At 41.0% G+C, this 288,358-nt stretch overlaps 3 protein-coding genes and 3 long non-coding RNA genes across 17 annotated transcripts; 4 read left to right on the top strand and 2 right to left on the bottom strand.

Moving 5' to 3' along the window:
- Window positions 1-2,763: 2,763 nt before the first annotated feature.
- On the bottom strand, window positions 2,764-51,372 carry IL15 (interleukin 15). Of its 7 annotated transcripts, none has more exons than XM_075035837.1 (7): window positions 51,222-51,372; window positions 34,490-34,619; window positions 8,951-9,060; window positions 7,590-7,671; window positions 7,058-7,099; window positions 5,285-5,428; window positions 2,764-4,701 (listed from the first exon to the last, which is right to left on the bottom strand). In XM_075035837.1, exons 2-7 carry the CDS (start codon window positions 34,550-34,552, stop codon window positions 4,588-4,590), a joined length of 555 nt encoding a protein of 184 aa, XP_074891938.1. In that variant the 5' UTR covers window positions 34,553-34,619; window positions 51,222-51,372; the 3' UTR covers window positions 2,764-4,587. The 7 variants fall into 7 exon arrangements, with proteins under 7 accessions (XP_074891938.1, XP_074891966.1, XP_074891927.1 ...); XM_075035865.1 differs by lacking the exons at window positions 8,951-9,060; window positions 51,222-51,372 and adding exons at window positions 8,818-8,888; window positions 44,807-44,922; XM_075035826.1 differs by lacking the exon at window positions 51,222-51,372 and adding an exon at window positions 44,807-44,921.
- Window positions 44,068-95,348, top strand: LOC142034486 (uncharacterized). 3 transcript variants are annotated; one of them, XR_012651659.1, is made up of 7 exons: window positions 44,068-44,157; window positions 45,338-45,466; window positions 48,499-48,670; window positions 86,161-86,345; window positions 88,713-88,852; window positions 90,990-91,226; window positions 94,464-95,348. It is a non-coding gene; the product is annotated as an uncharacterized LOC142034486 (long non-coding RNA). The 3 variants fall into 3 exon arrangements; XR_012651660.1 differs by lacking the exon at window positions 90,990-91,226; XR_012651661.1 differs by lacking the exons at window positions 86,161-86,345; window positions 88,713-88,852; window positions 90,990-91,226 and adding an exon at window positions 57,772-57,891.
- A 24-nt stretch (window positions 95,349-95,372) lies between these two features.
- Window positions 95,373-109,867, top strand: LOC142034497 (uncharacterized). Its single transcript, XR_012651666.1, has 2 exons — window positions 95,373-96,736; window positions 102,671-109,867. It is a non-coding gene; the product is annotated as an uncharacterized LOC142034497 (long non-coding RNA).
- An 8,361-nt stretch (window positions 109,868-118,228) lies between these two features.
- ZNF330 (zinc finger protein 330) lies at window positions 118,229-134,211 on the bottom strand. Of its 2 annotated transcripts, none has more exons than XM_075035803.1 (10): window positions 134,030-134,211; window positions 128,543-128,672; window positions 128,249-128,268; window positions 128,066-128,136; window positions 125,784-125,863; window positions 124,347-124,473; window positions 123,484-123,588; window positions 120,876-120,922; window positions 119,642-119,759; window positions 118,229-118,964 (listed from the first exon to the last, which is right to left on the bottom strand). In XM_075035803.1, the coding sequence occupies exons 2-10, from the start codon at window positions 128,660-128,662 to the stop codon at window positions 118,687-118,689; spliced, it is 966 nt and encodes a 321-aa protein (XP_074891904.1). In that variant the 5' UTR covers window positions 128,663-128,672; window positions 134,030-134,211; the 3' UTR covers window positions 118,229-118,686. The 2 variants fall into 2 exon arrangements, with proteins under 2 accessions (XP_074891904.1, XP_074891913.1); XM_075035812.1 differs by having other exon boundaries at window positions 134,066-134,209.
- Window positions 134,212-134,297: 86 nt separating this feature from the next.
- Window positions 134,298-138,154, top strand: LOC142034494 (uncharacterized). Of its 2 annotated transcripts, none has more exons than XR_012651662.1 (3): window positions 134,298-134,406; window positions 134,547-134,663; window positions 137,854-138,154. It is a non-coding gene; the product is annotated as an uncharacterized LOC142034494 (long non-coding RNA). The 2 variants fall into 2 exon arrangements; XR_012651663.1 differs by having other exon boundaries at window positions 134,309-134,438.
- A 23,878-nt stretch (window positions 138,155-162,032) lies between these two features.
- RNF150 (ring finger protein 150) lies at window positions 162,033-287,000 on the top strand. 2 transcript variants are annotated; one of them, XM_075035944.1, is made up of 7 exons: window positions 162,033-162,525; window positions 232,548-232,798; window positions 240,040-240,111; window positions 240,533-240,615; window positions 247,231-247,327; window positions 254,759-254,969; window positions 265,078-265,333. In XM_075035944.1, the coding sequence occupies exons 1-7, from the start codon at window positions 162,060-162,062 to the stop codon at window positions 265,098-265,100; spliced, it is 1,203 nt and encodes a 400-aa protein (XP_074892045.1). In that variant the 5' UTR covers window positions 162,033-162,059; the 3' UTR covers window positions 265,101-265,333. The 2 variants fall into 2 exon arrangements, with proteins under 2 accessions (XP_074892045.1, XP_074892036.1); XM_075035935.1 differs by lacking the exon at window positions 265,078-265,333 and adding an exon at window positions 280,427-287,000 and having other exon boundaries at window positions 162,035-162,525.
- Window positions 287,001-288,358: the final 1,358 nt, after the last annotated feature.

The following is a 288,358-nucleotide window of genomic DNA, read 5'->3' on the forward strand; positions in this document are numbered from 1 at the left end:
TGCCACATGGAGCTGGAATGCATCCTAAAGTATGTTTCTAACTATTATTTTCCTCACATAGCCATGTGAACAAGATGGATAATCTGAAATTGCTGCTGAGCCCCCAGCTACTTCACTACTGGCAAAGAATCCCCCTTTTTTTATATTTTCCCAAAACCAGTGAAGCTCCCAATAAGAGAACTAGCTACACTTCAGAGTTTGCCTTTTTCCACTACCATTAATGATTCTGGCTTTCACAAAGTTCTCATTTCCAAATGAACTAGCATCAGTGATCACTTATATCAATCCCTTCAAAGGGGATTTTAATGGAGAAAAAGATGAAACCACTCATACCATCACTCAAGTCAAATGAGGAGTCACTTTTTTCTGCTTGGGCAAAACAGACCATCAGCTATAGACCTGCAGCACTCTGTTAACCCGCTCTTTGCTTGCTTTTAAGGTTCCCAAGGCTGTTGGCTTCTCACTGAAGGCATCTTGCCCGTTAAAATAGCATCTCCCTGGTTAAAGAAGGGACAAATGGACCATTACCTCTGGGCTGTGATTAATTATTACAGACTTATGCATCTGCATCGGTAAATGCCTAAGAAGAGCCATTCAGGATGTAAGAGCTTGCTTTGGGTATCAGAGGAGAATACTCCTTCAGTGTACTCAACAGTGATAATGCCATATTACTAGCTTAATTAAATCACTGTATAACCTTAGTCAGAAATTGAAGTGAGTTAAAAAATTGTGGGGAAACTGTCAGATGCTACTTTTAAGGTCCAAATGTCTACTAAGGAAATGAAATGGATAATTCGTACTGTGCCCTGTAATTGTAAAAGACAGTTGGACATTGCAGAAACTGAAACCTATTGAACATGCAGCATAGATGGACTGCTTAAAAGAAAATCTGGACTGCAGAAATTATTGGTTAAATTCTCCTATGTGTTTTAAGAGGGAGGTATTGTGGCTAATAGTCCTTGTATAAATATACTGATGCTGATCCAGAACTGACTTTGAACTGTGAGGACTTTCAAACATCTCCTGTGAAATTATCTGCACAGTACCTGATCAACAGGTGCTCAAATATTCGGAGCCACAACGTTCCGTTGATAAGCAACCGGTATTTATTTTCAGGGTCTCATAAAAGAACAAAAAGGCAGATGTCAGACATCATCTGCACTAGTGCTACTTGCATTATCCTGTTAAAATATAGACAGAAATACAAAAACTGAATACCAGGAAAGGAAAGGAAAAGTAGATTTTAAATTATTGCAAAGTCAGGAACACGGAATTATGTAGTCCAAAACTTCTGTGGAAAAGCATTATTCTTCTCTTCTGGTGTCAAAACATAGAGTTATTTTTCCTTCTGAATATAGAAACACTCTGCTATGAGTCACCTTAGTCCCAAACTGAGTTGGATTAATTGGAGAAAATACAATATTAATCTCTCTCTTAGCTTTTACCAACAGTAGTTGGAAAAGATTAGATAGTAAATGCCACACAAATTACTAGACCTTGTGTAGAAGAAATACCTTCCTCAACCTAGGGATGCTTACTTCAAAAGTAGGCACCCTCAATTAGTTTTTTACTGTTCTGCCTGCAGTACTAACAAGTCAGATCAGATTCATGCATGTCTTAGTCATATTGAATCTTTTCCTCCAGGATATGTATGAATTCCCTCACTAAAAAAAAGAATACCAACCTGGTCTTAATTTAGTCCATCCTTTATACAGATCAGATCACTTCTTATAACCATAGGATTCAGGATGTAGTAAAGCTTTCAACTGGCAGCTTAGCTCTCAGAAAAAAGGAAAACCCCAGGAGAAATACTGGAGAACTAGATAAGCAAAAGGCCTTTTTTTGGTTCTAGAATATGCATCTGGAACAGGTAGAGGTGAAATGAAATAAAAGAGATATGGCCAATGTCCAACAGGAAGTGGCTAACAGCGTGGCAAGCTGAGTGGCCACAGAGTTAGTGATATGATTTGGGAAAGACAAATTCATAGTATTTAACATACTTGCCACTGGTAAATGATTTAATGAAAAACAGAATAAAATTAATCAGGTAACTGATTTTCACAATGGCCAAGGTAAAAAAAACTACTTGAGCAAAAGAGCTCTTTTGTTTCTCCCATCATGAATACTGCTGGACTGTGTCTCAAGCTCCCTCAAAGCTAGAAATAAGGAAAATTCCTTTATCCCTTTGATTAATGACCACAGTTGTAACTTGGTATTACTTTGCCTATGCATGTGACATCAGGTAAGAGAAAATCATATTCAATGCATACCATTGTTTTAAGGAAAAATTTAGAATGTAGGACCAGTTTACTTCAAACTACGTCATAAACACTTCTTCCATTGATGTTTTGCAGTGGCAAAGAATTTATTTCTTCTGTGATACCTCTGCCAGTATTTAATCCCGATATCAATGCACTTATGAATTTACCAATCAGTCTATGCGTCATCTGGAAGATGACATCCACTGTGTTCACATTTGTGTTCTTTCTCTTGCAGTTTACTGGAGATTCAGCTCCTAAGAGTGCTGAAGATTGACTGTTGGGAGTAACCCACCAATAAAAGAGTACCAGGCAGTGTATTTGTTGCCATAACGAGATTGAGACTTCCTTCCTGGTAAGCAGACAGTTGAATGACTCAGCCAGTTATCAAACTGTCGTGGTTTAACCCCAGCCAGCAACCAAGCCCCACACAGCCACTCGCTCACTCCTCCCCAGTGGGATGGGGGAGAGGACAGAAGGCGTAAAAGCGAGAAAACTCATGGGCTGAGATAAAGACAGTTTAATAGGTAAAGCAAAAGCTGCACACACAAGCAAAGCAAACCAAGGAATTCATTCCCCACTTCCCACGGGCAGGCAGGTGTTCAGCCATCTCCAGGAAAGCAGGGTCCATCACGCCTAACGGTTACTTGGGAAGACAAATGCCATCACTCCAAATGTCCCCGCTTCCTTCTTCCCCCAGCTTTATATCCTGAGCATGATGTCATATGGTCTGGAATATCCCTTTGGTCAGTTGGGGTCAGCTGTCCCAGCTGTGTCCCCTCCTAACTCCTTGTGCCCCCCCAGCCTGTTCGCTGGTGGTGTGGGGTGAGGAGCAGAAAAGCCCTTGGCTCTGTGTGAGCACTGCTCAGCAGTAACTAAAACATCCCAGTGTTATCATCACTGTTTTCAGCACAAATCCAAAACATAGCCCCATACTAGCTACTATGAAGAAAAGTAACTCTATCCCAGCCAAAACCAGCACACAAATGAAGATGGAGAAATGGAGGTGCCTGGAGGAAAGTATTACTTATTATGGGTAGCAGTTGGTATGACATGGTTATGAATCATGAAGAAAGCAGTTACTTTAGAATGAGCTGAAAGAAGACTATGCAACATTTCAGAACTAACAGGGGACAGGTGAGGCATTGAGTCTTAGAAATACAGTTATCATGATTTCCAATAACTGGTCAAAAGTGATTCCTCCCTTCAAAGTTCTTGCCCCAAAAGGAGACCAAAGTTACAAACTCTCCTACATAGGAAAGATTTCTACCTAAGAAATGTGTAAGAGATGTGGTGTGTGTAAGAGATTTGGTCACCTCCTTTATTCAGAGAATGAAACTTATGCTACTTTTCTTTGGTTGAAATTTAGATTGAAATCTTTGGTAATTGCTAAAGGAACTGTAGTAATTACCATAATGAGTAAGGTAGTGTCTGCATCAGAGGTAGCAAATGAAGTAACAAAGCATGTTCTGTCATTGGACAATGGAACCAAGCACCAGCATTACCTTCTGTTGAGAAGACTGGAGGTAATTTTTAATGCCCTTATGCTACCATTGTACAAAAGGGAAAAAATGTAAGGAAGACTCTTTAAAGAAATATTCTAACTTTTGACTTTAAATTCTTAGGTAAAAGAAATAATTGGGTTTACCTGAAAACCATAGTAGAAATAAATATATTAAGAGGTAGCCAATAGACCTTTGAGACAAATAGGCCTCAGCTTGTGATTTGATGTTAGTTCATTGAAGGAATGTTAATAAGAAAAAAAAATTGCAAGGAAAACTGTCAGACATGACTAACAACAGAAGTGAGAGATGAGCTAGAATCTTCTAGGAGCACAGATGGTAAAGGGATAGATTTCAGATAACAAAAATAGCTATAGCCAAATGCTTTAAAAGGTTATGATAATTTTATATTAATAATAATAAAAGAAGAGCTTTTCTCTGAAACCCCATTCAGTTAGCCCTGAACTGATATTCATGAGGAGGTTCCTACTGCAGATACCCTGAGATCTTAGAGAATTTTGTTGAAAGGTTGGTAAATTAGACAGGATTTCTTTTCTGGTGGACTTACCAAAAGACTTACTTTAAGTCAAGAAGAAGCTTTAAACACTGTTAAATTCCTTTCATTTATATTTCCTAAGTATTATCATTTGTATGTATTCAGTTATGAATACATTGTGAATTACAGGGATTTTATTATTCTTTTTTTACGTGTTATGCTATGTAAGTAGGATTGTAAGTGATGTTCTTTCTAGTTTATTGTTGGTGATAATCTAATTTCTCTGAGGATGTTCGTGGAAGAATCTTGGTTCCCAGCTTGTGTCATTTGGTCAGTGTTTGCATTCCTTCTGTATAACCTTTACAAAACTCTGTATAAATTCAGTAAAATTTTTTTCTTCATACTCTTCACATTCTTTGCATTTTGCTGATGTTTTGGAATTCAACTGAAAAACAAAATGCAATAGTAAAGCAGGGTACTGATCTATTTGTTCTGATAGAGAACTAACCGTTGTTTGTCCTGTCTTTGTGAATAACTCCAATGCAGTCAATGGCTACAGAAAGCATTGCTGGAGGCTTCCATGGTACTTATGGTCTATGCAGCTCCTGGCTTGCTTTCCAAGTAGAATCAGCTTTCAAAGATACAGCACTTCAGTGAAAGATGCAATTGGCTGTCCTTTTGAAAATTAGGATACTTTTCTGTATGTGTCTGAGCATACCTGACTTTAGATACTGAGGTTATAAACTGTTATTTATACATAAACAATCAAATGCCCTGACACAAGTATGCATGCACAGTCAGAAGTATTTGCTTTGATGGGAATACTGAAAGTGTTTTTCTGAAAAGCACTAAATTCTGCTTTTTCATTGTTGTATGTGTAGCTTTTTCATTGTTATATGTACAGGTTACTGGATCCCATTTGCTTTCATCTGTACCATCCCACCTTTTATATAACAAAAGAGGTACTTCTGCTACTGAAGAAACACTTTTGATTTGCCTTTTTTCCACAGACCATTGGTGTTACTTACCTTGTTATTTTCTAAGCTTGCGTTTCCATTTTTCCATATGTTCCATACATCCTGTGTTTTACTACAATTTTTGATAAGACATTCTTGAAGAATCACTTCTGTCTCTAAGAAAAAGCATCTCATTACAGGTTCTTGGCATTCTTTCTGAAAAAAATGAAGTTGTAATAGTTTTACAATTAAAAAGGAATAAGTGAATGTAAGATATAATTTACCACGAAGTGGCTGATTTTTATTTACCAGCTATTTCTTCTTACTTGTCAAATACTTTTAAATATCTGCAAAGATTGGCTGTGACAGCTAGCAACATAAAGGCCAGCCAATTTGCTAAAATGAGGTGAAACAGTGTCTTAGTGAAGAACATAGGAAAATAATTAATTAGGACAGAAATTTGGGATATAATTAGATATAGTGGCATTAAAATAGTATTATTCTTAGTAGTTCTAGCACTTTCATTCAGAGATCTGAATTCAGAATAGGTAGAGGACAAGAGAAAGTAGATATTACCCTTATTTCACAAATTAAAGAAAAAGAAGCAGAGGTACTAATTTCTCCATCAAGTCAACAATAAAGCCAAGAATAAGTCCTAGGTTGTCTGACTTTCATATCAGACTGTCCCACTTCAAGAAAATCCTCCTGACATTACGAGTTATTAAATCAGCCATTAAAATGGATTAACCTCTCTGGCTCAGTTCAGTTAAGAGAATATGTGTGTGGATGTGGACGTGCATGTCTTGTGACCTTTTTTCCTGTCATGTACAAGGCTAACTGTACAGACACATCAGACTCTGTGCTTTCTCAGGCTTGCCAGATCCACTGAATACATCAACATTGCTGTATTCTGCGTGCATGCTGAGACTATTCTGCACTGAGGTAGTCAGTCCATCATTTCTAGGAAATCTTTCATTAACTCTTTATGTACAGGATTCATGTATCATCTGTGTTTGGCACAGTCCTTGTGTGAATGTTTATGTTGTCAGGAAAGCAATGTCTCAGAAGCAAGGCTACTACCGCAGCGATGAATCCAGCCAATTCCACCAGGGCTATAACAAGATGACTGGTAGGAGTGGGGTATTGGCTGGATTCATTTTCCTGGTGGGATGCATGTGTCCCATGGAGTGCAGACTGAGGTCCACAGCAACAGATTATGAAAAAGTCTCTTCAGGAATGAATTTATGGAAACTGCATTTAAGATGATCATATTTTACATAGGTTTCTATGATTGTATTAAGAATTATATTGACAAATTAACATAATTCATCCCTTGCAGGATAAAATATAATCTGCAACTATTAGAAATCTAAATCCTTGAGAGTACCTAGGTATTTGCTGCTAAACTAAGGAGTGGCAAAAGCAGAGAAATGCACAGGTAGATGCTGACAGTTACTCTCCATATTCCACTTCTCTGGTATTTTATTCCATTAAATAATGCATGGTGTTAAATAATTGTCTTTGGAAGTTTCTTTGACACTTTTTTCCTCCCTCAAATTACAAACGAATACCAACATTATTTTAGTAGTGTTTGCTTTGATAAGATCATTTTGGATCATCTGTTTTAATTGATTAATTTTAATAGCAGGTGATTCGATAAAATTAATACCTGCTTACATAATTTATCATAAGTACTTTAACTAACAGAACTGTTCCTTCCAAGGCAAATTATTTGATTTGAAACTTTTCTCAAATTAGACCAAGGCTGCCTTAGGAGAAAGTTGCTAGTAAAGAAATGAAGCTACCATATTAGACCAGTTGTGGTCAAATTTTAAGTTTACTTACACCCTCATCTGTGTTTGCAGTATATAAACTGACATCAATGTCCTAAAAGAAAACAAGAGTTAGAATTATGAACATTAACTAACGGATTTAGAGATAATAAAGCTAACTCTGCAAGACATGGATTAGGTCCAAGTTGAAAGGCCCAATCCATCCAGGTACTGGGAGCCAGCAAGTCAGGGGATCTTAAAGTCACTTAGTAACCCACAGGATGGGCTTCACTATGAGGAGGACCCATCAGAATCGAGTCCCACCATACTTTCTCCGAAGGACCTAACTCCCAAGCCCACTGCCACTTTTCTTAGGAAAAGTGAGAAAGAAAATAATGTTTAATTCTAGAATCCACAGTATTTGGTCAATTCTAATTCCCTTTAACCTTCTATTGCTTTGCTTCCACCCATGAAATGGCATTATACAAACACCATCTTTTTTCCTGCTCCCTGTCACTGACACTTCTTAGCTAAGTACAGTGCTAAATATTTAATTACGTCTGCTCCTATGATTATATGAAATGCTGACTTTTTCATGAACTTACTTTGGATGTCTTGATCTGCTCCAAATCTTTCAGAACTTCCGCCCACTTGCAATGACCTGCTACTGTCTTTGGTACATAAGCACTAGAACAGAAGAAAACCAGTGACCATTAGGCTAAACAGCAGGTATACATAAGGTTTATGCTGAAAAAAGTCAGAGATTATTAAGATACTATAGATACATTGTTTGTATGTATATATACATATGGTAAATGTGTGGGGCAAGTATATTTGACAAATCATAAAATCATATAGATACATAAAAACTGTGTCTCAGAGTCACCAGCTGTATAAACACTTAATGTGTTTTTTAAAAAAGCCGGTTTTATAGCATGTAATTGCAAGAGAAAGGTTCAACTACCTAATGTAAAATAGCTACAATTCTTTTGAATTATATAAAAAAATCACCAATTTCAAAGTCTCTTATACTGAAATTTACTACTGCTACTACCCGCCCCCGCTACTGTGGATTTTCTACCTTAAGCCCTGTAGAAATATTATTTGTCATTTTAGATGTAATTTTTTGCATACAGGAAAGCTTCCTCCTGCTATGGATAAGATTTTGCTCAAAGTGAACCACTAAAGGGTGGAAGGAAGATTTCCTTCTCCCTGAAAAATTTTTGGAATGTGAATTGCGGTTTTAATGTGTCCCCACTTGGATCTTTAATTTTGATCCCTTTCAGTACTGCTGTACTATAAATAATATATGACAATGTAGGGAAAGACAGACCAGTTGTTTTGGCAAGTTGGTTTAAAACAAGCAGTTGTTAAACATTTAATCCTTAACCAAAGGCTTGAATATTACAAGATTTTTGGGAAAGGAAAAAGAGACAGGTTTATAACAAGAATCAGAAGACACTTGCCATGTTTTTGCTAGGGGGGGAGAGAGAGAGAGAGAGAGAAGAAATGTCAGACCTTAGCAAAGACTGAAGGGGCACAAGAAGAAAACAAGTGGGGCATGTAGACCCTAGAAGCAGGGCCAGTTTTCTAAGACAGGAAACTGGAGTGAGAATGGAAGGAGGCGTCTCATACACATAATTCAGCATACATATTTAAAAATGCTCACATGTGGTAGTTTTTTCATTGAAAAGACATATGGCGATTGATGGAGGTCTTTAAATGCAACAATTTCAGCAATTTGAGGGTTATCACAGAGATTAGGGCCAAGATGCATTCTTGACCAGACTGAGCCTAGTCAAAGACAGAATAAAGTAAGGGACCACGGCTTACAAAGCAATGGGGAACTGCATATCATGGCAGGAGAGGATCCACTCTCTAAAGTGACTGGAGGCACGTAACAGCTGTAATAGTAAAAATAAATAGTTTGTATTTACTGTCTAATTAACATTGACTTTGTAGTTACCATAGGAAGAAGATTATTAGTCCCATCTCATTCTTTAAAAGGCAAAAGAAATGGCTGTTCAGAAGAAGATACAGCTGATATTGCAGACAAATACTTTTCAGATGTGTTTTCTGAAAGACACAACCAAGACGATAGCTTGTCACAATCTGATTTCACACAATTTTGCTTTAGTACTGACTTAATTAACCAATTTGACAAGACATCCAATCAAGACAAGACTACCTGTTGTGTGTAGATTGAAAGACCAACTGATTTGTAGCTTGCAGAAATATATAATCACTTTACAAAACAGTTGGTGGAAAATCAGGTGCTGAAGACACACTGCCAAAATTTGAACTCATCCTGGGCTCCCTATTTATTTATCTGTTCATAATGCAGACTGCAATTTAATGCAGGGACAATATTAAAGAACTTTTGTTCTGTTTTCCATCCTGGAGATCTTTCCCCTGGCTACCTTTTGCCACCCAAATTCTATGAATTACCTACAACTAAAACATTAACTACAATATTGTGATTGCCTATATATGAAACTCTGCAGCAAATACATCAAATGCTATAGTTATATGTATAATTCTTAAATATAATATTTAGATATAGTATATATTTATACTTCTTTACACAATGTACATCTAATAGTGGAAAGTGATGCATTTAAGAACTCTGTCAGTGGAGTCTGGCAACTGGAAATAAGGAGGAGGTGTGAGCCGTGCGTTGGCCATCAGCAAACGTCTCACTGTGCACAGCCTCAGAACCTTTGTTCCAAAGTCACAAGCCCTTTGATTTAAGCTGATACAATTTCTTCACAGAGCTAGGTTAATTATCTGCAACTGTGCTTTTGATCCAAGGGTTTATTTCTTATTATATGTGTAACACTTTAATATTAACTGATTCAAACAATGTTTCTTTAGCAGTGGTTTATTTACATACTAAATTACAAGTGAATGTTTAAAAATGGACCAGAGAAAATAATAAAACAAGAGCTAGCACTGTGCAGTGGTAAAAATATCAAAATGGGAGATCAATCCATACTTTGTCAGGTTTGCAGCTTACTTGCTGAAAGTCACCTTATTAAAGCACCTATTGGCAAAGCCAGAAGAGTAATACTTACAAGTCACAGGGGACTTCTGAAGAGTATTTGTAACAAACATTTGTTACTCTCTTAAATAGAAAATGTTTTAGATATATTGCAAGTATTTTGTTTCCAAAACCCACAGAGAGAGCTGAAATAGCATAATAATCTAATCACTACATAAATTTCCACACTCAATAATGGAAAGCAGTGCCAGACCCTTTTATCACCTGTGTGTGTCCAAAACCTGTTAAATAAGAAGTATGTAAATGAATGATAAATAGATAATCTAAATTACAGTAAGGCCAGAGCACATAATATCTCATCCATCTTCTGAACTATTTCAGTATGGAACATGCTGTGTTATTGTTACCCAAATTATGTCTAAAACCAAGGCTCAATCTGTTACTGTTTCCACAACAAATGCAAATTGAAAATATGTGAGTATTAAAACCAAAATATTAAGTATATATAAATATATATTTTCCAAACATACAAGAATGTAATGGAAAAGAAATATTAACTGCTTGGCTATGGTCAAAAGCGCTAAATCATTTTGTTATAGTATGACAGAAAGGCTGTAACCTTTCCACAATTAATATTGTTTGATCTGAAATTTGTCATGGTGTTGGTTTTGGGTTTTTTGTTGTGTTTTGTTGTTGTTTTTTTTTTAAATCTGCATACTAACTGTTTTGATTTGATTTGCTAATCCTTAAAAAATACCCTATTTTAGGTTTTTGTGCTTTTTTAATTTATTTAATTGAAGTTCAAAAGTAGCCTTATGGGGAAACTCAAAGTACATTTAGAGACATTTAAAATCTGATTTGTTGGATACAGCTGAAGAAAACATGTTTTAATCCCATGTTTAAATTTTTTTTGAATGTATCAGAAACATTTTACAATAGGTAAACATTTTGATCATTTTACAAGCCAGTTTCTATCAAACGAGAGGAGGTGGCTGCAAATTAAAATATGAAAGACTTATGTTGGGTCCATAAGCACTTACCAGCTTTGTGTTTCATAATTAGTATTATGGGGCCTTAAAAAGCTGATTTGAGAGGGAGTTCCAGTCCAAATGCATTGTCAAATTTATGCTGTAGAACAAAGTGTTCAAGATGAGGAAAATAATACATTATAGTACCTAATGAATAATGGGCAAGGGTTATCATTAGTTTGCCATTTGTTTCCTTTTTTTAACAATTGTTCACTGTGATGACAATAGAACACTGGGTTCTTAATAATTAATGTAGTTGTCTTGATTTTGGTTTTCTTAAATATGGTAGGTAACTGTTTTACTGTACTGAAATAATCATTGCTAATCTAAAACAAAAGCTTAGTTTTTAGGAGTAATAGAGAACTTGTACTGATTGTAAAACATATTAAAAAATATACTACATGCATACTCTAAAGGGTATTCCATTTGTTTATAGAAAAACAGCTTCTTAACTTCAAGTAGATCACCAAACACATTCCTTTCAACAATTCAGGACCATTTCCTACCTGAATTTCTTAATTATTTCATCCAAACTATTATTCAACAACATCAGGATGGTTAGCTCACTTACATGCTTTGACAAATTATTCTCCTGCCTTGTACACATTTTGTTGTAATGTAAAATTTTCTTTGGCCAGTGTCACTTTTTCATTTCTTACTCTGTTTAATCATTAACCAATTCCTCTCTGTCTTCATTATGCCTCTGATACTTACCCCTGTTTTATGGAAGCTTGAACTTTGGACAAGGGAGCAGCTCCTATTTAAATACATACCTATTTTTATCTGTAGCTTGTGTTCTGATAACCTACCAACTCTAGGTTAAGATAATGTTAAATCCTTTGTAAGTGAATATATGTTATTCCAAAATGCAACTGCGAGTTATGATATACACAATAATCTGTTTGTAAGATGAATGCTGTTTTTTTAATAATGAAGTTAAAATGAAGCACTTAAAAGAGCAGTTACCACTGAGTAAAATCTAAGCCAATCTAAGCCACAGTAGTACTGTTTTGTCTTTAAAGAAGCAAACATATATGCAAATGACAAAACTTTTCTTTAACAAGGCAGAAACAGTTGCTGATTTTGCTGTTTTGGCTGTCACAGAAATTATAGTTTAGTCCAAAGAAAATATCCATAGCTCTACAATATTTAAGTTACAACATTAAGTTACATTAAGTTACAGTATTTAAGTTACATAACTTACCAATGTTTTAGCTACTGCTGAAGAGTGCTTGCAAGGCCACCTCTTCTCTCACTCTGCTCTCCCCTACCACCACCAGTGAGTGAGCTGGTGGGGGGGCACAAGAGGTTGAGAGGCGACATGGCCAGGAGAGCTGACCCAAACTGAGCAAACAGGTACATCATACCATATAACATCATACTCAGCATTAAAGGAGGGCGGGAGTTTTTCAAAGGTAACCGTTCCTTGGAGACTAGCTGGGCATTGGTCTACTGGTGGGAGGTGGCAAGTGATTGCTTTTGCATTACTTGGTTTTTTTTCTTTTTCTTTACTATTAAACTGTCTTTATCTCAATCCCTGAGTTTTTCTCACTTTTACTCTTCCAGTTCTCCCTCCTATCTGGCTGGGGCAGGGAGTGAGCAAGTGACTGGGTGGCAGCTTAACTGACAGCTGGGGTCAACCCACTGCAACTATACAATGCAGTCTCTTGAAGACACTTGCCTCCATTTCTGTGATCTTCCTAGCAATCATCATCTGCCTCGTTGTTCTTGAAAACAAGTGACCAGAAACATACAACATACTGAGATCTCATGAAGGATTTAGAAACTGTTGCTAATATTTTCACCTTCCGTGGGAAGTAGGGAACTGGCTAGCGCCAGTGTTTTCTTCATGACTGTATCACACTGGCAGCTCATACTTCAGTAATATGTTCCCCTGCCAGAACTTTGTGTCCAGTTCTTTCAGAATCCTGGAATGTCTGAAGAATCTTTCACTATTTGCAACCCCTCCCCCCGCCCAACCCCCCAAAAAAACTAAAGTCTAACCTGCTTAATTTTTCATTATTCTCAATTTTCCCCTAACTTCTTGACCTCTAGCACACAGCTTTTTTCTTGATCAGTCCTCTCTGCCTTTGCCTCTGGGCTTTCTGGCTCGTCTCAGTGGTGCTGATGGGCGTCACTAGTCCTTCCATTCCTTACTCCTGTAAGCAAATCATCCTCCTCAGACATTCTCTCTTGTAACAACCTGTATTCCATTTTTGTTCATCCTCAGTTTCTTGGTTTCCCTCCCTTTTTTCTATGTACAATGTGTTGCTCTTGTTTGTTGCCAAACAATGTTTTGTTTCTGCCCATTTCTCATCTTCATTCTCTAGTGCAATAGACCTCTTCTTGCACATTATTTATCCTATTTTAGTCAGTCTCTACTTCTGCCGTGTTCTACAGATAGGTGTCCTCAACACTTTCTCTTTGACTTCTTGTGCAACAAAGGGTTGTAGATCTTCTCTTCTTTTCTCTTCTCTGTTACTGCTGCAAATTTCCCTCTAAAATCGTACCATCACCTCCAGCCCTCTCTAGTACTTGGATGTTTTATTGAGCAACATCTCAGGCATAAAGTGTTTTTTTCAGATCCATATCCAAGTACTGTCTGCATCGTGCAGAGCTGAGCTCTGCACCCATTCATTTGTATTGTCTCTGGAATTCTCCTTCAGTGCCTCCTTTGCCACAATAATTATAGCCTCCTTTAGAGAGCTCTGGCTCTTCCCCCAATCAAATCTCATCCTGTGGCTCTTGTTCTACTGTTTTTTGTTGGCTCCACTAATTAATTGTTCTGTCCTCTTGTGCTAGGGTAATCCCTTTCAAGGGGACAAAGTGCCAAGTAGTTGCACAACTAGAGCGCTGTGTCTGTTTAAGGTTGTGTATTGTGCATAATATTTGAACTCCTTCTCTATGCTCAGAAGCATAGAGAGCATTTTTAATGCCAGAATCTATGAGGTTAGGAAGAAAATCAGATGTTTCTCCTATTTGTATCCTAGTCTTGTAAAAAAGAAGTGGTTGGGGGGGGGGGTGTTAAGATTATTTTTTTTTTTCAGGAGAGAAGCCATGGAGAGTAAAAATTTCATAAACTAATGGAAGTGACTAAAAAAGGAATGGAGCCCATAAAGAAAGCAATACTTCTGAACTAGATAGATGTTTCAGTATTGAGCCCTTAAATAAGTAATTTTGAAATCAATTTTTCATGGATCATGAGTAAGTTTTAGAGGAAAGACATGTCCTCGGTGCCTTGTTATGGAGTAAATGCTGGAAAACACTGCAAGTCAAAGGAGCAGACTCACCGATGGATCTCTCTGCTCTCTCATTCCTAAGTTCCTCTAGACGGTTTAAAGGGAACAAACAAACAAACAAGAAAACCCTCTGAATATGAATTAGTGTCAGAATCTATTTATTCTGATAGGATAGAATTAAGAGATAAAAACAGACAGCCACATTATTGTACTCTGAGACAATAAGAAACTCCGTAGCAGATGCTACCTATAGGTGCAGCCCTTAAAACACATGGTGAGAGTAATTTCATTTGTGTGTTACCAATATCAACAGAAAGTAGTATTTTCCTATGAATGGATCTAGTACCAGGGACTTAAATCCTTTTCCAGTTTCTACAGCCTAGTCCCATCTATCGAAGAGACTTATTTTACAGCTCTGCTAAGTTCTGTTCTGAACACCATTCAATGCAGCAACCGTTAAAAAGTTATGTCTTTGCTATCATGGTGCCTGAATCTGTTATGATTCCACAGCCATTTTGGTTCCTCTTCTCCCTTCCTACCCATCTTTGCATAGAAGCCTAGGAAACTAGCCCTCAAGCTCTACCAGGTGTTACCAGCAGCTCTCCTTCTCAAGGTTTGAAGGCAAAGAGCGAGATTTCCATGTTTTTGTATAGCTTGTACTTACTGATCCAGAAAGGAAGTCAGTGGAATTACTGAGTGTTAAGCTGAATCACATGCTTGAATGCTTGTCTGGATGACAGCCAAAACATGCCTTAGATTGTTACATCTTCAAGCCTTTATTTCACAAAGCTAAAGTGCTTTCTTCGAATTTTTGTATTTAGCTAGTTAGGCAGGCTAAAGCCTTTTTGCCGTTGCCATTTTAAAATTGGGCATTCTTTAAATATTATTCCTATTTGATTACTTCCCTTTCAACCCCCTCCACCCAAGAACTATAGCTTTCCTTGTTTTTATTGTATAGTGGCGACTCTCCTTTGGAGTACTATCCTACCTAGCTTATTCTGCTTGTTATGTGAGTACTGTTGACCTTCAAAAGAGTATTCTCAGTAATCAGCATGGCAGGAAACTCTTCCACTTTAGCCACTTATGCTTTTATGTGTTCTTTGTTTGCTTAAATACTTGATGATTTGCTTTTGACAGTCATCCAGTAGGACTTCCTTCTCCTATATGCTCTTGCTAATTGGCATTTATGCCAGAAAGTAAAGTTTGCAATGCCTGCTTGAAAATTTTGCCAAAAGGTCACAGAATCATTGCTATTCCACTCAATACCTTAAACATCAGAATTTGAAATGTAAGAAGTTAAATGTTTCTTTTGACCTTTTTTTGCAAAACATGCTTGAGGCCGGGGCTCATGCCTTATGAAGATGTGTCCTATACTTGGCTATAGGCCTGAGAGGAAGTTTTTCCTTGGTGCAAAGAATGATGTTATACCTTTCCAAAGAACCTTACAGTCACAGTAGCAGTGAAACCCAACAGAAGTGCTGCAGTATTTAGGGATAAATATTAACTAGTTGAATATGAATATTATAAATTAAGAGCTTTCCTTTTAGTCTGTCTGCTTTCACTAATTTGTCGGTCACAGTCTCAGAACAATGCATACTCCATGACCACAGGCCTCTTCCATTAAAAGTTCTGCTTGACATAGGGGTGCCAGATCCCTTATTTACGTGACTGAGAGACCAGGACATCAAACATGTTGCTTACTCCATAGGTTAGACTTACCCCTTGCCTGTCAATTCAGGATCCCTCTTAAGCATTTTTTTTTGCCAGCTGGCAAAATCCAGCCAGAAAAGAAAGCTAATACATGCTTCTTTCTTTTTACATCCTTCCATGTAATGTCAGTCTTTTCAAGGTATCAATCACTTAGTAAATTATGAAAGATCCACTTAATGTTGTCCTGATACAAGCATATATGACATTAATGCTAGGTTTGCTTGACAAACACCCTGATTGATAAATGGAGAAGCCCCAAGTTTTGGTAGTGGCAAAATTAATGAGTTGAGGAAGTACACAGAAAAAACCCCTCATTTTTAAGGCACAGATTGTTAGCTTTGACCATTTATCCCCAAATGACCCCCCTCAGGATGTAATATGCAGTAATTAGTGAAAAGGCCTTTCAGAGTATACTCTCCCAGATTAGCAAGCAGTTGAATCACAGGAGATTTGAAATGTAAAGGACATTAATAAAACACACACAAAAAAAGAGCCAGAACTAGTCAGCGCTGAAGTTTGTTTAGCAAAATGTGTCCTGATCTATATACGCTGTTAGGTGCTCCCTATAAATATTATTTGTGATGTTTTTATGCCACGGCAACAAATATCCAACAGGGAACAAAAATACAATTGGGGACAAAATTTTTGTGTGTTTAGTGGTAGGATAACATCTAAAACCATGCCAAACACAGAAACTTGAGCAGTAAAAAATATAAAGGATGTCATACTGATGCATAGAAGTTGGAAGTCCTGAGACCATAAAATAGTTATCACAGGAGCAACTGCTGGACAACTAATATCTCAGTCTTAGCAAAATACTCAGCTCAGAGACTGTGAATAATATGATATGCTTATAGAGGTCTGTAACACACTGGTAATAGATAGAAGACTAAAAATAACAAATACAGTTCTCAAAATGGTAAAGTAAGGCAGTATTTTCAGAGCTTGTTAAAAAAAGGAAAACTATAATCTGTGACCCTGTTTTACAGTGATAGTTTTACTGGAATTTACTGGATCCTGAAGTAAACAGGCAGGATGTAGTTTGAAATACTCAAAATAGAGTGCTTGTGTAGAGCTTCTTGTGCTTGTATTCTTCTTTAAAGCACAGAATGAAATCCTAATGTGTGTCAATTGCCATAGCTTTACTGAAACCAATGAAGTTATTTCCATTGCCAGAGTTGTTTAGAATTTGACCAAAATGTTAACCTGGGAAAAACATGTTTATTGAACAGACGAGGAAACCAGCACACAAACTTCCAAAAGAAAGATTGTAAACAGATCAATAGGCAGAAAAAAATTAGTATCAGGATTCAAAGAAAGAAGAACAAAATAACTCTACTATAGATTTGTTTCATATTTCTGCATAGGAAGGCAAACAAATTTGGAAAGGAAATTATTTCTGCTTTATAGTATTCTAAATCACTTATAAATAACAACGCAGTAAGACTTACAGCAACTGAACAATCATCCTTAGTTTCTTGCCTTAGGTTACAAGAAAATTGATTATCAGAAAAGCTCTAGTGTGTGCTACAGAAGCCTCCCCCTTTCATGTAAATTTTGAATGTATTTTTGTGGAATGTAACAAATTATGAGATTGCATGCTGAACCACTTTTTCTATATGTATGCAAGTGGTGAGTGCAGTACAGTAGTTGTCATTATTTGAGGTTTCTTCAGTTTGTATGGGTGATGGTTTTCCTTCATTTCCTGGCAGCCAAACCCAGAATGTATAGAGGAATGGAAGAGGTTGTGTGTGTGCTAACTAATGAGAGCTGAAGCAATACTAAATTATATTAAGCTGGTTTCTGTTACCGTAGCTCTTAAAAAAGAATAAATGGTGTCGTAGTTCATAACAGTGCAGCACAGCACTCATCCAGAAAACTTAAGATTTTCTTTCAGACAGGGTAAGATGAGTCTACTCGTGAGTACATTCATTTAGACAAAAGTGTTTTTAAAAAGATTGAAAAAAGTACTTCACAAGGGATGTTAAAAGCAGTTGTATATAAAATAATTGGCAATACTGCAAAGCACAAATAAATCCCTGTGTGCCTTTATGTTATAAAGCTGTGTGGAACAATATTATTGAAAAGGAGTAAACTCTTGGATAAAATTACAGGTCTGCATTCTGGCATTGCTTACTTCATTGATTTAATATACAAGATGTTAAGCCAAAAGCAACTCACTTTGATGACGGTAATTAAGTGATAATAAATTAAAAAAAAATCAATTAAAAAAAAAATTGTCTCATTTTCAAAACAGGCTGATGTCAGCAGCTCCCACTGAAATAAATGCCTGATTCAGCTGTAGGTAACTGGTTTAGTAAATGTGCCACATCTACCTTGTGGGAAGGCATAAGAGGAGGATAAGCTAAAGATAATATTTCCCCATAGTCTTTTTTTCAAGCAAGTTTTTTCACCACTTTGGAACAGTAAAGCTAAAAACTAGTTCTATGTCATTCTAAGTAAGGGCTGATACAGTGTTTTATCTGCCTCACAGTCATAGTCTCTCTTTAAAAAAAAATTATATAAATTACCAAAGATAGTAATAACTGTGTGTCATACTGTTTGCCTGAACAATACTCGGTTTGCTGAAGGCAATATAGCCCTGCTGTCTTATATAGGCTTTTCTTTGCTCTCCCACCAGGACTGCTTACTACTTGCTTGCCACCAAAGGAAGGTATCTATTTGTCCTGAATGGAAGCACAAGATTGCAACTTCGTTGTCTTTCTAAGAACAGCTAACGAAGTTTGGTTTTGGCAGATATTCACCCAAATGCCATGTAAGGTCCACAGGGTTGGTAAAGGTAGAATCAAATTTAGAAGTCACCAAAAATGTGGCCATTCACATACAGCCTGGCACCTTTTGGTCTTAAAGCCAAAATAGGCATCATGCATAGTGCACATAGAGACATGTGGCAGAATGCAACTGAAATGAAAGCAGTAAGGAAAATTCACATGAATGATTACAGAGGAGTCCCAAGCTGCCACCTGGCTTCTGAAACTTCCCTGACTAAATGTTTGAAGACCTTAAGACTTAGCTTTATACCAAAGTCTTATGACTGCATTCTCTATGATTCAGGCTATTAATAATAAATCTCTGGGCATTTCAGTGTGGGACCTCAAGAGGCCAAGGAACCAGCTGACTCTATCCATGTAAGCATTCCTCTTTGGTTTTTATTTGAAAACTTAACTGATAACATTGGGTGCCTATTTCCACATGGGAACAAAATCAGAACAAAATGAGGTTGTGTTACACCTATGTCAGGTCAGAATGAACACACCAGCACACTCTTGCTGCTTCCAAAGATTACAGCAACTCCCAAACCAAAACCAGAGTTGTCAATGCAAACACTCATTCTAAGGATCAAGATAGCGCAATAGGCTCTTTCACCAATGTTCCTGGTGCCCTCTCCATAAGACCTGCAAACTGGATAATCAGCATAGCAGAGAGTATGGCTGAAATGTGTATGCTGAAGAATTTTACACTTTCCTTCCCTAAAACCAGGAACTTCTATAGGTCTAATTGAGCTCACTGATTTTTGTTCCAACTCTCTGCTTCAGAAGTTGAACTTCTGAACTACTGAATTAGACTCCTCCTCCTGAGAGCACACACCTAGAAGTTTTCAACACTCCTGCAAGAACAGGTCCAACAGCATTTCAGTCTCAGAAAACAAAACTTTCTTCTTTTTTTTTTTTTTCAAAACTTTACATCTGTTTGATTTTTTTCCTAAGCGACTTATGCATTCCTGCCACTCTACAGTACCCCTGCTGTATGCCACCTCAGAAAGTCTTTCCTCCAAATTGATTAGGTCAGATTTAATACTATTATTTGTTTTATACTTGGATATTGAGGCTGCAAGTTGCTGTGCCTGTTCTTTACCCACTGGGTTTTCTACCTTTCGCTTTCAGAGCCTGACTAACATTACCGATCTTTGTCTTAGACCTGTATAGGCAGCCAGTAACAGTTTTGCATCAGAATAGCCATGCAGGGGTCGTCTTGTTGAAAACCTCTTTTACATTAAAGCTTCTTTACACACCCTCTGTACACTCAAAGGCCTGCAGAAAATCCTATTGTAAGAAGTATGTCACACATAATGACTCTTCATTAGCCCCTGCTGGTGTCCAGGTAGTATGTACCTTACGGGTAAGATGTAATAGGCAGATGAGAAAGGGTTGTTGTCCTTACAGGTTAAAAATTAGGTACGCGTCCCTGATATGAATTAGAGAAGCACACTGAATTTAGGAATGGCAGAGCTAACTGTAAGCAAAAGTCCTCTAGGCCTGATGTATCCAACCCCAGCCAGTTGTGAATGCCAAGGGAAGACCATGCTGATACCACCCTGATATATCCTCCAATCTCCAGCAAAGGAGAATGCATATAAAGTTTGTCAGATTTGGGGCTAGTGATTTCAAGTTTATAAATTCTCTAGCCATTTTTCCCTGCTGTTTATCAGCATAGATAAATATTTGCTTTTTAATGGATTTTTTTAGAATTTTATGTAGCAGTTTCTTCTACGTAAATATTTTTTTCAGCTTACGTTTCAAATTTTGACAGGCAATGTTAAGTTCTAAACTTTATATATGATGGTAAGTAATTTAAAAATGCAAAATGTTACATTAATGAGGCCTCTTCATAATGTAATATTCTAAAGAGTGCTGCTTTTACGAACATGTATAACCTAAGGGAACATATCTTGCATTTTTAAAGTCAGCTTGAGTTTTCTAAAAGTCACAATGTCACTACCTTGAGTAAACATACGTATTGTTTTCAGACATTACAATGGAACAAATGCTGGTATTTACTCTTTTCCTGAAGACAAGTATTTCATTTCTTTGTGATTTCAATCTATTTATTTTTGTTTCAGTTCACCAGGCACTATAAGAACATTTTCATCATTGGCAATAGCTATTTCAAAACTGAGCAACCTAGTTGAAAAAGAGAAAACAAACTTTCTTCTCTCTTAGTTGCAAACTATGAATAAAAAAATGCATGGAAGGGCTATCTGATACTAATTCTAAATACCTGGGACAAAGTACCACACTTTCAAGATTACTTTTGGCACCAAGGCAGGCATGTATAGAATTCTTCAGAGCACATAGCAAAGTTGCATCCCATAGACCAAAGCTTGTGGTCAGCTGAGGGGATGATAAATATCAGTTTATTCTATTGGTTTCAGTAAGAGTGAGGCATTTATACTACTCAAATGCCTACCATATTTCTTCCAAAGATGCTTCCCTGTCATTCAGAAAATCTGAGGGATACTGAGAAAGAAGAATAACCTATTACTTTGAGAATGCTCCTTTTTTCTTCTGTATCAGAAATAGTTTAGCTACTCACATTTAACTCATACAAGACAAGATTCAAATATTCTTTGAGCATGTTACTTCCATTCCCATTTCTTTGGAATGAAGACTGACAAAAGTTGTAAGCAAATTAAAGAACAAACTAGCAAGCAAAAAAGTCATCACTCACAATCTTATAGGATAAAAACATTGTAACAGTTAAGAATCTGAGTGTATAACTTTCCTGGTCTCGGCTGATATAGAGTTAATTTTCTTTCTAGTAGCTGGTATAGTGTTGGTATAGTGTTATGTTTTGGATGTAGTCTGAGAATAATGTTGGTAACACACTGATGTTTTTAGTTGTTGCTAAGCAGTGTTTATAGTAAGTCAAGGATTTCATGCCCAGTATATAAACTGGGGGGGAGTTGGCTGGTGGGGGGCGCGGATCGCTGCTCAGGAACTAACTGAGTGTCAATGGGCATCGAGTGGTGAGCAATTGCATCGTGCATCACTTGTTTTGTATATTCCAATTCTTTTTTTTTTCCTTCCTTTCAGTCTTTATCTCAACCCATGAGTTTTGCTTTTTTTTTATTCTCTCTCCCATGCCACTGGGTGGGGGGGACAGTAAGCGAGTGGCTGCGTGGTGCTTAGCTGCCAGCTGGGGTTAAGCCACGACAATAACTTACAAAATTGCTTAAGAAATATGGCACCTTATTTTTTTTCTGGTTAGAAATACTAAGTAGTATGTTTAAAGTAAAGGTTTCTTTCATTTGCAAAAATTTTTAGTGGTTATGTGAACTAGAGAAAATTACCCTTTCTTTAGAAGTATAAACAGAAATCAAAATTAAGATCCATGATGTAAATGAACAGGTTTTTGTTTGCTGGTATTTAAGTCAGGACAAAACAGGTGTCTTAAATTCCTTTGAGATAAACCAGTCTGTCCCAGTTCTTGGATGCTACCATACATTCAATATGGTGTGAGCACTGAGCTGTTAGGAAAGGTATTGGCAAAAACCTTCAGATACTGGAAAGCACAGAGGATCAGTACTAGCCCTCCATCTTGCTGGATCACCTTATTGTTGAAAAGTCACTTTTACTAAGTGTAATACAGAGCTTGAGTTGGCCTTCTCGACATTTATATGTCAGTTCACTTTCAATACCATATCTTACTCACTGGTAGTCAAATTATCTATTAGTTTCTTGTTAAAAATTGTCACATAGGCACAGCATATAAATTTGCATTATTGTCAGGTCATTCATCTTTAGCTGGGTGAAAACTACTAGAAAACTACTTTGTCCTCAGTATGACCCATGTATCTTGAAATCGCACACAGTTCAAAATGAGACCTGAAATATTCATGTGTCATTTAAATTATGCAAAATAATCTACAGGCATCCATAAAATCTTATGAATCTGAGAGGTATTTTCAGTTACATGAGGGCAGGAGATGAGTGGGGGTTTTGTCCTTCAAAATAAAAAAGGAAGACAAGAAAGAAGGAATTGTTTCAAAAGTAGAACATGAGAAAATGTTTCACAAACATTCCCTTGGAAAAAGAAGTCCCATAGATACTTGAAGAGTGAATCTATCAGTAGTGTACATGCTCTAGACATTTCTATTGTATCACCATACATTTATAATATGTTCAGGTACTGTTAGATAACCCCTAACTGAGATAACAAATGTTAGTAGCATAGGGGGTTTTGAGTACAATGCACAAGTCACGTGTATTTGAGTGTGGAATAATAGAAAAGAGAGAGTAGGAAAGCCAGTAAAGCTTCTTGGATTATAGGTATCCAACTGCTGAAGACTGTTTTCTCAAAACTCAAGATAAATTTGAATACTAGAAAGGAGAGCTACACTTTATGTTCTGATCAGCTAGAGAGAGTGCAAATGGTAATAGCAGGTACCCATAGCAGAATTTTCAACTGGGTTTATGCCCATGGGGAATTCAGAGCCAGTGCATCATAGCTCTTCTCTAGGATTTCCCTGTATTCTCTCTAGCTCCCAGCTCCTTGCTTCTACCTGGTAAGGAAATGAAAGTAAACGGATTGATTTGAAACTACTGGCTCCTACAGGGAGAAACGATGGCATCAGCAAAAGGAATGTGTATAAAATCAATGTCTCTAGTGATGACCCAACTGTCTTCCATTCCCAAAATATTTTTGACTAATCAAGGTAGGTGTCCATTCAGTTACAGAACAGATGTGGTGGAAATCACATTCACACCAGAACATGGGGTAGGTTCAGTCTATGAAGATTACCTTCTAGCTCCTGGTGCTGTTTTCACATTTCTCAGCACCACTGAAGTCATGGTGCTGAACGAAACCTCTAGAAGGTTCCCTTCATCCCCAAGCTGGTAATCAGAAGTATTCTATACTAAATTACATGATAATGACTTATAGAGACAACATAGATGTTTCAAGAGTCCTTCACTTGAAACTGAGACAAGAATCATGTAAATACAGCAACTTGACATATGTTTTCCTTAGCAAATTTCTCTCAAACCAAGATGCTTTGTCCCACAGCTAAGGTCTGAAGCGTCCTCTTATACAGAGCTCACTATTGAGAACAGGCCTCAATTCTCCTCTTTCTCCCTCTGGACTTTGTCAGCTCCAGCTTGCACATCACTCTTCCTCCAATACATATGTATACGCTGTGTTTCTGGCTACAGGAATAAGCCAATTCCCCTCATAAATCAGGATTGCAAGGGCAGACTCTTATCACATCTCTCTCGTCATTCAGGAGTACTAGACCCCAAAAGCTTCATCACATCCTGAAAAACTTTACATTGAAAAATTCCAGCCTTTATTAAAGGCTGGGGGTATTTCTGAGATAAAGTTGTCAAAGGAAACGTCTCCCAAAAATCAGACCAAATTTAATATCTTCACTGTATTTTCTTCAAGTTTTACCATATAAATTAAATAAGTGTGTGATAAGCTTTTGTTTCAACTTTTACAGAAAATGAATGCTGGACTGACTTACTAAAGTCTTTTTTAATCTCAAAGTTAACCTACATAGAGTCTTCATAAAGGTATGTGTCTCTCTGAAATAGACTCTTTCTGTATGATATTGCCAACTCTTGTATATTTGAATTCTATTTTTAGAAAGGGTGAATGCAATAACATTTTAACCATGTAATTTAGCAGAAATAGAACCAAGCACTTTGCTTCATGCACCAGTCAAAGCAGAATAGCTTAATGCATCTCTTTAATAATCTAAAGCCTTGCAGTTTTTATAGAGCTGTGAGATCCATTTAGATGTTTTCTAGCAATGCTTTGGGTCTGGTATAAGTTTTCTTCAATAGTCATATTCTGACCTGATAACAGCATACTGTATATCAGAATCTCAGTAGTATATGAATGGTTTTGAAGATTTTTGGAAAAACAAAATTTGCCCATTCCTCTTAACCATCTCTGATGTGATGTGGCAGTTGTACATTTTTCTAAATTTCCTACCTGCTTTTAATTGTCCTCCATGGGTCTGCAGGAGCTAAGCAGAAGTGAGCAAAGCCAACCACAGGAGAACAAAATCATTGGAAAAAAATACCAGGAAGCTTCAGCAGTTTTCCTGAAGCTGTGTTTGTTTGTTTACTTTAATTGTAATGATCTCATAAGGGTGTGAATTTCTCAATTCACAGCATATCCATGTTCCTTTTGTTCTACAGTTGCAGAAGATAACTGATTAGCATTCAGTCAGAGGATAAGCTCAGTTAAAGGATACTTATTGAGTCATTTCCAAATTGTGGTTAAAATTTCACTAACAAAATTTCACTAATACACAGCCAACTCTGTGTGTCTGATTTCTGTCTTTTTTAAGGTGGAGTGAAGAGGAATTAATTTCAATAATTTTATATGCTACTTAGTTACTTGAATATCAGCAGGATTACTATCAGAAAAAGATAATAGCTTCGCTGAAACAAACTGATTGTATTTGCCTCTGAACTCATTTTTTTAGGGAAAAAAAAAAAGTGGATACCACCTGCATCTTTGAAAGACTGAACTTTTTTTGAGAACTCATACTTTATGTTAATGCTATACTACTTTTTGTCTAATGGTAGCAACTGAAAACATCCACTAAGATGGAACCTAGTGTGTTATACTCTAAACTATGTAAACCTGTAATTAAGGCTAATGTTTTCCAAAAGAGATTACAAAACATCTCAACAAGTCAGACAAAATGCAAAAAGGAAGGAGTTGTAATGTCATTTTTATTGCTGGAGAACTGAGAAACAATAATATTGCTTTAATGGCCCCTGGTCAAGCATAGAATTTGTGGAGATTTCAGAAACTGAACAGAATTCTCCTGAATGCCAGTGTGGATTTTCAGGTGAACAAGCATCCTGCTCCTTAGAAATTACATTAGTTTCTCCTCTGGGTTTACACAGTGGAATTATTCTTGAGAGATTGGCTACTAAACCAAACACTTTGCAGTTAAAATCTCAGTGACACCTAGGCCAGGTTTCAATGGGCTTGAGACACTACACCGGTTTATTATGCAGTATCATAGTACTAATATCACAGACTAGAAGAGGCTTCTGGGAGTCCAGTTCCTAGTTCCAAGACAAAACCAAATGCTGATCTCTCTCTTTTTTTTTCTTTTTCTTTTTTTTTTTTTTTTTGAGAGAGAGAGAGCTCTTTGCCTAGTACCTAACACTTCTAGAGAAGATTCTTCGGTATTCTTGGGGAGCTATTTGTCTCATAACAAATATGATAACTGCGTATCACAGCTTAATGTCTTATAGTAAGAGCATGTGGGCTCTTGCTTCTTAAAATGGAAAAGATATGAAAAAGAAGATGAAAAACTTTCAAGGACATCTAAGTTTTGCCTGTTGCCAGAATAATCATGAGAACTCCTGAAAGGGGAGCTGCTGGGCGGAATGGATAAGTAAAAGATACCGCTGAATTTGGATTATGCCTGACCTTGCTACTGCTTGTATCAATTGTTTTCTGCTGACTAAACAAAAATTTAGTCCTAATTTATTTGGCCCTTTGAGGATTTTTTGTGTTGAAGGCTGGTAGATAAAATGGCCAAACTCAAACTTACAGCCCAGTGAGTGTACTCTTTTCTCCTGTTTCTTTCTTTGTCTGCCATTGCTGCAGTCATCTCCTGTAATTTACAGAGCCTGTTGGCTACTTCACCTGATGCTCCCAGGTGGCAGTGTGAATGGGATTTAAGGAGCAGAGAAGAGGAAAAAACATCTGTTGGTGCTCACTAAATATGAGGAAGATAATGTGGTATTTTCTGATATGAGATATAGGATTTGAGGCCGACAAACAGGCTATCCTGTGTGGTAGGGTCATCTGTTGACTATGCTAAGGAGGGGACATAATATTGAAAGCTGAGAAAAAAGAGTCATGAGATAGCTACAGTGGAAAAAACTTTGCATCTCAGACCTTCATGTTTGAAAAAAGAATGGTAGCTGGGAAGGGGAAGCACAAATTATTTCTAATTAATTAAGTAATTATATTAAGTGAAGTGAAAGGCACATTCTGCTGTTAGGCAAATAAAGACAGGAAGAAATTACTTAAGTCTAAAATGCCATAGCATACCTCTCAAATTACGTTGACAAATCTATCTGCAAAATCAAAAGCAGATGAGATGAGAAGCATTGTGGATGATTAATATGACTCAGGATCTTCATTTTGACATATTATTTGGTCATCTCTCCTTCACATTAGTATCACGATGCAAAATGAAATTCACATTATTTATTACAGAGAACTTTAATATTGGACCTCTTTAGTAGCACAGAGAGTTGTATCTTGGAAGGACTAAATACACCAAAATATGCTGGGAAAGTCTAAGATCAGCCAAATTATGGCACAACCATTCAGCATTCTGAATTCTGAATAGAAGCAAGAGAGCAGGACAGTGGCACAATTCTCTAACTATGTGGAACAGGATAATGAGGTGAGAAATATCTTTTTTGTATGAAACAAAATGAGTGTAACTGCTGGCTCAAAGCTGTATTCCATTAAATAATATTGTGTTTGTCTGGACATGTTAAAAAAATTTTTTTTTAAAAAAGTAAAATCTTGTAGTTATCCAGACAGCTTTTGTAGGAAATTGGAAATCACAGGAGTCATCTCACTATTTTTATGTAGCTAGCTATTTCTGGGGAAGACAAACAACTGATTAAATAAGCAAAATTTCAGAGGACACAAAAGTGTACAAAGTATACAAATCAAGGTTCTCTGTCTTTGCTGAAAAGGTTGCTTGAAGGTGTGATAAGGACACATGAAGAAACACACACTTGGGATTCAAGAGAGAAGGAAGCTACTCACCCACATAAGAATTTAGCCAAGACATAAAGGCCACCAATTCTACTTTTGCAAAGAGTATTATGAGACATAAATGGTCTAGTGCCTTGTGTTATGGTGCAGTAGAAACAATTACTTTCATAGCAGCCTGTGCTTTATGAGTTTAGTTGGAAATTGTCTGATAGCATAGACAAGAGAAGTGACTGTTAATATCTGCATGGCAAATATCTTTTTAATATATAGCTGTATTTATTTTTTTATAACTAACAGAATTAATTTGAAGTAACTGTTATTTCCATAGCTGTTTTTCTTTAAATCAGTACATACAAATGGCACTGTGAGGTCTTTTCCTCCCTCCCCATCCCCCCAACCCCTCTGCAGGATATCTGTTAGAAACCACTGGGGGTTTGTGATTGTAGTCAATCCAACAAAATCCCATGTTCCCTCCAACAGGACTTAATGAGTCACCTGTCTTGAGCTGAAGTGAAACTTCTAGATTGTATTTAGGGAGGGAGATTTTTTTTCTTCAAAAAAAAGAAGTGCTAATACACTTCCACTTGAAGATGCTTTCATTTGAAAGTAAGTTGCCATGCTGACATTTTCCTCTCTTTTCTCCAGCAAAAAAGCTGTGAATAAACTTTTCCTGGAGCAACTTCATTCAGGAGAGCATTATCTCTTGGCTCAGGAAGCCACCAGTGGACATTGGGAAAGAATGGTGATTCACACGGCTGTTCTGGATAGTGATATGATAGTGAAATGATTACATGGCATGGAAATGAAGCTTATTATCATGAAAATCCGCTCAGAGACAATCTAGAAGTTGTAACAGTATACTAAGGAGATAGTTCCACCTCAAGGTATAGTTTACTACTACTAATCCCTAGCTCACCACTTTGATGAGGACAGATCAAACAACAAGGCTTACAAAATTTTGCAATGCATGGATGACAGATAGTTTTGCACAGTTTGGATTGCCAAACTACATCAAGACTGTTAGGACTCCTGTCTGCACAGCCCTTCAGGTCTTGCAGTCCATCTGTATAATATTCCAAGGCTCAAGCATTTACTACAGCCCACTACCCTGCCCGTGATCCAGTCGCCAGACAAAATGGATAGGGGGAGGATCTCAAGAAGCTGTAGAATGACCAAGAATTTTTCTGCTGGGAGGTAGAAAAGGAGTTCGCAATGGTTAATGATGAGGCTAATTAGTAACATATAAATGGTCTCTGCCTCAAGTGCCTGAAAAACTTTCTCTGTTTGACACAATACCAGCAAAAACAGGGGAGTGGACTTCTGCAATGGCTGGGAAGCAAAACTGCTGAGACAACTTGTTCGTGCAATGTAATCCCTCCTGCCAGCTGAGCACAGCATCAAGGTAGTCTGCAAGGAAGCTAGAAGTTGAAGGTTTTATGCAGCTCTTCCTTTAAAAAACACGTTATGATGCTGCATTAAGCCTTTGTTAAATATAAATGTTTTTTACCAGGAAAAAAACCCAAAACCAAAAAAACCCAACAATGCACATTTTTACATCATGAAGTTCAGCCTATAAGAATAAAAATTTCAGACTTCACTGAACGTAACAAAGCAGATGTAGTGGGCATGCCTGCAAGTACTGATGCCACAGGTTTGAGTTAGTCTATGCTACAATAAACATAGTATTTCTGTCTGCTGTCCTTGACATATGCACACAAAGGCAAGTAGCAGAAAAAGAGGTGTTGTCAGAGATTCATCTTCTTACAGCCTGAGTTGTGGGAGAAGCGCACGGTTGTTCTCAGCATGTCATTAATTTTAGGCTGTGGGGCTTTTCTGGACTGGAGTTTTAATTGGATGTTCTCCGCAGGGCCAACCATTTCTGCAGTTATTCCAGCAGCTGTTTCTGGATGTTCCTGTGTTTCTCAGTACTGTCTTCTGACAATTTTCTATGCCTCTCCCTTTTTTCATAGAGGCTCCTCTCTTCTTTTGTTGTCTGATCCCTCCTCAGGATATGATAATTGAATTGATCTTACTCTACAGGCATGGGTGGTGAGCAAAGCAGGTAAAAAAAGGAATATTAATCTGTGTATAGAGACTTGTCTGTTGTTCTGAAATGGAAAATGGTCCTCTCTATGGAAGAGACTTTGTTCGTTATTCTCACTCAGGAACTAGGGAACAGGATATTTTAATTTTACATCAATTTCTCCTTGGCAACAATGATGGAAGCTATATTTTTGATCAGGTTTGGAATGAATGTCTGTTCCGTGGTTTTTCCCTTTGTTCCCACCACCATCTGTAAAGCTTGGAGAGACAACACATCTTCATTCAGCTTTGTAAAAAAGGCCTGATTCAGGCTTAGGCTGTTGAGTTGGCTGAAGAGCTGCAGATGTTGGAGCAAGGACAGAACAAGGCAAGTCTACAGCCTACCCTAATACTAAAGGAAATCTGTAACTTAGAGGCATGTCTCCAACAGGCAACTTTTTCAGAAAGGAAATAGAGCAACACTCCCATAGGTTGCTTTTGCTTTTCTTGGAAATTTCTCACATAGTGAGAATGTCTACCCAGCCTAACTATCTCACTTCCCAAGATGATATAATTAAAAACTTGTTATGCAGTAATTCATAGAAATGCCCATTGAAGTTGAACCCTAATTTCCATGCTCACCTCTAGTTTCTTTCTTTTTAGGACTTTGATAAATTTTAACTGTTATACTGAAGAGTTATATGGTTGGTATTTGTCCTAAAAATAACTTTGAGGGGAAAAAAGGGGAGTGAATATGCCTGGAGCTTTTTTAGAGGTTTTTATTTGCCCAGCAACCTTGGTAGACTTACAGTACAGTACAGTAGAATAAATCTAGTTTACAACTGGCTAGATGATTACAAAGATGTAACAAAATACAGCACATGAAACTTCATTCAAATGTGAGTACAAATTAGCTAATAAAAGCATTGAAATTATGTTCCAGTTATAGACCTAAAGTTGATTGTGTTAAAAATAAAAAGTGCTTAATGTATTGATGATGGAAAGGGGGACAGAAGAGAATAGTGGAAACTGAAAAGGCTGCACTCTCAATGGCATTGTGTTGTCCTTCACAGAACTGCATATCTTGAACACCAGAAAACAGGGGTTGTGTGCTGTGAGTTTTATTCCTTCCATAGATAAACAGGCCTAACACTTACTTTAAACTGGCACAGAGTTTCATTGACTCAACTGAGTAAGGAACAGATATTTTAACACCTTTCAGAGAAACGAAACTAACAACCAAGATCAGGGCTGATTTATTTCATTTTCATGAGTGAGTGAATGAATTATATGTACTGGTGGCATTTCAGTGATCTTTTTAAAAGTAAATTTTGATACAATTAGAATGCAAAGAAAATAGGAAGATAAAGTAAATGCATGCGTAACTCTGCAAACATACTGGAAAATACATTTTAATGAAATTACTAAACTGCTTCCTTTTCTCTGAAAGACATAGAAAATTTAAAAATATGAAATTTTCCTCAGGTGCCCTGATGTAAGTGAGGGAGGGAATCCTCTAATCAGAGCCTTTGAACTTTCAAATTCAGCTGGAGAACCTGACATTAGGAATAATGAATCAGCTAACGTGTAATTTAATCTAAACTTGTAGTTTCAAGTCATATGGTAAACTACTGCAGAAACTTTTGAGAGAACAAAAAATTCTGCTTGTACTAGTAGCTGTTAGAATCAGTGGAGCAAGCCACTGGATGAAATGTACATCTCTCCCCCTTTAATTACTTTGTTCTCATTTTTATGTTAATGTAACTGTTTATATTAAAGATTAATGTCAGGAATAAATTCTTATTCAGCAAACTCCTTAACAACAGCCTTCTAGAATACCACTTAAGAGCATCACACAGCCCACAGTCTAGCACTGGACAGGAGCTAATTCAGTGCATGCAGAAGCACCTTTGGGTACACTAAGGGCAGGTAATTATTTGTGAGCCTGTAGATTAATATCTTCTTTGACTGCTTCCCTATCAAGTTCCCAAGGACCAGCTACTTTATTCTAACTTTTTCTTTATGGTATCTTTTCCTCTAGCATATAGAGATAACTCACAGCAAAGTGGTCAACAGACAGAGATTCAGTTAGTCAAAGTCATTTTGGTAATGGAAGGCTGATATGATTTCTGGAAAACAGACTGGGAACCTTGGTTCCTAAATTTCTGGTAATGTTGTAACTACCTGTCTGTTCTGAAGTGAGTGATACCTGTTTGAGCTGATCCCTGGAAACTGATCTGAAACTTCTATATTCTATTATCAGAATATTCTTAGCTTTTGTGCAGTAGTTTCTAAGATAGTATTTTATAGAAATAATCTCTGTTAAAAATAAGCAAGAAGATAGCTCAACTACAAAAGCATCATCCAGTTCAAATCTTTATCAATCACTAAAGATTTAAAGGAAAAAAATCTTTACAAAACTATTACAGAGTGCACAATAATATATTCTCAGTGGATGGAATCCACTCAGCTTTTTTCCTCATAGTAGACTATTCTACTATGATTTACCATTTTCAACTTATCTGCACTTTTTTTTTTTATTTTAACAGGCATAATGTAGATGTTAATGGCTATATGTTACATCTGGCTTTAGATACTAAGCCCTATTGGGAAGGATGTTGTCTTTTTGTTTGTACCTTCATAGCTACATCATTCACTGTGTATAAAAATCATAAAATGATTAATTTAAGAGATGATAAAGTAGCATAAATGCCAGGTGAATAAGCTTGCACATACATTTAAAAGGGTAGCAGTACAATTGTATTTAAAAATGTTCACTGGCTTTGGAAGCAAACAGAATTGCTTCCAGAAGACATGAGACTTCCTTTAAGTTATCATGAAGGATGAAAGAGATTAAACAGGTAAGTTGTAACAGAGGCACCATTACTATGACCAAAGGGCAAAATAAGCTTTCTTACTGAGATAGTCACACAATCCTGTGTCTGCATCTTGCTACATGAGTAATGGCTTTTTATATTCTTTAAGAGCAGTAGGGGAAATACTATAGTCAAAACAACACTGGCTGTATTTTTATTTGAAATGCTCAGCATAAATAGAAACCTATTTGCTTGTGATGCATTTGATATTTTTACAGGCTTAGAAGAGTAAATAACCTTAACTTGACACACATGTGCTACAGGTGATCATTGTGGAAGAATTAGCATGCGGGAACTTGTACCTGCTCAAGACAGTAGCTCATGATCTGCTCTGTCATTATCATATATCATATCTTCAGAACCATCTGATAAGTGCCAGGACATGCTTTTTTATATAAGAACATGGGCAGGAGACTGAACATGTAGGGACAAAGGCTCAGGGAGTTATAGCCTGGTGTAGAGAGATGGAATATGATGCAGGAGATGGTAGGAAGTGTAGACCAGAAAGAAGGTGTAGAAGTGGGACCACTATTACAAGGTGTAATTTGAAAGGCCTGTGACAAGTAGGTCCATGCACTAGTCTAGATCACAGTACTAGCAGACACCTGAAGCCAGCCAACAAGCGGAAGATACTATGATCTCCTAAAAGTGATCTTTTATCTTCTACCCCAGTGTCCCAACAGAATACAAACAGTAGAATGATAAGGAATTAGATAAGAAACAAACCTTGTAACGAGTGACTCAGTATGTGAGAGAGATTTGGGTCTGTGACTTAGCTATGCTATATTCTTCACCTGTCCCATAAGCAGCTGCTGTCTGCTCTAATCCTCCCAACTTCTGATAGGCTATATTGGTGGGGTTTGAGTTCCAAATTTTTCCCCATAATCAGGAGGCCTATATTTTTCCTGCTTTTAATAAAAGCTAAGATTCTGATGTAATCACTCTGGCACTTTGCATGAAGACATATGAAGCTATTTGGTAATCAATTATTACCTCATTTTTGAGCTGATTCATTGTTTCTATGGCTTCTGCAGAAAAGCAGCTATAGTTTCAAGTATGAGCAATTACACATTTAGCTAAAGAAGCTTTGATCAAAATTCATTGTAGAAAAAATCCACTCTGTCCTAAGCAACAACTTCACTACCATCACTAGCAGGAAGACCATTCAGACAATTCCTGTTTGGCTTTTCCCCCCTACCTGCATATTTAGGCAGACTGGCTTTGCACAGGAACCTTTCCATCCACAGTGCAGCACGTTGGCATGGAAGGCCGGGTGGGATGGGGCTGCAGAAGCATCGTGGAGGTGCCACGGTGGCAGGGCTATATGCACTGTGCCTGCCGTGGAGACCCGCTGCAGCCCTTGCGTGGGTGAAGGCCCACAGCCAGGGCACTCTGTCTTTTCCTCCATGGCAAGGTACCATGCAGGCAGCTCTCTGCTCTGCTTGTTGCCATGGGATAATCAAGTGTTTGAAAGTGGGAGAATCCTGCCTCAGGCTGCCAGGTCCCCCAGCAATAGGCTCCACTGCTCAGGAAAGGAGCCTACCTGGAGGAAGGGAAGGACTGGCCTGCCAGTGTAGAGCTGTGTGCAAGCCTGGGGGGTCCTGAGTGCCATATGCTAATGGCTTTTGGGTTATAATGAGGTCACCCAGCCACGCTGCATACTGGAAATGCAACTGATACAGAATCATCTAGTAAGCGTGTTGAGGAGCGCTACAGAGGCTGGACACATGCAAGCATTTCCCTCCTGTATTAAACACCCTTTTGAGGGGCAGCGGTTATGGCCTTGCATGTTGCAAAAGGTCAGCTAGACATGGGCGTTAAGTCCAAGCAAGAGGCAAAGTCTGCTACAACTTGCTGTGCCGCAAATAAACTGTGAGAAACACGAATGTGAAAAAATCCAGACCTATTTGCTATGTAATTCTCGTACAAGTGAACAAGGAGTGGAAAAAAACAAAGCAGAAAATTATAGGGTGCTAGTGACCTCATCTAAAATACTGGAAATGTTTCCAAGCCTTACATTTGATGTATTACCTCGTTTTCTTGTTGGGCTGTAAAATACCATTTAAAGCTTTGCTGAAATTTCCTAAAATGCCATGCTGTTTAAGTAACACTTACCTGACTGTCCAGCCTGCTCAATGCTCCAGCAGGGTTTTGTGTTGGGCGCCCCATCCCCAGCATCCTGCCTGCTGGAACATTACTCAGAGCAGAAGCGTGGAATCTGAATCAGGAAAGTACACTGTGGGACCTAGACATGGAAACAATATGTATGTCGCAATGGAGTTCTGAGTGGCTCTCAGCCCATCTGTTAAGAGCACTCAAAGCTGAAATTTCACAAGTAACTTTTGCAAGATGCCTTTAAATCTTCTAAATTAATGGAAATCACAAGACACAGACTTTTCAAAAGGGTTATTTTTATCTAGGTAAGAGACCCATTTTTGAATGCTGCAATATAAGGGGGGTTGCCCCTGGAAAATTTGTATTGTCATCAAAGGACATTTTATTATGACTTCTGATAACAATCACAAGAGAGGTTGTAGCCCAGTTAGCTAGTATTAAAGTCATTAACATCAGTCTAATTCTGTTTTTTATAAAGGGCTGGAAGAGTTCCCCTAATTAGTACAACACAGCATGACAATTCCTTTTAATAGTTGCCTTTTACGTAGACACGGTACAGTCCAGCTATGCGATTTTACTTTCGTTCTCCCCTATTTTATAAAATAAATTAGAAGAGAATAAATGAGGCAAACCACACCGAACCAAGGTCGGGTCAGCAGCAATCCACTATACCACCTCCATTTAAGCAGTGTTTTCATAGTAAGGATCATGGCAACTGTCTAACCAGCTCATTCCCTTTTTTATTACCTTTTTACAGATGACACAATAAAACCTAATTGGAATGTTTCCCATCTCTTTCAGAAACTTTTTTTTTTTCTAGATTCACTTTCAAATCTTGCAAGTGTTGGAGTTGGACAAACAAGCACATTTTTGTTCAAATAACTAATTGATTTTGTATTCACAGCAAGACCTTGAAGAGATACAGCAGAAAATGATGAAGATATGTTGACAGAACAGTTTATTTGGACATTAATATTAGTATTTTTTATAGAAGGAGTCCCAAGGCAATCTGCAACAAAATAAGTTTGTGAAGGAGGCTGCCTACAGAAGTTGTGGACACTTCATCCTCAGAGGTATTAAAAAATCAACCAAGCCTGGAGCAACCTGCTCTAATGTTGAAGTTAGCCCTGCTTTAGGTGGGAGGCTGGAAAAGGTGACGTGTAGATGCTGCTTCTGATGTAAATTATTCAATGAAATTAAGCCTTGAATTAAAAAATGTGATGGAGAAGGGAGGCAGAAATATGCAAACACACAGATGTGTGATTGCATAAACATTATTTTCTTAGAAAATTAAACATTGATAATTTCAAAAATATGGGCTGGGACCACAGTCCTATTTCTATATATGTAAAGTGGCTATTGCCTACAGTTTTGTTAGGGCCTTCTGCAGCTGGGTCTCAAACAATAAGACTCAGTTTCAGTTGCTTTTAGTTTGGCCAAGCTGAAATTGTTAGAGCTGAAATTTCCTACACTGTCTTCCTTATTCAGGCCAGTGATTTTCTTTTAAGTTCCATCAAGAGTAGTTCCGTCATTTCTAAAAACAAATTAGCAGAAATACACATTTCTTTCATATTAAGAAAATGTTTCTAACCATTTAATTAAAGCTGTGCTTTTTAGTAACGTGTTCAAATTTGGCAGCCTAGAAAACCTGCACAAACTCGGCCAAGTCATGAGTGGCTCAGCTTACATAATTGCAAAAGAGATTTGTTGGCACTGTGTAGTTGGTCTCCAGCAGTCTCTTCACAATGAACATACTCCGTCTCAGAGTTTCAGAGGCAAACAGAACTCTGTATAAAAAACAAGGCTCCCTGCAGGAACAGTGTGGTGAAAGCTGAGGAACAGAAATCCATGATGCTGCTGGTACACAGCAGTGGCATTTGAGTAGCATGACCGAATGGAGAGCACAGCAAAGAATTAAGACAGAGTGGAGTTGCAAGGAAGGAGGAAAGGTTGGGTGTAGCAGAAGTGGGAGGATTTATGAACACTAAAGCGTATTCTTCCTGAGAACTTGAAACTCAATCCCGTGGTCACTGCCTTCCCATGAATTCATAATTTTAAAAAGGTACTAAATCTTTAATCACAGTATGATGTAATGATTTCCTTTTTCTCTCACAGGATTTATGAACAAAATGGATTCTGTTCACCAAATGGATCAAGCTCTTGAAAAAAACCCAACTGTATAAATGTCCTTATTTCAAGAAGGAAGATGTGTTGAAAAAGATGCAGAAGATCACAGAAAAAGAAGCATGGGTTCGATGACAAAGGCAGCTGAATGCAGCCCTGAGGAAGAGAGCCCTGTCCCTGCCTTCATCTCACCATCTCCTTGTGATTTGGGCAAGTTCCTTAACCAGATTTTTCACAAGCGACAATCATTTTCTGAGTTCCCTCCTATAAGAAATCTTGACTTTAAGTTGCTTTGTATATCTGCCCTTAGGATGAAATGCTTCATGCTCCCCAATCATATATTTCTAGTTGTTATAGTCAGGTAGGTCAGATGCAGGTTTCTCCAGTGCAGATGCTACAGTTTGAGGAAATGAGTGCCCTCTACAGAGCTTAGTTCAAAGAAAGCATTGAATTCTCACAGCTGTCTGTGTTGACATATAGCACCCAGAACAAACTGGGTGCTATATGTGGAAACAGACAATCCTAGGGAATGCTAAACAATCTCTTAAAAAAAAAAATTCCATCTCCAGGTATCACATACAGGACCCAATATCATTAGGTTATATTCCAATCTTTTTCCATTTGTAAAGCAAAATCCCCATTTTCTCATCCTTCAGGACTTTTGAGAAAAATGAACTAATTCTTGTTCAAGAAGCAATTGGATACTATACTGATAAGTGCCATAAAGGGAGGGCAAAAAAAGATAAAAATAATTATTCTGGATTTACAACATGGTGCAAGGAATGTGCAGCAAATCAGACATGGGGCCACACAAAAGAATACATGAAATACAGAATATCTGCTTTTCCTAGTTTTCCTGGTTTTTATTGAAATGTATATATATATATTCTAGCCAGTGTAAAATCACATTTCTTGTGCCTATATAACTAATTACTATAAGATACAGTGTAACTAAGGCTGTAGACCTTTTTTTTAATCAAGTAAAGAAGGTTTAAAATAAAATTAATGAAAGAAAGCTGTAAGCAGAGAGGCAGCATGTAAACCCCAATCTGATGACTTTTGCCATCACCAGCATCCAGTGTTGGTCATTGCAGGACAGGCTGACACCTGGAATCCCCAGGCTGAGAACAGGAACTGGTGAAATCCCAGGTGGGGTCCCAGTGCCACTTTCTTTCCCATCCCCTCTGCTGCCTGGCAGTGATCTACACTGTATGTGGCAGCCCTGAGTACAACTGATCACATTAACTCTAGTATCAGAACTAATCTAGCCTCAGGAATGTGAAACACTGATCTATTTACCCTGCCAAGAAGCAGCACAAAGGAGAACTCCACCTAGCAATTATACCATTACCAATGTACACTAGCAGGGAAACAAACCATACTTTTTGTTTTTCTGCCACAGGCTACAATATATGAGCCTGCGAGAGTTACTGTGACTCCCATTCCTGTATCCTTAAAAGCATGCTACACGCACTTGGCTTTAACAGGTATGCAGATGTCTGTTATTTTAATGACATTCAAACTGGGGCTCCATGACTCAGGAGAGAGCCAGTATGGCTTATACAAACAGATATAATTAGTTATTTTTGAACAAGTGTGCTTATGTTCATACCTGTTACAAGCAGGTTGGTGGCAGTAACCAGCTGCAGCTTTCAGATGTCAGGTGCATAGATTTCCATGTTCCTGCAATACCTCTCCTTAGTCCTGGAAGGGCAGGTAAGGTTCCTACTTCCCCTTGCAGGAAGACAGTGACACTTTGTCATGTGCCGGAGATACACGCAGGCACCACTGGTACAAGTGCCATAATTCTTGGCCAATGCAGCTTCAAAGAGGCCACAGAGTTCATGCCTCATTTTGCATCACATTGGTTACAGAATTGATATTATGTTAATAATAGTTAACAACATATTAACAGTTAAGATATGTGGACTGAAACCTTATCGGTGGTGTTATTCCTTTACCTAAAATGGGTCTTCTACTGCATGAGTTGTTGAGAAGATTATTAGCTCAACAACTGCATCGTCATATTTTGTATCTGCACAAACAGGATCTGTGGCAGACAGTGACCTGACATCGCCGATGAGCTCAAGTCCTTTCTCCAGCAGAGGCAATAAACTTCTCCACGCTGTCCTTATTTATAGCTTAAACTCTAGGGAAGAAAATTACGAAGCACTTGACACTCACAGCCTTCTGGCAGAGACTGCAGCTAGGGAAAGGTGCAGTGGGAACCATTTTTGGCTAGCGGTTTAGAATACGGTGATCCCTCTACTCAAAAATAAATTACAGCCAGTAAATTGGCTTCACTTGTATTTTTGTTTACAAAAAGGCACCCTGAAACATTTGATAAATTCTAGTCATGGGTGGGCTGGTTTAGCAACTTCAGCATAAGATTTTTTTAACCATCACAGAGTGCAACCCTTCAAGTCTACAGGTATTTTTATAAAACTGGCTTTTAAAAACAGTTCCTCCGTAGGTGAAAAAATCAGCCATTTTTTGGTAAAGAATTTTTACGCATTGGCACTAGAGTTAATTGATAAACTATTAAACTGTTAAGTTGTGATTTATAGCAGCTATAATGGCAACAATGTCTGAGTGATCACCCTATGCTGTCACTGAAGACATACCTCATCTGTTATAGCATGAAATACTGTAAGATGGTTTGTAATGATGCATATATCTTGTTACCTGCTGATAATAACCTATCAGCAAGGACAACAGTTTAATTATATAGTACATCTCCTGCTGGCTTCCAAATATTTCTGCTGCTCTTCAGTAATTTCTTAGCTAAAAAAGAATCAGTCTGCTCATTTTACACTAGTATGTTAATTTATGAATGGAAGACAGAAAGCTTTTATTAGCTGCCAAGGTGCCTGAATTCTTTGTGTTGTCATCATGATATAAAAAATCTAGCCCCCGCTGCCCATAAATCCTAACAGATAGTGGAGAACAGGCCCCAGATTGGCTAAAGGATGTGAAGAAAATCTCAGACTAGACCTCTCACGGAGATGTGCAGAATATTATCTCAAAGGTGGCACTCAGCCCTGGCCAAGTGGGATCTCTGCTTACACTGATGCAGTACAGGCAGCTTGGATGAAATGTCTGTCTCTTATTGTCCTTCCTTCAGCTTCATTCTGAGCGTGGGATCACAGCACCCACCTTGGGAACAGCACTGGCCCAGCAAGAGCAGAGGAGCCTTCAGTACACAGGAACCTTTGAGGTGGGCACCAGCGTCTAAGGTTCAGTGTTTGGCACAGAAGCAGTGAGAAGGTAAGTTGATCTGGGATTAATGATACAAAATTGGAAGTCCTTTTGTCTGTGAAAGAATAATCTGTGTGTCTTGGTACTGGGGACCTCCAACATAGTCCTATACCTTTGAACTCCTGCTCAAAAAGGAGTTTTAGGCATATATTCCCATGAGGACCTATTAATAGTGCTTTCTACCAGAGTTTGGTCTTTGCAGAGACAAATATATCAGCTTGTTTGTTAATATGTCAGTATTTATTCGTGGAGTGAACTCCTGTCCTATCAAAGCCTGTAAAATGGGAATGAGAAATCTGGGTGGAGTGAGAAGAGTGTCTTTAAATTTGGGAACTACTTATAAAAAAATAAGATTTGCTTCTTACACATTTCTCTGAGTAATAAGTAGCCAATAATAAATAACTGATAGTAGGGATTTCCCCCCTCCGTTACTGAGTAATTACTTTTGAAACACTTTTGAAAATTAGAAATATTTTAGCATGCATGCACAGCAAATGGACATGTTTGAGATGCTCTTGCTGTGCCTAACACACTATAATTTGGTGTAGAGAATTGGAAATTTATTATAATGAGAATTTGCAGTGCATTACAGTCCTGTAGTTAAAATAACCTTTAAAGTCACTACCTTCCATTATGAGTTTTTAAGTGCACAGAAAGACCTCATGAAAAACATGAATGCAAGGGTATTCACCCTCCCAGATTTTAGCTCCTATTGATGGTGCAGTGATGAAATAGAGGATATAGCAACAAGACCATGTCATGTAAAAAAACAAGAGGAATAAAATATATACTTCTGTGCAGACTAACAAGTTTGTTCCAAGAGCTGAGGTTGGGCTGCTATGCTTTACTGATCCCTGCAAGCAATAACACTGTGCTGGCCTGCAGAACAGTGATGTACTTCACACCACAAAACACGTTATTTTGATAGAACAACATGTCTCACAGAGGGGTTGTTCCAGACTGTACTTCTCCCTGCTGTGCTGGCTGCAGGAGGCGGAACTCCCTGAGTACGGAAAAGGGAAATACTTGGCTTACAGAACCCTGCACCTGGCATTGGAAGATTTGTGTCAAACGGGTTACTGGTCATGGCCTGGAAGAGACTGCAAGCTGAAGTGAGGAGGAACTTTTCACTCTTCAGAAAAAATCTAGCATTTTGTTGTCCATACTACCCTATTACTCCACATCAGCCTGCACCTCTGACCCCTGTGATCCCTCTTTATTTTCAGTGAAGATCTAGGAAGCCTCAGAATGGATCTGACCATAATATTCTTTTTCCCAGAGAATTCAAACATTCTTAAAGACAGCAGGGTATCATAGAATAATTTAGGTTGGAAAAGACCTTCAAGATTATCGAGTCCAACCGTTAACCTAACACTGCCAAGTCCACCACTAAACCATGTCCCTAAGCACCACATCTACACATCTTTTAAATACCTCCAGGGATGGTGACTGAACCACTTCCCCTGGACAGCCTGTTCCAATGCCTGACAACCTTTTCAGTGAAATTTTTCCTAATATCCAGCCTAAACCTTCCCTGGCGCAACTTGAGGCCATTTCCTCTCATCCTATCGCTTGATCCTTGGGAGAAGAGACCAACCCCCACCTCGCTACAACCTCCTTTCAGGTAGTTGTAGAGGGCGATGAAGTCTCCCCTCAGCCTCCTTTTCTCCAGGCTAAACAACCGCAATTCCCTCAGCCTTTCCTCATAAGACTTGTGCTCTAGACCCTTCACCAGCTTCATTGCCCTTCTTTGGACACGCTCCAGCACCTCAACGTCTTTCTTGTGGTGAGGGACCCAAAAATCAACACAGCGTTCAAGGTGCAGCCTCACCAGTGCCGAGTACAGGGGAACAATCACTTCCCTGCTCCTGCTGGCCACACTATTTCTGATACAGGCCAGGATGCCGTTGGCCTTCTTGGCCACCTGGGCACACTGCTGGCTCATATTCAGCCGGCTGTTGACCAACACCCCCAGGTCCTTTTCTGCCAGGCAGCTTTCCAGCCACTCTTCCCCAAGCCTGTAGCGCTGCATGGGGTTATTGGGACCCAAGTGCAGGACCCAGCACTTAGCCTTGTTGAACCTCACACAGTTGGCCTCAGCCCCTCGATCCAGATCCCTCAGTAGAGCCTTCCTACCCTCAAGCAGATCAACACTCCTACCCAACTTGGTGTTGTCTGCAAACTTACTGAGGGTGCCTTCAATCCCCTTGTTCAGATCACTGATAAAGATATTAAACAGAACTGGCCCCAATACTGAGGCCTGGGGAACACCACTTGTGACCGGCCACCAGCTGGATTTAACTCCATTCACCACAACTCTTTGGGCCCAGCCGTCCAGGCAATTTTTTTACCCAGCGAAGAATACACCCATCCAAGCCACGAGCAGCCAGTTTCTCCAGGGGAATGCTGCGGGAAATGGTGTCAAAGGCTTTACTAAAGTCCAGATAAACAACACCCACAGCCTAGTTTAAAGCTCTTTCAATGAGCCCTGCTAACCCCTGTGCAAAGATCCTTTTCTCCCTTTGAGACAGGTGTACCCCGTCTGCTGCCAGCTGGCCTGGTGTCATGTAGACTGACCCATGATCAAAAAAACGCAAATTCTGCCAGTGACACCAGGCTCGGAGCCAGGTATCGATCTGCTGGCTCTTCCTGTTCCTTCCCTCATCATTCCCTGCAACTGGAAGGATAGAGGACAACACCACTTGTGCTCCTGATCCCTTAACCCAGCATCCTGGAAGCCTCTCTTGATTGCCCTCGCGCTTCTTGTTGCAACGTCGTCGCCGCCTGCGTGAAGAACCAATAACGGATAACAACAACCTGAGGGCCGTACCGGGGTCGGAGGTTTCCTCGTCATGTCTTTAACCCGGGCCCCAGGGGGGCAGCAGACTTCCCTCAGAAGTGGGTCCGGTCTGCAGGTCGGGCCTTCTGCTCCCGTCGGAAGGGAGTCTCCTCCGGCAGCGTCCCGCCTTTTTTCCTTTGCGGAAGCAGTTCTGACGCAGGGCGAAGGCCGACTTGACCTCAGCGACGCCTCCACGCGAGACGAACCGCCGTCCTCGCGGCCGCTCGGTTCCGCTGGCGGAGCCTCGTGCCCGCTACGCCAGGGCACGCGGGGAGGTAGGGCAGCCGCCGAGGAGGACCTCGTCGCCATTGCCCCCCACCCCTTCCGTCTCTGCCTTCAGCCAGGCGGGGAGAGGGTGGGGAATCCTCCGCGTCGCGGGCGCTGCCCGCCTCGGGGAAGGTGGGGTGAGACTCCAGCAGTCCTCTCGCACTCCCTGGTGCCCCTCAACCCCCTCGCCCCCTCAGAGGAGTGCCCCTGCCTGGGCGCACCCCCCCACCTCTGCTCCCCGCAGCCACCCCGCACCGGCGCAAGGGCCCGGTGCCGGGCTGGCAGCGCCTTCCCACCGGAGCTCTTGTCTGGGCGGCTGCAGAGCTTAGCGAGGCCACGGCTTTGCGCCGGCTGGGCACCGCTGCCCCCCCCCCCACACACACCCCCGCCGCCGGGGCTGACCGGGCTCCAGCGCCCCTCCTGCCCGCCCTTCCGCCCCAACCGCCGCGCCCCGCTCGCTGCCGCTCCCTAGGGGATCCCTGTGGCGACGGCGGCGGGGAGGTGGGGGGGGCCGGCCCGCCATGGCTCCTGTCCCGTCCCCCCCCCCCGGTGGCGTCCGCCGCTGTGGCGGGAGGTGCGGGGCTGCCGGCGGGTCTCTGCGCTGCCCGGAGGTTGTTCCCGGTTCGGGACCCCCCCGTCCCCCCGCCCCGGAGCCGCTGCCTTCCTTACAACGTTACGCTCTAAATTGCTGGCAAAGCTGACCTTTCTCGTTTGAGTTCGCGGCGCTAAAATGATGGGGAGAGGCCACGAAGTCACGCTGCCCCTCCTCAGAGTGCAGAACGGACCAGGGGGCTCCCAGAGAACGGACTGGGTACCTCTTGTTGATCTCTACGGACCGCTGGTCGACACTAAGTCGATCTGCAGCTCAGTACCTCCTTCCGAGGGAAAACAGCCCGGCGATACCTTTCCGTTTAATTCGTACGTGCCAAAATAAATTGCTAACTGTAAATAGAAATAAACACGTGCATAACAGGCAAAGGAAGTGCTGTGCTATTGGCTATTTGGAAAGTACAGCAAAAAAAAAAAAAATATTGTGGTAATTATAATCAGGAATTTGTTCTGCAAGATCAGACGCTTTTAAAAGCAGAGCAACACCAATGTACCTGCCGTATACAGAAGGAATCACAAGGCAGTGGCTGTGAGCAGTAAGGAGAATTCCCTATTAATGGCTTTTACAAAGGTAATTTCGCAGGTTTTGAGAATACAGTCCTTCACGAGTTTCTGCCCCACACGCCTTTTTCCTTCTACCTTTTGGTTTCCTTAGGTGGAAAGTGGTATTTTTAACAACAGACTCGTAAATGCATTTGCTTACTCGGGTTTACTACTAGCTTATGCCTCCCTATTATATTGCTATCGGCAACAGGATCTCTGTATCACTGTTTTCAGCAGGACTCCACTTGACTGCAGATTTTCAGTTCCCTGCCTGCATTTAATGCTCTTTCAAGGGTATACACTAAGATGGTAAACAACTTTTCTCCCAGCTTTATATCTCTGTCCTTGCTATGTTAACTAGGCTCACAGCAGTATCTTTGTTTTCTCCTCATTTTTGCTGTGCGAATTTGTTAGAAAACAATGACAAATTTTCACCGGCTAGCACCAATTCTCCCTACTTGCTGATGTCTCTCACACAGCAGAAACAGAGAAACAGGTGCCAGGTACAAGGTTAAATACAATACTTAAAACTATGTCTTTTATATTTATAACAAATCTTACAAGACGATTTTAAAAAACATTAAATAATTGGAAGCTAAGCAGTATGAGTTCCCTCATCTTTTCAATACAAGAAAGAGAGAAAAACAAGAGGATGTTAAAAGTTGTAAAATACTCACAAGTCTTGGGAAAGCTGTGCAGCAAGTTGGCACAGAAGAAGTTAGGATAAAGTTTGCACTAGTGACAGCAGCGAATGCTCCACCCCCTCCTCCGGTCTGTTTTACTTTCAGTTGTTACATAATAATAATGTAGGACTATGTTTGTACCTAATACAATGTGGAAATTATTCCCACCATAAATAACAGATCGTAGGGATTTCCTGCTGCCATTCCTGAGTGATTTTCCAACTTGGAAAAAAAAAAAAACCCACACAAAAGTGGGGAAAGACATATGCCTGTATTTAAAAGGCAGGCAAAGTGACTGACAAATGCGAAAGGCAGCTGCTTGCTGTCCTAAGCAGCGACATTTACACTTGCTACCTCTTATCCTTCCATAAAGGGAAGAAAGCGCACAGGTCGTGCCCTTGTCTCTGCACAGTCCCTTCCCCCTTTGTAGCTCAAGTGTATCCCTCCAACCACAGCTCCAAAGGGTTGCTTACCTTGGAAGCAAACACTGTAGCTTTATGCTGTAACTCCTCCTCTTCTCTGCAGCCTGAACAGTGTTTTACTGGGGGAGCCACCACAGGAGGAAAAGAGATTTTACCTCTCAGGATGCCACCAGGAAAGAGGAGCACGACCATGGAAGAGGGTTGCCAGGACAGAAAAGAGCTTCTCCAAAAGGTACAGCATCTGGCTTGCCATGCGATGGCAGGGCAGAGGGGGGTCATAGGCCCAGGTGACATCCTTATAAAGGAGCTGAAAAAATACTCTGCAAATTGCACTGAACTCAAAAGTTGCTAATTTTAGCTGTTAAGAAAAGTGAGGGTTTGGTGCCTATGATAATCGCAGGGCATGGCAGCTGTAATCCTAAAGTCCTGCTCAGACACCTCACGATGAAGAACCTTTCTACCTTGAGCTAAACTTTAATGTCCTGAAGATAAGGCTCAGCAGCTCCCTAGGAGTACTCTCAGGTTTCCAGGGACCAACATTTACCTATGTAGAGGTCATGCACTCCAGAGGCAACAGTGAAAATGGTACTTCCTCTCTGTGCAATCTTCTTTTTGCCCTCTTCTGAGTTATTCTGGGTGCTGGTTGTTATTCTCTGCATGTCACACTCTGAGGTCGTAAAAATATTCTGCAGCTAAATGAGAAGGGTTTAGAAATGGCTCTGTCTCCTTACTGACAACGAGATGGGTTTCTAGAGTTGGGCATTTCCTTCCTGTTTCTCAGTGAAGTAACATTTTTTCAGGAACACTATTTATAAAACCCAGTGAACAATACCAGTTAGTTCCCTGTGCTGGGATATTCTATTACAGCCAGACTCAGAAAATCTACTGACGGACCTAAATTAGACTTCTGTATCTTGAACAGCTGTCATACAGCTACCGAGAGAAACAAGGACTGGAACCGAGTGTTTCCAGAGAGTAGTTCTAGATGGCTACATGATGGATTCATGATATGAGGCAGCTTCCTGACACTTCTCAGCACCCGTGTGCACTGTACCCATTGGCCCTATGCTTGGGTCCAGCATCCGTTCTGCAGAGAAGGCAGCCACGCTGATTAGCTCCTGTACAGGGTCCAGTTTGCTGTCACTACCACTGCGAAGAACATTCCAGCAATTTAACGCAAGACAAAAAGCAGAACTCACAATTTCATGCTCTCCAGGGACTCTTGGCTCTCCCACATGACACTGTGTCTCCAGAAAAGCAGCTACTTACGCTCCTTGTACTCTGTCTCAGTATAGAGTGTTAATATCACTTTTTAAGCGGATGTGCAGACATGAGGGGTGAAATCTGCCTCAGCTGGGCAGGATTTGAAAGAGAAAATAAAAGTACGGATTTGGCTGGAATTCTTGCCATGACAGAGTACAAAAATGCAAGTGAAAAGGAGGTACCAGCATTGCAGGAAAAAACACCAGCTTAGATCAACATTTAAACCACATGAACACAATCATTTATTAACTGTTTTTTCCTAAGGGCACTTCTAAGGCAAAAGTGGTCATAAACACCTCTGTTTCTTCAGTTTACTCCAGCTCAAAGAATGAGAGTAAATTATTTCAAGTATACACCTGAGTGTATGTATTTGGACTTGAGATCCCAAAGTCTCTCATATTTGTCACTGTTTAAAACTGAAAGAAAATAGATTGTTTTCCATTTGTCTTTGCTTTTTGATGTGATACCTTTGCTACACTATAATTTGTCAGAATATTCTCAACTAGGAAAAATTTATAAACAAAGAGCCAAAAACAAGCTCACAAAGCTTTAGGTATTCATGAATTATGTTCTGTGGGAAAAGTGGAAGAATCACTCATTTGAAATTTTTTTAAAATCACTTTCCAAACAGTTTCCTTTGAACACTGCAAAATGGAAACACTGTATATAGAGTGGATTTTTTTTTTCTTCTTTTTTTTAGAACTACCTCTCTGAGTTTGTTCTTCTTTTATGAACTATGTTTTGCTGGCATTTCTGAATTTAAATTATATCAATTTCTAGCTTAATTTAAAAACTGTTCCTAAACATTACGGTAGTTGTATATAAAAATAATGCAAGTGTCAGTATGTATTACATTACAATAGGGTGGCAATACCACCTGCACTGCCTCAAAATTTAATACTCATTCATTTTCTTAATTACACAAAAATGTGCTTCCTAATTACACATGGGGCATTTTATAGTCGTCTAAACACTACTAGCCACATCAAGGTGTTTATTTATATCATAAATTATTCTCATACTCTCGTACAAGCAAAATACACTTTTCTAATTTATGCAAGTTTCATTTATAGTGGACACAGGCTATTTGGCAAGATATTGGCAATTATTCTCACTAATGAGCTACTAAATTGTAATTTAGTATTATAAGTGCAGTGACGAAGAATGTGCATAACTTATATCATGCAAACAGTAAAGTGAAAACAGATGCACGAATGTAATTTTGAAAACAAAACAGGATAACTGAAAATTCAAACATGACCGTGCTGATTTGAAGCAACATTGTACAAACGTTTTGTGTGGCTGCATGACAGCCAACAACCACTTTAGGTTTGCTGTACTCTGAAAAGTTTGCCCATATTCTCATGAAATTAATTCCTTTGGAATTAGTGTTGGTTCTGTCACTGAACACTGGGAGAGGAAGTATTGCTACAGGAGCAAGAGTGAAGAAGTGGGAGGGAAGGTGGCTTTTCCAGAGCAACGTGATATGGGTGCTTATACAAAAATGCCATATTTTCTGAAGGTAGTCTGGAAAAAAATGGCAGCTCTTGCAGAGCCAGATCCCTTCTGGATGGTCCCCAACTGACCAGCTCAGAGCCAACTTTCTTTGCTAAATTTCTAAATGCTTAAAGATGGGACTGCACTACACTCTTCTCACCTACTGTCTCAGTATCAGTTCTTTTAAAAAAAAGAGTGTTGAAATGGAGGCCTTCTCTGATAAGGTGTGAGCTTTTATAAGATATTATGCTCTGATAAGCATAATGATTTTTATTTTTTTTTAATGAATTCCAGAATTTTTAGAGAACCTGAACCCAAATGTACAGGCAGATGCAGAGGACAGTAACTGTGATTTGAATAGTGTCTCTTCCTGAGTATTTTTTTATTACAGTGTTCCTGCTGTGTTTGAATTTTTGCTGAAGGGCTGAACTACTACACCCTCAATTATGAACCTCATGAATTTCTGCATAGGAAAATGAAAGAACTGCTGTTTTCTTCCTCTAGGTGACAGAGTGGATGTAAAAAGCTGATAAGCAGGTACAACTCTAGCTTCCCCGGACTCCCTGTGTGGCAGCCAGAGGAGCTAACTCAGGGGGAAACAGCCTTTTGCCTCTGAGGAGTCACATCCCGATCATCCCACCAGTGTTCACCATTACTGCATGTCATTTCAGCTAAGGTGAGCCTTGATTCTAGTGATAGTGGCCAGCAGCAGTGTGCCTTTCTCCTGAGCAGGAGAGGACAGAGGGGAACTTGTATGATGAGGGAGTTAGGTAAATCTGTCTTTGATGTATGCTAGGAAGGTGCATTTCTGGAAATTATAATCTTCAGCAAATCCTACACATAACTGAATTTGGGAACTGTCCTGCACCAATGCTGTAACAACATATAAACCAATATTCAAGTCTGAAATAATTCTATGGCAGAGTTATTGCTGTAATAGAACATGTAATATACTAAACATGTTACTAGGTGGGAATGTGCACCTTCTGAAAATCTGGGCAACTTCTGCTTCATGGCTGCTATAGGACTATAGATAAACTGTGTCTTTTTTTCTTTTTTTTTTTTTCCTTCATACTAAACTATAATGTGTCCTAAATTATAGACTCTTCAGATTGGTTATTAAAAACTTCTGGCATCTCAAAAATGCTATTTGATTTCTAGACACATCTGGAGAGACATTAATATTCTGCCTTTCAGAAGCACACACAATATTTCTGGCATGTTATAATTTATCAACTATTACCACTAAGCATGAGCTATTCCTATTTAAAGAGATGGTGTTTCCAAGCAAAACCATATCAATTGCTAAGTTAGCAAAAAACAAAACAAAGGGAAAAGCATTTAATGCTTAAAATGAATAGGCATACCTTTCTGAGTCTGAAAAAAGGTTACACAGGGAAATGTGCAGCTCTTAGTTGGAGTCATGTAGGGAACCTACAAGCTTAAGTGTTTTGTTTAGTGCCTTGTGAGCAAGCACTATCCTATTTAGAGAAAATATTTACAGTATTGCAGCCTAAAGGTATTCCTGAAAGAGTTGCTCCTTAAATTGCATGATAGATACAGAAAATCCTACACAAAATAAAATAAATATGTGAATAAAAAAGCTGGCTAACATCCCAAAAGGGATGTCTTTACTATAGCAGTTCTCTCAAGTTATACTTGTTTATTTCTCTCTGTCTTAATCAACCCTGAGTGCAATGGCCAGACCACAAAACTCTTGCGGTCCACGCTCTCTCAGTGTTCTCTGACATAGAGACCTACGTGCCAAATCCACAAAACTGTTAGTGACTCTAATCCTTAAGTTCCCAGCTAGTTCTCATAGGAATAATTCTCTACTCAAATGCTTTTTTGAACTTAGGGTGCTGTGCCACTTGACTTGAGATGACTGGGCACTTTCTGAACTGGGTAGCTGGAGCCCAGTGCAGTGCCTTGGGACTCAGGCACATTTAGCTGTTAGGTTTCACGTGCTGAACAGGGCACTGTCTAAATTAGCCAATTAGCAGGGCTAGGAAAAGCCTTTTGAGGGTTTGAGTGCCCTTGACTGCCACTGACCATGCCTCCAAGCAGGATCCATAACTCAGGATCCTCCCATGAAAGCAGTGCCTTTCTTCAGTTTAAAGCACAGCATCCAAAACATGTGTCGGTCCAGATTTACTAGACAAACATTTTATAAGTGTTTCTCAATAGAAATTCCAGAATAGTGAATTCAAGAATCAAAATGTTACATTATAATAATGAAACTGGATCACTCACAGGGAGGGGGTGGTGGATTCTTTTCCTCAAAGCTAACTATTTTTCAAAACAATTTGTCGATATCTCTCAGTCTTAGTCCATGTAGACACCCTCCCTGAGGTTAACAGCCTGCTTTGCAGCTCACTTTGCCATTTGTAGGTGGAGCTTTCACAAATGCAGGAGAATCAGATCCTAACCCATATGATGATGCAAATAAGTAAATCCTATTAAAAAGAAGTAACACAAAAAAGAGGGCTGAAAGAGGAAAGAATGCAACTGAGTAATGATGTGCATTCCATCAAGATTATTTCCCTTTTTTTCTTTTAATACTAAAATACAATAACCATGGCATATGTATTGTGTTTCTCATTTGATAATACTGCTTTATAGTTTCATTATACTGTAATACAGCTGGTCTTTTTAATGCTCAGAGCTTTTGTGACAAATGTAGAAATCAGTCAGTAGAAAGTAATTTCTGTATAAATAGAGAAAACAAGGTATTTAGCTGCCACATGGACAGAATGTATTCTAAACACTTGAAATTTAAGAGACTCTGCACAACATGCTGTATTTAGCCAAAAAAGGAAGGAAAGGGCTTTCTCCAAGTAGTTTAACTTTAAATTAGGGGTCATACCAAATTCAAGGTTGTCTTTAGTTTTGTCACATAGCTTTCAGGTTGCTAGGGTATATAAAGAGCCCTTTCATATATTATGACACACTTGTGCAATATTAAACTCCCACATCACCCCACAATATATTGCTCACTCCTTTACATGAAAAAGTCAATATGCTTTCTGTAGGGCATCTTAATATGTGGCATACTGTGTACAGAAAGGATGAATGCACTGGGAGTTATCAAAAGTCTGACTAGCTGATGAAAAGATAGTGTTTTGAAATTTACTATCAATAATTGGTCATTTGTCATTTCAGTCCTTCGATTTTTTGATAGCTTATTGTCCTCAGACCAGCAATGTTTCCCATCTGTTATTTCTTACCTTTCCCCAGAGCACCTGTTATTCAGCAGCAGCAGCTTCCTCTGAACAGTATGCCATTGCTTTTGCTGGCACCGCGTGGGACGCAGAAATATTCAATATGCATAAGAATAGAGATTCCCCATTTTTAACCTCCACTGCTCATTCTGAATCCTTCTACCTCTGCCTCGTGACTGTCTAGCCTAAGTCACTGAAATTCATTGTAGGAAATCACATGGGTGGCATGTAGCAGCAGAAATATACAGGGTGTTTCCAGTCCTCTCCATTCCTCTGATTATTTATCTGCGTGTACTTCACGTACCCTGAAAACAGCCAAAGATAAGATGTTTATGGACAGGAGTTTCCAGTATCAGGCCACTGAACTCTATTTGTCTAGTGAGCAGTCCAGATTAATTGTCTGTATCAAGGTCCAAAAATGGGCAGTCTTGCAGACGCAAACAGTGGCCCACAGAAGCAGAGACTGCTGAGGGTGACTTTGCAGCTGCTCAGACCCATGGCTGGGCCAGGCCCATCCACAGGGAAATGAGAAGGTCCCTGCTTCCGAGGGATACAAGGAGTGTATCTGAATTGACTTTTAGCTGTGTGAAAACCTCAGTGTTTCCTAAAATCAGCATGTCTAGCTACCCCTGATCTATGTCTTGCAGTTCTTGTGACTGTTCAAGGGGATTCACGATCTGCTGAAGATTGCTCAAAATAGAGAAAGACCAAAGGCTGACTTCGGGGCTGTGTCCTAGCATGGAGCGTGAATTGCCAATGCAATAATGTCCAAACTGGGGAAACCGACAATAAGCCAAAAACTTTTGTCAGTACAGTTGCATCAAAGTTTCTGTGCATTAAGATAAAAGGTGAAAGGTGCTCAACAGATTATGATATTCTCTCCAGAGTTGAAAATGTGGGAGAAAAAAAAAGCAGCTTTTTGTAAAAAAATATTATTGAAGAGATGAGACTCAAACCACCCATTGTTACTAACTTTGCCTATTTTTTATAACCAAACAGTAGCATCCAGCAATATCTGAAATATAAATAAAAATCATATGTATTGAATTTTAATCAATATAGGTAGAGATGCTTTTTCACTGGAACAAAGTTGAGACTTTGCCGCTATGAAAGGGAGTTAAAGAGACTCTACAGGACATTGCAATTAAGAATGCAATTACTGATATGTGGCCATTAGGCTTCATGTATGTATTTAATAAACAAATCAAGCCTAAACTCAGGAAAATACATTGCCTCAAAAAGATTTCAGTTTGTGAGAGTGCAACTACACATAGTAATGCTAATCCATAAATCCTGCATAGCGAAGATACTAAGTAGTGAACTTGCAAGACATGGACAAGTAGTCGATGTAGGCATACTCCAGAAGAACAGTGGACTTGATGTCACCTGAGAAAGGCTAATAAAATCTCTCAAAAATCTTAGATATGGAAAACTATGACATTTCTTCTCACTTCCCAGATATCGAAGTTACTGGCTGCTTTTTTTACCACAAGATTCCTTCTGAAGCGAGTCCCACTGAATTTACCAAAGAGCATCCATTTTTTTGCAGCTCCCAATGTAACTAGTTTCCTGCCTTTAAAATGAATGTTGTGCAGCTTAGGGGAGGGATAGAATTGAGTTCCTGCTGATATTACACTTTCTTGCAAACCCTTCCATGTATTTATACCAGTGGAGACTCTATGATTTCCTAGATCTACATTACATGCAGCTGGTACATAAAATTGCATGCTTTACTTGTTTCATCCCTGGGTGACTGTATGAAATCAATTTTAATCTACTCTCATACACATATCAATAGAAGCTTAGACCTAAGAATCTGATAAACACAGTTGTCTTCTGGCACTCTAGAGGAGCAAGAGATGCATTTAATCTTTGGCAAGGAGGAAGGCCTAAGTCTTTGCACTGAATATATGAAAAAGTGATTTGAAATGCTGATGATGGTGCAGATTCATAATACCCTAAACCACAAGGTCTCAGAGGCCTTTTTTATTGCCAGTCACCCCAATTAGCAGTAGCTATATTCAGCAACCTTTAATAAAATCCTCTATGCTCTACTTTGGCTGAAATAGAAGGTTTAGCTTAAAATGATGTTTTTTGCTAATCTGTGCATTTCTCAGAAGCAGGGTGAATAAATGAACCTGATGACCTTCTCAAGACTGCCTAGGGAATGTAAATGGCTGCAGGATATGGCATGCAAGAGAGGTGCACAGCAAAGGTAGGATACTGTGGCAAATGCAGGGAAACTGAGAGAATGAGAAAACACATAGCAGAGCTCTAGGTCTTAGAGGTAGGCAAAAAACTTTTAGAGGAAACTGAGCACTCTATGCTCTAACTCAGGACCAGAAGTGATGTTCCTCCAGGCAAGGATGAGTGGGCAGGGAGAGAGATGTGTTTAAAATATCCATTCTGTCTGACCTAGTGACTCTGAGTTAATTTGAAAATGTGGGTATTTTTATGAGCTGTTCAGAATCTCTTGGTGCTGTTTACAATTTGTTGACTGCCCTCCAGTCTCTGGCTGAGCAGCAGATTCTCTTCCCGTCTTGTGTGTAGGCTACTCTTGGTCCCCCCTTTTTTTTTTCCCCTTTGCATGCCTCTGCCAGCCCATGGCTGATTGTAACTGACTGTCTTCTCCAGAAGCTGTGCCATAACTGGTTATCCCCTTGCCATTTTCGAGCAGCTGACTATTCAGATTTTGCACTTGGCCTGTTGCAGTTTGGGCCACTTCTCCAGTTTTTCAAGATTATTTTGCAGTCTGCTTTTACCTTCCAAAATGTTTCATTCCTTCTGTTCAGTACTGTCTGAGATTTTGTCAGCAGCGCTTTCATTTGATAGCTGCATCACAAGAGAAAGTCCTTGAATAATGACCTACCCATATTCCCTTCTTTTAATTATGCGAGTTCCTCTGTGAGCTGCACTCCTGAGTCCACCTTTCCAACAGGCTGTGCCCCCTCATGCTGGCAGATTCCCTGCTTGCTTGTATTAATTTCACATGACAGCATGTCAAAAGTCTTACTGAAGTCAAGACAACATGACAGCTACTGCTTCTCCTCTATCATTTAGACTTGTTATTCTGTCACAAAAGGAAGAATAATTTGTCATAATTTGTCCATAACAAAATTTGTGGGCTTCTTGCTCCTCCAATTTCCATTTTCTTTGGGCGTTTCTCTGGTAGGTTTTCAAGCGTGGGACACTACCTGTCTGGACTGTAGTGCCCTCACTCTTTCTGCCCCTGCCTTGAGGACAGTCACTCTGCGCCTGTCACATCAAAGTTTCTGAAAGGGGACGAGATAGGAAGCCCACACTCAGTCAAAGCGAAGGTCTGTTAGCCCAGAATGCAGCCCGCCTGCTGTCTGCTCACCAGAGGCACATGGGGAGGACGAGAGCAGAGCGGGGCACAGGGACCCTTCCCCAGTGATACTGTTGGGTCCTCCAGAGATTTCTCGGACAGCTTGTGTCTTTCAGGCAGCAAAAAGCTCTGCAAGCTGTCACAGTCATTCACATCAGATCTTAAACAGGGGTCCTGTTTTGTTCACAGATGGTCCTATTTGTTCACTATTTGTTCTCTGCACTTTGCCTGCTAATGAGAATTTACTTTTTATTTTTGGTGGCATGATCTGTTCTCTGTCATAAACAAAGTTTTAAACTTCTAAATTTTATCACTGAAGCTCCAAGTGATTTTCAGCTGTGGTGTCTTGATAAGTAAAATGTTGCATATTATTTAAAAAATATTCATATATCTAAAAATTATGGTAACACCTCCTTTTGCATCTGGTGATAAATGCAGTATGTCCTTTGTATAATACTTCCAGAGGCAGGGAAAGTACAACTATTTCATAATATGAATGCCCAGTTTGGCCCTAAGTGAGTGTATATTTGGTTCATGAATGCAGACCTAGGAATATCTGTGCTGCACTTTCAGAAGCAATTAAATCTTTCTATGTAAATATTTGAACATTTGGGGCCTGGGATTTTTAATAAGGTGTAGGACATTGCATGACAGACTGGCTAGTCTAATCCTATAAACTGTTGCAAGTAAATGCCTATGTTTCATTTACCCTCATGTCTTCAATTACTTGTTTGCACTTCAGCTCTTCACATGGTGTATTGCTACTAGTTTGTAGATTATATGTCTAGAAAAATTTTAAACAGAGGCAAAGTAAAAACTATTGTCTGACACTGAAATGTATACTTCACTTATAAACCTATCCCAAACAGAGCATCAGAAAAAAATAGTAGGCAATAGTAATTTGGAATAGAAAAGAACAGAACAGAACAGAACAGAATAGAATACAATACAATACCATAGAATAGAATACAATAGAATAGAACCATTTAGGTTGAAAAAGACCTTTAAGATCATCAAGACCAACCGTTAACCTAGCACTGCTAAGTCCACCCCTAAACCATGCCCCTAAGCACCACATCTGCATATCTTTTAAATACCTCCAGGGATGGTGACTGAACCACTTCCATGGGCAGCCTGTTCCACTGCCTGACAACCCTTTCAGTGAAGAAATTTTTCTTAATATCCAACCTAAACCTCCCCTGGCACAACTTGAGGCCTTTTCCTCTCGTCCTATCACTTGTTATTTGGGAAAGAGACTGACACCCACCTTGCTACAATCTCCTTTCAGGTAGTTGTAGAAAGCGATAAGGTCTCCCCTCAGCCTCCTTTTCTCCCACCATGTTTCTGTGATGGCAACCATGTCATAGTTTTCCTGCTGCACAATGGCTTCCAGCTCCTCTTGTTTGTTGCCCATGCTGCACACAGTGGTGTAGATGCGCTTCAGTTGGGCTATTGACCCCGCCACCTTTTTGGGGGGAGAAGCCCTAATTCCTATGTGACCATTCTGAGGCGCTTCTGTGGTTTCTAATACATCAATAACCCTTGCCTCTTTGCTGCTGCATAGATTTCCATCCCCTACCTCCACTGAGACAGCACACTGAAGGACTGCACTAGCACAGCATTCCTCAAACATTGCCACCAGGCTTATCTCATTTGTTAATATCCTTATCTGAGTGTGTACTGGATGCTGTTAAGTGATAACTACTGCAACTGCAGTAGATAATTTTTTAATTAAGCTTTCAAAAAATTTCAGTATATTTTTATTCTTCTGGCAGTTAAGCTCTATTTTATGGTTTATAGCTTTATAATAACTCTTAACTTACTTTTCAAACCATGATTTAGGTGTTTACAGTGAAAAGTATTCCACAAAATATTTGAAAAAAACTGGGGAAAAAAATTACTTTGCTGCAATCTTTCACTATTAACATGTTCTCCCAGCAAATTGCTGATCTTTAGAGATTCAGTCAGATTTGAACCATATGTCAGGTAAGGAAACATCAGCTGGTATAAATTGGTATAGCCTGCTGTTTTGCTGCTACATGATCATTGTCTACCAGTATAGAGGATTTTGAAACTTTCACTTCTGGGGAAACTACATTTCTACCTGAAACAAAATATTATATTACTTCCTTCTCTGTTGTTATAATGGCTTATGGTGTTATAAAAAATAAACAATAGGATGCTAGTTAGCCTATATGGAATAGATATTTACAGAAAAGGGTCAGTTTTCTAAGATAAATTTTCACTTGGAAACAGTTCACTTTTGAGTTACTGTCACGTAGAAAGATGAAGACACTTTCAAAGTGTGAATGTCAAGATTAGGGAGGATGATCCTGTGGGTGAAACCATTAACATGGACTTCTTGAGGGGGATTTATAGATGATCTTTACATCTAGGAATCACAAGGACAGGAGAAAGTGCTGACTTTAACAAACAGACAACTCCATATGGTAGATGATCAAGGGGAGTTAGCAGATATGCAGATGATATCTTTGAAGCTTTAAAAAGATTTGTGTTCCAAAAGCCACAACCAACTTAATTGGTTTTCTAGAACCTTTGACTCTGTTCAGTGTGGGACCGTGTGAAATAATAGACCATTCGAGTAAAATATATGATTGTTATTGCAAAAAGTAAGAGAGGTCAAAAGGACATGTTGAAAGGAAATGGAAATAGATTATTTCCAAGTTGAAAAAGGGGTAAATGTTGAGAGGAGCTCAGTGATTTAATGTTTCAGGATAGTTCACTAAGGTTTGTAAGTTTTTAGACAAGCTCCAGTTCAGTAAAAGTTTCTTAACTCCTCTTAGCCAGATAGCCCAGTGAACAGATAAAATGGATTTTCAGGTGGGATGTTGGTTAGGATTTTTAGCAATTTAGATAGCTGGGGTTTTTTCCCCATCCTTTTTTTTTTCTTACCCACCTTAGAAGATAAGGAGATGGAGAAACTCCGGTTTCTTAACCTTTTGAGCAAAAAATGAGTTTACAATTGCTATGGAAGACCTGCATCATAAATCAGGTTCTTTTGCGATTTGTGAACAAATCTTGACTTTGTTAAGATCACTTTCTTTTATGTATTTGGAATTAGTACTGCAAATTGAAGTGTTAGCTTTGTTTCATGTGGAACTGAAAAGTACTGTATAAAAGCTAGGAATTACTGTTTATTTACTGTATGTGAAACTATGCAGTAACATGTCTCCTCTTTATTTACATTAGGTGACCTTTATAAGCTTCCTCTTCTTGACTGAGTAAATCTCACAATTCTGTTTTCCCTTGCACATCTGTAAATGAGACCGTTGTCGAATGAGGGATATTAATGAATACTAAACCAGAAAGGTGCGTAGTTGAAGAATTCACTTGTTTGCTTAGCTTACATCCATACACCATGGATTTTTTCTGCAGTCAATGGAGATTTATTCTACAGAATTTAAGCTTATAATTTTTCAAGTCTTCATAGCCTAAAGGGTCATGAGAAGAACTTTCCATAAATGAACTAGATGTAACTGATGGGATATTGTCCAGGAAGTAAAGTGTTTTGAACAATAAGGAAAAGAGTTGTGTGAACTATACTTTTTTAACACTGATTTTTCAAGCCAGTCAACAGTATGAAGAAAATGTAAATGTTAACTCTCGTACTGATGGCTCCAGCAGACAGAACTAGGTATTATGTTTACCTGTGGACACACACTAGGGTAAAGTTTCTGGCTGGGGAACACAGACATAGCCCCTTCTCCATCTCCCTGTGGCCCTTCCCACCATGCTTAAAAACCTGGGACTCTATACCCACAGAAAGGGTGGAAACAGTAGTCGAAAAAGGCAGTTGCTACCTAGTCACCCTTTGGAAGTGCTCAATTTCTTGACATATTATTGTCTTCATTACCAAGGCCAACATTGCCAACAGTACTGGGACATACTGTGATTTGAAAAGCAGGACCAGTCTGTGCCTGTGAATATGTGATATAATGCTTATAATCCCATCTAGCCATAAATCTGCTGAAAAATGTCTTGTCTGCCAGAAAGCTAGCTGGACTGAACAACAGCAACTGCTGTAGCTAAAAACAGTGTGTGCATTTGTTTTCTGGGCTGTACAGAGCAACATTTTACAGACAACTAAAGCAATCTGTAGCAGAACAGAAACAGGATTGATTATTTCAAATAAAACCGTATTTTGTTTCTATCAATAGCATGATTAAGCTGGCACTTTACTCTGAGGTAAAGATCAGAAGTATTTGTTTTATACTCTGTTGAAACAAGTAGTGTTTTTTCCCCCGCTGGTTTTGAGGAGCAGCGAGACTCAATCACAAAGCATAGTTGTTTGAATTACAAGTTCTGCTTTTGCTGCCAATTTTAGGAAGATTCCTTTCAGCCATACTTCACACTAGCATGCATGTGGGTTTTTTTAATCTTTCCATCAACAACCAAAAAGTGTTTTACATAAGTCTGAACATGTTGTAACAACTTTGATGTTAACCCACATAAGAACTTCTCTACACAAGGAGATTCAGAAAACTAAGGCAAAGCAATTAGAGTGATATGCATAAATGAATAGTCTTAACACCTGTTTTCTGTTGCCTTCATTTGGGAATAAAGTGACTCTAGCTCAGATCACTTCAATAGCAACCTAAAAGTAAAGGTATACCTTTCCCTTTCAAGGGATTACAGGTAAGAAATGTATATGCCAGCCAAAGATTTTCATCTTTTGATAGGACGTCATTTTGGGAACTGCTGAAATAATCTAATTTTTATCTTGCAAGACGCAGTCTCTTTCAGGATTCAATATGATCAGTTTTGTTGATGTTTTAAGAGTTTCATTCTGCCCACGTAACTGAGTATGGCTCTGAGCTTACTGGCTCAACCAAATACTGTGAAGCAAGAATTACATAAAGAGATTTTTATTTAAAGGATGTCAATGTTTTCAATCTTGGCAAAAGAGTAGTTGCTGAAAAATTTTCTTTGGGTCACAATGGTTACTGTGAAGGGAAGAATCTTGAATATGAAGTAATTACAATTTTTGAGTCAAGGGATACGAGATAAACCCCAGGTTTATTTAAACCATCTTTTCCTAGAAATTGCCATTGTTTTTGTTTCTCTTGCTGTCTCTTCCAGATGTTTTTGGTTTTCCTTTTTTCCACTAAATATATTTGGTTTGAAGATATGTTTTGATAATTTTTTTTATACGCTTCAGCTTGTTTGGGTGGACCAATTAAGGATGAAATATATGTTTGTCTAGAAATGCTTATTTGTAAGGGCAGAGGAAATTGTGTAATTTTTCATGTGTTTATTCAATAGTTTGCCTGTTGTTTATGATTCTGTTTTATATTCTAGCTTAGAAGTCTGAATCTTCAGATCTGACCACTCAAAATTCTTTTTCTTGATGAAAGTTTAACCTTTGTGACCTGTAAAAATGCTTATAAACTGGAGTTCTTTGCAAGGTCTTCTAAGAAAATCAGTCCAGTACAATTGCAGGAAAATGCTTATTATTATTTTCTTCCCTTTTGTAATCACACCTTCACTCTTTTCTTTTTATTTTCTCATCTAGTATTTGCTAGTTAAGTAAAATCTTTCTTTAAAATTCTGGTCTTAAGTTTTTAATCAGCCCTTCACTTTTTCCCCTCTTAGATGTCTTATGAAATCCTGCGGTTTGGGCATATGTTGCCTCCATAATCCAAATCCAGCAATTTTGGTTGTTCTGTAGCATACTTCATATTCTTTTCTGACCTGGATGTTTTTTCATTCACAGCCTCTGGGAAAACAACATTTCCTTATTTTGAATATGCTAAGCCTTTTGAGATGATACTTGTCTTTTCTGAAAGACAGGTCTTTTTACGCAGTCCTTCATGTCAACAAGTTTAACAAAAGATAGACCCCTCTTGCTAAGAGTGTGTACATATAAAAATAACAATGTTGCAGAAACCAACCAGAGACAAAGATCTGTCACAAGTCTACTTAATGAGTGTCTTATTAACCAACTATCTCTGCATTATGGAAAAGCCTGTAAAATCAAAATGCTGCTTTCTAGAGCCTCTGTTCCTGACTAAAAGTAATAATATCAGTTATTAACAATTAATCTCAGGATAAGCAGGACTTCTTGTTACATGCCTAAGCCCAAACTTGCAAATGTGTTTTTTAGGCTCAAAAAATGGTGACACATTGTGCAGGAACAAATTGAAGCATAAACCATGCCCAGTGAGAAGGGCATGTTACATCTAATATTTGTTCAACTGTAATATCTCCTAGTAAGACTATCTCAAGCCAGCAAGAATACTAGGTTCCTTATGGTCACTATGAACACGTCCAAGCTCTTCTGGAGCAAGACATCTTAAACCACCATCAGGCTCTTCTGTAATTCATTCGTTTTCTCACCTTTTACATTGTTCATGATGGTCTCTTCCTCACTGAGAACTCTCATCCTTCCTGCCCTGTCCTTGCAGTTTCCCTTCAAGCACTGAAATGGTGACAAACTGCCACACAAAGGACAGTCTCCTCAATCTGAGCCAGCGCTGTTCCATCTGCTATTTAGCAGGGGTTCATGGAAAAGTAACTAGCCCAAATACTCCTATTAAAAGTGGAAATAATTTCATTTATGCATAAAACTACATTAGCCTAATTTAGCCAGAACCCTTATTGTTCAACTGTGTGGAGTATTTGTTTAGTGGTGAATCCCAAAGGTGTCTTGTTTTTAGCTGCAGGGCATAGGCTGCATGCAGTCATTGGCCTTCCCCCAACTTGAATCATTGCCTTACCAAACAATGTTACTTCCATGAGCTATATGCAGAATTTTAGAATGGCAGAATTTCTCAAAGTGCACGTTTTATAGCTAATCTGTGATAATTATCACTTAATTTGATAGAAGAGGAGGGTGAGAGGGCAAAAAGTTTAATTACTGCTACATGGCTGGAGCATTGTATCATCATCAGATAAAGTGCTGTATAATTTGTTTGTAGGGTTTTACCTTGTAATATCTCTAATGGTGTGATATTCCTAACTAGTTTTCCATGTATGTTTGCAAATTTCATTGTTAATAACAATCCTAATATAGTATTCATTAGCCTGTTAATTACATTGTCATTTAGAAACCCTTGCTTCCAATTAGCTTTAATGACAACACTGGAGTCATTTTTCTGTGCTGCCATTTTTGTGCAACACTTTCCCATTTAAACTGCCTGCTGTTCTATCTTAATTAAATTTAATAACAGTAGTGGTAGTTTATAGGGGACTTTTTAACCTCATTTAATGTCAGACCATTTATACTAGTTTGAAGTAGGCACTGAAAATGTTTGCATTAATCCAATTACTTTGAAAAGGAGCAAACTTGACTTGTTTCAGATGATTTTAATTAAGGCAAAATCCCCATGAAAGGTCAAACTCCCTACCTGAGCAAATATGTAGAAACATTAGGGTTTTTTTCTAAGTACACTGAAGACACAGTGAAAAATCAACAATACAAAGAAGAAGGAAGCCTTTTTTTTTTTTTTAAATTTTTTTTTTTTAATAGCAGAAGAAAAGGATGAAAAATCTGACCGTGTCATTAGTGACTCAGTACTGCCATTCAGACAGAACTTCAGGTAGGGAACGGTTGCAGTATTTTTTAACTTGGGCAAGCTCCACAGGACCTGCATAATATACTTAGCATTATGCAGCATCCTTGAAGTTGCACAGTGAAACTAGAATCATGGCTCTCATTAAAAATAATTATCTTTATTTAAAGCTCCTTGGAGAATCTCTCCATGAGATTATAGAAAATCATAGAAAAGTGAGATTGAAAGAGATGCTAGAGGTCACCTACTCCATCCTCCTCCTCAAGCAAGCTATCTAGACCAATACCATTTCTGAAGAAAAGTTTGTTACACCTTATAATCCTACTTTAATAACAATTTCACAGCTTCTTTGGTGGGCTCCGAATGATGAGGTCAAATTTCTGTGATGAAGATTGTTCCAATACTGACTGTCTCTCTGTGAATTTGGAGATGATTGCGGACACCTTTATCCTAGACTATTTATTTGACTCTAGAGAGGCAGTAAGTTTGACTGTGCTCTGGAAAATCCTATGGCTCCCTTAGGGTGTTGCCTAGATCTCAGATATGGTTTTGCATGTAGAGGCTGATGAAGGAGAAATTGGAAGTATTCCAGTGATCTCACAAAGAAGGTAGCTGCCAGGACAGTATGCTGAACATGGGAGATGCAGCGAAGTAAAGGAAGGGGAAGGAGGGATGCAATTTCACAGTTGGAGGTGAGAGGGAAAAGCCAGCTGTAAGTAAAAGACAAGCCGCAGGCAGCGATGGTAGGCTGTGCTTGGAAGAATCTGTGCTTGCGAAGCAGAAGTGGGGGCTGATGGAGCAAAATCCTTGGCAGCCTCATAGGGTCATTGTCCCATGACTGGCAAGTTAAGTAAGATAACTCCAAAGTGGTAAAGAGACTGAGGCAGGAAACTGTCTCTACAGGCTTCCTTTTCCGTAGCAGATGCAAATCTCGGAGATTTCAGGGGAGGGAAGAGGAAGGCAGGTCTTTCCTTTCCAGAGCACTGCTTAGATCTTGCTTACCTCTTTTTAATACACACCATGAAAGTGTAATAGGCAGCTTTCTGCTCAGCTTGCTGACAGGCCTATAAGTCACCCTTAGACCTGGTCAACAGTTTCATATAACCATAGAATCATTTAGGTTGGAAAAGACCTTTAAGATCATCAAGACCAACTGTTAACCTAGCACTGCCAGGTCTACCTACCACTAAACCATGTCCCTAAGCACCACATCTACACGTCTTTTAAATACCTCCAGAGGTGGTGATTCAGCCCCTTCCCTGGGCAGCCTGTTCCAGTGCCTGACACCCCTTTCAGTGAAGAAGTTTTTCCTACTACCCAGTTTAAAGCTCCCCTGGCGCAACCTCTCGTCTTACCATTTGTTACTTGGGAGAAGAGACTGTCCCCCACCTCGCTACAACCTCCCTTCAGGTAGTCATAGAGTGATAAGGTCTCCCCTCAGCCTCCTTTTCTCCAGGCTAAACAGTCTAGCAAATGAACAGCCTAGCAAAGAAGCTCCACATCATGTCAGAGGGATGTGTGGCAAAAGTATCCTAAATGACTACCTTGTTTGTTCCTATTTACCACATCAACTGGGATGCATACATTGCCAAAGAAAGGGGGCAATTTTAAAACATGGGAAAGAGTTAACTCCTGCATTCCCTAGCAAAAGCTGATGAGGAATAGCTTAGTGTCAGCAGCTGTTTCTCAGTGTACTTGTAGGTGCTGTTGGTATCTCGCAAAGTTGAATGCCTTCAAGAGGCAGGTGGGATCGCAGAAGCCTTTCCTGGGATGAGGAGACAAGAATGTGCTTTTAGGCACATTGAAATGAAGAGTAGCTGTGAAAGTTAAAGGCAGACAGGAGCTAGGATGAAATTTAAATAATAAAAACAATAAAAATAATCCTCAGTGCAGCTCAAAAGCAAATAAAAAGGACATTTCAGGATTATAAATGACAGGAAAGAAGAAAGGTGGATTGGGGATTGGTAAAAAAGCGGGCAGGGAAGAAACTCCAGCAATATGATGTCAGTTTGATATATACGTATCTGTTAAGTTTGCCTGAATTCAATAGCAAGAAATAGAATAGTTTGAACCACACTAGTTTTACAAACAAGTTTTACTGCTCAAAACTTCAAAAACAAAATGTGAAGATGGATCACTTGGCATGTCTGGTGACACTAACTTCGTGTTGTGTATATTGTAAGATGTTTTTTTGTCCAGATTTAGGAATCCTCTGGCTTTTGTTACCAAGCTTTCAGGATAACTTTTCAGATAGATTTCTTTTTTCTTTTATTACCAAAAAGAAATGAGAATGTGCACGAAGCATAGCTTGATAGTGAACAGAGTTAAAGAAGTTGTCACAGTTTGCAGCAAAAATTTGAACATTATCTAGTTGGGTTTCAGTCCACAGAACACTGGAGTGTAAAACAGCTGCGGTCACGGGAGGAAAGCAGGCTGAGGACTGGACAGTTAATGTTTCATGTGGGAAATCTTTCCTGGACAATGAGTCTTTGTTTGTGAAATTTATTGTTGGGTCCCTTCCCTTCCTGTTCCTTAATGTGAAACGTGCCCAGAAGAAGCATTATTTAATAGATCGTTTAACTGGGTATTTAGAGTGTAATTTCGAGGTGATGTAGATTATATGCTGTTTTTCAGACACACTCATTAAGGGAATTGACACTTTGAAAAGCAGGCATTTCCAGGTATTAAGTACCCTAAATTCCAATTAATGATGTGATAGCCAAGGACAGGGAGAACCATGCAATGCAGCATCTGTTTTGCTCCCTTAATGATGCAGTGCACTGCAGAGACATTCAAACTATGTATCTCAAAGTAGGATTCTCTGAATCTCTGCCTCTCTCATGAAAAACTTCCTTGGTTACCGAGAGGAATACTGAGAACATGGAAATGGCTTTAATCTAGGATTTAGAAATGAACATAACTAAATACAGGCCTACATCAGCCTTTCCCATAAGCACAGCTTGTATGTGGCCCTCACCTGTTCTCTCTTCTGAATTAATATTGACATGGAGAAATGCCACTGACCATGAATGTGTTTTCTGTATAAGAGTTCTCGCTGTTGCTACTACAAAGGCAGCTCTTCCAACACAAGCCCGAGGAGAAGTTTTTCTGCTCCCTTTGACAACTTCTAAGTACCAATAGCAGAATAAATGGTCAGAAAATTTCCTATCCAAAATCTTTCTTAACAGGGATTTTACTAGATGCTGCAAGACCTTTCTAACTTGCAGCTGAATGGATCAAATAAATTAAGAAATTGTGTGAAAGCATTTAGTCATCTTATGACAAACACATCAATTCTTCTAAACTTTTCTTATGTTGGGACCACATAGCAAGGTTGTCCTCAAAGTTCTGGTGCTGGCTGGGGGGAATGAGTGTACCTAAATTCCTGTTGGCATTCTGTGCAGATATCCAATATTATTCAACTTTCAACTAATAACTTCTATTTGATTCTTTAAGTATAAATAAGACTGTACATGTTTGTATAACCTCTGAAAATGAGAGGGATTTTTTTGGTATAGATGTGTTACGGAGGCACACCCAATCAATTGTTTACTTTTTTCTCTCTCTTGGGCATGAATATACGTTTTGTTGCTAAACAGGGATTTTAAGCTTCTGGCCTTTTTGGCCGTTTGGATTCCTTTTCTTAGCACCTCTCTCAGTTCAAATCCATGGCCTTGAGCCCTCCAGAGTTTGGTTAATTATATCTTTCCATTCAATAAAACCCACAGTGTCACTCTTTCCTTTTAGAAGTTAGTTTTTTGGCATCCCTGTTAATACTGTGGCTCCAGATGTAGAGTACAGTGTGAGCCCTCAGCTGAATTTCTAGGCTTCTCATTAACTGTGCCTAATGCCTTGGCTTTGGGCTGCTTTGAGATCAAGGTGACATTTTTCCTTGTGAGGCTGTTCCTACATGATTGTATGCTTTCTAGAAGGTGATCTGTATAACCAGAGATGGGCATAATAACCCTAATGAAATGTTTTAACTGGAAAACTGGATCCAGTGTTGTTTATGACTCTTGCCTGAAGAAGGAAAATAAAGTATGCCTGAGATACAACAGGTTGCTCCCAATTCCATGCCTGCGCTGACTACAGCTCTTGGCACAGACTGAAGAAAGAGAGCATGCTTAAATAACCTGTCTGCTACTGGCCAGAGGAAGAACAGCAAAGAAAAGCTGAGCTTCTCAGAGGCTCAGGTTTGAACTCAAATGTCCAATTTCAAAAGAATGAGGTTAACATAGTGTCTTGCAGAGACCTGGGGTTTGTGGTGTATGAATGCAGTGAGAACATCTACTAGATGGAAACTTTCCGTATTGTTTGTGACATCCAGCTAGGCTCAGCTAATGAATTAGGAATGGCAATTTAGTGTATGTTCAGAAATCTAATTGCAAATACCTGGAGAAATGTAAAGTCAAGTCTAAGAGGGATGTATGAAGTTTAGTGTTTAAAATACTGGCTAGCAGCAACATGCCTGCAGGGGAGGAAGAAGAGGGGGATGTATTAATTACAACTTTGGGCATAAACGCTTACATTGCAGTATCATTTTTGTTCATATTAGCCTTTTCTTGGATCAAGCTTCATAAATACAAGAGCAGTAGGGAGAAAATTAAGTCAGATTGTTTAGGACAGTACTGCACTGACAACAAAGCCAAAGAAAGATGCTGACAATTCATGGTTCAGAGGAAAGACTTAGAGACAAGAGGAGACATACAACACAAATGCTAAGGTTTGTAAGTTCTTTTAAAATTTCAATTGCACTTTTCTGTGCATTAAGGGGAGTTTCTCTCTCAACTTCCATGGAAGTGAAATTTGTTCCTTGATGTATACAAACCACTGAATTAATCCAAGTGTTTGCTTCTATAGTGTCCCAAGAAGGCTGAACCTGGGAGCTGTAACCTTCTTTAAAAAACAGAAATTAACTTGATAATGAATAAAATTGTGGACGTTGCCTGTCCATCTCTAGCAGCCTGCTTCCATTGACTTGCTGAGTAGTTTTGTTTTGTTTTGTTTTTTATTTTGCTGTGGTTTATCTCTCCTATCTTTAAATATCTTTCAGTTATGAAACTGTTTGCTGGAGATTCAGAATGGCTCATTTAGGCTTTTCAGAAAAAATAATGACAGTTCAAATCCAATAATTCTTTCTTTCCAGTGAAGAAATAGTAACGTTAATTTTTTGTTTCAGCAGGGAAAACTGTCCAGTGACATTGACTGCAGTATTTTTATCACTGCACTTACTGCTATTGTTCTTTGATGTGTTGTGAGAATTTTTTAAATGAACTTTCTTTCCTGTTCCTTTAATTATCTGAGGTTGTTCACAACACCTGTCTCTGCTACCTTTGAAACTGTTGCAAAGCCATATGCTACAAAGCCAGAGCAATAAGACATATGGAGACAACTTTGGGAAATATGCAGCCAGCTAGCTGAAAAGATTTTAGGAAATATATCTTCTTGCTTGAAAAAGAGAGAAAAAAGACAGGGGGGGGAAAAAAGAAAAGAAAAGGAAAACATTTAGTGGCAAGTATTTCAAAGCATTTAAAACATCTCTGTATATTAAAATCAAAATTATTGCTTAGATCACTCTCTGTGATTCCCAGCTCAGAACCTGATTCCAAATACCCTGTTGTAACAGTAATTAAATGTAGATATCTTGTGAATGATCTTGGGATCACTGAAGTTAACAGGTCTCTTCTTTTTTTCTTTCCCACTGTCTTCAATGATCTTGATATGAAGTCATATTTTCCATTTTGCTTAATATTCCTTATTTCCTTGGACATCCTGAGAGAACTTTTTTCTTGTACAATATTTACTGAATTCAGCTGTAAGAGGTGTTTGGTTTTTGTAAGATAAATTATTTTTTAGTGCTTCTAGATCCTTTTTAGGTTCATAGCAATATCTTCATGTACTTTTTGGTAACATGTAAAATTAGAAGAACTCTTCTGTCTAAATGCAGGCACAGAAACTGTCTGTCACTGATAAGCTGCTTGTTATCTTCTAGCTACAACAAATGCTGTCTTGATTTTTTTTTTCCTGTAGTCTTTCCAGCTGACTGGTTCTAAATTTCTATGCAATGACACTCCATGATCACCTGCCAGACTGCTGGTTTGAGACAGGATAATGGCAGCACAGATTTCTCAGCAAGTTTTGACTTCCTTTCCTGCTGTCACCCATATCTAGTTTAGTAACTTCTGTGCTTTCTGATATTTATATTCTTTAGTAAGCATGGAAGTGCTACTGTTGCAGATTAGTGCCCCAAGCAGTTCTTTGCAATGCGGCCTTCATCTAGGAGTCCCTGGATGGGGTTTTAACAATGCAAACAAAATATATTGCTGCTTCTGAATAAGCTTCCTATAGGAAATGTTCCTTCTGCTTTCTCAAAGTGGATGCTAATTTAATGGTTTTGAATGATAGCTGTCAAGCACTCACCAAAATCTTGACAATCAATATTTTTCTCTTTCATGATTTCTGTGCAATTCCAGCCTGCCTTATGCTGTCCCTTTATATAGGGTAGTTGTTCTACAGGTTTTTCAGAAAATCAGTTTTTCAGAAAAGTATGAATACTGTCCCGCTCAGCTCTTCTCTAAAAAACTCCCTGGAAGACTTTTTGCAGTCTGTGCTGTTTCAGAGGAAATATTTAGTAATTTGAAAACTTTTCTCCTGTATATTCATCTTAAAAAAGAAGAAGAAGAAAAAAAGCTATATGTGTAAAATGAAAATATATTTAACAATTTCACAACTCTTGGAAATACTTGCTGAAATTGCTACAAAAATATGGATGTACAAACATGGATGTTAGTCAATCAGTTTTAAAGGTGATCTATTTTTAACATATTTGTCCAGGCTTCAATACCATTTTCCTGGTATTTAGAATGGGTTTTTTTAATTTACTTTGATTAGATCCAAACTAGTTGCCCCTATGGTTTTGTCATCATGGTCTGTTTAAATAGACCGTGTAATTGGAAACTACATAATAGGCTTGTTTGCTTAATTGACTAATAGCAGTCTTTGCGTTTATTGCATAACTGATAACAAAATACTTATTTTAAAAGTCTCTAAGTTTGCACATATAAATCAATAATGTTAAATAGTCAATCTATAGTACCTTGCTGGGGATACCATAGAGCATGCCTTGTCTTAGCTTTTCCCTTCTCCGTTTGAAACTGTTCTCACAGAATAAAAGAGGTGAGGTTTGCATGGAGAAGCAGTATCTCCTCTTAGATCAGCTAGTGGAGGCAAAAGGACGGGGCAAGCTTCCAGGCACTCTTCTGAAGCAGAGACAGCAAGCTGCAGTCTAGCAGAGATTAGGAACAACTGTCCTGAGTTGAACAGCTGTCCTGTCCTGGGTGGAACAGCTGTCCTGGGTTGCCAGAGGAAGCCGTGCATGAGAAAATTGTACTTGGCACTTGCAGAGAACAGTGGGATAATAAGAAGGAGAAAAGGAACATGGCATTAGGCCACCGTAGCTGAAACAACTCTACTGTTGCCACCTTTCTTGAGTGGATTCTTGATCCTAAAGCACTTCCATGGCTTTCTCAGAAACAAGGAGAGCCAGCACTGGAATAGAGGAATTACTGTACTAGAAATAACATCAAAACGCTGCTCTTTCCTTTGTGCACCAAGAAGCCATCCATCGTCTCATCTTTGTTATTTGTTGCATCGAACATGTTTGTAGAAATCCTGTGCTGGCCAGAAGCAGCTTTTCAGGAAGATTGTGTCACCAAAGCACGTGACAGTAAGAAAGCACAGCAGTGTATGGCATGGCAGCTCTGTGATGATACATCAGAGTATTTGTACTGCATTTACTTTGTTCTGCAGATGGATTTTTCTGATTGCTTTAAGTTGACCAAGATCTGACAAAGCTGAACAGTGTCTTGCCATCAAATGACAATGTCTCTGGGAATAGGCTTTGGAATGACTAACATGACACAATATGGTTCTGGCTATTTCTAGTCAGTCTCAACAAATGAACTGGAATCTTTTTTGGAAGTTATTTCACTCTTTCACTGTTTTACTGTTCATACATATCTTAAAGAATTCTAAGAAGTATTTAGCCTTAAATGGCATTCCCTTGGCAAGATTTGAGAAGATATGTGTTAGAAATGCTGAGCTGGTGCAGCCTGTAACCACTGATCACTAAGTCTGAGTCTCAGAATTTAAGCTTTAGCAGTAATCCAAGTGTCAGGGAGAGTACAGATGGAAATGTTTACTTAACTGTTTTTCAGCCAATGTTGAGCAGTTTTGTGCTGCATGTTTACTATTGCTTTCTTCACCCCAGCTTAAATGTCTTGAGAGACAGTGATTCTGCAGTATCTTTGGCAAGTGTTTTGTGGTATAGGTGGCCTTGCCATTCTGTAACTCCTTAAAGTGGAGAATTGAAAAAATAAATACTTGGCAGTATTTATTGCAGATCTAAGTGGGTCATGCCATGCAACTGTCTCTAATTAAAAACGCATAAGATACTGCTGTATTTTAAAAAAGCACTTTAACTTGAGTACTAGAAATGTGTTAGATTATAATAAGTACTTTTTTATCCAAGTGCAAATGCTGAGCAAATGCCTGCAAGGAAAGGGTTAGCAGAGTAAATCAACAGAGACTAAATGTCTGCACTTTCAAAACAGGTTTGAAATATAATATGTTGAAATTTTATTTAATGGAAAAACCTGATCCTCATTTTCAGGTACCAAAGATGTTCTGAGAGAGGATATTACATCTCTAGCTGCTCTGAATTTACATTTTGTACAAATTCTCAAAGCAGATAATAAGAACCCTTTTTCCTTTTTGCTTTTCTGCTGTTGTGCCCTGACTCAGGAGTTCTCTGTTTCTACTTTTTCTGACAATCAGTACCAGCAAGTGCCACTCCTGTTCTGGTAGCATTTGTGAGAACAAGCCAGTAGCCTGTAGCTATCTCTATAAAGCTTGACAGAGTTACAAAAATGGCACCAATAATTTGGAAGCTTCAGTGGCAAATGACCTGACAGAAATTTATAAATAAAGCTCAGAAACTTGGCTGACCTGATCGCCATCAACAAATTTCCTTTAGGTCAGTTATTTAAAGGCTAGGAGAGAGGTCTATGGGCAATGTTCTTTCACAATATGATGTTTTTCTAGCAGAGATTGTAGTTATTTAAGAATTGTTTATTAAAGTTTCAGGCTAGGGTAAAATATGACAATCAGAGATACATATTCAGTGCCAGTTTATCCTTTTGCCTCATGGTAAGTTTCTCTGTAGTATGTAAATGGCTTGGTCAAAGGCTCATCCATCCTTTGGAGCAGAGTTCTCATTGAGCTTTCTTTAGATGGATGAGGTGAGCTTTATGAGTGTTTTTCTCAATGTGTACGAGATAAATGGTGCCATAAGGTACCTGGTGGTACTTCCCAGATATTTCTGTGTGCATTTCATGTAAAATGATGTTATGGAGGTAGGTGGATTGTTCTGTAGATTTCCTCTTCAGGGGTGGCATCTTTAATTTTCCTTTAGATTTCCGGTTGTTCCTTATGCTCTGTGTTATCACAGCAGTATGACAATAGCACAGTTACTGTGTTGTTTTATTTGCTGCAATTGCCAGCATATTTTCCTGCATGCGTTGGAATTCATTTAGCATGTGTTTTCACTTCACTAAAGTCATTGTTATTAGCAGCTATTTTCTTAACAGTGTGTGTTACATCTCATGCTGGTCAGTCAGAACATAAGGATGTCCCAAGATAGCGGGTAAAGGACAAATCTAATGGATTAAATGAATGCCTGTGGTAGTCTGAACAGCTTCAGCTAGAATTATCTCAGATATTAACTTGACCCAATATGTGAACAGAACTGTTATTGTCAAGAGTACTAGTGATGTCTTCTCTTTTACTTCTATTGTTAGAACTATAATACAAACTTTAGTCTTTCTGAGAGTGATCAAGGAGAGATCTGCCCTCACTGAAGCCAAAGTCAAATGTATTCTTCATACATACAACCAGATCCTTGGCTAGTGTAATCAGCCCAGCTGATTTCAATGCATCTGCAGAATCAAACACCATTCTCTAATGTCCTCCAAGAAACCAGTATTACAGTAGGTTTGCACAATGCTGGTCTTGGCACATAATTACACAATTTAATGTGTAATCTGTTGTTTTATTGTGTACAGGCCAGAATGGAAGCTAAGTGTCCAGGCTGCCTTGCAGATGGCATGAGGCTGAGACTAGCCATGATAATAAGCCTCTGAAAATTGGTAAAAGTAGCAAAATTGCTTGACAACTGGTTAATAGTTAGATCCGTGTCACTTCGCCTGACTGATCAAATGCCTGCCTTTTTCTCCCCCCTGCCCCCTTTCTTTTTTTCTTTCCATTGATTTTAATGGGTTTGGGGCAAATTTGTTTTAGTAATGAAGAACTTACAATCACAATATGAGAGCTTTGTCTCTTACAAATCAAATATATCAGGTGTTCTACTGCTGCCAGGCTTTAAAAAAAAAAAAAACACCCAAAGACTTCCTGGTAGTCTGAAGTAAATGGACTTATCTTTCTGATTTTTTCCTGAACTGTGAGTTGCTATCTTGCAACTGTTACTGTTGTATTGCATTTTGTTGATAAACTCTGTCACAGTATGAAGTTTGAGGAGTTAAGTAATGTAGCAATACCGTCTTTTGGCTTACATTTTTTTCAGGGTGCAGAAATGGAATATTTGGATTTCCTCTTTTCCAGTTAGTGCAATATAGCTTGTTTGCTTGCTGTCTGAAGAAAAAGCTGGAGAAGAAAAATTCTGATATTATGGGAGAAAATTTTCATTTCTACAGGAAATCTACTCTATTCTAAAGATCTTAAATTAGGACCAATATTTTGATGTTTTTCAAAGACTGATAGAGTGACCGCTAATGCAATCTCAAAGAGGGTGGAAACAGTGTGAGAAGATTTTCTTGCACATTTTTCCTGCTTAGCAAAATAGATCTTTCACTTTCATGGTCAGTCTGCCATGTCCCTAGCCATCTTTATGATTTGGCAGTAATGTAGGTGTTCAAAACTGGTTCGATGTCTCAGTGAGGAGCCATGCCTAAAAGGGAAAACCATCAAATGAAAAACAGACAAAAAAACAATTATAACATTCATTGACTCCTAACAACGGAAGTCCTAGTTTTTGAGCCCTATAAAACTTATTATCCTTAATCTCATTCCAGGGAAAAATTAGCATGCGACCTCGCTTTCAAAACTGGAGTGTTAAAAATATTCTACATTAGGACAGCATTTACCTTGCTATTCAGTGGAAAAAAGGCTAATGAAGTACATGATGTATCATTTTCCTGAACTGGGTCATTCTACCATCTACTGTGTTGTATATTCAGTATTTTAAGAAGCTCCTTTCTAATTGCATGTCTACTTTCAGTTAGCGCTGTCCATTCAGGGGAGGCCCTGCAATGTGTTTGCTTAAAGCTCTGAAGTATTTGAATGTTTTCCCCCAAAAGTGGTCTTCATTTTAAAATAACCTTCAAAACCCAACAGCAGTCTAAGGTGTATAAGAGGAACACAGATACCGAAGATAACAGATTCTGGCAGTCTCTGAGTCTCTTTTGTGCCCTTTGAAAATTAAGACTACCAGAGAGGGAGGTTTTTCCCTGAGGCATTTCCCTAATGTTTTCCAAATGTTGCTTCATCAGAGCCAAATGGTCAGAGTTGTCTAAGAATCCTATTACAGATGCATAGATATTTTTGTTGTTGTTCATTTCCAATATATTTAGCTGCATTCCTGAAGCTGCAACTGAGATAAAGCATGTGTAAAAGTTTTCCTTATAGAATTCTCCACAGCTGAAGCTCAACCAATTTTTCTTCAAGATGGATTAGAAACAAAATGTTCCCAAGTGTTACTGATGCTGGTTGCTTTGTGTTATAAATGGTTAATCTGGTTCATGTGAAACATTCCTTAATCGGCAAGGAAATATGCTTTCTGCATAGCCTTGCACAAAATTCAGCAAGAGTTCAACAAATTGCAATTCAGCTGCTGAAGCACAGCCAGCTTGGACTGCTTTGGATATCTATATTTCACTTATTCCAATATTCATTTTATTATCCCTTACACTCAACTAAAGCTGAAAAGAAAATAGGGAAAACAGAAGGAAGGGAGAAGGCAATGGTTCTCTAAGACTAAAAGTGATAGCCAGGAACCGGTATGATAAAAATTACCATTGTATATACTTAAACCAAATTGAAGCCCGTGTGTGTGTGTTGTACATATGCCAAGCTTTCCATCTGAGGGTCTCAATCATAGATACAAATGAGCTGACTGAAGGTATGAGTTCACGGTGTACTACATGCTTATTTACAAAGGTGCTTCAGATATAATTTCTAGGCATGAGTAAGTAGTGTATAATTACTTGATGTTTCTTCTGAACCCTTCCCATTTCTTTCTCCAAGTTCTATTGCTCCTGTCTCTGTAGCCTCTTTGTTGAGAAGTTTGCCTGGATTTCTGCTTGAACCATTTATGCCTGTCTTTGCCAGGATGGACATTTTATGGATGGTTCTCTACAGGATCCTGACTCTTGTTGCCAGACTGTTGAAGCCTACCTAGCATCATTGTCACGATGGAAAACACACTTCTATTCTTGCTTCCAATGGTATGGTTAAGAAAAACTGTTCTTCCATCACTAGACTGGCAGTAACAGGGACCAGTGGCAAATTTAAATGGGTCATTACTGAAACACAGCTTGAGAAATGCAGAAAATCAATCTAAGCTTTCTGGTCATAATGAGCTGATTTTCTTCTTTTGTAACAACAAAACAGTTGCTAATAGTAGGTGATACCATATTAAAGAAAGAAGAAAGAAAAATGAGCTGAAACCTCTCCACCTATAAGCTTTGTAATATTAAACCCAGTTTCCTAGTGTGCAATAGGTTAATGTTTCTAACATGCAAACACAAGTCAGTTGGCTTCAATAACATCCTGGTAAGGAAAAAAGAAAAACACCAACAAAGTAAATAGCCAGGATAACACATAATGCTTAATTCATGAAATGTAGCTATTTTGTAATTTTTTTTCCATTTTGAGGAAACCCACGAAGGCAACTAAAGTATCCACATGCCCCTCTCCAAGCCTATTATACCTGTAGTTACTGGTCCACATAATGGCTAATCCAAGTGTATGCCTTTTGTATGTAACTGATTGATGTGTGCTTAGTTGATGCATAATTAGTCAATGTACATGTAGTCAGTGTATATTTAATCGTAAGAGTATGCATAGTGTATTGTCTTGCCTACTTGAAATATTATATGCACCTGTTCAGAAACTTTAGCTTTATTAAAGAGGTAATAATATTAGAGCACGTTGTGTAAGGGACTCTTCAAAGCTAAGTCCCCATCCCAGGCTTCATTCCTGTCAGTGAGTGATGAATCTGTTTTGTGAGCAAGATCATATCAGAATACTGCTGAATCTAGAGGAGTGAACATCACCACGGGTGGGATCGGCATGCCCTTAGCAGAGATCTGCTTGGTACTATACTGTATCAGGGTTCCCAGCATCAGGAGGGATGTAAGATTTAATAATGTGCTAGCAATTTTTCTGGACTGTGCCTTTCTTACAGGGATGTGGAAAGAGCCAGCACCTCCCCTGTGCAAAACACCAACCTCGGCCCCACAGCAACACCTGCCCAGTTTGGCATTGCCAGACTGAGCTGGGCAGTCCAGGTTCACCGGTACCTGACAGTGACTAGCACAAGCGTTAGTAGCTGGTCCCCACTTTCTAGGCACTTCCACCTCTGGTTTCGGTTCCATACTCCCCACTCCTTTCTTCTACTCTGCAGCATTGCTGAAGCGGCTCTTTTTTCAGGTCCTAGCTGGAGAAAGACTGGTCTTTTTGCACATTTGGGAGACTCCTAAATGGATTCTTGTCTCTTGGTTCTCAGGAGGCCTCAAAAGCTTTTCACACTAGACAGTTACAAGAGACATTTTAACAGAATCTCTTACTTCTCTCTTTCCTTTTCTAGGCTACCTTTGTACCCCAAGCCTAGAAATTTCTGTTCTAAAAGTAAATGCTCTCACCTCTACGCCCAATTTGGGCATAGACGGTTTGCTCTGTTTTAAACTGCAGGACTGCCAAACTACGTAAGCAGAAAAAGTGTCTCTCCTTAACATTTCATTAGTCCCTTTCATTCATCTCTCCTCGCCATCACTGCAAAGCACTCTGGAAAGGGTAGGGGGAGGCTCCACTCCACCTGTCTCAGGGGAAAGAGCTTTCATTCCTTTTTGGCCTCAGGCACTGATCTTAAACAAGACTACTATTGCAAGACAGTGCCAGAGATTGATACCAAACATAAAAGTTCCCAGAGAGGCTATTAAATCAGTGTTGACCTGATTTTAATAGCACATCGTATTTCCATGGATTGCAAGCAAGTAAACAAGCTTTGACAAATACCTTGCATAAATGGACTTTGAAACAAAAAAGACCAATAAAGAGTCAGAAAGGATGCAGAGGCTATTTTCTGAAGGAAAAAAAAAAAAAGGAAGGAACATTTTGTAGAACACCATTTTACTGAGTTAGAAGCTTTTTGCATCACTAATATGCCATTTCTTGTCTTGGACAGCTCTGCTATAAAATGCTATTGGGAAAGCTTTTTAAAAACCTTAGTGTCATACCTTGTTGGGATCAACTGGGAAAAAATTGTACTTCAAAAATCATGTAAGTGACCTGAAAGAACAGTGGAAAGTTTGTCTTGGGTTTAGTCCTCTTTCAGAAGAGGCATGTGCCAACAGCTGCTAAAATTGAGATAGTCCATATTACTCCCTTGCAGATTCTTCATGATAAATACAGGAAATGTTACCGAAATCCAGAGTAAAACTCCTTAACACCAATGTGAAGTTAAGAAGCAGGCACTTCATTTATTGCAGCACTGGGGACACGGGGGATCGCTCCTCCAAAGGCATGTCCAACTTAGTATCAAAATCCATCAGTTTTTATAGACTTTTTCTGTCAGGTCATTGTTACATAAACTCTTTACATAAAAACACATACTATGCTCGCTCTTAAATTTAACCTTTATAATGATTTGTCCTTTGATTATATAACCTTATCAATATTCTTGTTTAAAACCAATCATTGGTCAATTTCACTTAGCTCTACTGATTGGAATCTTTGATACTCAAATCAAGATGGGAAGGGTAAGGGGGTTTCCAAGCAGCATAACTGGTGTCCATGACAGTTTCCTTAGTTTCTTAAAACAAAACATAGAAAACCCAGTAACTTCCTGGTGAGGTTTCCATGGTTAGCTATTTCAAACTTTAACAATGTTAAGGTTCCTATAGTCACACATAACACAGTTCCTGAAGTTTCTATGGCTACATTTCAAACTTAACAATCCTATACATTATGCTTCACAATTTTACTTCTTAATCAAACCTAACTCTTCTATGTGATTAAATTTTGATTTCTTTATCAGAATATTTGCAACAGAAGGAAATGGAAGTGCCTTTTCTAATAAATTATATTTGGGATAACAATGTGAACTTCAAAACGACAAAGTTCAAGAACTGGCAGTAGGACAGTACTATGTAAATACCTTGCTCCTTCGAGAAGAATTACTAATTAGTCTCGAGTCCAGTATTGTTGGTAACGTGCCTAAAAGTGGCTGATGTCCCAGGTGGGAAGTAACCAACCCATAATTTTCTGGATTACGCTTTATCCCTTTTAAATAAATCTTACCTTGATTGGACAGCTACTTACTCCTTGGAGAGCAGTCTGTGTGGCTCTGACTCCTGACAGCATGGCCAACCCTGGAGTGTGAGTATTTTGGCTCAGTGAAAGCCCAATGGAGACATACTGTTATATGTTGAGAGAGTGCTCACAGTTCTACAGACCCTTTAGCAGTGCATCTGGGTGTGCTGCTTGACCCTGGAAACAGTGCCTGCTACGCACATCTGCCCATTTCTCGCCGTGCTATAACCAGTGCTACAACACGCACGGTCTCTGCTCGGTGCACTTGCGATGTTGTGTTGTGAGCAGACCATGTATCCGCTTTATGTTGCAAAATAATTGCTCCATGCCCAAGAGCATAGATTATATCTACTTTTCCACCCATGCACATTTGCCTGTCTGTCTACTCATGTGTGCTACAGATCATTAGTTTTACATCAGTGCTGTTGATCCTCGGACTCCTATTGGGGCACAGAACTGTTGCTGTAGTTGTTGTAAAGGATGTAATACTTCAAAATTGGTGTCTTGCTCATAGCGTGTTTTTTTACTTTGTTTTACAAATGCCAGTTCCTGAGTCTATTCTTACCTTACAGCATTCATTGTAAACCAATTGTTTTAAAAGCTTTACAAGTTGTGAGAGTCTTATGCAGTAGCTGAAGTCATGTGAGTATATATTTAATGGCTTTTAGTTCCTCAAAGGATATCTAATGTTTAGGGGATTTCATTTCTGCTCAGCTGCTGCCTGTGAATATTCAGTCTGATATTCCATTCCCAGCACATTTAATAGTTGTCACACCTTGGCACCTTCTTTTTTGACCTCTCCTCTTTTCAGGCGGGAGTGTTGTGCTGTTTAAGACAATGAATCTCCCTGGATCCGGTTCAGCTGGCATGGGGGTCCCCTGGCAGGCAGCTGAGGCCCTGTCTTCCATTAATAATTGTACCTCATCATGTGGCAAAGGTTTGAGCATCTGATTTGTATCTTCTGTCGGAGTAGAAACTCTGCCTGACATTGCAGATGCTGCAAGTATATAAAGTAGGAAGGCTTATTTGGTCAGGTCGAGTGACCTCAGTTATTTACGGTACACTGCTCAGTGGCTTTGGGTTGACACCAGCTTTGGAGAAGAGGTTGTGATGCATTTGCTGCTAGTTTCAATGGCTCTTCTTTGCAGCTCTGCCTGGGCTTGACCAACTTCCATGTTGTGAATCCTGTGCTTGGACAGGCCAGGGTGGACAGACTGATTGACACAGAGCAGTCTGCTTCTAAACTCAATCTGCTGTCCCGGAGACTCTCTCCTTAATATTATAGATGCTTTTTAGAGACATCTTCTTTGGGAGGGACTAGAGACTTCCTGATTACTATTCTCTTCCACCTTGTATTTCAAATGAAATCTGGTAGTTAATTCAATATTCAAGCCTGTGGTTTGCCCTGCCCTGCTGGCCAGCTACGATCGATATTCTGTACATCAGCCATATGTTTTAACTGATGGCATGACTTGCTTTTCTGAGTTTTCTTATTGGCAACTGCATTTGCTGTTTAGCCTCAAAATGAGACTAATTCTTCCATCTAATTATCGAGTCTAATATTGCTGCTTAATCAGTGCTTCTGAGATTACGTGTCAGCTGCAATCAACTGCCCATTGTTTATACACCCTGGCTGCAAGAATGGCAGCCAGCTTCTGTAGCCTGTGCACATGTGAACTGAGTATCTTTGCAAGCATTAGTCACACCACAAACAACCTCCCCTTCATTACCATTGCTTCATAACATGAATTACTGTTTTCTTGAGGTAGCTGTGGTAACAGGTCCCAGAACTGCTGTTTCCCATAACACTTACATCATTGCATCTCAGCTGCATATTTATCTTCCTATGAGGCATGGTGTTTCCATAGAATATTTCCTGGCCCTTGACACATGCATCCTCAGTTTGTGACCTCTTTTCCACCGGATCTCTTTTATCTTTAGCCTGTGTACATGTTCCCTCTCAGCGGTCCTTGCTGGAAAAAGAGAAGGTGCACCACAAATTGCATTTAAACAAGTGCAGGGACAGAAGCTATATGCTATAAGGATGTCCGTAATGGTTTTAGCCATATGCTCATCCTTTTTCACCCTACTGGGATTCTGTCTACTGCTGAAGCAAGAGGGAGAGGGGCTGGGGAAATTCCAGCTGTCATTGAAACATACTTCTCTACTGACGTAGTTAGTAGCAGTGTACCAGGTGGCATGCAGTGCATTGAGAAGATTCATTTTAAAGAGTTCATCTGAGGCCATCTATTGATTATATAGTAAATCCAACTTTAGATCTTCTAAATTGGGATCAGGGAGGTTCTGGCCACATGGCATACAGCAGTGATCCAGTGTAAACTCACCCTGCCAATTCAGATTTGTTTAAAAGCAGTAGGTTCAACAGCTTAATGTTGTACTAGCATGCTTTATGTCAGATCAAGTACTGCTTATTCTCACAAAACCAGCATAAAAAGCACTCTGTGGTGTGTGCTCTGGCTAATCTTGCCAAAAATACCATGGCCTGATCCAGGTCAAATTAGTACTGCTGGGTGATCATGTGCAGTCCTGGCGTAACTGGCTGTGGACCTGCAGTGACAAACGTGTAACAGTAAGTGCTCTTGAGCTCTTGGCAGCACTCGTGCTGTAGGTATTTCTGTTCAGTCTGCCTAAGCCATAGCTAGTGCCATGTAGGAAGCTGGAGAACCGCAAAAACCTTTGAGGCTGCAGAAATTAGCATCTTTCTTCTTTGACCTTAGCCAGCAGTCTTGGCTCTGGCCTCTGAGGGAAATGGTTCCCACTTGTTCCTTCCTGTTTCTGTAGCTTTAAGTCCTTCAGCATTTGAAGACCAGGAGTCTACCCCAAGTCATGAGAATGCTCCTTGTTGCCAAGCTTTTCCCCTGCAGCACTTAGGAACACGTGAGGAGCAGACCAAAGTTAAGATGAGATTCTTATACTGTGCGTAGGTGCAGTGTAGGGTGAAGAGTATCTCAAGATAAGAGAGAGGAGGTAACATTGCTTAGGCATCCCCATTTCTCATCCCCACATTACAGAGTTCTATTTTGAGTTGCTGCATGCTGCTGGATTTTTTACCAAAAAAAAAAAAAGGAACTATATTTTCCCATGGTAAATATGCCCTGGCTATATCCTTTGAGGAAAAGTGGGGGGGGTTTCTCTGCTAAGTTGCCAGCTTGGCTAGGGCTAACCCTCAGAGTAACTCAGTATTCTGAGGAAATGTTAAAAAAAAAAAAAAGGGCAGAACAAAACAAACCCCTACAACCTATTCTGTGTTCAAAATTCTGGTTTGCATGGGCTAGGGGTCACTGTGCGATGTGAGTGACAGGACTCTGAGTGCCATTGGGGAATGAAAATTTAGGCACTGTCCCCTCTCTACCTGCTCCTCTGTTTATCAGGCACCGATGTGTTGGGAAGAGATAATTGAATCCACAGGATGATGCCACCCTGTTCTGTTAATCTTATAAACCCCATAGTTTAGACTGTGCATTATTAAGTATTATCTCTTTGCACATCTGCTTGTAATTTGTTGTGGGTATTCAAACTGGTTTGGACTATTTCCCAAGCTGAGATAGCTATTTGGTTTCTCTTATGGAATTTAAATGCAGTGGGGCAGTGTCAGACCAGGTCTGCTGGGTGAGTCCCACTGTCTGCAGGAGAAAGGGAGGGACCAAAGGTCAGTATTGGAAAGCTGCTTTAGATCCCAGCTGCATATTCAGCTGAGATCTGTCTAACAGAGCCATGTCCTTCTTTTTCTCTAGGCACTCCAAGGAACAGAGGTCTGTCCAGTGGCTCTCTAGATACATGACTTGGAGGTTCAGAAAGGATGGCCTTTGAGTTTGAAAGCTGCTCTTGCAGTAAGAGAACAACTGCACAAGCAGTGGATACGACTCATCTTATTTTATTTAGGGTAAACCTGTTTCAAGCTCTTCCAGCTTTTTCTTTGCCTTTGCTTTGAATCTATAATAGCTCTGTCCACTGTGAAGCATGGGGCCTTTCTGGTTTGGATCTACCAATACAAACTGTTATGAAGAATCTGGCTGGGACACAAGTGCCTTGTCTGCCAGTAAAGTCTTGAATCCCTGTAAGACAAACAAATCTATGGCCTAAGCAAAGTGGAGAGGCTGTTTAATTCTCCCCTCAGCTTTTCGCTGGTGCTTTGTCCTTGCTGTGTTCGGTGCTGCAGAGAGTGGTGCAGGCCTGGAGCACCCAGGTTTCTTCTGGCAACATCTAAGCCAGAGCATGTTTCTGGGCTTTGCTTCAGCCACTGATTTCCCACTTGTATGTGTATAAGAGTCACCAGGTTTGTTTATCAGGCCTGGCCTACACTCAAGGTGGTGAGTAAAAAGTGGGATAGAAGTGATTCAACTGAAGAGACCAAAATAAGGAAGGGACTTATCTGGGATACTCTTTAGTTTCATTTCTCCACTCACCTGCTATTGTGCTTTTTGGGTCGGGGAGGACTCCCAAACAGTCCCCAGGTCTTGATATTCCCCAATGCTCCATCTTGTACAAGGCTGTCACTCTCTTTTAATGATCATACTCCTTAACAACCTCCTGGATAGCTTCAGGGGACAATTTGGAGTACATGGATTATACCATATTAAAGCATGTCTGTAGTATTAAGATGCCTGTCCTGGGTGACAGGCAAAATCAGAAAGCATGAGAAAAATATCAGTCAGAAGGGTTCCACTTAAGCAACTTCTCTCACTATTGGGTTTGTGCAGCTGATCTTTTCCACTGCTGTCTGCCTCTTGGCCATTCGGAGAATTAAGCGATACACAGTGGTACAGTGCAGTGGTATATTATATCTTCCTGCACTAAAACACTGCCCTAATGGTAGCCACATTTTAATATGGAGCCCTGTTTCCAGTTCAGCTGGTTACAAAAAAAAAAAAAAGAAACCAGCTCTAATTGTGAGAAAGAAATGCCAAGAAATGTCAGGGTTGATGCAGCCTTTAAAGGTACCAGATAAAAGTGGAATTAACCATCACTGATGCTGGAGTCCTCAGTTTGGGTCATGCAGCAGAGGGAATTCTGGAGGTCTTCTCTAGCTGACTGAAAAGATGACAAAAGGTCGTCTTGACCACAGTGACTCCCAAATTTTGCCCTGTGTATGGTGCCTTATTTTATGTGGAACACTTCAGCAGCACAGCTACAGACTCTGCTCTCTGTGGAACACAGAGGAGTAAATCTACTTGCTGAGCAGAGCCCAACACACAAAACCTGCCTGGGAACCGGGGCTCAGGCCATGCCTCGGGCAGCGCTGCGTGAGCCGGCAGGCTGCCATCAGTTGCTCCTTGAACTGCAGTACAAAACACATGTGGATGCTTTCCGTCCTGGTTGCTAACCTTAGAGCATCGTGATCATAACCTGTTCTGAAAATGTAAGTCATTGTGCTGACTGGCCGCCGGGTGTTCAGCCATACCTTGCCAGGCACCCAGCTTTTAAAGGCATGGTTGGACTTGATGATCTTGAAGGTTTTTTTCAACCTAAAGTATTCTATTATTCTATAAAGAAAAGGCTGCATTTTTCCCTAAAAAATGACCTGAAACATTCTTTGATAAAGCCTTGGGAAAATTTACATGCAATATTTTGTTGTTTATTTTGACAGCGAGAGAAAGAGGGATCTTCAGAAGTTCTAACTAAACATGAAAGGTAAAACTGAATGAAAAAAAGAGGATGTGGGAAAGGACCTTTTCATAACAAAACCCTTTTCCAAATACTACCTGTTTGTGGCATTTGGGCCAATTTAATGAAGTACCATAGTGTTGTGTTTTGTTTAGTATTTAGATCACTGAAAGCAACAGATTTGTGGGAAATGGTAACTACTGGGGAGATGTTTTGGAAAGAGGGAAACTCCTTATAATGGGTTAATATAGATGTTACCAAATTCACTACTGTAGAGGTATGCTTAGAATCCATACTTTCTGAGCATGTCACATCATAAGGTCCTTGGTTTCCCTCAGTATTTACACATATAGCCTCACATTTTTTTCCCTTATCAGCTTTCTCATAGTTACTTTCAGCAATCTCTGTGCCTATTTTCTATTAAACCTGTATTTGTATTATTTACAGATACCTCTGTATTATTTCCAAGAAGTTTTTCATGTTGACTTCTTTATTTGTTGTAGTTTATATTTTTCTTTCATGAGTAGCTATAGGTTTTCCTGAAATGACACTCCAATTTTAACATTGCAATATAATGTCAGTGTTAAAACGTTCGTAAGCAAAAAGGGCACTATGATAATTTAAGCCTCAGAAAATGAAGAGGAGGCTATTATAAATGAAGCGGCTCCTCTGAGGTCAGGCAGGATTCAGCAAGAGCTTGCTTCTGCCACCTTCAGTCACCCTGAGCAGCCCATGATTTCTGAGAGGCTGTGCTCTTTCAGCTGACTCGGGCTGCTTGCCCAGTGAAAGACTGTTCAGCGGGGACAAAGGGAGAGTCTGCTGCCTAGAAGCTTCTGAAAAGATTAATTACTCTGTAAAAGAGTCCAGTAATGAGAAATGATGTTGCCTTTGTCGTAGGCCATTGGGTCCTGGATGGTCATCCCCATTTTCCAGGGCTAATCTCTAAAGTAAATAGTTTTCTTTTCGTTGACCGTCAGCGGTGTGTCACTGTGCAGTGACCTGGATGTCCAAGTGTTGTCGACTAGATATCTTATGGCCTCTGCCAGATCTGTACAGGGCATATCTCCCCAGTGGCCCCTGCCATCGGTTCCTTTCAGTCTGAAAGGAAGGAGATTGAGCCATTTGTCACTGCTTGTTGAGAAGCGGCCTTTGCTGCTTGTTGAGAAGTGGCCTTTGCTGCTTGATGGCTAAGTCCTTTCTTGCTGGCCTTTGTTTTCTAACTTCTGAACCTCTTTTTCATTTCAGCAGTGATGCTTTGCTCCCCTTCTCCTCCTGCCTTTTTTTGCCTTTTTCTTTTCTCTGCTTCACTCCTTCTTTCTTTGCACTCCCTTTCTTTTTTTTGCACGCACACACACAGAATTTAAGTAAATTGTAAAATCTACTTCCAATAGACACACATAGACCTTGCCATTTACCCAATCTTTTCCTCTATGGTTTCATAGTGTTGTGTGGTCTACTGTCAGTCCCTGACTAATTAGGGTGATCATGACACCAAGGCAGCATGCACGCACTCTTCCTAGTATTTTTTGTCTTTAGTCGCATGTATATGTTATTTCCTAAGAGATATGACAGCACCTTCCAAGGCACTGTTTCTTTGAAAATTACTGATGTTAGTGAAGGATGTATGAGTAGTGATTTGCTGTGCAGCTCTACTGAGTCTCCCACAAATAATGATGAGAATGCTTAAATTAAAAATCTTGAATTTTATTAGAAAACTTGCCTTGGTCACGTGAGAACTTTCACCTGGTGACAAATTTGCCTATATATCTACAGACAGCCCCTAATACGTGCCCCAAAAGATTGAAAAGCCTGCAAAGGGAGGAGCTGAGGCTACCCAGAAGTCTGGTCCTCCGTATCCCACAAAAGTCATTCTTTGTTCCTGCTGTCATGCTCCACAGCATGGCCATCTTCCTTGGTGACAAGATTGGTCACTGCAGTTTGGCTTTGGGAAGAAAACCAGGTGCACAGACTCTATTATGTGTACAGCTACACAACTATTTATCTTTCAGATGGTTGCCCCATGACAATTCTTCATTAATAAAAAAGTGCAGTGAGGAGATTCTCACTGTGACGAACCCTGCCGCTCTTCAGCAGTGCTTCCACAGCTGATGACTGAAGGCAGTTGGAGGGAACCAAACCTTGGGCATATCAGCCTAATAGAGTGGATTGTAATGCAGCACTGTCACTTTTTGTCCCTGGTCCTTTTAGAAACTTTATTTCCTTCTCGTAGAATGATCCAAAAGGGTATCAGCGGGTGACTGCTCGCAGAGATCTTTCTGACCTAGGGTATCACAGTGATCCATTCCCACCTCCCTGAGGCAGCTGGCCAGGAAGCGTACCACTTTATCCCAGATGAAGGGAAAAGCTAGGGATGTTTTCAAAACTAAATACAGGCTCAGCACTCTCTAGGGCGCATGAGAAAGCTGGCTTTCAGCCACGTATGTCCCAGGCTTTACACGAGCTGAGATCTTGTGCACGCACCTCTGAAAGGCTTAACATCTCATCTTGTAACGGAGTGTTTCTAAAGCAGTCACATACTGTAGGAAGCAAATCCCAGCCCTCACCTCGCACATCTTGTAGCCTGAGTACGTGATAAGAAAAGGAGCGGATGCAAAACCAAAGGTAGTGTCCAGCTGAGCTTGAGAGCTTGGACTAAATATAAGGGGAGTACCCGCAGCGTAGGGGCAATGAGTCACTGTCAGGTGTTACATGCATGGTAAGGCATCAGCAAGTCTTAAGCAGAGATTTGAAGTGACTTTGCAGATTTTCTTTACAGGAAACTTTTCGTTTGCAAAAGGAACGCGATAAAAGAGGAAGGAGCAGTACTGGAGTGCACCAGCAGTGGAGAGCCATCTCTCACATTCCTGATCTGCTGCAAGGAAGTACTGACCGGCGTGTGCTTTGAGGGAAGTGGGTAAAGCAAGGTGTAGAGCTTGTTGGATGCATTAGGAGAAGAAAGAGGTAGGTGAGGGGTGCAAAGTACATGAAAATACAATAGAGGTGCTAAGTCAGCAAGATAATTCTTACTGCAGTGTTTTACTGTTAAAACAGTAGGTTTTGCAGGGAGAGGAAGTAGATTTGTTGAAACCAGGAAGAGGAAGCTTCAGTTGCAGTCATGTGAGACAATGAAAATCTGAACCAGAGCTTTACCAAACAAAAAGGGGCTGGGTTTTTAACGCAGTATGCAGGAACAATGACCATGGTTTGTGTCGAACAGGTTGCCTCTTCTCTTGCCAGCTGTGCACGTTAAAGAGAACACTGCTTTTTGCCATTCACATGCTACTCCTCTTACAAAATTACTGAACATTTCCATGCCTGTCGTTATTTAGAAATGGTTACAATTAAGCCAATCTAATTATTTCCGTTCCCTCTGTTTTGGTTCCTCTTATTGTTGAAATTAGTTATTCTGCTAGAATCTGCAAGCTTTTGCAACTTTTATTTCATTCGTTATTCCCAATGTTACCATTATGTCAGCATAAAAATCCTCCCAGCTTGCACAGAATTTTTCTGTAGTTCTGTCTTAGGCCATGTAAGCTGAAATCCTGTGAGAAGATTTTTTGCTCAGGAACCTAAAACTTTAAGACTACCCAAACCGTGTTCCTCGATTTTTATCCTCATGTTTATTTCACTACTAAAAGCAAAAGCTCACACAACTGTTGGGCTTTTTTAATTAACCCTGATCTAGCTCTCACTAATGTTCGTAGAAATACTTCCTTTCATGTCAGTGAGCCTGATCTGAGTAAAGTTAAAACCTTGATAATACCAAGCTGACTTAAAGAATTCTAAAGAAAGACTAGTGTAATATGAGCAAAGACTAATGCTTGCTGTGAGCCGTAATGATAACTTTGGTAAGGGACGCTCCTTTAAAAAATGAAATAAAAATAAAAGTCAGAATCTGTTACGTTCCTACAGCTAATATCCAGGTTTGCTGGAAATAAAGTTCTCTCTGGAACCATGAGAAATTGCTTAAACTCTCAACTATAGAGGTCCTATTTTACCATACTGTACAGAAGAGATGTTTTCCAGTACCGCAGATGTTACAGAGGATTTTCCAAGTGTGGCTTTTACAATTCCTATTTAGCATAACTTGTAGCTGTATTGGATTCATCCTTATTATATGTAACCTACAATGAAAGAAATAACCCTTCCGGTTTGAAAGCACAAGGGAGGTGATAGGACGCGACACCCCAGAGGGAGATGATTAGCCAGAGGAACTGTAAGCAGCTGCAGCTAGTTGTCTCTCCTGGAGGACATCAGCGCTGAGGGGAGTCAACACCCGATGACTATGCCTTTGGCTTTGGTTCAGCGGTTTGTTTCTTTAACAAAATGAGAACAGAAGTCAACTTTGGGCCAGGAATGAACAAAAAGGAACATTTTGTATTGCCTTTCATTCTCAGACAGACAGGAAATTCTCCAGGTTGTGCTGATGCTTTTGTTGGTGAAAAGCATAGATGTGGAAACCCAGGAGAAAAGAGAGTAACCTGGGGAAGGTACAAGGTAGTACAAGACAGCCTTGCTCCTCTTCTTGTTACAGGGCCTGAGACTGAGGATCCAAATTACAATATTATAACACTATTCATAAAAATATTCAATAGGATTGACACATGGGGCTGTGGAAGTGAAGGTAACATATAAGGGCATGCCTTCAAGCCATGGTCTGAAGTTTCTCTTTTGTCTTCCTGAGACGATACAAGTCTGGGGAAGGTGAATAAAGCTGAGGCTGTGATTCTGCAGTCGCTCTGTACTGACACAAGCACAGGCTGCTTCCAAGGAGACAGAGCTACACATTTTGACAATAGTCTGCCCTTATATTTGCTCATGGTAATCAGGGAGTTATGCCTTCAGTTAATTCAGGCTTACTTGTCGATAGAATATAGGGCGTTACTCTGGTTTGCACGTAAAAAGAAGCAAAAGCCACAAAGGTAACATTTAATAACTTCCTAAGTACGTAGGTAAGATTTCTCTTCTAGGTTTAATTTTTTCAAAAGCACTAAGGTGTCTGAGGCAATCTTATCTTACCTGCTAATTTTTACATAAATTTGATGATGAAAATCAGCCATCATAACAGCAAAAAAGAGGGAGGAAAAATTACACCGGTAGGTTCAATTAGCCATGGGAGCCTCTCGCTAATGGGCACAATGCTCGCCGTGCCCATGAGGAGAACGGTTTTTCTGTCCCCTGAGAGGGTGTGTTGCAGCCCGCCGGGTGCCTGGACGTGGTGGTGGCATCACCTGCCTCGGTCCCTGCTGTGCTCTGGCAGTAGGATCCAGTTGTGTAGTGAGCTCCAGCCTTTTTCTCCCTTTCTTGGTACCGGTGCTCTGTCCGCAGGAAACAGGGATGCGGAACCTCAGCTCCGTTGGCTGCTGCTGGCTGCCAAGATGCTGTCCTGTCACTGCACTGACTCTGAAGGTCACATCTTCACGGGCATGGTGCCGTCAGCTCAGACAGATGCACAGACTTCAGGAGAGGTACAGAAATGGATTATTCTATAATTAGCAGGAGAGAGGTACAAATCCAGAGAAACCACCCAAAAGCACTCCAGATTACTTGTATGTACTCCCGTATGTGCGTTTTAGATCCGCTTGTAGGGAATTCAGTAAATTTAAATCAAACTGAGGAAAGTATTTGTTCTCCTGATCCCTTTCCAACTCCTGATGCAGTTTCTTTTCTTTCTTGAAATGCAGTCTCTTTCTCCAGTACAACCAGTTTCCTTTGATGGTATCCCCTTGACCAGCTTCTTCAGGCAAATGCCTGAAGGGCTGCCTCCAGCTGATGTGCTCTTTTGGAAACAGCCTCTCAACATACAAAACATTCAAGCGGTGTGAAGGACAGATGAAGCTGTACACACTATTGCTAACTCTCCAAACGGATGCAATCTATGATTGGCTGGGGGGAGAAGGGTTGTTACCGCTCCTCCCGCCATTCCATTTTATACATGTCTGGTTTTATCCCTGTTAGATACTGTTCTTTCTTATCTGTCCAAAGCACTTGTACAGGAGTATGTGGACAGAATGCAGCACTATCACTGATGGAAGCCTGTGCACTAAGTGAACTTGAGAAAGGAGTACGGGCAAAACAGAACTAAACCAAGCACGAGACTAGTTCTGAGTAAAAGGCTGAAAGAAGAAGAGCCTGAGGGGTGTTTAATTCTGTGGGGCGATATCTATCTCAACACAAAACCTTCCCAGTGCTTCTCTTGTCCTGAGAGAGGGGCAGAGCTTGAAAGAGTGGAAGAGTATCATTAGGCACACCATCATAAATGTAAGCTAAATGGGTCACCACAAAGGAGTTTATGTCACTGACTTTGAAGTTTGCAAATACAGTATATAGGAGAACCATAGGTGCTTAGGTGTTCCCTGTTTGTGGTAGCTGACTTGGTGAGGTTTCAAGCAAAAGAGAATGCTTCAGCATTCTGTCTCTACAGCTCTGCTTCACTACGCAAAGTGATTGTGCTTTTTCCATCTACAAAGGAGAATAAAACATTTTTGTCCCCCTTTAAAATTTTCTTTTGTGGTGATGCCTGAAGCAGCACTGATAGCAGGCCACGTACCACAGTACTGCCTACCATACTGATCTCTGCTGTCTCTTGTTCTCACCATCTGCTGATTTGTGTTTTATGAAAGGTGTGAAGCAGAGATTATCTGTGTACAAATCACAGCACAGTACGGCTTTGATCTGTGACCAGCTCTTATTATCAAACTCATTAATAATAACATGGAGTTCCCTGAGCACAGTTTTTTGTAGAATACTGTCCCCAGGAGGAGTTAGCATATAATTTCCCCAGTGTTGAAAGAAGGCTGTCACTCAACTGGTGCACAGATAGGATTCCTCTTTTCTTCCTAACTACCTACTTTCATGAAACATGCTGCAAGATAACATACAAGAGAACTTTCCATCTCTCTCAATTTGAATTGCAGCTGGCCAGAGGTTCAGAATGATGAAGCTGGGAACTGGGAAATACCAGAACAATGACTTATGTTTTACCTTCAGATCCGCTAAGCTAAAAAGGGGCTGCTTTATTTCCACTTAAGGAAAAATGAAACTGGGATGATACTATAGCAAGCAGTGTGCAGAGCTAGTGTAAAACAGGCCACAGAGCAAAATTAAGGCTGCCTTACTAGGCTGTACTTTTAATGCTGTCCTGGAGTGTGGGACTCATTCATTTTGTTTGGGGTTTTGGCGGGGGTTGGGGTTGGTTTTTTTGAGTGCTGTGAGCACGACTGTTTGGATATTTTTTAGTCCTAGGATGTAGGCACCTCTTCAGCTTTCCTGCACATTGTACTGCATTGCCAGTAATGCATCTTTCTGCTAACGGAGGGCAATACAGAAAAGCAAACACACACATACAAAGCCTACTCTTCTGTAAGTGTGAATTCAAGCCATTTTGCCTTTGCTTCTTCATGTTAAGTCAGATCAATGTTTCGTGCGTCATATAAAATCTTAAAGTATCTATAGCCAAATCTGTGATAAGGATATCCCAAATCACCGTCCTCATGAAAACCTGCTTCAGTCCATAACAAGTCACTGTCTTCATACTGAGCTTTCTTGGAAGAAAAATCTAGGGGAAGTAAAATGGGTTTTCACTGTCTCTACTTTCTTTCCCAGCTTCTCAGAAACAATTCCATTAGAAGACAATCATTTCAGCAATTTAAAACCTGGTCTTAGAGGATGCTGAAGGATTTGCTTTGCTTCATGAGAATGCGCTTCAGGGTCCTCATGCAGAGATGGGAGAAAAAGTCACGCTGCCTCATAGTCTGCAATGCTAATCGAGCAAATGCTGGGGAGACAGGCCAGCATTTTGTGGTTTCTGGCTGATTAACTGGCAATGGGATAACCAATCAAGTAAATAAATAATAATAGTATTTTTTTTTAATCTTTATTAGATAGATTTGGATTTGGTAGGGATTAAATAGGAAACATCTGAGCATAATCTTCCTTCAAGTGCATAGCAGCCATTGATATTCATATTCTGTGCCCTGGGTGAAAGAAGAGTTCCCATTTGTCATCACTACTACAGTGCTTCTGTTGACAGAGCGGCTGCATCTCTTGTCCCTCTACAGCAGTTGCAGTGTATGCAACAGCAGCAGCTAGCAGCACTGTAACATAAATGTGTCCAAAATCATCCTTCAATTTAATTACCTATAAAACTTATTCTATAAAAGAGGGGAAAAGAATTTGTGATTACTTTCCTTAAATAGATCAAATTTCAGTAATAATCCTGAAAGTTCCTTTACCTTTGATTTAATTAATGCAGGAGAGGCCTGGATAGTCACTAAATCAGCTGTCCATGGGTAGAAGGAGCTTGGTACTGCAGCAGAGATTCAATGCTCTAATTAAAAACTCTCAAGCTATTAGAATTTTCCATTATGAAAACAGAATGTTTGTTTGCCTCACAATTATGATGTTATCTTGACTCATCTCATATATCATAGATGTGTGGAAATTAATTGCAGGGGGGGACGGACAATTCTGAATTTAGAATGTGTTTTTTTATGCCATTCTTTTTTGGAAAGATGGGGAAAAAAGAACACTGACGCTTTAAAGGTCCTAAAATTTGTTTCCAGTGCTTTTATATTACATGCTGGTACCTGACTTCCCCCTCCAGCCCCAGCCTCCATCAGAAAAAAAAATCCATCTGGATTTCTTATATTTCTGAAGAGGTGCAATCCTGTAGGAGCTATAAAGGGCTTAAATCCCTACTTATACTACAAATTCTTCCAATTTTCTGGGTGTAGGGCTTTGTACCACTGCCTGTATTTTCTCTGAGCAACCTATTCCAGGCTGGTTTCCATTTCAAAAGAACCTCTTCCATTTGAAAGCACTGTTTCTTTTGTTCCTTTCTAAATATTTCTTGGAGGTCATATTTCTAAATTACGTAGGCAAATCTCCACAAAAAAGGTAGATCCTATCAGGAATCAAAGTCATGGAAATGATATTCTCTGCTAAATGGTATCTGGGCATGTTACTATTTAATATAAAGGCAAGAAGGTAATACAGTCCCAAGTACTTAGGAAGTCCTGTTGAGAAGAATGGCAGAACGGAAGAATAGAGAAGCCATTTGATGATTGTGTTTTCAGCTACAATCTGCAGTACAAAATTCTCTTGTTGCATATCTTCTTTTCAAGTTCTATTATAGATATAGTGTGTGTGTATATATATAAAAATGTGTAAGGTATTGGGCTAGGCAGTAATTGGTATGTGGTGACTTGGCAATAATGAATACTAAGATTCAGTAAATGAGCATGTAAGAAGATATTTTCACTCCTTTGTGAGCAAAGCTCCCTTTCTTAATTAACAGAGAGAGGGCTTTTTGTAAAGAGGAATAGAAACCACCCAGGTTAGACTCCTCTTCTGAATTGCCTTTCAGAGGAGCCCTTTCCTCCCTACTGAGAGCCCAGCCTCCTGATTTTGACATCATGATTAAGTCTCCAGAATTGGAATACACCAGGATAAACATCTGTATAAACAGACACTTAACGTGTGTAAGCCTGTGCATGTTGAAACTAATTCTGAAAATAAACTCTCCTGAAGCAGACATTCCCTTTTGTAAAGCTTATTTCACACTTCACAGTTCACTTCACCTGAAACCACGTTTTTCACATCTTCTGTGTGGTTGTTATTCACGGAAGACTGTTACAGAACTAGGCTATATCTGAATGGCAGAACTTGGGCATGGTCCCACACTCACAGACTTAAGTGCACATCCAGTCACATCTCTACTTATATCAACCTAGAGAATGTGGATTTACAGTTTAGTTTCTGATACAGGATTTTTAGCAAGTTCATGATTTGAGAATAAATTTGCTAATATTTTTAGTCTGAAACAATTTGATCTGCATTTGTAACTTCTCAAAGGAAATAGTAAATATCTTTGTTGTTAAATGTGGAAATATTGGACTGTTAATTTTTCCCTGTACTGTTTTCTTTTCTTTCTTTTTTTTTTAAAACATATGCCATTTCTTTTTTATCCTATCTGAATTTTCTTTTTGGAAGAAAGAATCTCCACTTGCCTGCCACTGAATTGTCATGGAGCTCATTACCTCCGACGAGACAAGCAGTGGCATGGAATAATTAAACTTACTTCCTGGTGGCAAGCGGGAAATCTTTCCAACCCATGCTTTTTGATTTGACCTTTGACTAAACACATTTCTTTTTGCTATATGGATGGTATTTCATCCCCTGGGTGCAGTGTGTTTCTTTATCCTGGATGAGGCAGTGATTTCTACAGCATTGTTTTCAAAACTATGTTTGCAAGAAAGAAAATGTGATCTTTTATATTGTTGAATGAAGACAAAATTTTGCCTGTGCAAATTCTTGTTAGATGGCAATAAAATCTGGTTTTTCTGCCTATGTGAATTAATTTCCATAATGGAATTTCATTATTAATGCTTTTTAATGAAATTGTGTTGCTTTGTTTATACAATGTATTGTTTAATCATACAGGAATCTAAACCAGAGCTTTCTGGTGTAACCCACCATGTAAAGATAGCTCTTGGGAGGCTTCACAGAGACTCAGGAGTTAATTCATACTGAAATGAAGAGGAGTAATGCTTCTATTATAAGTTTTTCCTTAGTTACAAGTAAAAAACATCTGAGAACTTAAAAAAAAAAAAAAGAAAGGCAAAAACCCAGAGTGAAATGTAGCCTAGTTACAGTATGACATGAGTTTGCTTTAGTGGTATCCAGTCATTGCCTGTGGGTAACTGGCATTTTCCTACAGCAATTTTTCCTTCTTTTATTTTTAGGTCATTTGAATACTTATGAATATGGGCACCCTATAAACCTAAACGTGTGAAAAACACTGGATGGGAACCAACAGTATCTGCTTACTCACACCATCTTCATAACATTGTCCAGCTGGGTTTGGTCAGAGAGAAAAACAAGGGGAATGTCATTCCTCAGCCTGCTAGAGGCCAATCTCTGGGGACCTCTGGTTCCTTTTCCCTGCTCTGTTTTTGCAATTAGTTTTATATTAGTCGAATCAGTCTTAGTATAGTATGTCCCCATCCCTAGGCAAGAAAGTAATCTTCTCTTCCTTGGTTTCTCACTTTGACCCTATTTTCTTTTTCTTTTTTTTAGTGAAGGTGCTTGCCTGCCAGGGATAACAGAGAAGAACATGTGGGCTCGAGTCCCTCTGTAGCAGAGAAGGGAGGATTAAACAAGGGTCCCTCCCAATCCTGAGGGTGTTAGCTCACCCAGCACCGATGGGAACACTGCACTGCTTGCAATTCTCCAGCCCCAGCTGAAAAAGACTTGTTTGCTGCTCAGTTTGTAAAAGAAAGACCCTGGCACCTTTCCCCTCTGGAGAACGGATGGAGGTATGTCCCTGAAAATCCCCGAGGAAAATCCTACTTTTCCATGCCAGCTTTGCTTTCTGATGCCCGTAGGCATTTTCCTGGGGAGCATGGGGTACGATGCGGACCCTGCTCAGAGCTACCGACTTCAGCTCAGGTTGCCTCCCCACACACTGACAAGAATCACCCGCGAGCGAAGGTCAGCTCCCTGTCATGTGGGAGCATAAAGGCTGCAGAGTCTCTGGTCCATTCAGCACTGCTTACCGAGCACATCCCAAATAGACCTTTTGGGGGCATCCGTGGCATCAGGCTGTGGAAGGAGGTCTAGTGTCAGTGTGTTGTGCAGAGCAGGTGAGCTGGTTCAAGAAGATCTCATTCGAGTTGGGAACAGTAAAATCCATCGTCAGCAGTTGTACCACTTTTTGTTTGCCTTTCTGTCCTGCTGGCTTCCCTGAGCACCATGCAGCTGAAAGTTTACAAGGCTGACAGGGTCTAGCTTTCACCTACTGTGGTATCGCTGCGAGGCCATGATGATAAATGGGGTGTTTTATCTTGGGGAAGTTAACTTTTGCAGTTAGACTTTGTTACCAACTTCTTTCTCCGTTACTGCGTGCCAGGGCAAATTCCCCCCTGCTCATGTCCTCAAACTTCTTGGAAGTATCTAGAGAAAGACTATGCACCCCTCCAGCTTCAGTGTAGGTCTGAGAATAGGCAAGAAAATAATCAAGGATGGAGATGTGAAGGTTCTACCTCAAAGAAATATGGTATCATCTTCTTGGACTTATTTAATCAGAGGCTGGGGGTCTTTTTAGAAAAAAAGTTTTCATTTTGTTTAAAATAAACCTTAAATAAGCTTAAGATTTCAACCTTAAATAATTCTTAAGATTTCTGCACATGTTTTCCTACAGAACTGCATGGCTTTTGTCATTTTTCTAGGTGACAAGCCAAAGCTCAAGGTCAGTGAGACTATTTTATGGTCATTGCTGTAACCCTGTTCACAAAGGCAGAAAGGCAGCTTGAAAAACAAGATGGGTTAGGGCATTTCATTGGTTGATTCATGTAGAAATTTTCCTGTATTTAAATGATTCCAGCTAGTGTACAACTTTATTGCTTACAAAATAAATCCCAATTGACTTCCAAAGTGCTACTGGCATGGGGCACAGTTATTATTCCAATGCTCTTGGCTCAAACGTCATTTCTGCACCACCAGGGAATTTATATGTAACATTCTCTTATTACTCTTGACCTTCCAAAAACAACATGGGAAGATGACAAATGACAAATACAGTATCTCCCAGATATCAAAGATGATTCCTTAAAATTTGAGCCAAGGCCTGCCTTTCAGTGAACAGCAGGATAGAGATAAGCAGAAAGGCAGAATTTTGAAGAATTTTAATGAGGCTCGTGCTGCCCCAAATGCTGGTTTTTGTTGTTTTTCCCCAGTCTTTGTGCCACTGTTTTGGAATCGGGATTTCCAAATCATTAAAACATAAAAGAAAACAGCAAATGCTGCTAACTATAGAGAGATTTGTGAAATGAGTCAGGATGGACTGCAAGAGCCTTTTAACTAAAGAAGGCATAGACATTTAAACATCCATTGACAGTACAGGCAAGGTATTGGCAATGCAAAGAGGACATACCACCCCACTGACCTGTTTGAGCTGCTGCTAAACTTCAAGACTCACTCGTTGAAATATCTGAGCTGGATCATCAAAACGTTCTGCTCTCAATGAAGTCCCAGCATGTTTTCTCTCAATTTCTGACTTTCATGGCTATAGAGGCTAGAAAAATGCATTACTGTGTCTAGAGGAAACTCAAGAAAAGCATTGTATGAACCCCAATTTTCACCATTTCTCAAAACTAGAATTAATTTTGAAGATTGAAGATTGCCTTTCTGAGCAATATCTGAACACCTTAAAAATGCTAAAGTGCAGTAATAACATTAAAAGATTGTAAAAGGGAGGAAAGTTCACGTGAAGCAGTATCACTAAGACAGTTCTCTTCTCACGGAAATTCTTATCCAGTTTGGGGAAACTGCTGACATGAACAACTAACAAGGTATTTAGCCAGTTTATATCTGATATGTTCCTTCTGTCAGGAAAAATTTTAACATTTGTTATTTTTTAAGTATTGACAATACTGGACTGTATATAAGAGGAGTGGGCATAACTCATAACTGTGCTTAAAAATGAAGTGGAAAATCCGCCAGTAATGTAACATTGGTATGAAGGCATGTTTTTGTATACAAATAGAGTTTCCCACTTTCTCAAAATGTGTTCCAAAGCATATCAAAAAGTATAACTTTGAACTTGAATCTGACTCTTAGGCAATAGAACTGAGTTAAAGTTAGCTAGTGGTATATCAGCACAAGATACTAAAAGAACCTGGTATATAGGACAGTGATGAATAACAGAATTCTGAGGAAAGTTAAGGATGACATGTCCAACTTGCAAACCTCTCCCCCTCAAAAAAAAAAAGGAACAAAAAAACACCAACAACAACAAAAAAATCTTTATTTGCAATCCTGCTACAGCTAACTATTATTTACAGAATGATTTTAGAGGTTCTTTCTGTTGTGCTCTGGGTGGTTTTTTTAAGTTAAAATCACTTTAAATTGAAGATCAGTGAGCCTTGCTTTAATATAAAAGAAGTTAGCTAACATGATAATTAAATTTAGTTTTAAATAATATAGTCCTGAGCTAGAGTGGCTTTTTAGTGGAAAATAAAAGGGAGCTCAAAAGATCAGGAGTTAAAAATGTAAGAGAAAATAGTCTTATGAGGAACACAAAATATATAATTGACCTCTGACAGATATTCAGTATGCAAAAAGATATGGATTACCTGAATTTACTAAACACTTAAAAGGGATATAAATTCTCATGCTTCAGAGTTAAGCCCAATTTCTAATGAATGGAACAAAGAAAAGAAACTTCACTGTATATACCTGTCATTTCTCATCACCCATAAGGTAATTTCTTGGGATTTTTCTCCAGTACTAACTTCTGTCAGGAGCAGATTGCTGGGGCTGATTCTGGCTGGTAAGTCAAGTTACACTTCTGCTGTGCAAGTAACTGCAAGGTGAAGTAGATACAGTGCAGAAAAAGGTAAGATGGGAAAAGGAAACTGAAATAGTTCCCCCTTTGAGAGACTGGTTACAGCACCAGCATGTCTTTTAGGAAATCTTTGTATCCCTGCTGTCCTCCTAAGATGCCCTAGTTCAGCCACTGGAAAGAAGACACATCCCAAGTGACCCATTAGCAAAGAGAGGAATTGGGAGGCGCACACAGAAGAAAATAGGATCCCACAAGCCCTTTTATTTTTTGTGTGTGTGTGTGTGTGCTTTGTGCAGGATTCACATCAAAGGGAGTTTTGCTTTAGAGATATGTTTCTTGTTTCTATAAAACCTTCTTTGTAAGAATGCTAACAATCTTTCCATAGCAAGGAAATGGGTTTTTTTTAAGCTTTGGCTAATGATCCAGTTTCCTCCAGCTCCATTCCAATAAAGTTAGTCTTCTGAAGTCCCCAAGTGCAAAACCAGATAGATTGTAGTAAACTCTCTAACAGCAGACTCTCATTTCACTGGAGTCACAAGCAATACATTTTTATCCATATATCCAGCAGCAAAAGGCTTGATATGGTAATTTTTACCTCCTTTACTTCCTTTTTTCCTCCTTCCTTTGTATTCATCTCAATGTATTTAAAGCAAGAGACACACGGCTGTGTATATGCATTCATACTGGAGAGCTGAAAAGCACATGTGCTACATCCACCAGAGAAAACCAGAGACTAGGGCTGGCTTAGGATATATTCATGCTGGTCTATTTTATCAGGAACAGATGCTGAGAAGAGAACTGCTCTAGTGAGGACCAGTCAGGCTGCTCTCGGCAGGATGGTTTGCTGGATTGGGTTTGCTGTTACCACCATTTTTTTTAATTGCCTACCTGCCTTATAAAAGGCACCCACAGCTATCAGGGAGGGATCCCTTGTAGTCAGCTGAATAAGCACAGCTTCTAGATTTTAATGTGATTCCTTTCATAGCTTTCGATTTTCCTGTCAACTCAGAATTAATATTTTGGTAACACTTTCACATACTGTCTTCCAGAGGCTCATACCCATTTATTTTTTCAAAAGCTGCTGAATCAAAACTCTAACAGATCTTTGGTTCCCTGGTGCCCAAGTTGCTCTTGAAAACTTTAAGCTGTATCTTGTTACTTAAAAAAAATTGCAAAGTTTATATGTGCAATTTTAACCAAAAAAAAAAAAGGTATTGAAGTTGCAAATTTTGACATTCATCCTGCTCAAAGAAGCAGGATTAAAACACAAATGGAAATGGGCCTAAGGTCTATGTAAGCATTGCAATCAGAACAGGCAACTCTTTGTAATTCAATCACAGCTATGGTACAGAAAATTTCATCTCAAGTAAGAATGGGAATATTGAAGACAGTAATTTTCTAATACCTCATGCAATACAGAAGCAGCCATGAAATGCATATCTGAGACTGCATAATCCGGGTATTAGCTAAAGAGACAATGGCAGTAAAGATTCTTTAATTCAAAAAGCCAAGTGCTCAAACCACACAAAAACTGCTAAGAAAGTGCTACAAAAGATGAAGTGAACAAACTGCTGGCCATGAAATTATTCTCCCAGCAGGCTCATCAGACAATTCCCAGCATGCCCTCCTGCCTCTTCTGGGGATGTTTTGACTAAATCTAACAAAATAATGGCTGCAGTCACCTCCTTTTACAGTCACTTGTGATACAAATTGGATGCAGTTTCAAGTCCTTGAAGGAATTGATGGTTCTCATCAGCAGTATTTGACTGTCAGATACAAACCACCTGGCAGACATGCAAACCTTTTGAAGGCAATTGGAAAAAACATCCATTTTTTTCTCGACCGAGAAATGCTCAGGGAGAAAGCGTGCTGAAATATGCACTTTTGATATGTTTCTTTTTAAGAGGAAAGGGATTTTTTTTATACCATTTTAGGTTATTTTAGGAAAAGGTATCAATGCTTTTGGAAACTTCTCAAGCAAATCACTCAGTTCACTTTTCCTTAGCATAGGCATCATCTTTGTCCTCATTAAGAATAAGCCAGAAGCTGTTTCAAGGCACTTGTCCATTCATTACATCTTTTAAGCCTAGTCATAAATATTTATTGTTATAAGAATTTGCTCCCCAAAATTGAACTCGAACTCAAAGCTTAATTCCCACAGTTCTTTAACATGAAAAAGATTCTCAGCTTTAACACACCTTGGTGACACTTGAACTGCTAATATAAATGTTTCTTTCAACTTCTCTGTGACAAACCCAGAAAGCAACCTAGAGCCAGAGCTTCACAGTTAATTAGGTCTTTCACACCCATTGGCCTCACAGCACAGTTTTGATAACTATAGACATGTTTTATGTCAAAGTAGCACATAACAATGGCAGCAATTTTAGCAACTTGTAGGTTTTCACTGTAGAAAAAGCTGTAACACCTCCCAGAAGAATAACAGTATGATAAAGTTGCAAGGTGAGGTGTGATTTCTCTGTGTCTTTTTGTACACTATCAGACATAGGCATAAAGCAGTCTTCCGACTCCTTTAGGTCATAAGAACTTGAAAAAGAAAATCAGTTGCCCTCCTCGATGTGCAGAAGTCTGTTAGTGTCCACTAATAACCAGCAGTACAAGTTCACACAGCTCTTAGATTTTCTGGATTTGAATGAGGAACATCTTAGAAATCTGCTTTTGCTGTCGGACATGAGCTTCAGAGCACCTCACCTTCATTGTCTCAACACAAGGCTACATGCCTATCTATTAGTGGGAGAGGAGAAGGCACCAGCTGCAATATCTGAGCAAGATCATGGTGGTCAAGATGGAAAGTTGATCTATAGTCACAAGCAACCTGCAAGGCTACACTAGGCATCCCTGAGACTTCAGGGCAGAACCAGTAGGACATCCCATTTAGGTTTGGAGGGCTGCAGCAAGAGGCTTTAGCCTCACATGGGTCACAGCATCTCATTACAGCAAGGCATATAACTTGCAAGTCCTTGTAAGGACAAAATAAGTCAGCCAGAATGAAAGCCCTGGGGTGTTCCTCCTGCTGCATTCCCAAAGGGCAGTAAGAGCGTGTTTGGTGAGTGCGCATCCAGCACTGGCAATGAGTCCACTCCTCTGCCAGCCCAGGCAAGAGGCCCTGGCCGCCCTGTTCTAGGTAGTCCTAGGTAGGGAGGGGGCTATGCTTCTAGAAATATTTGCTTGTGAAAAGATTATGAAGTGGAAAATACTATCTTAAAAAAACTCTTTAGATCACTGAATCCTCATAAAGCAGACCATTTTAGTTTTGTTCTTTATTTTTTTTCCTTGACTCTACATGGTTTACAAGCTTAGGATAGCTGAAAAACCCTTTGGAGAAACCTGTTTTCACTGGTGACAATTCAAAATGTTAGACTTATTCAAAACATGACATTTGCATGTCTAAGTGGGTAGATCAGTTTCAGTGTGTGAGTTAGAAAGTCTGCTCTTATCTGTCACTGAGTTTATGGAAGTGCATCTTCTTGGAATAGGCTTCTCTTTTAAGGTCCTTACCCACAAACTTCACCATCTCAAGTTACAAAATTAATGCTGTGTTGACACAGTTTACCATATTTTTTACAGTCTTTAGGGTAGTATGTATGTTGGATAATGGATGATTTGCTCCAGATTTCATTGTAAAATCAAGTTAACGACAGGGTCATCCACAATATTTCTACTACTTCAAGAATTGCAAATATTCTTTCTATACTAACATGCAAATAGAAATATGATCCCTACCCTTCAAGAAGCTAAACTCCATGTTAGATAACTGGCAATTTCCTGCATCTTCCAGAGAGATTCCATATCTTCTTCCGTCCTCAAGAGATCTGTTTCTCCTTTGTCTGGCCTGCCCCACCACCTTTTCCTGGTCACATCTGCTATGTAAGGGTTGCTTCTCTCTCCAGTGGTGCCTCTCATTCTGGATCTAACAGGGCCAGCCCTGAGACCAAATTAATTAACTTGAGCATATAGCTGCAACGTTTCCCAGATCTCCTGCCTCCTGCTTGCGGGAGCATAGGTCCTGCAGGACTTGCCTGCATGTCATGGTCAGAGCTAGCACCACTGTGCCACAGTCCCAGGCTTTTTGCTGTCCCCAAAAAAGGACATTTTACTATTCCCACTGAATTCAGTAGAGCTGGGATTTGGCAGCTGCCCCTCCTGCTCAATCCCCACAGACTTGTGTCTGTAGGTGTATGCATCATGGGTTCAGGCTGGACAATTTCTTCTGTCAGGATGGCCAGGAGCGCAGGTTACAGTGGCGATGAAGGGTGCGAGAAGACAAGTCCTCACTGTCTTCCTCGCAATCGCAGGGACCCAGCGCCGCTCCGTCTCTGCCTGCTGCAGCTGAAGGCAGAGCCAATCCCTCCATCTTTCCATCCTTACAGTCATTCCTCTCAGGTCCCGAAGGCATTGACCCACTGTTCTGTCTGAAAACTTCTAGTTTAAGATGTGGTCTGAGAAAAAAGAGCATTCCTTTTCTTTGGGGTATATATTTCCCCCTGCACATCTCATTACAGCCTGGTCTGTTTAAACATCAAAAGTGCTTGTGTAAATATATACAACGAGGCTAAGTGATTAGAATAATCTAATGCAAATTTCAAAGACTCTGAGCAGATCTGAGAAATCAACACTGTCATAAGTTTTATTTCCACAGCATGAATGGAAATAATGTAACTAAAATACAGGTTCTACTTCAAAGAAAAGCAGTGCTGAAATTCTAATAAGAAAGAGAATTGCTCAAAGGTGGGGAGGGGAACATGGCAGGTGGGGGAAATACTCTTTCCCCAGTTGTAGGTGCATTTTATTTGTTCATAAATACCTAAAAAAATGAAATAACATCTCCTCGAGCAAAGAGGTGCTCTTTTCCATTAACTTTTGCCATATCCTATTTTCACACATCCTCATTCATCCCCTGAGCCCGATTTCAACTTCACAGGCAGTACTTCCCCAGGCCATCGCCGCGGCTTCTCTCCACGGGTGAGGGTGTCTGCAGCCACCATGACCACTGAGGGTGAAAGACATCTAAAGACATCCCAGGGAAGCAAAGCGGTTCACCAGGCAGCACGCCGGCCTCAGCCACGGGTTTCCCAGAGGCAAGGATCCCCGTTTGGCAGCAGGAAACCTAGCAGAAAAGCAAAATACGGCGCACAGATTACCTGGAGGCAAGAAAGGGCAGTGGTGGCTAAGCCCCTACAGGGTGCCACGAATCTGATAGCTGCAGTTCTTGAAGTGTGTTTTGGTCTGTCCTGTCCCCCTCACGTCCCAGCGTGCGTCACCGCTGAAGGGGACGGTGGGGAAGGGAGGTAAGGTGTAGAGGCACCGCGTCTCCCGTCTGACGGGGACGTGAGGGACCCTCGTTAAAACATCCACTTCAGATTCAAACTTTCATGAGGCTGCACAGCTTTGCCTGCCAGCAGCGAAGAGCGAGTTGAAAAAAAAAAAGGCTCCTGGGCTGCGGAGCTGTCAGAGCAGAAGCGTCTGCCTTCCCGTGAGGAAAGCGTGGTGCAGAGCAGATGGAGCATCTGGTCCCTGAGCTGGGGCTGAGTCTCCCACCTCCTTTCCCTCCCCATTACCCACTGAGACCCAGGGCAGCTCCACAGCCCAAAGTGCTCATTTCCTCCATCCTCATCACTTCCACCCAAAGTGCGGCAGGCGCCTCCTCAGGGAGCTGACGGAGAGGTGGCACGCCAAGGCTAGGAGTATGTCTTTTTTTAATTCTGAGGGCAGGCATTTTCATGAGAAAAAAGGTACATTTTTCAGATCAATAATAGGTGAACAGTTCAGAAATAAAAGCCTTTCCCTCAGAAATTCAAATCATCTGGACTGCTGTCACATCTGCAGGTTTTTAATGGTCTTAAAGCACTGTCTTTTTGCTGTCTGCAAAGGAACCAGAGCTTGACCTGTGAAGGACAATTTCATTTCAAGTGACCTGGGCAAGCAATAAAAATGCAAAGACAAAACAGAAAGAAATATTTATTTGAACACTCATGGTACTATTTTTATTTGCATCATAGAGATCATCGACCAGTTTTGTATGATCTTTCCACTCCCTAGAAATTGCGATGTTCCACTGTAGCAAATGCACAGAGCTTAAGGTCAATGTCGAGTCATAAAACAGCTACAAGAACAACTTAAGCATTTGCGATTATGGGCAAAACAAAAAAAAAAGGTACTTTGTACGCCATCTGGAATTCTATTCACTCTGTACACAGTGTTAATAAAATACAGATGCAACTCAGGCCAGTGGTAATCGAAAGTCATTAACATCAGAAGCTGTTCAGTGGCCTGTATGAATTGTATTTTGTTGGTTTTAGCCCAGTGCCCATTAGACAGACATCTACAATACAGCCAGAGCCTTTGTGACATTGGCAAGGACCAAGGGCTGTAACGCATTTTCTCACTGAATTCCCCTTTTGGAAGCAGAGCTAATCACTTTTGGACACCATGGGGTCCCTTCTCCCCGGCACCGCTCTTGCTCATAGCATTCATGGTCTCCAAGGGCAGAACATCCATCTGCAGGGCTGCAGGGTAAATAATAAAACACAAATATGCACGGGCCAACTGAGAAAGCTGTGACTGATGTAAGCGCAGCAAGTAAAAACCATCAGAGTGTCTTGTTTTACGCAGAGAGGGGTGGTACCTCTTCACCACCTGCCCATCCAGAATCAGTCCCGTGTGCTGACTGCAGTGAAAGGCATTGCTGCAGACGAAAGACACGGCGTGCCTGCAAAGCAGCTCTCTGGCTGCATGACATCCAGCACGCTCAGGGCTTTGCTAGCTAATAGAACTCAAATCAATTAGAAGCAAAACATTTGTAAGCACACCTCTCTTCTCTGCCGTGCAAATTCTCCCTAACCTGGCTGTGATTTTTCTCCATGGGAGACTGCTAAATTCAGAGCTTAACCCTGAGGCAGCATCTCCCATAGCACTCTCTCTGTTTTGTCCCGCTCTCTATAAACCAGCCCTTGCTTGCACTTGGCATGCGGGAGACCTCAGTTTCCAGTCCACATTTTGCAGGATCACCCTTTCTGGGAAACACAGTCATTCACTGCCAGCAGAGCGTGCCTTAGCCCTCCGCTCAGCCCAGCTTTCAAGCCTCATTGAATCCATATGCTTCCAATGATGAGAGTGATTTTTCTCTTAGTTTCTGCATGGGTATGACTTGTGGCTATCTCATCCATGCGACGATGGCCATATGCTCTTGGGTACCAGCAGAGGCAAGAGAGAAAAGATCATGATCTTCAGAGAACCGTGTCTGTCATTAGCGCAGCTGCCACTGTAACAGTACAGGGCCGGGGAGCTTCGAGTTTTCCTGTTAAGGCTTGCTATTCTATGCTATGATGTGACCTTTTGCACTCAGATTTGTCATGCACCTCACAGGTTGGAAATCATATCCTGAGCCATTAAATCCCTCAGTCCTATCTCGAATAATATGCTTTGTAGAAAAATTTCTTGAAGGCATTTCCGTGAAAATACAAGTAAATTTGTTTTTTAAGGCTGTAAGGATCTGGAAATATGTATTTGTTCACTGAGATGCTTTAAAAAGAGTACAAAGCTTAGCAAGTGAAAATAAAATAGGTCTGATTTATACAGTAATACAGTAAAAAGGCTGTGGAGAAAAAATGCAAACAAACATTTTATATATGTTTATGCACTTTAACTCTCTAAGTGATTATACAGTCTCTAACATCTAGATTTTCATGGGGTTTTGTAATACTTCAAAGGAATATAGCTGCACATAGGCAAGTATAAGTTTCATTTCTCTCATTTCAGTAACAGCAAATGCATATTTTTGCTTTCAGAAGCTGCCTCTTCTGTCAGTTGTACTTACATTTTTGTCTGCTTTTATGCTGATAAAATTCCACTGACGTCAGCTATAGCAAACCTTCGTGCTTGATAAATCTGTGAGCAAGAAGAGAATCAGGGTCATACTAAACAAACAAATATCAATCATCAAGGAATAAGTGGGGTTTTTAAGCCTCCTCAGAAGAAAGGTAAGTGGAATAGCCTTTTTATAACTCTTCCTCCATGCTCAAAGGTAATATGTGGATGGGTTTAGCTAAATAAAAGCTTATATTTTGCCTTCTTTTTTCCTTGTGTGCTCTCAGAGGAAATGGTATTGAAAAGGCTAAAGCCACTGACATTTTGTTTTGTGAAAGAGTGAGAATGTAAGCTAGAAATTAATGGAAATGCTCCCCTAAGTATATGATCCATTAAGTTGTTTTGCAATGCTGAGAAATGAAGCACAGAGTATTTTGTTAAAGTCAATATCCCATGGGGATGAAAGCAACATTAGGATCTTTCACTGCAACAGGCCAAGCCCTGCCAGTGAGCACGGAGGCATAAAACCAGAATACCTCCAGTTTAGTTAAAGGAACCACCCTGAATTCACACCGATGCTGCCGAGGACTAACCCAGGGCCTGCATCCCCAGTTTGGAAGTCTCCGGACCGGTGTGCCCAATGCTCTGAACCAGGCAGCTCGCTGGCCCGTGTGCAGACACCTTTAGCCAGATGTGTTGATACAGGAGCAAGGCAGGACATCACGGACTCCTCCTGCCCGCTCCCAAGTGCGGGATACCTTGTTCGGCGCTAGGATTTACTCTAGTTTTCTGAGTGACTTTTGTTTTGTTCTGACTGCGCGGAGTTGCTTACCCTTTCAAGACAGCCATTCAGTGGAGAAAGGAGGTTGTGTTGTTATTCTGCAACAGCGTTTATAAAATTCAGCCATTAACGCTTTGCCCACAGCTCTAGCACCGAAAGATGGCATTTCATTCTGTCCTGGCAGAACAGATCAATTACCAGTTTTCACTGGTATGTATCTTGACGTGCTGCTGCCTTTTTCCTACAACTACTGACTACCTTGACACCATAGTTGCATGGCTCAGCAGTTTCTGCTCGCTCTGCCAGGCATTTAGCTATTCAGTTGGTGTCCCAGCATATTTTCTTCTGCTTTGCCTACAGACCTGAAGGGCAGGAAAAGGCCCTCCCAGGCTTGGCCTGAGAAGGGTCTGAACTGGTGTTTTCAGGGGTGCTCAGCTACAGCAGGTTTTCCTTTCAAACTCAACTCAAAGGGTGAAATAAAGAAGAATAACTCTCTGGGGGGTTTCTTTACATTGCATACCTGAAAAAATGAATAAGAAGAGAAACGAGGCATTAAAAAAGTGCCAGCTTCAGAAAGTTGTTGGTGCTGACAGAATGTGGCTGATCAATGGTGTTTTGCTGCTACAAGGGGAGCTTTAACTGAAGCAGTTTCCCCTTGGTCTGCTGCCAGGAACAGCAGCAGAGGTCTCTGAGGATCTTCAGGAGGGAAGGCAAAGGAGCCTGGAGGAATTCCTTTGTGGCAGTGCCTACAGACCAAGAGAAACCTCTCAGCCATGTACATTTTTTACAGCCAAAAGCTTAGTAAACATTAAAAGCAGGCAGTACGCTGTTGAAAAGAAAGGCAACTCGATCCTCAAATACCCATTTTATAGTATTCTGTCTTCAGGTTTCGTGAAGTGGCAGGGGAGATGAAACACATCTGAAGACAGGTACGTCTCCATCTTTCCCTCTGCATTTGGCATACTGGGATCTAAAAGCAGCAGAATTACGAAGCCACGGTTGCCCAGAGTAAGGGCTGTCTCCCCGTTGTCAGTTCCAGAAAAGATAAGACCTCAGCTGGAGTTTTGCCCTAGTGAGAGGTCTCACCCAAGCACAGCAAGAAGTTTGTTTGTGAAGGTTAGCGTGCCTCGACCTGGGATTTCCCGGATGACCCCCATGCTGGAGGTGCAGCAAGTCTGACGTTTCCAAAAACTGACATGTGCAGTGCGCTCCCGGAGCGCAAATGTTTGGGTCCTGTGCAGCGAGGGTGATGCTCCCAGGGCGCAGCAAACTTGCTCTCCTCTCGCCCTGGGACCAAACGGCACGTGTGCAGTGAGTGCGAGCCTTGCTTGGGCTTTTTTAGGGGAGGTTTCAGCCTCTGCTGTGAATAGGTCAGGAGGCCACGGTGTCACACTTGCCACATCAGGCCAGATGTTGAGAGACGATGCCGGCCCCGCTGCACACAGCAGTGCTTTAGGGCACCCCGGGGCCGGGGCCCAGGACTGTGCCATCTCCTATGGACATACCCAAGGAGATTCGACCCAGCCGGCTTGGGTGCTGCATTGCTACTGAGGCACCTTGGGCTCAGGAAGCTGGGCACTCATCCACTGGCCTTGGGATGGGGTTTTTTTTGCCAATTCACAGCTAGATCAGGTTCGTTTGCGCAAGCTAACCCCACATGTGTGAACCGCGCAGCTGATGTACTCCAGTTAGTACCTCTCAGGCAGTAAAGGAGTTGTGCTGAACTCTGGTCCTGCTGGTGTGACTGATGATCACGTTTAGTAAGTGCTAGAGTCAGGACCCCTGTCATTTCACAGACTTAAAGTAATTATTCTGTCTTTCCAGTTCGGTCACACACTTTTAGAAGCAACGATTTTTAATTTGTCTTCTGGAAATAAACCAGCAGAACCCTTGGGTGCTGCATCTTTTTAACCAGACGATAGCGTGGCTAGAACCCATCCCTCAAGATGGTAACTTTTGCCTTATCTCTAAAGTAACACATTTGCCCGATCAATCAAATATAAAAATACAGTTTAAAACGGCTACATTTTGGTTTTCTGAAATTCTCTACATCTTTAGACTGTTACTCTTCTCCCCTAAGCTGCAATATAATTTTAGATAATAACCTTCTTCACCTTACAGTATAGTCCCATCAAGACTCCTTTGCTTTAAAACAAAATGATCTGATTTTTTTGGCTGCTGGGGGTGAGGAGAAGGAAAAACTGAGTCTGGAGACGAAGCAGGATTGTTTTCATGTTTTGCTTTTCTTTCTATGCATATAAAATTTAGACAATGAGTAAACCTTTCCCATCTGTGACTATGCAGAAGCAGGTTACATTGCCTAGAGCAATTGCAATAACTCACTTGCCACTTTTATAGAACTCTGTGCTTTATTAGTTTTATGCTGATAACTTTATAGTTACTTTCCAGGCATATAAAAAGTAGGTAATTGAAATTACAAAGGTAGCTTAATACCTGAGTTATTGTGTAATTTCCTGGATGCATCTGAAACTCGATTAATACTATGTTAGCTCTTTCAACCAGCCAGTGATAACAGTTTATGTATCAAGTAACTGACCGTTTTCCGTATAAATTGGACAAGTGACAGAAGGACCTCTTTTCCTGACAGTGCAGGTTCTGTAATATTGAGGAGCACAAATTTAAGACTATCTGGTGAGAAGCTACTCTTCTACTGATAAAGGAGCAATGGGGTAAACCTGGAATCCTAATGTTTGGAGTAGTGGCATTAGTAAAAGCAGAAAATTCTACGAATCTGCTAGATCTTCAAAGCGTTAAAAAACTTAGGTTTGTTTATATCAAAAGCTAGTGCTTTCATGGCTTACAGGCACAGATGGAGAAACAGCTTTCACCATTTCGGCCATGATGAAACATTTCACAGCAGCTACAGAATGCAAGAGTAAAATTAAAGACTTCTCTCTCCATGGCAGAAATAAGAATGAAGACCATGGATTTCTGGTACAGCCAGATCTCAGGATTAATCTGAACTAACTAAGGATGTCATGAAATTCCAACACCTCAAAATATTTCACAGTATACAATAGACCCGGAAATTCTTTCTCCTGTGTCCTGGTTTCAGCTGGGATAGAGTTAACTGTCTTCCTAGTAGCTGGTACAGTGCTGTGTTTTGAGTTCAGTATGCAAAGAATGTTGATAACACTGATGTTTTCAGTTGTTGCTCTGTAGTGTTTAGACTATAGTCAAGGATTTTTCAGCTTCTCATGCCCAGCCAGCGAGAAAGCTGGAGGGGCACAAGAAGTTGGCACAGGACACAACCAGGGCAGCTGACCCAAACTGGCCAACGGTGTATTCCAATCCATGGGACGTCCCATCTAGTTTAGGAGCTGGGAAGGGGGGGGCAGGGATTCGCCGCTCGGGGACTGGCGGAGTGTCGGTCGGCGGGTGGTGAGCAATTGCTCTGCGCATCATTTGTACATTCCAATCCTTTTATTGCTGCTGTTGTCATTTTATTAGTGTTATCATTATCATTATTAGTTTCTTCTTTTCTGTTCTATTAAACCCTTCTTATCTCAACCCACGAGTTTTACTTCTCTTTCCCGATTTTCTCCCCCATCCCACTGGGTGGGTGGAGGAGTGAGTGAGTGGCTGCGTGGTGCTTAGTTGCTGGCTGGGGTTAAACCACGACATCCTGGTACCCCTACTTCATCTTCCACCTCTTCAAAAGTTATTCTTTCAGTCAAGCATTGTATCAGTTTCCTCTTCCCTGCAGAGTGAGGCTGTAACAGCAAACAGTTCAGCCAGGGTGCCATAAATTTCCAATTAAGATGGCAATAGAGTTCTCACGGTATTCGAAAGCTGAGTTTGGAAAAACTGTTTTCAGATTGGGCCCTTAGAAGCAATGTAAGGTATTTTGTTGTTCATATAGTAACTGCTGGAAGTGAATACTTGGTATCTCAGCACATTTCTAACTTTCCCAGGATCAATTGCACAACTCCCTTAATTTAAATGACAGGAGTTTATTGTTTGCTTATTTCCTACACTAAACACAGCGGCAATCTGACCTGCGTCTTAAGCGAGGGGTTTTTTAAACCACAGCCACTAATTCTACATTTACATATATTCATTAATTTTGAGTCTCAGAAGGTGGAAAGTCCTGCCATTAGCAGAAAACCAAAGCAGGCAAACAGCTTTTTGTGCTGGTCTTTCTGTTCAGCTTCAGAGAGAAATGTTGTGTGCTGTTAGCTTCAGTTTGCAAGGCTCTGTGCAGAGGCATTGCTCAAGGGAGCGCAGGCTCTGCAAGCAGCTGGAGCTTGTGCTCTTTGCCTCGGTCCTTGATTAGACTCGATTCTTTAGGCAGAAATGGCTCCCTGGAAACCGGTGGCTGGTGCCGGGCTGAGATTCCTGAGACAAGAATTGCCTTCTGCTGTTCCCAGCTGCCAGCTCTGGGTAAATAAAAGTGAGTTGTACTTGGGCTCTCCGTCACTTCCCGTACTGCAAAAAGCAATTTACAAGGCTTCAAATGTTTGATCTCACATACTAAATGATCAATGTTAGTGCCAGAACGAACACTAACATTGGAAAAAGGGCAACGCAAAGGAGTGGCCCCTGCTGCAGTTTAGAGAGGCGTTCTGAGCCCAGCTGGGAGGGAGCAGGCAACCCCCCCCCAGGTCCTGCAGGCTCAGACAAAGGAGGAGGTTGTCCATAGACCACATTCACCCAGTCCACAGGCTGTGTTTCACTGGCACCCAGCTCATCCTAACACAGTTGTGGCTTACTGGGCGCTACACATCAGCTCCTGCAGCAGTGGGGTCTTTGGCAGGAGGGAGAACGCAGAGATTGAGATGAGCAAAAGCCCACAGCCCACAGAGCGCTGTACGGCACACGGGGAGCCAAAGGGCTAGAATAGACAGGTGCAGGAAAACCATCCCTCAGGTTTATTAATAATGTGATTTGACAATATTCCATATATTAGAACAAAACGCAGACACTAGACTTTTAGTCCAGTAAAGAACATGACAGATCATTTGGCTTTTGTTCTCACCTTTGGGTATTTCACCAAAGGACCTGAGCTTAGCTGGAAACAAAATACCGTGTCTCGCACCTTCATGGGTCAGATCACTGCTTGGGCTGAACACTGCTTCTCTGTCAGCTCCAGCAACGTCTGTCATCCCAGGGCATGCTCTCCTCCTGGGCTGCAGCTCATAAGACTAGCAATGGAGCAAGTGGGAAGACCTCTTAACTTTTTCTGTGAGGCTGGAAGCAAGTTGATTATCTGAGAACCAAACACCTCCAACAGGACAAAGACTTTTGGAGATGTTTAAACGGCACTGTAGGGGCTGTGGCTCATTTTTGCTGTTAATAATCTGATATAGCTATAATATTTTTTTTATATACCCAAAGACAAATTACAGCATATAAAAGACTGTGAGGTTATATTTTAGTTTTTTAGAAGCTGAGACAGTCATATTAATATATTATGAATGCATTGTAACAAGAGTGCTAGTATTTTAATGATAAAACATCCAGGGTCAGTAGAAAATATATATCATCATCTGCAAATTCATTTTAGATATAATAAAATAGCATAGCATAGAAGATCTGTCACATTTGAAATAGGATAAATGTTATTTATACTTTATGCTGCAACATTTTATCTTTCGAAGCAGCAGGAAGGTGCAGCAGGACTCAGTACTTGATCACGCAGCATCTGCAGATGTGCAGAGGGGCCAGGGCTGCTCATCTGACAGCAACAGGCAAAGGCTGCGGTAATTATCGGGCTCGCTGATGCCGAAGGGCAGCTGCAGAGGGGGGCCACACTCACCTGTCCCATCAGGGAGGGGGCCCTGCTGAAGGGCTGCAGGTGGGCACGAAGGTTATAAAGAGGGTAGCAGGCAGTGGGTGAGCTGTGGGCTTCTGTGGGGCAGAGGAGTTGGCTGGCATCCTGGTCTGGAGTCATTGTGCCTGTGGGTGAGTGATAGTTTATTTTTTGCTATGAGGGAAGCGTGATGGTCAGACACGGCTGGTGGCAAGGAGAGATGGTTCGCCGGCCTGGAGAGGAGGGGGAAAGCTTGTGGTGGTGGACGGTTTCCCGTGCGAGTGAGCTCTGGTGCTTTCACGGGTGGCTACGCAGGGCCGTGGGACGGTACCGCGTCTACGTTCTCACTGAGCTCGGGGCAGGGTTTGAGCATCCTGTGGTGCAGCGGCCCTGGCAGAGCCCCGGGAATGGTGGATGTACATCTGCGCTCCAGCACCGGCAGTATGCTGGGTGCAGGTCCACCCTCAGTTGACTAAAACTTACCGACTTAAACCGAGGTCAGAAACGTTGCTTGCTGGAAAGGGCTTCTTAACCTGTTAATTTGCTGATGGCTTTGTGAAGCGCTGGACAAAAGAAAGTAGCGCTTTTCTGAAGGTCTGATAAACCTAGATGGTACCTGCTATGTTATATGTTGGCACTATCTGCTTCGATGTGATTTCTGATGGTAGATCAGAGGAGTGTGCTTGTGCAGTATTAGTATGTAAATGACACAATGGGATCTTTCAAATACATCAAGGAATGTAATTTATCATCTAACTTCTAAATTATTCTTAATGTTCTAAATCTGGTCGCGGTGGTTGTGCGCACTAAATGTCTAGTAAGAGATTGTATCGTGCTCCCTTGGAACTGTTAATGCTTTGGCAAACAAAAACCCCGAGGTTAAGCTCTGCGTAATGTTTTCTTGGCCTGTACCTCCAGACTTAAGAGGATGGTGCAGGAAAAGCCAATTGTGAGCATATGGTATTGTCTCTGCATCCCCAGCTTCCAAAGCGCTCAGTACAGCTTTGTTGTTCAGCTGTTAATAGGGCAACACCTTTATTTATCTTTCTGTTGCTGTTTCTTTTTCTCACTTAAATCCATGCTCAGGAGATTATTATTTTTTTAATAAGGAAAAAAAAGTAATAATGACTTCTGTATAAGGTTGTGGACGCATTTTGTTATCCCTGAGGAAGAAGTAAAGAAAAAAATACCTTCTTCATGGGATTCAGCTTTGTAGTTGTTTTTCCAGCCAGTATGCTTTTAAAGAGAGGTAGAGGCTGCAGCATTTGGGTTTCTGCAGGCTTCTAAAGTAATCCAGTGAAAGGTCACGTTTCAGTTGTTACCACCTTGAACTGGCAGGAGAGCACACCACTTTGAATTGATGCTGACATCTAGGGTGAGGTCCTTGCACATCTCTCCTGCTGGTAGGAAAATCTCAAAGGGGCTCATCTCTGTCTCTGCTATCAAAATAAGGTGCTGAATTTAAATCAGACTGGAGGCAGCCCAAGGGTTTATGTGCCTGACTAGCAGTGATTCACTTTCAAAAGAATCAGCCTCCTCTATGCCAAAAATAAAACAGTAGGAAGAGCAATGGGCAACTACAGCAGTAAAATATTTGTATTACCTGCTAAAGAAGTTGTGGGGTTTTGGCATTCTAACTCTCCAATAAAAAAATTTTAAAAAAACTTACTCAGTAGTTTTGTAATGTGAAAATCTACAACAGATGTCATGTAGCATCATGCTGAAGTCAAAATATTACCCAGGCCCTGTAGGCACTCAGTACTTCTCATTTCAGAAGGAAACAGAAGTGAATTTCCAATTACAGTTAAGTTTGGGAAACATTGTAGAAGAATCACTGGCTTCAGATGTGGGGTTAATGCAGCAAACATTTTTGTATACTTTAGTGTTAGAAGATAGTAGGAGTAGAGATAGCTACAAAAGGCTTTCTCATGCTTTGCAGTCGTTTCTCTTTTCAAAAAAACACTATGGAGTGCTTAAAAATGGGATGGTTGTAAACTAACAGCAAAACTGCATGCTTATTAGCAGTAGCTTAATTTGGTGAGAGACAGAAATGTGATCCCCCCCCCCCTCCCCCCCCTCTATTGCATGAGTATCTAATCAAGTAAATAGCTGCAGATGACAAAGTACAGGCTTGTGAGCCTATCGTTTGTTTAGCAAAGGGAAAACAGTGGGTTTTCCATGGAAGGATCCTCATGTCTGTGACATTCTCTTGCTGATCTTTGGGTTTGTCTATCCTGGCTATGGAAGCTAAAAACTAGGTCCTGCTTCAAATTTCAGATGTGCGATAGCTAATTACAGCACACATAATAAAGAAGTGTCATTAGTTATAAAATATGTTTACCCTAGAGTTTTATGGGTAGGAGATGGAGAGTCCAAGCTGCAGAGGGCTGTTGCCAACTGGATGGCTCAGGCTGTGATTTTGTCAATTACTGTGTTTTCTATTTATGTACCTACAAAGCAGAGATGATAAAATTTGTCTGTATCCTAATTGCCTTGAGCTTTTAGCAAATATTTATGGACTACCTGCAGACTTTCAGGAGATGAGTAATTAAATTTCTACATCTTGTTAAATGTGTTTTGTAGAATTTTATCTCTTCCTGCTTTAACCACCCTCCTCTTTCAGTCTTGAAAGCACTTTCCAGTAGAATTGTTGAAATTTAGAACAAATATTTTTATGCTAAATGGTAGCACATTAACCTCACGTTAAGCTTTGCTTCATCTTCCTCACTTCAGCTTATCCTCATGTTTTGTTCCATAACATCTCTTGACATTGTAAGATGAACTGTAGATATTAAAGATTATTAAATTGCTCCCAGTTGGATAAATGGGAGCTTTGCCATTGGTTCCTCTGGAAATAGGATCAGGACCTGGATAGATGCACGTAATGTAAGACATGCTAATATGCTTTCTGCCTGAACAAATAGGACTCTAGGCACTTCTGAGCTTGTCCTCTAGTTCTCTGCGACAGCACATGCTACTACTTGATCAACTGGCAACTGAAACTGTTCAGTACATTACAATGATCTTCACATTAATTTGCTGGAAACCAAACCAGCAACCCTGCAACAGGACTGACCAAAAGACTCCCAGTCTAAATCACACCTGAGTATAAATGAAAACGTATTAAATCCACATAAGCACCCAATGAATTCATAATGAGCTAGTGCTGTCACCATAACAAACTACTGCCAGAAAAGAGCTTACAGAGTGGCCGCTAGAGCTCTGGTTTTTTAGGGTCCACAGGCACAATAAGTATTACTGTGACTTTGATTCAAATTCTACTTGAGTGTTGTTTAAATGGCCACCACAGAGGTGGAAAAAAACCTAAAGTAAGTGTAAGACTTTATCAAGATCTTGGTTTTCTGGAGTACTATATGTAACTCTCAAGTATTCCTGACTGCATGTTAAAACTATCCTTCTCTCACCTCAGAATTTCCTTTAATCAGGGACAGGATTTTCACAGTAAAAGTCAATGTCATGTACAATCTCAGGATTTTATTTATCTGACTCTTGCCTCACCAGGAAGTACACTCTGCAGTATTGCAGTCTTAAAAACACTGAGTTATGCATGGGGGTTTTCGTGTGTCCAGGCAGTAAGTATTAAGTCCTGGACTCCAACGACTTGAAAAAATCATCTCTGTGACAGAAGCAGCTCAGCACTCACCCAGAAGTACTTGGTGGATTGTGGTGGTGTCTTGAGATCCTGTGAGTTGTAAAATGTATGTCATCAGTACCACAGCATCCTCACCTTCAGGTTTAGCAACAGCTAAATCAGCTGCTGAACTCAGAAGAGTAGGTAAATGGAGCACTAATATACATTTTAGGTGTAGAGATGGCATACTGCCCTATAGGTGCCCTAATAACATACCTCCAAGACGCTTCAAAATAGACTAATAGCGATGAAGAAGAACAGAGCCGACAAGATTGGAAGTTTGTCCCAGACCTGTTTTTCAATAAAGCTAGGATACACATTCATTCTGTTTCATCCTGTTCCTGCAATTTACCTTAAGACAACCAAAATGACACACTATGAAAGGAAGCCCTGAGGGCCTATCCCCAACAGACCACATGCTTTTAACTTTACTAAATAAGCAGAGAAGGATGACAAAGTGCAACCTGTAGCATAGTATCCTGCCTGTCCTGTCACAAATTGACCAACTCCATTAGTAGAAAATGCAATCATATTTGTCTACTCTAGCTTGAATCCGCTGGATTACTTTAAAGCAGCTTAAACTTGATTGTTCTGACCCCTTGAAGGCTGGTCACCGCAGGTCTAATACCTGGGCCCTACTTCAAGCCAGGGTCATAGCACAGGCATTTTCAGCGATATGAAGAGCAATAAAACGAAAAAGCAAATAAATGCCTCTGTCCATTGAGTGGTGACCTTGCTAAATTACAGCAGGTATCCTGAGCATCTGTTGTAGGCACTGCTGTGGCCTTCTCTTACAACAGTATCGTAGGAACACATATTAGCTCTGGAGGATTGATCTTGCAAAGATCAGTGCAAGGACATTTCAATGAGAAAATGAATAATTCTTTACTCTGATTATGATGATTAATTCTGTTACATCAGCAGCCTTTGCCACAGTCGGTGACAGCAGCAGATTTCATATGGGAAAAACCTAATTCCAGAGCCAAGAACCTTAAAGGGGAATTTTGTGTGGTTAAGTAATAATATTAATAAATGACACACAAGCAGCTACAATTTTATGTATATGCAGAAGTGCACATACTTTCCTTAATCCTATATAAGACTTTGTACTGATGTATATTTGTTTTGTTTGAAACATCAGCCAAGATAAAAAACTGGCATTGTTGCTGGAATTGACCAGCCACAGATGGACTCAATTGTGGAAGTTTTTGGACCACATGATGTCGAGCAGAAATTCTATCACGGGTGCCAATTTCACAAATAAGTAATCACTGTTGAACTGGCAGGCATCCTACTTCCCTCACTTTGAGTTTGGTTATGCAAAAGACTAATCAAGACATCTATCAGGTACATAATTTAAGATGGATAGGTCTTTGCTAGCACATGAAACTGGATGGCCCTAGAGTTTCAATTTTTGAAGGGGATTTGGCTTTCAGACAGTGCATGGTTTCTGCTCCAGTTCTGAAGGCAAGCACTTGACATGCACTGATCAGGTCATGTCCCTCTCTCCAGTGCAGTTTCTTCCCTCAGCTGCCATAACCAAGTCATGCTCTTTGTCAGTTTGTTTTTGTCCTGGATGTATTCCAGCTCATGTCTTTTATTCATTTGGTATGAGGCATTTAGGAGGGAACTATCAGGGCCAGGTCCCTCAATCTTTTGTTAGGCAATGCTCATTTGGCAATCCTAACATCATTAAAAATTATTCTCAATAGGGTATGCTCTGCCAACATATGACCTTTAACTGTTAAGAAACAGTAGAGAAAGCACCACAAAAGTAGGTAATTCTATAATCGGTTCAAATACTTGACAGATAACAAGAAAAGGCTCTCTTGCATTTAAGCATGGCATTTAGAAAGCTGGAGTAACACTTCAGGTGGCTGCCCTTGTACCTTGATCTGTCTGCTGTTAAAGTTGCTATCCTTGCAAGACTGCTCTACAGGAGGAGACTAAATACTATCACTTAGATGTGTAGATTGGTAATTAGCATGTTGACTTTCAAATCAGAATAACTGCAAACACTTATGCAAGTGTCACCTCCTCAGCTCAGATGTGCTGATCACTTGCCTTGTACTAGCACATTTGCACAGAACAGTATTTGAACCCTATCAAATTTTTTATTTTTTTGTATCATGTGCAAGGAAGGGAGTTGAAGGCTAGGCACAGAAGAAACTAGTGTCTTTTTGATCTAATGAGAAATTGTCTTATAGATTTTAGTGGCAGATAGGATACACCAACATTTTTATTGCAATAAAATTTTTGATTATCTGGGGTGCACTTGTAATGACTGCATACAGCTGCATTGATTAATATCTAATACTAAAAATGCTGGGAAGGTAATGTTCAAGTACATAGAGGGCTACATTGATCTGCCTTACCTACATAAACAAGGAAGTTATTTTAGTGTCAATTTACACTTTGTATACAACCCGCTTTCCAACTATTCAAGGGAGATCAATATTTATGACAATTCATTAGAGAATGCAGTTGACTTTTATTGTGTAGACCAAAAAAAACCAGTCACCAACCCACCACTACATTAATTTTATGAAATCAGTTAACAAAATTATTGTAAAAAATAACTTAATTTCTGATAAGCAAATTGTCAGCCCTCCCATGTTCCTGTATTGGTAGGGGAAAACGGCATTGAACCAGTATACTCAGTAACTCAAGGACAAATCCACCCTGGTTGCTTAATGGAATAAAAATACTCCTGTTTTCTCCCCCACTCCCAAACTCAATATTGGTTTATACAAAAAAAAAATAAAAAAAAAAATCACTTGGAGTTACTGCAGAAGTCCCACACTCTTTACTCCCTAACTTTGATATGTAAGTACCTGATAGAGCTATCCTACTGGCATGTACACAACTCGAGTGAAGCACTGCTTGGCTCCTTCCAAGTGTTTTTAGCTTGCCAGCATATCAAGCTTAATCTTCAGGTTCCTCATAATGTGCATACCCACTAGCATAGGTCCTTCCTAAATTCAAATTGCTGAATACATCTGTGGTCTCTGTATCAGATTCCTTCCCTCCCTCATCATTGTCATCTTCATCATCATCTTCTGCTTCATATTCATCATATTCATCCTCACGATCACCTGCATCTGCAGCCTTGCTGGAGGAGAGGCTCTTCCAGTAAGCATCGTAACCAGAAGCTCCGTCTGCATCTTCTCCTCCAGTCTGTCGGCCAAACTTCAAAGAGCGTGCTGCAGGCAGAGAAAAATCATCATGTTCTCACCCCTCAACGGCAATTTGAGCAGAGCATCTGACATTTCTTTTCCATCCTTTTTCACTACTCAGCAAAGAGTGTACAATGTTAGGCAGCTTTTTTCTAAATCTGACTTTCAGATTTTATCCTTACACTGACAGAACTTTTCTGCTACACATAGTCTGTCCCCCTGCAGCCAAGTCTGTATAAACAGTAACTGCCCCCAGAGTATGACTTTGGTTTTAGGATAAACCCTTTGGTACTCTCGTCAAGAAAACCTGTAATTGGATGTGCTTTGCTGACATAATACATACTGTGATTTATTCAAGAGTGGTGGAGGTAGATTGTATGCATGTCATCAAATTGCACTTTAAAATTCTTTAGCCAGCTTCTTGTAGATGAAATAAAGGCTTAAGCGGTGATTTTTTGCAATTTTTCCATAACTAAAATCTTCAACTAAACAAAAGCTTTCCCTGTATTGGAATCAATTAAGGATTAAGACTGAGAGACTACTCACTCAATTCTAGATCTAGGAAACATGAATTTTTTCCCAAAACAAATGCAGCAAAGCTTTGCAAAACAATTGAAAGTAATCAGGCTTTACTCAGTGTTCCTACGCAGAAAAGTAGTCACCAATGGTATTGTATAGCTTGTTGGTTAGAGAAGCAGGCTTACTTGACATGCTCAGATCCTTTGTCTGCTGAGTTTCATGGCCACATTTAGGGCAGGGAGGCTCTTTTCCTTTTTCTTGCTTGAAAACCTTACTTCGCACATGATCGTCACAAAAACAAGCCTGTGGGGTAAAAGGAGAATAAAAAGGCTAAATGTGTTAATCATAGAAGCATCCTCTTCAGCAAGAAGCAAGCAAAAAAAGTGTCTAACAGCAGCAGGATTTTCTGGTTGGGATTAAAATTTAACGAGCTCTATGTGCAGTGGAACTGGAGTCTGTGCACAGAGCAACCACTTCTGTGTTGAACATAGTTTCATGGCTTCCTGGGGAAGAAGCTGGATAAAAGTGCTGATAAACAAGTAGAGAAAGTAACATACTCAAGGACTGGATTATAGTGCTACCCACAGGGAGCCTGGCAAACTTTGGTTTACGTTGACAAGCTTAAATAAAATACAATCAGAGATGTATGCCAGAACATAACTATGCAGTGACCTGAAGGCAAGAATTAGAGATTGAAATTTCACATGTTGAGCACCATGGTGCCAGTGAAGATATCTGGAGAAAGGAACAATTTGCAATATGAAATTGATGCTATGGGAGACTGCAGGGAAACATATGTAGGGTAAGTAGAGTAAGAGCAGGCAGTGAACCAGCACCTGGAGAAATCTGGGCAATGCTGATGATGAAGCAGGTGGAACTTTTTACACAAAATTACTTCTGAGTGTGTAAAACCAAAAGCCTGACATCAACAAATTGGCCTGTGCATGTGTAAAACTGGATTAGCTGTGGAGATGATTTCTATTGGATCTGGGCTGCAGTGTTTTCTGGTCAGATCAACACTTGACTGTTTTTAAAACAAACAAAAGAATTGTCTTAGTTCTATGCTGGATCAAAACATATTCCAAAGCCTTGGATTCTGTTCAAGAACAAGGATTTGTTTGATTTTTTTTTTTAATGGCCCAAACATCGTACAGCCCCAACTTAAACACAGAGGGCTGGACAAAGTGAAGATCTCCTCACCTGGCATGGGGATGCACAACATCGGCTTGTGGTTAACAAGCAAGCACAGATAGAAGCCCTTTTGTCCCCGATAAGTCTGCCCCCAGGCTTCAGAAACTAATACAAAAAGTATGAATACCTTTTTTAACAATGCAGAGGAAGACATGACAAGGCTTGATACCAGCCTTGGAGGCTAAGGAGAACAAGTCTAAAATCACAGCTACGTGCAACTGTCTTTACCTTACAACGCAGGCATGAATGCTGCCCAAGCCTGTTACAGGAAACACCTGTTGGAGAAAATCAATATATAAAATTCAGTACTTGGAAACTGCAGATCTGTGATGTTTTTAAGACCTTGCAAAAATATGTAATAATGTAATTGAGGCATTTATTTTTAATTCCCTGACACAACTGCACTTTGGCAACACGAATCACTCATTTTACCATACAGTATCATTTTACCAGGTTTTTTTCACATCTAAGCCTCCTTGCAATAATGTAATTTGACACTAAAAGTTGAAGAGGGAAAAAAGTTTAATTCTTTCTTGAGTTTCCAAACTTTTAAAAACAGAAGTTTCAGAACCAGTTTGGTATTAAATGATCATCTTGCTTTTCCTTTTCTCTTAGTATCAAAAGAAGTGCTAGTATTTTACTGTCACTAAACAATGCCATGGTGGCCTTTAATAGCATTATCTCATTTAAATGGGATGTGAGAACACTTAAAGCTTGTGAACTTCCAAGCCTAGAACAGTTGTTTTGTTCTGCATTTTCTGTCATGTCCTCTGCAAATGTACTTTATTGCATACAACTTCATATGAAAATCTGTGTGAAATAATTGTAGCTGGCACATGAGCTGTAAAGAGAAGAATCAGTGCTCAAAATGTGACTTGTCTTGAAGCTTCAAATTAGTTTCTTCACTCCACTAGAGGGGGTATAGTAAAGGCAACCACATGGGAATTGGCAGCAATGCAAAGCTGAGTGAATAGCTACTCCTCAAGCAGCAGTAATACGTATTTTATCAGTCGCTGTCCAAGTACTTGTTCCCTTCCACCTTGCCTTACCCCTGTGACAGTTTTTGAATCTGAAGTAATAAATATCATGAGTTCTCCACATCAGCCAGACAGCCACAGGATTTAGTGCTCGGTCACATGTTTAAAGATGGAACTGGAAATGCTAATGCATATGTATTCAAACATTTCTGGAGTATTGGCACTTTAAAAAACTTCTCTCAGATAGTGGTGGAAAGTAACAATACCTTTTTCACAGCTAGAATGGGATTTAGACTACAATTGCATGACCGCATTTAAAGTTCATGTATTCTGTAAAAGTTCAGGTTTTATAATCTTGTTACCACACACTGACAGAAATCCTGCCTCTCTACCAAGACTGCACTGTGCCACAAAACATTGAACACTGTGAAAACCCTCAAAAAGCAATTTCTCTATTCAGGGTGTGACATCACATCTGTGAATTAAAAGCTTCCAACAATCACTGAAAAAAACATTCTTGTGGAACAGCTGTTGCTGCTTCAGTATTGCTATGCAGCAAGATATTCTGGCAGAATAAATCAAGGGAAGCTAATCAAGGCTTAGAAAATAGCTGGCTGGGGAAAAAAAGGATGGGACATGAAAAGGAGATAAGAAATTTCTATAGACACAGACTATAACATTAAAATCAACAAATATTCTGAATTGGGAGAAATCAATTAGGACGAGATTAGTCAGTTCTAAAGAAAACAGTCTTATACATGATAAAGAGCACCTTGATTTTCTATAATAAGGACTGAAAATGTTATAATAGTCAAAATTAACACATACAAGTTTTGGAAGCGACAAACGCTTGTCTCGGGGATAAACCACATAGTAGTTAATGGTGGGTAGGAAAGATATACTTCTAAAAAAGATTATTTTAAACATGCATAGTCTTGGTTTGGTGATGTTTTTTTAACTTTCATTGAAGTTTCCCTGTTTCGGCCAGAGATATGTAGTGGACTAGCAAAGTCGGGCATGGCCATCATATCCTCTTACAAATACCAGTTTTGGTTTTGCCCACACAACTAAAGTTCAAAAGGATATAAAGTCTTCAGCTACCTGTTCTTTACTCAGTAAAAGTGGATTTGTATCAACATTTACTACATCTACTGACACGCATGTCCACAGCCCACTGGTCAGTGAAGAAACTAACACTTGAGTTCATGCACTGGATGAACACTATTTTTGTTACTTCCTTCCATGCTCACCCTGTCCCACTGAATCAGACAATGACTGCTTCCTGAGTCATGGCCTTCCTCAGCACTTGCTGCTTTTGCAAAATCAACAGATGCTAACCCTTGACCAAAATACAGGCCATCCACAGCAGTCTGGGAAAGTTAAGCCAGACTAACACAGGTGGTATATTTAGGGCAGCTGTTTTCCATGAGGAACAGGTATCTAGAAATAGCTCATCATACAGTCACAAGAGCAGAAGAGAGCCCTTTCTTGCCTGTAGAGCTTTGTGGAGTAAAAAAAGCAGCATCAGCAGTTCCAGCAGGTTTGCTGCAGTCCTGGCCACTGCCAACACTGCAACTTCAGAGGCTGCTGGCTCCTGCAAAGGCAACTTCCCATGGGTGGCCTGTAAGAGCCAGGCAGGGAAACAACTGCCATGTACATCTGGCATGGAGGAAGGTCAGAGACAAAACCTCTCGTCTAGATAACTGGGTATCAAAACCAAGCACATAGGAAACAGGCCCCCTACTCCAGTCATAATAAAAGCTATTTGGAAAAGGTGATAGGGAGTATTCTGAAGCATAGAGGAAGCAATTGGAGAGTCTGTTTAGCTGTGGGGAAAGGACTATGAATAACTAACTTACATTTAAATGTCTCTGCTTCCAGAACTTGGCAGCTGGCTTGATGTTCAAACTGATCATCTTCACAGAGGAAATTGTGGCAAAAAGAGCAGGCAAATATTCTGCCTCCTAAAAGATTTATCAAGGCAAAATAATCAGCAATGGGCATACTATCAAATTCTGCTCTGCAAACAATTTAGGCAGTAGTTTTGACTGAAGAACAGTTCTCCCTTCTGTCACAAACGCTTCAACAAAGTCCTAAATTAGACACTGCCATCCATTATTACAATGAAAGATACCACATAGGCCACAATACAAGACAGCATAAATATAAAGAAAGTATTATGTCTAGTGCTTTTCTTCATTTTAATTTGACTATGGCACTAAGTATTCTTCTTAAATTGGATCACATCCTCTCTCATCCAGTCTCCTTTCCTCCCACCCCCTCACCTCTCATGCACACTTGAAATAAACACTTTAAAGGATTCCACAGATGGAGATCAGTATGGTTTGCTAAGCAATTGGGAATCCAAATACCTGTACTAGCGTAGATGAATGGAGTGGGAATGGCAGAAAATTGTGTGTTGACAATGTGATGCAGTGCTTAATAATGTGAAGCACTCAGCTGATAAGACAGTTAATACTTTAGATTACATAACCATCCCCAAGTTGAGCACTGTATGTTCTTGAGCAGGTCGTTTACATTCCCCACTGCATAAGGTTTATTTTTAAAATAGGGAGAATGCCTTCCTTTGAATGAACATACTGCAAGGACTAATCACTGAAGATTAAAAATGCTATGTTAAGAATATAGGTACAATAACTTAAGCAGTGTGAGGAGAAAAGTATCAGTTAGATTTTCTTACTTTTAAGTGTGAGCAACCTACCATGGTCCCAGACACTTCTTTCGCACTCAATACATTCTGCATCTGCGAGAGGGCAGATACACGCATGTGTACTGAGACACTTCCTCCCATGACACACCCAAGCTTCACAGAAATCACAGATTGCACCCTGCAATTACAGAAAGATATCATCTTGGGACTTCAGCAATACCAAGAGACTCTTATTCCATAACCCCAAATGTATCCAAGTATTCATTTTCTCAGTGGGTTCATTTCAGTTGAGCGAGTGAGTATGAACCGCATCTGTATTCCTATCAAGCTGCTCCACAGTTCATCTTGTTTGATATAATGCAAAATAACTTTGTTTTATCCTTTTCTGTTTTTTACATTTCCTATCTTAAATCTTATGCATGAAAATTGTGTCTTCCAGCTGAAACCTGAGATCCATAAATGATAACAATGTTCTGGCAAAAATGCAATTTCAAAGATGACCTGAAAAATGCCACTAGATTTTTACAGCTGAAATCAGTCATTTGGATTTTAAAGCATGCTGTATTAGAACACAAGCTCTGTAGAGAGCAAAGATCAAATAACTAATTAGAAATAAATTAGACACTCTACCTTTCCTTTTGATTAAATTGCAAGATCTACATATAAACTATCCTTTAATTGTAGCATTTAAGAAGCCTCCTCAGCCCATACGTGACAAACTACTACATGCATTACATGCACACAAAACTAAGAAAACAATGATGGATCTGAATTAACTGTTGATGAAAATACTGCATTAGTGAACACATGGAATGAGTTTAGGAACTTCAGACTAGAAAGGCCAGCTGTGTTACTGAGAACAGCTGACTGCCAACTGGAGGCAGAACCAGGACAGAGGTTTAGTCCATACAGCATTTAATCCAGAGAATCATCTCATACCTTCCTTTCCAGAATGGAGTAACTAACTTGTCCTCCTAAGAACAAAAATTCAAAGGCCAGAAGCTATGACTATCTCTGCTAAGAGCCCAAATGACTTTTTAAAAAAAAAAAAAAAAAAAAAAATCCCCCTAATGTCATGGAACAGATTCCTCTCTGTGATACTGATGGTCTCCGCGATACTGAGAAGACGGCAACAAAAGTCCACCGGTTTCTACAGAATGATCCTAGATTTTAATGAAGACTGGGAATTGGCTACAGGGGCATGTAAGTTCCAGTGCTGTTAATGCATGTGCTTAGGGCCTGCCACCAGCACAGATCTGTTAGCATCCAGGACGTGTGTCAGAGTTTGCAGGAGCTGAATCTAAAAATGCAAAATTTGGGTTTCCAGTATAAGGGAAAAATCAGTTTGTGATGGTAAGATGAGAAAAAGAAAAAAACAACTTGGCATGGTACATGCTATCATTCCATAAATCCATTTCATCTTTTTTCAGAAAGATTTGCATAGAATAACCTCATAGTGCAAAAAAGGCTGTAATTTTATATACATACCACCATTGCTAGTCCAGTACTGTACACACCAGCATGTTTTATAACACAGTCTGAAGACTTCATCATGCATTTGGTTTTTCCTGTTTAAAAAAAAAAAAGGCAAGCAACCAGAAGAAAACTATATGAAAGTAAGAAAAAATTAGAATGAATGTTCATATAAGAGCAGTACTTCAACCAAGCTCCTGTGCTTAATTGTAAATCCAGGTAAAAACAATGTAAGCAAGTGTCTGTAATCTGCAACCCACCCTCACATCTCCCTTAGATCAAATTGATTATTGTCTGCTTTCAGCCAAAATCTTTTGCCCCAGTACTAAGATAACAAGGCAATGTGTTGTCTTGCTCTACGGTTTGAGGCATCGGCAAGAATTTCAAATGTGAAAACAAACCAAAGAACAAAATTAAGGTGAAAGTCAAGCAATGACATCTTAAAAAGTTGTATTTAAAACTGCTGCTAGTTCTGTCCCACCATAAAAGCAGCATTTGCTTTGTGTAAAGCTGAGGCCCCATAAGAAAAAAAAAAAACACCAAAACAAAAAAACATGTGCAGCTGACGATTTAATTACTTACAGGTATTTGGATACTTGGGTTTTTTGGTGATTGTTGGGGTTTTGTTGTTTGGTTTTTTTTTAAAACCATTTAAGAGATTACTTCCTAGACAAAATAATTCCCTTTAAATGCAGGGGATGGGTGGGAGAAAAAGCCACAGTCTGCACTTAAAAGTCATTCTGACATAAGCAAGCAGTTAGGGTGACAACTTTCTCCTACTCCTTGCCTCGGACATAAATAGCTCTACCAAAAAGATCCATACTCTGTATGCAGTTATACAAGCAAAAAGAAAAAATATTGTAGTTAGTCCAGGCTACTGCAATGGAGTTTTATCACTGATTTAAGCTGTCCTGCCACAGACCCCTTTGGTGTCTCCATTATTGCCTGCTTAGAGAAACCAACAAAAGGGTGCTCCCTGCAAACCCATTCAAGAGCTGACAAAACCAAATTCTACTCTGAAAATGTAATTAAATCCCAGTATGCAGTATTAGCAGAGTTTTGTATTAAATCACACCTCAGACACCTAATGGCACTTGGAGGGTGAGGAAGGACCAGTGGTGGGCTGAGCTGGGCAATGAGAGGTGCTGGGGGTATAACTGGGTCTGGAGAACTGCAATACAGCTACCTTGCTCACACCCCTCAGGGACTTCTCTAAGAAAGATGCTGTTGGTTTACAGGGGCTGTCCCCAACGCTTGATTAAGCACCAAATAGCTCTAATGGTCTTTGTCTTGGAAAACCCTGGGACTCAATATGATTTCATGGTTGTTATTAGAAATGCTTTTCCTCCAGAAACATACTGCAGATTAAGATAAATTCAACACACAGGAGTCAGTTTCAGATGTGTAATATACTATAAGATAGACAACATGCTTTCAGTACTTCACTGCATGATGATAGAAGACTTATGAAGGCTGACACATTGAAATTGCACACTAACAGCCTGGCTTCCAGAAATGTTCAGTATCTGCAGGTCCCAACAAAGGCACTGGAAGCTACAGATGTCAGCAGCTCTGGGAGTCAAACTACAAAACAGCCAAATTGCTTAATGAAAAATTGAAAATCTGCAAGGATGTGTTGAAGCAGTAAAACAACAAAATTCACCTCAAAATATGAAACAATTAGCAACACTCCCTGCAAGCAAGCAGCTGTTTAAAAAAAAAAAAAGGGCATTTTAGCCTGATTCAGAGCAGAGTTCTGTCACTAAGAGTCCTTCTCTTCTGATTTCAAAGCATCAGCCCTCTAGCAGATATAAATAATATGAGCAGCATATTACATTACAAAACCATGCAAGGTGAATAATGTACTGTTGCTTTAATTGATATTAAACTGATCAGAAATTACATCACCCTTAAAAATCAGTATTTATTGGCGCCTTGCTGGCAGTCAGAGCATTTTTAACTTTGCTGCTGTTATGAAAAAATACTCCACACGTTCAATCTAGGAAAATAGTCAGGTGTTCTCAATCCTAAAAGGCAGTGAGACAAGTTCTTCTGAAGATCAAATACTGAAGACAAGGCCATGACCCAGACTTGGAAACCTCTGCTGGTCAGAGGCATACACATTAGTGCATGATCAAGTAAGATCTCTTCTCAAGGAGGATATTCATCGCAGATTTTAAAGAACCTGCTCCAAAAATCACAAAGGTACTTTAAGACAAAGGTACTCTAACTGCTGAGAGTTTAACACCACAAATGGAACTGAGGATAGCACGTTTTTGTTCATTATATCTACTTACCACATTGTGCACAAATGGGTAATTTTTGAACAGAGTTACAGAAGTAGCAAAAAGCTCTATTCTTCTGTCGTCTAGGCACATGGAGAGAAAAAAAAACAGAAAGCAAGCATTAAAAAAAAACTGTAAAATGTTTGAAACCAATTAATATTAAACTACTGGTTTTAGAAGGTGAAAAATACTTACCTTTGGCACTTATCACATTCCTAAAGAGAAAAAATAAAATACCAGTAATTATTTTTATTCTAGGTAAAATATACAAAATTTACAGACCCCACAGGGACTCTGAATTAGGTTCTGATTAGGAATCAAACTTTTTATTCAAGCATTATACTTCTGATGCAAATCTAACTTCATATAAAGGAAGGATGGTAGGAAGAATGACATTCCAGTGGCATTAAATACAGTCAATGTACTACCACTGGTTTTACATAATTCAAAATCAAGTATTGTAGTATAAAATACTTCAGGTTATTTTACCATTGAAGCATTACAAGGATGTTTGGCTAAATCTATGTTGGCTCTTGAAGCCCTTATCTGCTTTTCACGTTCACGACGGTTCTCAGCTTTCTTACGAGCACCAGTCTTCTTTTTAGGCATTTTTCACTATCTGTGGGAGGGAAAAAAAATGTTATGTAATGAATGCACACAAAACTATGTACGTAAATACATGGATACACGTGACACATCCAGCACTAAAACTGGATCTTGGAGTTTCCATGTTAAATGTGCTTCATTTCCACTAACTTCCTTTCCTGAAAGTTTCTTTTCAAATGTAGAATCAGGGACCAGTCCCTTAGGAAGAGTCATGTGATGAACCATGAAGAATCTTGTGATCTGGAAAGGACTTTGCCGTCTTAAACTTTGCACTTAACTATCTTTATCTTAACTTCTATCTGAAGTGTTTTGCCTTAAAAAACCCAAACCCACTGTTTTGTAGGTTTGTGATTGGCCTCTGGTTTTGGTTTGCCTTGTCTATTTAACAAGGGCAATATTCAGCTCATTTTCTCTTTCGCTTCTCTCTTCCCATGCTCAATAACTACTTCAATCAGTTAAAAAGCATTCTTCAGGTAAGCGAATCGTGGTATACTGCAAAAATGCAAATTTCACACTTCATGAAGGCTTAGAAAACAAAGTATCATTATATAGATTTAAGAGCTATGACAGAGGAATGTTTGTACTGCTTACTTATCATTCTAGCACATTAGCAATAATGGAAGAGATGAGCATGCATTGCTTTGAAGACACCACTGTTTCCCCAAGAAGGGTTTACGCTATTTTAATTCCATCTAGTTCAACACGTGTGTCTATTCTAACATTCTGGGAGGGAACCAATGCAATACAGTGGTGAGATCATCAGGCAATCAATCAGACCACTGCTCTCGTCACGTCCACAACGAACTGTGTGGTACTCACATATGCTTAGTTTACTCTGTGTTTATAATACATTAGGCAAGTATTATCCTGACTTCATGAAATGGACAACTGAGAGATTAAAGGCGTGGTCTGACATTAGAATTTCTCTCATCAACACAGGCACTCAAGATAGACACCCTTCCTTATGCTCCATCTTATCATTCCCTCATTTCTGCTCCTGTAACTGTTCTTGGTGTCATATTCTAAATCAGATACAGGTTAAAAACAAAACCAAAACATGCAAACCAACAAGCACACCCAAGGCCTAGATTAGCACAGTTTGATGGGGGATGACAGTGAAAGGGGCAGCAGGGATATTTGCTTAGCAATCATGGGAATAAGAAAGCAGCTAAAGAAGAAGCAAGGACCTCTCCACTGACATAAAAAATTGCCTTATTAAACATAGTCCTAAAAAAACCACTTCCAACTCCATGGCCCAGGTGGACACACTGCTTCATGCTGTAGCTGCCAAACCATACTTCCTTGCAGATGACAAGATGGCTGAATTTTTTGAAGTGTTTAGCTCTTATTTTGGTACCTCACAACAGGGCTCCTGTTTTGAAAAACTGGCTTCTCTAGGAAGTTGCCCCAACATATTTTGCACTGTACAACTCCCCACAGTTCTTTTAGCTACAAGTACACCTAAGAGCGCTCATTGCTCTGCCTCTGATTTCTGTAACTGCAGAAATATACTTTCAAACAATTGATAACTGAGACACAAGTGTCATCTTAAAATCTCAATCTCTACTTATGGAATTTGAAGAAAATCGCTACAGACTTTGGTGGTTAGCAGAAACTGGCCCACATGATGGAACAGCTCTGCCCAGGTGTTGTGGTTTAACCCCAGCTAGCAACCAAGCCCCGCACAGCCACTCGCTCACTCCTCCCCAGTGGGATGGGAGAGGGAATGGGAAAAGTAAAAGTGAGAAAACTCATGGGCTGAGATAAAGCAAAAGCCACACACGCAAGCAAAGCAAAACAAGGAATTCATTCCCCACTTCCCATCGGCAGGCAAGTGTTCAGCCATCTCCAGGAAAGCAGGGCTCCATCACGGTTACTTGGGAAGACAAATGCCATCAGTCCAAACGTTCCCCCACCTCCTTCTTCCCCCAGCTTTGTATGCTGAACATGACATCATATGGTCTGGAATACCCCTTTGGTCAGTTGGGGTCAGCTGTTCCAGCTGTGTCCCCTCCCAACTCCTTGTGCCCCCCCAGCCTGCTCACTGGTGGGGTGAGGAGCAGAAAAGCCCTTGGCTCTGTGTGAGCACTGCTCAGCAGTAACTAAAGCATCCCTGGGTTATCAACACTGTTTCCAGCACAAATCCAAAACACAGCCCCATACTAGCTACTACGAAGAAAAGTAACTCTACCCCAGCCCAAACCAGCACACCAGGCAAGGTTCTGCTGATTCCAGTAGGTCTGTTGGTGGCTACCAGGGCCACTGAGGAAATGGGAGGTACCTGCTCTCCCCAGCCTCATCCCTAACTCCAAGCAGACATGTAGACATGCATGCTGGCATCTGTAAGGAGAGCTGCAGCATCGGCAGGCAGTGAATTGTAGCAGCTTAAACTTGGAAGAAAAATTAGTGTCTTTGTTCAAAAGGTCTTATAAAATAAACCCAACAATTCTAACTTTCCCGAACAAAGAAATATATTGTCCTGACCAAATACTAAAATCTGTTTTTGATAGCACACATAAATCAGTTTTCTCACCCTGTAGTGTTTTGCACCATGTTTAAATTGTATTAGTGTCATATTTTGTAGCCAAAATCGTATTGCTGAGCTGCCTGCTGGCAACTGTCATTATTCTAAAGCATGACATTTCTGACACTGGGAGTCCGATATGAGGTTGCGTGCTAATTTTCAAACCGCTTAAATGCTGATTTAACAACAGAATCTAATGGTTAGTATTTATACCTTGACTTCTTCATGTTACCTCATAATCAAAAGCACGAAAATGACAAACTGCTTTCATCAAAAACACTGTCTCAATGACTACTGAGGACAGAGATTATGAGAAATCTTTAAGATGGTAGTTTTTAGAAAGTTGCACTAAACTAAATAACAACAAAACTGCAATGTCAGGTCATTTTAACAAAGCTATCAAGTCAATCCAGGCTTTCAGACACCACCCAACAAGTAACAACATCCTACAGATCACTATTCTATCACTCTTTCCCTCTGAGCTTCCACTTAAGATGTTTGTCATCTTTGCCCTGAGTTCTAAATTTTTAGGGAACTTACCATCTTTAAATTTTCTGTCTAGAGTTTAATAGTGTTATGATGCCAGAAACTATGATAGCAAAAACTTTGTTTACCTGCAATTCCTTTCAAATCAGAGTATCACACCTTTTAAAAGCACTAATCAGTATTTAAAATGCCTCTGCAGTATGTTCCACCTCCACTTTTGGCAACGCTTCTGTAATCGGAGGCTGATGGAAGACCCAAAAATGTGTTTAGGCACCACAACACTGTTACAAAACATTCAGACAGCAAAGACCCAGTGGAATCTGTCTGCAGTCCAGCTCTCCTGGATGGTGCATGGGACAGAAAAGCGGGAGGACCTAAGACAAGAGGTCGAGTTATCAAGGAAATACCTACAGTGAGCTACTCACTTAAGATCTACCTGCCAGAAAGATAGCGTCAATCTTTTGCTTAAACAGAGTCTTTTTGCTGAAGGCAGAGACTTACAGCCATGCTAGCACCCTCCTTTTCATCCACGATGCTGTTGTAAGAGAACTTGCCCAGGACACAGTAGGTCCACACCTGGTTCCCTCCTCAGCCCCAGAAGGTATGACCATGCTGCCCTACAGAGCGTCTGAGCTCCCGAACTGGGAGCAGGTCTGCATATGGGGTTTTTCTTCATTTGAAGTTTTCTACTCGGGAGCAAAATGCTCCAGAGTGATTGGGTTGGAGCAGCAGCAGGAGCGAGCGTGACTTTGCAGCTTAATGGCTGATGCTGTGGCACAGAAAGCACAGAGTTCAGATATCGGGAGGCTGTGTATGAAGCGAGCAGTAGTTCAAAGGAAAAGCCCTAAAATATGTTGTGTGAGTACTGGGTCCCCAGCACTGCATGTTTCATTCTGTAAAAGTTTCACCTGCTGTTCCTCAGGTGCTGCATTATTTGGTAAGGTAAACATAGGCAAAGACAGCAGAGTTCCCACCACAGCTCCAAAGACTGCTTGTGTATTTTAACCGATGGTTGCGCTATGTAAAATACATAAAAAGTGCCTGGCATCTAAATTCTGTTGAGGTCGTACCACTCCTATGCTGTCTTTTCCCCCTCTTGAAGATTGTCCTTGATCAGGTCCCAAAGACACACACTAAGTTTGCAGCAGACAGGAAAGCAGATTGCACCAGCAGATTTCTGGATCTTCTGTGTTAAGCACGACATTCCCTTGCGTCATATTATCTTGTCTTATGTGATACGCTAACCACCCTGCTGTCACAAATATAATGAACAGCTGTAAGAAGCTATTCATTTGGGGGGCAGGGGAACTGTCGGGTTACTCTTGTCATGCCACGCAAATACTAAGACCCAAAAGAGGCTTTCCATATTTCAAGACTTCTTGTATTTGACCACCAAATAGCTTCTACCTTATGCATATTCATCAAAAGGGGAATCAGGGTAAATTTCCTGGGTCACATCTGATGCCATTCAGAATTCAACAAAAATCAGTTTTACCACTTTGCAAGCGTTATACGAGACTACAACATTAAAATAAACCCAAACCAACCAAACCTTATTAGCAGTATGTCGTACTTATGCCGCTCCAGTCCGTGATTCCTTCTAACAACGAAATCATTTCCAAGGCGCTGCCATTTCAACGACTTACCCCACTTTTTAGCAACACGGTGACCGACAGCACTCCGCCACCTCAGCGCCTGGGGGGCTGCTGTGTTGCCGTGAGGGCCCATGCCTGAGGAGCTTTCCTCTCTGCCTGATCCCCTCCTCTGGAAACGCACCTGGTTCCCGGTGGGATCGCCGGCTGGGCAACCCCCCCCGGTAACGGCTGATCCCCCCGGTAACGGCTGATTCCCCCCGGTAACGGCTGATCCCCCCCGGTAACGGCTGACAACCCCCGGTAACGGCTGATCCCCCCCGGTAACGGCTGACCCCCTCGGGTAACGGCTGATCCCCCCCGGTAACGGCTGACAACCCCCGGCAACGGCTGATCCCCCCCGGTAACGGCTGACAACCCCCGGTAACGGCTGATCCCCCTCGGTAACGGCTGATCCCCCTCGGTAACGGCTGACAACCCCCGGTAACGGCTGATCCCCCCCGGTAACGGCTGACAACCCCCGGTAACGGCTGACCCCCTCGGGTAACGGCTGACAACCCCCGGTAACGGCTGACACCCCCCGGTAACGGCTGATCCCCCCCCCGGTAACGGCTGCCGAGCGTGAGGCCGACGCGCCCTCACGACCCGATTTGAGGCTGTTTGTTAGGCGGAACGCCAACAGCAGGCTATCTTTTCGGAAAACGCACGTATTCAGCATTTTACCTTATTTTTAGTTGTTTTTTTTTTGTTTTGTTTTTTTTTTTTTACCTAGGCCCCCAAACCGTGTCGTGACACGTCTCCAACCTGGATCGCCGCGCTCTGTAGTTCTCGGCACTTTATGCCGGCGGGAAGCCAGCGACCGCTTCTCTTGCTCAAACGGGGAAGCGGCGGGGGGTGGGGGGGGTGGCAGGACCGGGACGACCACGACCACCACCACCGCCGGGACCGCCGTCGGCCGCCCCCCTCGCCCACCTGCCGGCCGTGCGGAAGCCGGAAGCGGCACGGCGCGGTGCGCTGCCCGCCCGGCCCCGCGCGGCCAGGCGGGAAGGTTCCGAGGGCGGCCGGTCCGGTCCCCTCAGGCCCCCCGTTACCCGGCGGGCAGCCGCCCGCCCTCTCCCGTCCTTCCCGTCACGGTGCGGTGCTGGGTAGGTGAAGCCGAAGGGGCAACGAGCGGGAAGTAAGCAGAGCTGGGGGCTCAGGGAGCCGGGAAGGCCCGGGGCTCTGTCTGACTGGAGTTGGGGGGAGAAACAGGTGTCAGAATGGCGAGTCCGCCCTTTCTCCTCAGGGAATCGCTGTGTCCGCGCGTTGGACCTCGGATGGTTGGGAGCCAAGGAAGGGCAGGATTTCCACGCCACAGGGGACGGTGTTGCCAGAGTTTTGGAAGGAGACTTCATAAAAAATGGTAAATGCGCGGATACCAAAGGCAGCGCTCTTAGGCAGGAGCAGTTAGCGCCTGCATCTTGTGTACTACTAAGCACTCGGTGTTACAATGCAAACTGCGTTGGCATGCAATTGCATCTTCTTGGGTTAAAAAAAAGAAAAACGCTAAAACTGTTATCTCCACATGAATATCTGTGTCCTGAAGAAAAATAATAATAAAAAAACCCTCTTTTGGTGTTATTTTGGGGGGGCCTAATTAACATATTCTTTCTCCTCACTTAAAATACGCTGTCAGTTTCACTGTGGTTGGGAAATCGTTGAAAAAGGGTTTGTAAACCGTTTGCAGGAATGTTACTGTTTAGTGGGTGTTCCATCCTCAAATTTTGTTTGCTTTCCTGGCGATTGCCCCACAACTTTCACTTGACAGAGCGCTAGGGCATAGTAACAATTAGTTGTGACTGTAATTGATTAGGGTTGGCACCTGAAAAGTTATCTCTGAAAGCTTTCATCAGTGGCTCCATCTGCTTTCAGAATAAAGTATTGTTTAATCTTAATGGTAGGAATACAACGTAGTTTAAAAAGGGAAATAATACTTGTACCATAAAAAAAACCCTGTACACGGCTCTGGCTCCCAAGGTTATGCAAGTCATGCTTTGTCACAGGTTAACTTGCCTTTCGGAAGGAGGGCTCCCTCTGTTTCTCAGCAACTTCTGCTCATTTCCCAACTCAGCCACCTAGAAGTCCGTAACCTAGTGGTGCGTGCTTGAGTTTTGCAAGAGCTGCGAGCTCTGGAGTTTGGTTTTGGCAGGCATGAAAGATACTACATGAGGTGTGAAGGGGTACGAAGTATGCGGTGAAGACAGCTGTATGGACTTGCTTCTCCCTTTTCTTTGAATGTACAATGAGCCCTTAACTCCTCATAAATGGCATACAACACAAGTAGAAATGTAAGGATGTCTTTGATTTATTTTAACATCAAAAGTTCTTCCTACAGGTATATTTATTGCTCTGTGCATATTGCCTAGAAAACCCTTTGTGAAAAATCATTAGGTAATGTATTGTATAGATGTTTAAATGAAGATGAGTGCAAGGATCGTGGAGCAGTTACATTCCAGTGTATTTCATAGTCTTTTGCCTAGGAAGGGTTTGATACATATTTCATATCAATAAGTCCTAGGGCACTGTTTTATTTCTTGTGTGCTTTGATCATCCAGTCAGTCAGGTAGGGCAGTTGTATTGCTTCACATTGTACTTGGTAATGCACTTCTTACTGAAAGCTGGCTGCTAGTTATGGAATGTGATTTTGGCTTAATGAGAGAGGCAGGAATTTGCTGGCCACCATTGCCTTTCCAGGAAGACTCTTTCTAACTTTTGTGAGGCCAGGGTTCTATCTCCCACAATGAACTGTTTGCTTGTCATGCTTTTTCTTCAAGATGAAATCTTCACACCCAGTTAGTGGGATGCACAGAAAACAGCATTATTGTTTAAGACAAAAATTCATGATGATCACTTAACTGGACATTTCTCCTTTGTAAAAAAGCATGTAGAGAAGTCATTTTAAACTGTTGTCAGTAGCCATGGCTACATGCTATTTAACCAACAACCTAAGTAGAAAATACAATCTTTTGTGAGATCTTAGAGCTTTTTTGTGTCATTCTCACTATTCTTAATGAATGCCATTAATCATTAATATTCTTTTATTCTGGTTGTGACCATTCTAGTCTGGTTTAGGCAGCCAAGAATGCAAGAACACAATGAGAATAAATGATACAACATTGGGAAAAAATACTAACAGAAAGTTTTAATCTATTTTAGAATAATTATCCTAGTCGGCTAATTTACTTTAATGAATGAATGGAGCCGTTGAAGAAAGAACTCTCGTACATCCACAGATGTGACGCTTATCCTCTCATTTGAATGTGCATTTTTACATGAACAAACACATGAGCGAAAAAGAGGGAAAAATCTAGAAAAGTCCCAAGGGACAGGCAGACACTAAGATTTTTATCTTAGTCTTACTTAAATGGTTTTTAAGCAGTTATTTTATTTTATCCTGTGAAATTCTATCTGCCTCTATTATGTTCCAGAAACCACCTCTAGATGGCAGGAGTTAGTCACTTCACTCATGAACAGTAAAATACCTTATTTTCAGAACCGGTAAAGTGGCCTAGGGCTGTAATACAAGTGAATTAAAAAAAAAAAAAAATTAGATAAGAATAGCCAATTTAGAGCTTGCAGAATTTCCATTAGCAATACTGGACTACTCTCTGGGGAACTATTGCAGACTATTGTTGTTTCAAAGATACATGCCAAAAGTAGTGAGAGTCACCCTCATTGTTAAAGGCGTTTTCAGTAACCTTTGAAAGAGAAGCCATGGAAGGATGGGGGGGGTGTGTGTGTGTTTCTCTGAACTATCATCATTCCATATTACCTTACAGAGAATTGCAACTGTCATGTTTTTGCTTAATGGCCACTGTCTGTCTAGCTGAGAAACAGGACAAGACTCTGTGAGGGTCTCCCTACATTGCTTGACAGAGTTATTTGTCTAGTCAAGAGTTTGCATGACAGCACAAATATTGGTGACTGTCTTAACCCTAAGCTGTGCTACCTGCTGAGTAAAAGCTGTACACAAGAGAGAACTGGCAGTGAAAGTCACTTTTGTAAACTAAATGATGCAGTGACAGCATAGCCGTCCTGGTTGGTATTTACACATTAAAGGCATACCCTGCAGCATACATTGTTTTTCACTCCTGTTTTACTCTGCTACACTGCCATGCATCTCATAAAGTTAGTTTCACCTATGCAAAGGGCCACAGGATGCTAATAAATCAGAATCCCTCCAAAATAAATTACTGTCCAGGGTACAGAGCAAGAACATTTTGGGCACTCTATTTCCACCTCAGTGCCTTTTTCGTTCAGGTTTTGGAGTCATGTGGCAGGGCAGAGCAGTAGCACTGTGGATTACATACTGACTGCTGGTCAGATACACATTTTTATGGCAGTAAATTCAGAAACATTTTAAGTGGGAATAATCCAGCGAAAAGAAGTGTTGGGAACAGTTGTCTGAGGGAAGGTGGGGGTTGCTTTTTCCAGTGACAAAGCTGAGTAGTACCATTGCAGCAGAGTACCAGCTCATGTGGACACTAACCATCTTCAGAATTGCCCTGCTCACTTCTTCATCTGCTCATCTCATGGAAATTCTTCCTTTCCAGTGAGGACACGTTTCATGGATGGACACTTACTTATTCCTTAAGCTACTCAAATAATAACAAAGGATTCCTGCCATCTCACTGTTACTATTGAAAATTACTGAGATCAGAAAGGAAAACCAGGAAATTAAGTGTGTGCACAGCCTCTGTCAGAATGGCAATATTCTGGGACAGATAGGACCTTCATACACAGTGACACTGGACTGTACTGGATGACAATGAAACATTTTTGCTGCCTTTTGCTGTAGCATCTCAGTCTCTTTAAAGATACAATAAAGTGTGTTAACTATCAAACTGAAATAAATACTGACCTGAGTTGTTGTAATTTACTTTTAATTTAATACACTGCAATTTCTTTTTCTCTAAATAACATGCTTGTTCTGATCTAATTAAGCCCCTATTACCTACCTACCTATTACCATAATTATCTTCATTATTGCAATGTCTCCTTGCAGCATTCAATATGTTTGCCTCCCTGTGGGTTGCATTGTAAAGTGGGTGCAACATATACCTTTCTAACTGACCTTTGAAACAGCATACATCAAATTTAATTTGCTTTTAAATCCTGGCCTTGCAGCAACTGACCTTAAAAGTCATGTCAATATTTGTTTGATGTAAGATAATTTTGTCTGTAGACATTTATCCTTGCTGATTTAACTACATAAAAAGGGAAACAAAAAGAACTTGAGGCAAAAATCTTTACTGATGTCTACTGAATTGGTATGTTCAAATGTAACATTTCAAAATAGGCCTTCTTAAATTAGGTGTTGGAAAGATTTTTTGTGTGCATGTTTTCTTTTCCCCCTGCTATTATAACTGATGCTTACAATCATTAATCTTAGCCCTGGAGAAGTATTCCCCAAGAAATTTCTAAATGGTTATTTTGTCTGGTCAATGTTTGTGAAATGTATCAAAAGAGAAGAGAAAAAAAAAAAGAGATGCAAGAAAAAGAGATAATGTGCTGTTAAGTGATTAGAGTCCCAATTCAGGGAGCCCACTCAGCTGTCAACTTCTTTATTAAAAACTATTAATCTTTCCTATGATATTCAAGTTGTATATTTTCACATTTCTTCCATGAATTCAACAAGGAACTGAACAGCATTTTATCATGGTAGTTTATAGGGGCTTTTTTGGTTTTGTTTTTAAAGGTGAAAGACATGCAGTAAAGCTAATGCTGGGATTTCTGTAACGCGCTTAATGCGGTATCATATGTTAATTATCATATGTTAATTAAGATTGCTGAGGTGAGGGGATAATGCAGAACTAATCGGTTACTCATTTTCTAACAAAAGGGGTAAGCAATAATTATTTGTGATGGAAAAAGAACTTATTGGCTGGTAGCAATTTATTAGTATTGTTTTTCCGTGATGAGACTGTAATGTCATAAACTATCTTGTTTCTCTTCCCTCTGACCCCATCAAAAGGTTGACACATGGTGATAAATTTGCTGCATATGTGACACTGGGAGGCTTTGTGTGTGAAGAAGAAGAGGGCGATATCTGATAGAAATAAACAGGAGCACCTGTGTGATGGAAATTGAAAAAGTAAAAAAAAAAAAAAAAATCAAAGTCAGACAGCGGATGACTGATGACAAGAATTTCTCGCACAGTGCTGAAGGCTTGTCAGGTGGAAGTGACAGGGGAGAATGAAAAATGTGAATGTTTTAATTGGTTGCAGGGTAGGAGATTAACTCACCTAAACTTCAGCTGTGTAATGATGAGCTCTGGGTCTAAGCTTGTTGTCTGGCCTCTCCCTCTAATCAACAGATAGAGATGGGCACCTGAAGGAGGTCAGCTGTCTCTCTCGGGACAGGGTGATCACTTTTTTCGGACAGCTAAAGCTAGGTGCCGTGAAACCTGCCCAGGGTACCTACCAGCTGACTGTGCCAAAGAAAGTATATTCTAGGGTGGACTGAAGGTGGTGTTTCCAACAGCGCTAGGGAAGAGAGAGTGGTATCAAAAAGGTCTCACGACATTATTTAGAGTACTTGGTACAGTTTCCTGAGTTCAGCCCTGATTTAAAATGGGGGCTGCACAGCTGCAGCTGTACCACATGAGTTAAGAGATGTGTTACGCTGGAGGATGCTAAAGCAGAGAGGAAGGAGAAAGAGGGGCTGAAGTTTCTGTAGACTTCCTGCAAATGTCCCTATAAGCATGGACCAGCTAATACCCATTTATCCCTGTTCAGGGTAAAGAATTCATACAGCTAGGTGGAAGGAAATCTTGCCAAGGTGATCAGGAAACCAAGAAGCCCGTCACATAGGACGAAGCTAAGAAGATACGCTGTATCTGGCAAAATGAAAGATCAAAATGGGGTAGGGTGGTTTTCCATCAGTGTGCCAAGTAAGGTGAGTGAGCAAAAAGGCCGTTCTGGCACAAGAGCAAATGGGCACAAAACTTTAGAGCCTGGGGCCACATGGTGTGCGAGAGAGAGAACAACAGTGGGACAGTGTCAAGGTTCAGAGGCTGTAGCTGTGTGATGTATGAAGAGAGCTGAGGTTGTTTAATCTGGAGAAGGGAAGGCTGAAAAGATCTAATTGCTGTCTTCAAGGACCTAAAGGGAATTTATAGAGAAGACAGAGCCAGACTCTTCTCAGGGATACACAGCGAAAGCATGAGAGGCAACAGTCACAAGCTGCAGCAAGGGGAATTATGACTGGTATACAGAAAAAAGTTGTTCAGAGTGAGAGTGGCTAAGCAATGGAAAAGCTGTGCTGGAGCCTCATACATTGATGACAAGAAACTCTCTTGTAGTTTAGAATGGATATTATTAAAATAAAGAATTAGATTGGAAGGGACCTCTGGAGGTCAACTAGCCAAGTCTCCTGCTGAAAATTTCCACATCAAATAAGGTTGGCCTGGGCCTCGTCTAGCTGAATCTTAAATGTTGCCAAGGATGGAGATTGCACAACTGCTCTGGGCAACCTTTTCCCAGGCTTAACAACTCTCCCCGCAAAGATCCTGAATAGGAGGATCCTATTGACTTTAAAGGCAGTTGGATTATGGCCTAGATGAGACAGTATTTGTTTGCCATCTTTTTCTGAAATATTTGTGCTAACAAATTTAGCATTTCAACTGTTCCATGTTTCTCCTCAGTTATCGAGCTGTGTGGCATGCTCCTCTTTTGTGTCACTTCCTATCTAGATAGCAATTTTTCTCCTTTAATTATGGCTTTTCCTTGTTCAGTAGAATTCGGTTGTAGAAATCTTATGCAAATAGGAACTGAATGGTTTTCCTGTCTCATTATAGCTCCATTTAGATGAGACTAATATCAGTGGTACTGAGCACTGGCTGAATTAAATACTGAATTTATTCAGCTAATGAAAGCTGAAGGACAGATTGTTTGCTTTACGGCATACAACATGGGTGGTTTAGCTGTTGGTTCAGAGGGCTGAAAGAGAATTTTTACATCACCAGTTCACTTCCCTGATATTGCAGGGAGCTCTCATCATCTCTTTCACAAACTTAACAAGCCTCCGTCTTATTTGCCCTAACCATGTTTTTGAAAAGCATTGTGGATAAAGAACAGGATTACAGCCAGTGTTTATAATAGCATCATGCAGCAATTGATAACATACCAAACTTCATATTGTAGATGATGTAACACCTGTATTATAAATAAGATGTTTGATGATGTAACACCCATATTATAAGTAAGATGTTTGAATGCAGGTAATCGAGTGTCAAATCACATTTTTATGGTACTATGAATAACAAGACTTGGAGCCATTTCTAGGCATGGACATCAGTCCTCAGTGTTCTGATTGATTTAGAAAACCCATTTGTTTATGTTCCACTGCCGTTAGTTGATATTCTGACAATAGTTTCTATTCATTCTCATTTGTATTTTATTTGTTAGATTTCATTTATAGTACAAAGTTGTAATAACTGTTCTATTGCTTCTCAAGTACCGGTACATTTAGAGTTATTGAAGTGTCACTATAAATAGTCATGTGCTCACAATGTTCACTAAACTCCTTATTTATATTTACTGTGGAGTAATGAATCTGTAGTCCTACTCTGAGGTAGAGCTTATCGACAGGTGATGCATTGTGAAATACATTTTCATTTTATAATAAGTGTTCCAAGTGCAGTGGTGTTAAAAAGCAGAGCAAAAGCCTTTTTGATGGAGTATAAGGGGGAATTGAAGAGTTTGTTTCAATTATTTTATCGCATTTATGTATTATTTAAAACACTGGTGGAAGACTGCAACATTGATGTACCTAAGGTAAAAATCCAAAAGAAGGACGAGAAAAAAGCAAGCAGTTTCTGAAAACAGCATCCTGGACTGGCATCTGGTTTCTTTGCTAATTTTTTCTGGGTTATATTTCTTTTTGACAAGATGGAGTTCTCTTTAACTCATTGTAGATGTGCAGTCTCCACATCGAGTGCATGTCTGATGGGTCATTGGAAGTATCATCAAGGTGTTTGAGGAGCTGTTTGTTTGTTTTATTAAGTTTCTTGCTGCTGTCATGTCACTGGACAGTCTGATGCCATCTGCAGCTAGGATGTGGCTATGTATTTTATATGAATTTAAATACTTTTCTACAAGGAATAGGGCCTTGAGGCTATGCATTTGCTATTTGCATGATGATGAATGAGGTTAGATAGCAGTAACTTTTGGTCACTGCCAGCTTTTCTTGGTCTGACCCGCACGGAGCTTGAAGACCTTCTAGGCATCCTACAAAAGCTAGTTGTGTAACAGATTTGGGCTGGAAGGTGGACGGGATGCCCCTGGCAGCCAGTATGTTTCCAGGGCATTTCCATTTGTATCATTACCCAGCTGAAGTAAAACATTGCTTCCGTTTGGTTTTTTGGGTTTTTTTTTGCAAGTGGCTGCTTGGTGGAGTTTATTTGCATAGTGGTATTTTTGCCACTGGTCAGTTCATTTTAGATCTAATTCGTTTCAGAGAGCTCAGACCTTTTAAATGAGCACACTTTTTTCCAATGTTAAATTCAGCCAAAACAGCCTAGAATGAATTGGAGCACTGGCCTAGAAAGGAAAGGCTTCACAGCCCATTACCAATCCCCTGAGTGATCTTCTCATCCCCTTGACTGTCAAGTAATGTTTGTTTAACGTAAAATTTCCATATAAAGCAAAGCAAAATAAAACCCCAAAAGGAGAACAGCAGCTCTTTGGCATTAAGATATTAAAATGTGAAGGTAGTGAAAATGAGATTTCCTTTCATAAGTGCATTAGCAACCTTAGGGGAACCCTCAGCAGGGAAATGCCACAGTGGTGAGAAAAGGCTCAGCCTGGAGAATGAGGTGGATGAGCGCGTTTGGCAGCGTGGGCTGGAGTCGCTGGGGAGTTTTGTTTTCAGCTTCAAGGGAGAGGAGGTCCTTGTGGGAGCCTGTGAGGATTTCTAAAATAAGTGCTGTGGGCCAGCCTGTCACTGTGCATGTTACCAAGTACGTCTGGGCAGGAGTGTGTCAGTGTGTGAGTTACTGAGGATAGCTATGCATAAGTAAGCACGTCATTTCGTGAGTCACTGAGGATTTCTATGCATGAGTGACTGTTCCTGTGCTCGAATATGAATAAATAACATCCAGAGCCTCCAGTCATTCTAAAAAGGTTTAATCAAGGCTATCAAATAACTGGATTGTCAAAAAAACATAGCTTGCTGAATTTATTCATGAGCTTTCAGGGACTAAAGTAAATTCAGCATCCCAGCAGTTTCTCCCAGGTCTTTTAAAGGTCCCAGGAAGATCAGAGACAGACCCCTACTTAAGATCCTTAAAAATGTAAAACCAAAACGGGATCACTTGTGTGAAAGGTGGAAGTGATGTGTTCAGAGTCCTGTGCAGATATCCCCTGTTGTGGGATGCTCTCAAGCTCAGCACGCGTCTCCGCGGTCACCGGTGGATCTGTCTAGCTTTGCAGGGTATCAGGCGCTGACTGTAACGTTCATCCGTCGGCGAGTTGGGGATCAGAGGGACTCGGCAATGAGGAGAGTACGTGTAAAATGTGAGTGACAGCCTGCAAATACTTGCTGAAGGTACTGGGAGAATGCAAGGGAGAGAATTTTCAGAGCTGGCTCACTGAGCCTATGTTAACATTACGCTTCACCTCGTTGCGTTTTTCACACAGGCCTGCCGAGCCTGGTGCTTTCAGCGAGATGCTGGCCCAGTCTGCCCCTGCATCCCACCGCCCCCGCTGCCCTCCTGGCCTTGCCTTACCTCTGTCTCACGCTGGGACACAGGGACACGTTTGTCCCACAGGCTTCCCCGCTTGCAGGTCTGTCATTTCATCTTAACCTTTCAGATGCCACCACTCCCACCCCCCCATAGTGCAGCACAAACGAAGTTTAGCGAGGGGAGTCGGCCGTTCTGTAGATGAATGTAAAGACATTCCAGGAATGAATACAATATAAAGAATTAAGACACCTGAAAGCTATTCGCAGAGGTCAAGCTAGGGAGAGATGTACGGCTGTGAGGTTTGTACAGTGGTCTTCGCACACAAGTTATCGTGCTACCTGCAGCATCAGCAGCACCGGTGAGGGCCAGAGCATCACTTTTCGGAGGGCTTTCAAAACGGGGAGCTCCGAAGTCACCCTCTGCTCGCAGGGGAACCGGGTACTTTTGCAGTACGCTTGCAGCAGGCTGAGCTCAGAGTTAAGTGGACCTTTGCTATGAACTTGCCAGAGCTTTTCTAAAAGGCTATGGTTATTTTTTTGTTTACCACAGGAGTCACAAAGTTGGTGAGCGAGTCTGAGTTCGACCCTGAGAAGGCAAGATGCAGGTTTTGAAGCAGTACTCGTTAGGGAATAGTGTCATTTTTTTTCATTTCATAATTGGGTAGGCACAAGTGTAAGGAGTCTCAGTGAATACCTGTGCCGTGCATCTCTTAAAGAGCACCGGGAGGGTGTCCCGAAAGAAAGCTAGAGAAATGATGCATTCTTTCATCTCAGTAACCCGATCTGCCGTTACATCAGACTCCCTTGGATTCAGCTTCAACAGTTGCTCTTCACCCTGGTGCTGATCTCATCCAAGTGTTTGGGTAGCTGGCAGATGGCGTTGCTTGCATCTGAGGTGAAGCTCATGTGAAGTTTGGAGTGATTTTCTTATTGCTGATGCTTTGTCCTTGCTGTGTAGCAATGTACACTAGAGGCTTACAGAGAACTCTGCGTGACACAGCCCATCTAAGAACAAAGCTGGAGCCGAGGTGCTAAAATAAAAGCAGTTATTGAAAGCTAGTCAAATGTTATCTGCAGAGAGTTTGCTGCCCTATCTCTGTTGTGCAGCTACATCTCTTGTGGAGCAGTTGCAGCTACTAAATAGGGTACGGGAATACTACAGACATCCTTGGAAAAGAAGGATGCAGAGGTAAATGCAGATAAACATGAAATACAATTACCCAGCTTGGAAATGGGTTTCCACGCAATTCTTATTGCCTTTTCTTTGGGGAATTTTACAGGAACAGACCTTCCGCTTTCAATCTCTGATAGAAGATGGCACCTCCCATACCCCAAGACACGTTAGCAGCCCTCAAAAGCTTTTGTTCATTATTGACTGCAAGATAGCATCCTTGCCGCCTACTGAATCACCGACCGAGAGCTCTGCGAGGTTTTCCCTAGCTGAGGCTTGTTGGCGGTTGACTGATGAGCAAAACCTCTCGGCCAGCCCTGGGTAATCCCCGGGGTGCCCCTGCCGTGACTGGCAGCTGGGAGTTTCGGCTCTTGCAGGGCAGGTGGTGGAGGTCTTCTGGCTGGGCAGCAGCTGGAGCTCGTGGTGGCTGTGCCGCGGCTGTTGGCTCGTGTCTGGTTTCTGTCCTGAGCTCGTGGGACTTGCCTGTTATCTCAGCTTCTGTTTCTGGCCATGGCTCCTCGGCGATATAACCTTGCTCCAGCCCTTGGCCCGAAAAAGTGGGCAAGATCGGCTGCACAACCTAAGGCTGGCACTTCAATCCCCTCTCAGTCCACATAGTTACAGGGTTGTAGTGGTAAATCCCCGGTCAATTGTTGGTCTGTATGCCTAAACCTTTTTCTGCATTTTCAGCTCCTAGCTGTGTTTGCCTTTCCTGTTGCAGCTTTTCATGCCTTTCATGCTGATTTCTGAACTGATTCCTACAAACTGAAGGAAAAGTAAAATTGCAGTTCTTCTTATGCAAGAAATTCAAATTGCTAAATATCTCATATTAATATTTTTTTGCTTTGAAACAGTCACTCATTCAAGAAAACTGAGCAAAGTAAAACTGTGGAAGAGAGAGAGAGAAGGAGGTCCCTGGAATATGCTAGGTGTTTTGAGTACTTCCATAAGCTGTGTGAGAGAAAAGGGCAAGACATGCAGTCCCCTGTCATCTCGAGCTGGGGAAGGTGCAAAGCTCCCAGCTGTGGAAAGTCATCACACAGAAAGGATGAAAGCAGGAGGCTGCTTTGCCCTTTGTTTTGAAACACGTTGGATGGAATCTTCGGCACTAACAGTGGGGCTTCCAACCCCTCCCTTCGCAATGGCTTCATGAAGTCTTATTTCTGGGTGACACGTAGCTGATGTAGCAGGCGCACCGCTCAAAGCAGAGGCAACAGCCTAAAACCATGGTGTGTGGTAGCAAGCTGGAGTACAGCATGGCCACACGTAGCGTGTCCGCACCGACCAAGTCCTGCAACACAGGCATCATGTAAGGCAGGAGAAGAAGAAACACAATTTCTTAGAGTGGCACTAGCCAAACACGGGAATGGGGTAATCTTTATAGCACCCCTTTCCCTTGTCACTTGGGATTCTTTGCCACCTTCCCTGGTGTAGTTATGCCTGTAAAACTTGTTAATGCAGGGAAAGCTTGTGTGGCTTTAAGAGATAAACCCAGCTACGCTTTTTGGCTCCTTATCTAGCCATCTGCAGGGAATCAGCAGAATGAACAGATAAGCTGAGAGAAGATGCGACAAAGGATTACTAGATACAGCTATAAGAAAGGCAGTTACTTTGGGTGGGAGATGTTTGGGGTCAAATGCTGGGTTGAAGCCATGAGCAGAGAAATTTGGGAGTAGGAGGTTCCCTTGAACACAGAAGGAATCAAGGTGTGGTACAGGATTTATGAATAAAAAGGAGTGAAAACGCTGTCATCAACTTTTCCTCATTTCATGAAATGTGCAGGGGATATTGAACTTTGAACTTCCTAAAAGGGCCTGGATTCAATCCTGATTGCAGACCTGTGCTGGATTTATCTGTCTGGCATAAAATAACTGATTTAGCAGAGTAATGAAAGCTAGCATACTTTCGTAGCACTTGGGCATTAATTAACGGAATATCTGTGCATATGCATAATATGATTTAGCAGACAATGGTCATTTGATGGAAGGTGGAAGATATGAAATCTTACGTTAAAGCTAATGTTTGTTATAAGAATTAAGACAACTTTGCCTGCATAAAGTATGTTGCAATTTTAATGGGAAATACAATAGAGATGTAGAACAATTGGAGTTGGTTTTGTTACACTACAGGAAGTAGCAATAATAAGTTAGAAAATTTTAGAAGGTATATTTTTGTATCATATTCCTCTTGATGTAACATAAAAAATTATTTTGTCAGGTCTAGTAATCTAGTTAGAGTATTCAGAGGAGTTGAAAGCTAGACTATGATTCATACAGTGTAAAAAAATAACCAACTCTCTACATGAGGAGAAAGTAATATATTTGATAGAGCTAGTCAGCATATTACAACTTTCAAATGCAAGCCACAGTACTGCGCTTTTCTTATACTTTAGTTGTATACAATTATTCAGAATATCTAAAACATTTTGTCTGTAATGCAAGTTGAATGTACATCAGCAGTACACTTATTTCCCCAACATAATTCTTTTTCAGTTTGAATCTCTGTTTCTCTAATGTTAGTTAACAGCAATGCTGGTTAGAAAAAGTGAGATGAGGACAGTCATGGATAAAATATGAAATAAATATTAATTGTGGAATTCTTTATTTTAAAATAATTTTAAAGTACAATGACAAATATACTCTATAGCTAGAAAACTTGCATGTTGTAGTGTATCCACGAAATTAATTAATTGGTTTTCTTTCCTTTTGCATTATCTGTCCTGCAAGCTTTTAGTATTTCAATAAATTGTAGCTGCTCGTGAGGGTAGCCTGACACTGGTGCTAATTGAATGCTACTGGATTGTTAGCTTAGATCTGTGATGAGGTTTCCATGGTGATATCACCAGACAAGACTATGGCCACTGCAACTATTTCTTTGTGCTGATGTGATTCTAAACTGCCTACCTAGCTGAGGATGAAATCCCAGCTCTGCTGGAAATCGATGGGACTTGGCTGTTGATTTTGGTGAATTTGATACTGTCACTATCATGACTGGATTTGGAAACATGCTCTGGAGTCATATAGGTTCCAAATGAAGACAGTCTGTACAAGATAATACTTTTGTTTTAAACTGCTCACTGTGTTGCTCGAAACCAGATGGAATTTGCTGCCATTCAAACCCATTCCCAGACTGACCATGTCTCCGCATTAAATAAGTTATGCAAGCCATTTTCCTCATAACTTAAACCCTTAATCTGTGCTTATTTGATTTCATTGCATAGAAGCCCTTAGAATGGAGTGGGACGATATTGCATAAGGGATCATAAAAATATAGGAGATTGTTCCCCTTCAAAGAGCTTACAGCTGGCTACAGATGAGCTTATGAGAAAGACTGGGGAACAATGAGGTAAGGAGCCTTGGCAGTGATCAAAGCGAACTGGTTGCCTGACTACACCGGGTTTGATATTTTGCCATTTGAATAATTGACATTGGTTTTAAGGAGGCTTTTGAAGGAAGTCAAAGTGATTTGCTCTTCTGTGTGAAGCAAGTGGAAGAAAGCATGGCAGTGCTTTTTGGAAATTCGAGTGGGCAGCAGAGGCTGGCAGCATGGGCAGAGGGATGGCAAGGTGGGTGAGGTGCAGCAGCAGCAAACCCAAGAGAGATTGCGATGCCCCTCAAGATGACGTTGGTAGCAAGAATTTGGTGTGACCAGGAAGGACGAGCTAGTGGAGGAATATAAAGAAAGGCGGGGGAAAGGACCAAGATAAGATGATGATCTTATTTTAACAGTGCTCTGAATTGGCCTAAATACAGCAAGGTAGCATTTGCCAGGACAGGATGAAAGGGAGCTCCTGTAAATACATGAGATGGGTTCCTAGATAAGAATTTTTAGGTGCAAGTGTGGTTAAGAAAGTCTGTAATTTTCGAGAGATTATGTGAAAAGAAATTGGCAAGCTTTAGATGTAATCAGGGTAAGAGAATCTCTGGAAGGCTCTGAGTATAGAACAGTTTTCAAACTTTTCTACCTCCTTATGCTACTAAGACAGCCTTGTATCAGGTAAGAAAGTAGAGAAGAAGCATTTCTGTAATATTTCAACTGTTTTTTAAAGTTGAGAATGGGACAAGGGACAGGGTTGATTGTAAAAGGTCAAAAGATCTCGTAAGGAAGGATGTGAGCTGTGATCTTTACCATCCATTCTTTTGGACTCATAAGTAGCTGTTTTTCCTAGCAAGAAAAATGTCCCAAATTATATCCCTGTCCTTGATCCTTGTGTTAAAGTTGAGCTATGAGTGTGTGGAAAGGTTCAAGAAAGAAATTTAGGGAAAGTGAGAGAAAGCGTATTAAAGATACATATTTTAAGAAATTGCTTTTAATTTATTGCAGAAACGTCTTTGTTTTGCCTTCTTCATTTAAAATAAATCTCAATTGTGCCAGTTTTATGTTTAGCTCTTTAACTCGTATAAATATTGAGTACATCCAACACACTTGAGAAGACACAGATGTTTTTCTTACTAGACTGCAGAGAAACTGTTCTCATGGAGCAATGATGACCTCTTGTGGTCTTCTGGTAAAGCTTCACGTTTGTCCCCTGTATAAAGGAGTTCGAATTTGTATTAAATTAGGGAAAGTCACACTGTCTGCAACACTATTTCTATACAAGTCTTGAAGTGGAGAGTATGAGCTCGGTCTCAGAGAGTAGGGTTTTGCCTCTTTGCTAGAATTTCACTGATGTTGAGGTTAATATTCTAAGCTGAAATGTTTTTTTTTAAATCCATGGAAATGAAACAAACAAAAAAAGCAAATAAACTTTGTGCAATTAAAGCCTTACAGGTAAATGTTCCTATCAGTCTAAATTTGTGCAACCCAAAAGTTGTGGCATTGTGCTAGTATACAGGAAAGTACCATATTTTCACTATGTATGCTGACTGAAGCACAGAGAAAGACTAAACATTCTGCATCAGCTGGTAAAAAATGTATTTCTAAAATTACTTTCTTATAAATAATCTAACTTATGTTCACATTGGCTAGTGTTTTTAATGACACTTCATGCTCACAGTGTTCCCTTAGAGTTACAAAATTACCTTTAATGATGTAAAAAGCTTGTATCAAGTTGAAATTGTTTATATTCAGCCATGATCTGAAAGCTAAAAGTCTTTTGACTGACTTGAAATGTGGTTTAAACCACCACTGTGTTTGAGGAAGGAAACTATCTCTCTTTCGCATAGGATCAAAATCATTGCTAGACTTCCTTTCTGCCTCTGCTAGGTAGTGGAGTACGCTGTGAAATGTGATGTGCAAGTAGTCCTCAGTGGCTGTGTACAGACCTAAGGTATGTCGTTCTTCTTTTGTTATACATTGCCAATGTTAATGTAAAATCTGTAGCTGGAAGATTGGGAAGGCAATATAAAAAAATTCTAATTTCAATATATCAGTGAAGGAGCATGTCTAAACTTCTCAATAACCCTGGGAAGAAAGGCTTGATTAGAAACATGCAGACAGACTTCCTTACTATGAGATGTCATTGTAACTGAGAGTACTGGAAAACTCAGAGCCTGGACTGTGAAGTATTTCAGCATGCGTCTTTCTGGTGGTTGATGCTAGCACAAAGCAAAGATCTTGTGCTTCAAGATTTAAGACAGTCATTTCTGGAAGGCAGTCCAGTATGAGCTGGAGGCAATGATGAGAGGACAGATCACCTCACATCAGCTTATCGCAGGGCTTTTTGTACCTTCCAATGTGTTTCCTTGTTTTGACCATTTAGAGGTGGGATGCTGATTCACGTAGATTGTATGTCTGCTAAAATACATCCATTTCCAAGGTCCTATGAATATATCACGAGGTTGAGTATCAGAAAAAATAGACGGCCAGAACAAAGCAGTTTTCTTTCTGCACAAATCACTCCGATATGCATGAAGGCAATACAAATATTTCCTAAATAGTGTGGAAATGTTGCCGCTACCTGTGGATTGCAGCACAACAGGTAAGTGATATGTCTATTTTCCACCTACCCTGGTTGCTGTATCTCCGTGGTTAGTGGGCACAATATTCTAGCTGTGTTACCTGGCCTGTTATCCAGGACTAATCAGTGTCCACAGGACATCAGAAGGTCTGCAAGAGACCCAAATTCAGAAACCACCACACGTGCACATTACTACACATTGAGTTAGGCATGAAGCAGTGCCTACACGCAAGCATTGTCATGGTCTGCTCCCAACCTGTGTCAGTGACAGACACCTGCCCGTTGTCCCTACTCACAGGTGGCCAACAGGCATGGGACACAAGTGATGAATTTTCTTCTTCTGATTTGGTTTTCTTTTTTCCAGGAGTCAGTAGCCCTGCAGTTCTGAAAGGCAGAGAAATGTTGCACTGTGGCTACTGCTTGTAAGCTCCCCTCTTCATTTAAATTGCTGTGAGGGAACATTGGTCAAATCTCTGGGGTCAGCACTAAAAACACAAGAGCAGCCTGAAGTTACTTATATGAGCAGTCAGTTCCTCGGGGGGCTGACCCATAGCCACAGATTAACTCTGAGGATGTCTATCAAGTGCTTCCTTGCTCTGAGGGATTGGCTAGCTACCAGGTACCACATAATTGCCCTAAAAGTTTTAAATATATTTACAGAGGGAGTGGAGCATTTCCATTTTGGTGCACTTTTCCTTCTGCTTTAAAATAGAGAAGGAAGATATAGATGATTGCTGCTCAAAGAGAAGACGTTCATCCAAAAGACCTTTCAGCAACATGAAATGTGCCAAATGAATCCCCTGATCCTAAAAGATGATGATGATGATAATAATAATTAATAATAATAATAAAAATGCAGAACATTGGCAGAAAACTATCTCTGTAAAAATTGCACACACGTATTGCCAATCATAGGATCTTCCACCACTCCTGAGAGTGTAATGTTTCTGAGTCACAGCCTTCCTTCCCTTCCCTTTGCCCCTGCAGCACAGAGCCCTAACTTGCCCCGGGATGGTGAGGAGAGGAGGCTGTGAGGCTTTTCCTGCCTCAGGGTGGACTTTCTCTGACCACTTCGGAGGTCCTAATAGACTAAGGGTTGAGGGATTCCTGACAAATCATTTCAGCCTCTTGTCTTTCAAAAACTTGCTTAAGGGCTGACTTTCTAAAAGCGGGGCTGTGGAAATGTGATAAATATAATATTTCTCTTAGACCTCTCCAGGCTATTTGGAAGCAAGCAGGCATTTGGGGGGGAAATGTCTTGTTAGCTTGTATGTGTCAGAACAGGTAGTTGCATTCAGCTACTAAACCAAGCACTCCGTTCAGGACCAAAGTATTCAAGGTAAAGAAACCAGAACAAGGCTATGCTATGCCTAGAGAATAGAACCTTAGTTTTTTTCTAAACATGTTTTACGTTTGTATGTACTTTTTGTCATCTGCAACATGAGCGGAGCAGCCTTACCGCATATTAAAACATTTTGCTAGTTTTTATTGACAGTTTGGATAGTAAGAGGAAAATAATTTATAGTGGAAATAACTTTAGCCTATTTTCATGGGTAGCTTAGAAGTCAACTAACAAATTTCTACAAACTTACTTCGAAGATCAAAAATTAGTTTGTAAAGTTTGAGAAATATAATGGAATATGAAACCCTATATAAATTCTTGAAATGCTAACAAGTTGAAAAATTACTTTTTTTTTTTAATACCTCATAAAACATGGAGCTAGGAATGATACTTGATATTAAAAACAATATTAACAATTTAAATGTTAATAACATCATTAGCATTGTAGGAAATCAGAATAGGTGATCATAATGGACCCTCTTACAGGAATCCTAATTAGTCTTTGCAATCTGTAACAAAACCAAACAAACCCATACTGACTCCAGAAAAGCCTTTTCTTCTCCCAAGACGATGTTATAATGAACCATTACATTGACTTGTATGACAACAACACTTTTAGTCTTGTCACAAAAAGAAGCTTTTAGACAAGATATTGACTAAGGCATATGTCAAATAAAGGTGCAATGTAATAAAGGGATTTGAGCAATTTGAGTTTAACTCCGTCAGACAAACAGCAGTGTTACTGCAAACTGCTGTGCTCAATTCTATATGGAGAAAAAAAACAACAACACATCAGAGATTAGAACTAGAACTTGAAGAGCAAACTTCCTTGAATGACTTTTTTTGCTAAAAGTACTTATTAATCATTCATCGGTTCTTACCCCGCATGGACCATTTCTCTGTCGCTCTAGCATGGACCATTTCCCTGTCATTCTAATTGTAGTGGTAAACAGCTTATAAATGTATGAGACAAGAGGACACAGTACAAAGGATAGGGCTATTATCTAAACCCTAAATGCAATGTCTGAAGTATTTGAGTGTTGAATTCAGAACACTCACTTAAAAGACTAGCCTTATAGGAGGACAGAGATCTAGAACACTAAGAGGATGAGAAGTGGGAATAGCCCAAGATTAATAAAACCCATCTGAGCTCTATCAAATTTCGAAGTAACAACTATGTGTACTTTTTCCTTCAACTCTGTGTTCAAAGTCTCCATAGGCTGTAGTCTGAGTCACAGTCCAGGTAACAAATATCCTTCCACTAAATTTAAAGAAAGATCCAATGAAGGAAATAAGAAAATGAGACAGCAAAATCCTGGGCTCTAATCTTTTTCATGTGCTTGGCATCCCTAGGATTCAGTGCAATTTTCATTCAAACCAGTGGTAAAAATACCATCTGAAGAGGAATTTTAATATCTACCTATGAAAGGGCTTCCTTTGAGCAGTAGCACTGCTTCTAAGAACCTGTTCAGTCACAGATTTGAGCCGCAAACAAACTTTAATAGCATATGCAGGAACATCATAAAATATGCTTAATGTGGCACAGCTACCCAGCATTTTGGCCATAACCTGTAAAAATGGAAGTCTGGATGTACTGAGCTTATAAAACTGTCTGTGACAGCACCATCTGGTGTCTTCCAATAATACTATTTTATGCTATTTTTAGGGGAGGGAAAGGAAAGAAATATCCTGTCAACTTTTAAAGCTAAGTTTGGATATAGACAAAGGGGATTTCCTGGATCATCTAGTCCAAACCTTGCTATTGCATGCAATCACTTAATAATTCCTTCACATCAGTTTATCATGTCTTCTTTAACTCCTGTTAGGTAATTAGAAAATGTCACAGTTCAGTAAGTTAAAAACTTTCCTCCATTTTTTGTGTATTCATTTATACATGATCAACTTGCAGTCTTTTTCTTAAGTGCCAAATCCTAAATTGCTATTTTCCTTCCACTGCATTTAGCCTTCCTAGTATACCAAAAGAGAACAATCATATCCCCTTCGGCCTTCCCCTTGTTGCCAAGCTTTTAACTTTTTCATAAGTAATTCTTCATTCCCTCACTCTCCTAGCTGCCCTTTTCCGCATCTTCTACAAGTGCGATTCCTCTTACGTACAACTCCAGGTGGGCTTTCTTGAGGGCTCGTGTAAGAAGATTTGTATGCCCCCCATCGCTGCTGATCCTGTCTGCTCATGCATTTTAAGGCCACATCCTGGGGAGGGGGAGGTAATTAATGGGATCTTTGTGATATTGACATCCTCATGAACCAGGATCACAACCAATGAGCTTCCAGTTAAGAGCAGAAATGTGTATTTTTAGTCTATAAATTCATGACCTGGCATTATGTACTATTGAATTTCATCACATTTCTCTCAGTCAGATCAATAAGGTTCTCCTGTATTCCATACATGCCTTTCTCTCTATTGCCAATGGCACCTTATTTTATGTCATCAATGAATTTCCCATTTTGTTTGTATGCACTGTGGTCATTAATGATCATGTTAAATGTGATCAATCCCAGGAATCTCGCTTGGAAAACCTCTATTAGTAACCTCACACATCTGTTTTCAGCAGAAAATATTACTGTGTTCCATTCTAGTACCTAAAGGGGGCCTACAAGAAAGCCGGAGAGGGACTTTTTACAAGGGCATGTAGTGACAGGACAAGGGGTAATGGCTTTAAATGGAAAGAGGGTAGATTTAGATTAGATGTAAGGAAGAAGTTCTTCACTGTGAGAGTGGTGAGGCACTGGGACAGGTTTCCCAGAGGGATTGTGGAAGCCCCATCCCTGGAAGTGTTCAAGGCCAGCCTGGATGGGGCTTTGAGCAACCTGGTCTAGTGGAAGGTGTCCCTGCCCACGGCAGGGGGGTTGGAACTAGATGGTCTTTAAAGATCCCTTCCAACCCAAACCGTGCTATGATTCTATGATTTGGCCAAGTGTCTGCATTTGCCACCTGTGTGGCACTGTGTAAATGCTCCATTGAAGTTCATCAGCAAGGTGTATTAGTACAGGAAAATGCCAATTAATTCAGGTATATGCTTCCTGTCTCTCAAGCAAGAGCAGGAATCTCTGCATATGTCTGAATTGGGCCATATAAACATTCCCACCGTTGTCCTGGTAGATCTATTTTTCATTATTACGTTCAGAGGCTTATTGGTGGAAGCCTTGATAAACATTAGCATCTCGGTGTCACTGGGTACAGCACTCAAATTTTGATCTGAGTGTGGTAGCTTTATGGAAGTGTAACACTGTAAAGGAAATGTCACTTGTAAACAATCTCTGAATCATAGCTGGATGTGCACGTGCAGATTGTCTCCTCTTACACACCTACTATGCTGGCAATTAATAGCTTCATTTTGGCAACAGGGAAGAATTTTAGGGGTGTCCTCTCAGAAGCTGAGCCTCCCACTAGAAATCTTTCAGTGTGACTATGCCACTCAGAACTTGTTGTGTAGCCTTGGTGAGGTGAACGTTGTATTTTGTAGCTCTGCGCCCTCTTCCGCTGATGATTGCTTAAGGAGCAAGATGCAGGATGTCTGTTGAGCGAGTAACTTTGTCCATCTGAATACTAACTCTTCTGCAGCATATTCACTGATATGCCTCAACCAAAACAGTGTGAAGCAGGATTCTGCCACTAATTTGAAAACTGCAGTAATATTTAATATATGCTGTCCACAATAGACAGTGTGTTTTTCTGCACAGAGACTGAACTCTGTATTTCTTTTAGGCATCGGAGAACGGCATGTAGCTGGCAACCTCTGCTTCCAAGATTTATCATTATACCACAGAAGTTATGAGCCACCTAACTAGCACTTAGCATGACTCTCTTCATTCCAGATCACATGAACTTCCAGCATGAGGCACAGATGATCTCTAATCACACATTTCTATGCAGCTTCTGCAGCAGGTTCCACTCTTTACACAGTCTTGGCTAATACCTTTCCAATTTGTCTGGTTTTTTGGAAAGAATCTCTGTTATAAGTTACAGCTTCTTTTAGGTTCTTCACAATATTTCCCCAGAAAGATGATTAAAACTCTAGGAACTGGCACTGGTTTGGAGCTTGAGTTCTTGTGTGTTAAGAAATTCTGCCTCAGCAGGACTGTGCTTCGCTTTGTGTGTGCCTGTCAGCACCAGAGCAGCTAGCACAGGCGCAGAGATACAAATTTGAGCTTTATCCCACACTTAAGCTAAAGGCTGTCTCCGGTCAGTCTGGCTGATGATTTGAGAAAGAAGATGAAGGTACCTGGATCTGACGCTAGTCGCAGCAGTTTCTTCCCTTCCCCCCAGGCTGTAGGCTATGGAAGATGGTAAGCTTAATAACAGTAGCTTGTTAGGTCCCGGTAAACCTTTGATATATTTGGTTACACGTACTCTGCCTTAGAAGGAGACAGGTAGGAAAGGAGCAGTAAGTAAGGTGAGCACTTGTAATCGAGTTACTGCTGTACTGCAGGAGAAACCACCCTGTTGGGGTGGCAGGGAATCCTGGCCCAGTGCTGACACCTTGGCAGCCCTGCAGAGCCGGAGCTGGGTTTTGTCGGCTCGCTTTTTCTCCCAGTAAGACGTCTAAATAACTACCTTTATAGGAGAGCAAGGAAAATAACCTAGCAACAGGAGAAAACTAACTTTTTGATATTTTTTACGTTGCAAAGGAAAAGGCAATATTTTGACTGAGGACTTAGTAAGCCTCTACATGCGAGTAATGAGAAATGTGGAAAATGCTCGAAGTTTAAGGGAGCTGAGTGAGCTATTATAGAAGAGAAAGAAATTGCAGAAAGGAGACGTTTCTTTCAAATGTTCTTTATTTTTAAGAAGCTATAATAGAAGAAGGAACAGGCAGAAAGATGTTCATCAGCAGCAATCTCCTGGGTTCTTGTAGTTCACAAAAAAAAATCTCTATAACAAAAGCAGACGCTAAACAAACATGATAAGACATGGCAATTTTTGCCTCTGGGGCACAGGGAGCACCATCTCACTATGAAAACTTAATAAGGATGAAACAAGATAAAGCTCCTTTCAACTCTTTTCATAATTTTTAAATGAAAATGTCACTTTCCCTATAAATTCTATTGAACCTTTCCTATAGCTCCCGTGAGGAGTTTATCTTGGCTGGAACACAGTTTTTTTCTGCAACTTTACTCTGAAGATTTCTTTAGAGCATCAGAGCATTATCAAGAATATTAAATTGATCTAAGCAAATGAAACCAGAACTACAGTAGCAACTATAGTAATTCAAACAATGTTACAAAAGAATGAAGCAGTATTCCAATCTAAGGCAGGATTCTGTAATGAAGTAAGTGACAGGCAATATAGCTATTAGCATATGAATAGGAAGATGGATGGAGTATTACCAATGTCAGGTAGGTCAAGGAAAGACGTAATGCTCAATTAACTCTCTAAATGAACAAACTTGTTGTTTTAACTCAAAGCACAGTATTGGCAGCAAATGGGTGAGGCAATGGTATTACTGTATCCTTTGCGTGATCTCTGGGTGTTAACATCTCTTCTGTTCTTCTCCAGCTGTAAACAAGAATCAACTTCAGTCTCATAGCTAGGGAAGGCAAAATAACTCATTTTCCTGAGCACCTGCAGAGAGATTATATTTCGGTCGACTGTCCCTGCTGTCCATCAGCATCAAGAAAGCTTCAGGCTGCACTGAAGTTAGCTCTGACCCCAAGTCTCTCCCAGCTGGCACCTGCTGGGATCCTACCCCTGTGGGGACCCATCACACAGTGCAGAGGGAACTGAGCTGCTGACCGAAACCTGAAAGTAGAGAGGGAGGTGGGATTTCTCACCTACCCTGTGGTGTATATTTTCCATGGGTTTGCTTTTAGCCTGTGCCCAGCTCAACACAGGATGACTGACCTTTGGCTGTATCTAGGTCCTATATACAATAGGGCATCAAGTTTGCGTGCTCTGAATTGCTTGCTGGAGGATCTTTCCATTAATGGTAAAGGGAGCCAATGCACCTAACTTAGGCTTCTTCAAAAATAACCTGCAATGCCATCTTCAGTATTCTTCTGGATTAAGACTTCTAACTTCCAGGTAAATCCCTACTTCAGCAGAAGTTAGGCAGCCTAGTCTTTTAAAGCCTAGCTTTTAAGGTTTTTGCCATTTTACCTCTCGGCAATGATTGTCCCAACAGGCTGAGATAGAGGTCCACAAAACACCATGGGATTCCATAACAGAGGGGCTTAGCAACCTGGAGGAGATTCCTCACCTTTAACTGAAGCAATTTTCTAGCCATTCTCTTGGAGATCGTTTGAAATTTTGGGTACAGAGACACAATCCAGCACAATCTAAGCATAACAAGTTACCTTTTAAACCAGAAAGGGTATAAACTAATGAATTTTAGCTTGTGAAAGGGCAATCTGACAAAGTATTGTGGCACATGCTAGAGGTAGTCATGTAGTGAGTTTCAGTGTGTCATTTGCTCATTATCATCTGCTACCTAAATCCAGCTTCTGAGTTTCTGTATATCAAGAATCTGGAGCTGGAGTTCCCCACACGCCACTTGTCTTTTACTTACTGACCACATTTCACACGCTTAAGTTTGAATATGATGGTCTTGTAACTTTCTACAAGGTATAGTTCAGCTGGAACTATTCTCAATTCAGAAACATGGAAAATGGGGAGGAGAGTGTGTAGAATGTTATTAAAGTCATATAATAACATCCAAAATTTAGAGATACACCCCTCACCCCAATATAAATAGCATATAAAAGTAGAGATTGTGCTTTTCACTGTAATCCAGGCAAGGTGATTTGTGATGGTGCTGGATGAGTGCCTTGTATGTTTCTATGGAGGTTGGAGTAGGACAAAAGTCACAGAGTTTGGGTTTTTTGAAGGAGGGACAAAAGTCACAGAGTTTGGGTTTTTTGAAGAGGGAGCATAGGCTGAGGGTAAGGTGGTGGCAAATGTCTTACTGGCCTGAGAGGAACCATCTTTACAGCTGCTTGGATTTTCATTGAAAGTACAGTGTTCTTGTGCCAGGACCAGAACAGAGCTCTGGGGAGGCAGGCAAAGGGAGAACCTCAGATGAGCCTGTGAACAGAAACAAATAATATGGGAAGAAGCACCATCAAAGATGACCCCCAAATCCTTCCCCGTGTGCAGAGTAAACCACACGCTCCCCAGTGCTGCTCCAGAGTGGCTGGAAGTTTCGGTCACCTGGAGCTGTATTTTTGCATTGAGGTCTATTAAAACATGTTCTGTTTCAACTAAGCTCATCTTATCTGGTCCTTAATAGGTTACACATGTAATGAGAATGTCATGTATCATTGAGTAACACACTTTCAACAACCTATTATGGCCATGACTGTGTAACTTTACTAACCACACTGGTAATTTTCTCACAAAAACATGAATCATGCTTGCTTGGCAGGCCAATTCCCATAAAAACAAACTTTGTCCATACATTGGATTTTTTTCTCTCTTGTTTTTCTTGGGGTTGGTTAACGTTAGGCTAACTGGCCCGTAACCACTTGCTCACCATAATCAGTTTTTCTGGATCTTATCAGGAAACTGAACACTCAATCTTGCAAGATTTTCCTGTTATGCCAAGATTTACTTGAAGTAGTGTCAGGGAGCTGGTTATTCTCTCCACCCTCCCACCCACTCTTTTGGGATTCATGTGTGCCATTTTTCCAGCTCTGCTGGTTTTGGTATGTTCTTAGGAGATGCTTCTTAATCTCTCTTTTATGAGTCGATCATCTGGCAAACACATCCTCCCGTCCTTTCCAAATATAAACCTGAAATATTTATTGATCGTTTATACCTTTTTTGCCTTCTCTTCTAATAATACTTTTCACTCTTCCAAATATACAAGTGCTTTATTGCCCGTAGCCCTTCCAGGCATGGATTTTCCCCTTACAGCTTTCACTCGCCTTATGAAATCTCAACAGTTTATAATTAATGGTGATGGCCATCTACTTTCATCTCTCAATGTTAGTTCTACGTGGCAATTTTTTCTTCCTGGTTGCTGACTTTTCTTCTGCAGGAATGGGCTTTCAAGGAAAGTTATCCTCTTGCTTGATGGTAGACTTTCTGGCAACCTACTGTATTTCCCTGTAAACTTCTCTGTTTCATTCCCCTATTTGCCTGTACATTTTTCTTCCATATTCACCTTTTTCAGCTTTGGAGAGGTAGCTTTTTCAGAGCATGTATGTGCGTGTGTGTGTGTGTAAAACATGGTTAAGGCATCTGTTTGCTTAGACCAATGGCAGCTATAAACATAAACTGGAAACAGGCAAATATTGACACTAGTGAGATACTCAGGCATCTCATCTAAATGAAAGGGAATGGTATTTCTAGCAGCAGATTCTAATAATGAGGGGGCTAAAATAGGCTATATCTATTAATCTTGTGAGACATCCTTTTGTTACTGAACATAGTTATGGAAAAGCAGAATTTTTGCTATTTGCTTGCACTGGGATAGGCAAACACAGAGTCAGTTGTGACCCTTTTGAAAGGCATTTGAGTCTCGGCCAAAATTCTTTTAGGGCATTTTATATGTTAAAAATCCCCAGATCTGGGCTTCCACTGAGCCAAAATTAAGCTATTCTTTTCTGTCCCTGTCCGTGGAGCTCGAAGCAAGCTCTGTCCTTCTCGGAGGTTTCACCTTCCGCATCCTCCGTGTTCCTGTCAGTCGCGCACCCGATTTTGGTAAACCGTCACTGTCGTTCAGAAACGTACAGTAAGAAACTTATTCGGTTGGTCTTTTAAAACCTGATACCCAAGCGATTATCCCTCTAAGCCGTGTGGCGTAATTACATGGTGACATTTGCCTTTTTTTTTTTATAATTTTTTTTTTTTAACTTACCCTACAGCAGTCAGGAAAAGCCGGGATGGGGTGGGAATCAGAGTTAAAACCACGACCGGGAGGTGCGCCCCGCTAATTGCGAAGCACCCCTCACCGGGGCGGTCTCCCCACCGCTCTCCCCGGCAGCGACGATCCCTCCGCCCCGGCGGCGGCTCCCCCCCCCCCCCCCAGCGCTGCCGCCCCTCTGCCGCCAGGTGGCGCCGCCGTTCCGCCGCCGCCGCGCCGGCCTCTCCTCACGCACACGGCGCCCCCGCCCCTCCCCGCAGCCCGGCGAGCCGGGCCCGGAGCGGGAGCGTCGCCGCAGCGTTTCTGCGTGTGGAAATTCCCCCCCACACACACACACACACACGCCCCCGCCGTCCCCCTTCCTCCTCCTCCGTGCCTTCCCCGCCCGGCCGGGCTGCCAGCAAGCGGGGGGGGGGGGGGGGGGGGAGGCAGCTGTGCGGGCAGGGCGAGGGAGGGGAGGAAGGGGCAGGAGGAAGCACAGGCGGCTGAGGGAAAAGGGGAGGGGGGGGGGGGAGGGCGGAGACGGGGCCAGCCCGAGGAAATCAAACGGCCCCGACATGAATTAGGCAGCGGGCTGCAGAGGGGAGGGCTCCCCCCTCCTCCTCCTCCTCCTCCTCCTCCCTCCTCTTCTCCCCCTCCCTCCCTCCCTCCCCGCACGGCGGGAGCAGCGCCGCCCCGCACGGAGCCGGCGGCTCGGGGGGACGCCACAGGCGCGCGCACGCACAGCCAGCCGGGCGGGGGCGGGAGCGGGGTGGGGGGGGGGTGTCGGTCGGTCGGTCGGTCGGTGCGTGTGTGGGGGTGTTTCCTTCCCCCCCCCCCCCCCCCCCCCCCGTCAGATGAAGATGGCAATGTCTGTGATCCAAGCGTGCCGCAGCCTGGCTCTCTCAACATGGCTGCTGTCCTTTTGTTTCGTGCATCTGCTGTGCCTGGACTTCACCGTGGCCGAGAAGGAGGAGTGGTACACGGCCTTCGTCAACATCACCTACGCCGACCCGGCGGCCGGCAGCGCCGAGCTCCGCAGCGAGAAGAGCGAGTGCGGGCGCTACGGCGAGCAGTCGCCCAAGCAGGACGCCCGCGGGCAGGTGGCCCTCTCCGCCTCCCCCGCCGACCGCTACGCCTGCGACCCCGGCACCCGCTTCAACGCCCCGGCGCCGGGCAAGAGCTGGGTGGCCCTCATCCCGCGGGGAAACTGCACCTACAAGGACAAGATCCGCCACGCCGCCGCCCAGAACGCCTCCGCCGTCGTCATCTACAACGTGGGCTCCAGCAACGCCAACGAGACCATCACCATGCCCCACGCAGGTGAGACCCGGCGCCCTCCCTGCCCGCGACCCGTGGGCGACACCCCCCCCCCCCCCCCCCCGCCACCCCGGCTCAGCCTCGGGTGGGTGGACGGGGCCACCCGTGTTCCCTGCGCGCCGCAGCCCGCTCCGCCGTCCCGCATCCTTAAGGGGGGGGGGGGTGTCCTCACACCTCCCGGCGAGGGGAGCGGGGTGGGCTGCCAGCCTCACCAGGCGGTGGGTGCCCATCCCCGGGGGCCGTGGAGCACCTCTCCGCGCCGTCACGGCAAAGGACGGAGGAGCCACTAGCAGCCACGCGTCGCCGGCGTTCCGGGGGCGAAAAGTTTGGGAGACGTAAAAAAGTTTGGGTCTGGCCGGAGGAACGGATGGGACCCTGAGCCCACAGCCCTCGTCGTGCCCCGAGGATGCCCTGGCAGGTGCCCTGTGGGATCCGGGCGCGACTGAGACCTTCGGAAGAGGAGAAGCGTAGCGTTTACGGGGCAGGCTTATCAGGAGGTGCAATAAAGTAGGGAACACGGCGTCCGCCGTCTTGCCTATGATAGCTGTGGGGTAGAGTAGGAACGCCGAGTCTCCAATCTGGTGAGAACGTGAGATATTTTGTCCAGGACGGGGCTTGGGTGGGGGTTCACTCTCCCAGGTGAACGCTCTGATGGAATTTGGGCTTGCAGCGTCAGCACACGGGTGCTCGGGTCCCAACGTGTGCTAGTCAACCAGAACCGAGCAGAAATCCGGTCGTCGGGAACAACCCCATCCTCGAGTTATGCCCACCAAAAGCGCTGGGTTTGTAACAATGTTTGATCCCAAATAATGTTGTTTTAAAAACAGATCACCAGGTTTATATTTAGGGACGGTGTTTTCTGCCAGGGGCCAGTGGTCTTTTATACCAGCAGCCCGTGCCATGGAGACTAAAATGCCACCTATTGTGAAATCTCAGTTTGGTCTGCATCCAGTGACTAATCATGCCCAGCTGTTTCATGCCAGTTGAATCTTAGCAGAGTTAGGGGTAAATTGAAACACAGAAAGGCTGCAAAACAGGATGTTATTCTAATGACACTTTAAATTTCCACAGTAAACTAGCTAGCGTGGATGCGCTGAGAAAGAGTTTGTTGCCCAACTATAATGCTCTAATACTGCTGATGCAAAAGCAGCGCTTTTGGAACCTCTTGTGTGCAGCCGCTTTAAGAGATTAACCATTTATTTGGGCAAATGCGTGTTTCTTTGGTAGAACTGGTGGAAGATGAGACTTTTTTAGTATTTTCTATCCGTTTTGTGAGACAAGCAACTCATAACCTCTTGAGCTTCTTAAAACTCTGCTTTATAACCTGCACGTGGTTTAGTAGCTGTTCAGATTATACTTCTTGCTACTTTAAGTATCTCAGATTATATACTAAGCAGTATAAAGTAGTAGGAGCTTGGCATACTTATGCACCCTTGAAGTAAAGCTCAGGCTGTCTCAAAACTTAAGATGCATCGCTTGTTCTTGTCTAGTGAGTTTCTCTAAAACTGCCAACACGTTGGATCAATTAATGGTTTGCCTGTTTTTAAAGTATGCGCTAAGCTGGTTTCCCACACAAATGGTGTTTTATTAAGAAACAGTGGGAGTAAAAAATGTGTCTAACCTTTTAAAATGTTGGAGCTTTTGTTTGTTTTAAGGTCTAAAATGAAGTAAGCAGGGAATCTTTCTTACTGAAAGTGGCCTGAAAGCTTTCAAAAATACCAATGCTGTATCGCTTATCTTGAGGGCAGCTGCTTTTATGTCACATGACTCCATACAGTTTATTCTGAGAATCCTTTTTGAGTACGGAGTTGATACCCAGCAGTGTGATTGTACAGTATCACAGGCTGAAATGAAAGGAAACTTGCAGAAAATAATCCGGACTTGTTGAACACAGTCAGTGGGACTGAAGGGCTTTGCTGATGGATTGTGTGAGGTTGTCTTTGTTTTAAGGATTTTTGTTCTGTGAAGTTGAAAAAAGGTTGTTAGTCTTACCTAAGGGAAAACCTGCCCTCTGCGTACAGTCAAAACTCGGAGGAGTTTTAGAGCATAAGTCTGCTGGAACAGGAGGAAAATCAATTATGCTTAAACAAATATTTGACAAACCAGCAGGGATTAAGAACTGGACTTATCTTTAGTCTCCCTCTTGTACCACCATTACGCTGGGACAAAGTGAATGTACAAGCTGTGTAAAATTATCTTTCTGACTTGCAGCCTTTGACGTTTGCTTGGTCCCAGTCTAAACGATAGCACAAGATTCAAGGGAAGAATGAATCAGATTCTTGGTTTCTGAGTTCAGCAGCATCTGTGGTGCTCTGCCCACGCCAAATCCTGGAGTGGGAACAAGAAAATTCCATCCTGAAAAATACTTTGGGGGGGTGGGAGGGGAGGGTGAAATATGACCTAAAAAGCGATTTAAAAGTCAAAAGAAATATGATGTTACTTTTTTCTTTTCTACCACAGATTTTTTTTTTTTTTAGGTTTCATATAAGCTTAAATAAACTCTTTCTATACAGAAAACAGTACATCCTGTTGCCTAACAGTGTGGCTCCTGCCCTTTCTAAAGAACTATTACTCCCAAGAGAGGTGTTTTTCCTTATGTGCGTTCTTCTGTATGCTTTGCCTTCTTTCTTTTACTGTCTTTTTCTCTCTTTGTGTTTCTTTTTCTGCTGCTCTCACCCTCCACTCTCATTTCTTCATCTCTACCCCCGCGCTTCATTCCTCCTCTTGACTACGTTAATCTGCTACTTCATAGTGCTTTGCCCTTGCCGCTTTCTTCCCAAAGCTCTCTTTCTCCTGCCAAAGATCCTACTTCACAGCTCTATGTTTCATTATATTTCCTGTTTTCTGCTACAATGCATGCCAATGACCCTTTGCTAATGTGGTAGCTCCTGATTTTAAAATCTAGAGGCAACTGTAGCAAGATGCCATTCCGGAGTTTGAAGGAGGGTTGGCAGACCTCCCGACACCCCCACCCCTCCAGTCGAAACCAGCGTGGTATTATGTCGAAGCTTGTGGAAGTCTTCAAATCCAACTTTCTAGGATTTATTTATAGTGCACCGGACAGAACAGACCAAGTGTTCGATTTGAAGCAGTTCAGTCGCTGTATTGAAAGCCTTTGCTTTCAGGGAGCTTGTACTTAGGTCACTGCTTGCATACCCAGAAGAGTGAGGTAGAGTTGCGACATCTGCGTTCGCAGGGAGCGCGGAGCTCTGTGGTTCTCACGCGAGGACACGCTTAGCTTTTGCATCATCTGCTACAGCCTTTGCAAACCAGCATCTTTATTTCTATTGCCTTGAAGTATGGTATAGGAGCTATAGGAGTATATATAGGAGTATAGGTATATGGTATAGTGAGTCCAACTTTGTTTGCTTTTGACTAAGTAGGTTTTAACCAGAGGAGGAACAAAAGCCTCTAGAATTTCTATTTCGGATGCTTTTTATTTCTCCTAAATCAACTTTTCTAGTAGAAAAGTACTCTAATAATGTAGAGGATGCTCTTGTTCCTCGAGAAGAATAATCTGTGGTGTTGGCTGGGGTTTCTGATTGACGTTTTTTCTTATTCAGAACACGAGCTGTTATTTAGGTTTGAAAAGGCTCTAGCCACTGTGTCTACATTTAATAATGTAGTATTAATTGGAAGTGTTCTTACTACCTGTTGTAGCACATATCTGAATGCTTGCTCTGAGCTCTGAATAGATACAGTAAGGGAGCCTTCTAGAGGATGATTCAAGGTGAGAACTTCCCTCTTTCCAGTTCTTATTTGAGGGAACCTAGGCTGACCACTTCTAACTTGGGCACCTGTCCGGTGTTTGGGGCTAGGGAGGGATGTTAACTGCAACTGTACGCATGATTCCTATGTGGGTAAAAATCGAATCTTTAGTATTTAATACAGTTTGTAACATTCAGTTTGAATTTGGGGGTGCACCAGAACATCTCACAGAATGGATATGATTATTATTATGTGAAGTAAATTACATCCTAAGTATTTTGCACCAGAAGTGTATGTGAGTCAGGCAGTTTTGCATTCTCTGTATTCTGCTTTTCCAGTGCATGCCATCACAAATATTAAGTCACGTGCTGCGTGTATGACAGCCCGTTTTCAATGAGAGGCAGATGCCTCATTTTTTTGTAATGGCTTGTACACGCTGGCAGCAACTGTCAACTGTATCTTTGAGACATGAATCTCATATGTGGTCTAAGGTGGCTCTGACTTCTTCCCTCCCTCTTTGGCCCTCAAGCGCAGCAAGTGGGTGCCAGATTGCAGGAGGAGGCCACAGCCGTCCCACGGCAAAACCAGGTGTGTCCCTCCACACACACTGTGAATGTGGCCAGCCTTGATCTGTGCGCATTCAGTTCGATAACGGTTTCTTCCCTTGTACTTGGATTTTTTGTTCCAGGATCCATGACTAGTCTCGCCTTTTACATATTTTAAGATGTGTTGGTAGTAGTTTTGGCTTAGGGGTCCCCTATAGGTTTGTACTGATGTGCAAATTAGACACCGAATTTGAAGATTGTTCTCTTTACAGGCTTAATTCAGTACCGTAGCTACATTTGTTCCGTTACTAAAACAATTGTTTTCCTAAACTTTTGTCGAATTCTAATGAGGAAAATGTGCTGACAGCATTCACACTGAATTTACATATGGATAAGTGTGAATTAATCGAGGGTTGGAGATTTCAGGCTTCCAGGGCCTGCTATAATTATTTTCTGTTCCAGGCACCCAGGATACATTCCTAATAGAAACCAACTCAATGGGGGAGGGAGATGGAGATTAGTGCATCTCTGAGCCTTATCCATCATGAAATAAGGCATGGATGGGGTGTGCTGCCGTCCTTAGGAACTCAGAGGAGCTCCTGGATCCATCACATAGGTCTGGCTTTCAGTAGTTTTTGAAAATCTGGTTCTCGGTATTTATCAAAAATCGAGGATTTATAACATTGGCTAGAGGGAGCAGTAGTGCCACTGCGTTCGCTAGTGAGCGACACTTCTGCCTACTAGTTCTGCTGTGGTTCAGTGCTCGACTTCTCTACTGCGGATGTGTTCAGCTATGGCAAGCGGTGGGGGGACTTACTTTGTGATCTTAGGGAACTGGTTTAGCTTTAACTGAATTAAAAGGGATAAATTCGACCTGCAAGGACTAGAGCAACAAAATAACCTTAGTCTCCAGTACTACTTGGGACAGCCACTTCAGTGCGGGGGCACTCACTTTGTCATTAGGTGAGACATATTTTGCGTCGTTGAATATTGCATCTTCTTTCAACCTCGCAAGTGGCTTGTGTATCTCCTTCAGAGCCCACTGCAGTGAGTGGAAAGACAGTGAGTCCACTGAGCTTTGGATCAAGTTGTAAGGTACAGCTTTCCCTACAAAGTGGTGAAGTATTGATTCATCGAAGATTGCATTGATCCTCCAAGCTTACTGATTGCAAAAGCAGTTAGATTTCCTCCTGCCCTTTGGTTATCTGCAGCATTTGTTTGCAATTATATTCATACAAGTGCTGTCTTCAGATCTCTGCAGTAAGAAGTGACACAGCAGGAAGAAAATCTTCCTCGGAAACAAATTGGTATCAGCACTGATTCTAACTGCTGTCTGTTAACCCGGAGCACCTCCTTTTGACACACACTCCTTAGGAGAATGGCTCGCTTCTGATAAAGTGATGGTTTGTTCTAGTCCCATTGGTATTTTGGCTTTAAAATGGTACGTGCTAGCCTGCATTATTAGAATGCTGTGGCAGTCTGTGGCTGGTGAGTTAACTCCATTGTAGCTCCCTGATACATGCAGATATATTTCCGTGCTGCCCCCCCTTCATGGTACCTCACAGAGCACAGGAACGTTTTCAGCAGAAGGGGAGAGAAACCTACAGTTAGTTCAGCGTTGGCACTTTAAGAGTCTCTTTTCCTGGTAAGAGAAGAGGACACTTTCTACTTTTCTTATGTAAGCAAAGGACTAAAAGAACCCATTATTTTGCCGCACTTGTTTGATGGAGCTCATAGTGCATTGTCATGTGAGATGAGTGAGTTTCAAGTGACCTCTGCCTCCTTACACCACGAGCCAGGCTGATGAAGAGTTAGATCGTTATGAAGGGATAGCCCAACGACTTCTCCACTTCCCAATAACTTCTGCATAGCTAACCAGCACAGAAACAGCATTCATTTCAAGACAAGCCCCACTTCTGCCCTTTCAGTTGCATTTCAGTACTAGTCACTTGATGACTACTTTGGTACAGAAGGGAGCGAACAATACAATCATTGACTCGTAGAAATCAGATATGGAAAAGACTGAGTAGTCCATGTAATCTATCACCTTACTAATGCAGGATTGCTTCCTCCAGTGTTACCATCTACTACTGTCACAGTGCTTTTTGCTTAGCATCTTGTAAAGGAAAGAGTCTGGGGGTGCTTCAGAACCAAATGCAGTCTGTGTAAGCAGCACAATGGTCCTGGGGCAAGAGATATAAAATGTAGGAGGATATTAAATAGTAATACTTTATCTTGCAATAATATTTAATTCCCATAACTTCCACAAAGTCATCTTGGCAGAGGCATAACTGATAAAGGATAAGGTTTAAAACCAACTGTATCCATTGTACCACACAGTTTAAGGGAGTATGTGGCAACTGCAAGAAGTAAGAGGGGGCAAAATATTTTATAACTGGTTATGTCCAAACAGGCTTACTCAGCTGTGTCTTGATTCCGTAGTGGGGTGTGACCCAGGACTTCATTAGCGCCCAGCTCTCTCCTCCTTTCACTCCATAGTGTTTTGGTTTCTCCAGAAGAGAAATCTAGATGGATAAGCCACATGTCAGCCACTGCACAGTTTGACCAGGTCTTGAATGCAGACGAGCAGAGGTAAAGGACCCCCCAGGGTACCCTGTTTGTTCATGAGTGCATTTAGATGCAGTATCTCAGAAGGTAATTCTATTAACAGCTGCAGTTTCTGTTATCTGGAGGAGAAAATCCAAATCAATGAGGTGAAACCTCAACTATCAAAATTTACTGTATTAAATCTACCAGCTTTATATCCACTGTCTGACCTACTGCCCATATTAGTGGATGCCAAGCTTCATAAACCTATGAGTTTGCTAATAAGTTTACTGTGAATGAAGCTCATCAATAATAGGCTTACTGTTCTTCAGTGCATTTTGTGGACCCCTTAGAAGTAATCCTCCAGCCAGGGTAGGTTGAAAATTACTGATTTAGGTGAACTTAACCACCCTGATGGAAACAATGTTTCTTAGTTCAAAAATGGATGAGTGGAAACACCTCTTCTTTCACCAGTTCTAGTAGTTGGAGAAAGGTTGTGAAGATTAGTTTGCTTATGAAACAACAGTACTACACAGCTGTGTTTTACAAGAGAAGCTTAACGAGGGCTTTTTTGTTGTTGTTTTTGGCTCATCTTCAGTAAATTATTTGAGATAAACCTTAGAAAACTGAACTGCAGAGAACTGAAGGAGATGATGAAAAGATTAACCTGTTTGTTTTCTTGCTATTCTACATTGAAATATGAAAAGCTAGCATCATTGATTCTTTGCTACTTAAAGATATAATAGCTTTTTCAAATAATTGTTCGTTTCTTTTCTCTCTCAAGAGTGACTTATAAATAACATCAATAAAGTGAAGTGCCTGTTCATTTGCTCCTGACAGTATACTCATAGTGATATTCAATTATACTGCTAGACTTAAGGGTCTGTCAGAGTTTTGATCTCAAATTTGATGTGTTTAACTGTGTTTACGTATGTAATACTCCCTGCTGTAAATTGGAAAGGTAGCCCACTTATTTTAACCTTCTTTTCAGTTTGAGACACAATTGGAGGGGAAAAAAAATGTTTATCTTTTTAGTTCCCAAACCATGGTAACGTATATTACTGCCGGTAACTCCATAGAGTCCTGGTTTAAGTATATCTTGTATACTCCTTAAATACAGATAGAAGCATTACATCTGCATTGGAATGTAGTTCCTCCAGGGATATATGGAATAGGATGAGTTGGCAAGTGCTCCCTTGTGCTACACACTTAATGAGACATAGCTTTTTAAAATTAATTTATATTCCATAGTGTCTTGAAGCCTTTATCATGAGAGAGGACCCCTGCCACTGGGGTGTTCCATAACAAAGCAGTTCTCTCTGTATGCTCTTCCACCAAGGCAGCCCCCTACTACTGACATAGTTGTCTATGAACCGGCATCATTTGTCCCTGAGTGTTGGCTTAATTTTTATAGGATATCATTCTTCTTCATAATTTGTTCCATACCTTGGGCTTTCTCACTTTTATGGGCTCTTTGGTTTGCCTCTAACTGTTCAGATCTTTCCTTACAAGGCATCTCTTTTTTGCAAGTCATTGTAAGAATATCTCACCAGATAATATATATATTTTAAAGAGAGTTATGCATCACATTAATCTCTGGCTTCCAGCTTTATAAATCACACATCATTAAACTGTGCTGCTCTATTTATTCCTTGATCTTGCAGTCCTTGTCAAAAAATGCATTTCTAGCACGGTCCCTGTTACCTTGTGTTGAATGTGTCTGACATTACACAGCAGCACTAAGAATGGATGCAAAAGCCTAGTAGGTAGAGTCATCTTTAGTTAACTTATATGTCTAATCTTAAGATTACTGTAAAATGTGTCAACATTAGTTGAATATGTGTAGTGGGTTGCTGGGTTCAGACCCAGTGCAATAAGCTGTACGATTGTATTGTTTTGCTTAAATTGATTTGTGGAGCACTTGAGAAGCTTTTGCACCTAGTTGTTACTGTCAAACTAGCAGAGCAGTTCCAGTTCCTCATGATCAAAGCTCTGGGTGTCTAACAAGTTTCACTATAAAAGATTTCTTGGATTTTCCAATTATGCACTGTATGAGTGTCTGATAAAGATCTCTCTGTTTTTACATCCTGTGATGCTAGCTAAAATGTTAGTATTCTTTTCCTTTTCCATTTCAATATTTTCTGTTAGAAGACAGAAATATATTTCTGCTTTTCATTTGCCGTTTCAAAAGTCTCTGTATTAGAGAATCTTAAATCTTTGGCCATATTTCTGGGCCATGCCTGTGTGTTTACTCAAAAAAACCCTTTAAAACAGAACAGTCTGATGCTGCAGTCTCATTCATGATTGCTTCTTGTACAGAATACGCTTTCCCCTCTTGTGCCTTTTTAAGCTTTTATTATACACTCACTGTCTCCTGTTTTACCTGCCAGTATCACGTTCCTTGAGTGAGGCAGCTTTCCCAAGATTGTGTAATCCTGTGCCTGGTCTCTTTTTGCTTTTTATATGTCCATGTGTTTGAAGTACCATCTGGTTGTCCACAAAATCCATACCTTTACTTAATACTATGTCAAGACTTTTCGTGCTGGAAAACGAGGAGCTGTCTGACTAAAATCCATTATGTCTTGTTATAAACCTGGCTTTGATGTCTTTCTCTTGCCTTATTTTTCCTTCAAGCCTCTATCCTCTTCATTTTCTACTTAGTTTTTTTTAATCTTTTCTTTTTTTTAGGGGGGGAAGGAAGGGTATAATTTCTTTCCACACTTTCAGTAAATCTTTCCCTTGTCTTTCTCACCCCCCTTTTTTTTTTTTGTCGTCTTCACTTCTATGTGCTCTGCACCTATTTTTCATCTCTTCTAGGTTTTTTTCCTTTTCTCCCCACCCCTTACACGGTTGACAAAAATAGCCAAAGGCTATTGCTTTACATATGAAGCTGACTGGGAGGGGAAGCAGAGCAGGATTATGCTCTTTTGGTTGCTTTTCCTTTGCAGCTGACTCAGGGTTTAAAGAGCATCTGCTGTCTGCTGCTCAGGGTCGGCTTAGAGGAGTGGGACACCAGCAATCGGGACGTGTGGCAGTGCCATTTATGAACAGAAGATTGCCAATCAGGCATAGCACATTTGCTATGGCTTTGTGCTGAACACTCCTAAGTCTTTTTCATGAATTCTTACGACTAAACCATAGTCCCCTCTATGTAAAGAGGCAGATCCTGCTCTTTCATGCTTTTGCAGAAGAAAAGTAAGTTTCCCCGCTGGGTGCTAGAAAAACTGAATGGGAATTTTTCCATCAAAACTGTTTTTCTCTAGTAGTGAAATGGATTTTTTTGTTGTTGTTTTGGAAAGTTTTTGCTCTCCAGAAAAGATCTTACAGTTCTGAGTTTGAAGAAAGATTTTGTTTTAGTAGATATTTAATGTCCCAGAATTTCAGGTTCAGAACAGTTTGGTTTCCCTTTCCTTTTTTTGATGACATAATACATTTTAATCAGCTTCTACCAGCTTTAGACACTAGTCCCACCCCAGAGCACAGACCTGCCTTCTTCCCAACTCAAATAGTTGCACTTCTCCAGGAATCAATGCATGTGTTTGATTACAAGTATTATTTAAAGAAATTGAACTCAGGTTTGCAATGCTGAATTTCTTTTCCCTGTGATAGTGTGCCAACAGCTTTCTGTCTTCCCGCAGTGCAGTCCCTAAGCTATAAGATCTTTGGCCCTTGCTCTGTGTGTGTGTATATCCTTACCAGCAGGCTAGACGTGACTTTAGCACTGTGTCTAGATACATGTGGGAATGATACCTGGTATGAGATAAGATTGCCCTCATAGACAAAGACGTAACAAGGATCAGTAGTTATCAGTGGAAGTGAGACAAATTCAGGCTTGTAGTAAGTTACAATTTCCTAAATAGTTGCCCATAACTTAATGTTATTTGAATGGGCTTGGATAGCTCTCTTAAAGTCCCATCCTGGAAAAAATTATCCCATTCTCTGGGGAAAGTTGCGGTAGTATGTCTACGAGGAAGGTTAGGGAAGGTGATCATGGTAGTTCTTTATAGGTTTAGGGACTGTACCTCTCTGGAAATACCACCCAGCTCTTTTCCACACTTGGAGACTGTCAAAACAGCTCTGGCAGAAGCTCTGCAGAAGCTCTGCACAGTGGGCAGAGGTAAACCCTATGGCCTGAAGCATCAGCTCTTCAAGACGGGATCTCTGCGTAGCATGTCCTTTATCACCGGGGAAGAACTTAGATGGGTGATAGTGATGAACCAATGTCAGTTTGTTATTTCTTTGTGACTGTTGCTTATAGAAGAGGAAGCTGCAAGAAAATGAACTTGCAAGAAAAACAGACTGAGTGACTTCTATTTTTTGTGTCTGAAGGTAGCCAACAAATGCAGGGAGCTGCTTGTAAGCCTCCACAAAACAAGCATTTGCTGGAACACCTGTCTTGCATCGTAAAAGAAGTTGAAAACCTTTCTCTTCCAAAACTTCTGTTTAAATGGTGAATGCCAGCACAAGGGAATGTCATGATTAAATGCAATCCAGAGCAGCAAAGGTATCACGGGTGGGGATGAAATACTTCAAAAGCCAATAGTACCATCATTCACTTTGCCAGAGAAACAGCTAAAATAGCCATTAGATGAAAGTCGTGTGAATGAACCTGAATCCTGAAGAGGTGAATTCATGTTGATGGGAAAATAATAGCCAAAGAAGTAGCTTGTGACCCCTGTGGCATCATCACCGGGCACACATTCTTCCTCTCAGAGACTATGAAACATACTTGACTGATCCATATATCTTAATCCCCATTTCAGTTCTGTACTGACTCCCATCTCTTGCTGGTACCTGCTGTCATGATCTTTGAAATTTTCTTGTTTGCTGCCTCATTTCTGTTTGTTCCAGTCCTTCCTTGCTGCCTTTACAGGTGGTGGGAACATTCCTGAGATGATGAGGAGCTTGGTCACCTTGTGCTCAGGTCTGAACTTGTACATTTTCTAGTTGCCTTCAGCAGTTTTGCATGTTGCTTGGTGGTTTGAGTATAGGGGATTGTATTGCTCACAGAATATTGGCCAACTGGATCCACAGGTGACTTGGAGAAAGCTAGCAAACAGCTGCACTGCATGGGAAAGTAATGAGCTATGTCTAAGGCAGTCAGGATCCTCTGGTGTGCATTGATACTTCAGAGCACTCATCTGGCCTTTTCACTCCCCTGGCCTGCTAACCCCTGCTGAAGAAACCTCATAGGAAAATTTGATTTTTCTATGGTTTTTTTTTCCTCTAGAGACATTCTCTTTTCTTTAGCCATATAAGTCCCAGAGAGTTTTTCTTCTTTTTTTTTTTCCTATCCTAGTCTACTAACCAGAACTTCTTAAGATGCAATTTATGAGAGTTCGTAGCCTATTTTTAAGAGAAAAATATGACTGTATAACTATTTTTTCTGAATTTATAATTTCTAATGGTTGGTAGTTCAAGGAAATTTTTGGTAAGAGAGACTTTATATTATCTGGTTTCTAAATATGCATGACCTGTCACTTCTTTCTCCAATAATTAAGGGCTTCATTCCCATTAACTAATTTATATAACCATCTTTCTGCTATTAGACTTATGAAAAATAACAAAGCAAGCACTGAATTTGTAGTATAGAATATCTTCTGTCGATTGTCTTGTACAGTTGATGGGTAGAATCTGTTCTTAGTTCTCAACCAATACTGTGCTGAATCAGCACCATGATTGCTGTTGGTCTTTTCTGGACAATTTATTTTGTGCCCATAGACCAGAAATATTTTTCACCAGTGCAAAGATAACTCTGCTAGTTTTACCATAAAGCTGTTGTCTTTGGCTCTGACTAGCCGAATCTGTTGTGGATTGGCCTGCAAAACAGGAGCTGTTGTGCATGTGTAAAGCAATAGACTGTTGGTAGTAATGATAGCAGGGAGGCAAGTATAACTGTGTCTCACCTAGACCAATACGGCAACTCCCAAAATCCCTTACTTGCAAATGAGACTGATACTTAAAAATCACTTCTCACTTTACTAAGGTAGTGATTTTTCTGTCATAAAACTCACTAGTAGGTATTTTAAAATTTAGGTTAGACATTATTTCTAATGTCTACATTACATTAAGGTAATTTGGAGAATGCTTCATGTCCCAGTTTGGGATGACATTTGCACAAATGGTTATAGTTAAGCTCATGTTTAGTTCTTGCTAAGAGTGGGCCAGAAGTTGAGCACCTTGTCTATAAATGTAATTGAAAGTGGTTTATGAGGCAATGTCATCTATGAAAGGGGTAGAAGTGTCTGATGTAGCCCAGAGGTTTATTACTAAGAATGTTACTGTGGTAATCTTGGGGAATCTCATGCCCTCCTGTAGCACTGTGAATAGTCAAGGTCTTTACAATAAGGCACTGTTATTTATAATTGTAAATATAAGATATATACTTTATATATTTCATAAAACAGGTGCTTTATAAATACCCATTAAAAGAGATGCTTTGATTATTTTATGTTTCTCCACATAGATTGGCTTCTGCTTTCTAGGTTATCAGGCATGTCTGCATCACAGTAAGAAGCAAAGGTACTTCTCTCAACTTCCAGTGAACACTGTTCCCCTTCCACCTGAGGAAGTGTTTACCACCCAAACCCTTCAAAAGCCAGATGCTGCCTCTTATTAACTGTGTTTTATTTGATGTCTGTTACCAGTGCATGCAGAGGAACAATCATAGCTGTGAGAAGTGTGGACAGCTGGATAGTTATTTGCAGATGTCTTAAAGATTTATATCAACCAGTTAATTGTACTTGCTAGATGAGCTAGAGGACCTCATGTAATTTAGAATAACCACACAGCATTTCTTGCTAATCAGGGAGTTGCGCAATTTGGAAATACATACGTATCTTAGGCCCATCAGATACACAGCAGTGCCATACCTTACGCCTATTCCAGTTTGGGAGTAATTATTATAATGTTTTGCAGAGTTAGATCCAGTAGATAAAATTTTGCATCCTCCCTTGTGGCCTTATCAGGCTGTCATCTTCATTTTGCCTTGAGAGATTCAGGAGATGTTTGCCTGATGTTCCCAACAGTACATATCAATTTTGAACAGAGCTTTCAGCCACTTGGACAGTTGTTGGGGGTATGTTGAGAGGATGAGAAACTGTAACCAAGAAGGAGAGAAGTGTAAAATTAACAGATATTTCTCCATTAGACATTCCTAACAAGTTAACTACCATATTTAGTTAGAGATCTGTCTGGAAATAATACAATACTTATTTTTAATAACCTTTAAGTATGTAAGCATGCCCAATGACAACTGTGTTAAAATCACAGTAAAACTTGCCAGACCAGGCAAATATTTATGTGTAATATGCAAATATTAGTGATTGCCTGAGGTGACTCAGTAGTGTCTTCAGTGGTCCTCAAATCTGTATTTATCAACACAAGCCTCAGAGATCATTCACAATCCTAATGTGAATGGACGTCAGTAAGAGTGGAGGTGCTTAGTACCCATTTGAGGGTGCTATGCTTTTCATAGGCCTGGCCCTTAGTTTGCCTTCTCCTGCATCTCCTTGTTTAATAAAACAGAATTGGAATCCATCCATCAGAGAATTATTGAAGGTTTAATTAATTTGAAAATAAAACTGATGTTCATGCTGTTATCCAACAGTTGTCTCCACCTGTTGGCAAGAGTTTCAGGATCTGAGAGTGCATTAGGTCTTTATTCAAGTACACAATATTCAGTCAGCTGCAAAAAAATTAATTACAATTTCATTTTTGTTTTCCATCTGTAATAATGGCAATGTTCCTATCACTGAAAGGGATAATATACACAGCATTTAAGCACCCTCAGGCTATAGCAATGAAGAGATTGTACCTTTTTCTTGTGGAAAGATGCTATGCTGTGTAGACTTGGTGTCATGGAAACTGAAAGAATGTATGAAGTTTTAAATAGGCGGATGAATTTTAAATCCACTTCTCTAGCTACTTTGAAGAAGCACACAGATGGCTTGGCTGAAGAAGTCACAAGAAGTTCACAGGAAAAAGAATTCTCCACCACCAATACGATGGTCTCCATAGTTCTTATGTGGGGTATTGGGATTAGGCTGGGCTTTAAACTGACTTTTCACAGGCCATATTTTCTTTATGCAGACTGCTTGCAGGCCAGCTCAGATGCTGATTTCTGAACTTTCAGGTTAGCCACCATTACTTTAAGAGTCCCCCAAGTCCCCATTTCATTTATTTACATTTTTTTTAACATTATTAAGAGAAAACCAATAACCATCCTTTAAAATTCCAACCCCCAAATCTTTCCTTCAGAAAAAGCATTATAAGTCTGCTGATGGCCAGCAGTGCACTTACCTATGCCATTAATTTGTAACCTCTACTTCTGAAATCCTAACCCTGCTGAAGTCAATGCCAAAACTTCCTAAGGATTTCATTGCCAAGTAGTTAAAGCAAGAAAATAAATACCTGAACTCATTATATATCTTCTGCTGCCCCCATAGTATTTAACATGTTGTTGTCAAGTACAGAAAAGCCCCATTCATCACAGCCCAGTGGAAATAATACCAGTCTTTCACCAGCAATCTCGGTGAATTATTAACAGTCTGCATTTCATATGAATTGCATACATCTATCAGATTCATCTAATGCTAACAGACAACACCAGGACTTCATTAAGGTCATTTTGTAATTGAGTAAAATTATGGCCCAGCCTGTGAGTGCCTTGAAGCTGTAAGTATTAACTTGCATGAGTTCTCCAGCGCAATGAATAAAAGGTCCACCTGGCCTCAAGTGATTGTATAAATTATGTAGCCATTGTTACATTTACGATATAGGTAGAAGTTAATTTTCTTACCTTTTGAAGTGCCTGAGAATAGTAGGTCGTTTCTGACAGTGGGCTTCCAAACGAATTTTGCTGAAATCTACTGACAGCTAAAATTTAGTTCTTGCAAGCCTTACGGCTTCTGTGTGAAATGAAAGGAATCGGGGGGTTTGGGAGGGGGGCGAGGGGTGGTGTTAGAGCTGTGTAGCTGGAAGAGGCTGAGAAGCTTGGCTTGCAAGATGCGTGTGCCTACTAGATCATCTCCAAAACAGGGCGCAGCCAGGCTCACGAGAACTGCGAGAGATGTTGCTGCCTGACAGAAGTCACAGCTGAGATAAAAGCTTCTAGATCTCGAGCAGGTACTGGCTGCACGCACTGCAAAAAAGACCTGTTCTATTTTTGGATGGTGAGAGCAGTATGGTTTTCACACCTTTCTTCGCTAACTCGTATGCTAAGAAGGAATGGTAATGATGACAGCCTTATCATGGGGGAAATGCTTCAGGGGTGGTTGTTAGGAGAATGCTCAAAATCAGTATTTGCAATCTCCATGAAGGAGTGGAATCTACATTTTATACCACCCATCTGTGTACCAAATGAATGTGAGCAGTTGTTACAGAAACAAAGTGTATCCGCATTCAGCCTAGCAGAGGTCATTCCTTACCTGTTGCCAGTCTGACCAAGTTAAGATGGCATTTAATATGGGCTGAATTTGGGCCAGACAAAGGATTAGTTATTAGATCTTGAAATATGTGGTTGGTTGGTGAATCTTTTTTTCTTAATTCTCCTGGAAACACTGTTCAGCTGAAGAGACCACAATACAGGCAATACTGCATCGCGAGTTCAGTGCCTTTGTTCTAACATGCATATTGTGTTTTGAGTGATGCTGATCTGTTTTGAGAGCTTGTGGGATTTTCAAAACCACTGCTATGTTAATCTCATTTGGTTCCTATAACATGCTTCAGATTACTCTCTCTTTTCAGGGTCTGATGACAAGATACTGAATGGTGTGATTTGTACTGCAAATGGTTTATTTTCAGTTTTCACTACACCTTCATTTTGGAAATCTGTGACTGCTTAACCCCTTTGTAAGTCTTCAGCATGTCTTATTACGGTGAATTTCTTTGCTAATCGAGATGTTTGGTAATGACAGGATCTCTGTCTCTCAGTTAGTGTAGGCATTGCTCTATCCTGAAGACACTATGCCTTTTGACCTCTTTGATCCAAATTAATTGTAGGAGGCTAAATGCAGACAGAAATATCAAATGTACAGCTGTGCTTAACAGAAATGTTACAATTACATAAAAGTATCAGAAATCAAAGGAGACATCCAGAGAGGTGATTCAGCATAAAAATAACAGGGTAGCTGAAGTTCATGATTTAAGCTGGTAGTTCTGCTCTGCTCATACTTGGGCACTGAGTCATCCAAGGCGTAAAAGCTAAATGAAGAAAGAGAACATAAGCCATCATACAAGAACTAAGGTAAGTAGAATTACCCTCCTTTCATGTCCTCTCACATATGAGCAGAATTGGTCTCTGATGCAATCCAAACATAGGAATACGTGAGCAACAGGAATATTGCCAGCAGAGGGAAATTTCCAATAGTTACGACTAGTACTCCTCCCTGGGACCCTATATGTGTTTTGTTTGTTGTTGGGTTTTGGGGTTTTGTTTGTTTGTTTGTTTGTTTTTCAAGGGGAGGGGAGGGAAAACGGGCATGTAAAATAGCATGTAAATATCCCAAACAGCATGATACAGCATCCAAGTTGCATATTCAGGGAATAACTTGAAGTTTACTATTAAACTGAAGATTGGCTTAAAACAAACCTTAGTGTGAAGTCAACTGTATAACTTAAATATATCCCCTTCACATCTCCAGCTGTGTCTTGTGTACTAAAATTTGCTAAATTTGGTGCAAGATTTAGTTTCTGAACATCTTGGATTGGAAGTGTTTCATATCAAATTCTTGTTTCAAGTCATTTAAAGAGTTATGAAATTCACATTGAGTCTACAACTCTAATCTGAAATTTCTGGCTCTGGTACATGTTCAGATAATCAGATTTCAGTAGGGGAATATGGCACGTACCTTATCTGTTGCAGATAGATCCATCATGGAAAACCCTTATAATCAGCAGGCACTATAAAGAGATCTGCCCTGGTATTCATTTAAGTATTAAAAATAAAGGCTCTAATTAGCAATGTACTGTGATATCAGCATTATGTTACGTGCATTTGTTTTCATCATCCTCAAAGCTTGCTTAAATCTCACAGAGAAATGGTGGAAACCGTGTAACAAACCATATAACAACATCAGTCACAGCTGTACACAGATGTAGTGGGGGCAAAAATGTGAAGCCTGCAAATACTGACGGGTAGCTCTGACCAATGCTTTGTTTTAGAAATATAAGCATGTACAACACACTCTGAAGAGATCGTTTCAGTAGAGCATTGTGAAGTATGTGCTAAGAGGAATTTATTTCCTACTGAATAGTCAGAAGCAAAGTCTGTATTGCCATGTTCCTATAAAAGGAACAGCACAGAGGAAGGACTCTGCCTGCTTAAAATGGATTTGAACCCATTTATGTACATAATTCCATCTAGGCATCTAAATACCTTTTTTTAGAAGTACATAGCATGAATCCTTTGCCCATAGATACAGATATAAGTGTATGTCTGTGTGTCCTTATTCACACATACATATCTATAAAAATAGTGACTTCCTCCAGGGAGATTGGCTGCAGCAGATAACCCGCACCTGGTCTTGAACTCACAGATGAGCCAAGGCATGTAGATATCCGATATAGTTATTTTGCCAATGGATGATCTATGTAGACATAAACAGCCCTATTTTGAGTCCACATGGCATGGTGGTAGTACTTTTGCTGGTTGCTTTGTGGTTCATTTCAGCTGTAGTTGAGCAGAACATGGAAAAAATGAAGGAAAAAAAAAGGAGTTTTTTTTAAATTTCTAGACAGTTTTAAAGAAACCCCTTTTCTGTGCTCTTTTCTGATTTTGGGGGGACTGAGGAGAGAGGGAGGAAGAAAGAATGTGTCTCGGCCAGCTCTAGTCCTTAATCTTTCAGGTCTTAGAATTTAAATAAAATGTGTTATACAGTCAACTCATAATACCATCCTGCAGTTTGTATATGCATAGGTGTAACAGAGCGAGGACAGGAATTTGTCTTCTATTCATTAGCATTCCAGAGTACTAGAAGCAAGAGATTCCATCTGGAGATGAGTTTCTCATAGTTTCTGAGTACAAAAATGAAATAAATGTTGTTGCCATATTGTTCCAACTGCTTGATTAGAAATGAGTCAGAGAGTGGTCTCTATGTTCTTCTCCATCTGGACATGTATACTCCATGATAAGCTTGGATAAGAAATTTAAAAAATCTGTTAGAGTGTTTAGCTCCTCAGCTAAAAAGACAAGGTTGTTTGTAGGAAAACTGTAGAGATTAGTTTTACAGTCTTAGGCCCTCACGCTGAAAATACTGATGTGGGCAAGTACCTCATGCATGTAATGAACTTGCTTGATCTATTTATAGCTTTACTCAGTGTATCTTTGTACCCAGATGGTGCTCCTTAAATTTCACTGGGCTGTGTGTATGAGCAGCAGTTCACACGACAGATCACAATGCAGGACAAGAATCCAGGTAGCAAACAAATATTCTTAATTAAGTAGATGTTCACAATTAGTGAATACAATACTTACGACTTTTTTTACTGGTGTGTCCCTGCAAGAAGGATCTGTAACTGACAGAACTTGCAAAATTGCATGTAATTACTTTTTTAAAAATTTTGGATCATTTTTCTTTACAAGGATGAATAAATAATGTTCAATTTTAAGAATGGAGAAACTGACAAAAAGGGTGGAGTAGCCAAATCTTGCAGTGTGTCAGGAGCAGATTCCAACCTTCTAGACTCCCCTTCTTTCAGTAGTAAGCATCCCCACAGCACCTTGCTTCTCCAGTCTTGTTCTTTGCCAGTTTTGGTTCCCTGTTTATTCCTTCCACATGCCTGGACTCCCACCAAGGTTGGTTTGGATTTCTTTTACAAGTAAGACTCTCTGAAATTTTCCTCCCTGGCTAACTGAAGTCCATTTGTATTTGCTTCTTCCATAAGCTATTCTTGTAATTCCACTTTAAAAAAAAAAAAAGCTTTTAATATATGTTCTGAAATTCTACTTCAATCTACCAATTCATAGTTTTGTAAATCTCAAAAAAAACCCAACCCGTAATTGTGAAGGGGGAACATAATCCAGGCAATGAATGCTTACATTGATCTTTAGTGGGAGCAAATGCATTTCCCTGTGCCCCTCCCCTCCTATTGAAATAATAGATTTCATGTTAAAGAAAAAATTGGAATAATAGACTTTTTTTTGACACCTCCAGCAATTGAATGGTGTTTCATCTGCTGATATCCTGATACTTGTGAAAGGTATTTGGTATGAACAAACACACCTAGGATGGCTAATTTTAACACTTGCAGGGGCAGATATTATGACTGTGTCTAAGGATGCCTGCAGCTGTCTTTGGGAGGGTTACAAATGAAAGCTCACTATGAGTCCCGGCTAAAAGTGTGGTTTATTTTGTTTTGTTTTACTGTGCAGCAAGTGTCAGGAGGCTGACTTTCTTTGTGCAGTTTGTTACTTTTAAAAGCATTTGAAAATACAAATGTAATGATTTTTTGGGCACAATGATTGCAAAGTATTTTGTATGACTTTGAACAGGATAAATTACTAGATTGGGATTACATCAAAGGAACTGTAGGATTCTTAGCATTACAAATCTGCTTCTTGATCAGAGCTATCCAGCACATTGAGTTCAAGGTGGTGAGATTAATACATTTCTGCAACATGAATGAAACCCATCTCAGGTTTTAATACAGCCTCTTGTGCACTGCATATAACTTGACTCTGTAAGCAGCCAGATGAGGTGCTGATTGCCAGTTTTAAGCTAATGATAACACTGGTTCTAACTTAGGAGACATTAAAAGTTAGAGGGAAGCAGTGAAGAAGGGAGTGCCTCTTTAGTCATAGCACTCACAGCAGTGGCTCTGTCTTTATTGTAATTCCTATACATTTGGCGTAAACCCTTTATTTTTTAGAAAACATTTTTTGTCACTGTTCTGAGGGGACAGAGTTGAAATGGAAAATGTCCTTTGAAAAAATTCTGCAAGATTATTTTAATGAAGTTTTAGATTTTTTCAAGACATTCATGTGTAAGTCTGCTTTTTAATATTGTTAGAAGTTTTGCATTAGTCTATTGTCTTTCTTGCTGTTCTGTCCATGGCACAGTCTCTGCTTTCTTGTCTTCATGAAGACCCCAAGTAGGTAGTATGCCACGAACTGTCAGCAGAAGGCCTGAGACAACAGGAGAGTTAATGACCCAGTGTATTTTCTTCAGAAGCATAGATGTCTTAGCCTCTCCCCCTTCTCTCTTGCTCTCTTCCTTCCTTGTCTTTCTCCAAGCTGCTTGTTTCCCACTCCCATAGTGCAGTTTTCTGCCCTTTTAGTTGTTCCAAAATGAGCTGGGCTGTAGAAAGATTTTTAAAAATTTTAAAAAAGAAAGATGTCTTGTTTGGTTTTTAGATCATATCAGACCTGATTTACCCTGCAGTCCCGTAGTACTGTGCTGGTCCAGTTGAACCATAGGTGAGTAGTGGTGCTGCGGCAGAGGCGAGCAGCTGAGTTGGTGAGGAGGGCCAGTAACTTTGTAAAATGGCTTCGTTCCCAAAGGAAGTGCATGGTGGAACTGCATATGGATTACGCCTTGAGCTGAGCATCAAGTGCAGCTGTGTTTATTACACTGTCTGCAAAATAGAGCAGTAATGTGCCAGGCAAAGCTCAAAAGCCCCTTAGCAGCTTCCTAATCTGAGGTCAGTCGAGACAGGATTCCCCTGTTTCTGGATTCAACTTCCAGCTTAGAGGAAGGCCCTGTACATAAATCTGCTGTATGTTCAAATGTCATTTGAAGTGGTTTGGGCGACAGAAAAACAGCTGATAGCTTTGTTAGAGGACCGAGGGACTGGAATGAGTGTAAATAACTTAAATGTCACATGTGGGTGTGGGACTGTCCATATAATGTATATGCCCCAGCTTCCCAGCCTCAGGCTGCTGACACAGCCCCTCCCTGCCATACATCCTTAGGCTGTTCATGTTGTTTTTTTCTGAGAGCACTTCTGTCACACCAGCTGCAGCTTCCCACTCCCCAGGTCTTGGCATGCCCTGTGGTTTGGCTGGCTTGATGATATTCCCAGTTCCAGTAGAGCAGCCTCTTCCTGTAGAACATCTGTCTTGATGACCTTCCTGTCCCGTTAGCAGTTCATCCTCACTTTCACTCTCTTTCCTCTCTATTCTGATCGTAATTTCAAGTCATCTTACATGCCACACTGTTACAGGGCATGCATTTGCTCTTTCTTGGCTATGTGCTTGCCTGGTCATGTTTAATCAGTGCTTTTCCTAAGGATGGTCTCTAATCTTCTTGCACAGTTTCAGTAGCTGCAGCTTGTTGAAACAGCTGTAATATTCTGACATGTAGTGGAACTAAATGTAGAATGTCTGTCTTTCTATCCAAAACATTTTATGGGGCAGGGGGAGATTTTCAAAGAAAGGTAGCTGAGGTCAGGGAAGAGCAGTTAGTTATGCTGGAAAATCTGTGAATGCATCTTGGGTAAATCTGCCTGTGGCTTCTTGGTGGTGGTGAGAATGTTACTAATTCCCAATAGCATGTACAAATGCAGTGTTCATGCTCATTCTTCACATGGCATGCGTGGCTACACGGCTGTTCATCTCCTATCCATACCCCAGTCAGATGTAGATGAGCTGTAAGCAAGCTGTATAGTAAGTGGAACCCTTCCTGATCAAGGCTAAAAGTTGCATCTTTCTCTCTATCCATCTTCCATCTGTCCTTTATGACTTCAACGAAAAATCAGAAACGGTTTTCTTCAACATTTCTTTCATGTACATAACTTACTTCCTCATTGTGGCTTCAGGGAACCATTATGTTTTTCTGCTCCACCCTCCTATAGTCACCAGCCTCTATAGATCATCAGATACTCTTCAGACCTACCAGAAGTTCACTTAAATAGCAGGAACTGAACATTGCAAATCATGTCAGGACTGTGAAAAGCTGCCTGAAATTCAAAGTCTGGGTCAGCCCTGACCTGGAGTTGTTGGCTCTCTCTTCTGCATTGACCTGAACTGTTACAGGTATAGTTCAGTCTGTCTTTAAAATCAAGGTAGAGCTTATTTTATGGAAGTGTATCTGATCAGTCTGGTACATGAGTCCCCAGCTGCACGTCTCTCGCTAATAGCAATGAATTACCTGATTAAGTTTCCGTCTGTATCACACTGTCTAGGCAGTGGACAGCATTTTCTCTTTATTCTTCTTCACATCTCTATCTGTGAGTTTTCTTGTAAGTTAACAGAACTGATATTGAATCATTACAAACAAATAGAAAATCTAGTTCTAAAGCAGTTATCCAACTTTGAATAAGACTTGGTGAAAAAACCTGTCTTTGGTTAAGATTCAGGACATCTTAAAATGCATTTTAAATGATGAAAATCCTTTATTCCTGTGCTGTCTTCCTGTCACAGATGTACTATTAATTCGTTAACATGATTTTCACTGTAGTTTTGTTAGCAGGCTTGGCAAAGGTGAAAATTATAGCAACTGAAAAGGGGAAATAAAAGGTAAAGGTATTCATTGACCGCAGTAAAGAGTGGAAAAGCATTTTTCTCAGCAAATGAACACATTTTTCTTTTATTTTGCAGATGGGAGATGTAATATGCTAAAAATGCAACTTAAAATGCTTCCACATCTCATTTGAATAGACATCAAGCAAAGCAGAAGATCTGTATAGCATCAGAGTACTTGGCCTCAGTAGTCCATAAACATGGCTTATTATATTTTTGGCTGGTTTGGTCTCCCACAGAGTCCAGTACATACTTTACTTTTAAAATACGTGCTGGCATTGCATTTAAGACGGGGTCTTTGTGTATTAGGAAAAATTTACCAAAAGGTCTGTGGTAGACAGCTGAGAATAACAGCTACCCTCATTAAATATTGCTTTTAATAATCAAATGTTACAGGGTAGGTACAGATTAGGAGAGAAATTTTTGCCTCTTAGGTCAGAGAGGATGGATGAGGGGTTAAAAAGCTGGTATTGGATTCTAGTATCAGTATAGGTTTATTGTCAGGCTGTTCATCACCAGCTGGAAAGCAGTATTAGTAAAAATATGTTATCACAAAATCTTGTTAAGAAGCGCATACTCAGGCTGCAATTATTATGTCTTAATGCAAGAAGAAGGCATTCTTTGGTTTTGGCTCTAGAAGAAAAAGAATTAGTTACCACATTAAAAGACAAGAGGCAAATATAATTAAATGGTACTGTGCAATCTTACTCCACTTCTGCTTCCAGTATTAGTTTTCTGTGTGCAATATGTACCAAAGGCATCACGTGCAGTACTAGGAACGCTGGTAGCTACTTGTAGGAGAGCAGTTTATGGCTCAAGGCAGTTGTTTTTTGTTTGTTTAAACTTAATCACTAGTACAGTTGACTGTCCAATACATACCTCAGCTCAGTAAGGCTACCTGTGGCACAGCAGACTTCGAGCATTGAAATAGTCCTGTCTGAAGTCAGACACGACTTGTTTCTAACGTTAAGCTTATGGTCAAGTACCCTGTTTTATCGGGGCTTATGATGAAGAGCCCTCTGAAGGAGGCTAATAACAAGTTTCCAGGTTTCCTTATTGTGCAGCACATTGTCTCAAAATTACATGTGCTGTGCCATCATTTCACACGGTTTCATTGACTCATCAGAGGCTTGTTGCCAACGTTGTGCTTCATCTGTTACTGCCAGGAGAACAATCTCGTGAAAAGGCAGGCGTGCATGTTATGGAGCTATTCAGAGCTCCTAACAGGATGAGTGCTGAGAAAGAGGAAATAGAAATAGAAATGACAAAAAGCTACAGATGTTTGGAGAGCCAGAAGACTAACGCAGGAGCTGCCAAAGAAAGAACAGATAACAGCAAAAATAAGTGGAAGAGAAATACAGGAGTGTGGGATGTGGTAGAAATCCTTATGAAGGGAAAAGGTTTGAAATATTTGTCAAGATAGGAATCATCACCAGACCATGAGTGGATCATGGCATTTCCTAAGGTCTTTTCTGTTTCACCACAGTTTGGTGATTTGATTAAATTTGATAAGATGATTTTACTTCTATTTATACTCATTTTCCCAGCTGAATGCTTGTGAGCTGGCAAAAATATCATAGGTTTATAGCCTTATATAGGATTAGCTCATTGCACTGTTTGATAACATTCAGTAGAAGAGGAAAGCTGATAGTCTAGAGTATTTGAACTGTAATATTCTACTAGTATTTTAAGTGGGGTTTTTAATATTCTGAAAGAAGTACCTGTTCTTCCCTAGATCTGTCGAACTAAGTTCTGCTCTGGATATGCAGATGTAACTCTAATATCATGAATATGCCATGACAAACCGGGGCCAAGCTTTGTCCCACGAGCCAGCTTAAGGTATGCTCACGTGGAAAACAGAGGTGCGTTTATAACCCCTGAGGCCGAGCAAGCGCTGTTACCCCGGACTGGTGATAACAGCAGTGAGCGCTCAAAAGCATCAGTAGTGCCTGCAGCAGCGGCAGTGATACCGCGTACTCCTGGCCTCTCCTACCCTGTTTGCTAATGCACACTAACGCCCACCCTCCGTGTCTTCAGTGTTACTGTTAATTTGCGCTAGCTGGAGTAAAGCGTGACAAGTGGGCAGCTTCATGTCACTATATAGGCGTACTTCTAGGCAAACTTTGCGGCTTGCCCAGCTGGGAGGTGGCAAAAGGAGCCCGTTGCAGCAGGCAAGGAGCAGCAGAGAGCACAGGTATATCTTAGCCATCCTGTTCTTTTCCCGTACCTTCGCGCCATTGCTTCACGCTATGAGAAGGTCCCTCGGGTCGTGATTTAACCTTGAGCGAGGCAAAGCGCAAGCAATGCAGCTGTCTGCGCTGTGGGTCCTGTCTTCAGTGTTTTTCCTCCTGTCCTGTCTGTACTTTTCATGTCAGAGAACCGTCTCCAGCGCCCACTGAAGCCTTCACTGAGGGCTGTGGTGCAGATGGGTCCTCCGATGCAGAAACCTTCGGAAAGCGTGCGTTGTCCTCAGTGAGGAAGAAAATGCTGCAAGTTGCATTTCCATAAAGATAAAGCAGAGTCCTAAACAGCAGCCTCTTCAGGTTATTTCCTATCTCTTCTATGCAAAGTATCAGTGTAGACCAATCACAGACTCCTAATTTTCTGCAGTGCTTGTAAACATAACATTGTACATTTGTTAGGAAGAAGAAAATGAGTTTGAATTTCCCTGTGAAATATGAAAAGAAGGTAATCGCACAATACTTCAGAGATGGAGGGCTCCGAGACGTGTTCTAATGCTACAGCTGTCAGCCTCTCTGTGCATGAAAATGTCGTGCTGTCAGAATTTGGTAGGGTGAAATAGGTTTTCATTTTAGATGAACAAGAACTCCAGTTATAACTCTTGCAATTCCAGTTACTGTACTCTGGGTGAATGTGTTTAACAGCAATTCAGTATATGGCACAAAAAAAGTCCTTTGCATGGTGGCTGCAATTACAGTGCTAGTAACAACATCGTGCTATCCGTACGATAGGGTAGACAAGGCACCTCCACTAATCCCCCTGTATTTGGTTTTTGTAACTTTTTTTAAATGTGTCTTTTAAGCTTCAAGTTGTCACTCTTATTCTTAGTCCAGAACTCAATTTCTCTTGATAATTGGTGAAAGTCCCACCTGGCTAATTTAGAGCTCTCCTGGTTTTTAAAAATGGAGGTTTATTATTAGCTAAAGAAAAATAGTCTTGTTCCATGCTTTAACGTTTCTGAAATACGCAAGATTAGAGTACTTAATCTCATGAAAGAATTGTGAGATGCATAATCGTAAGCAAAAAATTTCAGTTGGCATTTTTATTGTATTTCTGAAGGCAATTGTTTTGCTGAAAAAATGGTGCAATTGGTAGCAAAGTCAGTAAACTGTTTCCTAAGTTGTATATGTGATCCTGAAAAATAAGTTTTGCAAATAGGTCCTTGCAAGAGAATATTCATGCACTGAAGTTAAAAAAACTCTGCCCAGGTTTTATGTATCCATTTGCATATTGAGATGAAAATCACAATTCAAATATTTTGAAGAATTCAGTTTCTAAAAAGAAAGCACCTCCATTTTAACTCCCTTTTGTGATAGTTTGGAATTGCAATTGATGTGTATTATAAATTTATATTTACAATCTCATGCAACTTCCTGTACTACTTGTGTAAAAACAACATTGCTTTTCAGCAAGATGGGCTAACTTTCAAATCTATGCAATTTTAAGATACTAAGTTTCTATCTCCACTTAATCATAGTCCTGAGTTTTACAAACTGTGGCTCAGCCCTGGTAACACACAGGTGCCTAGAGGGAAAGGGCTGGTGCCTGAGACGAGACAGAAAAAGTACTCCATTCTGCTTTTCAAAGGGAGCCTCTGTTGTCTAAAGTAGCTTTGGGGCGATATCTTCTTCTACTAAAGACATCTTCCTGGTATACAGTCAAATTAATTCATGCTGATAGTCGTTTTCTGTAAGGTTTTGAAAAGTTAACATAGCAAGTAATAATTGTCTGTCAGCAGTAAGTTCACTTGTGGCCACCTGTGTGCGTAAGCCTGTGTCTGTTATTGTGATGGTGAAGAGTTGTGCTTTGAAGCCCCATGAGAAGACTGGAGAGTACCAAAGCTATACCAAGACTTAACAGCTAGAACAAAGCTTGACTCATTCGTTTGCTTCTTTTGCACACTGACTAAATGTGAGAGAGAATTTTACTTGTAGGTTAAGAAACATTTGATAGGCAAGCTATTGAAAAGAACTAGTTAAAACTTCACGTGTCTCTCTTCTCTGAAATTCCTTGCAGAATAGAACTGTCTGTAAAAAATAGTCCAAAATGTTAGTATTAGCTTAAGTATATATTTCTGTTGTAACAGCAAAAGTAAGCAATTTGCTTAGAAAACCCATCTACCTACTATGGGTTTGCCATTTGTATAGCCTAGAAGCCTTGGTGTGTTTGCGTAGGTCTGTGGTTGGTTTGCAGAGGGATTTTTTTATTTTAAAAAAATTTTATATATATACACACACACATATATATCTATTTCATGATCTACTAACTTTTTAAAAAATACATGAAATGCAATACCTATAAAATAATACATAGCTATAATAGGTTAGAGTATGTAAGAGTATTATTTATCAGACATTTCATCAAATTCAGATCTGAAAAAAATAATCCATATCTGGGCTCTGTGATAAAAATAACAGTGGGATATATTTTGATCATGAACTAAAATGAAATTCAGCAGTCTGTCAACACTGTTGATCTATTTCTGAATGCCATTTAATCTGGTAATGAAAGACACAGTTATCTCCCTCCTCCCCCCTACCCCCCTGCCCCCCCCCCCCGCCCCGTTTAACATGAACAATTTTTTCAGGTGTTAAGCACCTGTGGCTCCAAATCAAACTGTAAGTGCCTTGTCTAGCATAAATTGAGAATTCTGCTTCAATCAGAAATGCTCTTCAGCAAGTCCTTTTTATTGCAGAGATGACCGTCTGCCCTTGTAAGCTCTTGACAGTGCTATTTTAGGACGGTTTCACTAGTTAGCTCTGGAATGATCGGAACACATCTTAACAGCAACAAAAAAACTGATCTAAAACAAGTGCACTTAACTCTAGCTCTGACATGCTGGTAGACAATTCAAAATCATATTATATTTGCTTCAGAGGAAAAAACTTTGGAGAAAATAATGTGAACGGACAGTGGAAGCGGCATTTTAAGGCACGCCCGCAGACTTTAATTCCGGATTAAGCTTTACTGTCTGAATGCCAGTGCATTCACTTCCTTGCCATAAAAAGATCCTGTCTATCTCTTCACTTTAGTTGATTGCTGGAATGTAGAGAAAATGCTCACTGATGCAGTGAGATACAAAATGAAGTGCTGCAGATTAGTGCAGTCAGAATTTGGAATGCATGGTGACTTCTGTCTCTGGGAAATTATCCTTTCAGGCATTGAAATGGGGCTTGCGGCAGAGAGATTGTTTTTCAGGTTTGTTTGTTTATTTAATGGCAATATTCATTTTATTGATAGAGAAATATGTTTGAGAGCAGGGTATGCTTTTCACAAAATGAGTGTTTAACTTCTCCCACAGTAATCAATGCCTGGCTTGACCATGTTGTGCTTACATCCAGTCTAAAATTACCAGGAAAAATGCAAGTGGAGTTGAGGGCAGAAGCCTCTGCAGATTTACTTTCCTCCTTCCACTCCCAGCTGGGGCTCTCAAATTAAGCAATGAACACACTTGGAGAATTTGAACAAGAAATATTAAAGTAAGAGCTAATCAAATGCAGAATGTGTCACAGAGAGTAACTGATGCTGTCTTTTAGGAACAACTGAAATATAGCGAGTTATCTCAGCACAGATATCTTCAGGAGAAAAAAAAAAAAAAAGCCCAAACCGGTATCGTATACTTTGACATAAATGTGAGTGGTAGGTTTTTGTACATGCCATTCCTCAACAAATCCCACTAAACTTACTCTTGAATCTCTTACAGAGAGTGGGGAGTGTCGGGTAGGGCATGCTGTTCCAAATGGATGCTGCAGTGCTCTTCAGCGATCACTTAGAAAGGGCTATGCAGTAAGATGCACGCAGCACAGCCTCTCACCACAGGTGACAAAATGGCACATTTTGGGGGCTGAACCTGTTTATGCTAATAATATGTGCTATTTTTGTTCAGTGCTGAACTGAATCATCAGGAATACTTTCTTTTGCTGAACTGCTCTGTCCTATGGAAGAGAAATGTAGTAATGATGTGTTTGGATTAGTTTGCTTTTGCTGTGGCCAAGTTCAGGTCAAAAGTTTGGCAGTTTTCTCTGTGTGGGTTTTTTTTGTTTTTGTTTTTTTCAGTCCTGGCTGAAAGAAAAAAAAAAAAAAGGCAACAAACTCTACATTTTAAGTGCACGTCCTTTTGCATAGGGGTGAATCTCCATTTGCTTGCTTTAACCACATTGAGCCACTGTAAGTTTGTTCTGTTGCGTATCACTGTTCCAGATTGTCAGTTTTAATGAGAGGATTTACATTATTGTGCATGCTCTAATTTGATATGAAAAGCTGCAAATAGTTAACAGCTATGACCTTCAGTGATTTAACTTTGGCTGCATGCATGGTCACTTTTTTGAGTGACTACTCAGGACCTTTGAAAAGCACGTCACAAATGTACTTGAAAATAGCCATGATCCTCAGAAGCCCATTTCTTGGCATAATTCAGAACTATTAACAAAGTAAAGGTGATTATCTCTGTGCAAATGTTCCAGTGTACAATTAAGGGCACAGTTTTGAGTGTTTGAACAATCAGAATGATTTTGACCCTGAAATATGCTATAGCACGTTCCCAAGTTGCCTTCTCCCAGAAAGCATCACCTTAAGTTTAGTAATGTCAAAACTTGAGCAAGAAAAGCATTTTCAACTTGAAGTTTTTCTAGGTAGTCCTTTGCCCCATTTGGATTGAATGGCTCCTTCTTCCCATCCCTGAGCATATTTTCCTTAGCACTACTTATCTATAATAATGTGCTCAGTGATTCAGGCCTATTATGGAGCTTGTTACAGCAATGCAATAATTTTCATTTGAACTTAGAGGTGAATAGGAATACTTAGAAATAAACAAAATTCACTTTCTTCATCTATCATGGCAGAGGCATCTAAAAGCCAGAAATACAAATGAGAGTGGATGATAGCAGACAAAAGATGTGTTTCTTTACTCAAATTCATGAGATTCTGCTCCACAGAACACTGAAAATTAAAAAAAAAAAAAAAAAAGAAGAAGAAAAAAGGGATTGCTGTTAACAGGAGACCAGAATGGGGATGGAAAGTTGGGAAATGAACTTGACTAGGCACATTGTCATTGTTGGAAGAGTTTCTGCAAATCACCAAGTTGTGGACTCTTTGCGTCTTTGGATTGTCCCTTTTTCTTTAGTTTTAACATTGACCAAGTAGCCTTTAGCAGGTCCAAGGAATGTGCAGTGCTTATTGTTTCTGGCAGAGTTGTTATTTAAGATGCAACAAGGTTCATTAGCATGGAGGCCTTCATACCAAGAACACCTGTAACATCATAGCAGTCGTAATGAATTGACCTGCATTCCCTTCAGGGTGGACTGAATACCAAGAGCTTCCCGATGCTTATTGATCTGATTTTGGAGAGTTTCCAGTGCAATAGCTTTGTCCCATTTTCAGAGTACTTTCTGTTGCATACTGAGGATTTGAATAACACGTAAAGTGCCTAAGTGATTGCAAGCCCCAGCAGGGATAAAATTAAAACCTTGTAAAACTGAGCTCCCTCGCGAGATATCCCACAGTTTGAAATGGTAAGGATGAATCTGGAAAAGATTATCAACAAAACAGGACACAGATTAAATGAGAAATTGGCCAAGAGATGTATCATATATTGATGGTCAGGAATAAATGTCTTGGGTGTATTAAGGATCTGGTTTTATAACACTGTTTAAACAGGATAAAAATGGAAGAATAGGCAGATAGAGGTAAAGGATCTAGCCTTCTCCTCTCAAAACATTGAAGACATACTATCAGGTTTTTACTGGTGGGTAGTTTGTCTGATGATAGTGATGGATCCTTGATACCCACTCATTTTGCTCTTTGATAATTCCTCTGAAAAGTTTGGGCAGTACGGCAGTAGCCTGTAATCAGTAGCTCACAGAGCACCAAAAATCAGGGAGAGGGGACTTGGGACAGCTGGTATTCCCCATTTTAAGTTGTGCTCCACGCACTCCCTAGTTGCGAGGGGCGAGTGTACAGTTGCCAGGGATGATGATTGGGAGGAAAATCAGAGATATACTTTTATTTATTAACAATTAAGTTTAAAAAAAAAAAAAAGTCACTCCATTATTTGTATTACTGGGAAATACTCTGCATACAGATCAGTCAGAAGACCTAAGTACTGCTTAGCTTATGGGAACTAAGTACTTCAGGAGGATGCACAAGGTAAACGAGATTTCAGGCTGTAGTTTTAGGAACTACACAGATTTGCAGTCCAAAAATCCAATTTGGGTGATGTTGTTAAAGTGGGATCTCTCATACTGGACCTCTGTTTTCATGTCGGAGCTCACAGGCTTCCACAGAGCTTCTGATACAATCAAGAGGCTCTCCTAGCAGTTTGCAGAGTGGAACTGGGACAACAGACTCAAATACTGGCTGTGCTTTGTCTCCATGTCTGTGCTGTGATTTCAGTGCAGTTGGGAAATGTTTGAATTTGTCTATTCAGCAGTTGAATAGTATAGTTACATTAACCACCCTTTAAAAACCTATTTTTCAGTCTTCCCTTCTCCTGTTCTAAAATCAGATAAAATATTCTTAACCATGTCTGGCTTTTAAATTCTTATGAAGGTGTATTTGGTCAAAGAAGATGTTGCATTTCCCTCAGAAAGGCATTCTCTTTGGGTGAAGGTTTAATCTGAGTTGACAGAATTAAACAGAGATTATTTAGTATTGCTTAACAAGCAAAGATTGATTAGTCAGGTATAAAGGCACAGTACTCTTCCCTTCTCTGAAAGCCTATTTCAGATCGAATTCGTCAGTTCAATCCAAAGGATGACTTGATCAGCTTGTGAGCTGTAGCTAAATTGTAGATAATGAGACAGGGAGTTGTGCGATGGAAGCATCTGTATGTGTGTATAAGTGAGAGGGAAGGGAGGGAGGGATTTTAGCTTGTTTAGAAAATAAAATGCATCATTAATCTAAATATGACAGTAGCATAAGCTGTGAGAACTGCCTTCCAAACAGCATGCTATGAGCCTGCTTTGCTTGCTGCTCTCTGCCAGCTGCAATCACGTTTTTGCCTAACTGCTGGTTCGTTTCCTGGCGCTTGGATGGACCAATCCCTGCCTCTGCCAGAAAAAAGCGTTGTGAGGAAAGGCTGTCTGAAAAACATCCACTGAGAGAATAATCTGCTCGGATGCAGTGTAGTGGGAATGAAGGGGTAGAGAAGAGACATGTCAGTTCGTCACCATTCCCAGCTAAATCCAAATACCGTGGAGTGACTTCATGCCCTCTGCCTGGAGTCTTAGAAAGAGATGTGCATGTTCAGTCGTGATGTGGCAAAGGTAGTGGAAGAACAAGATTTGATAAGAAAAATCTGGTTGCGAAAGCTGGTTTTGTTTCATTTTTATTCTTGTTGGGAGTGATTTTTTAGAACGACCACCTTTCTATTTTGCTTCCCTTCTTCAAAAGCTAGATACAAGCGTAGTTACAGGACAGAATATGAATACCTAATAATTTAACGTATTTGTCACCACACTGTTTTGCACACATGGTATTTTTCTTTCTCTCTTCCCTGAATAGATGTTTTTCCTTTAAACACTCTGCAAGTTTTTTGGGGTTGGTTTGTTGTTTGTTTTGGTTTTTTTTTTAAATAACAAACAGGTCATGGGTGAGGAAGTGCAAAAGCTAACAAACATAAAGCAAACAGCAATTATGCATAAGAAATGCATGGAGAAATATACATAGATGTACAGGAAGTTTTTAAATAAACTGAATATAAATACAGTGGAAACAGAAGAGGCTGAACTGCTGCTAGGAGGATAATTATAATTGATGCGCTTGTCTATGAGACTGCTTTTTCTGTGGTTTGATATATAGCTCTACTAATGAGGTAGGTCTCAGTCCCAGAATTTGGTCTCCTGTTCATGTGTAAGCTTTAGATATACTTAGACAGTTCTATGAGGAATATGCCTGCAGCCTTTTGGAAATGAAACGCAGCTCTTCTAGGTAATGCTCACCGTGTCTTGCTGGTTTCTGGGCCACACTATTTGCCATTTCCCATTTGGGGGAAGATGGCAGTGGGAGTTGGTACAAACAGAAAATGAGAGTCACGTTGTGCGCACAGTGATTTGCCTCTCCTTTCTAACAGGAGTCATGTTTATTTACATATATTTTCCTGATTGCTTTTGTAACTGAGTTCTTATTGAGCCTCCTTTGCAAATTAATCATACTCTTCATCTCATGCTTAAGCAGAAACTGATCTCATGGGCAGATCGATGTGCTGATGAAGTCCGTTGAAGTCAGAAAAAAGGATGAAGTTCATAGATGTGGGACTGAAAGAATCAGGTTGTTTTGCTGTTGTGCCACATCAAAGTACTGGTGTTTTGAAAAATAATTGAGTCTAAGCTGAATAATACATTACCTGGGACCAATGAGGTGACTCTGGTTGAAAATTGATTTTACTGTTCTGTTTCATTTGAAGATTATCAGATATATTTTTTTTTCCTTGCTCTCTCTCTTAGTTTTCTGCTCTCTGAATTCTCTTTGTGTCTTTGTGCTTTCCTTGTAACTTTGTTCCCTCCTCATGCACACACACACACACGCATACACGCTTCACAGAAGAATGTTAAGAAACTTCCAAGTTCCAGAGCTCCACCATTTTCTTTCAGAGGGCCAGGAAGATGCGAGTATCCTCAGGATTTCTCTTTCCTCCTTTGCTCCTATTTCCGTCTTCCCATTTCTTCTCCCAGACAACAATCCCACAAAGCAGTATTTCTTTGCTCATGGTTGCTACTACCTCTGAAGACGTTAGCATCACAGCAGCCTGTCTCTGCCATGGTCCCAGGGCTTAACACCGACAGACACATTTTGATGAGTATTTTTTCTGTAGTTCTTAAGAGAATGATAACTAGTAACTAAGAGCAAGGCTCCAACATACTCCTGGTTCCTAGCATTCTGTCTCTTGAATCCCTGTATGTTTGAGTGCTAACTTACGTTCTCGAGTGACAATTAGGTTTCAAATCTGGAAATGCTGCATTTTAATAGGTAAGTTTAAAATAATTACAAGTGTCTTGCAGTTGTATGCTTTAGACAAAAGCACAAAGGAGACTAGTTTAAAGGTACAGACCAGAAGTTCCAGATATATATCCCAGAGTTAACGCGTGATTGTGCAATACATACCTGAAAAAGAGATCCCAATGAGATGGGACAGCATCTGTTCACTGAACCAAAAGGACGTGCTTTTCTGCTCTGCTAGGCTTTGCTTTGATTTTTACACATCAAATCTGGCATTTAAACCTTCACCGAAGGTATGATGCCTTCGTTTTGAAAAGGCACAGCTCTTGAAAAAACAGGTGACGGTCATTAAAAGGGCATTGCACTGCCAGAAAACGTGGGTTATACGCACGCAGCCTCACATGGGAAGCATGCCACCAGGATCATTTCAGCATTACCTGGATCTGGGAGCGGGATTCAGTCGCTTGAACGGAGATCTCCGGTACCTTTGCAGGCACTGCAGCATGCCCTGCAGCCCACGGGGTTCCCTGAGGTCCTGTGTCATACCTGCAGGTCCTGTGCAGGTTTCTCACCTACCCTGAGGAGCGTAAAGCGGCACTGGGCACCTCTCTTCAGGCCACTGAATTTGGTGGCAGAAGGAGGTAGCCGGGGGGGCTACTGGAAGAAATGCCAGGAGCTGGGCAGCAATGAAAGCACAGACAGAGCACATGATAAAGCGGGGGGGGGTGAGCGAGGCAAATAAAAAGAAGGGTGTAGGTGCTGAGGAGCAGGCAGATAATTAAAGAAACTTAAAATATAGGAGCCTGAGTTTTACACGTTGACATGTGTTTCTTGACAGAAAATCACATTAGCTACTTTCCTTCTGTAGTAACAGAAAAGTAGTCCAGGCTGGATTTGTCTTTCCGTAGATCTTTTCCTGTGTATAATATGTTGCTGTTCTGTGGGTTAGGTTTGTTGACAAAATTCCTCTCCAAAGGGTTTGCACTTATTTGTCAATACTGTACATGACTAATATGAACCGAATTGATGGTTCAAAATTGTTTTGAAGTAGATTGGTCTTGGCATAAAGAGATATTTTCAAGGAAGTATAAAGCCAAAAATAGAAGTAAAGAAAATATATACAGCAGAGCCATGACTGGAGAGTCATTAGCAATGATGTCGCTAACTAGGCCACACTTAAAAAAAAAAAAAAAAAAAAAAATCCAAATGGGAAGAAATCTAGCATATGTATGCTGCAGCGGGAAGCAATATCTAGATAAGCTACTGAGAAGCGAGTGCCAGGTTTCTGAATTTAAACAAAAAGTTTATGCGTTTAAAGATCCGGCTGTAGACAGAACAACTTGGGAGCAAGTCAGCTTCATGGCCAGAGGCTGAACGCGAGCGCCGCTCGGCGTGGCGGGCAAAACTGCGCTTTGTGGCAGCCCAGCCTGGGCAAGGGGCCCCCAAAGGAAGAGGCAAGGAGGGTGCGGGTGAAAACTAAAAGGCGAGGACCCCGGCGAGGACGTTTTGCAGGAGGGTAGCAGCAGAAGGCCGGTGCTCCGATCCACGTGCTCCGAGCCCCTGCCGCAACACCGGCAGCTGGCCTGGCTCTGCTCTTCCCTGACCTGACGCTGTCTCGGGCATCTGCCGGATTTGTCTAAGTCTAGAGCTGGCTCCAAGTCACCCGGTGAATTATTCACTGTTGTTCTTAATGAGCTGTCAAGAGCTAGGTTAGCTCAGATCATAGCCAGCAGTCCGTGGTCAGTGCATTTGAATTATTATTTCTAACTTCGTAAAGAAAGAGGAATATTGCTGAAGAAGAATGTTGAATATATTGTTTAAGCTTGTGTTTCTTCTGGCGGTAAAAAGAGATTTCCTGTTTAGTACTGCCATATCCCTTAATGACCTCCTTACCCGTTTGGGTTTTTTTAGTAACAGCATCGATTGCAAAACAGTGTCTTAAAGTTTTGCAGCGTTTTACACCATGAAAAGATGGTGATTTCTTTCACCTAGGGAGACCATTGCACTAGGGAACCGCCGACACCTACTCCAGCATCTGGAAGTGAAAAAGAAAACAGGCCAATTTTGTTCTGTGTTTGTTCAGGTGCCGCTGGTTATGCCCAGGAGCAGGGGTCTCGGTGCCTGGAGAAGCATCAAATCTCGTACAGGCGAGTGCGGCGAGATGATGTGCCGACACAGCGAGCAGGCACGGGGCGACTGGGGAGGGGGTTGCTGCTGAGGGATGGGCAGCACGCGTGCTCACGCTCTCCCCAAGTCTGCATTTAGGTCCAACTCTTCGCAGCCAGCATATTTGGTACCTCTTGTCAAAAATATCAGTCGTTTTGGCTGCAGGCAGTGCAGTATGTGCTTGTATAAGACCCCAGGGTCGCCTTTTTTCTTTTCCTAGCTCTAAATGGCAAAGTGTATGGGACACACTTCTATACTTGAAAGAGGTGTTACAAAGGCTGGTATTGGCAAGGTACCATGGCTGAAGAATAATTAACACTTTGCCATGAGGAAGAAAGGTGGATTAAAACCTTTGCAATTAATCAAATTAGTTAAAACATTAAATCATCATCCAATCAGGATCCATAAATAAGTGTGTCACAAAACTTAGGCTTATTGTAGATTGCAGGAAAAAAAACATTGTTGGGAATACTGCTTGGGAATATAAAGGCACTATGAGTTTTAAATCTGCTTTGCAAGGGTAGTTTTGATATTTTTGAGTGCTATTGGGTTTTGACAAAAAGGTGTATTAGATGGTGTCTAATATTTGTGTATCGGTGGCATTACTAATCTTCTGATATCATAAAAATTAGATCGGCTTAATGTAACCACTTTTGAAAAGGAAAACTATGTTTCTTTAAATTTGTTATGCTGTTATTCTTTCGTTTTTTATTAATACATTCCATATACCTTTTTTCCTAAACTTGCAGAGGATCAGTATGAAGCTGACCATACAGTATTTTATCTTTTCCAAATGATCATTTAAATTTACTCAGCTTTATTTTTATACTTAGGCCTTTTCTGTGTCATTTGTTACCCTCTTTGCCTGGTATTTAAACGTTTTGTTTGCTCCAGGTATATATTGAGAGAAATCTTTAATAGCCTTAGGTGGCCATGGATGTTTGACTGATTTGATTACCTTTGCTTGTCCAGTTTTTCCCTTTTTTTCCCCATTAAACACAAACATTATATTCACGCATATTCATTCTAGTGGTTACTCTTACTTCCCTGCTTTGACAAGCTCTTGCAGAAGAGCTCATTGCTGCAGCCACTGCCTCTCTGACATGTCTTTTTTTTTTTTTTTTTGCTAATATTACAGTTATGGGTAAATATCACAAATTCTGCTCCTGTCCTTGACAAGGTGAAGTTATTAAGACTCATTTACAGCCTGTAAGAAGAGATATCTGGAGACGAAGCCTAGCACTACTAAAACATTAGTATATCTGTCTGCTTGTTACTGATCATTGCTGTCAGGTGAGAAGACCAGATACATGTTGCTATCTCATCATCTAAGAATTTATTCACATGAATTGTAACCAGTATTTGAGCTAGAAGGAGGAGGGAGATAAAACAAAGATATCCCTGGAAAGTTCATATTGCTATTAAACATACAAAAGGAAAAAAACAAACCGTGAATACAAATGGTAGGCAGGTATGAAGGTAGGTTAACTGAACATTGAGCTCTCCAGTTTCCACTAGCAGAAACATAAGTATTTGCACAGAGAATGTTTTGCTTTTGTTTTCCTTTTGGTTTTTTAATTGGGTTTTGTTTGTGTGGTTTTTTTTTTTTAAATAAGCTATTTTCTTGTTTTGTTCACACTAGTTTTGAAATTTCCATTTCAGTGCTTTACAGAAGCCTTTTTTCACACTCAGCACTGCTAAGGGAAGCTGCTATAATGTGACCTTTTCAGAAACTAGGATCAGTGTTGCAGGGGACAAAGCTGTTGCAATAGTCGTCTGAATTCTGAGTGTTGAATAATCTCCCCAAATGGAAGAAGAAATAGTGATGCTAATTAATCCTCCTTAAAATACATTAAGAGCTCTGATTCCCATATAGTTAAGTTTCTTTTATTTAAAGAAAACAGTGATGAGATACAATTTTAATTAAACATGAGTGAGATTTTTAATTGTCTATACATGAATCTGTTTATGTAGCATTGCTTATACCTGGAGAATGACTGCAGGAATGTCTGAAATTAAAAGGAGAAAAGTTGAAAACCATTTTTTAATGTTTCTCTGCCTTCCTTATCCACTGTGACTATTTCAGTCCCCTGCTATGAATTTTATTGTAAGTATCCATTTCAAAATATTCTTTTACCTGCACTGATATAGTCCATCCTCATATATTTCATTTCAGGCCTCCAATGGTTTGAAAATGCAGTGTTTTCAGCCCTCAGCATTCAAATTTCCATCAGTTAAGTTTCCCTTTCCAACCCCCAAACTGAGACAAAAAAGTGCTGTAGTTTTTTCTTTGTCGCTTTCTTGTGCAAGACTTGAAAGTGTAGTCATTTTAAGCTTTCGCTTTTTTCTTAAGGCTTTTTTTTTTTTTTTTTTTTTTCCCCAGAAAAAGCTCTGGGGTCCAGAAACATTTTCTAAGGAAAGTTGAGGTTCATACATAATTACTTAATTTTTCCTTCCTCCACAGCATCCTCTCATCCCCTTAGCACTTCTATCTAGCTGCTTGACATTCAGATCATCTTTTATCCGAGGACTTGTTTTCGGAGAACAGATGGCTGGCTTCCCCTCAGCCCCATCACTGTCTTTAGACAAGCCCAGCACCCTTCACTGTTCTAAGAGGTTGCTGGAGCATCCCACACCAGGAGCATCCCGCTGTCATTGAGTGCTTTGTCATCCGTCCCACAGGCACTACCCAGACCTTCACCAATGTGTGAGGATGCACAGCTTCTGAGGCAGGATGCTAAACAGGTGAGGTTTTATTTCAGGAAAGACTTGAAGAGCTGTGTATCCTCCAGTCTACTTTGTAGTGACGTTTGCAGGTGGGACGGATGGGCACATATCAAAGTCAAGAGGGAGAAAGCAAAACCACCGACTTGCTAAATACTTCCATGAGTCTTCCAACCCTAATCAGACCTTCCATCGCAGTCAGGTTTTCCAGTTACGTTTATGAAAATTTAATCAAGCCCAATATGTGGAATTCAAGATTTTCATTACTTTTCCACAGTATGATTCCAGGTCATAAGATTAACTATGCTTGTTTCAGAATCCCAACAGAAATATAAGACACTAACTCTACTGTGTTGTCAGCCTCGTCTTTTCCCTCTCAGTCATTTAATCTGTTTCTTTGAAGCTTTTCTTTTTTTAAACCATCTTTTACATTGAGGAAATGAAACTTTCAAAGTAAGTGTGAAATAGTCCCTTTGTCAACAAATAACTTATTACAGTTCTGCTGTTATGGATATACGTGTTCTTTGAAAGGCAAGCTGTTGTTTTTGCTCTGAAAACTCACTGTTTTACACTTTGTATGCGCTAGGAAAAAGCTCTTGTACTTCTCCCTTTCTTCTTTTCTCCCCCAGTGGAGTATTAATGAATTATTCATCCAAAACTCTGAGAAGACAAGGCATAAAAAGGAAGAGTACCTGAATTCCCCAAGATTTTCATTTTGCACTGCTTTTCACTAAAAAAAAATAAATCCTTAAGTAATGCATACATCCAGGTCTGCGAACAAGCACTATTGCCTATATCATATGTGATCCTGGGAAGATCTGTGTGTGCTTTAGGTGCAGGAACCGTTGACTTCAAAGCCACAGTTACTGGTAATAAGCGTTCTAGATGAAGCTTCATATGTTGAATAGAAAAGAGCCAATTCTGTGGAAAGAAGCTGGGCTTTTTTATTTTGCCAACCAATAGTCGTCTTTTCTCTTGATTTATTCCCTTATTTGTCTTCATTTTTTCGTTATTCCTTGCTTTGTGGTGCTTGCATGTAGAAACCTGTGATAGTTAATGATGGTAATAGAGAGAAAACCAATAACAATGCATACTTGAAATCTCTGTTGTTCTGCTGGGACCAACATTTCCAATACAGCATTAATTTCAAAAGAGCTTGCCTGATGGTGAAGTCTTTTAGAATATTTGCTTTGAGACTTTATGCTTGGTTGTGTCATATATTATGTCTAATGTTTTTAAGACTTTGTTAAAACAGGAGAATTTTTTGTCTTGGTGCAATTTTTTTTTGCATTTGTGTATAAATTAGTCTCAAGGTTCAAATGTGATACTTTAGAGTTGCCAGTATTTGACCACCCTGCTTTCTTTTTTTTTATTTTGGTGTGCTTCAGAAATAAAATAAAGGCACGGAGAATTTTATTTCTCCTCACACAAAGAAACTGAAATCCTCTCAGCTCATAAATGATATATTTGGCCTTTTCAATTTTATGGCCCTTAACTGTTATTCAAGGTGATCGTGAAGAAAATTTCTAGTGTCTGAGAGGGTGTATCTGAGTCCTGTTGCTATTGAATCCTACTGTAAGTTACACTGCCTTGCCTTTTTTGCCCCCCCCCCCCTTTTTTTTTTAATGCTGAAAAAGTTCCCTGTGGTAGATGTAAAAATATTGGTAGAGGACTTGGTTCTAGACAATGCAGAAAGTTATTTTCCTTTGTAGTGTAATTTTACAATAAATGCTTTTTCTTTTCATTTGTCTCGTGAAATTTTCTGCCTCAGTGTTTTCAGAGTACTTCAGTGACAGGACTCAAAACTCAGGAGAGAACTTCTGCCATTAGAGCATAATGTGATGAACCATTACAATATTAATTTGTATATTTAATGGGGTTATGTGTGTAGCGATCTTTAGAATTAGAATTATAGTACAGGTCCCATCATTGTTTTCTTTGTTTGGATCCACTCCTTGTTTGTCAGTCCTCCACTCTGAAAAGCCCGATCTAAGCTGGTATTAAAAGGCCAAGTTCTGCTGCATCTTATGTTGAAGGCTAAATGATTTAGGAAGAAGGATGGACTAATGTTCTTTTAATCTAGAACATGGAAAACATTTTATTTCAGATCTTTTAAATAAAAAACCAGTATATGTCAAATGTGGATTCATTTGGATAGGAAAATGCATGGAAATGGCAGAACATTTCATCGAAATTTTCACAGAAAGTTTCATTTTTCATTCTCCAGCAATATTTTATTAATATTTTTAATATAAATTAAAATATGATTCTTTTCACTCTACATTGGCATAGATGATTCATTCTACAGGGAGCATTTTTTTAGTTGTCTGATCTGTCATCACATCCATGAATCCTCATATCAATTGTTTCTGCTCCTAGGCTTTAGCCACTTTTTAGTTAAAGAAGAATGAAGAATGCTGTTCTGAGCAAAAAAAGTATAATGATGATGATACAAGTTCTAATCAGTTTTCTGAGGTGGGCTGTAACAAAGTTACTTGTGTCTAAATGCAGTATCAGAATAGACATCAAAGACAAGTAAATATACTAATACTTGAAATCTGTTCAGGAGAAAGAAATTATGTTTTTTACTTAAATATACCTATATTTTCCATTAATATGGAATGTGATTCTAATATAATGTAATTTGCTACGTGTGTACCAGTAGCTGGGTTAGGGGTTGCTTGTTGCCAGTTTGTTAGTAGAATATTGCCCACAAAATGATGCTTTTCTTTCTCCCACACTCTTTTATGGATGTAATAAGCTGTAACCCTGCAAAGCAGCCTTGGTTTATAAATGGACTACAGCAAAAATGCCTGGATGGTGCAGAAATGTTTGATTTGTGCTTTGTCCCAACAGAGAAAAATGGCCTTTTAAGTCCATCTTACTAGTAACAGGATTGTGGGATGAAAGTAGGCAGAGAAATGGGAAGTATACAGGTTTTCTTTGTTCATTGTTTATTGGACATTGGAAAGCTGATTTCTGTTGTTTGTGTAGTAAATCTAGGAAAATAAATGCATACAGAACTACCTTCCATTACTCAGTTAACAACAGCGTAGCGGACAAACACAAAGGTAGGATAAAATCTTACTTATTAGTCATAAAATGTCATATTTTACCAAGTCCTTCATGCTCAATAGTTATTCAGTCAGTCAGGTTCCTCCTGGAGCACAGCAGAGAAGGCAGGATTAAGCCCAAAATTTGAATGACAACCTTATGCTCTGTTTAGCTGCAACATTATGGTTTAAATGGAAGTTGATCCATCTGGTATTTTTATCCTACGTCAAAAGCTCTTTCTTGAAAACTGTTATGAGAGAGAATAATTAGACTGTCTACTTTAATACAGGGTATTGAAATTGAAAACTGCACCAAATACTTAGGTAGTTATGGAGGAGATTGAGTCTACTGACAGTGGCCAAAGTGACATGACATCAAGGTCATCTATCGAGTGCAACTTTGGAGAAGCTGGGGAAGTCTTTGCTGTGCATAGCACTTTGGCTTTTTGCGTTCTAGGGGACCTTGCTGGACCTGCTAAACCCCAGAGTCCTAAAGAGTACTGTAAGAAGCTTCAAAAAGTAAAATGCAGAAAATATATCATATTTACAGTGGATGCTTTTAGAGAGCATAGTGTAACACAATGGAGTACAATGTGATGAAAATGTCATTGAATAGATCTCTTGTAAATCTTTCATAAAATACACCCTATCTCAGAACTACTGTCAGCTTTCCATTTCCTGACTTTAACAAAACTTCATTTATTGACATCAAACTTCTGTGTGGAAGTCGTGGGCACAGAAGCAAGAACCTCTTTTTTTTTTTCTCCTGCATCAATGCATTCACTTATTTGAAATGCATTATGAAGATCCACAAAAGATGGAAATGTAAGACATTTTGTACGAGGTGTGGTCCAAATCCTTTTTCAGTCCAGCTGCCTCCAGTCTAATTACATACTTTGTCCTGCTAGGCTATTCAGACAGGAGGAGGAAACTGAAGAATTAGGTTGAGAAGCTGAGTGAGCTGCTCCCAATTTTCAGCTTAGAAGAGAGGAGGATGGCAGTTTTTCTACCTGTGGTGGTCCTGATTTCACTGCGAGTGTTTTGGCTGGTTATAAACAGAAAAAACTTTATAAACAGAAAAAAAAATGCAACGAACGCCTTAACTAGATCTGAGGTATCTAAGAAGTTGCGTGCTAATGTTTTGAAGAAAAGCTACTACAGAAAACCTTGAAGGCCATGCATATACACATACAGAAGTGGGGGGAGTCAAATAGCAACTTGTGCTTTTTGGCAGTGTTAACTTACACATGGATCCTCAAATGCAGAATGCCTGAACCCTCATGCCTGAGGCGTGATATGTAACATGGGAGATGTGTAGCAGGGGTTCATCCAGGATTTCTCCTAGTGTAGACTGGCATTAGCATCAAAATCTTTCTTGACCAAGAAAAGGTTGGACTAGAACCCCGGCTAAAATTTTGGGGGTCTACAGATATGCCTAAAATGACGCAAGAACATCTTGACCACAGAAGACATTTGATCATAAGAAAGACTGGTTTGGACTAGCTTTTAAAATCAGTTTGGGGGATCTTTGGAAATTTGGCCCTGCAGGTGGTATCTTTCCTTTCTGCTTAGATAAGGACTTAATCCTCAGTGGCTGATTGTGTTCAGATCCAAGGATTTGGCTCGGAACCTGTTTTGTATGTTAATGATGCAAAAGTGCAGGAACTTTGCGGGCTCTTTGCAGCCAGTAACAACAGAACTATATACTTATGGAGAAATCAGCCAGGCCCCCACTAGTTAAACTGTGCTGGAAGAAAAGTTGCACACGTGGAACTTGACTCTGTTTCCATTGAAGTCAAGGCATTTTCATTCCAAGAAGAATAGGATCTGGTTTTTGTTTTTCCTTTCAACATTGGAAATGAGTGTCTCTCAGATTTTTGAACTCTGTGAAGCATTGTTAGAGGTTTTTTTTTCCATTTAGTATAATCTCTGCTTCCACTTTCTGAATCCTTTTGTTTCCTTGTTCAAAATTATTATTGGCATAGTTAGAAAAAATATATATGCTACGTTGGGCAGGGTTCTGGTTAATTTTTAGAAAGCTATTTAGTTGCCTGGCATAATTGCAAGAGTACATTTCTATATCATTAAAGGCAGCAGACAGAAAATTATTTACACAACTTTAGCTAGAATTAAAGAGACTGTTTTTGCGATTTCAGAGCTGGTTTTACGACAGTATAAATTCATGGCTCCCCTACAAAAAAAATCTAAAACCGTATTGTTTCATTGAATGTTGCCTGTAATTTTTGTGTGGCAAAGAACCAGAACATCCCTAGGAAGCTGTATGTTTGTCTTTTTATTAACAAGCTGTTGGCTAAATAAATTTCCATTGTTGAATGACTAAGACAGTCAAATATTTACGATGCAGACATAGGGCAGTTCCTTTTAAAGGCTGTGTAAGAAACATCTGGCCAAATGACTGAACATCTTTTGTAACAGGGAATTTCGGGGATTAATGGTCAAGGATTCTGACTAATTGCAGGCACTAACTCTTAATGAGTGCCAAATGCGCACCTGTTCACCTCTCTCTAGCCCCTCCATAAATATGTTGCATGGATGATGTTCTGATGGGTGGTTGTTTTGTACTGTAGCTTGAAGGTCATTTTTCCTGCAGCTCGGTTTTATTTCACACATCTGGGCACATCATGCACGCAACAGGATGTCAGCGCTGTTACTCAGCTGTAATCTGGTGGCCCTATATATGCACTAAATCAGTTCCTTAGGCTGTACTTAAAAATTCTTCTTGTACTTACTACTCTGATTAGATCACATAGTTAACTGTGTTGTCGTTATTTGTCAGTTCTTCAGAATTTCAGTGATTCTGTTCTGAGATGCCTTCCGTGCCCTCCAGCACATAACATTACAGCCTAAACAAAGGCAAAAGAGTTTGCTCTGATGATTTAGGGTCTGGATCACTTCTCTTCTAGTTTTAGATGGATTTAATGCCACTGCAGGGAAGCAAGCTTGGGGAGGAGGTGCTCTACAAATCACAGTCCATGTCTGGCAATGAAATTTGTGGAAAGTAGCCTCAAATACCCCTCCCAAGCCCATTCAACGCAGATCTCGCCCCTCTAACCTGCACTGATTGCTGAGGTACCTGCGCTAAGCTGTGCCTTTGCCCTCGAGGTGCCAAACAGGCTTACAGAGCAAAAATCCTTCATCTGCGCGGTCCCTACGGACCACTTTAGGCCAGGGCCTTCCTCGGTGTTTGGGAGACTTCCAGCAAGCATGCGGATTTGTTGCATGGAGAACCTACCTATGCAGAAAGCGTCGCTGTACAGAGCAAGCTGTGTCACCCCGCAGTTGCAGCGTAGGCTCCCGTGCGCCTGTGTCGCAACAGGTCTCCTGGCTGTACGGATCTTCGGAGATGGAGCCCCAGAATATAGGGCTGGGAAGACATCACCGCTTGAGTCCTCAGGATGGAGATAGAGTAGGGCAGGACCTCTTACTGACAGCTTGCTTGGCATGCAAAGTAGCAGGAAGGCAGTCCTGTGAAAATGTTTGGCTTTAATATTGTAATGCAGATATGCCAGAGAGAGAGAAAAGCGAAACAAAAAAATCTAGAAAGGACAGCCTACAGGCAAGTCACTTGCCGGTGAGGAAACTAATAAATGGGACATTTGGTGAGCTAAAAGTAGTGGCCCTTATACTCACTTTAGCATTACAGTAAATGAGTTGTTGAACTAAAAATCAATAAGGTGAAACTTTCACTTAAATAATTCTGTAATGACTGCTTAAATCCATAAAAAACTTCCTCTGTCATGAAATGTGGTATGGGATAGTCTGGGGTATGACTCTCAGAATCAGGTACTTCACAGTACCTTTGTGCACATCTCCTTTCCCTTTTGCACTTAGGAATATAGACCTTATTGTACTTTATAACACTTACAGAATACTTAAAGTCACACAGAATAACGGTTTGTTTCTGAAGCCCAGACAAAACAAATCAAGATTCTTAGCACCTGTCTAAATGTGATAAATTATGAAAAGCAAACTCAGGTCCTAATTTTGAAAAGCCAACGTATTGCTGTGATGTGTTCAGCTTGTTGCTGTTCAGCTGCTCTGGAAAAGCAGCAGCTGTGGTGCTTCATTGCCTGCTTCTTTTCTGGAAGGTGCTTTATGATTTAAATCACTTCTTTGGGTGGAGAGAAGCAGATCTCTCTAATTCAGCAACAGCCGTTTACATTGACTTGACACCAAGAAACCAATTGAAAAGGATCACTGCAAGGATGGAGAAGAATAGGCTTAACTAATAAAAAGCTGCTGAAAGCAAAATAAAAAAAAAAGAAGACATACTACTGGGGTTTAACTCTCTACTTCAGAGCATAAAAAGCATACACGCAGTTTTATGCATTTAAAAGTAAAGAAAAGTGTTGTTTGGTGGGGTTTGGGTTTTTTTTGCTTTTTGTGTTTTGGTTTTTTTTAAGGCAGGTTTTTATAATACGCATTGCTTATAGGTCTAGAATAATCTCTTAAATCACAGAGCACCATCCATGTGCTATGTGGGCATTTGAAGTGAAGAGCTGACTGTCACCACATGAAATCCTTTTTCCTTTTTTGGCTGGAGAAGAAATGCTTCCACACTTGGTGCAAAGGCAAGAGGAGGACCAGACTGTGCAGCCTTATATTTGTGACTCTTTATGCCATGTGCTTTTAGCAGAGTGTGGCATGGCTAGTGGATAGCTTCCCCCCTCCCGCCGCCCCCAAATCAGATTATCTAACAGTTAATCTGTTTTGTTGATGTGCTGAGCAACAGCAGCTCATTCAGGAACAGACTCGGGGCGGGAGGGGGGAGCACTTCTGAGAGCAAGCTGTTTCAACCAAACATTTTCCTTTTAGTGATTCGTAGGATTAAATTTCAGGCTGTTGCCTATGGAACTTGGCATTAACAGCCACCGCGTTCATCACGTTAGCGTTTCTCCTCAACATCCCTTATGGAAAAAAATAGAGCTGTAGTTTATCACCATCAGTCTCCCTTAACCAGCTTATAAGGCTGTGATTAATTACCCTTTTTCATCGTCTTTTGATACTGACCAAAACCTAGGTGGTTAAATTCACAATCCCCTCACCTTTTTTCTTTGTGTCTGTGTGCGTTTCTTTTCAGCATATACAGAATAGTTCTCAAATGAGCTGGAACTGATCTACGCTAGTGTTAACCTCCTTCCTTTCTAGACAGATTATTATTACCTCTCAGCATATGTGTATATGTAACCATCCATACTCAAGCTATGTAGCAAGCCTATTTCCCCTCACCTAGGGGAAAGGTTGGGAATACATGTCTTGTTTTGTCAACATTTATTGCACTGTCTTTCTCTTGTTTCAGGTAAGCCCGTTAGTCTGTAGATCTTGATATGGCTCCTAAATACCAGTTTCTACAGTGCTTGGTAGGTTGTATAATGTCTGAATGGTGAAGCCTCTTGTAGTCGTCTTTCTCTCTTTTCATGACATAAAGGGGGGCAGGGAAGACCTAAGTCTAATTAGAGTGAGTGAATCTGTGCCTTGTACGTGCTGCTCAGAGGCTTTGCTGTCTCTTATCCATATTACTGTCGCAGCTGAGGAGCACATCACAAGGGCACCCTGGTGCGGACCCCGCGTGCTTTATCTGTATAGATTACTGCAGGGTGTTTGGTGCAGGGTGAATCCAGACTCTGCAGCTTCAGCTTTCACAAAGCCTCTTCACGAGGGGAAAACAAATTATGTTAGCTAACATGTAGCAACTGTCAGGAGGTAAACGCCTGATGAAATTAAGACAAAATGCAGTTCTCGCAGGTTGCAGCAAGTGCTGTGGGGAAGCTGAGAGATAATCAGAGCCTAGTAATTGGCACTAAAACTACAGATACCTTGCCTTTTCCAGAACTGCATTTCACTTTAGTCTATGTGTAAATGGTGTAAGAACATATTTTGACATCACAGAGATGAGATTTCAGCCACTGCAGATGGGGCTGAACTAAGAACAGTATAGGGGATAAGCCGAGAACTAGACAATCTTGCCAGGATAACAGGAAACCTCAGTGTGGAGTCACAGGGTCATAGTGTGTGTATTTTATTTGGGAACGCTGTGTTTGCTTAGCTGGACCCGCTAAACTTGTCCTAACCGCTGTAGGGAAGCGTCCTGTCTCATTATATACCCATGTTATTTGTATCTGGATATTTCTGTCCATGGAGAGTGTATAAATTGCATGATACTTCTCGCCATGGTGTTTAGAACATCCTGAAGGCAATAGATTGAGAGATGCCAAGTGGCCTTTGAAAGGGCTCAGTGGCACAAAATGCTGGGAGAAGTTCCGATTCTGGTGAGAAGGCATAATGTCCATGTTTGAATGTGATGGCTTCAGGGGTTGTGCAGGGCTGTGAGTAATCTGGGAGCTGCCATAGTCAGGAAAGAGTTCCCTTGGACACCTGGATCGATACAGGTGGGTTTTTTAGCTTCTAGACAAATACCTAGAAGGGTCACGAATAAACCCTCTCTGTCTGTGATCAAAGGTGGTGGTCCACCATCTCCTCTCCATTCCATTTCCAGACGATGGCAAACAGCGGTGGCTGGAGCAGCCCAGGTTCTTGAATCTTCTATTTGTCCTCTCTGAGCTTGCTTTTTTCCCCATGTTATTTTTTGGGTCTGCCCGATGTATGCCTCTTGACTCCTGCCGCAACCCTTAGCCCTATTGTAAATGTAACCCCTTCACTCTTCTTTGATTATCGTAGGTAATCCGTCTCTGTTTCTAAGTCAGCATCTGTCATTCTGAAGGGTTCAACATGGTGAGACACCTTGCAGAGTGCCACATGGTATCCAGCCCCAGCCCCCATTCCCTCCGATTCAGCAAGCTGCTCTGACAACCCCACTGAAACAAAGCACCCGTTTGGCCCTATGTGCTTCAGGCACCAATTTTATTTTCATTTTGAAGCCCAGCATCAGTCTACCTTGGCCCAAGACACAGGACTGCAAAAGTCTTCCTCCTTTGCAGTTCCAGCTTTCTGCCTCTTTTGGATCAGTTTCTCCAGTTCCTTCTAATTAGACTTCCTCCAGTAAAATGGGTAAGGTTTTGCCATCGGAGCACTCAGCTAATATTGTATGCCAAACAAAGACATTTTGAAGATTAACTATCTGCATGTCATGACTATGTAAATACTTATTATTTGCCTGTGTAACAGGGTCTTTTAAGTGGTGAGTTTTGACAGCTACAATTCAATGTTACCGTTTCTTTCTAAAAATGAAGAAAATACAGGATAGCAAGAGCAGAAATGATACTTTTTAATGTAAACATGTTGGTTTTAGGGAGCTAATGAATGAAGCAACTACTGAAAGATGTAAAAAGCATTGTATTAGTGACTAGAAATGTGAAGAGTCATGTATAATTCAAATCCCCCAGGAAGAGTTCACATAATGCACAGGAACTGTTGAGCAGTTTAATAAACAAGAAAACTGAAAAGGGCAGCATTTGCTGTAATCCAGACATCTTGTTAATGCATACAGGTATGTGCAGCCAAGTGAAGAACACTGTATTTAACACTGAAGTGTATCTGAGTGAGAAACAAGACAGGGAATTGATAATACCACAGTGGTTAAGCACATTAGAGTAATACAGCAGTCCTTTATTCCTAAAACGCAAGAAAAAATTTATCAAACCTCTGAAACCTTTTGGTATTCACTTACCCAGTCAGGAGTAGCAATACAAGAATTTCTAAACTGAATGTCTGAACTCGCTGCACTCCAGCAGTATTATGTGCTAGTAACTACAGAAGTCATTACCAATATACAACCTGGCAGCATTTGGCTTATTTTCAACTAGCATTGTAGATATCACGTAATAGTGATCTGAGAGTTTCAGTTCCTTCTGTGGTAACTCCTTCCCAGGATCTTGACAAAACAGAGAGCTCTGAAAAGTTCACATTGTACTCAAAGCTCCAGTGAACCAAACTTTGCTCCAAGTTAGAGAGTAATGTCATTGATCCATGGAGGTCACTTTGCATCAATAGGCCCAGATGTTACTTTTTTTCACAGCTAAATCTGAAATGGGAATCACCATCCCAGCAAAAGCCACTGATGTAGGTCTTCAACGTGATAGCTGAACTGCTTTCTTTTTTGAAGGGTGGCGTTTTTGGTAGCACTCTCAGTCAAGCTTAACGTAGCTGCTGTCACCAACTTGCATAGGCTACAGCTTCCAGTCCGAAGCAGGGTTCCCTGCCTTGGGATGACTGCTCTGCCCGGTTTCTCTTGGGCTAGGTGAAAGTCAGCTTTTGTTTGTCTTTTTGTGCTCTGCTTTGTGCTGTCTAATCCACCTGGCATAGGAGAACTGATCTAAAAGCTGCCCACAATATTTCCTACTAGAACAAAGTCTGAAGGAATCAGACTGAAGAGAACCTTCAATTTTTGCATGCATTCTTTTTTTTGTGTGTGTATTTCTGGATGGCTGTGTACATCCACACATATGGGGAATGAAAATATAATGGACTGACATAGATTTCAAACCTCTAGGTCTCACTGTGGTAATTGCCTCATGACGTCCCTTTTGGATCCTTGACAAAGCCTGTCTTTTTACCAGCAGGCACTTCTGCTATGACCTCTGATTATGGATATAAAAAAAAGTATTCCATTCTTGGTCTTTCTCTCACTTCTTGTAAACAAATAGGTGTTGACTAGCGTGGTCATTATTCCCCGAGGGCTTTCTGTAACCACTTTTCAAATAAGTCTGTACTGAGATGAACAGCTTTGTGGTTCAGGGCAGCCTTCGGTGTGTGGAGATCGAGTTCCTTGGTCTCCCACAGATTTTGTTTAATGACAGTGGGTGAATTGCTTTGGAGGGAATTCATCCTTTTTTTTTTTTAATCAAAGTTATCTAAAAGTGAGGCCACTAATCTGAATTAGTCAGGTGGGCTCCATTTATTGTTGATGAGGAGGGCAAGGCACCTGCAGAGGGTGAATCTCTCATCTTTTGTGACTGTAGGAAGAGCCTCAAGGTAGCTAACTTGTTACCGACTGAGGTGAGGTGACATTAACTCCATGTTATGATTTTAAATAAGACCACTCATTGATTTTGATGGGAGCACACCTGAGCACCCTTTTATTTCCTTTTCTGGACACTGACTCATCCAACCTGAGGCATCCCATGTTTAGAGTGTTAGGTTTAACTTTTCTCTGTTTTTTTTTGGTCTTTCCTCTAATATTTAGATTGCCATATTCAGGTTTTGAGATGAAACTCACAAACAACTGATCTACAGAAGTGTCTCAGGCAGAATGCATTGTTCCTATGGGTTTTTTTCCCTACCTTTTTTTTTTTTCTTTTTCTTTTTGGCAAGTACATTTCTACTAAATATTTTTAGGAACTACCATGATGCCTGTAAGTGATACAAACTAGTAACTGAGAGAATCATGTAAAAATAGCATTGGAAGGGACCTCAAAAAGTCATTTAGGCCATCTCTCTACACTTTAAGGAAGAAGCAACTGTTCTTATGGGGCACAAAGGTTTAGTTTGCATCTTTATTAACCTGAGTGCTTTTACTCACTGGTGCCCTTTCTGTACTGGCTTAAATGTTTTTCACAATGCACCAGGATTTTAAAGAAGGCACATCTTTTATTAAGCTAGGTGCATTTTACTATATTTTGTTTGTAGATGGGATAAATACTGTCTGAAATGGCTGTGCCATATGCGTGGGACTCCCATCTTGTATTGTTAGTAACCTGACAGTGCTTCATAGAGCAAAGCAGTAGTCTGTCTGCAGGGAGGAAAGAAGGTCTAAAAGAATTCACTAACCCAGAATCTTTGTTGATATACTTTGTTTGCCTCTCAGTGCTGTGTTGAAAGAACATTAAAAAATTACCACTGAAAGTCTGGATAAGAGAGGAATTTCATTCAATTTAGGACCTTTTTTTATTATTTCTCTTTTGGCTCCTGGAAGTGACTGTCCAGGTTTCAGTGTCTAGAGTATATTTTTAGCATAGAAGACTTTTATGCGTTGACTTTTAATGTACCAATCTTTGAGATTGCCAGGCTCACCTTCTGGGGAAATTTAATATCATTGGAGCGTCACATAAAGTGTGTTGCTTTTTGACTAATTCCTTTAAAGTCTTTGGTATTTCCATCTTTTATTTCTGAAGTTCCTTTATTTCACGTCATAAATACCACTGAACTTGCTGAATTGCTACCCACGAATTGCTTCAAGACTGGGTGAGCAGAAACAAAAAGGGAAGTGAGAGAGGATTTATTCAAACTTTACATTAACATGAGCAAGTAGTACTTTGAGGCACTACCCTAAATACTATGAACCCCGAAACATTTACAAGAATTACGGAACTGACGTGCTAATTTAACGCCATCCTGAACCTAAGCAGAATTGGAAAAATTAGCAAGAAAGAGCGAAGTTTAACAGTGCTGCCATCTCATGACACACAGATTTAAACACCCGAGCCCACAGACAGCAGCGTTATCGTTATAAAATGTGTGTATAATACAGTAACTGTGCATTAAAAAAATCCATATTGGTGTATTCTCAGAATTACCATCCTGTGGGCTCTCGGGAAATGGGGTTTGCTTTCCATGAGCTTTGGCAGGCGCAGCTTTGACGGAAAGTGGCCATGCGCTCCTTGGTTTCTGCTGCCCTTGCCTTGCGTCGCTGCTTGCACCAGTGGTACCCCATCGCTTCTGTGCTCTGTGCTCCCATGCCTCCTGCAGGCGCTGAATGATGCCATAAAAGCCGTAGAACCATATTTTTGAGCCTTTTACGTTAACTGTCGGACTAACACCAAGTTTTTTTGCAGAGGATTATTGCAGACTTTGTTTTACATTTCCAGATAAAGTATGGAAGAAACACTTCTATTCTTTGAGAATCTTGTATCTCCTCACATACTACGTGAGGACTAGGTGGTTCCTCCATGTGGTAGTGACTCTTCTCGCAAAACCAGGCTAATCCCTGGGTAGTAGATAGGAGTGATACAGTAATTGCCTGATCAGTCCAGAGTACCTCCCCATGGGGCAGGAAATACTGTTTTATTTCTTGCGTTTGTTTCCAGCCTTCCCTTAGTAAATGTCCTGAGAGCCTCTGAATAAAGGTAATTCCAGGAGAAATGTACTAAAAGCGTTTGCAAACTAAAATGCTTGAAATAAAATTGTTGGCTGATACTTTCACTGAAGATTACTCTTAGCTGCCCTGGTGTTATAAATAGTGGTTTTAAGAAACACAAGATTGTCTTTGCCCAATGTAGCATATACCAACAGAAATATGCAGTTGTGTGTATATCCTGCACATGGTAGTGGTCGGAGATAACTTGATTTGAATTGTGTGTTTTCTTAAGTCTGCATTTCCAGTGAGAACACTTAAAAGGCTAAGCAGCATTGCATGTAAGCATAAAGAAGATTAATTTCTCTGTATCATGCAATTATGAAGCATAAAGCTCTATAGGATTTGATAATGGTGACATAAAAATAATGGTGTCTTTAAAGAAATACAGAGATGATGTATCTGAAAGGCACATCAGAGCTATAACCCTTTTCTTCTCATCATGCCCACATGTTTTTGACAGTGGAAGAAGGATGCAGTGAGCAGATGAAGAGGGATATCTTTGTCTGCAGGGGGAACGCTCTTCAGTAATTATAACTCCTTTTAAGTAACTCCTTGGAAATAACATCTCTGAAAGGAGATTGTAGAGTTGCTTTAGCCAGGGCATATATCTGGCAGTGATTCATTCAGACACTGTTTAAAATGGCTTTCCATGAAGTCTGCAGTTCTACTTTGTTGACAATGACAGCACGTAAAATGCGAGGACGTACTGTAGCATTTTAAGAAAATGTTTTGCCCTTACACCTGCCAGGACATTTGGGGCCCTGTTCCCTTTCTCCAGGATGTCTGTAACTTCCATATATAATCAATAGGAATTGCTCATATCCTGTCCTAGGAAAATAAGGCCTGTGAGCTAGTCTTTTAAAACCTGTTGTCTAAAGAGCAGTGTATAAATACCACCAGGTTTTTCAGTGGTGGTAGATGTTTTTCTTTCTCTTATGTAGACCTTACATACTAAAGGTCTGGTTCTGCATCATTTTAAGCCAGTGGGGGATTTAACTTTCGTTTCATTGTGGGGAAAACTGGCCTTACAGAGAAAAGGCGTGTGACTTGAATGGAAGCACATACCTTTCCTCCCTGGTTGTAAGGTGGAACAACAAGGTTTAGAAGACATTTGCTTTTCATATATTATAAATGTGTTATTGAGGTGTTTATATTCCTGTCATAACAAGGTGTGCATTGTAAAGATTTTTAAAAGAAGCTGCATATCCAAACTCCACATAGATTTAATAATTGTAAGGTCCCAGAGCATAGTTGTTTCTCTGTATTGCATTAGAAAGCATTCCAGCGACTTTCTCCATGTGAAATCAGGAGAGATAAACAGTGTACCTCTACAGAAGTATAAATATTTTTCTCCAAGACATTTAGACTTTGACATGCTGTTGAGGGTTGTTTTTCTTTTTTTTCTGCTGTGAGAAGGCCTGCATATTCAAAACATTTTCAGGCTTGATGTGTAGTTTTAGCTAAGGGTGGGTGTATCTTGCAGAGCTTGAGGTTTGGTTACCACTGCCAACTATTTCTGGGTTCACACGGTTCATTCGTCTAGTTGAAGCCTGAAAAAACACTTCTCCTGTGTTTCATTTGTAGAGGTTTTCCTCTTTTCAGTTTGTTTTTGTTTGTTCTGTTTCTTGCTTTGAATTAGGATTTCTGCTCTGTGCTCGAGTTGGAACATGACCTTATGAAAGATCATGTGTGTTTTGTAATGTGCAGCTCGTGGTGCCTCTCTGGGTCTCACTCCTGGAGCCAAGGTTGGCCAGCTCAATAATAAATATTGAGGAATTCTTTAGTGAAATTGTTGCATGTGAACAGCAGTGTCTGGCGATCTTGAACTTCCCATCAAATAATCTCATTTCAGCACTCGGGTTACTTTAAACCCAAATGCAAATAGGAGTTATGGTTGCCACGGCAGGTATTGGTGACTGTACCGAATAAACACATGCACGTACACCTCCTTGCTGAACGCTGGTTTGGATTTCTGTCCACATGGAAAGAAACACAGTATACTAAGTTCATATTTTGTCCCACTTTGTTCTCCTAATAGCTGAGTGCATTTGAAATTAGATCAGATAAGTTTACCATCCCTAAGTTTCAAGGCTTCTGAGAAGCTGGGATGAAAATCTAAGAAATCGTGGAGTGATTTTTACCTTTTTTCTAATCTGGTCTGTTTACTACAGATAATCAAGTTTCGGTCAGTTTCTCCTGCACTGCCTGAATAGGTTCTTAAGCTCAAATTACATACAATGCCCCCCCAAAACCTTTTTTTTTCCCCTGTCTAATCATCCTCACAGTTTAATAAATTTGTGATTTATTTGTGATTTATTTCTGATTCAAAAAGACTATCTTAAAAGACTCCAGCTATTGATTCTAGCTATGCCTTTTTCCAGGGAGCCAAAGGCCCTCTTACTAACCATTATTTTCCCTCATTCAGAGCATGTGTACACATATATATGTAGATATAGATATATATGTGTATAATCAAGTCATCTCCTGGTCCTGTTTTCAATAAACCAAGCTCCTGGCATTCTTTAGGTCTCTCCGAAACACTTTCTCTGCAGCCGTGAGCAGTTGCGTTATTCTGCTGTTCCTCTCAGTTGCTCTTTGCTTCTGCTCACTGTTTCCTGTTTATAAATCCCAGGATTGTACTTTTTTTTGCCACAAGGTTACCCTTGAACTCCATCCTGATGTGGCACTTTTTTTTTTTTTTTTTTTTTGATTGGCTATCCTGCCAGAATAGCTGCTTTCAAGTTTTCAGTCTCTGTTTTTTCTGGTTTTTTGGGTGTATTTGGTTGGGTTTTTCTCTTTTCTTTTTTTCGTCTTATTTGTTTGCCCAGTCTGGCTTCCTGGTTCCTAGAAACACTACCTCACTTGTAGGCCTGCGTTAGGAAATCTGTATTGCCGCGGGGAGCCAGATGATCCCTGGCAACCCTCTCCTGCCACTCAGTCTGCTTTGTCACACTATTTCATATAAGAAACAGGCTCTATTGTGGTATATCGTTGGCCTGGGTTTTCCTCAGGAACATTACTGGGTATGTGTTGAGAGTTACGCAAAGTAAATGTAAGAACTGATGTATCAGAAGATATTCCTTATTCTGCGTTGAGTCATTAGTCAGCTGGATTGCTCTCTCCTGTGCTTTAGTGGAGCCAGAAAGTGGGACTTGCAGACTAGAGCATGGGGAAAGCATGGGAAAAGTTGGGGAAACCAGAGCTGCGCTGCCGGCTCTGCTATTGATTTTTCTATGTGACTTGCGCACCTTGCCGCACTCTCAGCTGATAATATTTACCCACTACATTACAGCGACTGGAGAGAGAAGATGATGGTGTTACAGCTGGAGAAAATAACATCCAACCTTTCAGTGGGATCAGAAGCAATCGTTTCTAGACAGGGTCAAATGCAGAAAAGCAGAATCCATGGTGCTAGCCAGGTTAGTTCAACTTGCTGGTACTGCTAAAGACTGGTATAGAGAGAGCTCAGTGGCTGTGATGGTAAAGAGAGAATCTTAGCTGCTTCCACACATTCTTTTGCTATGTGAGTCAGGGGTCAGGGTGGTTATTTATGTAGACTGAACAGTAGCAGACAAGGTTAAATCATCCCTGCCCTAGACTATGGAGCTGACAGTTGAATCAGTCAGTCAGAGGAATATTAGCTAACACCAAGATAGCTCACTTGGGAAAAAAAAGCCCTAAACAGAACAAAACAAAAACCTAGCAGTCTACTTAACCAAACCTTCCGCTGCCCCAAACCAGCTTTTTTAGGTGGCTTGTTCTCAATTTTGTCTCAATTGTTCTTAAAAAAAGACAGAATAACAGAAATAGAGACATAATTATCATATAAACCAAAGTGTTACTGACCTTTGTCTTTTGAAAACCTTGACACCATAGTTAAAAAGGAGTTCGTTGCCTCCCAGACCTTTTCCATGACATACAAAGAGGCCCTGAGAGTTTTATTTTACTCTGAAAGCTCTCACATTCTCTGAAGTTGATGTTCTTAAAAATAATTTTAACCTGGTTTGCATTGGTGTAGGTAACTTAACTCTATCAGTTTGAAATCCAATTTTAGTTAAGCTTATGTCTGTTCATAGTGTAGGAAAGACCTAACATTTATCTTCTGCTTGCTTGATTTTATTTTTTCTCATTAGACGTTTTAAGTATTGTTTACCCTAAGGAATTGTGGGGACAGCTGGAGAATTGCAAAACTAACAGTGTTAGAGACTAATGAAATAAAACTTGATTTCTTGAGAAAGGAGGTAAATTTTATTATCTGAATAATACATTTTTGCCCTGATTTTTGTCTGATTTATACTAGTTTTACCTTTTTGATTTCAGTATGTGGAATAGGTCCCCAGTTTTAGGTGGCTTTTAACCACACTATCTGAAAATGAAGGCCAAAGATTCAGCAGCTCTGCCTCACTGTCAGGATGGAAGGTTTCCCTGACAAGGTTCGTGAGCAAACAAGATCTCTCCAGCAAAAACAAGAGAGACTTTATTGGTCCTGTTTATGTCTGAGGTAAAAAGAAGTAAGGCATGTCCCCCTCTATTTTGAGGTGCCTTCTTGATTTTTATTTCTTTATTTAATTCAGGAAGTCAGTGGCATTTGGGGTTTTGAATAGCTCATAAACAGACAGAGGCTACAAATGTCCATCCCCCCCAGTTGGTGTATGGCCTTGACGGGGCTGAGGGCAGTGAAGAAACCTTCTGCAGTTGGGTTGGGTGACGTTTCGAGGGAAGCAGCTGACACTGCGCTGCATGGTTCCACTCCTTCCCTGCCTCCGCTCCTCTTGCCTCAGCGTGCAGAGGGTGACTTCTTTCCCGTTCCCCCTGGGCATGGGAGACGTGCGGTGCCGGGTGCCCGCCTCGCTGGCGGGCAGAAGGTTGCTTTGCAGGCAACATGGGAGGACCCAGCAGAGTCCAACATGCTGCTGGATCCATTGGAGGGTGTGTTTTTTCCAGGAGCTGGGAAGGTGTAAAGAGAAGGGTTACTTGAACTGAAAAATGATGACATTTCAGTATTTCTTTGTAGTTTGGGGAATGATTTTGTTATCGCTGATTAAAAACAAATGACAGCTAATTCTACATGAAAGCTAGACTGCCACTTTTGCCGGAGGTAGAAAGACTTGTGGCATCAGTCATCCATGTGATGCTAAGGTGAGGTGAAAAGAAGAAGGTTCAGGCTTGTGGCTACAACTTATGCTGAGCATAATCACTGGAGGCTTTTTACTTCCTGGGAAAGTCTTTAAGATGGCAGCAACTAGAAAAAGTGTTGGCAAATGTGCCATTATTAATCAAACCTATCCATCCCCTATATGGGAAAGTATGTTCAAAGGTATGGAATGGCTTCCATATGAGGAATGGCTGAGTAAGACGGGGATCGTTCAACTTGGAAAAGCAAGGACTAAGGGCACATATTGTAGAGGTCTACAAAACTCCCATAAAAATCTAACGGCACTGAGGGATGTTCAGCAATTTTGGAGGGTTGGGCAGTGAGTCGGTGATACTTTGCCTCAGATTTGGCTTGTTTCATTCTGCTGACGTGTTCCTAGCCCTGTGCCTGAGATTTGGCTCATTTGTCCTTTTTTTTTTTAACATTTATTTTCACTGTTTTCTTTCTTTTTGCTCCATTTTAATTCATTGTTCTTATCAGTTCTTTTTAATACCATCCCCCTGCACAGAGTGATAAAAGCAGTTAGTGGTTTTGCACCTCTGGGGAAGTTTTATCTGAGTGAGGAAAAAGGAAATCCCCTGAAGTAATTTTACAAAGTTCCCAGACTGCTGCTCCAAACCCATTTCTTGCCCAGCTAATTCAGGGTCACTTGAACTGGAACATGCCCAGCAACGTTGCTTAAAACCACACCAGATGTGCTGTGCTGTTTTCTAACTCTTTACTCTTTCAGTCATCTGTGCTTTTTAAATCGCAGACTGCTCTGGCCCACACGGAGCCACCAGAGTTGTAATATATGGCTTCAACCAGAGTTGTCTTTATCTCGGTTTGGGGATTTTTCTCTGTTGGATTTGTAGGCAAGGGTGTCCGAGTCCTGCTTCTGTGAAGCTTCATCTTCTCTGGAGAAAAAAACGGGTGCCCTGTAAGGCTGCTCTGACTGGCAGGTTTGACGGTGCAGGAGGAAGATGTGCGCAGCCGTGCCCCCCCCAAGCAGCAGCCAGTGTCGCCACGTCCCCTTTCCTTTCCTCCAGCCTGCAGCCCGTGGTGCCCAGTCCTTGGGTCAACGTGAAAGAGGGGGTTTTAGGGAAGCCAAGGCAGCCTCGAGCTGTCCCTGCGTAATAACTTGGGTGCCGAGGTGGAAGAACTTCAGCGGGAGCTCTGCTGTAACTGGTGGGCTGACCTGCTGCGCCTAGGAGGTGCTGGGAGAGAGGTGGGGAAGGGGCAGGAGAAATCAAGGGTCAGAGCTCTGCGGTGCCCTGGGGACCCTCACCAGCCCCCGGGTGCTGCAGCGCCTTTGAAGCTGCTCGGACTTGCGCTAGGAATTGATGTAGTCCCAGTCGTGGGGACCGGTGATGAGAACCGGTGATTAAGAAACCCTCATCTGGTCCCCATCTATTTCCTTTAATGAATAGTTTTCAGCCAGAGTTGTAGATGAAGCCTCTGGGGTTTAAGAGGTATTTTCAGCTGTGTTAAAAGTGTTTGAAACATCATTTTAGAACTCAGGCATTTCAGTTGAAATGAGATTTTTGCATACGTGTCTTTCTCTCCCTCTCTTTTTTTCCTTTTTTAATGGCTTAGAAAGTTCCTAATAATACCTTACTCACCAGGGTCAAATGTTGTTTATTTTGCATACGGCACTAATATTTTTTTAACACTTTCTCTGACGTTATGAGTAAATGAGCAGGATTTGTCACTACATCAGAAAAAAATCACTGATTCTGTCTCTAAATTTAGATTAAAAGCTGTAATTGATCTTCATAATAATGGCTACATTTTTTCTGTGTATAGTCTCATGCTTACTTCCCAATTTTCTGTGTGTTTTCAATATTCTTTGTGCGTGAAGTCTGCCAAACACAAACAGCACATAACTCTATTAGCATGCCATAATTCCATGTAGGTTATTTAATTATGCAAACAGCTTCAGTTACTTCCAGTGTCGTTGATTTGTTTCCCTCGTTTTATCTTTACGTCGTCCATGCATCTTTGCGCACCTGTAGGTTGCATTTCTACCAAATGTGTTCATGTATTGTCACGGTGTGGGATTAAAGTTTGGAAGGAGGGATTCCAGGTCCCTGCGGCAGTTAGCTGTGCTAGAGGTGGCTGGCCTGGTGTCTGCAGTGGGGAGCTGTGCTCCTTGCCAGGTTCCACCAACTCGCTCCGCTCCCGGCCACCGGCATTTCCCCGTGCGGGGTGTTGCGGGATCAGCCGCAAACGGCGAGGGCTGCTGCCTTCCTAAAGCGCTCGAGTATGATCAGCCGGCTGGTTTTACGCCATATTCTGGGCAAGCATCCTGATTCACCCAAATGCAGGCTTACCTGGGGAGGGATCCACAGTTTGAAGGGAGGAGGGTTTAAAGCAGGGGTACAGTGACAAACTCCCCATGCAGGGAGCGGACAACGACAGCATCTACCGGCTCTTGCCGAATTGCCCTGCTAGCAGAGGGAAAGGCACTTTGGGCAGGCAGGGCTGTGCTGAACCCTGCCCTGTTTCCAAGGAAGACTTGAGCAACTCCAGCCGTTCTGCTTATTCATCCTGCCTGTTGGGAGGAGTATCGGTGCTGCTTTCCTGTTGGGGATAAGGCTGGCGTTCAGATGCTCTGCCCTTATCCTTTAAGAATCTTTATCAAGTTGTTCAACACACTTGCTCTAGTTTCCCCATTTGTAAATGAAAATGTATTTATACCTGTTTTAAGAGCTCCAGGCACAGTAACTAGCATGTGTTTGCATTGTACTCTACCCTGACTCCGTAAGATGCTATTTAAGACATATTTTCTTTTGGCACAATTCCACTGAAGATAGCAAAGCAGCTTCTGCTTTAGACAGTGGGTGTGTTTTGCCACAACTCTGAAAAGGTTGTGTTTTACTAATGAATTAACCCCATAGCATATTTTGCGATGAGTTGGAGCGTATCCTAGCTGTAAGGCCTGCATGAAGGAGTCTGTCTGGCCACCTTGTACATGAAAAAAATCATAAAGCATTGCAGTGCAAATTCCAGAACAGAGAACTTATAACAAGTGGCATATGCCATTAACAGTGTATATTGTTTAGAAACCAAGGGAGATTTCTAGAGAGGTCTTCAGTACAAATGATTAGCAGTTATAATGAAGTACTATCTTGGTTAAGATAACAGTCTCCAAAATTTGTGCCTTGGGTTGGGTTGGTGTCTGAGAAAACCTCTCGGAGAACCAACTGTTTTCTGTAATTAAGTATGAATAAATAACACCACGTTGGTTCATTAGCATTGGTTAGTTCAGCAGACCGATGAGCTGACACTGTGGGAACCAAGCCCAGGAAAAATGCAGCTATGGTGCTGAATTTGATTTTGTGAGTTTTGTAGCCTTTTACTTCTTTTTCCTTTGCTGCAGTTTCTGCATAAAATCAGAGGAAGTCAATATATTCTGAGCTCTTACAAGCTTGGCAAAATCAGCATTGATTACAAAAACATGAACAGAAATTTCTTTGTCCCTAAACACTAATAAACAGTGGCTGAGACTGCTTTTCACGGGAAAGATCACAGCCAGAAGCATCTTGCCTCTCCTGGTTTTAGCATCGCAAGAAATGAACCGAGAACAGCTCTGCTGGAGGTTATTGTTGTTCACTTCGGGGACCGAATAGAAAACTTTTGTATCCGTTACTTAAGTACTGTAGCTGGTCATTAACATCAGTAGGTCTTTTTTCTTTACAGGTCACTTAATTATCCTACTAGATATTTGTGATTCTGCAGTGCAAAATGTTTTGTGACAATAAGGTTGTCTAAGAAAAGAAAAAAAGTAGTTCGTGTAAAAGAGTTTCCTTCTTTTACAAATGGGAAAAGTGCTGTAGGGAAAAGGTGTTGCTCCTCTCTCCATGGTTGCTGCATTTGCCTTTTAAGGAAACCTGATTTACAGCTAAATGTTTTGGAAGATGGGCAAAGGACCAAGGCGAGTGCTAACGGTGCCAAGGAGAAGCGGGAAATGAGGGAGAGGATAAGTTGAAGGAAATATCTCTCTGCTTTTAAACAGAGAAGGAAAACAAATTGGAAACGTGGGCAGGGGATGTTGAAAGCACCTATGTCATTGCAAAGCAAGGAGCCTAGAGTAAAAAAGAAAAAAGATGATATGGTGAAAACTCGTGTTCTGATAACTTCAGTAGCTTGATATCCATAAAACCAGGGCTACGTGCTGCTGTGCTGTCTTTGCTTCTGGCCTTCCCCGAGGTTTTTTTTTCTCCTCTCAGGCTGGGCACCCTAGAAGGGGGTTAGCTCTGCCTAACTGGTGTGTCTCAGTTTTAGCAGCAGGGACAGAGAATGTTCATGCTCCTGCTTTCCTTTCCCAGCTGGCAGCTCTCCCCCTCCACCCAGGAGGGTGCGAGGGCAGAGGGGGGCTGCTGCGTGGGGGGCACCTCGGGGCAGGCACTGCCTGCGAGCCCCACAAGCGGGTAGGCGAAGACTTCTGCATCCCGTGGCAGCTGGACAGTTGATGCTCACGTATGTGGTACCCTCCTGCCTCCACGTCAGAAACACACCTTTCTGCCTCGGGTCAAGCCCTAACTGGGGCTGTGAGAAGCAAGAAGCACCAGCTCTCTCAGCCCCAGTCCTTTCTTGTTCATCACCGGTCGCAGAAACAGGTATGGTTTCCCCACGCCAGCTCAGAGAGGGACTTTTTGGCATAATCGGACCTCTGACTTTGGCCCTGTTTCTTCGCTGTCACGACTTGACTTAATCTTTCTTCTCTCCAGGGCAGATACAGCTTTCGGTTCCCAGTTAAGGTAAAAGCAAGTCTATGGTCTGAGACCAAAGGTCCATCTGTCCCAGCATCGTGTGTCTCGTAATGGTGAACAGCAGCTGCTTGAGGAAGAGTACAAGCGCGGGGTGAATGCTCAGTCCTGCCTTCCCAGCTTCCAGCAGTTTGTGGTCCCTGCCTGTCTTTTGTACTCCGTGGCTCTCTGATGTTTTGACCAAGATTCTGTCTTTTAACCCCTTATTTTCTCATGGGATGTCCTTGCTATTTTATTCAGAGCTGCCTTTTTTGCTTACAAGTCTTTGGTGAGGAACCTCGCTGAATAACTTTGGACAACCAGATCTGTAGTTGCCCGTATCTGTTATGAAACCTCATTAGAAATTGGTGTCCTTTCTAGTCCTCTGGCATCGCGACAGTTTATGCAAGAGATTATAGAAGACAGTTTGTAGTCATTTCACCTGTGATATATGATGTATTGACTATGTATTACTGTTACTTACTATAGATTGCCTTTCTCTTTGCCAGTTCTTTCTGTAGTCTCATTTACTGATACTTAAATTTGAGACCAATGCCACGAATGGCCCATAAAGGAGAGTTCCTGCAGGGAACAGTCCTTTCACCCAGTTTGATTTCCTACCGGTAATGCTTCCCAGTTGGCCTACGTAAGAGTTTAGGATGTTGTTTAAACAATATTACGCTGCTGCTTCTCTGAAATGGCTGAAGCTCATCAGCTTTTCTAAAATACTGCTTTGGTTTCCAAAAGTAATTTGTGAGTTCACCAAAATGTAATTTAAGCCTATGTTTACTTTTAAAGGAGAAAAATAGGTAACAGCTGATATTCTCGACAATTTATAATTACACCATACAGAACAGAAGAACTGAGGTTGAACTCTTATTGGATGGTCTTAAAGTCTTGGAACCCTTGTTGCAACTATGAAAATATTAGAACAATTTACATGGCATTAAAATTCAATTGCAATGCCATCCAATTAACCTATATACCATTTCCCATGTAATTTCATTGTAAAGAAACCAAACACGACTATAGAGCAATAGTATTTGCAAAGAGAACAAGGTCTGTAGCACAAGGTAGTATCTTCTAATAGCCCAACAGACCATTGTTGGTTATAGCTTAGACAATCACAACTACAGTACCATCACCGTAGATTCCTTTTCATTCTCCTTGGTACTAATTTTTTAGCTGTGCTGCCGTTCTGGAGGAAAAAAAAAACCAATAGTATTCTTTAAAAAATCATGTCTGTGCTTTGCTCCAAATTTGCTTCAAAATGTTACACATCATCCAGACCATACCATAAAAATCCATTCACATGGACGCAGGCAGCAGCAGGAGCTACGGCAGGAAAGCGCTCACACGGTTGGCAGCACAGTAAGTCCTTGTGCAGGGCGAGCGCTGCTGAGCTCGCACAAAGCGCCACGGCCGAATTGGCTCACGCTGCGTGGGGCTGGCAGGACCCACAGACCACGGGCTGAGCCCGGGGAGGGTGCTCCGGAGCTGGGCACGGGCAGGCCGTCGAATCGTTTAGATCTGCGTTTTGGTTTGCTTTTTCCCCGATAGCTGCTAGTTACTGAAATTGATTCCTAAAAATGAAATTATTTCTTCAAGAAGTAAAGGAGGAGTTGCTTAGGTTTGTTGCACCCTCCTGCGAGGTTTCTATTCCTGGGCTCTGAGCGGGACTGAGCGCTGTCTTTTTCATCAGGGCCATTTCTGAACTCTGGAATAGTGTCTGAGTTTTCAGTTACAAAATCTGTAAAAGGAAATACTTTAGTACTTTATTTTGATGTACAATGTAGGAGAAATCCTTATTTACATCTTGATAGGATACCTTGGAGAAGACTCTATATGCCTCCCAAATCAGAATTCTATTCAAACAATTCAATTAGCTATTTCTCTGACTGACTTCTGGCAGTTGCCAAGCATGAAGAATTAAACCGTCTCTCCTATGATGTGTCAGAAACGTACCACTTCTTAGAGCCTCCATCAAAGATTGACAAAGCATTAAAGCAGCAGCCCGCCACTGCTCGGCCTGACTGCTAATGAGGAGAACAGAGGACCATTTTCAGTATCACCCCTGAAGCTCACAGAGCAGAATCAAGAAATATCGCAGGTTTGTCAGCACACCCTGTGGCCAAGGTGGAGAATTTACATACGACTGGCCGTAGAATCTGTTCATTTCTTCTACAAAAGCCACTGCTACAGAACTGAAGTCTTTCTTTTCCTCTATCACCAGTGAATAGATTGTTACACTTGAAAAAGTTTGCAATTTCACATTAAAGCATCCTGGCTGAAATGTATTTCCATAGCCAAGTACCATGTGGAGGAGGAAGGTTTGGAAAGGGTATTCCAGGTCTTCTTCCAAAGCGCGCATCTTGCCGTTGACAATACTCTCTGACTTCATCGCTGCTTTTGCAACTCCGTCATCCGCCGCCTCGTGTAGGTGTCGGAGGGTGGCTGGTGCCTGCTGCCGACTCGCTCTCCGTCTCCCCTTGCTCCATGGTTCCTCCTGCTGTTAACAGTTTGTTAGGAGATGTGACAAGGGTGAGGAGAGCCCGGGATTTGCTGTATCAAGAGCTATTCATTCCAGAGCAACTCTCTGTAAGTGAACAAAGTAACCACAGCTTGGTGCGGCTGACGTGCCATCGATGGATTAGCCACGGGGCTACATGTTTGGGCCAGTGAGTGGGAAACGAGCTGAGCCTCTCCACAGCTCTCCAGCACGGCAATTCTGGAGCCGGCAATGCCCGGACCTGTCCAACACCCACCGATAACCATGCCAATGGCCCTCCCGCATAATGCCGTGGGATGCAGAACCCTCAGAAGCAGAATTAGCTCATTTTCTCCACCCAGAAATATTTGATTAGGTGAATACACTTCAGCAAGTTAAAGTGACTTAAATCATCCCAAATGCCTGTAAGTTCTACCTTACTTTTTTCATTATTGGCTCACAAGGAGAGAGTGCTGATATGTTAAATATTTCCTAAGACAAAAAAGAAGAAAAAAATCCATTCACTGCAGCCTGAATACCTTTGATTTATGAATCTCTGATTCATCCTGACAGCTACTTAAAAATTCATGTCAAACTCCGCGTTAATCTTGGCCAGAAAAAGAAAAGAAATGTTAGGTAACAAGAGTGCCACAAAATGCAGTTACCATTGTGGGTGTGTTTAATGAAAGGCATTGTTAGCATTTGACTCACCAGAGAAACATCAGTACCTATTATCAGATACTTTCTCTTTTTTGAAATCTGTTGAAGAATCGTGTCCTTGGGCATAGAAATGTGTCTCTAACATTGATGTCTCATTACATTATTTCCCTTCTTTAATTTGTATAGCTTTCATGTATGTCGGAGCTTCTCGTGTGTCATTAGATACTGAAACTGAGATATCCAGACATTTTGTTGTATAAGGGAGGAAAGGGAAATAAATCACTTGCTTCTTTTTTTTTCTTCCCAATAGTGAGAATATTTGAGAATAAAAACTTAGCTTAATGACTTGATTGATCAAATAGCATTCTCTATAGTGCCTTGGAGAAATTATCATAAACTCAATAAAATGTTTAAAAAGAAATTCCTGATTATTATTTGTTGCTGATTTGGTTATTATTTTCCAAGAATGCTTCATTACAAATGGTAATGTTTCCCAAGAAAATAACCAGATAGCCTGAAATTTGAATATATTAAGGATTTGAATAAATAAAAGCAGCTGCTTTCCTCTTGCAATAGCCACGTCTTCTATTCTGCATTTCTAAATGCAATTTTACTTAGCATATATCCATGGCAATTTACTTAGTATCTTGGGTTTTTTAAAGTATCTTAAAAAGCCCTAGGCCCAAGGTGGCAGTAGACCATCCTGGCAGGGAGATGCAAGGAGGAGAGAGCAGAGAAGGGAGGAATGTGGCTGCACTCCTATTCAAAACCAGTTATGTTTCCACCGTGAATTGAAGCCAGAAAGCTGCCCTGTAGCTTAATCAGAAAGGGCAGGTGACGAAAAACAGGAATGAGGTTAAATTTATGCAGGAGATCACAATTTTTTTCTCCTTCTTTTTCATTACGTTACTATTAAAGAAAGATAAGACATTACTGTGGGGTGCTTGTTTTGTTATTACAAAAATATTAATTTCATAGCTGAACAATTGAATGTGATTCTTTATTTGCAACATGTCATATCTAGCCAATGCCTGTTATTTACAGCTCTCCAGAAATATACTAAGCTATATTCAGCTGAATTACACATAACTAAACATGTTGTTAAAGAAATGTAAGATTCAAGATAATTAAACAGTTAAAGATATTACCTGTATTTTCTACTGAAAACGTTTTTGTCTGTATCTCCCATTTTTATAGGCTTTCAGGTAACATCATTCATACAGTGTCCAAGATTGTACTAAAGATGATGTTAGAGGTCCGTACTGGACAAGTGAGTGGGTCAGAATGGTGGCTTTTGAGAGGAGTTGATGAAATTCATTTCAGTATTTCTGGCTGTGGGATTTTTCACTATGGGTTCTTTTCGGCAATGTGTGAGGTGGTTGCTTTGTTTTTGTTGCAGAGTGATTTATAAATCTTTTTTTCCTTTAAAGAAAAGGAAAAGAACAAAGGCAGGCATGTGGACAGCCAAGCACTGCTCCAGAAAATTTGTCTTACCGACTGCAGGAGAAATTACTGGCGTGGCACCAGTGCCCTTCTCAGCCACTTTGAGACTTGGCAAATTCTCCCTAGGCTCTTGGGGTAATGTTTGCATTAGCCTTTCGTAATAAACAGGTATCAGAAGAGTTTGCTGCTGAAGGTGGGCTCTTACTAGCCAAATAAAGAGAAATAGCTGAAAATTATTAATGCTTTGTGGAAGATTATCAGCAGAAAGGTTAAATTTCCTATCATGGACATCTAAAATGCTTGACTCAGCCAAACTATTGATTTCCCCCTATTCGCTAATGGGCCTGTTCATAATCAGGCGAGTGTTATCATGGAAAGTCTCACGAGAGGAAGAGTGGTGGTGTTTGCACTTCTACTCCAAGACTTGAGAGAGGAGGGTTCAGTTCCCAGCTTTGCAGCAGATTTCGTGTGTGAGTAGCAACAGTCTGTCACAGCTATTTCAGTACCTCCAATTGATCCAGGCACCCAGCAGAATTTGATAAAGTTTCCACCATGGTTAGCATTTTCCATTGAATGCCACCCACCTGTCTGCTTTACTATATCCAAAATCCTGCTAGACACCTCCTGGTCTTTAGCATCTAAATACCTTTGAAAACCTGCTTTATACCTCCATGGGGTTTTTGGTGGAGAAATGTGTGAGCCGGACCATGGAGACCAGGGCACAGTGCTGCACCAGTGAAGCTCAGGTTGGATATCAGCTTGGAGGGGGATGCTGTTGGAAACATAAATTGCCCTCCCATGTCTCCGTTCGTGGCCGAACGATCCCTTCCCACCTCCACGAATGTCTCAAGGCAGGCAGCACTTTATCCTCCTGCCGCAGTCAAAATACAGGTAGCCGTGGTGTTAACAACATGCTGGCTGATTTCATGGGATTCCAGCTGCAATTCTGAAACCACACACCAGCATTGTCTCTCTGACTTCAGCCACCCCCAGTTTGTGCCTTTTTTTCTAAATGCCAGTTCGTGTCATTTCATAGGATGTTGCATCTAGCGTGTTTCTATGTTAAAATACACCTGTTTGTCCTTAGCCGCTTAGTGCAATTCAGGATTTGATTATTGCAGAACATAGCTTAGGTGTAAGAATTGTCTACGTGCTTGTTTTGTGAAGCGGAAGAACAGAACATCCCTAGCATTAAACCATAAAGCAGTGATAGTTTATTTATAAGCATATGGAGATATAGATATATAAATATATATATGGGTCAACGGAGGGCCTGTTTCATAGGGTTGTGGCTTCAGAAAGGTTGACAAGGCTGTAGAAAGTCCCTGCCCCATCCCATTAGCGGACACCCCTTTGCCACCTTGGCTGTGCTGACTGGCGTCCTTGCGGGGCCACGCTGTAGAGTGCGTCGGGGGCCGATCTGGGCTGCAGTAGCGTGGGGTTTTTTTGTGGAATAAAACAGTGCTCTTGACTTTAGACTTGCATCAGTTGGTGAGCCCAGGTCCCAGACGTCTGCATGGGCTCAGGCCATGGGCAGCGAGTGAGCTGCGAACGTGTCAAGCTGCTCTGGTCCCTGCAGCCTTCTCCCGTTGCCAGCCCCGGGCGAGGGCAGCGATGCTTTGGTGCCTTCGGGCTATGAAACCACGCGGGGATCTGTGCATCGCAAGCGTTTCTGGTCTGAACGCGGGGTTTGGAGAGGCTTCGCTGACAGACTCATGACCCGGCAAAATGGGCTATGATTAATGTATACGGAGTGCTGGACAGAAGGATGCTGGCTGCAGCATGCCTCCCTTTCTGCAGTGCTTACAGCAATATCGTCTAGATAAGCCTCAGTAGTGCCGGAAATCTGTGTTTATGTCAACCCGTGGAACACATTTTCCGTATCTCACCGAAATTAGGTTATAGAAACACAGTGTGTAACTGGTTCCAGTTGAAACCTTTACCAGATCCATCTGACTTACCTCTTGGTGAAAACAGCAGGAGAAAGGGGAGCTTTTTCGTTACTGTTTTGTCCCCCCCCACCTTTTTGGGGGTGTCTTGCCACATCCTCTTGTCATTTTATTATGTGGCAATCACTTGTTTTACTTAAGGCTTCTTTTCTCTCTCTCCTGTCTGACAGGCCTAGAAGATGTTGTAGCAATAATGATTCCTGAACCCAAAGGAAGAGAGATAGTGAGCCTCCTGGAGAGGAACATTACTGTGATGATGTACATAACCATCGGGACACGCAACTTGCAGAAGTACGTCAGCCGGACCTCTGTGGTGTTCGTCTCCATCTCCTTCATTGTGCTGATGATCATCTCGCTGGCGTGGCTGGTCTTCTATTACATCCAGCGGTTCCGCTACGCAAATGCCAGAGACAGAAATCAGGTGAGTGGTGCTGGGATGGCTGTTTGTGTTACCAAGAAATCACCGTGGGATTCAGCTTAGTAAAAGTTGAGGAAATTGTGAATGTGTGTTAAAAATGACAAACCAAAACAAAAGACAAGGAAGTGAAAATGATGGGGATATAATAACATCTGTCTTTGGGAAAAGCCAAGACTTCTGTCAATATAGATGGTATCCAGGAAAAAAGAAATTAATAAATATGGTGTATATATATTACAGGGTTTTTCTCCCATGCAAAACACACAAGAAATAGACACAAAGTTAATAATGTTTATTAGTGAAAAGATTGCCTTGGTACATATAGCCAAGCGACATAGAAATGTGTATCACTAACGACCCTTGAGATCAAAATGATGACTGAAATATAGTGAGGTATGTGAATGTCTGTGTGTGAAACAAGGGTTCACGATAAGTGAAGAAAGAAAAAAAGAACAGAAAGTGTTTTCATTTTAATACTTCTTTAGAAGGGACTTGGGCTTGAAAGGCAAACATGTCCCTGTTCGTTTGACAATGATCACTGAATATGTAAGTGCTGTAGTGATAGCCGCCAATATTATTAAACCATTGCTTTTGGTTTTGGCATCTTGTTCAAGCCCCCTGAAAGAGATCCAAAACCTATAGAGCTGGAGAGAAGTCAGCAGCAGTGGGAATAAGCCTTAGGTCCTGAGGCCGCCTGGATTTATAAAGCACTGTGCGTCTTTATGGTAGTTCAGCAATGAATAATAATAGCAATGATAATAATAAATTTAATCTTTTCTTGTCTGGATGCAACTATCTCAGCATCAGCAGAACTGTGAAGCTGAGGCTTCTACATTTCATTTTAATGGTACAGTAGGAAACGTTATCAATGTATGAAATCTGAGGAGATAACCATTTTACTGCAGGGGAAAAAAAATGCACTGTAATTCAGAGATGTTTCTGGACCCTTAATAAATTACTGTCGGGGCAGGGAGAGGGTTGCCTTGCTTGCTCTGCAGAAAAAGTAAGACTGAGAGCGTTAATAATCATCTTGTAGAGAAAAGTACTGCCACATACTCCATAACGTATACTTAATGTATAGGGATCCCTCACCCTCCCCCACTGAAATTCAGGCATCCTCTGAGATAGAGAGCAGCTGCTCTGTATTTACAGACAGAGAGAATATATTTTCCTTTCAAATATACAGTATGAAATTTTGGATAGCAAGAATGAGACTATCCCAGCTGGAATTTGAACATCACTGGCAGCAGATTCCCTGTGACGGCTGTGATAATTTTTAGATGCTTTGGCTGCAAAAGCACATGTGTGCCTAATTTATGTATGTGGGTACCATAAGTATGCTTTCAATCAAGTAATTATACAGGCAGATTAGCAGTGTAAATAGACATACATAAACATGAAACCCAGCAAAATAAGAAGCTCATTCAGGTAATATGCTATAGTTTGGAACTGATAGGTTTATATGTTCAAGCAGATTTCCTTTTCAGTATTTTCTTTCCAAAGTTTGAACAAGACTAACGTGTGCACAAGCAGTTGTCCTGTGCAGAGGTTTTAATAACTTTGTTATTATACTAGTTCTATTCTTCAGAAGAGTAAGAAAGTATGCCTCTTAAGTAATTATTTATTATTAATTTTTTGCCGAAGCTGTAATAATGATATGGGGCAAACTAGAATTTTTTCATGTACTTTCTTCATCCAGTTTTGCCTGACATCTCCTCTCATCTCTTTATTAGCATTTTTCATATGAAAAATGGTAGCGATATACAGACAAAGCTCAACCATTTGTGTTAATGAGTTGCTGTGGTTTGGTTTTCTTCTTTTAGTCCTGGCAATGGAATATAATGATGTGGGTAGTTCAGAAGAGCCCATCTTGCTTTTGCCCTTTCCATGAGGGTTCCTCTCCATTCCCCCTGAAGTTCTGCTTGTTTGTTTTTTTCTTTGACACATTTTCTTGTAGCACAAGGGTGGGATCACAAAGTTCTATGTTAAAATCTTGGATATTCAGATATATACAAGAAAAATTGTTTGTGTTGCTTTGCTGGAGCAAGATTCTTTTGTCATCGCGCTCAAAAGCTTTTGGCATTATAACTTGCATTTGTCTTGTATGAAGGTATTGTGTTTACTTGGAAAGCCTTGCATGTGTTGTAAGCACCTTCATTGCTGGCCAACTTTAGGAAAGACGCTTCCTTCTATCTGTATTTGATGTACTCAGGCTAAAGTTTATCCAAATATTGACATGTTTGGATAAACAGAGCATCAGATGAAGGGGGAGCCAGCTGGCCTATTCAGAGAAAGTTGTGCTATCAGTTCCTACCCCGCAATGCGATAAAATCTAACTGTGCAAACTGACTGCCCTGTTCTGAAAGTGTGAAAAACTGTGACTCTTCTGTTAGACTTCAGTTAAAATTTAAAAAAAAAAAAAAAAAAATTAAAAAGCTTAAATTCATTTTGACATCCGAATGATTTAAAACTCCACAGTTTTAAAACAAGGGCTTGTGCAGGCCTATGTTTTTGGTGTCAAATAAGAACCTATGCCTACCTCTTTGTTAACCTCTGTCATGCATGCCCTTCCCAGGTTTGGCCGATGCTGGAGTTGCTAGCAGGAGCAGTTCAGCCTCCTCTAGATTGGTGGTCTTGGCACTGTGCTGAGGGAATGGGACAATGTGGCTGACTGCAAAATAGGATTGGCAGAAAAAGCCATTGTCTCCAAGCAGGAGGGGTGTTGCACTGTTACATCAAAGCAAGATTTCTGAATGTTTTTCCTTGGTCGCTTCAAGTCTCCCTAAGTCATCTTCCATTTTGACTCTTCCAAGCTGACCCATTGCAACTGTGTCTTCCTTTCATGAAAAATATGTCAAATCTCATAACCACTTTTGCCTCCTTGTCCTTTTTTATATGGTGACCCACCTTTCCAGGTCTGCTTCCCTTCTTGCACACAGCATAAGTTGCTGATCAAGTAGTAAACCCGAAAGGAACTGACGTAATTATCCATCAAGAAAGCAATGAGCCCAGCTAGTGAGAGAGGCAGCTAGAAAGAGTGAAGAATCTCCTGGAATCATTTCCTGTGACTCCCCAGTGAGATGAAACCTGGACATACAGCATGTACATCTTCAGCCACCACTCTTCCTCACCATGTGTGCGAAATCCAGGTTCATGTGCCAGAAGGAAGGCACAGCTCACTCTAGTTAGGTACCTGATTTTCACGAGTGGAGAATCAGGACTTCAAGGATTCTCGCTGAATGTCCTGGCCCATTCATCCCAACTTGGCTGGGAGTTGATGCAGCAGAGCACAAAACTGTCTTCTATTATGGGCTTGTGCACCTGCAGCCAGGGCGTCAGCTACAAATATGGTGATTTCCATTTTGATTTTAATACATTGAATTTTAAGAGTATCTCTACCACAGACGACTGTGGAAGTAGAAGGTAGGTAGTAATATTCACATGAATGAAAATCCAAGGCCTCCTCTTGTTTTCCCACCTAACAAGATGTCCAGGAAGTAGGTGGTTGCTCTGATGATACACTCTTTTGATATGAAGAGGATAAATTTGTGTAAGGAAAGCACAGGCAATCTGCTTCCTCAGCAGCTTGTTCCTGGAGCCCTCCAGAAGATGAGGGAGTTTCTCTGTGAAAGACTGTGGGAATTGCTTGCATCAAGAGACATCAGGTTGCAGAGCTAATTGAGAGCAGTTTGGAATTACATGACAAGTTAAGTCCTGGACATAGTTCAGCAAAATGTCACTTGCTGTCTCAGCCCTAAGTGGTAAGAGCCAGGACACAGGCTTTAAAAAACAAACAAACAAAAAAAAAAAAAACAACAAAAAAAACCCCCAAACCCAGCCCTGTCAGTGTGTCAGATTTCCTATTTCAGCAGTAATAGTAGAGTTCTCTTTTTGTCATCTGCGAGAGATGAGATGGGAAGATGGCGAGGGGATGATGTTTAAGTGCCAGACCTGTTGACCATATTTCTTCCATGTCATTTCTTCCCATTGGTTTCTTGTTAAGAATTTTTCTGTAAAGTCATTTTGAAACCAGGTGGGCTCCATGAGTTTTGCAGGATTGTGAAAGCCAAAGCAGGCAGTGATCACACTGGGGCTGAGGAGGGTCCCGTGCCTCCTGGGTTAATCTCCAGTGAAGGATCTACTTTAGTATGCGACTGGCAGCATGTGGAGGGTCAAGGAATTATCTGAGAAGGAAGACTGCTGGCTGTGGCTTTGAATGAGAGTTTTGGGCCGTTGACTAGAGACATCAGTCCTTGAAGCAGACTTGGGAAGACGCTTCACATGATGGAGTCCCCAAACTTTATCTGTGGTACAGGAGATGTGTCTGATACCTCGTCCTGATGGTGCGCTTCCTTCTGCGCAAGGCACAAGGCTATCTCCTCTATGCAAAGGTGATAGTTTAGTAAGGCCATTAAGAGAGACGCGCTTACTGTAATTTCTGTTCCACAGCATCTACAGTCATTCACTTCCTCAGGAACAGACAAGTGATGTTTTCCATGCTACTGTCCTTTCTTTTTAACTAATATCACCCTCTCCACAAGACCACTGCATCCGATATGCTTAACTCCTTCCAGTCCAGTACTGAATGTTGCAACCTTGCTAATGAGATTATGAGATTTGTGGTTGTAAATCTCTAAGCCTCATCTTAAACCCTTAAACTATTGTAATGCCTCTTATCTTTTAGGGGAAATCGTTGGTTAGTGATAGCACGCCTTTCGTTCAAATGGAAGGGTCATTTTAAAGCATGACTTTACTCCAAGATATTCCTGTTCTTTCAAAAACTAAATTATTCTCATTTGTATGTAAGTCATGAACTTGTCTATTTAAGATAAATAAGAGAAAGCAAACATAAAAACAAGCAGATCAAAGATGTACATAAGTCTTTAATCTTGTCCTTTCCCCTTGAAGAACGTACAAAAAAGAACTGAGACATTTCATTAGTTTAAGTAATAATAATGATAAAAAGGAATCACAGGCAATTCCTGAAGCAGGACATAATGGCTCTTGTCTTGCTGAATGTTATCAGTCTGTCTTTGATTTACATTAAAGAAACAAATAGCTGGCAAGAAATGTTTCCAACTCTCATCTGATCCCTTTATTTAAGGGAGACTGTGAGAAAAATGTACTACAGAAAAGATGTATAACTACAAAATACTCCCTCACGTGTAGTAATTAGTTATGCTGGAAAGCTCATATGTAAATCTCATATGATAGCCAAGATCATTTTCACCTCTTTAGCCATTTCTGAAATTGCTCTCTGCTTTCAGTATTGCATGCATTTTGTCAGTCTTCATGTCTTTCCAATCCAATAAGCTTACTCTCTAAATTTAATTCAGTGATTTTAATTGGATCTGAAGAACAAAGTGGTAATTTATTAATCGTATCTGTATGGTGATTAGGTCTCAATTTACAAACTACATCCAGCTTCCTTCCATTTTTGGTTTCGTGCTCTCACCCCCTCCAGCTGGAAACCCTTCCCAATGAGAGGCCCCTCTGAACTCTGGCACAGGCGGTGTTCCCAGCCCAAAAAGTTGAGTGTCTTCTGAGTCACCAACACTCCAAGTCTCCCTCCTATGTAACAACACATGGCTGGAAGCATGGATGGGGAGGGGAGGTGAAGAGAAGAGTTTAAGTAGGTCGTTTATTGGTGACAAATTGGGATGCACTGTATCGTGAGCTGTCATAATGCGGACAAGAAGACATCGGAGTAGGTGTTGCTGCAAGAAATGTACAAGAAAGGCATGAAAAAACTGGAAAGAGCCCAGAGGAGGCTCACCAGTATGGTCTGGGGACAGGAGCACACGATATCTGAGGAGAGACGGAGAGAGCTCGATGTGCTAAGCCAGGAGAGAAGCAGAGGAGGAGGAGGAAGGGTTCTGCTTGCAGCCTTCAGCTGCAGAATGGGTGGCTGGCAAGGAGGCAGTGTCAGACTCTTTGAGGGGGTGCACAGAGAAAGAACAAGGGTAATGGCCAAAAACTCCAACAAGGGAAATTCCATTTGTATGTTTAAAAAAAAAAAAAAAAAAAAGCCTGTGAGAGTGGTTAAGCACTGGAACAAATTATCCACAGAGGTTGTGAAATCTCCTGTCCTGGAGCCATTCAAAACTTGACTGGACACAGCTCTGACTTTGAAGTTGACCCAGCCTTGAGCAGGGGGTGGGAGTACATGACCTCTCAAAGACCTTTCCAGCCTGTGAGTCTGTCTCCAGATCTCCCTGTTGGGTTAGCAGAAGTGAACAGCCAAGTCCTTGGAGCGCTGATACAGGCACAAGCTCAATAGCACAGGGTACAGAGGTAGCTCTGCTGAGCAGTGATTGTATGGACGGCCCCATAATGTTCTCAGCCTCTTGCAAGAGGCAGGCATCTCCAACTTCAGCATTTGAGAACAGGGTGTTTTGCATCAGGCTGTTACTACATACTTTAATCCTGAGTGGCTGTGACCCTGCCAGCACAGTAACAGTGTTCGGGAAATATGGGAGAACAGTCAGAAACATCACGTGGTTAAGCAATTCATGGTCTGCTGGAAACAAAGATAGAAAGGCAAAGAACAAGCAAATGGTTATGTATGGATAGGATGTTACTACAGGACTATATAGTGCTTTACCTGTGAGAAACTGCAGATGCTTTCACCTCATTTTTATACCTTGCATTGCTCATATAAAGTAGGCAACTCTGTATTGCAGGAAAAGAGAACAGCAGATAAGATTATTTGTGGGTTTTGTGGTTAACAAATTAGCAGCTCACTTTCAGCAGTTATATCTTGCTGAAGATTATGAACTAGTTCTGGAACAATGTAAGAATAATGACCTTCAGAATCTTAAGTCCAGTGTTCACTCTGCTTGTTAGCCCAGGCCTCATTTAATAATGTACTTTTTGCAGATGTGATTAAAAAAAGAGAGGGAAGAAGTAGGATATACAAATAGTGGACTTGTTACATACATTGCTACTCACTGGAATAGTAAAGGTGGGGTAGTATAGCGTCCTGATGGGCTCACGTGCAGTCTCCACTGGAACTCCATTAGACTAGCTTTGCCTCATCGGCTGTGGGTTACCAGCAAGCCTAGAATACCTGCTGTGCCCTTATTGTGAATGACAGTATGACTGACCTCATCTGTTTATATTTATACAGCACTGTCCTGTTTCATGTACAGTCACTTCAGATTATTAAGAAGCCTAGGGAGGAAAAGGTGATGATTTCTGCATGAAGAGATACTCTTTGCTTAAGAGCACATTTTTTATTACAGCGCCGGCTTGGAGATGCTGCAAAGAAAGCAATCAGCAAGCTACAAGTCAGAACAATCAGGAAAGGTGATAAGGTAATTTTTCAAATTGCTCATTACCAAATGAAACTCTGTGCTGAGGATTCCTTCAGACCACTGGCACAATGAGGCAGAACAGAAATGGCAATTGCTTATTTAGCTACTGCGTGTCCTTCAGGCTGGGGAGGAATACTGGTAAGCAATTTACAGATGAAATGGAGTAGAGAGAGAAGAAGGTTATTCTGTGAAGATGCAGAAAATCCTGGAAGTTAAAACATGCTAACTAAACCCGCACGCTTCCCAGGGCAAGTTTCCAACTGGAAATGTGTCGGAAAATCTGACTTGCTTGTCTTGAAATGCATTATTGGATTTGCACCAGGTATCAAGGACCGTTTTACTTTGTCACATAGGCTCTTGTATGAAGAGATTAACTGTCAAAATCAAAAAATGAAAATGATGAATGTTCTCTTTCCTGTAGGAAACTGAGCCAGACTTTGATAACTGTGCTGTTTGTATTGAAGGCTACAAGCCCAATGATGTTGTCAGAATTTTGCCTTGCAGGTAAGTTGAGTGTTGAAGGTGCTTTTAGCACTGACTGTCTCTCTAATTCAAGACAGGGTCTGTTCTCACAGTATCACGCTGATGAGATTACCTGAGAGCTTGGGGAGGGAAGGGTGAATTTATCATTTTTATTTATTCAAAATCTGTTGGTAAAGATACCTGAAATGCCTCTTTGTTCAACTTGAAGTGGAAGTAGTATTCATGGTGGTGAGAACCTGAGTTTAGCGTGATAGTCAGAAATTTTGTTTGATCTGGACCTATTACAAAGTCATCTGTAGGATTTTTAAACTAAAGGTTTTGATTCCTCTGTTTTCCTCACTGGTTTTATATCAAGTGTTTGATTTCCCTAGAAACAGGAAGCTCAAGTGCTGTACATACAGAGCAGAGATTATTTTTTTAAATAGAGTTTCTTTCTTCTGCTGCAGACATATTCACTGGCTTGAGAACCTGAAATATTTGTTTCTTTTCCTGCTATGTTGTTCCCTAGTAGATATTTGAATGTTACAAGCTGTCCATTTCTGTTCCTTCATGTGACTCGCTAAATCTGTTTACTGCCATCACTAAATGGCAAGCAAAAAGCAACAGATTAATCATAAATTTGACCTACTGTAAATCCCCCACAATGACAAATTGCTTGTGAACTCTTTTTTTTCCTATGAACAGACACAAACACATCACTTAATGAAGCAGAAATACGGAAAAATGAGAAATTACCAGAAAAGGTGGACCTTGGTTTGACATCAAGCCTGTTTTCATAGAAGCATAATGAAATTGGAAATTTTGCATGATAGAGACAAGCAGTTTTTGGAGGTAGTTATACAACAGCAAAAAATATGTCTAAGCTCTAGCTTTCACTTGTGTCTCGCCTCATAATTCAATGAGGCTCCAGTCAGACTTTGTCATCCATAGTGTTGAGTCAAGCAGAGTGAATAGGAAACACATAGTTAACAGGTGATGTTCAGCTCTTGGCTGACTGAAAAGGTCGCCTAGAAAATGACTCATGCTAAAAGGGTAGCAGCAGCAGAACTGTCTTGTAAAATACAGTTTGAGCCTCAGCAGTTTTGAATTATAAAAACTCAAAGATCTTTCTCAAGCAGCTACTGCACTGCTTTCTGGCTTTTCTGCTACATAAATTCTGAGGGCAATATTTTACACATTTGCATGGGTTTGGACTTCCAAACCAGGAAATAGTAGTCATGATTCTTTCTGCTGTTGTCAGTCTCCTCTCCTCATCAAAAAAAAAAAAAAAAAAAAAAAAAGTGGATTAATTTCTGTCTCTGTTAAGTGAGTAGGAGAGTGTTATATCTTGATAAAGACCTACAGACTGTAGGTTTCTTCCTCCAGCGTCCTCAGTTAAACCGTGCTAGTTTCTAGTATGGCAACCTCATTAGACTGCTGTTTAATAAGAGGCTGGCATTTCACCAAGCCTTACAGAAACCAGCACCATATGACACCAGTGCTGGCTGACCTTAGTGTTTCTACTCAGGAGGTGCTCAAGATGCAGAACTTTTTACCTGCAAAGCCAAATACTCACCAAGAGCTGCGCATGAAAGATGCTGCTTTGTACTGCAGGCAGTACTGGGAAAACCACCGCTAGCAGGCACACGCTGTTTAAAGCCCTGTATATCTTGAGATTTCATTTTAAGGCTGGTGGAGCCTGAATTTCCGAAGAAATTGGTACCAAAAATCCACCGGCCAATATTGCAGTGGATGAGCTCTGAAGTCATATAGATAACATGTTTACTAGTACTTGCGCTGTTTCCCCAAATGTCCTCTCTTTTCTGCTGGCAGAGAGCCGGCGCTGGGATAGCCTGTTGTTAAGTATCCTGCTCTGGAAAGCTAGGAGGAGAATTCCAGTGATCTTGTGCTTCTTCCTGCCTGTCCTCTTTAGCCAGCTCCCACAACTGACTGCATTAATGAACTTCACTCTACAGAATGTACTAAATAAATAAGGACTGACACTTGATAAAAAAAAATTGTTGGCTTGCAGCTGGTTTTATGTTTAATGGCAGCAAGCATCACTGAAATTATCTTTGAGGGCACTGACGCAACATCAAATGTAACCAAGTTCATTGTTCCCAGAGTGACACCTCTTGTCATAGCCCCAGTACCTTCTGCTTGTCCTCCATGTCTAACTTCAAAACGCCTTAGTCTTTTCTGCTCTGGCTTTGGAGAATTTACTGGTGGTGCTGCTCCCAGTGTGTGCCTTTTAGTAAACTTTTACTGACTTTACTAAACCTCTACAGAGAGGCAAGACAATTCTTTCAACCTCGTCTGTACTGAGTTCTTCATAAGGTCTTTTTTTGGTTGTTTCATCTCTGTCACCAATAAGCACGCTTTCTGAACCTGTTCCAGCTTGTTCCCTTCCCCTGAACCTTCACTCCATGAACAGCTGTGATTTCAGAGACTGCTTCACTCTTCCTTTCTCTTTTTATTAGCTTCCTGTGAAAATTATTTCATCACACACATTCTACCCTTTGATTCCTTCCTCTCACTCACCCTCATCATCATCATCTTTTGTCCTTCCTTCTTCCTCAAAAATAAACAAATAATACCGTGCGTGCACCCCCAAAGGCCCAAACCTTCTCAGTGGATACTACAGTGCTGCTCAGTCTCTCACCAAAACCCTTCTCAATCCTCTGCTTCAGCCCTATGTCTTAATCCAGGCAACTGATGCTCTTAACTCAGAATCCCTAGGGATATACCTCTCTTTCTGCTCTTGCCTCCTTTTCTCTTAGCTCACATTTTTCTTCTGAGAAAAATTACACGACTGCTAGGTTTGTTTGCATGCAGTTTGGTAAATTGGGACTAGGAGTAGAAGGTGGGAGGAGAACAATTTCCCTTAACCTGGAAAAAAATCTTCTCAAAATTGTTGGCAAGCTGAAAGCTTTACAATAGTTTTACAACAATCAAATTATTATTATCATTTTGGGCTGAGCCTGAAATGAAATTTTTTTTCTTGTATGATTAAAATTGCAGCTTTAAAGAAAATTTAAATACATTTCAAACAAAAGTAATCTCCAGTTAAAAAATATGAAGTGCTATTTAGATAATAGTAAATGAAACGCTCTGGGATTTTGAGGTTCTCTCTCTTTCTTTGTGCTCCGTGAGCTTTACAGAGCCTCATGCAGTCACAGAAGAGTGCGGGAGGGATCCCAGGAGGCCACCACCTCTGGAACGGCACAGGGGCACTGGCCGTGCACGTGTCGTTCTTGGGAGTTTTTTCCAACACACTCTGCAGTCTCCCAGGATGAAGACTCTGCAAATTCCCCTGCTGATTTATTGCAGTGCTTTGCTACCCTGGCTGTGGTGAAGCTTTTCCTATTGTGTAACCTGGATCTCACTTGCTGCAGTTTAAACACATCCGAAATGTGACCGAAATTTGGTGTCTCTTATCCCTAGGAGAGGTGAAGAACAGCTGTTCCCTTTCTGCTTTGTTTTGTATGAGGATTGTTACAACATCCCCTCTCCTCTCCTCTCGCCTTCCTCTCTCAACTAATCAATTACAGTTCTTTTGAGAAACTTTTCAACCCATGCAAATCAATATAGTTTTGCAATGCATGTGGTTGCACACAACAGAAAAAAAAAAAAACCACATCTTTTTCTTCTAGCTCTGACTTTGTCAAAGCCATGTCCCGAGCCTGTGCTTGAAACATCTCTCTTACTGTGTCCCTGTATGGGTCATTACTTCTGAACTCAACCATGATGCCTCTACCCTCTTCTTCCTTTTAAAACTTGCATCAGTCAGAACCACAGAGGGAGGAGGATTTTTGTTGCAGCTGGTCTTTTTACATCTTTGTCTTACCATGTGACAGTGAAATATTGCAGTTGCTCTCTCATCTTACTTTGTGCTACCCTTATTTTGCCTGAATTTGGATTATAAACTTATCAGGACAGCAAACAATTCACAATTTCTTGAAAGCCATAGGCATGTACATGGTGCTGTAGCTAATAACCAATAAAACAAACTTTCAAATCCAAATCTGCAAAGCCTGCCACCTCACTTCTCTGCACAAATGTTTACATGTTCAAAAATAGATACTATGAGTGCTCTAATTATATAATGTGGTATAAAAATTTAAAAATGCAAATCTTTATCTGATTTTCAATAACATTCCATTTTTCTGTAGATTTCTGTCAAATAATCAAGTTCCTTCTGTTGTACATATTAAATCTGAAATTAATAGAGCCATAATACGCAGTGCTAATTTAGGATTGAGAAGTGCAAAGTGACATGATCTGTCATGTATTTAAATTACTCGGCATTGGTAGGATTTCTTTTAGAATATTGTTCTTTGAAGCAAACTTCAGGAACACTAAACTTCAGTTTTTAAAATCTTTAAGGCATGAAAGTTCCAAGCTTTTGGTGATTAATGAACATTATGAAATGCTGTAATATGAACCACAGCTTGACTGAGGCTTGCAAAGTTTGAACTTGAAAACAAAAGGAGACTTTCTAGTCTATGGTAAAATGGCTTGATAGAAGTTACTAATGTTTTATCCAAAACGGATTTTGCAAATCTATTTTTTTCAAGAGAATAATAAATATCTCAGATTCTGTAAATGTACTGAGTATTTTGGCAGAAATGTGCTTCAGATGTTTGCAGTTAAACATACTTATTTTTTAATTTGAGTATATAATTAAAGAAAAACAACCACTATCAAGAATTTCATAGTTATTTCAAATAGCTGAAAAGCGAGACAGTACCCTCTGTGAATTAACGCATCCAAGGAATTCTGTTGGTTAGACTTCTAAATGTAAAATTACACATGCCTGAGGACTGTATCTTTATGCTTTCACCTGTTCAGAATGCTTGCCTGATGATGGGCTGAATATGTCCCTCCTGAGATAGAAGGAAGGAAGAGTTATGCAGGACAGAGACTGAAATTGGGTACATTGTGTTTTTACCCAGTAAAGCAAGTCTTGTTTGGAAGGAGAGTTTTGTGAACTTTAGTAGCCTCAGTAAAGCAGTGGTTTGAACTTCCAGTATCACGATACTTCATTTGTGTTAATCATGTTGACATACAGGATCAGATGAGGTTTGACAAAGTTTGGTATTGCAGCCAACTGATATAATTAGACTAGGTCGAACTTCCAAGAACAGATTTGCCCTTTCCCATAGTTGTGTGAAGTCAGACCAAGTACAGGAATGTGATGATTTGCCATGTAGCTTTGTTTCACAAAGGACCCGTTTCTTCTAGAAGTAGTGAGAAAAAAACATTGCAGTGGAAGGAATAAGATTCTGAGATTTCACACAGTTTTGGCTTTGAATTTCTACTCTTAGGACTGAAGCCAGCTAGTAAGCCAGCCAGCTAGTATGTGGGCTGCTACCATGTTAGTAAGAGCCAGGGTTGCAAATCGATATTGGTGAAAGTGCACCTCAATATCTTCCACCAAGTTGAAAGGCAGTGTGTATCTTGTGTGAGAGAGGCCACGACACAATACAGCAGCCAACCCATTCAGCTGAATACGTACTGCTTAAATATTTAAAATTATTTTGGTGCATTAAGCGATTCTGGCTTTCTCAGAGATTGCGTTTCCTCGTGGAGGCTGGTACGTGCCCTGGGGCGGCTGTGAGCTGAGCCCACCCGCGGTTACCTGGTGGGTTTGTAGGGCTGTGCTGTACGAGCGATGCGCGTGGGGCAGTGGCAGCACAGGGAAACGGAGGCTGGGACTGCTCAAATGTAAAAGTTCAAGCAGACTGAAACACGACTTTCAGGCTCTGCCAAGTAAAATGTGGGACACCTGTTGCAAGCCTTAGAAAGGAAGTTTAGAGCTGATCTATATGGTGTTTCAAAACAAGCAAATTAGTCTTAGTTTGCATCTCTTGGAGCAAGACTGTGTATATTGAGCCTCATATTTCAGAATAAAATGCCTTCTTTCAATTTTGCCTAAATTATTACTCTTACTAAGGTATATTAGGCAGTTGGACTAAGGTTCCTTCCATAATAACTGAATTATTCTATTCAATGTATTGATTAAAAAAGATTTTTGGGAAGGCAGGTCAATTTTCAGTTTCCTGCATGCCAATGTAATTTCTGAGTCTATGTGCATGGTAGGAAACTTCCCTCCTTTTCTTCAAAAGGAGTTGGGCTGAACAAATTTCACTGCCTTGGGCTGAGTCCTGACTCCTCTCCTTGGCCTACTCAACAGCATTTCTTAAATCCCCAGCCTCACATTCTTGCCTTTTGCAACATTTGTCCTCTATAACCACAGGGTAACAGAATATGCTCGCAAGAGAAAATACAATGCCAGTCAGGTACATGCACTAAATATCTCTGTATTCAATCTCAGTTTGTGTCAGGTGAAGCTAGGCAAGAAGCTTGCAGTTCCCCTGCCCAGATAATGTCTAAGAAAAGTGGTCCCCAGCAGCCCTGGGGCTCAGGTAGTTGCTCTGTGGTCACTTCAGACCAAGCACGGGATTAGGAATAACCCCTTCAGGGCTGGAATTGTTTAGGAGCTCACTCTGATGGGGAGCTTCTAAAGAGCAGGAAAGTCAGGGAGAATGTTTTAAAAATACTCGCACTTCACTGAATGCAGAAGAAGCATCCGGTACTAAGTGGTAAATTGTGCTGTCATGGATTTGAATTAAAATATCCTGTTTTTCATTGCAGGCATCTTTTCCACAAGTCCTGCGTAGACCCCTGGCTGCTAGACCATCGTACCTGCCCGATGTGTAAAATGAATATTCTAAAAGCCCTAGGGATCCCGGTAAGCGCGTTGCAGAGCAGCCGGTCAGGGCAGAAAGGAAACAGCAGCTGCTTGAGTATATCCCTAGCCCTTTGCCCTCTGTTCCCACCCTACTCTTCTTGCCATGATATTGATTTATTAAGGAGCATACAAACTGAAATGTCCGATTCTACCTCTCTCCTGCACTCTGCTTTTATCAGCAAGGAAGAGTGTGTGTGTGGGGGTTGGTTGGGTGTTGGGATTTGTGTGTCTGTGGTTGCCTGCTTTGTGGAGCAGAGGATTGTTTACTGGTGTTTTGGTGGATTTATAGGTCTTTCACATAGTTTTTGTTTGTGTTTTAAATCAGGACTGGATTTATTTTTTTAATCATGCTCTCAGTTCAAATCTCAAACCAGAAGGTCTGCAAATAAAATTTTGCCTGCTATACTAGTTGAGGACAACTAATTGCTCATTCCGGGGAGCCAAATCTTTTTTCTGTTAGATTTCTCTTAAAGTCTATCTGTAGCAAGCTCTGTACTCCTAATTCCAATTAGGGAGCATTTCTCCCAGTAACTAAGCATGTGGCGGACCACATGACATGCAAGAAATTATTAAGCTCTTTGTTATTTGGAACATTCAGATGTGGTTAGAAGCTGCCAAAGCAATTGATCTTTTTAGGTTGCATGTTTACATTCAGACAGTGCATGTCCTGTCTGCCATACAGTTTCCTAACTGCAGTTATCGCAGAGATCAGGGGCTTCTCCCGGAAGAAGTGAGTCACGTTCTCACACCATGCGTGAACTTCATGATAGTGAAGTTCAATACTGAAACACCACCGGTCGGTGCATTAACAGGTGCTGTAAATACCCTCCCAGTTACAGATGGTGACATGCCAGCTCACATATGAAAGAGCTATATAAAGTAAAATAGCTCATGCGAACATGTTAGGGGAGCTGATGCAGCCATATGCCAAGAGTTCATTTTCATGGAGACTAGGAAGCCAAGCAGGTTGCTGCGGAAGAGGTTCCACAGCAACAGGTGAAGTATGTTTTTACTGAAGTAGGCAGATACGTTAATCAACCTAATATAATCCAAGCTAAAAACACGCAATGGGAAAAATGAAATAGAGCATTGTAGTTAGGGTAACATGTCATTACAGTTGGGCTACTTTTTCTGCTAAGCATGTATATTATCTTGAGAATATTAAAAGATGATACAACTGTTAAATCAGTATTTGAGATGTCAGGAAAGGTTGGAAGGAAGGCTGGCTCTGCCATTCAACATCTCTGCGCCTAGGCTTAAATACAGAAATTTTCCCCAGGTTCCATGTCTCAGTTCACAGGCCTGCCAGTGAGCAGTTAGCCAGGATATTGTTCCACGGCTTTCTTCTTGACCATGCAGGACCACACAATTTCTGCTCTCATGCTGGTCCGTTCACATTTTTGCCCAAGCTTTTCATTAACATGCTCTTCATCCAGCTTCATAGTCAGGGGATATAGGCAAATCAGACCTCCACTTTTTGGAGGCCTGCCGTGAGATGTTAAGGTCTTTCCAGAAAGTGTAGTACCAGTAGTATTTACATCCAGAATATGGCTCTCACTGACTTCACTGACAACTGCTGAAGGCTAAGCGTGACCACAGGCTGTCTGAGGCTGGGTGCATTGAGGGGAAGGGAAAACATGCCCAGAAGCCACGTGTAAAGGTTTTGGTTTACATGACTAGCTTTTACTACATATGAACAGCTCTGGTGTTGCAGGTATAGAACCTAATTGCCAGGAATAATTTAAAGTGCCATTCAGTTTCCTCAGCCATCGTTTCTCTTCTCACAGCTCCCTGTCTCATTCTCTCTGTACTGCAGAGCAGAAGGGAGATCCATCGTGCTCCTCTCACTGAGAGCTTTCCGCATGGAGCTTCTGTGGAAATAATTGTACTGGGCATGTAATTAAAGATACTGCTGTAACCAACATAAACAACTGGGTCAAATTAAGATTTCAGAATCAGCCTTAGTGCTAGTCTGTCTGAACGCTAAAAATCAAGCGCTTGGATGTTAATGATCCACTAGCAAAGTTTGTTTAGAGGATTTCATTGTATGACTTTCTGTATGTGGTGGGTTGACCCTGGCTGGATGCCAGGTGCCCACCAAAGCTACTCTATCACTCCCCCTTCTCAACTGGACAGGGGAGAGAAAATACAATGAAAGACTTGTGGGTCGAGACAAGGACAGGGAGAGATCACTCAGCAATTACCTTCACAGGCAAAACAGACTCAACTTGGGGAAATTAGCTTAATTTATTACCAATCAAATCAGAGTAGGATAATGAGAAATAAAAACTAAATTGTAAAACACCTTCCCCCCACCCTTCTTTTCTTCCCTTCCCCACCAGCGGCACATGGGAACAGGGGATGGGGGTTACGGTCAGTTCATCACACGTTGTCTCTGCCGCTCCTTCCTCCTCAGGGGGAGGACTCCTCACACTTCCCCTGCTCCAGTGTGGGGTCCCTCCCATGGGAGACAGTTCCCCACGAACTTCTCCAACGTGGGTCCTTCCCTACGGGCTACAGTTCTTCACAAACTGCTCCAGCATGGGTCCCTTCCCTGGGCTGCAGTCCTTCAGGCACAGACTGCTCCCAGTGTGGGTCCCCCACGGGCTCACAAGTCCTGCCAGAAAACCTGCTCCAGCGTGGGCTCCTCTCTCCACAGGTCTGCAGGTCCTGCCAGGAGCCTGCTCCAGCGTGGGCTTCCCATGGGGTCACAGCCTCCTTCGGGCATCCCCCTGCTCCAGTGTGGGGTCCTCCCTAGGCTGCAGGTGGAGATCTGCTCCACCGTGGACCTCCCTGTTCTGCAGGGGGACAGCCTGCCTCACCATGGTCTTCCCCACGGGCTGCAGGGGCATCTCTGCTCTGGCACCTGAAGCACCTCCTCCCCTTCCTTTTTCACTGACCTGGGGGTCTGCAGGGCTGTTTCTCTTACATGTTCTCACTCCTTTCTCTGGCTGCAGTTTCTGTGCCCCAGCAACTTTTTTTTCCCTTTCTTAAATCTATTATCCCAGAGGTGCTACCACTGTTGCTGATGGGCTCGGCCTTGGCCAGCAGCGGGTCCATCTTGGAGCTGGCTGGCATTGGCTCTGTCGGACATAGGGGAAGTTTCTCACAGAAGCCACCCCTGTAGCCCCCCTGCTACCAAAACCGTGCCATGCAAACCCAATACACTGTAAAGATTTCCCTAGGCTCTTCTAAGACAACAAACTGAAAACAGCCTGTTCCATCGTTTGGAGGAAGCATACTGGCTCCCACCCTCATGGATCATCGGTTAGGTTCATGGAGGGAGAGCTGCATGCCAGAGCCTTACCCCTCGAGGTGACTTACAGTAGGAGCTGTTGTCCACGGGAACTGGGAGCAGGTGGTAGCCTTTGTGTCAGGGGTTTCCCCTGGCTGACAGCAAAGGAAGTGGGAGTCTAAGAGCATCTGGTAGTTTGGGCGTTAAAAGTTCCTATACTGTATCAGTTGCTCCTCTTCCTCTGTTTTCTCTGCCTTCTCTTTCTAAAATATGCCTCAACTCCTTTCTGTCTCTCTCCTACCTCGTGCCCTTTCCTGCTTCTCCTCTGCGTAGCCCCTCGCGCCCAACCTTTATCCTCTTGAGCTCCTGCCCTGGTGTCACTGCCCGTGCTCCCTGCTCAGCTCGCAGGACCTGTTCTCCACCCGCACAGAAACTGCGCGTCCTCACCCTTCTCGCTGCCTGGGGTGGGCATCGGTCCTGGGGGGTGCTTTCTGATGCCACCGTGAGCTTGCAGGCACTATGTGAAGCCCTGTTCTCTTTGGAGAGTGTAGTTGGCAGCCCCGAATAAGCCACCAGTCTCTATCAGCACGCGTGAACTGGTATTTTCACAGGCTCGTTAACTTAGCCAGATGTCAGTAGGCTGTTGTGGGAAAGGACATTTCCCTGGAAGAAGCTGTAAAGCTCTAGGGCTTCTCAGTGAGAGGTGGCAAACACTTCTGTAGAGTGGATAAAGCAAAATGCCATTCCCTAAACACATTCTTGAGTCTTGCTGAGCCATCTTAGCTGAAATTTCCACACAGAGAAAAGCAGCCGCAGGCAGGCAGCAGTCTCTGGTGGGAGACTCGAGCTCGAATTTGCCAAAGTCCTTTCGCAGGCTTTTACAATGGGATGAATGAGGAAATCTTACCATAGGCAGGGCTAATAAGGGTTTTTTCCCTGCCAGCTGCATGTTTGTCCTATGGTTGTTATTAAAGAGCTGGCTTGCGTGACTGTGGATATATTGTGCTTCATTTAGCAGGAAGACCCAGAATTTTCCAGGAATTGATTGGTTAAAACCCAAATATCGAAACGTTTCAATTCAGTTCACATCTAAACTCTCCATTTACTTTGTAACAAAGTCTTCAAATATTATCTGCCCTAAAACCAGATTCCCCAGGCTGCCATGAGGCACCAAAATGACTGCACTCATTTTCACGGTAGCCGAGCACCCTAGCATCTCTGCTTTTCACTGTGGCTCTCTGCAGCTCCGGAGGATTATTAACTAACTACTTATCAGCAAATGGTTGGCATAACCTTTTCCACTGTCTCTTGGCTGGTGAATTCAGCTCAGACTATACCTCTTTTGGCTGTAATATTTGAGGTGAATTATCAGTAAAAGTGCCTTTCACTTTCAAAGAGTTACATTGCTATTGGGATGATCATATCGCAAAAAATAGTTTCCCTCTGCTTCTCCCCCTTTTCTGCAAATATCTGCTGGATATGCAGACAGCTGCATTTTTGGCAGCAGATTGGATGACTTGAAGCTATTCACTAAGAGCCTTAGCCAAGCCCTCAGAAGTCAATACAAAGCCTTCCCTTGACTTTGGTGGAATTGTGCCCTCAAAGTACTTACATGCAGGGAATGAGTGAAACCGATATAATTAAACTTAGCAAATGTATCTGGGTCACTCTGACAGCAGAAGCCATAATGTATTTTTTTCGATCAGTATTTCATATCATTAGTTTTATAGTATGCTGCTTAGTTTGGGGTATTTTTTCCAACTAAAATGATTCAGGAGTAAAGGGATTAATTATATCGAGCAATGCTATTTTTGCATCTTTAATGTTTGGGTTGGCTTTCAATTATAATCCCCCATTTTTAAAGGTTTAAAAGTTAGTGATAAAACCCCATTCTAGGAATAACTGGAATCAGAGCAAAGGATGGACAACTGATTCTCTGAAAAAAATTTGAAATCGTTTTTCCTAGAGTAGAAAAGAAAAAACAGGCTTTTTTCTTTAAGATACACTGCTATCAAAGCCAAATTTAAGTTAAAAATGAAATTCTGAAAGCATTTGTTACAACAGCTAAGGGTGAGGGAAAGAGTGAGACATCTAAGGAATAATTTTAGATCCAAGTCCTACAGTAAATGGTTGGTATTTTACTTAGAAAAGTACAGGTTCAATGCATTTCATTAAAACCTGGTATAGTTAAATGTGCCTTTATCCCAGTTCTGAGGAGCTCTCACTGCTTGTAGGTTAGACTGGAGCCAGACAATGACAATTCTCATTTTTATCCCAAACTTCAGTTTGTGGATATAAGTCACCTGAGGATTGTTTAAAATGCCTGCCTTTTTCAATAGGAACACTTGTGAAAAAATATTTATGATGTGGCAACACTCAGACAGGGAATGCACGGGAAAAGAGAAAACATGGCAAGTTCCTGGTTCTGCAAAAAATGTAAGCATATGGTAACTTTATATGCCTGAGTTCAAAGGGATTACTCTTGCGCTTAAAGCTTACCCTCTGTTTAAGCTTTTGCTGTATCATATTTTGCTTAGTTTCTAGGTGACTGCTGTTGAGATAGGCAGGTAGTGAGATTTTCAAAGATGCCTTAGCAAGTGAGACAAGCGTGGCAAAAATCAGATCCACAGAGCAGAGTACATCTCCTCTGAGTTTAGCCATCCAGGCGTTGGATTTCCAGTCTAGCAGCTTAAGCCCCATCTCTGGTTAGTGCTGAGCAGTGGGAAGGCAGAGGGGGCAATTCATACCACTTACCTTAGGGTGGGATGAATCACAAAGTGAAATTGTCTCAAACCGTTGAAGGTAGAGGAAACCTAAGTGACGGATCCAGAGTAGCTGTCTGACTCCTGGACAATAAAGATAAATGGAAACAACATAACTTTGTTTCCTAACTTAACAAGGTATCTGCGTAATTGCAGCTCAACCTTGCTATGTCCCCCTGTCATTTTGGAAGTTTGCACCCTGACACACAGCATCCTCCTTTCTGAATTAGCCTTGGTTTTGTTACAATATGTTAAAACTTCAAAACCCAGTTCTTGAAATAGCTATGCAAACAATTTTTCTCCATGCCCTGGAGAGAACTAGACCTGGTTCTATAGGCAAATGGCGCAAGAATCTGTTTCCTCTTAGAGGAAAAAGAGCTTTTTTACTCATGCGTTTGTCACCAGTGTTTATGGGGAGCTTCGTAGAAATCACTGCTGTATGAATGGGAGCATCAGGCTTATAACAGGCCCAGAGAAATCAAGGGTACAAACTAATCTTGGACGTAGTGTCTCTGGACAAGCGATGCTCTCTGCTGCCCAGTGCCCACTTGAAGTCTCAGTGCTCTTTGTGAACAGGCACTCAGTGCTAAGGAGACTGTGCAAAAGGTGGGCACTGCAACCCCCTCTCATTGCTTCCCTATAAGGTCAATGGAAAGGCAGACACTTGACTTGAAGAGCTTGGCTTATTCTGGAGGTGTTGATGCATTCACTATGTAACTGCAAGAGAGAAGTGTCTAAATTCCTCAGAACTGGGTTCCATCCTTGGTGTCTCTGAATCAGAAAGCAAGAAAGACTATGGGTCGAATAATGCTCTTCAAATAGCCGTTATTTCTTGTTTGTTTCTTTTCTCGTAATTTTATTTTGTAGGAAATACATCATTAGCAAGGGAAAAGATCTTTTGATGTTAAAAAACTTATCTTATAAACAGCTTTAGCTTCTATTTTTGCACCCCACACATAGATGCGCCCACAGGCAGTTCCCTTGAATTCCTATTCCTGAAAGCTCTGATATCAGCTCTATAAAATGTATATTTAGGGAAATGATAATCATTCCCCTTCAGCTACTGTCTCTGTTTACATTTGTAATCTGACTCAGCAATCTGCCTATGCTGAGCAGATCATATCAATAAGTGAGTTACTTTTTTAATGTGCACTCTCCCAAACCCTTTAAAAAGTATAAATAAGAATATTTAGAGATTGTAGGTGACACAGGTTAATACTGAGTATTTCCAATGCAAACTTTGGGTGTCTCTCGCAACAGATTGTATTAAGAAGTTTCAAGTACATGAAAACAAACAAACTGTGCGTGCTAATTCATCGTATGTTGCTATTTACAGTACTGAAAGAAAGTGAAAGACCCTAAAGAAGTGGGAACAGATAAATTAGATCTTTTTATCAGGTAAAAGCTCAGTTTTCTTCTTTTTCTTCCCATCAGCCAAATGCAGATTGCATGGATGATATACCTCCAGACTTGGAAGCATCCATAGGAGGACCGCCAACCAACCAGATAACGGGAGCCAGCGATATAACAGTGAACGAGAGCTCTGTAGCCCTGGATCCCCCGGTGCGGACTGTGGGAGTACTACAAGTCGTCCAAGACGTAGATTCCTTTCCCCAGGTTGGGGAGGGTAACTTCACATCAAGCAGTAAGTTCCCCTTTCTGGCAGAATTTGAACTGAAATAATTGTTTAGAAACCCAAATCACAAACCAATCTCTAGTGTGGGAAAAATGGCCTTTGAGGGCTTTTTCACTAGAGCAATGGCCTTACTTTAAGCTCAGCAGAAATCTACAGGGCAAGTAAATTTAAATATCATGTCATTCTGCTGTACTGCAAACACTTCCAGCCTGTGTGCAAATCAGTGTGTGCCATAGCAAACTCTAATTGGAGTCCCCTGCATGGACAGAACAAGCTATTTCAGTCAACAAAAACCAATATAAACTTATGGTCATCTTCAGATGTTTGTTTATAGTAAGATGTTTATAGTAAGTGATCCCGTTCACCATGATAACCCGCCATCTATCACTTGGCTTCTTTGTGAAGCAGATTGGTGCACGTCCTTTAGCCTGTCTTTCCTCACTGGGCTACATGTTACTATGTCGAAGTTATTCTTACTTGCGTATCATAAAATAAATAGTGAATGCAGCAATGGTTTTTACTGCCTTCGGTCAAGAAAAAAAGAATGCTGAATTCTGGTTTTGCCTTTCCTTTATCTTCTCACATCAACTGAAGCTCATCTGGTTATTTAGTCATACTTGAACTTCTCATTTCAGAGGGATTGACGGTCAGAGTTCCTGTCCTTGAAAACCTGAGCATAGTGAAATAGCACTGCCAATTTGTAAAAAAAAAAAAAAAAAAAGGCAGAATTTTGGATGTTTTCAACATGTTTAGTTTTCACTTGTTTAAGGGGCACCATTTGAATCAGTAACTCTCAAAATGTCTGCATGTCTCTGTTCCTAAAAATGATGTTCTTTGTTGAAAATCTACTTCTGACAGTTTAAAAAGAATGTTGTCAGCTGTTTTGAGTGAGGATTGTACTACTCTAAAATTCTCAATTTTAGGTAAAATAGCAGATCGGTAGAAAATACGTATCTGTTTTTATACCAGTTGGTGTATTAGTATTGACAAGACTATTGTAGAAAATCATCAGATATGCTTGAAGGGAGGTAGAAGAATGTGATAAAATATAGGTTTGTGTATGCATTCAGCGTAGGTCCTGGAAAAAATTACACATTTTCAACCAGTTCTAGGTACTTCTATGGGCCTGGGCGTGAAAAAAAAGGCAAGTAATAATATGATGTGTAAAAGGTAGGAAAGTGATGAGGAGACTAGGCTGAAATGATTTTACATCGGTCTCCTTACTCCGTGAAGAGACTTGATAATCACATTTTCCACCATATTGCAGCCAGTGTCATGGCAGTGAAAATAACTTCTGGAAACGCTGGACTTGCGACCCTAGGCACGAGCGACCCAGAAGTGGATTTTTAAGTTCTCCCTTTGTGGATTAGGTACTGATTTCAGCTTTGGTCCTTTTGCGGTCTAAGTCCTGGATCCAGCAGAGCAGTGAAGTTACAGGCCCGGCTGTCATCCGTGGCCAGCCTGTCAGCTGGCGGCGTACGGCCTGCTCAGGCCTCCTGGAGTGCTGGCAAGAGCTGTTCAAAACGAGATGTTATTTTGTTCCTTCGAGTAATTGTTTTTAAATGCATTTGAGGCTAATTTAAACCGTGAGGGAATGATTTTACTTCGCGGTGGTACCACAGTGTAACTAAAGGCTGGGCTAGGCACTGGCCTCAGCCGTACCCTCGTAATGCTCCGGAGGTGAGTAGCTCCTCTGACAGGTAATTATCCCTGTCCCGCTGTTCTTTACAAGGCCCACTGTGGAATTTGGGAAGGAGGGCCGTGGTGTGCCCTTTTACGCCCACAGCTGCATGGCACATGCTGAGAAGAGCTGGCAAAGCCCAGCGCTGGGGGTAGTCCGTGCTTTTCATCCCGGGATCTTGGCACGCCGAGAAGCGGTTCTTCTGGTTTGTCCTCAGGGGTAACGATGGTGTTGAGGCAGCCGGGGAGCACAAGCGCTCCGTAACTCTCCAGCCGCTCTCTTCCCCTCCGGTTTTGTTTCCAGAGTCTGCGGAAGGATCAGTGTCAGTCCAAACACATTTGTTCTTCATTTTCCAAATTGCCAGCTAAGTAACTGGGTGAAAGACTTGCTCTGAGCCAGCAGAGGACTGCAGGGCCTGCTCTGAGCCAGCAGAGGACTGCAGGGCCTGCAGAGATGCTTTATTTTGGGCCTGCAGAGATGCTTTATTCTGCCTTGGTGCCCTCTGTTTTCCCCCCTACCTTTAATATCATTGGGCAGCAGACCCTAACATGGGGCAATCCCGAGGGCTGACAGCAGAGCCCATGGACAAGGAACTCGGACCAAGACCAGTGGTCTGTCCAGGCACATGAGTAACGAGGCAGCGAACCACGGAGCTTCAGGAGATCTCCATCACCTGAAGAGGATGGCCATGTGGTCTGGGGAAGGGCTGCGAAAAGGGTTTTTCCCTGGTTATTTGAGAGAGGGAGAAGAGAGCAGGGAGGGGAAACTGGCAGATGGCCTGAGCCTCACACCGTCACAGGGGTGGCTGGGGACCCACTGCTAAAAACAGACCTTTACGGTTGTTTTGTGAGGAAAGAGGAGCCCTGAGGAAAGTTCAAAGGACCTTGGGAGCTTCCAAACCCTGGTATATGCCTGCCTACGCTGTGCCTGTCACACGCAGGCGCTGGGGGAACTCTGGTTTAATGCTTGGTTAGCTGTTGTCACTCACCCATCATTGATATGTAGACATGAATCTTCATCTGCATTTCTCATCTCAAAGTGGAATACAATACTTGAATATTAGTCAGTGGTAGGTGTGCAAGTTTGCATGCTGTCATCACCACAGCCAAACTGGTGCAGTTTGCAGTAGCTCCCAGAAACAGAGCCGTTCGGTCCCTTTTTGCAGCAGAGCTGCAGCAAAGAAGAGGTCTTTGGTTGGGACTTAGGGGCTGAGTTCCAGCAGTGGTGGGAATTTGTCCCTCCAGTTGCCTTTGTATGGACTTAGGGTGTTCAGGCACTCTGAAAGGTAGAACTTAGCATCTTGGGCAGCCTGAACTCCTAAGCTAGTGAAAGGGGAACATTCAGGACCACTGGATAGTTGTGGTATGAAATCAAATGCTAACTAAACCAGAGGGCAGCTGTAGGCTAAATAACTGGGTCATAGCTGTCATATAGATGGGCTTTATAGGCATTGTGTCTGTTTATTGTATTCAGGCATTGTATTTCTCGTTTCCAGAATCCTCATAGTTACACAACTGCAGAGCTTGCTGAGCGTGCCCTTTCTGTGAACTAGCCTGCCTGGGAATTTGTAAGCGATGACGCTGATTGCTCCTAGGAATCTTTGCTGAAGTTGCTAGGTTCTGGCCTCTTTATATAGCATTAGTGACGGGAACATACTCCAAGGCTGAATCTGTGCTAGTTGTTTTTCTTCCTCTTGTTATGGAATCTGTGCAGACTGCCTCCTTGACATGGCACCCTCTACTCAGCAACGTGAGTCCTTGCATCCCTCCTTATTCCTGGCAAAATTCAGTGGTCCAGGAGGTAAAGGACTTGCCACCTTCTTTCCATCTACTTCTGCAATACTTTTTGCTTAATTGTTGTTGCATCCTTTTTGTTTGTTGATTAATCATTCTGGTATTGTTGTCTTGGTTTGGGTTTAATTTCCCTTTCTGTGTTTCCAGTAAGTATTCAGAGCCAGAAGAGCTCCCACAGTGTGTCTGGAGGGAGGATATTTCCAGAGTACTGTTCACATTGGGTGAAATTCTGTCTCCATTGAAATCTGGTGGCAAAGCTCCCACCTACTTCAGTGGGGCCAGATTTTCATTTCTGGAACTCGGCCAGTGCGTTTCTTTTTATTTCTGTGTGTATGCTCAGCAGACATTTCCTCTTCCCTCCCTCCCTTTTTCTCCCCATGCTCCTGAATAGATAATGTCTTCCATGGGACCCTGGGCAACGTAGTGTATTATGAACATCTGGATGGGACTTCATTTGGGGGCCCATCCCTAGAGTTCCTTGCTAAACCAAGCACCTCCTGTGTAGCAGCACTGAGCACTTAAAAATGGACCAGCAGTTTCTCTCAGCTGGGTTCTATCAAGTTCCAAGCTTTCATCAAGTCCCTTAGGCATATCTACAGCCCGAAGTCTGTTCAGTATTTACTCTTAGTGACTGCTCTCTGTGGTGGGATTTTGTGCAGTATCCTGGGATAGTATCTTGTAATGTGATATTTCTGTAATGAGTTGCTGAAAATGGATGGATGGAAAAATTGAAAAACTGGCATTGGAAAAAAAAAGGGGGGAGGGAGAGGGTGAAAAAATTGTGTGAAATACATAAGAGTTCATCTCGGCTGAATTTCCTGCTTTGACCCTATTACTTTTCAGCTCTCCAGAGGGTATGAAAGAAGATAAGCTAAGGATCTTTTACCACAGTAACGCATCATAGCAATCTGTGTTGCCTAATTTTTAGTAGTGAGTTATGCAAAATGCTAACATCTTCAGAAATTTCAGTGCAGGTGGAATTTCCTGCTCTGCAGATGCTGTGAGTGTGAGCTCGGCTTGGCTAAGATCTGAACTTGAAGAACCTCTGGGCTACACCAGCTTTGGAGGAGTGGAAGGGATGGGATTTGAGAAGGACATTGCAATATTCTTTGGGTCAGGCTCAGCTGGGATTGAATGATATGGTTAAAAAAGGTAGTTTGCTGGGAAAGTAGCATCTAGATGTTTTAAAGCTTGTATGGTGACGCTTGCAGGGGAAAAAGTTATATCATTCATGGTCATTCATCTCCCTCAACCTTTGTGGCCCTTCCTAATTTCTGCAGTAGATAACATGCGCTGCCTGAGTCTTTGCCTTCTCTTGGTAAATACCTCTATTTTTTCAATTTAGACAAGCTTTTATATTCTCTTCAGTGGGATGTCTCATCACACTGTGTTAAGGCCTCAGAAATCCCACTAGCACTGTCTCTGTAGTTGGAGGAAGATCCATAAATAATTCTACTGCAAACATGGGCAGGAGTTTTAGTATGGAAAAACACAAACTCTCCCCCAAGTTGTCATATCACCTGCAAAGTCCACCAAGTTTGGCGGGCTGTACAGCAGAGTGGGCAGTCTAGAGAATACCAGCAGTTCCTTTTCTGTCTCTCATTTTGTTCTTTCCCTAAAACCCTGCCAACATATAGCTCATTGTGACTGTTAGGACACTTTCAAGTCTCTTTGATAGCTCTTCATTAAATCTATTAATATAACTTCTCAAGTAATTATTTTGATCTGTGTATGTCTAAAATGTCTTTGTGAAGAATAATCAGCCTTTGCAAGTGGATGAAAGTGCACGATAAGAATCTGATCCTCTGTTGTCTCGCAACCACTTGACTGCTCCTCCTTGCTATTAATAGGGGTTTTTTTAGACAGAATGTAAAGGGGGAGGAAAAGGTGGGAAAAACTCCCTAGACAGTAGTTAATACGGAAAGTTATTAACACTTGCATTAGCACCTAACACTGTCCTGGAGACAGAATACTGATGGGACCTAGTTAAAGATTGAGCAGATTGGGTCCCATGTGCCTGGAGTATGACATAAGTCCTGGTGGCTCTATTAAAAGCCTGTGCGGATGTTGCACTAAATAGTTATCATGGACTGAAAATTCCAGTGAGCTGAGGTCCTAGATTCATTTTGAGACTCACACCAGTGCCAGCATAGCATTGGTGGTTTGAAAAGCCAGCAGTGGTTTGCAAGAGCCACCAAGTGAAACATATCTGGCACTAAAAATGTGCTCTGGATTATTACATACACCCACAAGACGCCTGCCAGGCTCCATGAATGGACAGTGAAGCTCTCCTGTTATAAAACTGCTCTTCCTTTCCATATGTTAAGATGTGAGATACAAACAAAGTGTTTCTGTACAGCAAATTGCAAAAAGGGATGTACAAAAATGCTGTGAAACAAGGAGCAAATTTAAATTCTAAATTTTTGTTTGTTTGTTTTCTGTTTCACATCTGCTATGTACTTTGACATTGTGTACAGAGCAAGGATGAAACCATCGGTGTCCGAATCTCCCTTCTTCCCTGCAAACACACAGAGCTGTGTCTGTGTTAGTCTGGCCTAACCTAGGGTGCCAGAAAGGCTGCAGATCTTAAGTAACTTGCTTAATAATTGATTCTCAGGAGAGATTTAGAAGAAAATATTCTCCTTCTAGTAGTGGAAGCTCTATTCGTAAGTCTGTCTCTACATATAAATGCTGTGGCAGTTACCAGCTTGCCTCTGTCCCAGATTGCTTGTTCCTGCCTCTGTGTTGCCCTTCTGGTGTGCAGCTACCTTGTGAGGCCAATCCAGAAGCTAACCATTTTCTTCCTGGTCTTTTTTTTTTTTTTTTTTTTTTTGGATCAGTTCCCTGATCCAGAAGTAGTTGTGCCAGTACAACAGGAGGAAAGAAATGTGGAGCACAAGAGAAGAGAGGGACATATAAGCCAGCTTTCACAACACTATTGCCAAAAGCAAGCACACTATCTCAAGCACAACTAGACCCTACACAGCTGTCTGTTTTGCCCCAAAATCAGGATAAACAAATAGGCAAAGTAAGCATGTTGTTTCAAATCTCGTTTGAATGCTCATATCTGAGTATACAGGCATTTTATTAATGGTCAGTGAATATGAGACACATAAGGGATTTATTATCTATGATGATGAAACTCAGTAAGGAAAAGTGTCATTGTAAAAACTGCGATGGTGCACAAGCATGTGCTTAGATATATCATTCCCAATTGCTTTGAATGTACATTGCATGCATGCAGGGGAAAAGGGGATCTGAGGACTGGGATCAGTGATAACATAGCTTATATCTTTATTCTTCACCATCTTAAGCAGACAGCTAGATAAGACATTGAACAGCAATGCTTTTAAAGCAAAATGGACAAACAGTGTAGATTAAAATACAAATCTGAACTGCAGAAAGACCAGATGACTTAATACTAGCTGATCTCTTTGATTTATACTTGAGAATGAAAGCCTTGCCTTGCAAGAGATGTTCAGCATCTTGCGTACGATCTGCTTGATTATTTAGGACTCATTCTCGCAACTCTAGTGTCTGTGGAGTTTTTATTCTCATCAGTTTTTACACAAAAGCCTCCACTGAAATCATCAGGAAGTGCTGTTTAAGATACAATGTGCTACTGTGATTCTGAATCTTTTTTCTGAGCAATTCAGGAACAAAGACAAATGGGGGACACAAGGATCCAGCTTGGAACAGCACCTGACAGTAAAAATTAAGAAGTAAGACTGAGCAACTGCTTTCTAGCCAGGCAGGCAGAGGAAAAGCAGGATTCCAAGGTCAGCGCTGCTGGTTGCTGCCATTATTTCAGAGAAGCAATGCAAAAGTAATGCTCTCCTGTACTGCGCAGACGCCAGAGATCCCTACCAGGGTCAGGCTCTGCTGTACACATATAGTAACCGATGGACCTACTTCTGAAAAACTCCCAGGTAAGAGCAGATTACAGCAAGCAAACAAATCTATTCGATTTAGTGGGAAAAGACAGTGAAAAGGCGGCTGTGCCTATGGGAGAGTAAAAACATGAGACTGAGGCACAGGAGGCAGTCATAGAAAGTAGTGTCATTTCTGCAGCAGTCACCCTTGATTCTGCTTGCATGTATTTTGTTCTGGTTGCTTTGCTTCGTAATGGGGTGTACATTTGCCTTAGTGCTCCTATAGCGTCATGACCACTTTGAAGGTAACTCAAATGAAAGAAGTAAGCCAGGCAAAAGCTCTACTGATGTACCATTTCCATTCGCTAGTATATATGTTTTTCTCCTTATTCATCTAGGCTTTGAGTCTGTGAACGTGCAAGAGAATCCTTTGCACATGGAAGCCATCTGGTTTCTCACAAGCATTTAAAGGATCGTGTGCATGCTTACACTGTACTTCTTGTGTTGTAACCAGCAGTTTTGATTTCTCAAAAAGCATGAGAGAGTTGCATTTAGAAGCAGATTAAGTGAAAGAGGAGTGTGTGCCTTTACCTGTGTAATGCTTTTTGTATGATAGATAAATAGTCTTGCAGGAAACGTTTGGCCTGCGAGAAGCATCCAAAACTGCTCTGCTTTAAGTTTTCTCCAGATTCTTATAGGGGCAACAGCTCAGATTTCCACATCTAGTTACTAGTACTTACTATTTCAGCCTGGACAAAAAAAAAATGGTATTTCTCATAAAATACCAGCCAAGTCCTACTGTGTTTTTCAAACAGCTCTTTCTTTTGTTACTTACCTCCAACTCCAGCAGAAATTAGGGTGCTTCAAGGATCCTTTAGGGTTACCACAGTAACCAGGTCACTTCATCCAGAAGTGAGAATTCAGACTAAATCTTTAGTAATTGGACTTACATCTTTATTGTTCTGGATGTGGGCGATTTTAAGTGAAGATAGTGCCTGAAACTGATGCTTTGAAACTGATAGGGTGGGTGGAGAAACTGTCTTATGAGTGTTTATAGAAAACATGAATGATCAGAAGAAAAGTAGGTAACAGGTCAAGCCCAACATCTGAGACGAAATATCCAACTACTGGCATGAGTGTTAGGAGAGGATTTTCTCCTGCCTCAGACCCTGGGGGGGACAGGAGAGGTGAGTAAGCCTTCACATTTAGGGATGCTGAAAATAGGACCCACATGGTTATATTCTAGCCCAACTAGATGCCATCTTTGCCAGTCCAGTGACAAGGCTGATATCCTGAGGAATATACTCAGGCTGTACTCAGCACAGTGCACAGTAGCATCAGACTTGCATTAATGAATGTCTGGGCTTCCAAAGCACCCAGGAGATCTATGATGGAATATCCACCCAGCTTGGCCTTTTATTGTGACTATCTTTTGCAAGTGCCAATACTGTTCTTTTCATTTTAACTCATGTTAACATGATCTGAGGCACTCAGAGAGTAGGAAAGAACATACGCTCTGTTGTGGCAATAATTAAACCGTATGTTAATACACATATTAATGTGCAAAACAACTTATCTGGAGATCTCTGTGGTGAATTTGTGCTCTATTTGCCACTGTATAGCCTAGCGTAGTGCTGTAAGACAATGAAAACCATACTCCTACAGGAAAAAATGCATAGAAAATGTATAGAACAAGATACCACTGGGGAAGTCAGCATATGAAAAGCACTTAGCTAAAATAGCTTTATTAAATCATAGCAACTCAGTGGGGAGAAAAAGAAAAAAAATCACACAAAGGAGGTTTAAAATCTGCCAGTTCCTTATGCAAGTAGTTAAATAACGCAATGTTTTCAGCTGCTAATGTTTCTTTGGGAGACAGCCATCAAATGTGGTATGTCATGTATTGCCCAGATTTTGCCCCCATGTGCATGGGATATTGAATTCAACTGAGATCTTGCTAAACTGTATTACTTTTTTATAATTGCTTTTTGAAAAGGTAGTGGCACCAGCAAATTGTCTTTCTGTGCCTGAAAAGCTATCAGTCTGTAAGACCAAAACAGTCTCAAAGTAGGAGATTTTAGAAAAATGACCCTCTGCCAACCTGCTCTGGGAGATGTAACATGTGCTCCCAGCTGCTGAGTAACCTGCAGCCTAAAGATACACTTCAAAGGAAACAGTTTTGAAGGAAAGTGTTGATGGAAAGATTATATTTTCAGTTGTTCACCTTCAAAAGTGCCTTGTTAAACTACCATAATGGCTGCATATTCCACAGGGTGGAAACAATTACGTTTGTTTGCAGTAATTCATTCCTTCTGTCTCTCTTTTTCTTTAAATTAATCCTTCAGGTTTTGGCTGGTTATGAGTAAAAGATGCAAGTCCACTTCCCTTGTAAAAACTGAAAATTTACTGTAAATTTATATTCAGTTTCTAAAAGCCCTCTTTCCAGACTAGATAAATAATGTAACAATATTTTAATCTTTAATTTTTTCTGAAAGCTCCTGAGGTCTAAATATTCTTCTGGAACTGCCTGGGAACCTTCTGCAAACTACCACTTTTCAATGAGAGGGGTTGGAAGTGAAGAACTGGAATGGAAAAGGAAAGGCAAGAAGGGGTTAAAACTGAACTTAATGTCACAAAATTTTGACTCCAACTTTACAGTAGTGTTCCCAAGGGAAATAATAATGAACCAGGGCAAAGGCATTTATATTTTTTGAAGTTATATGGTTGGTTTCCAGGTTTTCAGAGACCTTTTGTTATTTTTACTTTTCCAGGTATGTATTGGTGCATAGAGTAATATCTTTTTCTTCTGCCTCTCTGAAGACTGTGAATGCTCAGAACTGAAAAGAAGGTGGAAGGGAAGTATATATTCACCAAAAAGATTGAAACAGAGACAAAATGTTTTAATGCAGAGAAGCAGTGTTTTAAAATTACACTGTTCCAATTTGAGTTTCACTTGTAGAGCGTTAGGGAGGTCTTGATGGTAGTGGTGGTGTCCAAGTGACCTAATGAACATATTTTCTTGTATAATTCCAGCTGCAATTTGTGGAAATTTACATTGACCTTTCCCCTCCACTGGTCCGAGAAGAAACTCTGAAAACGGATGTCTTGGTCTTGGCCTTTCTCATGTTCTCATGAGCATTTCAGCAAGAGTCCCTGGTAAAAGCAGTGGCTTGGAGGGGATTTTCTGATGCCAGAAGTTGTTCACTTGAAACTAAGTTGTGACCGCAAGCTTATTTGAAAAGAAATGCTAAGAGGCCCTACATTTATATAGCCTAAGACCAGTTTCTATTGTTGTCCCTACAGGGTTTCCTACCAGCCAGACCCAGGCCTTCAAGGGCACTTGGCCAGTGAGAAATTTTCCTGGGTGCTAGGACTGAGGTGCCCTTTAGACACCTTTAGTGGCCTTTAGGTGAGATCGAGTTCCCTCTTTAGTGATAGCCTAGCTGCTTATTGTCCTGGTTGCCCCTCTCTGGGTTTTAATTGTCACCTCAAGCATTTTGTAAGCAAGTAAATGGAGCTCACTTTTTTGTGATGTTGCTGGTGTGAACCACGAGCAAGGAAAGCAAAAGGAGCTAGATAAATAAGAAGGGAGCGTGCTTGCACTCCTGCTTCAGGCTGGTGAGACAAAACTGTTGGTTTCACATCTCAGGTCAAGGAGTCAGGTCGAGTAAAACTGTGTTATGTTCTTTTTCATAAAGGTTCATTTTGGGCAGAAAGGGAGATAGGAAGGAGACGGGATCAGAGGGAGACTCACATCAAATTAATTTTAAAACTTTCACTCAAAATGCTTGTTTGGTTTCAGTTTTTGTAAAGGCTGGGGTTTTTTTTCTTCTTTACATAAGCCATTTTTATAAATGTATTTTCAGACAAGATTTGAATGTAGCAGGCCTGGCCTGGCAGATCAAAGATTTATTTTTTAATGGGAAAAAAACAAAAATGTTGAGCTATTGCAGCAATGTCAAAGAAATGTTCCAGTTAAAAGGAGATTGGCATCAACTGATTTAAAATTTCTTAAATGAACATAACAAGGGATAAACTGTTGACCTTTTTCTTTATGAATGCTTTTCTCGATTGTTATTCTGTACTCATGTGTTTCTCTGTGAATGTGCATTAATATATACAGCCTAGCTTGTTAGAATTTTATCTTGTGCACTAGGCCTGCTGCAGGGAACAGTAACATTTTGGACATTTCTGTTCCAAATATACAGTGGTTCTGTATACCTCCTAGTCATATTTTAATCCTCATTTCATGTGTTTGTGATGAGTTTTAAATGTGCTTCTTTTTCTTTCCTATAGAATGCTTTTGGTTACATCAAAAATATTGCTAAATCCTTTAAGCAAACTGTGAAAGCACCTTTAAAGGAGATCCAAAGGACATTTAAGTTTTACTCTTCCAAAAAGAACAGGTTTTGATACAGTTCCTGTTTGGGGAGGGGGGGTGTCTGATTTCTAAACTAATGAAAAGAGCCACGTTTCTCATAAAAACAGCTACGCATAGACAGATTAAATCTGTTTTTTTGCCTAAGTTTGCAGGAAGTCCCGGGAAATGTTCCTGCTGGAAACTATGAGCTGCTTCTGGCTGCATAGATCTATTTTACTCTTCCTGCTAGTACTCAGTCACAGTTATACGAGATTTATAGACTATACCGGCACTGACAATGTCATATCCCACCTGCCAATTCATAAATGTCAGCAGCAGTTTAAGTCAGAATGCCAACCCACAGCCTGGCACGAGGTATGTTCTGTTTACAACTGCCTAATGGCACTCAAGGACCTTCCTGGTACCTAGACCATCTGAACCGTGGGAAGCTCTCGTTTTAGGAAGTCTTAAGTACAAAAGTTCACATTTTGATAGGGAGATTTCTGTTTCTGGCCATGGTCAGATTCACTTCTCAATCAGAGAACCAGCCACAACCGTAGGTAGAAAATGTTCCTGATAGTGAAACCATTGAGTAGGCTGCAGGGAAGATCAGAGCTGGAATAATTCCTGTTCAAAAGCGGCTAATTACACTGGAATGTAAAACATGTTGCAAGGTTTGATAGGCTTGTGAGGTTTAAGAGAAAGGAGCGTTAGCAGCTGAACTCATCTGTCATCGTAGGATGTAAAGAAAAATCTAAATCTCTGTGGGTTGGTGTTGCATGAAGGGTTCTTTTGAAAACCAGGTATTACAGCTTTTAACTGACATCCGGCTGCGGTTCTGCACTGGCAAAGAGATGAACTAAGTAGCTGGGGAGCTTGTTCGGTGAATGATGCTAATTGATAGAAAATCTGAAAGGGATTATATTGTGCAGCCACTACAATAGTGGAGAGTAGACTCAACTACCCAGGACATCCCTTCCAGTGCAAGTCTCCTAAGGCTCCCTCTTTAAGTAAAGAGAAATACTCCATGTGTTAAAGAAATTGTTCTACTGCAGCTATTTTGAAGCATGGTTTCTGCACTATCCACCCTTTCTTGCTATTGTTTTAAAACAATGTCATCACTTAAACTCCAGAGAAGATGAAAAATCTGTAAACAGTGAAGCATTTCAGGTTACTTATTTTAAAGGAGACATTTATGGTAGCTCCACCAGTTGGTAGTGACTCATCTTAAGTGTTTGCCAGTGCTCAGTGAAAGTCAGGGCTGTCCCTTCTGTGTGTGTATAAGAGAGGATCAGACACAAGTACCAAGACTGCATCTGAACACAGGGCACTAGAAATGAAGTGTACACTGTTTTCAATTAGGGTAAAATTTCCTTATGTAAAGATTCTGCAAAACTGGATATTAGAGAAAGCTTCCTCGCAGAATTTTTAAATTATCCTAGAGGCCTCGAAAAAGAAGTGTATGAATGCTGTAAGTCCCTAAGAAGGAGATTCAAATTAGTAGAATATGTTACTTTGAAAGCATCTAGAATTTATTTTTAAAAACTACTGCAATTCTAATGAAATTAAGGGGTGACACTTCAGCTTGTCACGTTATTTTTCTTCATTGCTAATGCACATATAAATGGCTGAAATTGTTTCTTCTGTATGGAAAACTGGATCTTCTTATTTTAATTGATCATTCCATTAATTCTTAAATGTTTCATGTAGACATAAAAAATGCCTGGCTAATCAACTGAACTGTCCCCTCCATGTATTCAGAAAAATGTCTGTTTACCTATGTGCCCACCTAAGCATAGCAGAAGTAGTATAGCTATAGGGTATGGCTCTAGTCATCTGTTCAGGTTCTTACTTTGTTCCAATACATGCATCAGACCTGTCTGCAGAATATTGTACTGTTGCTGATGCCACACCATCAAGAATGACTACATCTTCCAGTACCTGGTGGAGTCTGTGAGACTGAAAAGCATGTGCTTTGCTTTTAAACGGGATTTTTTACACGGTCACTGAGACACTGTACAGTTGAGGCTCCATGATTCTGGGTTTTTTTGTGGTGTGTGTGTGTGTGTTACAAGAGATTTTTCTACAGCTGAATTGCACTTAAATCAATCTTTATCTTTAGAACTACAGTAAGTAGATAAGCTATGGCCTATGACAAAATATATCATTAAGCTGTCCAGTTCAAATCAGGTTAGACAGCCCTGTAAGGTTCAAGAACATATTTTTTCTGGGTTGTTGTGCTGTTTCTGTCACGTATTCTCTGTTTTTAAGGACTTGTGACAATTGAGCTTTAACCTAAGCAGTGTCAAATGTCTCCAAGTTTTTCGGGGGCATGTATCTGACAGTCCTGTAGGAGCATGAGCATGTGACAGGAGACTAGAAGTGGTCAAATCCTGCAAGTCCACATGTGGCTGGTGGGAGGCAAGACACTGATTTCGCTGCAAGGTGTCGGAAGCGGGGGAAAAAAAAAGCGTGACACACAATGTTACGGCCTCTGCACATGTCTGTTGTTTGCGGGCAGCCCTTGGGTAGCACAGAGGATGCTGAAGCTGTGTGGATGGATGACCGCTGAATGCCATGCTAATCTGCCCAGACTTGGCAGGCATGGTGGTCCCACAGCTGTGCCCTGCTTCAGGCGTTGGAGCTGTTGCTGCAACAGAGCCAGGCCCATTCTCAGGCATGTTGTTTCCTTATACTGAACAAAAAGGAAGACTGTTTTCCCCTTAAGGTAAAAGTTAGGCTGTTAGAAGTTGTGTTTTTCTCATGACAGCAGTAGAAACGACATATCCGATACACGGGTTCCTCTACCACCACTGTGGGATTTCTCCCTTTTGGTTTCCTTACTGTGTGCATTTTTTTCGTACCTAATGAGAAGACATGCCTGGGTGAAATTTTTATTATGGACATTTCTAGTGGAATTAAATTTCAGCCAAGCATCACCACCACCAACATGCATGGTGAGGAAGAGGTTCCTAGTGACATGCACAAAATTCAAAAGCCCAGGAAGTGCTGGGCTAATGGCTTGCCCCTTTATCCTGGAAGCGTCCTGGAGATCTCAGGTGGAGCCCAGTGTTAGCAGCATTGGAAAGGAAGGCAGGACCGTGTGTGAGAGAGGGGGAGAGAAGATCCACATGCACTTTATTCAAGTAATTCCACCACTGTTGAGGTTTTCAGCCACCTCCTTGTGTGTTTTCTCATTAAATCCTCTAATATATACACAGGCATTTTTGTGACATCTTTGCACAAGGATGTTCGTTGTAACTGCTCTTGAAAGTTCAGTATATGATTCCTCAGGACTGTGCTTTGCTAGTGACCTAGGTTTTTTGAGAGCTTATGCAGTAAAAGGTATTTAAAGAGACAGGTTTGAAAATCATGCACATGCTGCCATGACAGGCAAACTCAGCCAGGCTGAGATGAGCTTTTTCAACCTGCTCATTCAAAAATTAACAGGAGTTGTCTTTAAAGCAAGCTGTTGTTTCCTGTTACAGCTGTGTGCATACTTGTAATTGAGGAAGCACTTCGTACTGATTAGGCAGAAATGTTTTTTTTTCTACTTGTCACAGCAGCCTACGTTCCACGTCAAGTTCTCAGAATTAATTGCCCCATGCAGATTTTCGCTGGCTAGTAACCACCTTGTACGTGAGCTGAAGTAGGAGTGAGAAACTTCTAAGATCCTTGAAGAAAACCTGCAGTAATCTGAGGTCTCCTGCAACAGCCTAGCGAGGCCTTGCTCTGCAGGTGCACTTTCATGTCCTAGTCTCCTCGTGTGCCCCTGGTGGGTTGCGCTTCCAAGCACCGAATGCCCCTTCTTGCGTTCCCCTGAGCGCCAGAGGTGGTATTCCCACTTCCCAGGAGGGCCGCCCGCGGTCCTGGCTGCCTTTGCAGGATCCGGCAGTGCTGAAGGGGTTAGGCAGAGATCATAGCGATGGGTTGCAATTTCTCCCAGGCCCTGCTGCGTGCCGGCAGACCCTGCTGAGCCTCAGCCACCACCACTGGGATGGGCTTTTCGGTTGCCGCAGCGGGAAGGAGGGTGCCTGTGGGTTGAGCATCCCTTTTCTCATTCCTCCCAGCCGGGAGCAGGGTGCAAAGCAGCAGGGCAAAGCAGAGGTGCTCTCCAGGTGGGCTCAGCAGGGGTCTGCAGTCCTGAGGAGGAGTGATCTCGGGTGGCTTTGGGCAGCTGCTTCTGCCACGGAGTCCCCCAAGAGGAGGACACAGCTCTGCAGCATGAGCAGACCAGAGAAAAAGGTTTTGGAAACCACTAGCTTACATTGAGTCTTCTGGTTTAATATTGTATCGTGCTTGGGCGTATTGCGATACCTCTCTGGTGCGACTGCTCTGAGGGATTTGTGTGGCCGGTACATCTCTAAATCACCCTGTGAAAGGAAGTTTCTTCGTTATGTTCCTTAAGAACAGAACAGAAGTTTCTCTTACCATTACACTCTCACCCATTCAATCCAGCACATTATGTGTCTGAGTCACGCTGTAATTTCCTTCTCCTTTCAGGCTTGCAGGAAGCAGAGCACACTGCTGACACGGGTTTTTAAAGTATAAATAAGCAAGTTCAGTCACAATAGCAGTCACCAGTATAGCCCATGGAAACTGAGATGCACATGATTAAATTGTGTGATTATACTTCTTGGATGTAAAAGCCTCTTTCTTATGACTGCCTGCCAATAGGCCATATAGCATATAACACGTGCTAGTACATACAGCATTTAACTCTCCTTTTGTCACATACCGGCTATCCCTTCAGATTTTTAAATGGGTGGCAGTGTGATTAAAGATGTTTGCTCACTGCTCAAAGGGTGTATGTCTCTCCACACTTCTCACTTTGGCTACTGGAAGAATGCTTGCAATATCCCTTACACACCATTAACATGACAAAGCATGATTATTTTTAACTTTATCACTTAATGCTGTTTGATTTGCAGTAACACCAAGGAGTCCTGGCTGTTTAGCAGCTGCTTAGGAAAACCAAGTAGAAAAGTAGTCCCCATGCCACACCTGATGTTTTAAACATGTAACATCATGGTACCACAGGGACAGCTTGCAGATGTTAAATGCAAGGGGTGGGGGTGGGGGTGTCCCTTCCCTTCCTTTCTGTCTTTCTGTATGCTTCTTTCCTGAAGTTGGCTGCAGTACTCGCCTTGTGACTGAGCCAGCCTGTTCAGCTGCTAGCCTAGCAAAAAAATGCTTTCAAGGTAGTTTGCAGACATTTTTTAAAATTAAGTCTACTCCCTGGCCAATCAAAGGAATAGCAGAGCTTCAGGATAGGTGGCAGGAGGGTGAGCTAGGGCAGGGGAGTTGGTCTTCCACTTCTTGGCTCTGTCATGCTGCTGGTACGCGGAACTATACTTCAGCTAAGTCAGAAACGCGGTCTGCATACAGAGAAATTAAATGGAAAAATAATAGAAATGATCAGAGAATAATATCTGCACACGAAGTGTTTGTAGCAGTGCTTGGGACTGCACGATACTAGTGATTTTAGTTCAGTCTGGGCCTAAGATTAGGACTTCATTGTGAGTGAATTTGGTGAAGAGTTGAATTAGGCTTTTTGTTTAACATGAAATGGAAAACTTAATTTATGTTTCTTAGGATTCTTAGAGTGGTGTAGGAAATGGCAAAAAAGTAGCTAAATTCTTTCAGAATTAAAGGTCTTTGACTATTTAATATATTACCAAAGGTAGCTAAGGTACTTGAAAATCAAAACCGTCATGTAGTTACAGCCCCATGCTTCAGTATTTTTTAATCTTTTCCCTTTTTATAGGAGATCTCATTTTCTGATTTTCAATCAAATACATGAATAATTTTGCATGTTCTAAATAATAATCACTTCTAACAGGCTGTACATTGAATCAAATGCATTCAGATCTTTTTTTCTGAAACTTACTGTGGGCTTCAAAAGAACGTGCTGTCCTGACCAGAGGTGCATCTGGTGCAGTATTTGGGCACAGAGGATGGCCGGTGGTGAACGATAAGGACGGTGTGCAGCGGCAACCCACTGGTGCTCTACCCTTCCAGACAGCAGGAAAGCTTGGAGGGGGAAAAGAAAAGCAGCTTTGCAAAGGTTTAAGAGGCTGGATGCCTTGTTGTGAAGGAAGTAGGGTGGTTCTTGTCTTGCAATCAAAGAAGGGGAGAGTGTGGGACTGAAGAATGGGGTCAGGCAAAGACGGAAGAAAATACTTCGTAGTGACTAAGAGCAGATGTGCAGATAAACTGTGAAGGACCTTGAATGTGGGGATTAGCTGATACGAGAGCATAGTGGTCGGTTCAGGAGACCTTAGTGTGATGACTCTGTTGACTGTTCAGGTAATCTTTCTGATCATATTTTAAGTGAGTTTCCAATAGGAAAGAGGAAAGACTAGTCATGGGAAGAGAAAATAACAATGCAGTATCTAGGCCACAGAAGGAGTTTCCCTGCCCATCCCAGGGCAGGAACGGGATGAGCGTGACCCGTAAGAGTAAGGAGAAAGAGGAAAGTATACTGAAAGCAAAAATACTAGGTTTTCTTGTGTCATACTTGGCAGGGGCATGTTCTTTCTATCACAGAGAGGGTTGGCAGCTCCCCGCTAACACAGCTAAGCAAGAGTTCCCAAAACGTCACCCAGCCTCTCATAGAGAGAAGACAGATCTCCAAAGTGTTGACTCCTAAAATAATGTTATTACATGCTGTGAATTTCAAAGGCCTTGTGTTCTGATTCATGGACAAAATCCCAAGGAGCTAGTATATGCTCATGAAAGGTAGATACAGAGATATATATAAAAAAAATTTTTAAAAATCACTTTGCTTTTCCAGCCAATCAGGTCCAGCTGTCTCCATGCAATAACATCTGGTATGTGTTCTTCCCCTTTTGCTCAGCTTCCTGAAAATGTGTTTGCTGTCCACTCCGTGTGTTTTATATCATATGTCCTTATTTGGACAGATTATTTTTTCCCCCCTTTTTTTTGGAGAGAGGATTTGGGTGCTGATACTTTCTACACTGTCTATGAAAATGAGTTTATTGGTCTTGCCAAAATACAGAATGTCTTCTCAGGTAACTGGTGTTAAAGTTTATTGCTTAAGTACAACATGTTCCAAATTTAGGCTTCAGAAAATAGGTTGTATTACTAATAATTTCCCCTTTGCTTTTTGATGCTTGTCTTGAGATACTGGGATATGAGTTCCAGAAGTGCTGAGTACTTACAGCTGTAGCTGAAGTTAGCAGAAGATATGCTTGGGGCATGCAATGTGCAGGTTAATTCTGTAACTGAAAAATCAGGTTTACTGTTTCTTAACTAGGCACCCAGAATCAGTGAATGCCTTGAAGAGTTGTGACTCTCCATCTCAGTAGTTAGTGTCTAGAATGATGATGATGATATCACCCCTTCATACTGCAGGATGTTTGAAGACAGGGAACTACATCTTTGGCCGTTTTCCATTAAGAGATGCTGTGTGTTCTCCCAAAACATAGATCCTAGAGAAAGATTAAGAGAAGAAAGTTTGTTGCCTTTTCACTCAATGAGAAGAAAAAAACAAGTTTGCTTTGGGAGGGACTCTAGTGGTTTATGTCATATCCAGGCCCATCTATCAAGTCTCTCAACCACTTGGAGTTTACTCCAGTTAAAGACATTTTTTAAATGTGGTCTTGAATGAATCTTGCCAGGTCATGGCATTTGGTTCTTCCCGGTGTGCTGATGTTTGGGTATTCTTTGCAGTGTGTTTCAGACATCTTCTGCTTTTTCCTCTGGATGAAGCCCTGTTGCTGTTAGTACAGTCACAGAGCTCTGACTTGTTATTTATGGAGAAGACTCTAACCTTTTCTTCCAAAAGCAGTTACCATGCTCAAGTACTTTTTCCCCTTGCTGCTCAGATCTCTCTCTGATGCTAGGGAACAGCAATAAAATACTTCCCCAGTACTTTGTTCTCAGTTGTAGCCAGCCAGACTTCTTCATCCATTTTATTAGCCTCTGTGTACAAAAGGACCGCATTAGTAACAGGTTTTTTACAACCCTTTCTCTTCAGACATATTCCCACTGCTTATTTTGCATTAGAGATTTTATAGGCATTTTTTTTCCATGTGTTTTATTTCAGTTGTGTTGTTAGTGTAGTTACGGCCTGTTCTAAAGAATTACAATTATCAAGATGACATGGAAGGAATTTGAGACTTGCTTATAAAATGATCCAGTAAGAAGTATTGGATGATTAATTTGTGAAAAATTTTAAGAATCAGTAGTGTTTTTAAAGAAGAGGGTCTTAGCGATAAAATAAATTTGATTGATACTGTTGTGGAAGGAGTTGCCATTTGAGGTACTAACTTCACAGGACCACGCTCCTCCTCTTAGACTATAAGCAGCAAAGCGATGCTGTGGCAAGGCTGCAACAGGAGGGAACAATAAACTCGGTAATGGTAAAGGGCATTCTTGGGCAGACAAAGAAAAATAGAGGGCTCTAGAAATGTCTCTATCTCCCCATCATAAATCAAATGTGACGAATAGTGTTCTGGTTGTTCTGATACTGGAAACAAAATCTGAGTAACACTGCTTGCATTGGCAGTTCGCTGTGGCTTCATGCTGAACAGAATCCATTTGATAAAGGTCCCATATCAATGCCTCTAATGACCCTGGATATATTTTCTTCTCAGGTCCTCAGAGCTCCAGGAGATGGCCACATTTCTGCTTTCTTCTGGAGCAAAATTCTTCCAGACACATCTGACTGGGGGCAACGTTTGTTTGGTAGAAGTGAGCCCCAGACTGGAATAAGGTTCATGTTAACACATAAATTTTAGATATTCTTCTAGATCTGAGAGGATACCTGTCACCAGGGATTTAATGTTTTGGCTTTGTTCTATCTTCAGAAAATGCAGAGTTCTGAAATAAGGTATATTTCACAGTAGTGAGAATGTGAAATGAATAGCGAAATCAAGTCCAAGTTTTGCTGTGTATTTATTGTCAAAATGAGGTTTTAGACAGAGTCTGCTGTACAATTTCTGCCAGCTAAGGATGGGATAACTGATAAATTTTTCAGAGCATTTCATTAGACGAAGAAATCAATAATGATTAATTTCTCCTCAAAGCCAGGCATCTACCATCAAGAACAGAAGTTCTGCGCAAAACAAGACTTGTTTCTTGTGCTAAATGCTTGACTTTATAGCTGGACAAATAGGTTACACCTAAGTCAGTAGCACGGTAGCAGCTTTTTCTTACCCTCTGATTCCTGTGACTGCTGTAAGATGAAGAAAACCATTAGCAGCTGCAGAGCTCTGTGCAATGGTTTAATTGTGTGTGGAGCAGGACTGAGTATGCTGAATTAGTTCACAGAGAGCTGATAATAAATGAGGGGAGGGAGACCGACTCCCAGCTGAATAGTTCATTGCTGTGGCCCATGTTTTTAAACCGCAAGAATAGGAGATTGCTGGCTTTAGTTACACTTTCAGTAGATGAATTACACACTTGCTGGCAGCTCTCATTTGACATGTAATAATCGATACTTCTCTACTTACTCACAAATGAGTGTAATAGCAGAGAGCTACCTGAAGGTCCAGAGAAGGAAAAAAGTCTGTCATCTTAGACAAACCTCGTATGCATTCAATGCTGAGAAGCCTTTGCTGTATAACATTTGAAAGTATTCTTATTCTTCTGCTGATTCCCTGGATGCAAATTGCTTGTGGACCTTTTAGCCCAATCATGGGGTTCTGCAGCTTTTCTAGCTCTGTGAGCTGGGGGAAATCTCAGCCTGTCGGGCAAGCAGGAGCAATTTTAGGCACTGCCCGTGTCCTAAGGACATCAGAGCACAATGTCGGATGTGGCCTCCTCGGGAGGAGCACAGTGGTGAGCAGGAATGAGGTCTCTGTGAGTGCAAAACCCACCACAGTTATATCAGCTTGTTCCTCATCCTTGAGCAGGTCATTACAAGTGTATCTTGATTTGTGGCCATGCCTGTATGCTTACCTACATATGGCAGATGAATGGTTTTGTAAATGCACTTTACACTCACTGTTGAATGCTTAGGTCCCTCCCAAGACTCTTGCAAACAGTATCAAATTCTTAGAAACCCGTCATCTGACCTTTTTCTTTTGGAATATTTATTAGTGTACAACAGCTACAAGACTTACTCAAAGTGTTAGGGGTAGCAGCAGCAGTAGATAACTATTACTAGTGTGCGGTCGTACTGTTTTTAAAGCACCAGAGTAATTTGCTGGTTTCATCCTTGTTTGACTGCAATTAAATATATACATCACTCAATGAACTTTGCAACGAGTAAGGGCTGTACCACTATTATGTAGGGCAGTTCCATATCGATGTGGTGATATTCTTCCTGCATTAGCATATTTAAATTTAAAGTTATACTGGCTAGAGAAGGAGTTTCTTTTATTGCACCTCTCAAATGAGTGTGTGTCAGGGAATATAAGTGAGTGGAAAAAGTCTGTCTGGAAGTAGGCAGCATGCTGTGGTGTATTGCGTTTCGCTGACATGAGAGGAATGTGGCAGTGAGGTCTACAGTTGCCTGCTGTAGGCACTAGCGCTCAGGCTGAAAAGCAGCTTGGGATGTGCCTTTTGCTTCATTAAGCAAAAGGCTTTATGCCTGTGGCATGAAGTGCTACAAAACACGGTGGAAGTATTACAGTGTATGTTGTTAGACAGCATTGCCAGGCTCAAACATCTAAAATCACAAGTCAGATATTCCAACATAAAATCTGTCTAGAATTTAGGGATATGGTTTTTTAAACTCTTCATTTCCTTTTTACTTCTCAAGATTTATTTAAGTGAAAGCTGAGATCTTCACCGAAAGTTGAGATCCTCACCTGATTTCAGGGCTTTAAGAAAAACACCAAATTTCAAAAAAACTTGCAAAAAGGTCATAAAAGTTCTTAACAGTGAGTCAGGCCTCTCCCATAGAAGCTGTGTGATTGTATAAGCTTTGTGATTGTAAATAGGATCTAAAAATCAGGGATGCAAAATGCAGGCTAAGCTCCTGGCACTTGCAGTTTAGTTGAGGTTTGCTTACCTTTAACAAATGTCACTAACTGTGCTGGCTCACGTTATTGAGCAGCCGGCCAAAAAAAAACCAAAAAACAACCAAACAACCCACACCACAGTCTAGAAAGCCTGCGTTGTGTGGGGGAGCCACGGTGAGGCAGTTTGTAGACCTTGCAGCCAGTTACCTACGGCTGATCCGTATCTGGTGTAACTTCTGCAGCCTCCTAGAGTTTCGTCCTGTGTGCGTTGGGGTCAGCAGTACGACTCCTGTTCACAAGAGCAAGCACGGAATGCTGAGGGATGCATTAATTTCCTTGTGTTGTCTGTGTCTTGTGAAGAAACGTCAGTGCTGACCCCTTCCCTCAAAGGGAAGGTGTAAGGGATGATGACGTCTGAGTTCCCACTCTGCTGAAGCAGCAGGCTCTAGCTTTAGGATTTTGAACCCTGCTGCACTGTTAGCAAGCAAGGAAGGTGGAGCATTCATGTTTCTAGGTGGTTTTGCAGTGCTGGAAAAGCAATGCCATAGGCACGGGCATTTTTAGAATCCTTTGTTCATTGTTCCTACTGACCTGCACTTCAGTCCCGAAGAAGACAAACTACAAAGCCCACACTTTGGAGAGACTAAGATCCAAGAATTTAAATAATTGTATACGATTTTTAATGTACAACTCCGGCTTGCTTGTTTGGAAAACGGGTGCTCCTGTACGTAGGTTAGACTGTTGGTAGGTGAGGTGTAAATCTGCTTCTGTTCTATCTGCCTGTCTTGACCTCAGGTGAGATTTTTTTCTGCTGTGCAACCCTAGAAGAAACAACACTCTGACATTTGTGTTGGCAGCTCAGCCTGCCTCTTCAGCACACGTGTGTCTGTCAGCAGTCAGCCAGTCCTCCTTTCCTGCACAGCTAGTTCAGATGAAAATCACCTTTCTCTCAAGAGTGCTCCAAGCGGCTGTTTAACATGGCTAAACCTCAGGAACTCTGTCATGCAAATATAAACCTGCTTTTAGGTCAACATTTAAAGCATTATTTTCATTGTTTTTAAGAATCCTATTAGTTAGAGAGGAATGATAAATAATCCAGTCATCTGGAACCACATCGTTCTGGCTCAGGAAGCTGTTACCACTACAGATGATGCTTTAGGTCTTGGAGGTGTATATGATACGCTTTTGTACTCTGGGATCTAGCAGAACACCTAATGGTTCAATGTAATTGAAGCCCACTGAAGTCTGCAGAAGATATCATTCAGTTTGTAAGTACTTCTTCCACCTTCAGTGGAAACATTTATAGTCAGAAGCAATGCCTTGAAATGTTTTACTACTGTCATATTGATAGGAAAAAAAAAAGATATAAAGAGGTTGTATGCATTAATTATTTATCTTGCAATCATGAAAGTATAAAAATAATCCAGGGTGAAAATTGGGAGGCATCGTAAAGGAAAGCACTGGTTCTTGCAGTTTGAATAATGCAGACCCCACTCAAGCTTTCTCTGCAGAACATGAGGTCTAATCCTAGCACAAGTAAATACATGTTTTTTCTCTACAACAGATTTAAAAATCATGCAGCTCTTGAGAGGAGACTAATTGTGCTCACTTAGCTTCAAGTGAATAATTAAACTGAGAGGAGTTATTATTTTCCTGGCTCCTATGTAATGTTTCTCACTTATTAATTCTTAGATATTCAACTTTTAGACCTTTTAGCATCAATCAAGCTCTGCTTCTATTGTCTGAAAAATGAAATATGTAAAGGAAAAACTGCCATGATTTAAATACATTGTATTGTTACAGTATAAATATCATCATTGTAATTAAACCACTTGAAAATATGAACCATCAACTTTTTCTCTCAGGGACTCGTCCACCTATGGGATTTTTGTGCCTTTGAAAATCTCCCCAGAGATCCAGTGTGCTTTGCTTCTCCTGATTGTTCTTGAAATAAAATTAGCTTTTAGTCCTTTAAAATCTGATGGCTTTATCTGCTACTAAATGCACACATAGTAAGCGCTGTGGGATCAAAACAAAAACAAGTTACTCCTCCTACGCTTGCTGTTTTGATGGGATTTGCAGTTTGGCAAAAGTCAATAATCTGACTCTTGCTGTATTTGGCATCGTGGTGGATTAAGGTAGATCCCTTTGGCCTGGATCAAGAACCTGCAAGGTATCTGCGAATCAGAGGAAAGGGTGAATAGAAAAGAGACTGGAAAAGGATGAGAGAAGGCACCTGAGAAGGCAGGTAGCCTGGTCCTGAGTCCTGGGGCAGAACTAACGACACTCGTGTCGCTCCTTCCAGGCATCAGCCTGGCGCCCCCTTAAAAGTCTCTGCTAACAGAGATTCTGTCACCTAATGAGGGTTTGGGCAGATTTTTTTCCTGTTAGAAATGTTTTCCTGATGGCCGACTTGCCCCACCAGGTGCCTGTGACTTTGTCCATAATTTGCTGCCTTTGTGGGGAGAGAAGGATGATGCCACGTTGAAGAAGTGAAAAGGGATGAGGAGGGAAGCGCTTAGGTCGTGGGAGGAAGGTCATGGAGATGAAGGGCATGGATGGAAAGCCCTGGGAGGATTAGGAGCAGAAGAAAGTGTTACCCATCCAGGCTCCTTGTCATCATGTTTCTCGCTACTGATGGCTTGAACTTTCTGATATTTTTGAAATGCTTTAGACAGATATTGAATAAGAGCAAAGTTTGGAATCTAAGCACAACCTCAGTGGCGGGGAAACCCCTGGGTCCCATCTGCAGAACTGAAAAACATTAACACGTTGACAGAAAGATGTGACCATAATGCCCTTTTCCTGTCTTTTCTACCCTCACAGATGAACAGGAGCCAGCAGTCAGCAGTGATTCAGATATTTCATTGATTATGGCCATGGAGGTTGGACTGTCCGATGTGGAGCTTTCCACTGATCAAGACTGCGAAGAGGTGAAGTCTTGAAAAACAAACAGACATCAGCACTAAACTACAGGGGAGGGTCACAGGGAGGGACCGAGTCAGCTTTCTAGGATTTGGACCAGTCATGCACATGCCTCCAGAGCACTGTCACTCCTGCACACTCCATTCTGAGATGGTCACGAAAAGCAATAGCAACAGTTGTGTCTGCCTGGATGCAGTTTCATCATCTACTTATGTTCATTTTGTTCAAATGGGAGATGAGCGCTTCCAGTTTACCCACGTGCTTGAGAGCAGTCATGTAACTCTTCAGTGGCTCATAAATACGCAACTGAAATGACAGCTTGAGTGTTTTCTACACTTGTTTGATTGGGGTTTTGTTTCTTTTTTTTGAAAAGACGTATGTTTGTTATGTTTGTTTGTTTGTTTATAGTTTGTTACGGATGGACACTCTGTCTTTGTTGACTGACCCCAGCTTTTTCAAGAGTTCAATCCAGAAATCTGAATTCCCATTCACTGGTCACTTCATGATCTGACTCCAGGATTTATCATTGCCTTGTTGTTTCTGCGTGAAGTACACATGGCTTCAGAAGGATGGTGCACCAGCACCCTGCATTAATGTGAAGCCTGCTTTCATTAAGTGGGAGCCTTGGAAATGGTATATTCTGAAGGCCTTTATTTGTGAGAGAGCTCTGAATTAACAGAGCTTGCTGAGATTTGGGTTAAAACTGCATTATGTTGGCTTTTACTTAGAGCTCTGTTCTAGACCAGTATCGTACAGTGTGAAGGAGAGAAAGAAAAGCTTAAAGCTTCACTCCATCCTCGTGGTCCTTTGCTATATTTTATGCTGTTAGCAGTTGTCAGCACATTAATGGCCTTCCTTCAAGTCACAATTCAGTAGCTGGAAAAGAAGATCTAGTAGAACATCATGTCTTTTCTTAATTTTACAGACCAAAATCTGACCGGTAGGCTAAAGGAGTGTCTGAGAGGTTTCCAGAGGCTTCTTGTTAACAGCTGTGCATTAGGCAGATGACAAGAATATTCTTACAAAGGGTCTGGAGATGCCGATATCAGTGTCAGAAATTGCTAATGAAGCGGGAGGCAGCTGGTTGAAATGTTTACTTCCTGTTTTGTTTAGTTTTGTTTTGTTTTTTCTTAGTGTGTTTCACTTCTTAACATTTTGACAGCAGTTTTTGCCTGCTTGTTATCGAACACAAGAGTTCAGGTGGTGCATTGCCCTCCAGAGTCCCTGTCAACGTTGTCGCAAGCATAATGGAATACTTGCAGTTTGTATATAGATATATATACCAAAATATTTTGGGTAGAGAGGAGGGAATTTGAAAATAAACAGAACTAACATAAGTCAAAACACCTAAATAATAATGACCTGTGGTGATTATTTAGTTCATCCTGAGCTCTGCTTTCCAGGGAAAAGCTTATCGTTACTTGTTCAGTATATGATTTCGGTTTTCAGTCAAAATACGCAACTGTGAAGAAGCATTTTTAGCTTACTGTTATACAAGAGTAAATGGTTTCTGTTGACAGTCAGATGATTTGAATCACATTACTGCCTCCTGAGTAAGTCCATAGAATCAACAGTTCATCTTACATTGAAATTTCATGGAGAGGTCAAACATTTTGACTTGATGGTGTCATGGCAGCATCTCAAAATGCAACTATTAGTGTTCTTGCTGCATTTAATCTCCTTGTGGATTTACTTGTTAGATGTGGAAACCAACTTCCAGCCAAAATTCGGTTTGTCAGATCTTATTCAGGAAAAAATGTGTTTAGAACTATCCCTAAAATTTTGGCCAACATCCTTCTTTAGTACAGGAAGAAGGAAAAATTATACTCCATGCTTTTCCGTCCAGTTAGAACTCAGTTCATTTTATAGCTTAATTTTTTTGATGTTCTCAGTCCCTAAATTGCAGGGTAACTTTGAGGCAAAGGAGCACAGCCTAATCATCCTTCAAAACCATGATCCGGAAATGTGCCGTTACGTTTTTATAAGCCATTTGAAAGGACATCTCTTTTTAAAGAGATACAGGCAGCTGGAAATCTGCTTGGTTTAAAAAGAAGGTTAGAGATCGTTCCAGAGGGCGCAGCTAGGTCAGTCTTGCCAATATTTGTAGTTCTGTAATCGTATTTTCCTTATTCTTTAATGTCTTCTGTATTCCTTGCTTCTATGGGAAAGGCCCACAGCATCAGGGGAACCGATGCTGAAATTCACCCCTACACAAGAGAGTTTGCACAAGGTACCACATCAGCTGCACTTAAGCTCTGGAAATAATGCTGAAATGGGATTTAAGTGGTGCTTACATGAAATACTGGCCCTTCACACAGGAATGAAATTCATCTCAAATGACTGCAGGGGAAGAGTGAAGCTGGTTGTATACACAGTCAGGTCTCCCTATGGAAAGTACACGCACCGGTACAATTTCTTCTCTAGCGCTGAAGCCTGGGTGCTACATGTCACAGGATCATCACGAACACGATGTCCGAGTTGTCAGGGATCCTTTAACATCCACCCACTGCAGCCCAGCACACAGACAAAAAACTCCTGGCTGAACTGTTTGGGTTTCAGAGGAGCTGTCGCAAAGTCTTCGTTTTATTTCACAAACTTAATTAAGTTAATCTCAATGGATAGATTGACTAATTATCTGTTGCCGTAGCAGAGTCACCCACAGCAGAGCAAGCGAGGCCTGTGGAAAAGCACGGCAGGAGGCGAAACTCCCAGCTGATCCTGAACTGAGTCCTTTGCCCAGCGAAATCATTGAAGGGAGCTGTACTCAAGGGGGCATCACATAGATGGTAACTGAGACCCTGCCCATGTTTCTAGGATTTAGTGAAGGATTTTGGAGAGGGATTGCACCCTGAATGATCTTTTCCTAAGTATCTCATACTAGATGTGGTCCCTCGGGGTCCACAGGTGGCCCCTGGCAGAGGCAGGGTGCTAGGCTGGGCGAGACACTTTTACATATCACCATACTGTGGCCTTTCAAAAGAGGCGTCCTAGTAAATCTGGGTCAGGAGTCTTTCTGCTTTTGTTTTGCCAGTGCTACCTGCAGTTTCGCTCAGGGAAGATGTTCTTCCGTCCCTGTCCTCAGGTGTTCTACAGCTCTGAGCACTGTTAAGCGATAACGAGCGCAAAGCCAGGTTACACAACACTGAAGCCAGAACTTAGGAAAGCACTTAAGTAAATGTTTTATTCCGTCCTTCTTCCAAAAAGCACTTATGACTAATTTTGGACTTGTACCAAAATCACATTATTTTCAACAGGTCTTCTATGAGCATAATTAAGCCCCTGTGTCAACTGGAAATGTTTTCCTAAAGCAGGACCTGGCTGACAATATTCTTTGTATATATAACCTGTGAAATGCCTTGGGAATTTGAGGTGCTTCATAAATATTAAGACGCCCAGATGTATGTTCGTAACACGTGTGAAAGCCTTAATTCTGCAGATCTGCACGCCCATGCACAGTTTTGCCTACATGAGTCTCCCCACTGAGATTTCTCGCAGGGTAAAAGCAAACCTCCCGATTTGCAGCTTTGGGTAAGATTAGTCCCGTCCTGAGCATTGCGTGAGTCCTCGGTACTGCTGCCCACTAAGCTTGGGCTCTGGCATTAAATACGTGGGATTCAGACACCGGGGACACAGCACTGCCTGTTCAGAAGGGAAAGCAGCCTTTAGCATGCAGCCAGGAAAAAAACAAATCCTCTGGTGCCCTCTGACGAACAAGTGCTCATGCACATAATTCCGCAGGCTCCTGCCGTGACTGCCCACTCACGGCACCAGGGACTGGGCACAGGGGCACCTCCTGCACAGGGCCGGTGGCAGCTTTCTTGTCGTTAAGCTGATCTTGCACCTCTCTGAGCTCTTCTTGTGCTGTCATCTAAGGCTCTTTTCTCTTCTTTTTCATGTAGTAGGTGGGAGAAGCGTTCACCTTAGCGAGGCTCATCTTCACTCGGGCTGGGTTGCAGGATGAAACTAGGACAGACAGGGACTGCGCTCTGAGTATCCTTTGATTTTCATGGGGTTCGTGAACTGCACTCCCAAAGGTCTGTTCAATAGGTAGGACACTTAAAAAGTTAGATGGGCAGAATTTTGCGCTCACAAACGACCTAATGTGTGCGTGCAGATGTGCAAGGCGCCAGCTCTGCATCCCTTCTTCGCGGCTGACCCGTTCTGCTGGGGATGCAGATCTGGCATTTGCTGAGGGTTTGGGGTTTTTTTCATTTTCTGAGTTCTTTAGAGCCTCAAAACCAGGATCAGGACAGTCATAGCACTACGGTTCATTCTTTAAGCATTCTAAAGAATTAAATTGCCATGTATGCATATGAAAGTACATCAGTATGACTGTGGAAACTGTATTGTAGTGAAAACAGAAGCAGCTGCCATTTTTAGACTTATTTATATGAGGGAGATTGTGGCACTAAAGAAAAAGGCTTTATAAAGGCAATTTGAAAAAATTATTGAAATTGCGTATGATAAGAGATCCCTCAGATCTCACTACTTTAATGACCTCTGGATCAGATCCAGAAGAAGTCATTGCAAGAAGGGCAGTATTTCATCTCTCATTGAATGACCCGTTTGGGATACATTGTTATTTTGTGAACAAAATGAACCCCGGATCTAGCTCTGAATTTAATTTTTCTCAAAGAATATGCATTTTGTGATCTAAATTTTTTGTTGTCAAACCTGTTAACCCACCCTCTTTTTCCCCCTTGCTAAATAAAAAAGAAATGCTTGTCCAACTTGAAAAATGTCTAGCTCAGAAGACCTTTGCATATGGACAGGTTGCTCTGGCAGGTGTCTGCAGATGACTTGACACTTCTATGTACTTTCAGTCATCAGTACAACACAGTTACAGATTTTCCATAAAGTGTGTTTCATTTGCTCTTCTTGTTAAACCTGGAGTACAGTCATCATATAGATTTTCCAGAGTTTTGCCTTACAAACTTTTTCCTTTGAATATATGCCACAGCCGTTTGAGCGGATTCTGTGATTAAAAAGCAAAGATTGGGGCACAAGTCTTTATACATAAATCTCTGGACTGCAAGTCCCTGTTGTGACAATTGGTCTGTACTGAAATGACGATAGAGGTTATGTGTAACAGCGGGAAACGCCTTTCAGCCCAGGCAGCTGGGAATCTCCCAGACTTTGTTTGCAAGAGGCTCATTCCTTCGTGGTCTGTTGTCTGTAGAAAAGCTCCTGACTAAGCATCTAGTTTGAAATAAGCCAGGAATAGGAATTTACAGGCTGTGCAAACCAAGGAAACCAATAGTCATTTATTGATTTCTATTCATTAGCAATAATGGACTTTTTTTTTTTTAACCATTTGTTGTTCTTGTAGATCCCTGTTGTAGGGCCAAAGTTACCGGGCTGCTAAGGAACAGGGGCCAGGACAAGCTGACTCTCCAAACAGAAGAGGGAGGGCTTGCTTTGCTGTTGGGATACATCCCTTCTGCCAGACTGAAATGGCAGAGAAATCCAAACTGTTCCTTCCCAGCCCCTCTCACAAATGTTTGCTCTAGTGTGAGTCTCTGTTGCAGGGGAAGGAGATGGTGGGATCAAACGAAGGCCGTGCTGCTTCCTCTCTTGCAATTTTTTGCTGCCTGTATCTCTTGTATCAGGTTGGACGGCTCTGATTCAGCACGGAGGAAAGGAGCCAGCCTAAATTCAACTTAAGGGCTTAGTGAAAGATAGGCCATGGGGTTTCAGCGGGTTCAGGAGAGCCGAGCTTCTTCATAACCAGCGCTGGCCGGGTTTGCTGCTTCATTGAAGAACACTGAGCATTGACTCGTTTGTTTTATAGGTGCAAAATGTGTGAGCGTATATGGGGCAACCAGTGTGACAGAAATGAATCAGCTTGGTTAACGCAAGCGGTGAAAAACAATGTCATGAAATATTTTAGGGGCGAGGGAAAATGAGGGTGGAGGTGTTGTTCTCGCAGACTTTTTAAAGAGGGACAATTGATCCAACACAAGCACTTCTTTTATTTTACCAAGCTGTTACCTGAACTAATTGATAGTTTCGCAGTTGAAAGAGGAACGCCAGATGGACTTTTTAGGCTGGATTTGTTTGTGTAGCAGATGGCAGCTGCGGGCTGGGACAGCAAGTGAGGGAGGCGGCTGCCCTCTGCCGCGCAGCTTCCCCCGCCGGGCTGGAAACCCGCTCGGCTCCCTTTCTCTTCTTTGGCACTTCTTTTTCAACAAAATAAACCTTCCGAGCAGGAGCTGTATTTCAAAAGGAGAAATAGAGAGGAAAGATGAATGAAAGATGTTGTGGATTTTGAATGAAAAGCCAACGGATTAGTTTTCCATCTGAAATTAATCTTGTCTCTCTCAACTATTTTAATTGTGAATTGGTGGAAGTTGCTTTTTTCTGGAGTGAATGCAAAAAAAGGAGAGGAAAAAAAAAAAGAAATCGCATTTTCCCTTTCTTGTTTATTTCTTGATCCTTCAGTCCTGTGTAGCATTAAAAACAATAGCAAGATCAAGTTGCTTGTTTGCTCTGAATGTATACGGTTATTTCAGATGTCAAATATCTAATGTTTTGTATGTGTACGTAATACCATCCTTACTTCTTGTTTCATGTTAGGAACCTGAAATGACTGTACCATTTTATAATTAGAAATGTAAAGAGGGGACAGTGGGTGGGAGGGTCTGTTATTTTTATAGCAAGATGTTCCTTGTATTTAGCGAACATTTAAAATGGTTTTGTACTTGTCAAAATATACATTCCATCCATTTCCAGAAGAGAATTATTTTTATTTAGAGTAGTTTATAAGCAAACCAAAAAAATGTGGCGTCCCATTTGTACGCAGTTCATGAACAGAGCAGAAGTATCCTGGTTTTCAGTGATGGCTCCAAAGCTTTTTCCAGCCGTGTCTCTTCTCACACGCTGCAGAGCCGTACCAGCAAATGCCAATGTTAAAAAGGGAAGAAAAATTCTGAACAAAATAAATACCATATGGATCAGTGCACAGCTTACCGAAATAACTTCCAGTTTGGAGACAATGGTCTGTCCCAGTGCAATTCTCCAAGGTAATCAGCCCTGTTCTGGACAGCAGGAGTGGATTTACTGGGAGGCTTTCAGCCCTGCCTCTCCCCCTGCGCAGGGGGCCCCCGAGTAAGCCCGGGGTCCCCACTTGTTCCACGGCCCCCTCAGGTTGGGAGCCTGGTTTTGACTGAAGTTGGTTTGCTGGTAAGGCAGTCGGTTTCTGCAGGTTGACCACGTTGTGTTTCTTTAGACTGTGGAAACGACCCTTCATCTCCACGTTAAAAAAAAAAGTTCCTTTCTCTGGACAGCTGCGCTTTGGTTTGTGAAACACCTAGAGAAAGACCATGGCAAAAACACACAGTGGCATTTGCATAGGTGGTTCTTTTTCTTGTAGTTAGCTTTTTTCCCCCCCTGCTACCTGTGACTTTCTGCCAAAACAGTGCAGTAGCAGTTTGTGAAGCGAGCCTTTTTTTCTAGCATTACTTTCTGTACAGTATTGCAAATACACTTTAACTCTTCGCTGATATTTTGTAAAGTATACATCTTCCCCTCCAAGGCACTTTATCTCTCTTGAAAAATGTGGGAGTCGGAGAACTACCATCTTAAAGGGATTTGCCTGAAATCGTGAGGCACACACTTTTTTTTTGTCCTTCTTGCTTTGTTATATACTGTAAATGCTAAAGAGCATGGACAGTGACTCAGCTGGGGGAAGTACCGAAATGTTGAGGCTAATATTTGGAAGCATTATTCAGTAGTACAACACGGCTATTTTTGTTATATAGAGGATTATAATGTAAATATGTGAGACTGTGTTATTATGTACTAGTAAAATATTGCAACTCTCAAAGTTAAGAT

This window comes from Buteo buteo, chromosome 1, assembly GCF_964188355.1.
Source record: "Buteo buteo chromosome 1, bButBut1.hap1.1, whole genome shotgun sequence".
In the NCBI taxonomy this organism is placed as follows: Eukaryota; Metazoa; Chordata; class Aves; order Accipitriformes; family Accipitridae; genus Buteo; species Buteo buteo.

Coding starts and splice junctions, on each gene's coding strand:
- IL15 (XM_075035837.1), bottom strand. CDS start 34,552: ATGCTGGGGATGGGGCGCCCAACACAAAACCCTGCTGGAGCATTGAGC. Junction 9,061..34,489: donor TGAGCAGGCTGGACAGTCAG/GTAAGTGTTACT, acceptor TGTGTCTTTCAG/AAAACACATCTGAAAAGTAT. Junction 4,702..5,284: donor CAAGCTTAGAAAATAACAAG/GTAAGTAACACC, acceptor TTTGTTTTTCAG/TTGAATTCCAAAACATCAGC.
- ZNF330 (XM_075035803.1), bottom strand. CDS start 128,662: ATGCCTAAAAAGAAGACTGGTGCTCGTAAGAAAGCTGAGAACCGTCGT. Junction 119,760..120,875: donor ATTCATGCCTGCGTTGTAAG/GTAAAGACAGTT, acceptor TTTACCCCACAG/GCTTGTTTTTGTGACGATCA. Junction 118,965..119,641: donor AAAGGATCTGAGCATGTCAA/GTAAGCCTGCTT, acceptor CTCTGCCTGCAG/CACGCTCTTTGAAGTTTGGC.
- RNF150 (XM_075035935.1), top strand. CDS start 162,060: ATGAAGATGGCAATGTCTGTGATCCAAGCGTGCCGCAGCCTGGCTCTC. Junction 162,526..232,547: donor CATCACCATGCCCCACGCAG/GTGAGACCCGGC, acceptor CCTGTCTGACAG/GCCTAGAAGATGTTGTAGCA. Junction 240,616..247,230: donor GTCAGAATTTTGCCTTGCAG/GTAAGTTGAGTG, acceptor TTTTCATTGCAG/GCATCTTTTCCACAAGTCCT.